This window comes from Apus apus, chromosome 2 (assembly GCF_020740795.1).
Source record: "Apus apus isolate bApuApu2 chromosome 2, bApuApu2.pri.cur, whole genome shotgun sequence".
NCBI classification, from domain to species: Eukaryota; Metazoa; Chordata; class Aves; order Apodiformes; family Apodidae; genus Apus; species Apus apus.
In genome coordinates, this window is record NC_067283.1 from 15,427,985 (window position 1) to 15,706,528 (window position 278,544).

Genomic DNA, 278,544 nt, shown 5'->3' on the forward strand with positions numbered 1-278,544 from the left:
TTAGTGTGGGAGTAAGTAAATGCAAAAAACTGAAAGCAACCAGACAAAGCAGGTGTGATGGACAAACAAGATATCAAAGAAACAGTCACACAGAAAATCTGCAGGAATTCAAGCCAGAGACCTGGAGAAGGCCAGGCTGCCAAGAGTGTGGGGTGCTTTTTTTCTTTTTTTCTTTTTCCACTTCATACAATGCAGATGAAGGCCTGACTATGTTTTGTAAGGGTAAGCTGCTCTGTAGCATGTGGATTTGAAGTGACATTGCAAAATGGCTGGGAACACCTTTCTCCAGACTTTGAGAGCAGCTTCTGTTTGTCATACCCTCAGCGGTGAGCTGGTGTCCAGGTTCACTTGACACAAACACCTGAGTTCAAATGGGAGTTAAGAACTACATTCATTCAATGTGTAGTGAATACACAAGCAGCAACTTTGCCATAGAAATTTAAGCTTGTTCTCAGTTTGACATCATTCTTGTGGCACTGAATGCTCCATCTGAGGTCCCAAACTTGTGCCACCAGATTCTGAGGAGCATGGGTTGCCTTGTCTGTTAGAATCTCAGCACAACAGAAGAATGAAATATATGGAGCTGAAGAGTTGGAGTGTGCAGAAAATGATAAAACCCTAAGCTAAAATATCTTCACAACTAGTTTACATTTGCATGTATGGTGTAAATCTGCTCAGAATAGTTTGTTAATTCATAGTGTGAAAGAAGCATGCCCTCTAAAAAATAAAGACCATACTTAAAAGCTGTAATTTTTTACATAAGGCATTGGAAGGTAAATGTTAAGTATTAGTCAGCTTGTCCAGTTCATGTGCTGCAGCCAGATGGCTGAAATCAATCTGCTGGCAGTATGTCACCTGGCCACTGGTTGTGTCACTTGGCCACCAATGTTCCAGTGCTCTCTTCTTTAGCAAGAGGGTGATGCTGAGCTGGTGGTGGCTTGTTGGCTTTCTGCATGTGAGTGTCTTGCCTAGCTACTCATTCCAGTAAAAGGAGGTACCTAACCTGGAAACAGAACTGAAAACCACCTTTTTCCAAGAAAACCTTTCCTATAAGCTAGGGCTGGGCAGCACCTTGTTTGCAGGCCCTTCTAATCAGTGCTGCCAGCAAGCTCTCCTGCCCACACTGCAGGGATGCTGCCCCCTGGGACCCAGCAAGCACAGCTTCTGCAGGTGCTGACCTTGGCAAGGCCCCTGCCAACACGTGTGACCTGCTTAACTTCACAGCTGCCTTCCTCATGGAGACATGATTGTAAATGAAGTAGAGCCTGTCCTCTGGCATGCCCTTAAAGCATTATGTACAACCAAGGATGCCACCAGATTTCCTGCTATGAAAATGCCACCATTATTTCCTGCTAGTTTCATAGGTGAAGTGCTATTCTCTCTGATACACTAGTCCTGCACTCAGTTTTCTCTTTAAAGTTTTAAAGACAAGACTTATTTTCCTATTAATCTCTCCTTTTTCCTGCATCCACCCACCTGCTATTCCTGCTGCACTGAAAGTCAATCTGACTTGGACTGTTTGCTTCCTTATTTGTACAACAGCAGGAGCCCAAGGGCTGGAATGTGCTGTGCATCTGCAGATGCTGAGGCACAGGCTGCTGAGCCGTAGACACTTCATTAAAAAGCAGCCAACAGCATTAATGCTAAATGGTAATGTAAATGGGGGGGGGGGGGAGGGGGGGCGGGGCGGCGGGAAAGGCACAAACAAGAAATTAAAACATGGTCCTTTCCAGGTAGTAGTAAAAGCAGGCTGTTTGCTACTTCACTGTTGCCCAAAGGGCCTGCTCTTCTTGTGTACTGCAGAAATCAGAACCATAGAATGGTTTGGGTTGGAAGGGACCTTAAAAATCATCTAGTTCCAGTCCCCATGCATGGACGAGGACACCTCCCTCTAGATGTGTACATAGGCTAAGCAATTAGGTATTATATTTGGTGCAAAACTTTTGCATCACCTTGTGAAAGCAGTGTAATTCCATTCAACCAGTGAATCACCACCTGTATCTCTTGTCCAGGCTGCACTGTGAGCCAGCTGTCAAGAGGACTGCAGTCTTTGGGGTTGCATTAAAACACTGTGGCTATAGGCCAGGATTATACTTATGCCCTCCTTTTGCCTGAGCTTCCCTGCCCTGCCCCAGTCAAATGCATGAAAATAAATAACTTTCTGTCCACCTTTCCTGTTTGTGGAGTACAGCAGCTCTGTAAAGCAAGCCAAGTGCTCAGGCCGTCCGTGGGTACATGTTCTCCTGTATATACACAATATATTTAAGAGGGGAGAAGACAGTTCATTATAAACATTGATCAGTGGGTAGCACCACTAGCTCTTCAAAATCAAAACTAACTCACCAGGAGATTGTCCTAATGTGTTCTGGGCTTTCTTTGCATGCCTAAAATACAAAGAAAGCCTGAGCAGGTGATGGCAGGATGCAGGACAACAAAACATTGAGTGCTGCTGCTGTGCCATTTTGCCAGTGTCAGTCTCAGATGACAGAAGTGATGTCTGGCCTGTATGAGCTAGAGGTGGGGACTAGTGCCTTTTCTTCCTTCCTGCTGTCTAATTTCCTAGGCCATGAGCTAAGGGCTGTGGCATGTTGCAGGCTAGACAGCACAATTATAAAGGTCCTCTCTGGCTTTAAAGAACCTGTGAATGAAGTTGGCATGCAGCCTTCCATTTAGCCATGGGCTTCTTTGTTCCTACTTGGCCATTCATGCCCTACATCAAATGAAAGTGCTTCTCCTGGACGAAGCTTCATTCCTATTTATCTCCTAAAGTAATGCTGCTCAGTTTAACAAACCTGTTTTATCACCCATGGCAGTACTTGCAGCCCCACTGTGCTGGAGCATTCCTGGGGACTGGGATGGTGTTGATGGCCCCAGGTACTGCTACTTGTCCCCACAACTTCATAAAAGCCCTTTTAAGGTTACTTTTCTTTAACACAGCCTGAAATACAAGAGTTGGATGCTTGCAGCCACAAGGGCTTCCCTCTTTATAATGCTTCTCATGAGATACAAAGAAATCTTCAAAGCCACGAGCTGCTGCTAGGTGTTGTGAGTGCTCGGTTACTGACACTCAGCCACTGTGTAGCAGAGCCAGGCACGGAGGGGTCCCAGCAGCCCCCACCAGCACAGTCCTGCGTGGGACCTGGCACCCAGCACCACAGCCTCTCCCCCAGCCCAGCAAAGGAAACCTCTCTGGGAAAAGCCAAGCAAAAGGAGCTGCCAGGCATTCTGCTGAGTGCCCAGCCCTGCCTGGATGTCACCAGCACGGACCATCCCTGGGCATGGGCAGGGGCACCAGAGGCAGCTGCAGACACACAGGAGCTGGGACACACAGAGCTGTGCTTCTGCCAGGCCCAGCAGCAGCCTCGGCTGCTCTTAGAGACCTCCACTGACAGAGGGGGCAGAGCCCCCAGACTCCCGTGTGCTTATCTAGCATGTCATTCTCTTCCTACTTAGAAAGTTTTTCTTTTTGCCCTTGTAAGTAGCCCTTGCAGCAGTCTGCTTTCATCTTTTTCGTTACTCTGTCCTTATCCGTTGCTTTTATCTGTTCTGCAATGCAAATGGTAACCTTTTTGTCTCTCTCTACACACGATAACAGTCCACGGAGCTATAAAAGGTTACTGTGTCTCAGTTTTCCCTTCTCTAGACTAAGCAAACTCAATCCTCTTAATCTTCCACTGGATGTCAAACAACTGCCTGACTTGAGCTTAGGATACGGAAGGGTGAGTTCATGTCTCCCACAAGGAGGTGCCTTCAGCACTCATCTATTACATAAAAATAAGTTACAGAGTGGTCTTGACTTCCTTTTCACCTTTTTATGCCTTTACCTCCAGGCCACCCCCATCCTTTGCTTTATGGGCTTGTCCAACCCCACTGGTGTGTCCAGGAACCTCCCACTGGTGGGTGCCATTGAACGCCTGGTCTGGATGTCCTTGAATCTATCCCTGAATCCTCGATTTCCTGCCAATTCTGGACCTAGAGAGCTTACAACCCCCAGAGGTATGTGGCAGTCAAGGCACATTTTGCTTCACAAAGCACCTATGCCGTTTCAGATACATCAGAGTGGCCTAAGGGCAAGCACTGTAGTTATTATGCCAAAGTCCTCACTGCACACTGGAGGCTCATGCCTGCCCTGGTAGGGTTTTGAAGGAGAAAGGTGTGCAAATCAGTCTGTTTGACATCTATAGGGGTGTGCTGTTGGAAGAAGCAAAAGCTCTGATTAAGAACTGATATATCGGAGTGCTCCGAAATTCAGACACCTACTCAGACGTGTTGGCAGGGAAAACCAGCATTAATTAACGAGGAGGAAGGTGAAAGCCATCAAGTGCAGCCGCACCAGGACTGTGTGGCTGAAGTGTTTGCTCTTATCCTTTCCCAGTATGACAGGTTTGGGTGGTATCAAACCCCTGGTGACAGCAGCTCCCACTGTCAGGGCCAACAAAAGCTTTGCTGAAGCCCTGGGGCCCAGAGCACTGGCAGGAAGCAGCGCTCCCAGGGCTGGGCTCTGGGCGAGGGCCACGTAGCCTGAAGCAGCACGGGCAAGCTGCCCCCCTGGCCGTCACCAGGGCACTGCACAGGGACACACTGTACCCACAGATGCACACTTCGGAGAGGAAAGAGGAAGAACTGCTTTCAGAAGCTGTCACCAAATGCAGCAGTCCTGGCACAACCTGCTGCTGTCTCTAGAGCACGTAGCAAAGCCCTGCAAACATCATGAATAATGCCCATCTGACAGACTGGGGTAGACCCTGGGCTTCCCCTCTCCTGCTGCTCTCCTCACACCTTCCTCGGTGGCTCCTGCAGAGACTCCACAATACCCACATTGTCCTGCCCTCACCTGTGCCTTCTGTAACCAGGTTGTCTGGGGAAGAGCTGCGTCACTGGCAGTGCAGCAGGGAGACAAAGAAAGCTGGAATTACGTTTCTACTCATGACATGCAAGCCAACACTTGCAGGACAGTGCTGTTAGCCACGTTGTGGCAGCTGGAAGTGGTTTTTAGAGGCAGAAACGCTGAACATATTTAGCTTGATCATAATTTTCAAGACGAATCTTGTTGTGACAACAAATTATCTAACTTGGAGAGGTTTGCAGCATCTTGTAATTATGTACAAAATATTGGAACGTTAAGAAGTAAGATTAAAGAAAAAATAAGGTACTAGAGGTACAAGCAGATTTGTCCTAGACTAACAGATTTGTCTGAGGAATTAAAAATAAGTACCTCTGAGTTATTATTTCACCCTGAGTTAGTGATCACCACTACACCTGCACCACCAGAAAGACTGTAGCAAAGCCTGAATGTCCTTTCATTTCCAGGCACCTATGGAAAGACTGAACACTATCAAAAGCCCTGATTTAAACCCTGGAGAGAAAATATTGTGAAGCCATGCATGGGTCATTTGGGGGCTAGTAATTATTTCCCCTGAGTCCATTGCTGTGTGGTGTATGGAAGATGTGCCCAAGTCCCTTTCCTGACAGATAGCTCAAGATCTACAAAGCGGAGACTCCAATTCCCTTTTTATTCACACCAAGTATTCCCCAGTCAAGCCACAAAACTCTAGGTAAAGTTGGAAGAGCTGGAAATTGCAGCCCAGGGCAGAGCAGATGGCAGAGTCACAGTGACTGAGTTATTGCTCCTTTGATACCACCATCTGGGCTCCCTCCCACCTGCCCTCAAAACAAACCCTGGCAAAGTTTTCACTCTTCCCCACAGCCCGATTCCCCACCAAGTGGGCCAACAGCATCTTGCACTATTGTACAGTCACTTCTTCTATTTAAAGCACTGAAAAGAGAGGGAACATGTAATTAGGAGGACTTTAGTCCTCTTTTTGCAACCTTTACCCTGCTCCTCTTCAACCCAGCAGAACAGTGCTGTCACCTTCCCTGATGATAATGAACTTGGGTCTGTCAGGCTCTTTCCTAGAGAGGTGAAATATCTAACAAATTCTGGCCCCTGTTACCAATTAAGCAGAAATCGCTTCAGAATTGCCTTGACCTGGTTGCATCAGTCGTCTTTGGTCCTGGTCATTGTCCTCATTAGCTCTCTGCAGAGCACACTCAGGAATGCTTCCAGGCTACAGAAATCTCCCCTTCTTATCCTGCTCCTGGAGTTGTATATTGGATCTGTAGGGCAGGAGAGTCCAGGCTTCTCACCCAGCCAGTCCTGACAACCTGGGGTGAGGCTCTGGGGGTGGCTGTGGCTCACCCATCCTGGCCCCCACCCCTTGGGCACAAGCAGGAGGCAATGGCCTGGGCCAAGGATGGGCTGGATCCTCTGACTGAAAAGTGTCTTGGAGAAGGCAGGTGATGCTCACCATTGCAGGGACAGGCAGGTTTTCCAGGGAAATTTTGGCCAAGTCCTCTCCGCACCTGAGGCCTCACACTCCTTTTCTATTTGTTTGACTATCTTGCAGGGCTTGGCTACCAGCGGAACTAGGGTTGACACTTGGTCTGTTGAAAATACCCATCCAATTATCTGTTGAGCCATGTTCAGCCTTTGTTTTCCTGGCTGCAAGTAGTTCTGGAAGGCACAGAACCACTCACCTCAATGAAGCCAGCCAGTCTGGGCATATGGTCTATTTATTTTCACCTGCTTTCTCCCAAAAAATGCTGTTATGAGGGCTCTGATCTCCCTTTTACAAGAGTCTTGCAATCTTGCTTTGAGAGTGCTGCGAGGTCTCCACCACCCAGCAATCTGCTCACGGCATAATTATTCTCCACTAAAGCCTCAGAGACCACAAGGTTCCTGACATTTTTCATTGCCAGGAGAGGGGTAATTTTTCATTGCTTTCCTGAGGACTCTTACACTTTGCAACAGTAATGGAGCATCCAGCTACACTGAGCTCCAGCCCACAGTTTATTTTTATCTCTTGATGGACATAAGCTGAAGGACTTCCATAAGAGAGCAGGAAAATAAGGAGGTGTAAGCAAAGCTACTAAGCAAATTATTGCAGAAGTTCATAGCAAACCACAGTCTTTCATAGGGGATGTAAACTGATTTTCAAATTGTGCAATAACAAGATACACTTTACCAAATACTAAGCGATAAGTAAAAAAAGGAAGAGAAGGGATCTCAAGTTACACTAAAATAAATACACTCTCAAATACAATCAGCAATATCGTACATGCCTCTACATTTATCTGTCTCCAGGTACTGATCTAGAGGCCAGATCCCTGCTGCAGCTGGTATGTGGTTGTGTCAGCTGAGCTGCTGGTGGAGGTAAGACATCACTTCATCTGTGGGATACACACTAAGAAAAACAGAGCCCAGGAACTGTGATTTGGCAGGACCTGCACAACTCCAGCTAGTTATTGCATTTTTTTTTCACATAGTCTGTTTAAAAGAAAGACACTGCTCTTACAAGCAGCTGGTAAACAAAAAAGCAGAAAGGGCTGAAATTTTACTTCAGATTTTAAGTGCTGTTGCATGCAAGAAGTGTTTTCAAATACTTCTGAAATGCAACACCTAATTTACCTTACCAAAACAGATGAACAACAACCTATAAGCCTGAAAATAAAAACATCTGACTTCTGCCAAGCCTTCCCAGTGATTTGCCGAATAATAAGTTTCAAGATCTTAAAGGGAATAAGCTCTGAGAATTAACTTGTAAGGCAAAAGATAAATTCTCCTTTCATATATTTTTGTGGTAGCATTCCCAGTGGTGCTGATGAAAGGCAGGCTGGCTGGTCTGCCTCCACCCCCTTACAAAGAACACAAGGGGAGCTGGGGAGTACAGACAGGGCTAGGGGACACTGCCCTGGTCAGGGCAAATCCCTGCTCTTGAGACAACTCAATGCTTTACTGTCCTGCAATTATTTCTCCTTTATATTAGACAATCTGCACTTAGGTCACAGAGTAAAACTCAGTTCATTTTCTTCAGCACAGTCTAGGGCAAAAATTAGTATGATGCTGCTTTGCTCCAGACAAGAGGCTTTAAATTTCTTTTTTTCTTTTTTTTTTTTTAACCCAACCCTAAAATTCAAATTAGCCTCCAGCTCAAAGCCTTTACCACCAGGGCATGAATGCTAAATAGCCTACTCCCAGTCCAATCTGTTCACTGCCTGGCTAATGATTATTCTCCATAGAAACCCTACCGGAGTCAGTTATTATTCTCTCCTCATGCACTTGTATCTCTCCTGTATTTATATGAGATTAAGTAGCCCTGTTAGGTTTTTACCTCTGATTGGAGCTTATTTTAACCTCAATTAAGCCATCAGCCTGACTTTCTGAAGGCAGAGCAGTAGCATAGCCGTTATCATTCTCTCCACCTTTTGTATGAAAATGATGTTGAGGATTGGTTGCTTTGGGGATTGCTCTATGGCAGGTAACCAACACCCAGAGTCAGGAGGATAAATGGTGCCAGACTCCCAGAGGTGCCATGGCACTGTGTAATTATTGTTCCAGACAGCTGAAAGCAGCAGGGTTTCTGGTTCCCCTGCTTAGTTTCAGTCTGCCATGATTGCTGGCACAGAAAGATGCTGATTGTAAGTAAACATTAATTATGCCCTGGTACCCCACTGCTAGCATTGCTGGGCTTGCAGTCATAGTGCTGTGCTTGGCTCCCACTACTGAAAAATCATCTATACAGGTTTCAACTTCCAGATTTTCATCTCGGGGCGCTGAGCAGCCTGATCTAGTGGGACCTGTCCCTGTTCACACAGAGGGGTTGGAACTAGACGATTTTAAGGTCCCTTCCAACTCAAACCATTCTATGATTCTATGAAATAGCATCCTCACTCATAGCTAGAGTTATGGCACATTTTGTACCGTGGCTTATGTGCTGTACTTCGATGCTGCTGCTAAAATAATGACTCAAGTACTTTTTCTTTGAAAAAGGTGAGTTCAGGTGATGCAGAAAGCAATTCTGTTATCTGCTCCAGAGCAGAGGAATGATTTTAGTGTCTTTAAAGCAAAAAAACCCCAAGGCATACAAAACTTATCAGTCATCCTATATGTCAAAGTAATTTTTTTATAGATGCTGTGCTTTTTCTAAATGGCAGCCTTACCCTCCTTTTTTTATGTGGCTTTGGGATTTCTCTTTTTCTGGGCTGAAGGAGGCTTAAAAATGCAGAGCTCACAGGGCTGCAGAGGGTAAACACTGTTCCTCAAGTCGTGTGGACAGTTACAAAGCGATTTCCGTGGCACTTGAAATGCAGCCTCCAATGCTGATGGAATTTCACTGTGCCATGATTGCACAGCACTGCAGTGAAATAGGTTCAATTTGATTATCTGGCTATTCCATTTCGCCTATATTTACAACCTGCCTGACCTCCGGGTTGGGGGAGGACAGGCAGCCAATCATGCCGGAGACATTTCAAAAGGTCAAAGCAATACGGCTTTTACTGCCATAATTCACAGGCTCTACAATTCAGAGACTGTGCTCTCATGACAAAAATTGGCAGAAGAACATAGTTAATGTGAAATATTTGTCCATTCCCAGAGCAAACACAGAAAATAGAGAATGTTTCAAAAATTCACCCCTTTCTCCTTTTGGCACACGATGACGTGCAAGTACACAAAGCAGCGCAGGGACAACACCACATTTTTCAGAAGCTGCCCTTGGCTCGTGCCGATAAGTTTCTGCTGGACCAGCGACCTGGGAGATGCCTCCCTCATATGCAGCTTCAGCTTTGACTTTAACGCATGTACAGCCCTACGGGGATGCTTCTGAGTATGCTGCTTCTGCTGTCTCCTCTCCCAGATGGGTGTTACCCTCTCTATCTCATCTGCACCACCCCCAGCCAGCAGCTAGGCCATTTTAATTAAGCTTCATATTCAGTCCTCCCATTCTGCAGTACAAATTCATTAAAGTCATAAACAACTACCACCCGTTCCAAGTGGTTAGCTGATAACATAGTGTGACAGTTCCAAAGCATTATTTTAAATATCTTGTATGCTTAAAAGGCCCAAAAGTCGGAGAAGGAGAAAAGCAGCTTCAGACTCATGCAAACCAGTGCAGCTTCCCAGTTCTGATTTTTCCAACCCTCCCAAGTCTGGGTCCTGAGTCTGGGTGGCCATACAATCTGGATCCACACTTTGCACCTCTTGTCTGTTTGTATTTAAACACTGTGTAGTCTTAAAACTCCACTTAAGTTAGGCTTGCTAGAGCTCCTGGGGCCAGAGGCAGTGTGAGTTACAAGAGTTTCATTTTGAAAACTGGACTGGTTTTTGTTTGTTTTAAAGTGAACGCTTTGTATGACATCTCCTGAGAATTCCTGTCTATCATCTTACATGTTATTGGATTAATACAGGAGAGAGTGGAGTCTGAAAGGCAGCCCTAAGACCTACACCTTAGCATCTTTTATCTTTGCAGGGAGGATCTATTTGAAAGGCAGTGTAACAGAGCAGACCTGCTTGAAATAAGATACTGCACTAGCTCCACCAGTCAGCACAGATCAGAAATACGAAATGGTTTTGGTAGGAAAGCATTTTATTTAGATGCTACATAAAGTTCAAAAACGGTCACTTGAGGCTCATGCTGCCTCTCCCTGCAGCTGCCACAAGCTCCTGGTCCTCTACTTTGCCCCTAACAGAAGTCCCTGGTGACACACGGCCACTGTACAGAGCCGAAGAGATGAGGTTTCTGTCTAGGACACGGGGGAGCACTGGCTTGACTAGTGCTGCTCTGACTGAGGCAAAATATACTTTGTTCATGTAGCTTCTTCTGCCCCATTCAGCAACACACCACACCACCACTTTCTGCCCAGTATGAACAGGGGCATCTGATGAGACACAAGAATAACTTCAGCACTCAGAGAGAAGATAGGGAAGTAAGACCTGTGTGCTGTAGAGCATGATAAGCTCAAAGAGTGAGGAAGAAAAAAGGAGCATGACAGAGACACAGACCATGCTTGCAAAGCCTGATCGTCTCATACACAGAGCATCTGCCCTGCATCCCAGCTCACCTTCACAGAAGGAGGCACCCACCTTGGGCCAAGGAGCAGCTATCTGGTTAGGAGGTGGTTGAAGGCAGCTTCTGCTCACACACAAGCTGCTCACAAATGAGCTTTGCACCAGAGAAGGTAAATACTGCTGTAACATCACAGCACCTGGCACTGGCTGGGTGTGCTGCAGGACTGGGGAGAGGGACATTGTCAGGCAAGATGCTTAGAGGTGTTTCAGCCAAACCCAACCACCCACACAGGTTTGGGCGTTTTTCATACATGGAAAAGGCTATAATTTGCCTTTACCTTTTGCTCTTTTTAACATTCTTTGTTTTGTTCCTTCTCCTTCCATTTTTTCCCCTTACTTTTCATTTTGTATTTCCCATCCTTCAGCAGGAAACACTCACCTCCTCACACCCTTTTCCTGAAGTGTCTAGTTATTTATAACTGTCAGTACTTCAGGGTTCTCAAAATTATTTGCTCCAAGACTGTTTTCCAGTGGATTATAGAAAAAAAATTCAAAAGTGGAAAAGTCTGGCAAAGTTTGCTCTGTGGGATTTCTGCTATGGTTCATAATCTTTGAGAGGAGCCATCACAAAAGCCACACAGAGAAGCCTCAGAAGGAGCTCAGGGAAAGACACTCTGGTGATGGACACCTTGTTAGGGAGCATTAGCACAGCTATTGCTTGAGACAGAAGTTTTGAGAGATCACCCTCAAGTTAGTGATGGGCCTTTGCCATCTCTGTGAGACCTGACCAGATTTGGCCAGTTTTTGAGCCTATGAAACCTCTCAGACTGCACACAGGCAATACATGCTGGCTGGAGTTTGCCAGCTAAAATATCTCTGCCCTGATCCTGCTCCAGTTGAGGGGCAGTGAGAAGGTAACTGAGCTCTCCACACCTCCCCTGGTGGGGCTGAAGAAGAGGGGGCAGCAGCTGGGGTACCAGCCTGTGAAGGGGATCCAGGGGCAGGGCCAGCTGCAGTGCTCACCCGGGGTCTCTCCTAGCACTGGGAATGGAACTATCTAATCAACAACATTTTCATTCCTCAGCAGTGTTTGTTGGTTCCCAGGGTGAGTGGGTGATTGTACAAGAGAGAAGACATGATCATGCTGCTAGTAAAACTGGATTTGTCAGTAAGGGTCCAAACTGAAGTCATTTTAGCAACCTTATTTTTAGAGATCCTTTTACTTTAATGCTCAACAATCCTACTCAAAGCTGTTTGGATAGACAAGATAAAGATTCCTGCTGTAACTGGGCCATTGCAGAAGTCAATATTCACTGTATTAAAAATATGCAAAAATTAAGACTCTGTGAGCAATGTGTTCACAGCACCAAAAATGCCAAAGGTATGCCTTTATTTGTCAAACTAATTGTTTAATTATTTATAACTCCACAGTGCATTGCCAAGATTCACAAACCTTACTTAAAAGAGCAAGATGGTGTTGTTATAGAAAAAGCTTGTGTAATTGGCATAACCTCATCTTGGCTGGTCTCTCTAATAGACTGTCTATCATATTAAATTACAGGGATATGAAGTAAAAAGGAGATAAGCCCAGCAGGCTGAGGCTGGGGTTGGGGAGTGCCGAGAAGGGTGAGAGACAGCATCTGCAGACAAGCTTCTCTCCACAAGCAGTCTGGAAACAAAGCTCAGCAAAAACCTTTGTAAAAGTGAAGAAAGGGATAAAAATAGCAAGGAAAAAAACAAAACAACCAACAACAAACCAAACCAAAACAACACAAAAATACCCACACCAGGAAATGAATGTATCTCCAAGGCAGGATGAGAGAGTAACTCAGGAAATGTTTCTGCAGTTAAGGCAGCTCAGTAGAAAACCCCAACCTTTTCACCCCAGAGCTCATTGATCATGGGAGGATTGCATTTACCTGACATCAGCTGCAGCAAACCAAGGTGAAGGAAGGACACGGTGTTGCTTTCACAGCTTATGGAGACCATGGCTGCTGTAAGAATTAGCCTGCAAAAAAGGGTCAAGACACACAAAACTCTGCCACAGATGTTATCTGCAATGTGAGGCAAGTGCATGTTGAGTGGAACCAGCAAAAGTTGTCCGAGGAGTCGGTGGCTGAGGTGGAGGCACAGCCTCCAGGTGTAAGATGGTGGGAGGGAGCAGGCTGGGCCTGGTGAAGAACTGCCCACAGGTAACATGAAGAAATGTTGTACAATTAGTACAGGGTTACTTATAGAAAGCCTACAAAAGCAAGAAGCTTGTTGTGCTTTTGCTAGCAAGTCTCCTTTCCTAATTTGTTTATGTGTTAATTCCAACAGTGAGCAGAAGGAAAAGCTTTAAGGAAAAAGAAGACAAACCTCTAACCCAGCACAAAGTCCTCTAGGCCATTTACAGCCTTCCAAATAACTACAGCTACGCAGCCTTGACATTCCTGATCTTTTACAACAAACTGGGCATTGAAACAAGATTTTCCATGTTTGCTTTCTTCACATTAGAAAAATTAGAAAGGAACAAAAAATTACAGGCTGCACCAAAACACACAGACCCAAAGGGACATTCCTGAGTGTCTGCCCTGCATCTAACCCCAGGCTGGCATGTTTGACTCGAGCTGCTCTGGGAACACCAGCCATGTCAATGGCCATCATGAAGTTTTCCTGCCACAGCTGCGACTCCAGCAGCAGGTTGGTGCAGAGTCTTGGAAGTGTTACAGGAGCCCTGTGGTCCACATGGGCAGTCAGTGTCACTATCCTTGGAGGCACTGGTATCCATGGCTTCTGGGTCCCTGAAGATTTGTCCTGCTGAAAACAGAACCAGCATCACAAATTGAGGTTGGAAAGGACTTCTGGGGGTCATCTGGTCCACCTCCCTGCTCAAGCAGGGACACATAGATGAGACTGCCCAGGACCACAAGTAGACAGCTTTTGAATATCTCCAGGGATGGAGACTCCAGCACCTCCCTGGGCAACCTGGGCCAGTGCTCAGTCACCCTCACAGTGAAAAAGTGATCCCTGATGTTCAGAGGGAACCTCCTGTGTTCCGGTTTGTGTCCATTGCCTGTGGTCCTGTTGCTGGACACCACTGAAAAGAGCCTGGCTCCATCCTCTTTGTACCCTCCCTTCAAGTATTTACATACATTGATAAGATCCACCCTGAGCCTTCTCTTCTCCAGGCTGAATAGTCCCAGCTGCCCATACCTTTTCTCACAGGAGAAATGGTTCAGTCTTTTAGTCATGTATATGGCCCTTCTTTGGACTCTCCCTAGTATGCCCATGTCTGTCTGGTACTGGGGAGCCCAGAATTGGACACAACACTCCAGATGTGGCCTCACCAGTGCTGAGTAGAGGGCAAGGTCACTTCCCTTGACCTCATGGCAATACTTTGTCTGATGCAGCCCAGGATGGCACTGGCCTTCTTTGCCACTTCTTTGCCAGCAAGTTGCTGGCACATGCCCAACTTGATGACCCCCAGGTCCTTTTCTGCCAAGATGCTACTCCTTAGAAGTGCAATCTAGGAGGCTTGCTTTATACTCAGTTCAGACCCTTGAGAAAACACATCAATGTTTGAAAGTTCTCTTTCCCACCCAATAAGTTCTTCATGGCAGTGTCAGTCCTGCTGCTACCTCCCTCCCCCTCCAGCTTTGCCACCACAGCTTTCACGCAGCAGGGATGAGCCCAGTGTTCAGCTCCTTGCCTGGCTCAGAAGGTACCAGGGGCCCCCACATTGTGGATGCTCTCCACTCATTGATCATGTGATGGCCACTATCTCAGGGACAGCGGCCATTCTCTGTCACAGGCCTCACAGCCCATCATCTCTGCTTTCTCCTTATCCCTCCTCTAGATAATCACAAGGCTCTTCCTATGGGATTGGGACACCTTGGCGGGAGAGCACAGCCCCACTGATGGCCTGGGATGGACCAGAGCTCAGGGGAGCAATAGTGGCCAATCAGGATGGGGCTAATTTTAATCTGAACACCACTTCTTCAACTGGTGCTAATCCTACCAGGAGTACAGCACTGGAGACATCCTGTCTTCCTCTGGCCATGTCTGGAAAGAATAGTCATTTCTTTCAGCCCGTTCTTGGTGACTACTTCAGGAAAAAGTTTGGGCAATGAACTTCCCAAACAGCAGAACACACCACCCTGAGCAATACACCTCCTGGGTGCCAGGTCATGCAACCCCACTTGGATAATCCTTTTCTGTGGGGTCCACACCCCTATCAAAGGGAAAGCTGAGCTCAACTGATGGCTAATGAGCAGGTGCTGCAAGGAGTGGCATTGCAGCACCCAGAACGTTTTGAGTACTTAGGCTTTAGGTTCTTGCAAAGAAGCAGCAGCAGAGGGGAATGAAACCCAACCTGCCAGGGTTTCCTTGGTGGCTGACAGGTGATGAGTCTCCAGCCACCTCCTTTCCCACCACAGGTTTACTGACTACTGGAATTGTGGCTGTACCCACTACCAAAACAAAATGAACATTCATGCTCAAATTGTTAACAGATGTTGGGAACATCTCAGAAAATACATAAAGCCCTAAATTGGTCTTTCCCTGAGAGATTAGTATTATAATGTCATCCCAGCACAGGGCTGCTCACAGTAATCTGCCAAGCCAAAGAAAGTCATTAACCAAGTTAAGACTATGCTGTAAGTCCAAATAAGGGAAGAAGAAAATGGCAGTTTATCTTAAGCTATCCTTAGCTCACCTTACTGTGTCTAGACATGGCAGGTTGTCAGAGAACTGTCTAGCAGCCTTGGGAGTGGATATCCAGCAGATCAAGTCCTTCGACTCCCAGCTGAGCAAAGCAAGACTGATGCTGGCAGACTGGAGCTCACTGAGAACCTCAGCATTTTCAGCCTGCATTTTTCAGTCTCCTGGTGTATCGAGAAACAAGGTGAATTTGAAAAAAAACACCCCAGTGTAATTAGTCTTATGCAGAAAGGCACGAGATATTGCTACCCTCTCTCTGCCTCTTCCAGGCATTTCAGAAGGGTCTGAAGAACAATTTGCTAGAGAGACCTCCACAGAGCATCCTGCTGCCTGTGAGCTGATTTACAAAAGGAAGACAGGTAGGGTCAGTGTAAGGACAATGCAGAACCCATGAAATTTTGCATTGTTTATGATCTAACACCACAGACAGCCTACACACACACAAAAACCATCCTCAAGGAAGGAAGATAACAACGGGTGAGATGGGGAAGATGGGTTCTGGATTCAACAATTTTGATAGGAAATACATGTATCCAAAGAAAAGGGGTACAAACAGTGAACTATTTGCCCTACTGCTTAGCTAGGAAGCATTTAATGTTCTCCCATGTGCTGGTGCTCTTCAAAACAATGGTGGTGCAAGAACATTCTCTTGAGATGTGGGGTTTTTAAATTAAGGGTTTGACAAGATTTTCCTTAAAAATTAGGACCTAAGATGTTGTGATAGACAGAGATCAAGGTGGGCAAGAGTTGGTTACAAAGAAGGAAAAAGGCAAAAGCCAAATGGAGGTGGGAAGAGTCAAAAAGCGTGAGTGGAGAGTGAAGTAGACTATAGCAATTACATTGTAATTTTGTTCTTATGTCAGGACTGTGTTTTGAAAACACAGTGTTTTTCTGTTCCCTGCAGCATACCCCACAAAGTCACAGGCTTGCTGTGCCAAAGCCTTCAAGTTAACATGCTGTATATTTATATCATTAAAGAAATAAGAGGCCACTTCATTCATGGTATTTAAGCCTATATATTTCAAGATCTAAACATGTTTTGAGTGACAAGTCTTAATAAGGTTATTCCATAATTACCTGCTATGAAATTCCTCTAAAGCTTCTGACTGAGTGACTGCTGCTACAGACACACAGTGACACAGCCAGTCCATGCAGTACAGCAAATTCACCCTCCTGCAAGTCCCCATGTTTGTGCACATCCTTCTCCTCACTCCATCCCTATCTGAGATCAAAGATGCTGCCTTCTCCTGGCTCACAGCATATCAGGAGCCACAACTGGAAGTGACATGTTTAGAGAGTGGTCATTTAGTACTAGCTCAGGCTTCATGAGTTTCCATTCACCTTGATATTAAACAGGTGTTAAACAGTAGGCAATTTCATGTTTATTTAACTGGAAACTCTCTTAAAAGCAACAAAAACCTCACTGAAGAGGTTTTGTGAAATGTCAGAAGGAAACATCTCTTATTCAAAAACCTAGTAGGAGGGAAGCACTCCAGTTAGAAATTTCTCTTTTGCACATTTTTCTCATGCTGGGAAGTGCTCCTCTGGGTCTCTCACTCTTGCCTACCCACAGCTTTGCTGGCTGAAGGCATTGGCTTGCAAGAGCATTGGGATCTAGAGCTGTTAGAGGTTCAGTCAGGACCCAAGCCACCAGAGAGCAGCTGGGGTCAGGCGACTCAGCACCACATAACCCTTTCTGGGCATGAGAGGTCATGCAACAGCTTAGCACCCTTTTGCCTCTTTTATTTGCTGCTTCCAGCAAAACCTGACTTAAGCACTGCCACTGTTCATGGAATTGAATTGCTTAGGCAGGGAAAAGCTGATTTCAAGACCTGTCTAAACTGAAGTTTACAGTGGACATCAAGGAAGACTCCGAATTCAGGGAATAACAGGTAAGAATGAATGATGAGTGCTTACAATACAGACAGATTCACAATATTCCTCCTCTCAGCATCTACAATTGGCCACGAGCCATAGACAACTGGGCAAATCAAAAAGGCATTTTCCTAAAGGATGAATTTTCGACAGCTCCTGAAAAGCCATCATTTCAGTTGCAGGAGCAGTCCTGGCTGCTTTGCTGGGGCTCAGGGTGGGAAAATGTTATTTTTCAGAGTATTATGCAGCTGGTGTTTTAGCCTGCCCTGACATCCTCTCCTTTGCTGCCTCAACCTCAGGCACAAGAATTCTATGGATCCCCAGTTTCTCAAAACCTTAGTAGCTCTTGACAAGAGCAGTGCATTGGTGATGCAGTGGGTCCTAGGAGAGAAAGGGAATTCTTTTCTATCTAGACCATGGACTTGGGGTATGACCTGGGTCTGATGTATAGGTTGATATTATTGATAAAGAAAACCAGGAGATCAGCAAGACAAGATGTACTTAGATTCTTGTTTCTACTAATTTCTTTATTCTTCAATTCAGCCTGAGTTTAGCCTGAAGCAGCTAGGGGTTGTTGGCACGCTCACACAATAATGGCAGAGAGCAACCACAAAGCTTTTCCTGTGTCTTATGAGCAGGTGATGGCCAAAACAGAAAGCAAACCTAGTCCTGGGAGACTTTTGTTAGCTCCAGACTCTCAGAGCTATAGACACTGGTTGTTTACTGTTGCACTGTCAGCTTTAAACTGCTCAGTGTGCCTGTTTTGGGTAGAATAAATAGCTTTTGTTTCACTCCTCTGCTGTCTTTGGCTCCTGCGTGTACTGGTTTATCGGATTAAAACACGCAGATTAAGGGGATAAGCTAATCAATAAACAGGCATCACACTCAGCAAGGCTGGAGCAGATGGTGGGGCAGTGCATCCTGCCAGCTCAGCCTTGACACCTGGGAGTACTGGTCCTCCCAGCACATGCCACCATTGGTGTAGAGACAGACAATGCTTTAGCCGTTGTTGGGGCATCACACTCACGGGAGAGCACCACAGCCTGTGCCTACATGAGAAGTCATATCCATGTCCGCTTTGTTTGGATGCACCTCCTTCTAGTTTTGTGTGGTCCCATTTGTTCTGTGTCTGTACCTGCTTGGGCATAATTTTAGACCCCACTCCAGTACTTACAATATCTGTCCTGGAAAAAGCCTCAGACAAACTCAGCCCAGGACCTGTGACACAAAAACCTATAAATAGGGCATGCAGGCATTTGTTAGTCACACATTTTAAAGGGGCCTGATTTAGCCAACAACTGATGATTGGCACAAGATGGAGCTTAAGTACAGGGCAAGCCCTTACCAGGCACCCCTGACTGATTTACTCGGGCATGAAGAGCACGTGCCAGTGTGTGGGCTGCTGGCAGGATCAGGGGCACTGGCTGACACTCGTTTTTACAACTTCTCAACCACTAAAGAGTGTAATTCTTTTTCTGTGGGGGCGGAAGGGAAAGAGTGACACTTGTACACACATTAGCACGTTCTTGTCCAGATGTGGGCTCAACCAGATATGGTGTTTTTCTTTTTGCTCTGAGTAACCTCTGAAGATGCCATGCTTCATTTGTCCCAGCACTTCACATGGGCTGTTTGTTGCTGGGTTACATCCCCATGGTATTTGCTGTAAGACAGATTCCTAAAACATAGAATCATAGAATGCCAGGTTGGAAGGGACCTCAGGGATCATCTGGTCCAACCTTTTTAGTTAATACTATAGTTCGTATGAGATGGCTCAGCACCCTGTCAAGCTGAGACTTAAAACTGTCCAATCTGGGGCAATCTACCACTTCCTTTGGGAGACTATTCCAATGTTTGATTCTCCTCATGGTGAAAAATTTACCTCTTGGACCTTGTGTCCAATCGGAATCTCCCCAGGAGCAACTTGTGCCCATGACCCCTTGTCTTTTCCATGTGACTCCTTGTAAATTTGGATCAGCCTTGTGGCCCTTCTCTGGACCCTCTCCAGCCTGTCCACATCCTTTTTGTAGAGCAGGGACCAAAACTGAACACAACACTCCAGGTGTGGTCTGACAAGCACCAAGTAGAGTGGGATGATGACTTCTTTCTCTCTGATGGTGATGCCCTTGTTGATGCAGCCCAGCATCCTGTTGGCTTTCTTTGCTGCTGCAGCACACTGCTCACTCATGTTGAGCCTGTTATCCACCAAGACCCCTAGGTCCCTTTCCACGGGGCTGCTCTCCAGCCAGGTGGATCCCAGTCTGAACTGCGGTCCTGGGTTCTGTGTTCCCAGGTGCAAGATCTCACACTTCTCCTCACTGAACTTCCTAAGGTTCCTGTAGCCCACTCCTCCAGCCTGTCTAGGTCATACTGGAGGGTGGATCTCCCTTCTGGAGCGTCTCTTCACTCATCTTGGTGTCATCAGCAAACTTCATCAGGGTGCTCTTGATCCCAACATCCAGGTCACTTACGAAGATGTTAACGAGCATTTGGCTTAGCATGAAGTCGCTTTTAAGATAGTTATTTGACATTCATCTGATGCTCCATTGCAGGGAAGGTTACCTTGGGTAGGCTGCAAAGTTACGATGTAGATACATGTAGCTTTACATTACAGAGCTAACTCAGCCCTGCCTGGGGACATCACTGAGCCTGAAGGGGAAACCCAGCGAAGGCCTCTGCAACACTCCTGCAAAACGCTCTGTCGTCCCCAGCAGAAGCAAGACTGCTATTTCAGCAGTCCCTCAAACCTCATACCTCCCACTTCACAGCTGGTGCAGTGCCACTGCTACCTCCTTGCTGTAACATGCGTGATGAAGCCATCCTTACCACCTTTCATGTTGCCATCACACTCACCCTCCCCTTCACCTGCTCCCTCACAGTCCAGTTTCTGACATCCTCCCTGAACTGCTGTGGTTAGTGATGCCATTGCATGTACTTCCATAAGCTGTCTGTGTGCTGGTTGTAAATAAAGCACTTCTGATGCACAGCCATCAGTTCACAAGGCAGGCAGTGCCCTCAAGCACACTGAATTAATTTAATGAGTTTCAAAATAAGAATAACCATATATATTTTCTTTATTCTACTAAAAATTTAGAGTGGAGCAGGAAACCTGACTTCAATAATTGCCTTCCTCTCCAAGGCAGAAATAATAGGAAATAAAAAGGAGCCAGCTTCTCAGCCACAGGCCCACTTTTAACCTTCTATGAACACACAAAGGTGATGAAAAATGTCCATATTTTGTCTGCAAAGGTCATATCGGACTTAGACAAGAGAGGCTGATCCAGCTGGGCATAGGTTCTAAAAGCACATGACATGTCCTGAAACACTATTTCAGCATGTGTTCTTGTTAGAAATATAGCCAAAAGGGAAAGCCAAGGTGCACAGATGGACAGCTGCTTCAGCTTTAAGGAAGTTAAGGCTGCAGTTTTCAGCACCACAGCCACTGCTGCACAAACATAAAAGCCCCAGCCCATTCCTAGCTGTGCCATGCAAGCCTCCAGCCTCCACCCCATTTGTCTCCTTTCAATTGCCTTGATTTTGTGGACTGAAACAGATGGACACTTACTGCAGGACTCTTTTCCCTTACAAAACCTCTTGAGTCTTGAGGAAAGTCAGGAGCTTTGTGTGAATGGCTTAACCTTCACTAATTAGGAGCCCACTTTTTAAGGATATATTTTTTAGGCTATACTGACATCTGCAGGTGCACCGTTATGGATTTTGGAAATTAGACATGCTATGGTTGAAAAATGAGCCTCCAGGTTTGCAAAGGAAATTATGATTCCACTACTCTGTCTGAAGGGAGCGGAGGAGCAGTGCAAGTTCCCACAAGAGGGTGCTGTGCATTTCAGTGGCCAAGTTTTGCTACCAAACCCAGCTGATGCTGTAACAGCAGACTTAATTTCTCCTTGCTCATGCAATTTTTCTCAGGCCAGTGAATCACATCAGGCCAACACAGTAAAACACCTGCAAGCTGCAGCTCTTCAGGAATAGCAGAGAGTTGCATTTAGGTGTATTTTTTCCTGATATTCAAAACTGTGTTGAGCACTGTTGGCCTTAATTAATTGTCAAACTAAAGCCAGAGGAATCTACATTTGGAAAAATGCAGATTGAAGGTGATAATGAGGGTCAAATTAACTTAGGTCATCATAACTTGAACTTAGAAAAACCCATCAAAAGTGTATTCATCCAGAATATACTGTGCTTTTCGAACACTCCCAGTTTTCTACAGTTCTGCTCTTAGAGTGAAGAAGTATTACATTCCAGCTTGCTTGCAGAACTGCAGCCAGATGCCACATGTTCTTCAAAATCAAGAGGGAGTCTCTTGCCTGTATTGAAGCTGTACACAGAAAGCCCATGACAGATGCAACCTGAAGCAGCTGAAAGACAGAGTGAAGCCCAGGCACCAAGGCAGGTAGGGGTTTCTGCAGCCTAATGCACACCTGGAAGTTACAGAACTGAAAGAAATTGGCTGAAGCTTAACTACCCACAACAGTCATATAGTGTAACAGTTTTGCAAAGATAATTAGATAATTTCTTCATAAAGTAAGCACACACAGAGAATTTGCCTCATTTTCCTCCCAAAGATTTTTCTGGCTTTTATAATTACTCTATTACCAATACAAGACTTTCTGCTTTATCTCATCCTTCAAGTATTTCACGGCATGAGGACTTGGACAGACATTATGTTATTTTTAGGTATTCTTGAAGTATTAAAAGAAAATAAACCAATGAAAACAACACACAGTCTCCTTTTGGTTTAAATACAGAAACTTCAAGTATCCAAGCTGTGATTTGTCTCACATGAGATTAAAATTCTGGCTCTTTGCACACTGCCTAATGGACCTCAACAGACCCCCAGGGACACCTGAGCACAGGAGCCCCCAAAAGAGGGGGCTGGAGGGAGACAGTCTGCATCTTCTCCCCCACAAACCACCCTCCTGCAGTCTGGGAACTGGATCTTCATTTCTGAGCCCACTGAAGACCTTGCAACTCATGTCAGAGGTGGCAGGGATTGATAGTGAAAGCTGCTACTTTTAAAGATGAGATGGGCATGGTTTAGGACCCAGTTGTAAGAGGAATTCTGTACCATGCAAATGAACCCCATCAGCTGACACACAGAACAGCTGGAGAACGCAGGGGATGAAGACACCCCTCTCTCTCACGCCAAAGGCCAGATCCTGCTCACTTGGTCTTTCCAGATTCTTGCACTGAAGCCAAAGAAGATACTGCAGCAAGTAAAGAGAAGGGAGTTGTACTACAGGTGTGCTAACTTTAGAAGATCTTTTCCTCTCCCCAGCCAAGATTCTACATCCAGGCATTGTCTCAGTGACCGTCCTGGTGCAGAGCTGCCTTTGCACCATTTCCGAGACCTGATTGATCTGGTGGGTGCACAGAGAAGCAGGTGAGGTCCCATCTCCCCTGTGAGCAGGACAAGGAAGGACTCAGGCAGCCTGCTCTTATGCTGAGGACTAAATGCCACAATCACAGCATACAAAAGGAGGCATGTCAGCCTACACAGCTGTCCTCTGTACTGTGCCTGGATGAAGAACCCCAGAATCACCCTTCTTCCTTGGAGCAGCTGTCAAAAACTGCAGCAGAGCTTAAAAATTACCCCAGCATGTAGGAGTGCAGAGTGCTAGACAGCTATGGATCAGCAACAGGTAAACATGAGAAATGAACTCCTACCAACACCATGCACTTGGTACACAGGATTAACCAAAAGGGTTTTAAAGTCCTTGTCTGCCAACTAGAACCCATCACTTGAGTTTTGTGCACCTGCAGGTGTTTGACTCCTCTCAATCATAAGGTGTGCAGAGAGCTCAGGCACAAAACTCAAGTGATGGGTTCTAGTTGGCAGACAAGGACTTTAAAACCCTTTTGGTTAATCCTGTGTACCAAGTGCATGGTGAGGAGTTACTCTGTACAGCAGTTTGGAAACATCCAGAACAGGTCTCTCTACCTCCCTGTGTACCCAGAATAAGACGTGGAATTCCTGTAGTAAGAGCAGTGGCTTATTTCCAGCTGTGATTCACAGTCTTGGAGCAAGTATCTATATCCCTCTAGGCATAGCATTCTGCACCTTTTTATAAATCCTGAAATGGCTCATTGTCTGAGGAGGCAGAGGTACAGCTCTCCCACAGCTCCATGGCTTCAGGCATGCCCCTCACAGCCCTGGGGGCTCCTGCAGTAAGGATCTGAAGTGGGAACAACATAGCTTTTCTAGCCTCTCTATCAGGAGTCACTTCTTCTGCAGCAGAACAGCTGGAGAGCTGAAGCCAAAGGGGTTGAGAGAGACAGAAAAACTCACTCAGAAGATCTTGTCCTATGTGTGAACTGTGGAGCAGCTCAGCAACCCACAGGATGTGTCCCAGAAATCCTTGGCAATACAGCACCTCTCAGGATTTCTTCACTTGACCATAGCTTTGCCATATGGATGCTCACATCCTTGAGGTCAAATTCAACTCTACAACAAGCACACCCTGAAACCAAGCAAACTAACCACAAGCCCACCATTTCCATCAGAGCTTTATACACCTAGAGAGGAAACACATCTCCTTGTCTCTCCATTTCCCCAAGAGAAGCCCTGGGGCAGGCAAGCCCTGCAGTACACCTGCCATACATTGTGTGCAGCACAGCTGACAGCCATGAACATGAGACAAACATGAAACATGTGACGAGGAGAGGGTGGGTACAGTTCTTACACTACCATCCCAAAAGCCTTGGAAAACAATTCAAGGCCGCTGGCTTAATTCTCTGTGTCAAGAGGGTTGTACTACATATCACCTAATAGATGGAAGCAAGGTCATAAAAGCTGTGGCCATAAAAGTCAGGGTGAGCCTTCCTCTTCTATTATGAAGAGTGAACATTTAATAAAACAGGGAAAATTCACTGCATGCAAGACCTGCTGAAGCCCCTAAGCTGAGGACCTTGCTCACTTGTTGACATAATATTTGAGATACCGAGGTGTTGGCGCGAGTACAGAGGAGGGCAACGAAGCTGGTGAAGGGCCTAGAGAATAAATCTTATGAAGAACATTTGAAGGAGCTGGGAATGTTTAGTTTGAGAAAGAGGAGGCTGAGCAGAGACCTCATCAGTCTCCACAGCTACCTGAAAGGTCATTGTAGAGAGGTTGGTGCTGGTCAGTTTTCACAGGTAATGAGCGACAGAACAAGAGGGAATGGCTTCAAGCTGCAACACTGGAGGTTTAGACTGGACATCAGGAGATTTTTTTTCACAGAAACAGTGGTTAGACACTGGAATAGGCTGCCCAGGGAGGTGTTTGAGTCACCATCCCTGGATGTGTTTAAGGGTCATTTGGATGTGGTCTTGGTGGATATGGTTTAGGGGAGAACTTTGTAGAGTAGGGATGACGGTTGGACTTGGTGATCCCAAGGGTCTTTCCCAACCTGAATAATTCTATGATTCTATGACACAGCTTTAGTTCAGCAAAGAGGAGCATGAAAGCAGATAAAATCCTCACTCAAAACCTACTTGCTGAAAGTGAGGGGGAGAGGAGAAAGGAAAACAAACCTGAGCCAGAACCCAGAATGTATGTTTTGGTTTGTGTTTTGTGATGGTCTAAACTTGAAGTCAAATCTGAGAGCTTCTGAAACACATGGAATTCAAATTTGGGTCCAGACTTCATATTTAGATCCATTAAAAGTAAAACCAGAATGGACTAAGTCTTCTGCTGTCTGAAGATTAGATACCTTTGTCTGTCCAACTGTCTGTTACCAAGCATGAGTTTAGCATGATTAAAAAAAGAGAAGAAAAGAAATTTTTTAAAAAAGAGGCAGTGGAATACATTTGTCTGCTTTTGAAGCAGTGATAGGAAAATGCTGCCTATGAGGAAATAAGACACTAGCCCAGCTCTGAAACGGAGAGTTTTCCAAACCATTAAAAAAACATGTAGCACATTGTCAAAACAAGCTACAGGTAAACAAACATACAAGTGAAAAATGTGATTGCAGCGGGTGCAATGACAGTTCTGTTTGCGCAATACATTAATTTCAAGGTACTTGAGCATCTGTTATGTATTTAGTTCTTTTCTGCTAAAGACAATAAAGCAGGTGAGCATCACTTACACCTAAGAGACCATATGTTTGTGAGATGCTGGGAGGTGCACTCAGCAGAGAGAGAAATGCTTTCATTTCATGGCAGAGCAAAGCAGACTGAATCTCTCATTTGCACAAACTGCTTTGTTATCATAATGTTGTTAATGCAGGTGATTTAAAATTGTGTACACACAATACAGCACCTGGGCTAAATGCCTCCCCTTCCTGCTCCAAGATGTTAAACAGGAGTTTTGCTCTGGCTTTAGTGCACAAATGAAGTACAGTGAGGAAAGCTAAAAGCAGCTGCTTTGCTCCATCCTCTCCTAAATTGTCAGGAGGGAAAACTGGATATGAAAAGGTGGGTCCCAAGCAGGTTCCTACTACTAAAGAGAAGCTCCCAGGTGCGTGGCATAAAGTCTCAGCTGCAGACAGGAAAGGAAGAGGTTACTTTGTTTTGAAAGTTCCTGTTTATTGTGTCCCCGTTCCCAGAAACACAGCAATGGCTACTTTTGCTCCCACTATCTGAGGTTCGCTTTCATGTTTTGAGAAAGCAACCGATTGAGGAAAGGGGTGATTCCACTTCATTCAGCATGTGTGAGGCCACACTGGGGTGTCATGTCCGGTTTTGGACTCTCCAGTACAAGGCAGACATTACTACATTGAAGGATGCCCAGTGGAAGCCACCGAGACGGCTGGAGGAGGGTGCACATGATGCACCAGGAAACGCTGAGAGGGCTGGGCTTGCTCAGCCTGGTGAGGGATGGCTGTCACGGCTCCTACTGCTGTCTACAGCCACCTCGTGTGAGGCAATAAGGAGGAGGGAGCTTTTGAGTGGTGCACAGCAAGAGGCAATGGACACAAGCTGGATTATGGGAAATTTCAGTAAGCTAGTGAGTTGGAAGTTATCTGCTCTGAGTAGGTTTGGGCGAGATCTCCTCCCAAGGTGCCTTCCAACCAACATAATTCTGCAATTTCAAAGTTGGCCACTCCCCCATGGAGGAACAACCAACCTTCTTTATGCTGCAAGTTTTGATGGGAAATGCAAAGGAAGGGAGAGAAATAATATGAAATGTGGAGATGAATTTTTATTTTACTACTATGTGGTTTCCAGGACAATCCAATTATATGGACCCAAGTAAAGAAACTCCCCAATTTCTAACAAAGCTCACCTGGCTCAAAAAAAACTAACGAGGTGAATATGTCTGCTCTTCACTGACCACTGCACTACTGAGACAGCCAAGCCTCAGCCTGGAGAGAGGTTATACATTTAGAAATTAAATTTAGCTGTGTGCACTAATTGGCCAAATGATTTGGTATTGGTGTAGCTGTAACAAACTTCAGAGGAGTTTCACTGCAGCTGAGGAGGCTAGTCAAGTCATAACATGAAAATACTGCTAGCTGTGAAGATATCCAGGCTGCTTGCTGAAAGGGTTTTAAAGTGTTTAGAAAACAAGATGATGCTTTTCTTTTCCAAGTCTAAGAAATTTAGGTGCTGCACTACACATTGTGGTTGTGCTACAAGGACAGAAAAATCATCTCTGCAACACAGACAGAGGTGAGTGTATTTATATGTGGGTACTGAAGTTCAGAAATCCATTTGTTATGGCTTTACCTTCCATAACAAGTATGTGTAGTGGTAGCAGAAGGGAAGTTCTGCATGAAAAACAACCCCAATGGATGAATTGCTTGAATGGATTTTGTTTAAAACTAAAACACTACAATTCCAAAGAGTCCTTAAAGTTTTTGTTTTAGTTTTAAATGCATTAAATGCTGTTTATCAAGGAACTGTACAGTATTCCCTTGTTGATGCTAATGGGGACTATTGGCACCTTTAGTCATTAACTAAGTCTTGTGTAACATTTTCTGAAAGGACAGAATTGTAGCCTGTGCTTCAGGAAAGGGCTAAACAGAGATCCCAGTAAAGGAGAGCTGGATGGTTACAGTGGGACTGGCACTGAAATGGGGTTACAGGGATATACAAATGGGGAGGATAATTAGTATAGCTAAGTTCTCACTCCCTCCATTTCTCTGCTATCAAATCAGGACAATGTTACCTGAGCTATGGAAACACCTTGCTGGGCAGATCTCCAGCCCACCAAAGGCTCCCTCTAAGATGCAGCAGTTGGGTAGGGCAGAAATTTTTCCATGGATAGCCAGCTAGCACAGGATGGGTAGGAACAATCACCCTGTCCCATGAGAGGTGTTAGTGTGAACAGGTCTGCTCCATAAACCCTCCAGTCTCTCCACAAGTAAGGGGAGCACCCATCTGAGGTTTTCCACATCTCTCCCAGCCATTACTGGGTGGCTACCACTGACAGAAAGGCCAGAGGAGCAACCTCAGGGAGCTAAGTTAACCTGCCATCGCTCTAGGACTGGCGATTTAGGGGTGCTCCTTCAGCAACTCCAAGCCCCTGGGGACAAGAGGCAAACAAGCCTAGGTGCCATTTTGCTGAGCCAAGGGGCTGGCCCCTGCCCCAGGCTCCATGCTTTTCCCCATACCAGTGCTCCTAGCAAGGCAGGGCCAGTGCAGGGGGAGCAGCCCTGGGGGGACATATGGCAGCTGGGCTGCTTTCCTCAGTCAGGCCCCAGGGGCTGCTGGGGTATCACATTTCATTGGCCTGGGCACGGTGGAGAGCAATTGAGCTCTACAGACTCCCCAGTGGAAAGCTAGTCCTGGCCTCTGCTGTGCCCCTTACTCACCTGCTGCTTTGTCCTCAGGGCCTCAAGCAGTCCAGAGACCCCAGAACCCTGTCTGCTACTTATTTATTTATCTTGTAAAGACGAGCCCAGAGCATCTCACCTTTCTGTCCTTTGTGCAGCCTCATGGGAGGAGGTAAGGAGAGAGCTGGCAGGAGATGCACGTGCTGATTAGCCCAGCAGGCCCCCACACCACCTTTGGAGAGCCCCTTGGCGGGAGGCTCCAGCCCTTGGGGGGGCACCACACCAGCGTCTGGAAACATTTAGCAGCTCTGCTGCCATTCGGCCATATACTTTTAAAACAAAGAGCACAAACCTAAATAAAAGATATAAAAATAGAAAGGAACACTGGAGACCTGGGGTAGCATCTTTCCTGTACTGAGGGGTTTCCTTCTGCATAAACACAACAATAAATAATAAGTGTTTCAACTAACAGCTATAAATAGCATCTTGTGCTCACACTCAGATGATTTACATGTTTGCCCTGGAGTAATTGAGCTGGAATGAGTTGCAGCCTCTTCCTCTTCCTAGATGGCAGGAGTTCTCCCATTACCTAAGCTTCATTGTTTTTATACTTTTTATTCCAGGTCTTTGTGCATGGCTTGTTTGCTGCTCAGTTCCTTCCCGTGTCCAGCTTCCCTCCTTGCCAGAACTTCCAGCAACGGAGATGACACCTGATGGTGAGATGATCAATGGCTGGTTTCCTTCCTCTGAACTCACCCCATCCCACACACACCACAGCCCGTCAGCTTCCCAGATGTTCCCACTTGTTTTGTTTTCATAGGGTATTCTAAAACATTTCAAATCCAGCAATGGCTGGATTAAAATAAATCAGGCCTCAAGCAACTCTGCTGACTTTAATCATATGCATCCTGTTGAAGAGGGAGCACACACACACACATACTGTACACACTCTTTTCACACATGAGCATGTTTACATATTTTCCAAAGCAAGTAACTTTTCTTCTATTGGTTCCTCTTGGCATGACACGGTATCTTTTGAGACAGAAATATCACATAGCACCGAGACGTTTATGTTGTTTGGATTGTTAGGGCAAAGTCACCGATGGAAATTTCCCTTGGGAAAATAACACCTGAGATTTCTCCTCCCATTCATGAACATACATAAATGAGCCTTGATTTTATGAATTGCTAATTGAGAAGATACAGTATAATTCCCTTTGCTATCCTGACTTCACAACTGTAGAATTGCATTTGCCTTCTTTAAAGCTTTCCTGCCACCTCAATTAAATGGAGGCCAGAAAAAGGGAACTATTTTAATAAAACACACCATTGTCCCAGAATAGGTGTTCACAGACTTTTTAATCTGGTGTGCCAACCCTCAGCCTTTTGAACTACAGCTCTGCAGATGAATGCCATCTTCTCTGCAACCCACATGTTGCTGGAGGTGGTTCAAAGACATATGGAGAGTGAGAGCCTGTTACAAGGAGAATACAGCACCGCTTCTGCTGAAGGCAGGAAAGAAGCCAAATGAGAGCTTGTGACATACAGGTGAAGACAAGACTGTGCTTCCTGAGCCCACTGCTCTGTCAGCCTTGGATATTCCACAGACAACTGCAGAGTCACAACCGTTGACTGAGAACTGTAGGCCTAGGAGAAGTCATCTGCTGCTTTGCTATTTCTTGTAGGGAGATAGGGAGGCAGAGCTCCTAGTTTATCACAGCCCTGCAAACATCCGTGTTTCTCAAGCAGCAGTAAGGATTGCAAAGAGGATGTGCCTGTGCTGAGGCTCCACACAGCTGCAGGGTGCTGCAGGAGGGCTGGAGGCACTCCCACTCATGATGATTGTTCGTCTGCAGCTGGATTGTGCACATGGTTGCTTCCAATGTCCACAAAAGGTTGAAGAATGCAGAGAAAACAGCTCAGACAATTGTTTAGTTGTGTTAAAAAAGGAAAAGAAAGAGACTGTCTCAGTGGAGAGCATCAGTTCTTGGCCAAGCACATGTCTCTGGGAGTAGAATAAGTGGTGCCTGCACCAAAGGAGATGAAAGCTGATGTCTCCTGCCAGGCTGGGCCATGACACCACCTCGTGCTTCTGTCTCACCACAAGGGACAGAACAGCCTCTCCCGGAGTTGAGTTGAGCAGAATTAAGGTCTCAACCCCTTTGTGCATCTGTCAGTAGAGGGCAATGTAGTTACAAATAACTGATCAGGTTCAGGTCCCCACCCAGCAGAAGGCATAGACCTTACCTAGTATTTTATATTGCCATGTGTGACCTAACAGTGTATCCTGCCGTTATGTGCCATGTTTAACATACCAGTAACACTGTGTCATGCAGCTGGTACTAGAATGAAGGTCTAAGGTATTTGTTTGTGAAGGCAGGTTCCCTTGCACTCACTTCTATTTGCGGCAGGGGGAAAGGAGGGGACAGAGCACTGGAATGGGTTTCCAGTGGGCGTTTGTTTACTGTACTTTCGATGCACTGGTTTATCAGCCCAGGGAATAAGTTATAGCTTCCCAGCCTGCCTGTCTGGTTACAAATTCCAGTCTGTTCCTACAAGCTGAATATAGAGAGCAGCTGGCTGGAGCTAAATGAATAATTCTGCCTCACAAAACAATAGTGCTGGGCTCAACATGTTGCACAGACATCTATTTTGAGTTTGGATATTTAAAGACTAAAAAGGCATGACAGGCACATTTATGGGGCAGCAATTACCAGCAGCCTGCAGATTGTATCTTGGATGTGAGCAGATTAACACCTTCCTCCCTGCGTGTGTCAAATATTCTAGTAAAGGGCTCACCTCTACAAAAAAAGTGTTTCTGAAGAGTTAACAAGTCCTTCCACCTCTTGTAGGTCTAGGATTTTCATGCTGGATAACCTAAAGAATGAAGTTTCTATGCTACAGTCTATCCTGTATAGAATAAAGCAACGAAATATAATGTTATTTTACTCCATCTTGTATCTTTTATCAGTGGGAAAAGGAAGAATAAACTAACCCAATAAGGTTTATACTTTTTTAATTTCAGGGCAAACTTTTTTTCTGGAAGAATGAAATCACTGCTAAGAACATCCTTAGCACATAAGATGCCTCAATACTTGACAGCAATTATAGCTGTTCAGAAGCTAATGGACAAGGAAGGTTGTTTCCTGTTTTTCAAGACAACCAGAGCTGGGATATAACCAGATATATAGGTTGCTTCTGCAGGTACAAATATTTTTCTGTTTCACTATTTGACTACAGCTATGAATTCCTGCATATAGCTATATTTCAGAAGGAGACTGGATTCTTGTTTTGGGTAGAACCTGCTAGTCTCTATCCATATCACGTGAAGCTGGGCATGTACAGGAGAGCAATTTGTATTAGTTTGTGGCCTGAACCTGCAAGTACATATTGAAATAGATGGCTCTCATGACACTGTTGTGACAAACTGAACTACTCTCAGGCAGGGCAGTGCTAGAATGAGGCCTTAAAAATGTATGTTTTACAACCCAGTGCCATAAAACTGGATACAAGCAGTCATAGGAACTTGCCAGAGCTTTTATAAGCTCATGGTATCTTCAGGCACTTGAAAGCTCCAAACTTTGACTATTCTTTTCAGCAGGAAGGAAAAATACTCTCATTTAAATGGTGCTTAAGGGAAAAAAATGCAGTCTTTCTTAACAAGCTCCCTGGCCAGTGACCCTGGGGTTAGAGAAAGTCCTGATCATAGTAGGAAGTGACTGTATAGCCCAGATTTAGAGGCTAAGATATAAATGAACATAGCATAAGAAGGCTTCTCATCCAGACTTGCTAATTAGCAATGTGGACTAGCCTGCAGGTAGCTTCTGCACTGATTCTTTAGTAGTTTCAGGACAAGTGATTAAAAATTCCCAGTAAAATAAATTGATCTAAGTCTAAAAAAAAAAAAAAAAAGGAATAAAGAAAAAAAAAAAGAAGAATGCTAGGAAATCCAGAACAGTTATTCATGCCAGCACTTTCTGTCTTTTCCTGCAGTTTTGAAACAAGCACCATTTTCATATCACATAGTTCTGCATGCAGCAGATAACTAGGATGGTGAAAACAACCAGCAACAGAAAACCCCAGTGAAAAATATAGTACAACACACTTCGGACTTTTGTCTGAAGATGGCACATGGTACAAATGATTTGATTTCACCACTAATGTCCATATTAATGGAGCTGAGCATGTGATTAAATGTTTTGCAATACTAACAGTATTTAGCCAAGGCTTTTGAAAAGCTGAAAAAGTAGTATATAATCATATGTAAGGAAAAAAAATAAATTCATGTTGCAATTTCAAGAAAAAGCAGAACTAGCATTCCATCAGAATTAAACATGTCATGAGGCTTCTAGCAGATAATTAAAGAGCATATTCCCACAATCCAAGGTCTCAGTAAAGAACAAAAGACTTTTTTTGGTGGGCCAATCAAAGAACCTAACTTGGAATTGTGCTCTGGGGCCCAGGCTTGTGGACACCACCTGTCCAGTTTAACCAGGACAATGCCTTACAGCCATAGAATAATTTAGATCAGTAGAGACCTCTGGAGGTCATCTTGTCCAACTTGCTTCTCAGAAGGGGGGCAAATACAGCAAGTTACTTAGGGCTTTGACACACTACGTTTTGAGTACCTACAAGAATGGAGACTCTACAACCTCCCAAGGAAACCTGTTGCAGTGTCAGGGCTTTCTTTTGCCCTCTGGATAAAAAAAAAACATGTTTCCCACTACCTAACTGGAATTTGCCACGTTTCAGCTGGTGTGTGCTGCCTCTCACCCTACCACTGTGTGCCACTGAAGAATCTGCCCTTTTGAAGAACCCCCTCCTGAAGCCTTTCCTTCTCCAGGCTGAGCAAACCCAGCTCTATTAGTCTCTTCTTGTACATTATGTGCTCCATACCATATGTGCTCACCAACTCTATGGCCACGCCTGGACTCACTCCAGTTTGTTGATGTACTGTAGAATCCAAAAGTGGGCACGCTACTCCAGATGCAGTCTCTGTGTGGGGAGGAATCATATACTTCAGTCTACTGCTCATGCTTGTACAGCTCCTTGTGGAGCTGGCCACCCCTGCCAAGGGAGCACACTGCTGACTCATGTCCAACATATGGTCCACTAGGACTTCCAGCTCCTTTTCTGCCAAACAGCTCTCTATCCACTTGGCCTCCACCTGTCCTGCTCGGGGTGCTGGACTTCATGTTTTTCTTGGTGGAGTTTCAGAAGACTTTTCTCAGTTCATTTCTCCAGCTGGTCAACTTGCCCTGAAAAGTGGCAGCTCAGCCCTTTAGCACATCAATTATCCCTCTCCCCTGGTTTTGGTATTGTCTGTAAACTGGTATACATATAGGAAATATTTAGTGGGATGAAGTGTATCCAGACCCTTCAAAGAAGTAATACTCGAGGTCTTCTGTGCACAACACACTGTGCAGCAGTCATGCACAGTGCTCCTGGAACTCAGCTGCAAGGGTAGACACTCAGCACCTGGCAGTGCCATGTCCAACAGTACAATCACAGAATCACAGAATCTTAGGAGTTGGAAGGGGCCTTGAAAGATCATCTAGTGCAACCCCCCTGCCAGAGCAGGATCACTTAGGATCACACAGGAATGTGTCCAGGTGTGTTTTGAATGTCTCCAGCGAAGGAGACTCCACAACCTCTCTGGGCAGCCTGTTCCACTGCTCTGTCACTCTCCCAGTAAAGAAGCTTTTTCTGATGTTTACATGGAACCTCCTATGTTCCAGTTTGCACCCATTGCCCCTTGTCCTATGCCTGGACATCACTGAAAAAAGCCTGGCTCTGTCCTCCTGACACTCGCCCTTAACATATTTGCAAACATTACAGACTATCCTGCTGTTTGCAGACAGTCTTTCTAGAGGCTTGTCATGTTTCGGATAGTCAGAAGTTTAGGACAGCAGTGACTGAAGGTCTATGATGTGTGTCCTGCTCTAGCCAGAGGATTTATCATTGCAATAATGTAATATTAGGACAATAAGCAGGAGACAAAATGTCGTTATGTTTGTTATCAATCCTTTTGCCATGAGGCTGCACCGCTAAATTTTTAACAACCAAGGGCATGGGAAGTAACTGAGAATCTCTAATTGAGCTGATAGTTTCTCCCGATTTCAGCAATTCCCTATCCCATTTTTCATCCTGATTTTAAAGTGCTTTTTCTGGGAATAGCTCTGTCCTCCACTGACAAGGTTGCAGTTGGTGCAGACCTGACAGGCTAAATACTCTGTTCCTATCTCTGACAATGTTTTATCGCTCCGGAGACTTTGCCAGAGCCATGTCTCCAATTTGAATTTGATCTAATAAAAGTCACAGTGTCTAGACAGTGAAGCAAACTGCACAGGGTACCGAGCCCGACCTCCGCTCGCCGCCGTGACGCAGCGTGGTGCCGCACAGCTCCTCGCCAAGGCCTCCTGCCCAGGCAGTTGGAAATGGCTCTTTGTGTCCAGCGGAAGATACCAAACCCCCTTCTATATCAGGGAGAGCCCTCAAGCAAGAACAAACCACTTCTCCTTACCTCATGCAAATGTTATTCAGCACAAAAGGTTACATGGCTTCCCAGGGATGTGATTACAAAGCCAAGGAGACACACTAGTGCTGCCTATTAATAAACGGTTAGTTAGACAACTTAAATCTCCCCTCTATATGCTGAGTTGTGACAGCACTGACCATGCAGGGCTCCCAGCTTTGCCCTGCAGCATGCACAGTGCTCCTGACTCCTTGCTGAATCGGCTCCTGCCTGCTGCAAGACCTGAGGAATCTGTTGGTGCTGCTTGCTTATAAATAGCACACACCTAATCCTAGTGCTAAATTAAATTAGACTTAGAATATTCACACAGTTTACACCTGGTTCCCTGCTGATGGCAGCTAACAGATACACTGGTAAATGCTCTTTTTCTCTACCAAAACTCTCCTCTCCAGGGCAGCTCTGGCTGTGCGTTCCAAAGGAGAGGGGCTGAGACAAGGGATGTGATCCACCTCTGCCCCTTGCTAGTGCCAAGTCTGCTGCCCAAAGGGGCCAGCCCTGAAGCCAGCTGCCAGGTTTTTTCCCTTCAGAGCATTCCTGAGTTTGCTATTTTTGCACAAAGTACCAGTTCCTTTTCATTTTAAATATTAAAAAAAAAAAAAAAAAAAAAAAAAAAAAGAGAGAGAGAGAGAAGAAAAAACCCCACGTCTTGCATTTTCAGGGATGCTGGGAGAGTGTCTACTGGGCACCTCTGAAATATAAACCAGTATTTATTCAAGGCATTTACTAGGTCTTTACCTAAGTTATTTAATTTTCTCAGTGACACACTGAATACAGAGATTGATGACATGGCCTTCTGGTGTAAGGATTGCTGCATAATTGCTTCCATCTAATAATATGAGAAAAGGTGCTGTATTTTTAGCACCTAACTTTGACCTAAAAGGCAACCTGCCCTGCTAGACTTCCAAGGAACTGCTGCAGGAGTAAACAGCTATTGCTGTACACGTGGTTCAATAAGCAGAGCCTGTAGCTGAACCTTGTCCTGGCTACCATGGCTGCCTTTTCCAAGCTGGATGATCCAGAAATTTGCAGGACAACCAGATCTTGGCAGGTGTTAACAATGACCATTCTGGGCCAAAGCACAATGAAAACCATCTCCCCAAAACAGAAATAAAACTTTAAAAGTCCTGGATAATTAATTTTTGTATTTCAAACAAACAACTTTTCATTTTTATTTTAACTTTGGCTTAGGCTTATCAGAATGGTAAGAGCAGGTGACTGAAAAAAAAAAAAAAAGAAAGCCTTTCTCTCCGGCCTGAAGAAAGTACTTGGGTGTTTACTCTTTTGTAATAGTTTTTGCTGCCAGATAAAACCAGCCCCATTATTCATACTGCTTTTTCCAGGATCTCTCAGCCTACGTGTCCCATATGGCAGGCTTTAGGCTTTGAAAAGTAGCAAATATCAAATATTTGATGCAATTTTGAGGTTGGAGGAGGAGAGAAAGACTAAGCAAGCGTTTATAATGTAGGTTCTGTTTAATCCATGTTAAAAAAATATCTTTGAAATACACTGTGGAGGCAACATTTAATGTGTTTAACTCAGAACTGTCTCCTGGCAAGCTGGAACTGAATGAGAGGCATTAAAAACATCCTTCACAACCTCTATAAAGCCGTTGTACAGTTCCTTTCTGCTGGTAGTTATGAGCCTTGTTCTTAGTGGTGTGCAAGCTATGCCAAAAACTGCATCCCGGTCAAGAGGACTTCTGACTTGATCACTTTGGAAATGATAAAATAGCAGTAACACTCAAGGCACCTGAGGAAATTATAGGCAGAGTTATGAATAGCAGGTATAAAATATTAATAATTTGCAAATTGTCTATTATTTGCTGAGTATTCTGTAAAAATAGAGACACTGCCTGTTTCAACAAGGGTACAGACCCTGGTTTTCTATGCAGTAGCATGCAGCCAGCCTGCTGTGGCTGAAGGGCAAACCACTGCTTTCATGTGCACTTCTCAGCAGCAGGCCCATGCATTAGAAGCTGCTGCCTAAGCAGGAGAGTCACCCAGTAGGAAGGATGAAAGGGAAACTGTTCAGTTCTAGGCCTCTCACTATAAGAAGGACATTGAGGTGCTGGATCATGTTCAGAGAAGAGCAACGAAGCTGGTGAAGGATCTAGAGAGCAAGGCATACAAGAAACTGCTGAGGGAACTGGGGTTGTTTAGCCTGAGGAAAAGGAGGCTGAGGAGAGATCTCATTACTCTCTACAATTACCTGAAAGGAAGCTGCAGGGAGGTGGGTGTTGGCCTCTTCTCCCAAATGAATAATGACAGGACCAGGGGAAATGACCTGAAGTTGCAGCACGGGAGGTTTAGATTGGATATTAGGAAGAATTTCTATACTGAAAGAGTGGTCAGGCACTGGAACAGCCTGCCCAGGGAGGTGGTTGAGTCACCATCCTTGGAGGTATTAAAGAAACGTGCAGATTTGGCACTTCAGAGCATGCTCTAGCTGCCAAAGTGGGTTTTTTTTTCTGGGTGTTTTTTGGTGGAGTGTGTGGTGGTTTGTGTTTTTTGGGTTTTTTTATGTTGATGGTTGGACTTGGTAATCTCAGAGGCCCTTTCCAACCATGATGATTCTGTGATCCTGTGATTTTGAAAACAGTCTTTCTATTCCTGCTTTATCTCAGAGACTTTGGGCAAGGCAGAGGCTCACATTCCCTGTCTTCAAAAGACTGGTGACAGCAGTTTGCTACCCGGTAGGGATGGTGACGATACGTACATTTAAGACTAAGAGACTCTCTGACACTAAAAAGAAAGAAGTGTCCTAGACAGAAACAAAGTAGACAGACTGCTCTGGAAAGCCCCAAGTGAGGAATGTGGCTCAGTATTTGCAAATTATAACTGACATTTTTTTAGGATTTAGTATTTTCTGGCAATGATAACACTCTCAAAGGAACAGACCCAGAGTCTCTTGCAAATCACTCACTAGAGAAAATGTGAAATTTCTGATGCTTTGGTCTATTACATATATTTTAGGAACTCTTAAAACTCCTAAATCCTCCAAATCTAGATTGAACACCCTATCTGTGTTGTAACATAAATATGCATAGCTGAAACCCTGGTTACGACTGTCAATACTAGCTAGAGAACCCTAATGTGCTTAAATTTAAGCCCACTTAATTTGCAGAAAGCTATTCAAGTGCTGTCAATCAAGCTGGGAACTTGAAGAATATTTAAGTTGTTGATTAAGTATTTAACATTATAGGCTAATGCAAAATTGTCTGTCCTACTTTTCTTGTGGTTAGATGATGACCTGTATAAGTATTGGAGTTCTGCCTCCGTCCTTCCACTGCAATTGGATCCACATCACCCCAAATAAGCTAGAACAGAGGAGGTGTAAATGTGCATTCCCATGTCAGGCTACACACTAACAGCTCCCTTGTGCTCCTCGTCTCCTCTCACTGATGAGATGTAGATGTTCATTAGTTGTGCATGTGAGACCCAAATAAAGCAAGAGGAAGAAGTAGAAAGTCCATCAAGCTGTTCCTCTTTCCAGACATGTAGTTGTGTGGAAAGGAGAAGGACAGTGCCAGCAATGGCATGAGTGAACTAACACATAACAGCTTCCATCTGAGAAAATTCTGACCCTGTCGTCATTTTGCACATGAAAGTAGGAAAGCAAAACTCTCTCCCCACTAGAGGCCGGGGATTTGTGCGCAGGACAGTGGGTCAACATCACAGAGCAGAACAGAGTGTTAGCACCAGCAGTGCCAGAGCTTTCATGGTGAGGCTTTGTTGTTTTTTTTTTCTTCGAAGTCATAGACTCTGCAGCAAGGGTTTACAAGATGTTTTCAGCATAAAAGAAGCTAAAATACACACAAAAACTCCCCATCAACTTTCCAAGTCTTCCTTTTAAGGAGAAATGCCAGAAAATATGAACAAATACAATGTAAAATCCTTGTTTTGGGCTATTGTTAAATCTTGTTGGTTTTGGCAGATGGACATGCTGAATGCTGAGGCTGCCAGCACTGCTTTGTTGAACACCACAGAGGCCAGGGCAATCCTCTGCTTCTGGACTTAGAGGTGAAACTGGCCCAGGCAACAAAGCAGAACTAAAATAGACACTTTGCAGAACTAAAATGAACTCAAATGAACTCATTACTATGAATTATGCATAGCTCCTGGTACTCCAGGAGACCAAGTCTATCCCTTCAGCCACTGTGTTAGCAGTGCTGTGTGCTACAAAGCTCCTATGCAGGTGTGTTCCTTTCCTATGAACCTCATTTAGGGAAGAGGAAGATGAAGACCTTGGTTGGCTTGTGTCCTCACAGGTCTCACTTGATGTGTTTGAGGCCAGGAACAGTTCACATTTACCTCCCCCTGACACTGTTTCAAGAGCTGAAAAAATCCATTGTGGGGGTTGAAACTCATTAACTGTCTGGAGCAGAGATCACCCAGTGGCACTGTCCTACACCTCCATGTACAGTTGCAGAAGGCACCTCATCTCCTTCAGCTACTAACATGCCATCTCCATAGCTGCTGCAATTACTTACTCCTCTATGTGACACCAAGGAAAAGTATAATTGATTTCTTGCTTGTTTAATGGAGTTTTGCAGCTAGAAGGGAAGTAGAACAAATGCTGCATCATCAGCCGGTTCCCACAGATAAGCAAGTGGTTCTCAAACCATAACTGGGAAAGCTGCTGATAAAGATGACATGCACTGACATATGCATAAACTCAACGTGACAGAGGAGTTCCTGGTACTATTCAAGGACAAGGATTTCTGGGGTTAGCTACACAAACCTATATTATTTACTGTGCCAGCTTCTCCGCAGTTAAGGAAATCAAATTATCACCTGCTTATTTAACTACTGGACTGTAGGGATGTAGCAAGTCATTAAAATAATAGATTTTAAAGAACATATTATACACATTTATAAATGGCCTAAAAATCTAGGTCTTGTAACAATGACATATGGAGTATGCATCTTTGGATTAGTTTAGTTCTGAATGTACATGCAAAGTGAACTAATAAGTTGTTTAGTTCAGCGTTAAAAAAAAATACTTGTGACTTATTTCTAAGTGTTTATTGTAGTATGTGTTCACTTCTCTGGGAGTTAAATTTTTAACTATATTCCCAAGGTAGTCAGGATGTTGGTAAATATTAATTGGCAAAAACATCCCCACATGACTGGAATTCACTCCCAGCAGGCAATAAATTGGAACAGAGGAACAAAGGATATGCCAGACTTGATCAGACCACTGGTCTGTCAAGCCTGGTACCCTGCCTCTGGCAGTTGCCCTTTCTTTATGCTTCAGACAAAAGCAAAAAAAGAATATTAAAAAATTAAAGAAAATCATGCACCTGTCTGGAAATGCATCCCAGAGACTTAACTCAGACTTACTACTTCATCTTAACTAGCTGGGACAGGAGTTACAGAGAATAAAAAAACTTTATACAGTATCGCAGGGAATTACTGTATGCACTTAATTTTTTGCAGCACTTTATTGATCATCTAATTAGGAGAGACCTTACTTACCTTATGCAGTTTCTGACTTTCCCTGACACTACTGAAAATGAGCTGTGGCTTTTCAGGGACAGTTCTGGTAGGTGAGTGTCTCAGAAAATCAGATTTTACTCTGGCAGTTTGACACACAAAAACTGCCTTTCACTTACAGCTCAGCAGTCCCAGTCCAGGAAAGCCTGACAGTGCCCTGAAGTCAGCACCTCGGGTGGCCTTTGCAGAAACTGTTTGATTCCAACAACTAGGTTATGCTTTTATTATCATAGTTTATGCTGTATTAAGGCTTCCTTATACCACCCTGCTCAGTATCCACTGTGGTGACCCATGCATGAGCCTATCTCAAATGTGACACTCCCTGCCCTTATTAAAGACTTTATGGTACAGAAGACAAATTGTGGCAAGTGAATGAGATTGGTAAGCCAGTAGGGAAGGTGGACTGTGGACTACTATTCATCAGGAGAAAATTAACAAATTTCTCTTACACTGGTACAATAACAGATCTGATCTACTCATTGATTATGCTAGGTTAACAGCTGGAATTATCGATCCTAAAGGTCTTTCCCAAAATGATTCTATGATTCTATGTGGTTTTATTGGCAGTGGCAGCAGAACAGTCGAGGTTTCAGTGACGTGGAAACTGTGTGATGCTTTCAACCCAGATATATTGCCCTCTGGAGCAGGTCCAGGTCATGTTGATGAAGATGCTCAGCAACCAGGCTTGGGTGGCAAACAAAGGCTATTAGAGAAACTTAGAGACCTCCAATGCTGTGTTCCTCATAGGCAGCACATGAATAATACAAACATGCCGTATCTTTGCGTGCGCATGTGCAGGTCAAGTCTCCTCAGGTCTGTGAGTGAGCAGAGCACCTCTGTTTCCAGATGAGGAAAAAGGGTCTTTAGACACACATTCTTCAGATTTTGAATCCCACTGCCTTAGGCCAGACTCAAGCACTTCAGCTCAGAAACCTTTGATTCCCACTGCACTATATTACACAAGGGATAAATTGTAACCACGTATGCTGTGTGCCAGTGCTGTGTAAAACTAGTGTGCATGAAAAGTGATGCTCACAGGAGGCGGGTGAAGTGAACCCTACTGGCAGTAAATGACTGACTGCCGAGGAGGGTGAGCACAGTAAAAGGGACCAGTGCTTTGACCTTAAAACTGTTCTGAGCATATCCAGTCTGTATGGAAAACGCAGTCAAGAATGGACACCTGTGTTTTCGGTCTGTTAACTTGTATTTGACAGCTTGGGTTTTGGCAGCTTGAAAAAGATTAAAAAAAAATAAATTAAAATACAGCCCAGCCGGGCCTGCCCTTGCACTCACACAGGTAGCTGCCAGGGGATTAGCCATGGAAGGGGGCTGAGACACCAGGCACAGCAGTAGCAGCGGGCCCAAAGCTCTGTGAACATTTCACTTTTCCTCAGTTGGTAGCCATTTCTTTCATGATTTGAGCTGCCTGGCTGCTGGGTTAGGTTTTGCAAAGTCCTTGTGTAGAAAACATTTCCATCTATGTCTCTGCATGCAGCTGCTGGAGGAGAGGAGCATGGCTGAAGAGTCCAGCAACACTGTGCATGCCCCAACTCCCCTGGGCATGAGTGGCTTCACTGCTGGTTTCAAGCACTTCCCAGTGCTTTTAGAGCTGGTACAGCTCTTCCTGTGCCTCTAGGGAGTGTTCACTTCCTGAAGGGAATTAAAAAGAGAAGCTCACATATCTGACTGCCATGGGGTGTAATTCTTGATGAGAAGAAAAAACATTGAGCCCCCAATGGGTAACATAAATGTCTTAGTCTGTACCCATGGTTTTAGTTGCCAATAACTTTTTTCTGTTCCACAGCTTTAAGAAAGGAACCAAGATGTTTGCCTGATTGAGCCTGTTTCAGGCAGATTTAGAGAAAGGCACTTGTCAACCTTTTGCTGCTAGAAAGCTAAATACCAAGAGAGATAGATGGGTGCAATACTCATGCCAAGACATTTATTAACCCTTGCCACTGTTAGGAGTGTGTCAGACCAAAATCCCCTTCACAATGAAGCATCTAATGGTGCTGTGCCGACAATTATCTGATAACGACAAAAGATTTTACAGGTATTCTCCTTTCCCCAGCAGCAGAAACAAAGAAGTTGAGACCACTCCATTGGTCGTGGAAATGCATATGTTCTGATAAAGAGGTACTTCTGTGCTTTAGATAGGAGCTCACACTGCTGCTGAATGACATTCTGAAATATGTCAATTTGGTGGAAGGGGCAACCGTTGTAAGACCCAGCAGTGTTGCCTTCTGCTGGTGCAATGAAGGCAGGAGCCAGCTGGAAGGCAAGGGTCTGCAGATTGTGCTGCTCCAGAAACTCACCCCGTGGCTGAGCAGCAGCACTAGCTGAACCTTCCAGACCTCTGAGAGTCTGAGACCATTCCAGCTCATGGTCATTTAGCAGTAATGCCTGTCAGAGAGGGCATTTCTTACAAGCTAACATGTGACTGCAGATGTTTGGAGGCTGAAAAATAATCTGATCAGTAAAGTGGGATAGGAAATGCTAACCTGGTTGGTCACTGCAAGTGAAACAGTTGTCTACAGTTGTGACTGGTTAGATGGCAGGATTACATTCCCAATATCTGTAATGCTTATGATTAAATATGCAATAGAAAAGCATTGTGAAAACCCAGTTATAGTCTCCAGCAAGGACAGAAGCACTGAACTTTTGGAATTATTTTTGATTACTTGTCTAGAACAGCTTGCACAACCCTTACGGAGTGTCCAAGCTGCCATGTGGCTTGTTTGGGGGAGTTGCGAGTGTCTGAGCAGACATATGGTGAGGTGAAGAACCAGCCGGTGCAGGTTGATGCAGACACTGCCAACTCACTTTCTGCTGCTGCTGGGCAATTAGGCACATCAGGAACTCAGTAATTTTTTTTTTTTCCCCTCTCTCCATGTTAGAAGTAAAAAGACATGAAATGTCTGCAGGGATCATGCACACTTTCCCTGCCATTGTCTTAATCTGTCCATCCCCCCCTCCCCTCAGCAACCATCAAAAAATAAGACAAAAATAACACTGTTTGAGCTGAATGTATCTCTGTGCAGAGGGATCAAGTAATGCCCTCTGCAGTATTCAAGCCTTGCCTTGGGTCTGCATGTGGCTCATGGGTGAAGCAGCCGCACAAAGAGGCCTATTGTGTTGGACAAGTTCCTTCGGCACAATAAAAGTCTCTGCCATAAGCATAAAGCTCCTTTGTGCCGGCAGCGGAGCAGCTCCAGTGGAAGGAAACAGCCCTAGAGCCTGGGCAGCACCAGGCATTCGCCATCCTCCCTTCACATCATGAGGTGTCTGTCTCTGACGTTGCTGTCTTGCAGCCAAACACATGGCAGCATTGATCCCAGAGACGAGAAGCAAGCCACAGGCTGGGACACCAGGAGCTTGTAACCTCTTCTCCTGAGCCCTGCAGGGCCAGGGTTGCAATTTCACACAATGGCTGAAGATCTGTAAGCCCCAAACAAATGCCTACAGGCTGTGCAGAGATGCCTGTGCTCTTCTGACACTGATCCAGAGTCAGCTGGTGAGCCAAGGGAGCCCCTGCTGCTGCTCCTTCCCAAATGAATAGCACTCTGTAAAGGCAGGAACACTTGTGAAGCCTGTGCTTGAAACTATATCCAAAACCAGACCTTGTCAACAGAACATCAAACCAGACATCAGCTGCCTCTAAAAACACATGCAAAGCCTGCTTTTAAGCTGAATCTGCCAAAGAGCATGGCAAAATGGCTGGTGTGACCACATTCCCTGTTGTCCCCAGGCCCAGGCGCTGTGGTGCCATGTAGCAGAGCATTCATCTCTGGCAGTGCTGGCCAGGGAATGGAGTGGCCTCAGGTCCCTCAGGACCATCACTGCCTGTGACATGGCATAAGACACCCAGTCTCCTCTCCTTTGCTGAGGAGAAGGCTGATGGCTTCCAGGTACCTCTGATGGTGACTGCCAGGGCGTTGTCTGTGAGCAGCAGCTGCTCCACACCACTGGAATGCCTGGGGAATTTGTGCCTTAAAACCCACCCTGGCTCCAGAGCAATCAAGTGGCGGGGGCGAGAGGGACCAATTAGAGGCACCCATGGAGAGTGGGAGAGGCTGCAGCACTATTCACTCGCTGTCACTTCAAAAAGGTTTGCTTCTCTGTATGTTTAATATGCAAATATTTAATGAGGTGTATTAGACCATAACAGCCATAACTTGAGACCTTTCAGTCAAGATTAAACAGGTGCTGAGTCTTTCTTTTGCAGGCTTGGCACAGCTGCGAGCCTGCCCTCCCTGCTACGTGATTATGGGATGCTACTGGGGCCTTCTCCACTTCCCTCCCCCACGATGCCTCATCTGCTCCTGCAAAGACCCTTTTTTTTTGTCTTTCTGCAAGAGGTTGCACTCACTGTTCAGAAGGAGCAGGAAACAAGAATTGTGATTTATTAGCTCTGGCGTAGAGGGCAAGGTTTTGACCTCAGGTGTGAATCTGAGAAAAATATTATTTTCCTGACAGCCAGCCCTCTTGAAGTGAATTAAAACTGCTATTGTAAAGAAACGGATTAAAGCCATTTCAGCTTTTATGACAATATCAGGATGGTTACTTTATAGAGCGTCTAGGATGTAGACTCGCCTGAAGGTGCTTTATAATCATCAGTTTAAAGGCAGAGAATTTGCCTGCAGAGCTGAATCAATGGGTGTGTTTTATGAAACATTAATGACTGCTTTTCTAGATGTAAATTTGGGGGTATGTGCCTGCATCTCTCCGTGCTGTCCTGCAGCTGCAACTTAAGCTCTTTTGCTGTTAGAGAGGATCATAATCCAGCAGCACAGTTTTGCTGGAGGAGCTTTACATCATCTTCTAATGTAAACAATATTGTAAGAGAGTCCGACAGCCCCACAGGATTTTCATTGAGCGATGATTGATGTGGAAAGGGATGGAACTGCAGTGATTCTGCATCAGTCACAGCTCTCACTTGGCTCTAAAACTGACCCTGTTAGCACAGTCTGACTTGGATCATTTGTCTCAGAAGTACCAAGGGATTTTAAAACAGCTGTGGATTCAACCATTTCAAATGGGAACATATTTTTGGTTTGTGGTAAGAACAACATAAACCGTATGTGTTTCAGAACTCGAGCCTCAGCATTCCTGGCTTGTTTTGTCAGTGTGTCTTTGCTCTCCTGTGTTCACACATGTGGCTCCACGACCACTCTTTTTTTCTTTTGTTTTTGTTTTTCCATTTCAGGTCTTCCTCCCTTCTTTTTTCCTTCTGTCCCCAAAGCAAGACAGAGAGAAAGAAAATGCATCACCTTTGCTTTTTACAGCTAGGCTAGCTTTAAGCTGTGGGAATGCTTAAGTGAAGGAGGTATTTGGTTTTTAGCCTTTGATGTGTCCCCCATCTGATGTGTTTTCTCCTAAATGCTGTTGAGTACAAGTGCCCACTGGTAAAAGCAAGTTCCAGATGTCATGGTGGAGCCCTGTGCAGTAGCTCTGCACTGCCAGCCCTCTCTCTGCATCCAGATGGGTATCCCATTTCACTAATGCAAAATTACTCTGATCTTCTGCTCCTTTCCCTAGACTTTTCCATCACTCCTTCCACTGGCATCTGTTCCAAGAAATGATGAACTGAGCTTTGGAGCATTTACCACAGTTTGCATTTCCTGAACCATCTTGCAAGGTGTGTATTAAAAACACCAGCACTAAAAGTCAACAGGATGTAAAAGGTAATAGAGTCTCTCACCTCAAAGCTAATGATGTTTTGCCGTGTGAACAAGAGCTGTGGATCTTAATTTGCTGGTTCCTTTCTCATTTGTACAATTTTCAGCCGTTGCTTAATGAAGCCCGCCTGGTTCCCACAATGTGATATTATATCATCACAGTGCTCACGTTAAAGGCCTTATATTTCACCCCAAGCACCTGTGGCTGCTCAGCAAGGAGGAAAGCTCCAATGTGCCAACTTGGATTCAGATTTTGCAGGGGGAAAGGGCTGATTTTGGAAATGCTCCTCTGCCTTCCTTGCGGCTGAGCACAGCAGGGGCTGGGGAGCCGGCAGGCGGCCTGGGGTGCGGGCTGCCCGAGGCTCTGCGGTCCCGCCGGCGGCTGGGGATTAATATCACAGGGAGAGTGAGAGCCGAGTTATTTCCGCAGTCCGTTCACATAATGGATGTGAATGTCAAGATGCTGGCATCTGAAGTATGAGCACCTTGGAACAAAATAAAAAATTACTGGCAGTGTCAGCTTTCAGGAATGCTTTTCAGAGGTGGTGGAAAGCTGCACATACAGCACCGACTTTCTGTAGAGTCTTCCTTTCTGAATAAAGGGTGACCTCAGGCCCTCTCCTCTTCCTCCACAGGCAGTCACGCACAGATGTCTTATAAAATAAAGCCTGTGCACAGTTACTACAATGTGAGCAGCTTTTTGGCAGGCGGTTTCTTGCGCAAGCACCCTGCTCAGGATGGATTTGTGACTCCAGTGTGTGGGGACTCTGCCAAAGGGCTGCAAACGGACCAGAGCATCTACAAACCCTGTCTGAAGGTTTTATCCCCCTCTTCACTGCAGACTGTCCAGAGCTCATGTTGGACATGAGGCATGGGCTGATTTGGCAGCATGCCCTGCGAGAACACAGTCTCTGGATCTGGAGCTCCAGGACCAAACTGAAGCTGAAGAAGAGTTTAGTGCTAACCAGGAGGTGGCTGTAATCACTCTGGTATGGGGCTGTGCTCATGAGCTTCCTGGCTGGAGGTTTAAGTACTGTCCACATCATCACCATCACTGCAGTTGGTCAGAACAACATACTCTGACTGTGAGCTCTGATTATACTGCAGAGCTGTCTACTCTAGCTGTTAAAATGCTTCTCTCTTGATCTGGGGACACAGGTAAAGAAAGCTGCATTGCTCACATCTCGGCCTTGGATGCCCAGCAAGCCTCAGCCCCCAGGGCTGTAGCACTGCTATATGATATTTGTAGGATATTTTGACTTGAATTTTCCCTAGAAAAATGCTACTGACTTTGCAGAGGGTCAGTGTGTGAGAGAGTGCTGCTCTCCATTTGGAAGGATCCCAGCCCAAACCCTGTCAGAGCTTTGTAATAGAGCTGTGGAGGGCAGAAAGGAAGTTTTCCTGAGTTCCTAAGTTTGATTCCTAAACTGCAAAGTAACTGATGTTTCAGAAATGAAATAGCCTGGCTGTTACATCAAAAGGGCTGTGCAAATAATCTTTTTCTCCCAGATACTCCTGCCCAAAAGTGCTGCCCAAAACTTTTGTTGGTAGACTCAAAGACTCACTCCTTCCCTGCCCCAAGTCAGCTGCAATGACATCACTGATATTTAAAATATTAGATGCAAAATAAGTATAAAATCCTTGGATCAGACCCCACCCATGGCCTGTCAGGTTATTCAAGGGCTAAAGAGTATTTCCAGTCTCCTGCCCCATGTCACCAATTTTCCCATCATGTAATGAAGTTTCATTTCTAGCAGAATGGGACTGCACTGGCATTCAGATCTGATTGCCTGATTTGAATTTAGATTATTCTATCAAGGTAATAAAAAGATCTGGGATCACATTTTTCTGGAATAATTTAGTAAGCCATGTGAGGTCACTATTGCTTCTTACAAATATGGCTTAGCCATAATTTACCTGGCAGTAACTTGACCTGGAAGAGAGAAGTTTATCTTCTTGGCATGCTGTGTCTGGGTAGCTCGACAATCTCTACATAAATTTCAGATCTTTTATTCTCCAGCTGGTTGTTATTACTTATAATCTCTTAATGCAAGAAGTATTCCTTCCAGAGGCCCCTTTCCTTGCCTTTCTTACCTTTTTTCCTTTTTTTTTTTTAAGAAGGATTTATTTATGTTGTTTTGTCTTAGGATCTCAGGTTCATGCCTTTGCAGCAATTATAATTTAGCCATTGCACTGAAAACCTTAGTTTGTTTTAGGTGCTTCTTCACTTCTGAATGTTATGCTATATTACAATATACCATTTTCAGGAAACATTGATTAAAGGACCTATGTTGAAAACCTTTCCCTGCAGATGTATCCCATAGCACTGCTTACAATCCCCTTTTGGGGGAAGATTATAGGCAGAGCAGGGGAATTACAGGATTACAGTAGAAATGAGGAAGAATTGCTGCAGGGCTTCCTTAGGGAGGCCTGATCCTGGCCTCTCTTCAGGTAGACGCTGTGCAGCTCTTACACACCCCGCTCCACCCCTCTCTGGGTGCCTGAGAACAGCATTGGCACATGTCTGCTGCGCCATGTGAGTGCACTGCCCTTCTTTGTGTCTTGGGGCACCCTCCCTACCCTTGTCCCCTTCCTTGGTGCCAGCAGGGTAAAAGCAGCTCCTCATCACTGCCTCAGCCGCCTGCCAGCTGCTTCCTTCTGATGTCTGCACTGCTGCCCTGTCTCCCACACCTACTGCAGCTGTTAGCTGAAGCACTGGGGGATTTCTGCTGCCCTTTGAACTTCTCTGGCTGCTGAAGCATGAACACCCCCTCAGCATTTCCATGTTCTAGAAAGGGAGGTTTCACTTCTCCTTTGGGTTTTCTGGTGTTTGAACCTCAGGAGGGCAGCCCCATGCAGGCTCTGCTTCCTGCTCCTTTACCAGAAAGCACCACAAAGCTGCCCCATTCTCATGACTAAGTGCTGTAGGAAGCTCTGTGCTGCCTTCACCACTATAAGGGGAGTGAGGGAGAGGGAAAGCCCAACTGGAAGTGAATTTTGTCTCTGGTGTCTGCCTATCCCTGGCAAGACCCACTTTGTGAACTGTCTAACGTGTCCCATCTTGGTAACCTATGGTCCCACAGGCACATGACAGCTGCCCCCATCTGTGCAGTGGGGATTCCCTGGGGAAATCTCGGAGGCATGGCCCACAGCCAGGGCATGTGCAGGGTGAGTCCCATGGGACCAGGATGCTGGGGAGCACTGCAGGGTCAGCCTGTCCTGCTTCACAGATGGAGCCCCTGAGAGGTGAGGCAGCAGACTGGTGTCTGGGCTCAGCTTCACTGTCATAATAGTCAGTGACTTGACATGTCTAGCACCAACACTGGGTTTAGAGCATGGCCACCAAACACAGTCACCTTAGAAGGCAAGAAGAAGCTCTATGGAAATGGTACTGTCTGTTTGGCAGAACATATCTGCCTTCAATAAAATATATTGTAATGCAAATATCCAGCTTGATACAGCCATCATCATTGTCTTGGTCTGTGCAGTTTCTCTCAACAATCTATTGTTTCTGCTATGATTCTCTGGACCCCAATCACAACCACTGTCTCCTTCCCACTATCCTACTTCATTTTAGCAATGTGATGAACAGCAACAGCCTCAGAAATGACAATTTTAAAGAATGCCTAAACTTTCACCCATGTGTTTAAATTGGGACAGCTGAGAAAGAGCTTTTATATAAGATTATGCAGAGAATTGCAGCCATCCCCATCAGGTTTGGTGGGGTTTTTTTGGTTGTTTTTTGTTTGTTTGTTTGTTTGTTTGTTTGTGTTATTGTTGTTTGGGTTTGGGGTTTTTTTATGCCTTTTCGTTTATTTTTTTGGTTGGTTGGTTGGTTTTGGTTTTGTTTTTTTTCTCCTATCTCACCTCAAGACATTGCAATTTTAGCTTGTATTTGCTCTTTTTCCAGCTCATGACTCTGCTTCTGACTGGAAGGCACAGCCTCCAAGCAGGGCTCTGCTGGTGTCTGTAACATTAGTGCAAGGCTGTCAGGGAGCAGATGGCATGTGATCAGGAGAAGCTAAAATGGGATGCTGTGTTTCAGATAACTGGCTTCCCTATTTCTGGCTCCACTTCAAGGTCCAGGTTCTGCCACTCCTTGTCTTGGAGGTGGGGGTGCAGGGCCACAGTTGCCTGCCATGGCCAGCAGCCAGTGCCCATTACCATGTACAAGCAGCATGTGCACAAAGCCGGGCATCAGCTATGGAAAAGAAGCCAGCAAAGGGACTGGGCTGGAAATACCCCAAGAAACAGACATTTTTACTAGTCCTGTTGCAGAAGCTGAAGTATATCCTGCTTCTCAAGTGGGTAGGAGCACTCAGCCCCATGTGAAGGAGCTGTTCTATCCCTTCTGGCTCCTCTCGCACTGCTTTTGCTGTGGATTTCTTAGCATCTCTCCCAACAGACTGTCATCCCTAGCTCTTCTTCCTGCTGCTTAGTCAAGTACCTGTGATGGATGGAAGGGGGAGGGGGTGCTCTCGGGGAATTTATCCAGCAACCTTTGAACCACTCAATTCTGTACAATTTTAGCAAAATTTTAATCTGCCCCTGGAAATTGTGGGTTATTTTTTTCTTGAAAGAGAGATTTAATTGAAAATTCAGGCCTGTGTCTCCTGTTGGGTTATTACTTCTGATGAGTGTAATCACTTAAAGTGAATTTTACTTTTAAATTATGGGGCAGTGTCATAGGAAGGGAGCATGATTTCATTCCCATCAGAGAGTTGCCCACAAACACCTGAGAGTGATGCTCTTCCTGCACAGCCTGCCAGAGGCTGGTGTCTGAAGTGAATAAACCTGTAAGAGTCAGAAAGCAGAAATGAAACTGTTACTCACTAATCTCTGCTGCATGAGGTACTGAGAAAAAAAGGTTGTTCTACCAGTAACACCTAATTAAGTCTAATCTCTCATGGCAAATATTACCAAAACACCTATTTAAGGCTGTTCTGCCATTGCAGATACTATGGCTGATGACAAAAAAGAGTGCGATTAAAGCTCCTCTTGTTTGATACTCGGTAGGTGGCTCTGGAAGAAGCAGCTAATGCTCAATTCCCACAGGACCATTGCAAAGCTTTAATCAGGTAACAAAGAGTGTAAACCCTGAGCCACGATGTTTGTTGCAGGTGGCCTCTCTCTGTCCCAGTCAGCAAGCCCACAGTGTCAGCAGACCATCAGGGAACAACATCTGCCTGAACTTCACAGCTTCTTTGGCCTAAACCTCCAGCTTAATGCACTTGCTCAAAGGCCTCCCCAGCCTCATCTCCCTTCATAGTCCCATCTCTGCTGGCCTCAGCCTGCTTTTGGCACAGGCCTAGCTTCACTTTATTTCACCTTTCCTTCACAACTTCCGTAATTTCCTTTCTGTCTCCCATGCACCTGTCGTGCTGTCTGTGCCTTACCAGCAGCTCTCCCTTCTTCCTCCATGGCCTTCCACATTTCTCTGCTCCCGGGAAATGCAGCTGGGCTGCTTCACACCCTCCCCATCAGCTCTGCCCAGTGTCTGCTGGGTCTTCCCTTTCTGACCTGTGACTTCCCTCACCAAATCCAGCCCCACCACTGCCTCCCTGTATCTGCATTTCTTTCAGGAAGTCCTGCTTCCTGAAGGCAATAAAGAGGACTCAAGAGAAAGTGGAGTTTGGGATATCCTTCCTGTATCAGCAGATGGGAAGAAGCTTCTTAGCTTGACCTACAAGGACCTCACTATTGCCTTCACTCACGTACAATTGCCCTGGCTGATCACCTAGCAGAAATGGCTTTCTCTCCTGACTACCTCTACCTTCCACTCTCTTCAGCTGTGTCCTTTGCCTGTGGTTTCTCATATTCTTCCCCAGCATACCCTCAACCACCAGCCCTTTCCCCACTGACAGCCTCCATGGACACCAACCATATGGCTTGACAGTGACAGCATCAACTGCATCTCCGCCTTTCAGCCATGGCCATGCTGTGCCCCGACTGTCTGCACCTGCATGGCATGGCCCCATACCTGACATGCACACATTGCCTTCTGCTGTTGCTCTTTGACTCAAACCAGCCACCCATCAAGGTGGCAGAATATTGCCAGGAAAAAAACCTTACCCTTAGTCCTCCCTTGGCCTTCTCTTTGCCAGGCTTTTTCCCCACCTCCCCTTACTCTATCACAGTGCATTTTGTACAATAATGTGCCCTGTTTTGTTTTTTCATTCCCCTCTGAGAGGCAGACGTTCAGTTTTTTTCTTGATCCAGACTTAATTTATTTTCTCAGAAATATTTTTTACCTTTTTAGAAACCTCTTCAGATCTCTCCAGCTTGTGCTTTTCTCTCTGCCCCTGCCCCTGCTTCTCAAAGGACCCTTCCCATGTATTATTTTTCCTCCCTCTTGCATCTTATTCTCAAAGGCATATTTAGATTAGAAGGATCAGGGAAGCCTGTGCTTTTTAAGTTTCAGCAGTGCTTTGGTCTTGGCAGATATCAGTGATGTTGTAACAGATTAATCTATTGCCTGGGAAACCAAAGCACCCCACCTGCATCCTGCCCTGCCCTCGGCGGTGACACACACTTGCTCTCGGCCAGGTTTGATGTAATTATTCCTTCAGTGTCTCTCTGGGCTTATTATTTATCCCATATAAAATCCCACTCTTACCTTTTTATTTCTGACACTGACCACATCTCTCCTGTCATGTCCTCTCCCTTAAACCCACATCAGCAGATCATTCCAGTCCATTTCTTAGCAAAAATTATGAGTCTTCGTGAGTCTCTACTATCATGCTTCTCTTTTCAGTCAAAAGAAAACAGAGGTAAAATGAAACTGAATTATTTTGGGTGTTTTCCCTGCATATTTGTAATCTCATCCTGAAGAGCACTTGAAAAACAGTTACACAAGGTCTTGTGATGACTAATACAATGCTGTCATGTATTTAGCACTGTGCTCATTTAATGATCTAGTTTCAGAAAGAAATTGCCATTATGTTAAGAAAATCTATCAAAACCCCAAAACACTGACTGTCCTGACATCAAGATACCAGTTCTTCTTTTCTGTCACCTGCTGCTGTGTTACTTGGGTTATACACAGCAAGTGCCTGTGAGCCCTTTTTCAGAAATAAGGATTTCCCACACCATTCATGAAGAACAAACCAGTCCAGGAACTTTTCTCCAGCAATATTTGGTGTTGGAAGTTTGAGAGAACATTTAAGCTTCATTTGCAGGAAATTATTTTTCCTGCCTCTACCTAGAAATGAGGTATAGGCTTAAGGAGAAATACTGCCTCTTGTGCAATATTACAGTCCCTAGTGTAACTACAGGTCTTACTGTTACAGAACATGGACTCTGCTTTTGGCTTGAGTGTTGACGAAAGCCACTGAAGCCTTATCTGAATGGAAAACTTTGCCCTGTCCCTGTGGTTTTGAGTGTCTGTCTTCCATCTTACTCCCTTTCCCTGCACAGTGCAAGCTGGGGGTGAGCCGGGTGTGCTCTGCTGTTCCTGCAGCTTGGAAAAACCATTTTACATTCATCTTTCACCAGTGCAGTGGTGAGGAGTCAGCTGAAGGAGTATCAGGAATTGCACTGATTTTATACACCATAACTCTGGAAGAGAAATGTGCTGCAGCAAGTACAGGGTGTAAAATAATAGACACTAGGGGGAAATAAAAGCATGTCAGTGGGTGGACTGTTAAGCCCACACAGTCAAATCCTGTGAGTTCCTGAGTCCTCACAAGCAGCTCCTGTGGGCTTCAAAAGGACCTGAGGTTCTCATCTCCTCTTAGGATCTGGCCACAGGGCTTTTACTTAATGAAAAGGTCTCTACTGACTGGGTGGAGACTGGAAGGTTTTTGAATACAACCAAGTTATTTTCCTGGATTTGAGGAGCAGTCAGCATGGATTGGGGTTTGTAACAGTGGTACATGTTCCCCTGGAAATGGTGGTCATGACTTCTGGTGCTAGGAATACCTTGCTGCTTCTGGACTCAGTAGAGCAAAACAGTGCGTAAAATGGGGAACAAAAAGAGCTGTTACCAGAAGGGCCTGTAGGTAGCAGATGCCTGTGTGGCTCTCTGGAGGGAGGAAAATCTCTTAATTCAGACAGCTTTGGACTTCTGACTCTTCAATAACCTGCATAATGTACAAAACAAAACTTGTATTTAAAGAAAAGAGACTTCCTTGTTTCCCTGTGGTGTGGAGGGGGTCCCATAGAACTCTTTCCAGGGATGCAAAGCCAATTCTAATAAAACAGCATTTCAGTGCTTGTACATACCACAAAGGGCAAATCTTTACCATGAGACTGTTCTAATATTATTATTTAAAGACACTAAACAGAAGTGCATTAACGCAGAGTATTATTTTCAGTAGTTCCAACAATGTCTGCAACACACCTGCTCACTGTGGTCATTTCAAGACAGTTCCTGCTCTGTTGTTATTGGCTCCCTACCAAAAGCCAGCAAAGCAAAAAAAAAAAAATTCACTTAAGCCCAAACTTACTGTTCTTCTGTCAGCTTCCTCATAATGTATTACTTCACCATGTCCTTTGACCTCTTGCATTTCTTTGTAGAGAAATATAATTAATTATGAGCCACAGCTTAGATCTGGGGGTTCAAAACAGTTTCATGTGTTTACTCAAAACATTAACTTTTTTCCTTCTTTTTTAATTTCCAGACAGCAAAGGTGATGAGGGTTAAACAAAGCATCGCTCCTTTTAAGAGCTCCAAACCCCAGCAGGGCTAGAAGGAGTTGATGAGAAGGAGGAGGGTGGGAAGGATGGACAAAGGGGTTTCTCAGCCAGATCCAGCAGCCAGAGCTGTGCTTGGGAGCTCAGGTGCAGGAAGGAAAGAGGACACTGCTACTGTACAAATTGCCTCAGCCTCAGAGCAAAGAGAAGAACATGATCTAGAAAAAACACAAACCAAACTATGGTCATCTAGTACATAGAATCATAGAATCATTAAGGTTGGAAGGGATTTTAAACATCATCAACTTCCATCCGCCCCTGCCATGAGCAGGGAACCCTACCACTAGACCAGGTTGCACAAAACCTCGTCCAACCCTAGATACCAACATAGATAACTAGGCTGTTAAAGGGGTACAACACTGCAGACCTGCAAGAAGCTCTCACCATGTAAGATAGACAGTGTGATCCAAGATACCAACAAGAGAGCCATGGGGACCAGCTGTGGTGTGCAGTGCCAGACATGATTTGGATGCACAGCAGCAGTTCAGTGCACAGCTTTTGCCTCTGGCTCCAGAGGGCTGCGAGCAGGAGACCCAAGAACAAGCTTGAAATACAATAAGCTTAAATTTATACTGTGCAGTTAGGCTGTAAACATCATCATGGGTTTCTGTGCTGGCCTGGGGAGCTGCCAGCTAAGGGCTGGGCAGCCAAGAGCTAGGATAAGGCTGCTGCATCTGAGCTGCTGATTTGCCTTTTCTTAGCATCACGGGCATGTAGGTGATGGTGGATCTCTGCACATTTTTCTGTGTTTTGAGGGAGTATAATAAGCTACTGCTGCCAACAGCAACACCATCACTTGCACTTCTTGCATAGTCTCCCTTGTTGGGAGAGTTCAGCTAATACAGCAAAATGTCCCAGGGAGCGACCCAACACCAGTATCTTTGCTTTTCACTGAGAAATCAAGACACAGAGGAGGCGTGAATGTGACCTGCCATTTTCCTTACACATTAATTCATGAAGACTTGTCATACAAATGATGAAAACCTCATCACTGAAGGAAGGTCTCATTTCCTCATTAGAATGACAGCACCTCTGTAGTCACACTGCAATACTGTTGAAATCCTACTTCATTTGTGGATTATTGACAGAAGACCCAAGGTCTTCCTGGAAACCCAGAGGGGCTCAGTTCAGCCGCTTTTTCCACCCTCTTTCTGCTGCATGCTCATATGCATCCACATGCTCACAGCCCATCTGAGGCCAACTGCAGCAAATCCAACATGTGGCTGCTGTTAATCCCACAGAAGGCTTAGGAAAAGGAGTGGGAAGGGAAGTCACTTATAGATACAAGAATAAACAAAAAGAACCCTCATAAAGCTTCAGCACATTTCTATTTTTCAGGCACCCAGAGCCATCCAGCATCATAAGCAACCAATAACTGGAGAAAGATTCAGTAATTATGAGAGTTGTTCTTGGGGTTATATTTTCAAAGGATGTGAAGTTTCCAGTCCTTATGAATCTAACAGTAGTCTCCTAGCTGATAGTCCACAGAAAGCCCTGATAACCCTTTGCAAGCCTCATCAGCACCTTTGAAGTCAATGACGTTGTCACAGTAAGAGCTCTAAAGAGCTATGTTGGCTCTTCTGCTGCTGAAATACCATCCATTTTGGACCACTCAGGTTCTTTGAACTATCACACTCCCCCAGTTTACAGCACCTGATACATCTGACATCAAGCTTCTTTGCTGCTTTCTTACTGCTTTTCCCAAGTAAGCTCCTCTATAACTTCATTTTCTATTGCTTTTTATAGAAAAAAAATTAAAAAAAATCTGGTTCCATAATAAACTCAATGTTTAACTTTATTAACTTAACTACTTCACAAACAGCCCTGCTGTGACTGAAGCAGCAACCAGTCACTGGAGACCCATATTTCTACCTCCTCTTATTTTTATTCCTTTTCCTCAACAAAGTCCTGAGAACACTCTCACATGGACACTAGCAAAAAAAGGTCTAGATTTAATATCAAGAAAGGTACAAAAATAGTTGGAAAAGAGAATGTGGGTTGTTTTTAACAAAAATCAACATTTTGTTTTCATATTGGAAGGATTAAATAGTGTCCCAACAAAGCTGGTCAAAAATCCAGCGCAGAATAGGCAAAGACAGTGGCCAAACACTGTCATAAAAGCCAAAGCTGGCATGTAGCATTGTGCATCAGCTAAGCAAGCAAGAAATCTCACAGCACAACCCTGATCTAATTGTGACACATGTGACAGCTGGATGCCATAAAGTTCTTTGCAGCTTGCTTCATGGTATGATGGAATATCAAACCTGCCTAGGCCTGACATTGTGCACTCAGCCTTGAGTCTGTGGCATGAACAAACTCTTCAATGTTAATCCATGATGCTTCCCACAAGGAGGATGTAGTGACCTTTATGAGATTGCATGCCCGAGGGTGATCCTGCCCTTGACTGTTTTTCACGTGCATAGTGAGAAGCAGAGTGCTCAGTCCTGGGCACTAGGCTGGATCACACTGCACTTTGGCTGCTGCTCACCACCTACCATACTGTCCAGTAGCCTGAATGCCAACCCAGTACAGAGCTGATTGTTGAGACTACTTCACATCTAGTCATTACCAGGAATGGAATAAAAATGAGTTTCGGAGGAACTGGTTATAGCCAAGGATCAGCAGGAAGAGAGAAGGAAGTAGCAAACAAGCTGTACAGTTCTTTATATCTGAGAATTTCCTGCTAAATGTCCAAATCTTTATGATATCCAGTAAGGAAGGGAAACCACTCGTAATTTACCTGAAGCATTATGGTCTTCTGGGTAAACTAATTCTCCCTGTCTCTCAAGTAGATGTCCATACAGCCAATGCAGATTGACTACTCTTTCAGTACTCAAACTAAGATAAATGATTGTCTTGTACATGAGTAATTTATACCATTTCCCATAGGAAGACAAGGTTTGAATTCAAATTGATTCTGAAAAGACTAAGGAATGAACAGAAATCACATAGATGACAGTAAAAAACACTTAAGTGGGAAACGTCAAATGCAAAAATCCCCCCCAGAAAAGCTGGGGGCACCTGCAAGCAACAGTGTGCAGAGAGGGACCCACAGCCTTCAGAGATCCAGAAACTGTGGGAGTCCTTGGTCTCATCTGCCTGCAACACAAGAAAAAGAAAAGGAAAATGTCATCCTGGGACACACCTGCAAGAGTGTTTTATGTAAGATGCAGAAGAAATTATTGTGCTCTACTTGGCACCAGTGCAGTCTCAGCTGGAGTTTGGTGGGGAAAATGGAAGTTGGATGGGTCCAAAGGAGCTCATATGAAAGACAAAAGGTTTAGAAAATGCAGCCCGAGACAAAAGGCTGATGGAGTGGGTGTCTTCTGTGTGGAAATGGGAAGATGGGAGAAACCTAACAACACTTAGCTGTCAGGCAGAAGCCTGAATTCTTTCTGCACATTATAAACCAGGGAAGTGTTCCACTCTCTGCTTTCCTTTGGTGGGCTTGGTACAGCAGCACTGCTTTTGCAGTGCAAATTTACACCACCTGTTAGAGCATTTTCAGGCCTTTAATATGTCCTTAAAAGAACCAGAACTTCCTCAGATCAAAACCCCTCATGATTTCCCTCAGGATTTGGTTTTGCAGCCGGCATTCATCACGACCAACTGGTTTTGAACACATCCAGTTGTCTGGGTTATTTTTATGGCTTAGTCCTGCCTTGGTCCCACAACTAAGCTGAGACAAGCTCTGGGACAGCATGGTTCTTACTGCACAGCATCAGTGAAACACAACCTGGACACACAAGGCTTGATTCCAGCATGGGCATCTCCAGTGGTGCACCTGCCAGGGCTGGCAGGTATGACACTGGACTTACCGAAGACCTTCATGTTTCTGGACCAGCAGTTGGACTCAGGTGGCACTTCTTAGGGGAAAATGGCAACTAGCCTGTGCTCAAGCAGCTGAATTGTGTCTGCTGGCCAAGCAGAGGAATAAGCATCAGAACAGCAGTGCATTTATTAGATCACACTTAACAGAGGCACCCAGCACATGGATAAAGAATAACACCATGCTGCAGTGACACTGCTGGGCAGGAGATAGGGTTTCTGTTCATCCTACAGCAGAGGTTCCCAAACTGAAGCCTGGGGCATCCACAAGCACAACTTGTCCAAGGACCAAGTGCAATGCAGTGCCCAGCAGGGCTGGCAGTGGAGTACACATGTGAAAGCCAAGGAAGGCAGCAGGACAAGGAGATTGGCCAGGATAGGGGTTATTTCTGCAGCACATTATTGCAGTTACAAATCCTTGCAGGCACTGCCCCGGTTCCCTTGCTGGAGCCATTACTCCTAATCCCTCTGCCTACCCAGGGTGTGGAGCTGGCACAGACCTGCATCAACCCCAGGCCCTGTTTCTGGGCCACGCTGACCCAGAGTGCAATCATGCACACTTCCTTCCACATTTATGCAAAAAGCATCCACCCCACATGTATTTCCACTGTATTTGAAGCCTTGTGTAGTCTTGGCAGAAGTGGATGGATTTTGCCCAGAATACACAATTTAGTGCTAATTGTCTCTTCCTGCTGGGCTTTAGAGCTCAGAGCTTTCAGTTCAAGAACAACAGCTACAAGAGCTAATGGATTGCTCTGTTACCAGGAAGCAAACCCTTTGCAGAGAGCAGAGGATCCTGCCCTGCAGGTCCCAGGGAAAATCCACAACAATAGGAGGATGGAATTCATTAACTATTTAGGGAAAGTGAGAGCATTGCCAGGCATCCTAATAACCTTCCACAAATGCTGCTGGGGGAAACACCCCAACACAAAAGAGCATCTCTCCCCTCAAAAGACAGAGCAAATTATGTTGTAAAATTAAGTGAAGCAAAATCCCCTCATCAGGTCAATTACAGGCGGTAGGAGAGAAAAGGAAGGAAGAACTGTGGTTTAGTTTCATTCCCTTCTGTGTCACATACAGTAAAAGCCAATAGTTTCTGCTCTCATTTGGGTCAATGTACAGGACATGGATTAAACTGTTGTTTTCTGAACCCCACTTTACATGTGCTTACACCCACATCTAGGGTGGCCTGTGGGCCTCTCTGCTAGGGCTCCCCTGACAAGGTACTTCTATTTTGGTGATACCCCCTGAGATGAGGAAGAGCTTTGTACCACCCTGCTGGCAATCCAGCCACAGGTAGCGAATTAACAGTTTAATGGAGTCACATGTGGATCCAACAATAATTTAATTCACCTGCACTGACACTGCAATAACTGTTGCAGGGCTGCTCTCTGCACAGCTGATTTAGGAGCTTTATAGACCTGCATGTGATAATAATTTGATTCTAATCCTAACATGTCACCTGGAGGAGAGTCCAAAGTACCTTCTAGTACAGAGTACTTTGGCTGGTGGTGGCCACATCTTAGATTCTCCTTCAAATGCAGTCTTTTAGGTGTAGATGCTCACCTATTTGAGTACCTTTACAAATGTAAGAAATAAAATACTGAAATACAGAGCAGATGCTTCAGTACCTTGGAACAGATCCATTATTGACACAGGACCAACACTACACTCATCTCAAAGACACTTTCTCACTTGCTCATTTGGTGCACAGATGTAGGCTGCTGGCAGAGATCTCTAAGGCAATGTGGGCAACTTCCAGATTTTCAGCTTCCCTTTGTCTCCATTTCTTGTGCACAATTCTGGACAGTTTATTCTCATTTGTGTGTCTATGCTTATCACACTAAAATGCCCTCATTATTTCTGTATTTTGACTCACTCTTGAAAACAGTATGGCAAACACTGCTGATGAACAGAGCAACACCCAGCACTGCAGGTGAGGGATGGTGTCCATCCCCAGCAGCACTACTGCAGGCCACCGAGCTAACCCTGTGACCTGACTGCCAGCATAGAGAGGTTGTTACTACCAGTGGCAAAAGTCTTCATGGTTTGGAATCACAACTGCTGGCACCAAAAGGTAAAAAGCTGTAAGGAGTGAGAATCCTTCCTGAGCCAGCCGAGGAAACAGCTGTACAAAGCCTGATGCCTCTTTGCTGAGATGATCGTGAGCATCCTCCATCATGTTCAGACAGTTTCCTGTCTCTAGAACAAGTTGTCCAGCACTGGCTCGCTGGGAAACACCAGAAGAAAAAAAAAAAAGAGAAATGTCAGATTGACTCCAGGGAAGATTTTCTTCTGTGAAACCAAGGTAAATATTTCTGCTGCTTTGTAACTGGTGGCTTTACTGTTAGGTATTGCACAACAGGCTTAAATAATGCTGAAGTATGACTGCCTTGAGTTTTACCTGGCTCTGATGTCCTTAGCAGACTGCATCTCAGAGAAGGTTGGAAGAACAAAAGCCTTTCAGGGCTGCAGTCTGCTTGCATATGGACCCTTCTCACCCGACCTCAGGGGAGCATGTGAAGTATGTATTGAAGTAATTATTCATAATGTTTTGGCTCATAACATTTGAAATTAAAATAGGCTTTTAACTTTAAAAAATAACTATTGAGCTAATTGCATTAATAAACATAAATCAAAACTATACATTTTGGTAAATAAAAGGCAAAATGCAGCCTTCCTATCCCACATATGGACAGCCTTGGTTTCCAGCATGAGCAGGTCTACGGGGGACCAGTGTGAGCAGGCACCATAGGGGAAATCAAAGCAACTGGACACCCTGTCCCCCCAGCCCCTGGGAGCCCCAGCCTCAAGCCTGCAGAGGCCCATCTCTCCCATCTCCCTGCCTGGTTGTCCTGTCCCTATTTCTTGCACAATTTTAGCAGAGTTTGCCATGCTCCATTTCTGTCTGGATGGTCTCTACCTTAGCACTATCCCAAGAGATGGGAGAAACTTGACCTCAGCAAACCTGCTGCCCACTTCACCCAGTAGAAAAAGAAGCTGTGGCCACCTTCACCTTTGAAAGAAAAGCATTGATTTGCCTCTTCTCATTTAATACTGAGTATGTTCCACCAATGCCTTTCCCACTCATCTCCTCAAAGGGTAAGACGCTTGTCTTTTCTCCCTTATTTCTTTTTTTCTTATTTGGTAAAAAACTCAATTGCAAAACTGAGAGGCAAGTCCCCACATGGAAAGTAGAGCTTTTGCAAAAAAATAAGTAGCTTGAAGCAGATCTAGCTGGAGGACAGTCAAGCAGTAGTAGTGACAGTAGTGATAGTAGTGGTCAAACTATAAACATTAAGCAGGTCCAGAGATGTACATATCCTTTTGTGCCATCTCTTCAAGCCCAATGCCCTGGGCAATCGTGGGACAGTTGCATCAGGCATATAGGATTTAATGTGTTGCAACAAAAGTGCAGGAAAACCCTGGGCAGTCTTCCCTTCAGATGAGGCTTGAGATTTGAGCAGTAAGCACAGGACAGCCCATACTGCACAGGGCATCTGGTGACTGAATGCCAGGACACCTTCGTACCACAGGCAATGCTCCAACTCCATCCGCACGGCGACAGCGTTGCTCCCCTAGAGCTCCTATGCTTCACTGGCTGGGCATTACTGAAATTATGCCCCACAGCAGGCCTGTGGATAATGATTTATAGTTATCTTTCCTCTAAAGCTAGGGAATCTGGAAAAGAGACAGGGATATTTTCCTGCTGTGGAGATGTTTCAATTATTTGCATCCTTGAATATGATGTTTGTGACTTGGAATTTCTGCCTCCCACCTCCACTGGGGTAGGATGTGGCACCTGGCTGTCCCCTGTGGGCAGCTCTGCCACCTGGCTTTGACAGAAAAGGACAATCTAAGGCAGGAAGACCCACTTGGACCTCCCAAAAATATGTTGGTGTTTTGTTTTTTTTTCAGTAGGGGACATGGCTTGCCCAGGGGCAGGAAGAACAAGGCTGATCTTTGGGAATTTTTTTTAAGCTTTGCTGACTGTCAGGGGGATAGCTATAAAAATATTTCTGTGAGATGAGGTGTGAAAGCACTGCAGGGACATCCTCTTTGCTGGAGAGATTTCGTATGGAGACTGGTTGAAAACCAGCAAGGCAATGGACACTGATGCATTTCTTTCTTTGTCATGGCTGGTAGAAAGACCTGGTTTATGTATTCACTGACATGTTACAGACAGCAAATGCTATATCTGATGCCTGTAATAGCCCTTGACCCCTCTAGAAGGTGTTTGGAGGTGCCTTCTGTCCCAGCACCCAGGGCCACCTCAGTGCCAGTGGGTCAGTGCATTTTTCCTGCCCAAGGAAATGTGAAGGACATCTAGTTTCATGGATCTCAAAAATCTCCATTTGCAGGGTGTGCTCAGAGCCCATCTCATGCATACTGATGATCTCTAATCCTTGTGAAACACAGGCACAACTGGTGTTTTCTTCTAAAAATTGGGTGGAGGAGGTAACTGTCCCTTATGCAGAAGGCTTGTAGCAAGACCACTTGCCAAGGACACTGCTGGTGTTTGTCATCTCATACTCCACCATGGTAGCTGAACATGCTGTGGAGAAGAAAAGAACAGTTTCCCACACATGCACAGACTGGTTCTTGGAACACAGTGATCAGCACAAGGGTACTGTCTCCACCAAAGGACTGCTCTTCCCATGGTGTATGGTTCTTGTCTCCTTTTCCCTTTCCCTCCTTTCACTCGAGACCTGAAAGACTGTCCAAAGAGGAAAAGTTCCTCAGTAAAAGGAACAGGAATGCCCCGGCCCTGCTCTGAAATTGCCTGTGTCTGCTGTGTTATGATTTTCAGTCACTGATGAAAAGATGATCACAGAATCACAGAATCCTAGGGGCTGGAAGGGACCTCAAAAGATCATCTAGTCCAACACCCCTGCCAGAGCAGGATCACCCAGAGCACATCACACAGGAACGTGTCCAGGCGGGTTTTGAATGTCTCCAGTGAAGGAGACTCCACAACCTCTCTGGGCAGCCTGTCGCAGGGCTCTGTCACTCTCACAGTAAAGAAGCTTTTTCTGATGTTTACATGGAATCTCCTATGTTCCAGTTTGTATCCACTGCCCCTTGTCTATCACTAGACATCACTGAAAAACAGCCTGGCTCCATCCTCCTGACACTCGCCTTTAACATATTTGTAAACATTGATGAGGTCACCCCTCAGTCTCCTCCAAGCTAAAGAGACCCAGCTCCCTCAGCCTTTCCACGTACGGGAAATGTGCCCCCAACCTGTACTGGTACAGGGGTTGTTCTTCCCCAGATGCAAGACTCTACACTTGCCCTTGTTGAATTTCAACAAGTTTCTCCCTGCCCAACTCTCCAGCCTGTCCAGGTCTCGCTGGATGGCAGCACAGCCTCTGGTGTGTCAGCCACTCCTCCCAGTTTAGTGTCACCAGCAAACTTGCTGAGGGCACACTCTGTTCCCTCATCCAGGTCGTTGATGAAAATATTGAACAGCACTGGTCCCAGTACCGACCTGAGGGACTCCACTAGTCACACACCTCTGGGACAGATTCTGTCCCACTGACCACAACTCTCTGACTTCTTCCTTTCAACCAGCTCATGATCCACCTCACCACCTCATCATCAAGACCACACTTCCTCAGCTTATCTACGAGGATGCTGTGGGAAAAATGATGAGTGGGTTAAATGGGATGTTCTCCCCCTCCTGACTGGAATAATTTTATCTTTTGGACATGGGCAGGAGTTGGGTTTGAAGGAGTGCAGTGAGCACTGCCCAGCACAGGTCCTGGAAAAACGTATGATTTTCAGGGAGAAATTCTTGTTTTGGAGCAGGACCTGAGCCCATCCTTGAGCCAAGGCAGTGCCAGCTGATTTATATCACACTTTGGTGCACCTACTTTTTCCTTTGCTCCTTGTAGCTTCACAACACCAATCCATGGACTTTATTCCAGGGTCAGGCCCCTTAATTCCTTCCTTACGTCTAGCCTGTAGTCTCAGCATGATGACATCCTGCTGCCAGTGGCTCATTTGTACGCAAGGGAAAAACCAACCCATTCTAATTCTGAATATGCTAAATGACTAATAGAGCTAATTGTGGCCTCTGCTCTTGTAACAGCTTGAAAGTGAACAAGAGTTGCTGATGCAATAGGGCAAAGGACATTTTCCAGCTCTGGCAGTAACTCAGCAACCTGGACTAAAGCAGCTCTGTGCAGAGAGGGTGTGATGCTGCCAGCAGCCCAAACTCGCTGGGGTCTTGCTCATCTTTGTAATTTACTTCAGATTTTGGCCATCAGTACAATCTTAAACATCATCATTCTTGGCTTCATTCTGGAACCTACCAGAACATACAGAAACCCTGTGGTGGATAAAAGAAACCCAGAAGAGTAGAATACCTGAATTTTGTATTTGTTTGGCTTGAGAGTGAAAAAATAAATGTGATTCTTAGCCTGTGATGGAGATGAGGATGCCAGTCCTGCTGTCAGTGTCCCATGTGAATAATGGCCAGACATTGTACCATAATTCATGTCTCCTTTTTAAAAGGGAGTGCAGCAGTCAACTATTAATTAGAAATTAATACTTGCTCCTGTCTGTTTTTTCTTCCGTCCTTTCAAACAACAACAGCATTAACAAGAGAGCAACCAAACCAATGAAACCCTCTATCACTTTCCTTCCCCCTCTAGGCTAAACAAGCAGTGGCACATGCTGGGGGTGGTTCAGAACCACCTTTAAGGTAGGAAGGAGTTGAGTAATACCTGCCTTTGCTGATCAAGGACATTAGTTTTTTTCCTCTGCCCTAGGTAGCCAGGTTTCACAGGTCATGCAAGAATCTCACATCTTTGACACATCATGTTTTCTGTCAAAGTCGGCCAGGAATTATCATCAGGTCAAAATGTACTGTGAGATGAAAGAAGGGAACATGAAGCACAGGCTCACAAATCCCATTGCTGAGGAGACCAAGGCCAAACCAGGGTAGGTGGTTACAAGGTGTTTATAGTAAGGGAATGGTATTTTGCAAGGATACTTAATTTATTGTTGCCATTTTTTTTTAACTGAGAAATACATCATTATGTCAAATTCAGAGCACTCCAGAGCTTATACAGCAGCATTCTTCCACCCCTTACCATTGCTGGTCAATCAGCCAAGAATCTCCATGAGCTGCAGGACACTGATGGTTACATCCACTTTTTTGAGGAGCAAAGGCTCTGCTTTCCACAAGGGGAGCTGGGCCCTGCGTGCCCTCAGCATGCTAACTCCACATCAGGTAACACCACACACCTAAACACCTACATAGACCAGCAGACAAAATGCACTTTAGAAGCTACAGAAGACTGCTCACTTAATAGAATTACAGGAAAAGTTAATTTGGGAAATATGAAGATATTGACTATGAGAAATCCCACAGACATTTAAAATTTGTGTTTAGAAAGAAATATATGACTAGATTACAGCAAATTAGGTGTGATGGCCTGGTGGACTGCATGTGGCAGGCCTGCTGTGATGAGGAAGCTAGGCTGCCTCCTGTTTTGGTGCTTTCAAGTACTTGCTTTTCTGGCAGCAAAGACAGTCAGCAGAGCATGGCTACTACATGAGGAGAATCTTACCTGTAGCAGCAGTCACAAGAAGCATGCACGTGTTTGGGTGGACTGAGCCTACAGAGCAAAACTGAGAGCAGCTGGGTAGAAAGTAGGTAGCAGGAGGAGCAGAGGATGAACTTGGACAGTGCTTTTAAACACACAATTTAAAAAATGAGGAACGTAAATGGTCTTTGACCTACACATGGTTCTGGTCATGAAATACTTGCATTTTTTGGCATCAGATTCTCCAGATATTTTCAATTGGTTTTAGATACAGTGAGCTGAGCAGGTTCAGATTTCACTGAATCAAAACCATTTCCATTATCAGAGAGTAAGCAACACAGTTCTGCCTTTCTTAAACAGAGATGGTGGAGCCACAGTTAAGAACTAGATTAAATACTCTAATAAGCTACAATAAAGCAGGAATTAAGTTTTTGTTTTCCTTAACATTAAAAAAATATAACATTTTAACTGCAAAGGAGAAGAAGCACATCCTACAATGGTTTTACTTACTTAAGTAATAATGAGTTGAGCAATTTCTGTAAAGAAGGATCATTCATACATAGAACAATCTGCTGCACTGAGGTGGTTTTTTGTCCCCAGGGGTTACAGGTGGAGTCCCTACCGAGAAGGCATCAGCACCCAGGCAACATGTCCCTGACATGTGGCATTCACAAAAAAAAACCCTACCAGGAGCAAGACAATGTCTTGTGCCAGCAGGAGCTACAGAGAATCAGCAAAGCTTTTGTTCTTTCCAATCCAGAAGAGTCACCAGCATTACTTGAACTCCCCCAGGCTGACAACACTCCCATGTTGGTTGTAGCAGTGATCCCTGCATCAGCCTGTGCAGGGAACAACTGGGCACAAACATTACGGGTTTCTGGAAACAGTTCTCGAAGTAAATTGCTAGTGGCAACTAGCAACCTAGCCAAATGTCCCACCAGCTGCTTTTTGGCATCTGCTGGCCCTGAATAAGATGCTCTCATTCTATACAAATTCTGAGTCTTTGCTGCTTGAGCTGAAGAACCAGCCTCCTGACTGCAGTGTAACAGGATAAGGTTGCTGAGCAGTACAGCTGCTCAAGGGTGAGCTCTGCTGTCCTGCTGAAAATCACAGAAATGCTTCATTTGCCATATTCCTTCAGAACACACTGCATGCTAAAGTAAAAGGCTTGGTCATGGTAGAGACCCCCTCAGTTCTGTTCCCAGCTCTGCCTGAATAGCCCTGGGCAAGATACATCATCATGAATTTTTTATCTGTTTGGGGTTTTTTTGTTGCTGTGTTTTGTGGTTGCTGTTTTTTTCCCCTAAGCCAGGAAAATGGGTTGGGAAAGACACAGAAATTGTGAAAACACTTGTCACAAGTGCAAATGTTAGAATTTCTTGTTCCTTGGTTTACAAATGGCCTCACTGACCTTAAGGACCAAAAGAGCACCTGACAAAGCAGACTAAAATGTCAATATGAAGAACCCTGGTTCTAAATAAAATACCATGTTTTGGGGAACATGAGTTGCTACTCTCAAGAATTTATAATTTACAGACTGAGGGGTTTTCTCCTGCCTTGGGTGGAGCAGGCTGGAAGCTCCTCCAAGCATGGTTGCTAGCTCCTGCCAGAAGAATCTTTTGGAGCTGTCTAAATGGAGAAAAAAACTGACTCGAGGTCAACTTAGTCAGCTTGCCTTGATTGAAGTTCTTGTTATCTCCACAACCACAGCTGAGATAATTTGACCTGGTTAGGCTTTAACCATGACCATTTCAGACACTCCCTAGCCAGTGGCAGCAGCAGCTCGTGGCAAGGTGCTGCTAGCAGCACAACCAGCTCCAACCATCAGAAAGGTTAAACCTTCCTTGTCCTCACTTACACACTTCTTGCTCACAGGACTCAGAATGAGAGATGTACAAGTGAGGCAGCTGTTCAGGTCCTGGTTTGGAGAAGACCAATTTTTAACAGTACTGGGTTAATTTGATTGAGGGAGAGAAAAAAGTACCTTTTTTGTGTATAGTGACATGACCTTACAGACATGTTGGAAGCCCCTGTTATTTTCAGAATTCTGTATAATTATTCAACAATCTATTTCTTGAATAATATGATTCAGCTTTGAATAATTTGGGACAACAGATTTTATTCTTGCACACTGAAAAAGCAAAATGCTACCTCTATACCTTTCCAATAGCTCACCTATCATTAAAAATTTATGAAGTTTAATAGAATTCAAGAGTTCCAGTAATAAATCCTCAACAGTCATGTAGGATTTGGCCCAAAGAAAGAGCTCCTGAACAGTCAGGGATAGAAACAGGTTCCAGGCATACAAAATGCTGTTAGACTTGTGGTCTATCTTTGGGCCCAGGCTATGTTCAAATCAATCAGATTTTCCAGGTAAAAGAGGAACAGAAACTCACAAGGAATGACATAAAGTTAGTGTAGGTGTATTTCAGGTTTTTTAGGGTTTAACACATTTATCCCCTTAACTCCTGAAATAACATGCAATGCAAATCGCATGATCGTTACACAAACCTTAGTCTACACAAAAATGAGCAAAACCCAAGGACAGTCCCCAATACAGAAAGGTTAAAAGCTAAAAGGAGAATCTGAGAACTTGAGACTTGCCAGAACACTAAAGGAAAGATCAAAATGGAATTCTCAATATATTTATTTTAAAAATTACTTCAAATTGTCCTCATAATTTTTAATATCTTTTTTGGGATGTGCTAGTATACAGGTGTGGCCTTGGAGAACTTTACCTGTTTGTAGATTAATGCTACATGACTTGCACATTCAGCAAGCTACTAGGGCTAACTTTGCCGTTAAAGTTCTCCTGACATCAGCACATTTAATGTGTCATCCCAAATATCAGTTTATTTTCTAATTACAGTTTAAAAGAAGAGCACTTGTGGTTTTTTGAAGCAATGAAATATATTGTTTCCCCTAGAGACAACTTCGATACAATGTGTATGATAGGCAGAACACACAGAATCAAGAAGTCTGTGTGACAGATTAGTGACCAGGGTTCACAAAAGAACAGAGCAGCTAAACAAAAGCTGTAAGATCTGTTAACTTTTAAGAGTTAATTTGATCACCAAAAGCCTTTTGTATTATTTTTTTTTGTGAAAATCAGACTCTGCAAATATTGCCAAAACAACTGCCCAAGAAATATGAAAAATAAATTATAAAATGCAGACTCAAATATACTTGTGTAATTAGTTTCCATTATGAAATTTATATTATTCTAGTGACATTTAGACAAGCTATTCTGCCAAGGAAAGTGAAAAAATCCCAGAATTTTTTGTGCACTAGAATGTGAATTGGAAAACATAACCTCTATGTAAGCAAACAATTGTGCACAGACTTGTACACTGCTGGTAAATAAATTAAAAAGAACACCCCTCCACGAGGTGCCCAGGATAGCAAATACTAAGCTGTTTCCTTTCACCTCCTTCTCTGCTCAAAACCCACCCTCTAACTTTACTACAGCCTCCATGAGCAAAATGGACTTTTCTCATCCTCACCTCTAATGATCTACTGTACACCAGAGTGTATTTTCACCTCTCCACCATAGACTTCTATGTTGGTTTGGAGCATGTACACCTGATCCTTCATCATTTTGATGGTAAAAGCCCCAGTGTGGCATTTTGCTGTGGCAAAAACTGTGCTTTTAAACATGCTGTATTTTTTCTCTTTTAAATGGCTTTGCTTTCAAATTGCTACTCAGGTGTGTGGCCACCACCATCCCAGGCACAAACATCAATGAAGGGCTGCTTGTATAGGCACTGACTGTGAGTTTACTGGCAATAATTGCATTAGAATAATTTTACTCCAGAGTGTGAAGACAACACTTGTTGCCAGCTTAAACACTTTTTACTCAATCTGTCTGAAGAACAGTGGCTTTTAGGGTAAGTATATTGCATTCTAGGTTGACATGCCATGGTGCTTTCTTCTACTAAAATTTAAGGTAGCTATTATAAGGTAGCTAGAAATACACTAGTGCTCTGAGATTAGCCACACTAACAAAATTTCCTGATTTCTTTTTTTAGTATCCATTAATTTATCCGATTATTTGTAATTCAATACAATTTAAAAAAAAGCAAACAACAAAACCACAAATACAACTTCCAAGCTCACCCATACAGCATTGCTGAGCATTGCTGTGTTACCAATTACACATCTGGATAGGCTGCTCCAAAAAACCAGGAAGCAGACAGCAACGTGGCTAAGGGGAATTTAAGAATGTCACCAGGATCACCACTGGGATGCCACATGAATACTAATAGAAGAGCAGAAAGCAGTTACTTCACTTCAAGGTATCTTACAGTTTTCTTTGTGGCCTTAAGTCCCTCTTTCTGCTCCTGTTTGCCTGGGATCTCAGAAGGGCATTATGCATCCCAGGGCTTGAAACAATATTTACTTCTGTAACACTCCTCCTATAGCTATTTTGTAATGTTTTTCCTATTCTCAACTCACTTGATAAAAGAAGACACACCACTGTCACCATTTTGCAACTGGAACTGATTTTGAAACATATCAATTAAGTATATTCTGGAGTCACGAAATGGGTCAGTAGCAGAGCCAAAACCAGCATGTCAGGCTCAGGTCAGTGCTCTGTCCCATGCTGCATTCAAAGGACACTTTTCTTTTTGAGAGTCTAGTATAGTGACTTTCTCCTGGTTGCTTCTCACCAAAGAAGAGGTCCCAAGACAGTAAAGTTTTAATAAAACTACATTCAATTTTTACTGCTCTTTTCCAAATTCTATTTATCTTTAAGGGCCAGAATGCAAAGACTTTACACTTTTGCTTTCACTTTTTTTCTTTTTTTTTTTTTTTTTCATGTGTGAAACTTGCTCTTCTTTAAAGTGCTTTGCCATTAACTTAGAGAAAAGGTCCATGAGGCTGCAGGACCTTCTGATACCTGGCCTGCTTCTGGTGCCTTGGTGGATGGACATCTTTACAGCTGTCTGGGCTTCTCTACACCGGAGGCATCTCACTGATGGGGCTGGGAATAAAGCCTGCATCTCCCAGGCACCTCTGTCTTCCAGCTGAGTTAAATGAAGTTGCAACACAGTTTTTGTACTTTTCAAATGGATATAAATGATGTTATAAGGTCACAAACATTAGAGGCATCTCTGAGCTTAACAGATGCAAAGTTCAATACAGCAATCGATTTTTAAGATAAAAATGTTAATAATGGTTTCCTAGTCTAAATAATTAATAAAATTTTTCTCCTCAAAACCGATATTTCCTGGATCGAAAATACTCGGTCTTTGCTCTCTATCCAAGTACAGTTTTCTCTTGCTTCACTTAAGGTTCTGAAAATTGAATCATAGAATCATTAAGGTTGGAAGAGTGCAACTTTAATCCAACTACCACAACCAGTAAACTACATCCTGAAGCACCAGATCTAAATGCTTCTTGAACACCTGCAGGGGTGGCAGCTCCACTACCTCCCTGGGCAGCCTGCTCCAATGCCGCACCACTCTTTCCGTAAAGAAATTTTTCCTAATATCCAACATAAACCTCCCCCGGCACAAATTAAACCCATTTCCTCTCATCCTATCACTAGTTACTTGGGAGAAGTTATTGGCGTTTCACATGCAGCTATCACTTGTGTGAGTAATGTTTGATTTTTAAAGTTCTTTGTTCTGTTACTAAACACAGCAACATTTTACAATTTCAACTAACGTCTCACTGGGCTTATTACTATAGACAAGTAAGCTGTTCCTGGAATATGAAAAATGTGAAAAATCTTAAAATAGTTTCAGAAAGGTGTGTTTCATTACCTAGTACGGAGCAGAGCCAGTTTTACCTGTGAGAAATCTTGAACTCCCTGATTGATTATGTTATGGTAGTAATTACAAGGCAACATTATTGATGCAATATAAACAGTTATTGTTTTCAAAACAGCTCCCGCATGCTTACCTCAATGATATTACTGAGTAAGGAGCTCACTCTTCTTAGAAGTGCAATATTTGGTATACTGTACTGCAAAATACAAACAATTTTTATATGGGATAAATCCTTTGTATGTATTAATGTTAAGATAATAAGAGTAAAAATTATTAAAAATTTAGATATGTGAATATAAAATAATTTACATGATGACTGTGAACAAACAAAAAGTTAACAACTTAAATTCCCTTTTAGGGATCTCTAAAGAGCAGAACTTTGCTTAAAGAACAGTCTCTAAACTTTGCTTAAGTTGAAAAATATTGTAAAAATGGATAAGTAACACAACTTTCAAGCCTTCATACTTACAGTACTGAAATGATGTATCTGTAATGTCGGTGCCACATCTTGGGAAAGTCCAACAGCCATATATACATTAACCTGTTCACTAGCTTACTGCTAAATCAAAACAGACTTCCTTTAAAAGCAGTCTTATTGAAAGAGAGCATTAAACGGGATAGTAGATAGATACCAGAGCAAAAAATACATCACAAATGCTCATGGTTCATTGAAAAAAATCATTCCACTAACGTTGTTAAATCAATGAACTGACGTAGCAACCCGTTTGCCTGCACACGGCCGAGCCTTTCTGTCACTTATGGGTCCCTGACCTACAACTGAAACTGAGTCTTGACTCTGAAGTAGGAACTGAAGTAACATCTCATCAAAATAATTTAACACCATTTTCTAAATTACCAGAATAATGACAGTAAGTCAGACTTGTTGACGCATTTTATTGTGAGATGGGGAGTCTGGTAAAAAACTAGAAAATGACCATGATGTAACAAGGAACTTAAAAATGAAGTTTCAGGTTTGTAACATACATACATGAATACAGGAACAAATTGGCACAAAAATGTTAAACATTGTTCCCAACACTGTTTATAAGATTATTCTAATTTGGCTTACTAAGGAAATGAGAGTTTTATGGTTAGACTAATCTCTTAATAAAACTGCAGAGCATCATGCTATTAGTCACACAGTGAATTTCAAAATTTAAGAGCTTTATATTAAAAACTGGGTAAAGGTAAAATGAATTGATTGCAATTGTAAAATTAATACATTCCCATTTTAATTCTTCTGTTCTACAGTCCAAGGCAAGTATAAATGTTAACATAACACTGTTAAATCAAATCTCAATGCAAGAGAACCGATTGCATCTCTACTTTAAATCTTATCAACTTTCCAAATTTTCATACTAAAATATATTATTGTATTAATACAAACTACAGTATTATACACTACACTGTGTAATAAATAAAGAAATATAAAAATAAGACACATAAATATAAAAGTTTTCTAAAACTAAAAAGGTACATATGTCAGTAAGAAGGGTATTAATACTGCCAGGTTTGAAGACATACAGTACAAAATGTTGCACAGATCTATAAACTAAAAGAAATAAAATAATACTGATAGGTAAAAATCAGCTAACATTGTTAATAAATGGGGTCCATAATAACTAACATTTGAAAATACTTATGAGCCAGATAACATGTCACGTATGTGTCTGAAATTAAAGTAAACCAATAAAGCAGATTAGAAAATTTTCCTTGTAATCTTTGTAGAGAAATTCTGCAAGTTAGATATTAACCCAAAATACCACCAAATAACTAAATAATGAAATATACCAGTGTTCTTACTTCTCTGATGGCTGAGTGTTTTCTTCCCCACAACTAGTTTAGAAGTTTGATACAAATCAACAAATGCTAGTTATTGTAGGCCACACATTGGATAAAGGCTGTGTAGAGCCTTTATAATACTGATAAATGGCACTTACAGCACACAGGTCTTGCATAAGGCCAGAGGAGATACAAAGCTTCATATCATATCCTTCATATTGTTACTACATACTCAAAACACAATTACAAACACTGATTTTGACGACTTTGCTGTCCTTACCAGTATTAACACTGTTAGTCCCTGCAATCAGAACTCAACGACAATCTTTTCAACTACATTTTTAATCACATGAGTAAGAAACTTCATTTCTTCTATCATCTGCTTTCTTAAGGCTAACAATACACTTTAAATGATAATATGCTCTACTACAACATCTAATGTCATAAACTGCTACCTTCTAGGTTGAATTTACAAAGGTAGCCACGCACTGTTTGCAACTGCTTTACAGGTTTCTGCAAAAGGGAATTTTGTAGTGCAGAAGTTCTCACATTTTAAAACATAAGAAAATACTGAAGTGGATTTAGGAAATGTTTTACCATTAAAAAAAAAAAAAAATCATATAAATCTCTCCCAATTGTACAGCTTAAAAATTAATCAACTTAAGAATGACAATTAATACTGATAAAACAAACAATGCCAGATGCTTGTCTAATAAATCAGGTTTCCTATAACCTGTTAAATCTTTCCTTCCAGAGTCACTGTATTTTTCTAATCTGCTTCATGTTATAAACTTGTTCCTAACTTTGAAAACTGTGTGAAAAATTACTAAGTTTGAGGTTCAGGCACACCTGGATTTCTTTTTTTTTTTTTTTTCTTTTTTTTTTATATATATATTTTTTTACACAGTAGTGAACAGGAATCACAGTATGCAGGCTACTGCATTTCCATGAAAAGCATGTATAATATAGAACGAACTTCATTACCAATTTCTTTTTTTTCCTTATAGAAAAAACTATCATTTAAGCTTTATTCGTTTTTTTCTTCCGATACCTGCCCGTCATTCTGTATAACTTCTGGTTCTGCATTGCTTGCTTGATTTACAGCTTCATCATTCTTGTTACCTTCAGTTTTCACTTCTTCTTCTTCATCTTCTTCTTCTTCTTCATCCTCTACTTCATGTAGTTTTCTACATTCTTTTTCTTCCTGCAGTCCTTCTACTTCTTTTTCTTCCTCCTCCTCTTCCTCTTTTTCACTGTCTTCCTCTTCTTCCCTGGTTAGACTCTCTCTCTCATCTGAGTCGATCTGGGATGGAGATGCCCTGGCACCAGTGTGCTCATTACTGAGGACCTCCTGGCCTGTCTCCTCCTGCTCCGTGCTGTCACGCTCTTCTGCCTCTCTTTTGCAATAGGAGTAACGATGGTTCATGTGTTGAGAGTAAGACCCCGAGTGCGAGAACCGCTTCCCACATTTGTCACATTGGTAGGGTTTTTCCCCAGAATGCAGTCGCATGTGTTCGATCAAATGGTGTTTGTGTTTGAATGCCTTCTTGCAGATTCCACACTCGTGAGGTCTTTTACCTGCAAAATAAAACACAAACAATTGGTCATCTCATAGCTGAAGTTTTAAAAATGTATTCTGCTGTTTCCACCATGAAATGCTACTGCTGAATGTATTACCAACAGTTAATAACCTTATTTATCCAGACGTTCTACTCCACGCATTCTCAGCCTGGGTTTCTCACCTGAGGGTACAACGGTACAGGGGTACCATTGCAATTACAGGGGTAATTTGTAAGCTTCATAGGAAAACTGAACACAGAAGGACAAATAGATTCTCAGATGTGACTTTCAGCACAAAAAGTGCAAATACCAGTACATTGGAAAAGGAGACATTTTTCTTGTACTAATCATTATTTCTATTAAAAACCATTTTAACTTTTCTATATTGGTGGAAACCTTAAATTAACTAAGCTTTTATGTTGGTCTTTGTGTACCAAGTCCTTCTTCCATGCTGCAGGTAAAAGAAAAATAATTCTAAAATCTAGGTTGGCACAGGTCAGTGTTATATGTACATAACTTGCTGACTACACATACATTTACAAGAAAAACCTGCTTTGTTTCCATTAGTTCTCTTTCTGCTCTGTTTTCCAGCTTTCTAGTTTGTTGTCTTGTTTTTAGAGTCTCATAAACACAGCATGAGCCTAGTCATGTTATCTTGACTTCAACACTCAAAGTTGTTACACAAAACCACTTTGCACAGTCTTAACCCAGCCAAAAAAGATACAGACAGCAAGACAGCAGTTTTCTGGTCACAGTGATGACCACCAGCTCCATCCCAACTTATGCCAAATTACTAGGAAGTGGGTGTCGGTCTCTTCTCCCAAGTAACGAATGATGGGATGAGAGGAAACAGCCTCAGGTTCCACCAGAGGAAGTTTAGATTGGATATTAAGGAAAAAATTATTCACTGAAAGGTCTGTCAAGCACTGGAACAGGCTGCCTAGTGAAGTGCTTGAGTCACCATCCCTGGAGATATTTAAAACACATGTAGATGTGGTGCTTAGGGACACAGTTTGGCGGTGGAGTTGGCAGTGTCAGGTTTGTGGTTGGGCTCAATGATCTTACAGGTCTTTCCAACCTAAATGGTTCTATGATTCTGAACACTGCACTCCATTAAAAATATAATGGAATGAACAATTGTATTATAAAAAGGAGTTAAAAGAATCTCTGGACAGAAAAAGTATGAAAATAGATAGTCTTGATGAACACAACTTGAGAAGCTTGATCAAGTGGTAAAGACAAAAGGGAATTTTTAATATTTTTAATTGTATATTTGCAATGAAATTAAAAGATACGCAGAAATATAATAAAGGCACCTAATAAACAAAAAAATGAATAAAGAAAGAAATTAACACATCATAGAAGAAATAAGAGAGCAACAGTTCTTTAAAAAAAAAAAAAAAAAAAGACTAAAGGTACCAGAGCTGGAGCCAAAAGGAACAACTATGCGAAATTTAAAATAATAAACAAAGCCCAAAGGTTGTTTCTTTTGGGGTTAGATTCTATGCCTAACCAAAGGCTGTTAACTTCAGATGATTACAAATGTGGCATAATTTGAAAATCCTTCATGCTAGATAGATAAAACTGCCTTTCATGCATCATACCCATACAGGATCCTTTTTTCTTAATTTAGCATTTTAATTATTATTATTTTTTTAATTTATAACCAGGACAGGTAAATTAAGAGCTAATACATCCTTGATTACAGGCTGTGGCTTGCAGATGGAAGAAACTCCCCTTTTTCTATTCAGGGTTTAGGTCTGATGAATTTAAAGAAACAAAGAATTGCAGTTCTATCAAACAAATAAACAAATCATAGGTTTCCAAAGCAAACTGATCACAGATGATAAGAAGGACTATTACACTTCCCTGCACTTTCTGAGAACCTGATTCTGGTTGAGACTATCACTTACACACTGCCAATGAAATAATGGTCTGAAACTGCTTTTCCTAGTACATACCTGTGTGTTCATACTTATGCCTCAATAATGAGCTGCTCTTCTGGAATATTTTGTCACATAAATCACATGCATACATCCCATTTTCTGTCTTTCTCATCTTTTTCTTTGGGGGTGTTGAATCAGAATCATTTTGATCTTCTACATTCGATACTCCTTCTGAGCTAGTGTCTTGCCTTTCATCCTTAAGAAAAAGTATGAAAAAGGTTGAGTTCAGTAAAAAAAAAATGCACAGATGCAGCACACAGGTTATAACACGTAAGCTGAAGGTAAAATGTTATTCTCATTCAATGACATAAACAGCCAGACAAAACTGTTCAGACTTAGAGAGTAAAAAAAAATCTTTGGCTGCATCGCTCTGCTCTGCAGTCCCTGCCTCGGTGCGGATGCAGGATTCTCGCTGGGATTGACATGAATCACATCCAGATCTGACTGCTGGCCAGGTCTGAGCTACACTGACACATCGTGTTTTAGGGCCTGTAAAATACATGCAATGTTAGGAAGGAAAAGGAGGTTACAGGTCTATAAAGTACCTCAGTAAGTTGGAAGAGGAAATTTGGTATCTAACTGCATTTTTCAGCTAATGTTCGTCACTCACATTCTGCTGTCTCATGGCAGTTACGACTATATTTTTTGGTTAAGTTTTCGCAAAATCTATTTAAGTTACCATTCAAACTTGCATATTTGATTCCCCTCTTCCTCATAAAGTTACCACAAATGCTACTTAAACCAAAACTTGGGGGACTTCAAATGTTTCATGAAAATAAAAAGTTAAAAAAATATCATCATTGTTGTCTATTTCTAAGCATTTCAAGCTCTGAAGCTCACCTGTAAGAAGCACAGTATTTTCTTCTGATATCAGCAGTATCACTACACATGGAAGTAATTTCATCATGTATTATAAAACTCCAGTATAAAAATGTACATGTTAGCTACCTGAAATGTTGTCTGCCTCGTAAATGTTAACATGTAAGCAACCTTGTAACTCTTCAAGGCTCCTCATTCTCTGGCAATACAGAACCCTGCATAAAATGCTCAACAGCCGATTTCTAAGACTTAATTAGAAACACTCAGGCCTTATGTGAGCCAATTTTGCTTTTCTGCTCTGCCCCTACTTCAACCCACACAGGTGTTTCTCAGGAGGACTGATTCCAATTAAGATCACATCTGGATGTTCCAAGGTAGGAACAGGGCAGGATATGGGAATGGCAGATGAAGAAGATAAATATCTGCCTGACTTTCAATTGAGAACACATCTGAATTTTAAATTTTGTTTAAAGTGACATCATGGTGTAGGATGAATTCAGCTCTGCAAGCCAAGAAAGCAGACCAGCATGAAGAGAGTAGCCAGCAGTTCCAATGGGTTTATTTTCTGGATGTATAGAGTCAGCAAGAAACACAGGCCATGGCCAAAGTAATGGCTTTTTGATGAGGAGCATTAGACTGTCTTTAAAATACTGAGCACTAATATCCTAGAGGACACTTCTGAACTACTGAATATGGTGAAGAACTCACTTGTCCATGCACAGAACTCTACAGGTTCTGTCAGTCTGGACTCAAGCTGCCTAAGCTAACCAGCTTTGCAGGAGGCTTAGCAGTAACATCTATTACCCATTAAAAAAATCTCCATGGGGCTCAAAACACATGGGACTCTGAGCAACCTGGTCTAGTGGAAGGTGCCCCTGTTCACGGCAAGGGGCTAGAACTAGATGATTTTAAGGTCCCTTCCAACACAAAGCGTCCCATTATCAAAGATCAACAATCAAGCTGAATAAAACTGATAGCTTAAATTTACACTTTTTATTTAATTTATCTTGACAGTTTTCTGTTAGTTCAGCATGGATACCAAATGCGTACATCATACACAACATACAGGCATATAGGGACTGAAGTACCTGATTTCCATTGGCTTGGGCCTGTTTTGGTGGTGGTTCTTGAACTGCAGGACTAACTGTAGTAGAGTATGCATAAGCCACCTGTGGAATCAAAATGGTTTGCTTATTGGCAGCGAGAGCTCTCAAGCATGGAACACTGTTCTGATCAGCAATGGCAACAATTGTAGGTAACTGGGCAGTGACTGTAGGTATAGCAATATTTATGGGATTGGCACTTGGTGGGATTACATTTACAATAGGATCAGAGTCTGTAATACTGTTGTCCTTTTGTGGTTCTTTTTTTGCACAAGTTAAGTTCAAAGGTTCTTCTTGGACAGAATAAACACTATTCTGGTAAACACTAGTTATGGTAGATCTTTCCAATGGTTCTCCATGTTGCTTTGGTAGTGAAAGGTCAAGAGGTTCAATTTGTGGCTCTTCTTGTACACCCTCTCCTGTGTACGTATAACCCTGTGAATTTCTTGATGAAGAAAGGTTTAGTGGCGATGGGGATGGCGTGTTGCTGCGTGAACCGTTCAGAGCTGATCCCCCTGGTAAAGTCTGAGGATTTGTTGTATTGACAGGATTTGGTGAGTTATTTGTGCTGCTCTGGGGTTCACTTACATTTGTAGTTGCTGCTTTATCATCATTACCTGTGGGACTGCTTACTTTAACTTGTTCAGGAGAAGATGGTCCAGAAGACTGCAAAGAAATTTGTCCAGCTTGCATTTTTTCAAACCATTTTTTGACCACATCCAGTGGTAGGTTTACTGAATCTGCTATTTTTGAAAGCTCTTCAGCGCTTGGTTGTGCATTTAATGCATAATAAGCTTTTAGGAGCGATAAAAGGTTCTTTAAGGGTGGCTGACCAGGAGATAAGTTGTTCTCCCCAGTTTCTGATGGGACAGGGGAATTGGGCTTCTCAGCTTCTGTTCCACTGGGCTGAGGAGGCTGAGGGGGATTTTTCGTTTCATAGTGCTTTAATTCTTGAAGTGCATTAAGATCTCCTGGACAGTCATCACAAAGAAGACAAGTGCTATCATTGGTCTCTCCTTCAAAGTTCTTATCTTTCTCAGACTTCACTGTAAGATCTTCTGGCAATTTTTCATTTTTGCAACTATTTGTAGGAACGGAGTTTTCTTTTTTTAGATTTTGTGGAACAACCTGAAGTTGACTTGGTTGCTCCAAGCTGTAGTTGATGATAATTTTGGTTGTCCCATCTTGGTCAACCAAAGGAAGACTGATAGCTGAAATGAGGGAATGGCCAGCTTGTTGTATAGATGCATTGCTGATTGTTTCTTGTTCTTTGGATGCAAGATTAGCATGATTGTTTTCCAATACTTGCCTTATTACATTACCATCCACTGCCACTTTAAGAACATTTTGAATGTCACTTAAGTTGATGCTTATGGGAGACACCAGACCTACTGTTGGTAGAACAACAGCTTGCACCACACCCTGAGGAGAACTGGTTGCCTGCAACGGGCTACCACCACTAAAAACCCCATTCTGCAAAGGGGTTGAACAATTAATTCCTGAAGCAACCACTATGGGCTTGAATTCATAATCCACAGGTTCAGTTTTAATTTGGTTAACAGGAAGTTGCTCTTGCAAGGGTTTATTTTCTATCTTTTGTCGTATCTGTGGTCTTGCTGGGCTACCTGGTGATGCAGAAAGAGAAGGGGAGGAGCACTGAGATGTCTTGAGCCCTGACCGGGCCCGACCATTCACGGGCATCAAACCAATACACTTCTTGCTGCTTATGTGTGAACTGTATGAACCAGAATGGGAAAAACGTTTCTTGCAGTTCGGGCATTCATATGGCTTCTCTCCTAAAGAGGAAAAAAAAGAAAAAAGACATATGCAATAGCTTACTAGGTCACAGTGTGACTTCATCAAGCAACAGTAACTAGAGAAGAATACACCAGAATGACCTCTTAGAGAGTCCTAAGGAAAGAAACATATCTTATTCAGTGAATTGAACAGCAGGAGTAATTTTGTCTCTATAGCTCTGATCCTACTTTGTGATTCACTGGTAGGTACAGGACGGGGCCCACGTGATCATGATATATTCCAGTATTTCTCAGTAACTGTCTACATATCATGTGAATGAGACTATATAATACTTGCAGATGTCATTAAACTCCATTCAAATGGTATCACAACTAACTTCAGAAGCTGCATAAAATACTTCAGAATAAAAAAAAATAGAATATTATTAACTAAAGAAAAAATGCCATAAACGCAAACTGTAAGTATAAGGAGCTATGCACATTTTATTGCTGCAAACTCAAAATACATCATATTGGTGTCTTCCTACAATACTGATCAGCTGAAAACCAGGCAGAGCTTAATTAAGGGGAAATGAGACTCAGAAGACAGATGTACATGTGCCTTCAGAGAAGAACTCCAGGTTAAATTGCCAGGAAGTATCACACAACTGTGCAATCATTACACCCCTTGTTGAGTTGGCTTTTCAAGGGCTCAGTGGTAGAGAGGAAAGGGAGAGAACCAAAAGAGTGGCTTGCTTCAGATTGCGTAGTATGTTGACTAAGGCTTTGCCACTCACAGTGCCACCACTTGCTGGAAAAGAAATGATGTTGCTTGTCTTCCAAGTGAGGTGCACTTCACTGCTATTATCATGGCTGAGAGACTGATAAGAAAGGAAAAGAAGGCCTAAAAACTTTTTTTTCAGCCTGTCAATGAGTAAATCTGGGTTAAAGACAGAAATTGAGACTCCTTCAAGTGACAACATTTAACTTACTGTTATATATTAAAATATATTATTATATATTATATGCCTTATAAACTGGAACTTTTTTTATAAATTAAAACTGTTGTGACAGTATCTCACAATCCTAGACCTGTGTCCTGAGGCTATTTTAATATGACTAGTCTCGAGTGACCACAATCACAGCCACAGTAGGAAGCATAGTTCTTCTGTCCTGCCTATTATCAATTAAAATTTTCTACCAAGGCTCGTAACATGCTGAACGATCTGCAAACATTGAGGAGAAACAAACAAGTGAAAAAGGTCCAGAAGAGTATCCCCATTTCTTCAGCCAGAAATTAAGTTGTCCTTAACTGTGAGCGCTCAGCTGCAACTGTAAATCCTTTTGTGTTATTTTACATATTCCCTGCACACAGCTGAAGGCTGCAGTCAGTGCTTACAGCGTCCCAGGGGAAAAAACAGAAGGAAAACACTAGTACTTTCAACTCAGACTTAAGAGACTGATCACATCACAGTTATAAAGAGTAGAAATGGCAACATTAGTACACAATTCAATGCTTGGTTCATTTACCACTGTGGATTCGTAGGTGCTCCTTTAGGTGATGTTTATATTTAAAAGCTTTTCCACATTCAGTGCACTTGAATTTTCGATTACCACTGGACTGCGTCACATGTCTCTGTAACAAAAAATTCATAATTATTCCATAGGACAGCATTTTGGAACAAGATTTTGTATTTTCACAGACAAAATGCAATACAAAACTGAGCAGAATCAATCGTAATTTTAAGAGACTGAAGGTGCGTTATGCATGAAAAAGAACCAATCAGAAGTCAGGTTAAAACTGGGCTATGTGCATCTTCCGAATAAATCTGGTACTGAAAAAAACAACCCACACCAAACAAAGGAAACCCAAGCCCACCACCCACAGAATATGTCACACAGGATAGAGAAACATTAAAGTATATAAAAGCCTATTTAAAGTTTAATCAGTTGACTTGATTTTTCCATTTACATGCCTCCAGTGCTTACTGTTGGCCTTGGATTCCTCTATGTAATGATGCCACAGGACTGCTCAACAGAAGATGGCTCAGTGACAACAAAGGCACTCAGTCTAATTAATTCTCAAAATAAATGCAAAACACTAAATTAAAATAAATAACAATATAGAGGGATTCCCCAAGTGCACAACATCAAACTTCTTCAGTATTTCCATTGAATCTCTATGGTTATTTTGTTATATTTTGCCTTGTGACAGAATTTATTGTTAAGCTTGAAATTATTATTATCTTTATTGTTATACTAGTTTAAAAAAAGCAAAAGCTAAGACATACATGTAAACATATGCAGTATATATGTGATGTATATGCAAGATAGATAATTTTATGACGAACTGTATAAATCTATAAATGTGTATTTTTAAAGACAATACATTTTAGAAGTTGAAGCAGCTTAATTATCAAAATTAAATTGAGGAATTAGACACTTATCTGTTCAAGCAAACTGCTTATTTAAAAAAAAAATGGGGCTCCTTTTTCAGTAAAGCTCAATTTGCAAAAAAAGATACTCTGTCACCATTTGGATGCAGCTGCAGATTTTTGGTAACCGGGGCAAGTATGTTCAGAAACTCATTAATGGGGCTGTCCATGTACTCTGGGGAAACAGCCTCCCAGGGGCAGCTGCCAGGGAGCAGCTGGTGCGGTAGTGACTGCTGCTGGTGAGACACCATGTTGGGAGCTCCAGCACCTCACTCACCCTGCTCCACCATGGTGGGAAGTGCTGGGAGCAGCCCCTCACTGAGTGCTGGGGCTGTGCTCCCTGCTGCAGACAGGGCAACTGGGGGCTGAGTTCTGCACTAGGAGAAGCGAGGATGAGTAGAGAGGCAGAATTATGTTCCCGTTTGGACTGAGGCCCATAGATCTGAAGAAGTGGCAGCCACACGGTTTGCTGGGTGGAAGTCTGAGCACTCTGCTGTGAGATCTGCTGTACAAATTATCAGCCCTCCCCGTTCTTCACCCTGTCCTCCTTTATACGACACGGATGCTAACAGAAGACAAATTGAAACAAGATAATCTAAATTGCTTCCAAGTACTCTACTTCGACAGTTCCCTTGGGACAGGCATTTGGTTAAGCTGCAGTTTGCACCTCTCAGCAGATCCTGCTCCCACTCTCCCCGGGGTGGACTCCTTCACTCCCCTGCCCCACCTCTGCTCTCTGCTGACTTATCCTGATCAGCACTTGACCCTTATTCCTGGGTTTGGCAGCTGTCTTTTGCTAGTCCACACAGCTCTTCAGCTTTGTTTAACTAAGTGCCTTGAAGATGATGTTCTAGATGATTGTGCCTGACTCACTGCATTTCACTTGAACAATCCAACTTCGTTGAGTCTAGAGGACCGTGGCAGGATATACTTAAGCCTGCAGAGAATCAGTTACTACTGCTTGACTTGAGATCATCCAAGTCAAAGGATCTCAGCATACATACAGCTACTGCAGATGCTGGACTACATAAATAATAATATCAAATATTAGTGCAGGCATTGAATCTGTCAGAAGCGTTTCTGCTGCAGTCTTTAAAATCCAATGTTCTGCTTCCAAGGCATGGAAGCCCACGTTTCTCTGATCAAATTTTTAATCAGTTTTCCTGTTTTCCTGGTCATAGCTATAAGCTGCCTTGAACTTTCTGCTAGGCAATGTTTCTATCTGTTTTGTCTTATCTACTGTTATTCTTTAGTCAGCTGTCTCTCATATACTTAATTTTACTTTTATTTTTGGGTAAATCTGGGACATCCTCAGAGTTACTCTCCAAGATCCTCTTTGAAACTAACTGAGAAATCATCACTCTTCTCTAAAGTTCCATCTTTTATACTCTTTCACCTTTATTTGCTCAGATTCAAATGGTTTTCCCCCTTTCAGTGCTGTTAAATACACATTATTTTTGTGTCTCTGGTGTGTTATATATTTATAATACACTGTACGTAACTGTTGTTTTCTGCTCATTAAAGAATTAGCAACAGCATTCCAAGACTACTCCTCTGCATTCCCTTTAGGACTGAAAGAAGATACACCAGCATTAAGGTCTTTAGCTACCCACTAATACATCCTTGCATCAAATATTTACCATGCTTAGGACTAACGTCCATGCTTTTCGTATCAAAGAACCAAAATTAATTAAAAGGAACCCTCAAAAATCATTTGGAGAACAGGAATTACAGGTACATCAGTGTTTTTTTTTCCAGCCAGTTTGACCATGGTCTTCAAGAACTGCCATTTCTCAGTGGTGTCCACAGCAATACGAAATTTTAAGATTAGCTACGAGTGCTTTGAAAATTGTTGAGAAGAAAAATAAAACAAACATAAGAAGTACTTATTCACACTTCAGCATCTTTTTTGGTGCTTCACATGTGAAAGCAGATGATATATACACAGCATTGCCTCCTACCAACTATTAAGTGGCATCTGAGCAGGTAGAGGAGCTGTGAGGGATGCTGGGGATGGGGAGGACAGGGGGAAAAAGGAGAAGCTGCAGGGATGGCTCTCAGCTCTCTGCTGGAGCAGAGGTACCTGCAGCTTGGCATATTTCCGCCTTTCTCAGAAGGAGGCACAGCCTTCACTACACTAGAAATTAACTTTGCTTATTTGCTTATGGCCAAGAGCAACTACAAAATCGTCACATGCTGGACATTAACCAGCTAAGGAAGTTCTCCAAATAATGTGCTTTCAGGTGAAGTCCTTTAAGAAAAAGACATTGAGTTTTGAATATGCAGCTATTTAAGATCCACAACCATAAGGTCTATACTTCACTATGGAAATAAATTGATTTCTATTGCACATATTATGTAACCATGTGTAGGTACATGAAGCTAATTTTGAAGACATGACAACTTTGTGACAATAACACAAACAAATACACACCCCAACCATTCTATGATTCTATATTTCAAATTTACTAAGTATCTAAAGGAAGGCTCTACAGAGGGACCTGGACAGGCTGGGTCAACAGGCTGAGGCCAATTGTATGAGGTTCAACAAGGCCAAGTGCCAGGTCCTGCACTTGGGTCACAACAAACCCAGGCACCAATATAAGCTTGGGGAAGAGTGGCTGGAAAGCTGCCCAGAGGAAAAGGACGTAGGGGTGTTGGCTGACAGTGGCTGAATATGAGCCAGCAGTGTGCCCAGGTGGCCAAGAAGGTCAGTGGCATCCTGACTTGTATCAGAAATAGTGTGGCCAGCTAGGGAGGTGGTGGACCCCCTGTACTCGGCACTGGGGAGGCCTCTCCTCGTGTCCTGTGTTCTGTTTTCGGCCCCTCACTACAAGAAGGACACCGAGGTGCTGGAGAGAAACCAGAGAAGGACAATGAAGATGATGAAGGGTCTACAGCATGAGCCCTATGAGGAGCTTGTGACTTCTGAAGGAACTGGGGTTGTTTAGCCTGGAGAAAAGGAGGCTGGGGGGAGACCTTATATCTCTCTCTACAACTACCTGAAAGGAGGTTGTAGTGAGGTGGTGGACGGTCTCTTCTCCCAAGTAACAAGTGATAGAACAAGAGGAAATGAGCTTAAGTTGCCCCTGGGGAGGTTTATATTAGACGTTAGAAAAAATAGCTTCACTGAAAGGGTAATTAAACACTGGTACAGGCTGCCCCGGGAGGTATAGGTGTTTGAGAGACGTATAGATGTGGAGTTCAGAATCATGGTTTAAGCACTGAACTTGGTAGAGTTAGATTATGGTTGGACTTGATGATCTTAAAGGTGTTTTCCAACCAGAACAATTCTGTGATTCTGTAAACTATTGTAGTTTTGATTCTGGCTACAGCTAGAGAAAAGCCACACTTAAACAGGTATAATACTGAGTTCCAGATACTTCATAGAATCATTATTTATCAAATATAATTGTACCTTCAAAAGTGTAACCCCATTAAAATGTATCTGCAGGGACACAATTTAAGTTTCTCTTTACAGCCATTCTTCTGAGATTGTTTACTCACTTGTTATTTTTTCTCTTTTCTCCTACATGCAAATAGGGGAAAGACTTCTAGCCCTTCAAATTACTTTATTCTTCTGCTTTTAGGCTTCTAGTTGGAAAATTTGAAAATAAATGTGGCAGCTCACAAAAGCATTCTTAGATTTGTTAGAAGTATAAGATCTGTATAAGGTGGTAGTAACTTTAAAGAAAAACCCAAGTCAATAACTGAGCAAGGTAGAAATGAATTGTTCATGGGAAATATATCTGAATTAACAAGAAATGCCAGATCAGAACATACTGGCCAGGTGATTCCAAGCCCTGCGAGATGATAAAACCCGTGCAGCAAGATGGTCAACTCTTGTAACAATTTTTCCAGTGTAAAAATGTATAGTAAATTTTTAAGCCTGTTAAATTGTGGACTTAGTGATACTTTGTAGAACAGAGGGTAATAGGCAATGTGTATAAAAGCATCTCCTTTACTTTGTAAGCTTTTCAGCTTAAAATGAAAATTCTGTTGGTTTGGAACCAAGAAATATTCAAGTACTTTTTCCTTTACATTCTTTTCACTATTCACTGTTTTTGCAGTGATATTTCTGATTTCTCTCTGGTGAGTATACATTTTTTTAATATCTTCTAAGAAGGGAACATCTCCAAGCCCTTCTCTCTCCAACCTGGTAGTGGAAAATCTGTATCTTTTTTTCTTTGATGATTCCTGACCATTTCACTGAGTTTCAGTTGGTTCCAGAGCCTCAAAGTGCCTATGATTAGCAATGGAAGCATGTAATTGGGAATGGATGATAGGAAATTGTGGAGATAAAAGAAGAAAAAGAGAGAGAGTTGAACAAAATCTAAGGATCTTCCATAGTGATGAGACAGATAACTATGGAAGGTGTTTCAAGGATTCATGCCCTCAGGTCAGCTCATGAACCACAGAAAACATGCTCAGAATATCTTTAGCCCTTTTTGTTAATATTAAAACATTGTATTTTATGCACAAATTATTTGTATATTGTCTGATAGCATGGATTGCATTAAGAAACTGTATTTCATGGTTCAAACAAATCAATCAACACAATAGTTGGTTTCTTAAAGGGCAAAAAGGCGTGCACTAAATTTTTAATTACCCAAACATGATTTATAAAAGAGAAGTTTAAATGTTCTACTAAAAAATTAAGATTAAATTTGAGTCAAAGTTTTTTGTAATATTAGTTAATGAACTGAAAAAAACTTAATTACCCTTTACATGCGATAAAGCCCTTCTGAAAACTAAAGCTTAAATCCAACCATACTGCCTAGATAAATAAAGGCACAGGAATTCAGGTTTCATCTTTTGACTGCTATGGAAAAAGTCTAACTTCAGCAGGAAGCTGAAGTGCATGCTGAAGGACTAGGACTTCAGCATGTGGATAACCTGATACGAACAGCTTACTTGCTCTACATTTTTGCTCACGTAACAAACCCCAGCGTTGTAACAGAGGATGCTGAAGCCTCAAGGCAAAGGCCACTTACTTGATCTCTTCCTGATTTGTGTGATGTCATGTGGCGGTCGAGCTGTGTTCTGTATGCAAATGTGTAACTGCACAAGGAGCAACTGAAGTTATCTTCGTTTTTTTCATGGCGGTATTTGATGTGTTCCTTCAGGGAGGTGAAACGCTTGTACCCTCGATCGCAGTACGGGCAAGTCAGCAGTTGGGAAAATGCATCGGGTGTTCCTGAACAGCAGAGACAACACACCGTGTTTAAATAAATGTAAGCTCCAAACCTACTAATGTCAACAAACAAGTTTCACATTTACATTTATTACTGTAAGGAAACAAGCAGTTGCTAGTTTTAGAAAAGGAATAATGATTTTTAGTGTTGTTTTTTTTTTCCAGAGGCACTATGTTACTAAGCACAGAATGGTAGAGTTGCCCCAGTGTACACTGGAGAGAGTCAGCACAACACAGTTGCCCGAACCCACACCTCTCACAGCAAGTCTGTTGGACTTCCCAATATAGCACCAGAACTTCTACGTATGTGTATCTGTTAAAAAGTGGTTTGAACAACCTAGTAATCTTTGTAGATCTGGTTAGCTCAATCACAGACAATCCTCAAATCCTGTTTACAAATTTAAGTCTATCACTGACACATTGAGCCGTCATCCTGTTTTCAGCTCCGAAGGAACACATATTTGCAAGCTGCAGTGAATAGTTTTCTCTTTCTCCTTACCTAATACAGAATTGTAAGTGAAAGGAGAACAAAAAAAAGTATTAGAAACTTTGTTTATAATTCTTGTACCTGGATCTATTGGAGCAGGTCCACAGGAGGGCTACAAAAATGATCAGAGGGATGGAACACCTCCCCTCTGAGGAAAGGCTGAGAGAGTCGTGGTTGTTCAGCCAGGAGAAGGCTCTGGGGAGATCTTATTGTGGCCTTTCAATACTTACAGGGGGCTTGTAAGAAAGATGGGGATGGACTTCTTAGCAGGGCTTGTAGCAATAGGACAAGGGGTAATGGTTTTAAACTAAAAGAGGGTAGATTCAGACTAGATGTAAGAAACAAATTTTTCATGATGAGGGTGGTGAGACACTGGAACCGGTTGCTCATAAGGATGGATGCCCCATCCCTGAAGTGTTCAACGGCAGGTTGTTTGAGGCTCTGAGAAAACTGATCTAGCTGAAGATGTCCCTATCCATGGCAGCAGGCTTGGACTAGATGACCTTTAAAGGTCCCTTCTAGTTCAAACCATTCTATGATTCTGATACACAGACCTGTACCTGTTAGTAGGACATACTGACTGCAGGACAGAACGGAGAGAGATCAAATATGAACTCATAAATATATTTCTAATATGATCTATGGAATCTATTCTGCTGGCTTTCATTAAGCTACTTCTGTATTAGTAGAGGACAAAGAGAAGTCAGATTGAAGCTAAATATTAGGTTCACAAGTCTATTTCTGAGAAATCACCACTTATGAAGTTTTAACTCCATCTCTTCTTATTAGCATATATTTATCCCCCATAGATAGTAACTTAGTCTAAAAAAATCTAATTTTTCAGGCATAAAGGACTGAAAAAACATACATATTTTAATATATTGATATAAGTGTGCTTAAATAAATGTAGGGTTTTCCGTACGTGAACAAACTATGATTTTATAAGGTGTGACTTCCTTCAATGACCGTACTACCTTTCCAACTTCAAGGGAAGGGAGAAGCAATTTTGCCCGGATGCACCTATCTGCTGTGCTCAGTGAGAGCAGGAGAGGAAGGTGGAAGGTCTTAACTGATTATCATTTTATGCTCTGAGGCATGAGGGGCAAATTTGCATGCAGTGTAATTTAAGTTGCAGAACTATAAGCATTATTAATACACATAAAATTAACCAGTACTTCAGAAGGTACTTCTGAATTATTTATCTTCATGACCTCTTTCAGCAGTTATCACCATGGATTGATTATATGCTCTATAAAGTAGCAATTTCTTAGTTTGTGTTGAATTTACTGACTTTATTTTTACTGAACGTCTTTGTTCCTGCCACAGTGGAAGAGTAAGCTCAGTTTTCATTATTACTAAAAACACCACCTTCTCTGTCATATAGATTCTTTTACACTTATTATGGTAGCAGGTCAGGTAATGCTCATGTCACACCAGTTTTCCTGTCCTAACCTGTTCTACTTTTCCTGGATTACCACATTGTCCAGAAATGAACCTGTCCCCTCTAGTGTAGACACAACATGCTTTCTTTCAATTATTTTTTTCCCACGTACAGTTCACCTGACATAAAGAATATTCCATTTCAGCACAAATACAACTCAGTGGAAATGTCACAAGCATGTTAACTTAAATTCTGTTTCTTTTGCAGCAAATGGCAAAAAGGCAGTGGGTTCCCAAAGCCACTAAAGATTCTAATTCTCTGCCACTTCTGTCCAGTCCCCCAGTCTGGAAGCTTGTATCTTTAGCAAATATCACTATATTTTTTTGCATTTTCTGTTCCAAATTATTAAAATTCTGAACTTAATTGTTCAGCATAGTGATTTTCAGAATCCTTCCCTGTGAACTTAATGGGCTACGTCCAATTTAAATTATTAATACAAATGTTTATTTTTAATGATGACATGGAAATTACATTGCAAGTCTGTAAAACTAACTTAACAATCTATGCCATTGCAAACAAGAATTAAAAACTTAATTAATTAAATTTTAAGTTTTAAGATGCATCTCTTGAGCATATATTATATTGAACTTTGCAAAACTTCTAAAATAAGCCACAAAATATTAGTAACTCAGGTCATATTACTGTGTACAAATAGGCACATACACAGTTTACATTTCTCAATTATTTTAATGTATTTTTTATTGCTAAAATCTCTAATAACATAAAATTTCTGAAACAACAGAACAAAATTGGTAGCATTACCCCTCTCACTGGTCTTCCTTAGATTCCAGTACCAGGATGTTTTTTTGTTCAATTCTGTACATTAAAAAAAAAGACTGGAACACAACTCCTAACCCTTTATGTAGGCTGTTACTTCCTTCTGTAAATCTTAAATACTCCAACAAAGGAACACAATCTGGTTGAAGTTGCAGTTTCACAGGTTATGAAAGCTGAACACTTCAGAAAGCAGCACAGAATGCAAAAAAAAATCTGAACATTTTTTTTCTTCAAATATTTAATGAAGATGCCTTCAATGTTTCATAATGAAGAAATGAACAAAGTATGACTTCTCATCTCAGTCCAAAGACCTTTTCTCATTTCATTATGAAATAATATTTTCAAAGTGTGTTGGAAAGTCTGTATTTTCTTAATGGGCTTCCATTAAGAAAAACAACAATAGGTCATTATTTTATTTCACATAAACGTTTTTCTATAAACAATATTTCTTTTTTCTCCCTAAGCCTGTCATAAGCTGGGTGCCTAATAAAAGAACTTCTATCTGATAGATAATTTTTGGGGTTTTATTTGGAAATACCTTTATTTATTTTTTCAATTCCTCCTATATTGTTTTTACATATAACTACATACTTTGGCTTCAGTCCCATTATAATAAATAAATGTTTGTTCTATTCTTCCATATAATGCTAGTGAATGGATTTATGAGAGCTTGAATTTTCAGGTTGTCACTTGGGTACCCATGCAACTGAATCCAAGTGTTTCACAAAATCAAATACTGATGTTCTTTGCATGATGATCCCATTCTCTGATAATTATTTAACCAAGATAATTTTTGTTTCCAAAGCTATGTGTGTTGCGTTGTTGTCTTCTAAAATACAACAGACTTTTTGGGTTAAGCTGCTAGTACAATTTATTTCGTAAGAACTGAACTGTTGGCATATTTACCATTTTCATCCTGACCACTAGCTTCTGGCGTGCCTTGTCTCTGGTCCTCCTCAGGTGCTTCAGGATAGATAACAGCTGTATCTTCTTGTTGAAGGAATTCTTCAACATTAGGGTCATGGTTTTGTTCATTTTCTGCATCAGAATCACATTCATCTTCTTTTACTAAGAGTGAAAAACAAGATACAAAATATGAAATGATGAGTTTAAAACAAACATAAATGAGATTCAGTAATGCTATTTTCAAAACATTGTGTATCCAAGGATTTAAAAACTCTTTACAATTATAGTATATGTCAAGCCCTTTAATATGCAGGAATATGCCAAGTTTTAAAACTGAGAATCAGTGGCATAACAACATTTAAAACATTTGCCTAAAACCATAGTTTGCCTCTTCAACTCAGTGCATTTTTATCATTTTCGATTTAGCTGTTCCCCTCAGCTTCCCCAGAAATTTTAAATGCAACATTAATTATGATACAGCCCTTGTTGTTTGAAGGCCAACTTACAGTCTTGGCTCCTATGTTTGCAAAAGAAAATTTGTTGTCTTCAAGACATAATTTTAAAATTAATTTAAGACCTGTGTCTTATCCATAAGATATTTAAACTCTGAATAACATGTTGGCTGGCTGAAATGCAGCAAATTTTGAGTGTTTTGTTCTCCAATGCTGGAAATGTCTATCAGAAACATTTCAGATCTAGTTAACATCTTTCAGCATTTTCCAGTTTAAAATTTAGGAAAGCAATCAATTAACACCTGTATTTCAAAGTTAACAAATAATAAATTAAATGTTTCACTTCATGTTTGTACAAAAGATATCTGCTACAAAGTATTTATCTAAATACATAATTGGTAAGAGTCTACTTTTACCATGGTGGAACATTCTGTGAGAGCTCTGCCTGAAGCACACTAAACCATGACAGATCTCCTCCCCTATTAATAATGTGAGCTGTATCTTTCACAGGAAGGAGAAGTTTTACAATTCATCTCCCAGTGTGAAGTCACATACTTAGTTTACAATTTGACACAATCTTTTTATGACATGGGACATGTCTTAGCTATAGACTGTGATGTAATTTATAATGTAGTTGTTCGTACTTGTTTGGGGAGACCTGACCTTACAGCAACTAATGCATGAATCCACAGTTTTAAATTGTCTATGTTTAGGTTGTTGTTTTTTTAAATAAGGCTTACATCAATAATATCTAACTATTTAGTGTTAAGGGCATTAAAAAAAATATTTTTAAAAGCCGGATGGGCTGTATGTTCATTTTTTTGTCAATCAGAGAAATAACAACATAACAAACATTTTTATTTGATTCTGAAGCCCAAGTCACACATTTTATTTTGCCTTCTGTATAATCAGCACAGAGGAGATGATAAAAAGATAGCCATCTCATATAAACTACAGTAGTAGTAGAAAGTAGTACCTAGAAAGGTTGGACCACATGATCCTTGAGGTTCCTTCCAACCTGGCATTCTATGATTCTATGAAGACACAGTACTACTTTAGGTTTATTTGGTATTCTCATTATCAGCTTAAAACACTACCTATTGAACTGTACTTGTATTCTATACAACTATGCATAAGATCAATGCTTTCCTCGTTCTGCTCCTCGTTCCCAGAGTCATTAGGAGCTGCAGTGCTGCAGTGGCACCAGGGTCAGCCCCTGCGCGAGGGCACTGCCCCGGGTCACTGCTCAAATACACTCTGAGCCCAGCACATCTAAAAGGAGCCCAGACTATTCTTTCTCAGCTGTTTACAATTTAAGACTTCACTACAAGAAGAGATGGGAGAACTTCAAAGATTTCAGAAGGTTACTCACCTAGCCAAAACTCAGTAACGTTTTACGAACAAAGGACTCAGATTAATAAACAAATACCTGTACATCCAACTTCATCTGTCTGAGCTTCAGGCCCCAGGATTTCCTTTGTTTCTTTTCCAGCTGAAATAGCACATTTCACAAAAAGAAGAATAAGTATTAAAAAAACCACAACAAAACAAAACAAAACAAAAAAGCCACACACACAACTTAATATATTTGAGTTATTTCTTTGGCAGTTTTCCCCATTTCTGTATTGCTGAAAAGAACTGCATTTAAACACAATGTTCTTTCAAAAATATGGATTTCACATTATTTCAGCAGTGTGTAATCAGCTGAATCACAAAGATATTCTATCTTAAAAGGAAGCAATACTAAGCACTAACCATTATTTGAAGAGAGGTAAAGACAGGGACAGTGTATTTCTCCAGCAAATATGCAGTCAGCTACTTAAGTAATCCTACCTACAACTGCAGCTGTTACACAGGAATACTATTTCTGGAAACCAGAGTATCAAAAAACAATATGTTTACATTATTTTCTCCACTTAGCAATTTTTGGAAATGATTGATGGTTTGCTGGTAATGTCTGCAAAAAGCTACCTAACGTGCTCTCTAGAAACCACTTACTGCCTGTGATTGTTTAAACAAACAAGGAGTTTAAACACATCCTCTCCACTTCAGATCAACTGTGCACTACAGAAATGCTTCATGTATCAATTGCGATATCCAGTACAAGTCTGCAGGTGCCAGCATCTGTAGAAGTCAGGCTGTGGAGCCTACCTGTCTCCAAAGCTCCACCAGCTCCTGCTGAGCTGCAGCGTTCAAGGATGGAAGTTGAAACTCACTACAGGTTGTTGGTTCCTGTGGCCCAAGTTGTTCCTAATTTATGTTCATCAGGTAGCCTGGACGAAGTTCCTACTGGAAAGGCAACTGCTGCCATTGCTGTCAGTAAACTGGCTTACAACAGGAGTGCACAGAAAAACTAGGTTGTTCTTTCACTCCTTTATCAGTAGTGTGCTATGCTAATACATGTGAAATTCAAGTGTTATTTCATAGTTTCATTATGGAAACCTTTGATGCTTCAGAGCTACACTGAGGCTGGACTAAAAACTTCACTCTATCTCTGTGTAAATTTTTTTGCTTGGCTAGTCAAAACCTCAGAACATTCTAGCTTTTTCATTACAGGAGAAGCCAATTTCTCCTTTTTATGGAAGATGATAAATTCTAGGAGAACTTTAAGTTCTCAGATAAAACCAGCTTCCTCAAAATAAGAGACTGTTACCTCTGTCTACTTTGGTAAAATTCCTCAAAATACAAGGAAGCTATATCTGCAGATAGAAAGTGTAACTTTAACTGCCATCTGAAAAACAACCACAACCCAAACAGTTTGTATTTTATTAGTAAATACTGGATCGTGAACTAATTATATTTTTGGCTTATGATACTGCAGACCTCATTCAGAATTTGTGAGATGGATGACTGTATACACTGCTAATCTAAGTCCAAAATTTAATATCTTAAAAACAATCATGATGGAAACCCACTATTTTTCTTTTAAAAGGGTTTATGATTTTTCTCCATTATGAAATAGGCTTTATGGAAGAAGGGGAATATCAACAAGTTATTACTCATAGAAATTTGAATTACAGTGTCTCTAGCAAACTCCACTGGCTTCAGTAGAAGATATGCTTCCCACGGGAATGTCAAGGAGTTTATGGCATTATAGATTCATCTTGGTGAAGCTGAAAACCCTCTCAGTTCTAGTAATTGTAAGCACTGTTTGATGCTGCCTCTTCCCAATATCTGAAACTGGGTTTAAGTCAGGGAGGAGCCCTTTTCCATGGGGGGTGATCTTCCTTAATGCTGCAGGAATAATTAATTATTTGAAAAATGTTAAGTCATAAAGTTAGCTATGACTGGTCAGCATAGGAAGGCAACTTTGCAATTCTGCCCTCAGAAAGCAAATTACCATGCTGCAAATACAGCTGCTTGGAAGGAACAGGAAGGGATGTGATGATGGGAGGACAGATATTACGACACTGTTACACCAAGGAGAAATCACAGCTCTGAATTCCAGGAGAAATTTGAGCTACCTGCTGAATGACTGCTTAAATACATGTCTCCACAAATAGCATCTAAGGCATGAAGATCTATCGTGGCATTATGTCTGGACAGACCAGATAATTGTAAAACATGTTCCTGGACTTCTGTATCTCATCATTGCTTAGGAGCAGCTGCTTAGAGATAGGGTGGGACTTCCCAGGGTTAAACGCTAATGATTTTCAGATCGCAGGCAACAGTGTTTACTGGCAGTGAAAGTGCCTGACACTGTCACTGTGACTGTAAAGATCTCTGCATGGGTAAGATAACTGATCATATTTAAACCACTAGCAAAATGGAAATGTTGGTTGTAGGCAGAAAGACAAACTTCACTAAAATTTCCACCGTGGTCTTATCTGCAGAGAAGGGAATACATTCCAAAGCTCATAAAAGGAGTTTATAATTTAAATTCTTTACAGAACATTTTCTGATATGCATGTAGCAAGCACTACTTACTGCTTATAGTATTGCCTGGTTGTTTCCTTCTATAAAGTAAAAGCTTGATCAAAAAGATGCCACACTTTTTCAGCCTTCCTCCCAAATGAAATTAATACAAAATAGCACAGCAACCTCCCTCAGCAACCCATCTCAGGGGAAGAACAGAAACCATCTTACAGCACATAAGCTCAACCTAAAATTTTATGAGTTAAAGAAATTTTTGAGTTCCAAGAAGAGTTTAAACAGAAACCATAACTTCACCAATTTTTACAGGTTATTTCAAGGTCTGGACAATTTTTTTTTATTTACAGTTTCTCAAGGCTATCTTAGTTCCAGGTCTGAGAACTTTAGATGTCCTAAATACTTATAATGCTCTTGAAAAAAAGTATTATTATGTATTAAAATAATGAGGCAATAGTTCTAACCTTTGCTTTTTTAATTGTAGCATAGGTTTTACTTTGAACTAAAGCAGAAAAAATATAATCATATTACAGAATCATTGCACACATGAATGCTGGCACACTCCCAATAACTTGTGCAGGATACACGTGGTTCACTTTTTCAAACCCTTATGACTGTTTCAGTTAAACCTCTTGAGATACACACCTTATATTTAAAACACCTGTTCTGAAGGTCTTTTAGAAATTCAGTTAGAATGACTGGAAACGGAAGGAAACTAATCTGATAAAGAAATGTTACGAGTTTTTTCTATTCTTGGGCATTCGTGAACAGAATAAATATGTAAAAAACTCATTCTGTCAAGTTCAACTAAAACCAGGACTTTCCAAGTTCTACTTTACTAATGAAACACAACTTACTAAAACTGCTGTAGTGTAGGATTTCTAAAAATAATCACCAGTCCTGAAGATAGTATTAGTGTTGCATGGATGCCTACCCCAGTAACTTCCCCTGTATGAGAGAGAAGATATATTCAATACCTCTCTCTCCAGATTTCTAATGCACAACCAAGACTGATGATATGATTACCAGCTCACACCTCTCCTTCTTGAAAAGCTATAAAAAACTAAATAGTAGTTTACCATAGCAAATCAAAGCTCCATAAAACCTAATGTAGCCTTCATTTTTCTCATGTAGTCATTGACAGAAATTTAAACAATTTATTTTAAAAAAAATCTTACTATGAAATTAAAAACTTTCCAGATTGCTATAAAGGAGGCTTCAAAATACTTAGATTTTACAGAAGAAATTTACAGTAGTTGGAGCAAACCTGTATAGTAACTGTTTAAACTTTTGTCTGTCTAAACACTGATGGCAGCCTGTCTTTGTCAGCAATGACCAAGGGAGAGAAAACGTTGCCCACACGGTGATTCTACAATTACAGTAGAATTCGGTTCAAAACCTACTTTTAGAAAGCAAATGTTACAAGGCTAAAAATGGTACATTTTAAATAAGGAGTCAAAAAGGTGCCATCTATGTCTAGAGCTCTGAAGAACTCCAGAAGGTTGCCTGAGGCAAGGTGCTATGTGATGACTACCCATAGGTACAGCTCCACAAAGCGTTCAGTCCGAAGGGTCTTGACCCAGCATCTCAGTGAGCCAGTGCCCTTCTTCAGGCCATATTTCAGGTTTCCTACACCTGTGCTTGAAGAGTTCAAGCAGCAGTCTACATACAGCCTCTCCTTATGTAACTGCAACTCCTGATTGCCTGCAGCAGAGCAAAGATAGTCCAGGAGAACTAAGAAAATTACCTACCTAATAATTTAGCTCCAAAATACTCATTTCCCTGCACAGCATACCTTGGCAATAGCTACTCAGCTACATAAAACAGGCTGAGTTGATGCTATTCTCTGAAATCTCAGCTGCTCTCTCTCAGCTGGACTGCAGTTAGGGACCATATGACTGCTTTCCGTTTATTTAGATGTGAGGTCATGCAATTTGTCTTAAACCACCAGATTTAACAAGGTGGATGCTAAAGAATTGCGGCTGGAGTTCAGACAGAAACAGGGATATGCTGGAAAATATTCCCCCTCCAGGGCTTAAGGCCAAATTCCATAATAAATTCCACTAATTTATGCATTTATCCCAATTTGGCTCAAATGTAAGCATGCTGTGTGATATTATGAAACTCAGTATTTGATTTCACAGTAAAAAAAGGTCCATTTCCTGATTGCTTCAAATTTTCAGCTTCTTAAGCTGCTGCATAATATGTACACTTACTGCCTTCCAGTGTTTTCAAAATACATATTCATTATGAGCAAGATAGCCAATTCCAAAGCTAATAATTAAAAATTATTTTTTCTGGCTATATTTTACTACGGAAAAGGTAGAAGAGACTCACAGGCAAGAATTTACATCTGAATATTATTTTGTTCCATGTTTTTGGCTTAGTGCTTACCAGTCAAGCTGAGCAAACTCTGATCTTACTGGGAGCTACAGCAGAAACCTGCCATGCAAAAAGACTTGGAAAAACTAAAAGCAAGTTTACGAGTCTCTGATCACCCTTGAGAAAGCTGTGTTCACAGTTTTGAAGTTCCTTTTTAACAATGCCAAAGGAATGAATGCACCTCCAAATCTGCCTCAAATATTAAATAAAGACCATAAAATATATTACAATAAATATGTCAGAAAACCTCTTCTTTGATTGTGAATATTACAAGTTAATTCAGCAACAAAATCACCAAAAACATTCTAGTGAGCTTTCATTTAAAAACCTTTATCTACCAGTGAAAATGAACATACCTTCATCTTCCCAGCAACTGTTTGTACTCCCTTCTCTTTCACTGTTTTCTGGTAATACTGCATGGTCTGTTGGCAAATCATCTTCTGGCACACTAGCATCACAGTCTGCTGCATCAGTTTCTTCTTCCACTATATGCAATTTATCTTCATCATCTGAATCTGAGTTTGCTTCTACCACGTTATTATAATTGGTGACTGTGAACAGACAAAAAGTAAAATACTGATCAATATACTCCTAATTTACAGCATGAAGGTCCAAAGCTTTCAGTACTGTGGCCAGATACTGTATCTGCATCATCTCTATGGAGACACACTATTATTTTTTTCCTTCCACATGGAGATGGCAATGGCTTGTGAGTAACTTGGACATAATGGCAGCAAGCAAGGAGACATCTGAGAGCTGCTGGGCTTTCACCACTTCCAGGAACCACGTATTGCTCACTTTTGCACATCCAGCATTAAGCTGCCCAAGAAAAGGCAGCAGATAACTCCAGAGCTGTCTTTTGTGCCACATTGAAGCATCAGGCTTCCAGCTGGATTGCTCCAATTTGGATACCAACATCACTGTATGCTTTCTATAAGAATATTATGGCCAGGTCCAATAGTCTGTGAGACACATAATGCTCATAAACAACATCTTGTTACAGACAGGTGTGTTGTATGATGACAGGCTGTATGTATACAGCTATCAGTGGGGCACAGCAGGGATAAAACTGCAGGGAAACAAGTGGCACAGAAGACCAAGCAGCCCAGGCTGAGTGCACAGCAGTGAGGGTCCCTCTCTCGCTCTAGCCCAGCCGCACGGAGCAAGCCCAAGTCTGCAGGGAGACACACCAGCTGGGCTCACCCTGTCCCATTTTCTCACTGGCTCTCCCTGTAACCAATGCCACCTCCGAGCTCCAAGCTCCTGCTAGGTGAATCAAGGAGCAATAAAATGGAACAACAAGATTTGATACAGAATGGTTAAAGTGCTCCTGATCTAAGCTACAATGCTCTTGAAGTCAGATCCAAAGATCACTCTAAAGACTCAGCAGGATGCATGTGAAAGGAAAAATCTCAGAGGTGAATCAGAAAGGAAATATTGAATAAGTGGTCTTATTCCCTAGCTACCATGAAAAGGTAATGCCTCTACTTTTTCAGCCTGGAGATCATATTGTGAGAGTACTGTGGACTATGGATTACACAATAAATATGTTTCTGTTTTATGGGAGCAGATTATTATTAAAAGAGTCTTAATTTGTAAGCAGAAAAGATCAGTGATGGTAATTTCCACTTAAACTGTAAGGATTACATATTAAGAAAAAAATTATTTCCACAAGTTTCTGAAAAGTTTTGTTACTCATACTTAAGTTAAAACTATTAAACATTTATGGAAGACCTATATGTGTACTACTTCTTTACTGCCAAGTTTGAACTTCTTACTGAAATGCTTCAAAATCCAGCTTAAGAAAGTGAATAAATTTATCAATGAACAAACTACCAAGACTTGTCTTGGCTGCAGTACTCCTTCAGTGCTTATCACAATTATACCTGGGAGGCACATAATCACACTACTTTATGTTACCTGCGTCCTGCCACTGTTAGCACATCAGAAGCCAAAATGATTCTTTCATGTGAAAACCTGCCTATTAAGGTAGATAAATAGCAAAGTAGACTCCTTCTTTTCTCAGGTTAGCTTTTTTTTTTTTTTTTAAGTAGATATTCTAGTAATTTCAAAATGCATTTAAGCAGAGAAAGTGAGTAACATTATGAATTGACAAGCTGCTATTTAATTTCCTTCAAATGCAGGAGAAAAAGGTTTCATCTAAAACATGAAATGCATGACAAAAGCTCCTGCTGATTTTAAAAAAATCACTCCATGTTTCCATACCTTATACACATCATATTGTTTGAAAAATGTAGTACACCCCACTACTCACAGTATTGACATCTTCTAAGACAACAAATTAAGGCAAATTGCTGAAATACTAGTATATGGTCCATTTCAATCAATAAATGGATGATAACTTTTTATTCTACAACTGATTTTGCAAAGTAGAATGGGTACTGTAAGGGATGCTGTAATGTATGAAAGAGAAGACACACGTACTCCCTCATCAAAGCAGAAGAGATTTGTGAATTTATTTGCCTGAGCAAGGGTAAATGGAACTTTTAAAAAAGTTTAAGAACAGACACGAAACAGAAGGAAGTAGAAAAATTATTTTAGCCTGTTATCTTAGCTGGGTTTTACTGTGCTGCTGTAGAGGATTATTAATATAAAACACTAATATATTTATTGTAGAGGATTATTAATATAAAACACCAATATATTTACCTTTGCCACATGCAAAGGAGATCAATAAGAGCAGGGATCAAAATGTAACCACAATATATATAGGCATAAGTTCAGATTTCAGTAATCTAGATAACTAATACTTGATTTTTTAAAAAGAGATTTCCTGTTTAGTAGGGGAAATTAAGTGAGATCCCTTAGAATAGATTTAGAATGGGTTTTTTTAATGGAAAATGAAAAAATCAGAAAGCTTGTCCTGAAGAATTACGCTCACAGAGAAAGTGTGTTTCTTTTTTCCCTATACATACATTTTTTAATGTTAAATATATTCTATGCATCATGGCTCTCTATTTTTTCTTTTGGTACATTCTCACTATACTGACTAATGTGCTAAGTCAGCAAAATTTAAAAACTTGTTGTCCTCCATAAAAAGAGAGGAACAAACTGTCTTCAGGGTTTTGCTTCCTACTACTGAAGATCAGTTCTCAACAAAGCCACACAATGAAATCAGCAAGTAGTCTGGCTCTAAAATTCCTGTTTTCCTCTTATAGAAAGTTTTGAGTAATCTGGGGGAAATAAACTGCCAAACCTGCATCTAAAAGGGTTTGGCAGGCAACCCACACACCAAACACAGCACCAAGTTGAGCTCTTAAAATGGCAGAAACATCCATATATCTATATGCAAGTCTAACTCAATGATTACATGCTGTTTTTCATCTACAGGACCATTTCCTCATCTAGAGACCAGTCATGGCAAATATGCAGGGAATGCTCAGTTTTATGGAGTGAACTGAGTATTTGTAGGATCCTGCCTCATTGTTTTCAGATTGCAAAGTGATTACTAATTCTTTTTATCCCCATCAGTGTTCCCAAAGCCTCATTTATAGGATGTTAGCCAAAATGGGATTCTTCATTCTGTATCATGTATTTATATACAATATATTACAACTATATATTATATAGTTATATGATTGTATATGTCATATATAATTTTTCTACATGGCTCTTAGCAGGAATGCTTCAAAACATATAATTAACTGAACTGTACTAGGGAGACAGTATCCCAATTTTAAAGAGAATAAACTGGCCACTTCTAAACCAGAGGATTCTTTTGGCAATCCTGGTATCACCACATCAGTTTGAGGCATTTCAGGCCTTGCTCTTTGGAGGATTTTGCATTTTTGCAGCATTTTATATGTACAAAGCACTCCTGCATTCATTCCACACACAGCTGTACTCAGAGCCCAGGCACCTCAGCCTGTGTGCCACGGTAACTTGAAACAGAGAGATCACCAGATCACCTCCAAAATAAGTAACCTTCCAGAATCACATAAACACTCCTTGAAAGAAAGAGAGGAAAATCCAGTCTTTCAGTGGAACTTTCAAATGCCTTTGTGGGCTTTTGATTTCTGCAGTTCTCTACTTAAATTACTGTGCTTGCCAGCAACTAAGACAAGGATTCTGGAGACAACAGCTTCCTTTAATAAACACATCTAATTCATTCTCTGGGCACTATCCCTCCCGTGAAAAAATTATGTGATCACATAATTAAAGATCTTATCATTATGCATACATGCAAGGGACAAATTAAAACAGTTTGAACAACCTTCCTACTTATATTTTCCAACTTTTTTTGAATGCTCGACTTTGAAAGTCAAGTGTTTGATTTCAAAGAATATGTTAACATTCTTTAATAGAAATGGTGGTTAAAAAACAATTGCAACCTAGAATTTACTGTATTTTTAGCTAATTAAAATCCCATTACATGGTACCAAACTGACACCTGCAAGCCTTCAAAGCTTAGCTTTAGCTCTGTAGATCTGCTGGTGCCCTGCAAGATTAATTGTTTCAGATATGTTTTGCTGACATGTTTCACAGCTCTATGAAGACATTAAAAAAACCCTTGGAACTACAGCCTGCAGCATCCAATTCCAGAGCTAACTGTCCTCCCACTCTCTCTTCTCCAGTTCAGTTCTAGAGTCAAATTTAGACCTTCCCTATCTGTACATCATTTGAGTGTTTTCTCCTCTCATCCTCCATATTTCCTCAGCTACCACTTGAAGAAGAGGACAACATCTCACTAGCCTCACTTGACATCTGGCACCACAGCAACTGCTGAAGTTGGGAGGAATACCTTCAATTAAGCCTTTTTTTGAGAGAGCTTTAAATATACTCAATACCAAAGCAATATGGGGAGACTACAGCTTAAATCCTCTGAAAGAAATTCAATTGAATATACATAAATGAAGACTTGAAGTGATTTCTAATTTGGCCAAACCACCCAAGCAGAAAATAAAATACTCACATACAACTGAAGAACAGTTACAGCTTTTCAACAAAGTAACTACAAATATTTCCAACTCCAATAGCAGTTACTTTTAATGTAATTTAAAAGTAGTGGCTACCTAAACAAAGTAGTTCAGGCTGGATAACAGAAAACTGGCACAAACAGCAATCAATGTCTGCACGCTGAGACGCTGCCCTATGAACAGCCAGGACGGACAGAGAGGTTACGTCACCCTCAGCCACCACCGCTCCAGGGATGGCCAGCAGCAGCAGGGGAGAAGAAGCAGACCACAGAAGGTAATCTTATCTTCAACTGCTAAAGCTAAGACTAACTCAGATCATGAACTGTGGCTGCAAGCCTCTGAAAACAGGTCACCAGACAAGTGCATATGATGTATAACAGATGTACGAGCTTATTTTGTCCACCTTATAGTATGTAACCTTAGCATAAAAATGTACATTATTAAACAGTTTCATTATTAATCTCAGCTGTACTTTCACAGATGAAAAGTAAGTCCCATTGTCAATATATGTATTACAAATTACACTGAAGATTAAATATTTATTCATTAAAATAATTTTTTATAACATTACTATATATCTTCTGAAAAGAGATTAAATACTCATTAAAACCCAATACATTAAATACATCTTATGAACCATAATTATTTTCCTGTTGCTAACTTTCTTGCTAGAATATCCTGATTCTTAAAGAAAAAATGAGTATCTGTATTTGAAGCTTTCATTGCTCTAAGAGTAAATGACTGCAAAATGAATTGCAGAAAATGACCTTGCTTTCTGGATTTTTACAGTCATTCAGAGAAGATGTATGATGCTGCGTAACTCTAATTAAAAAAGAAATATGTTCAAACAGAATAGTAATTAAAGTGCTAAAACAGAGAAATATTTTATTTTGCTGGTTGAATACAGCTAGGAAACCACAATACATATCTTTAGTCAAATTCAAATAAAGTATTTAAAAGGAAAAGAATCTTAAGCTCTCCCATTTACAACCAGTGAACCCAGGAAATTTAAAATTAAGACATTGTGGTGATAAAAAGACTGTTTGACTCACAACCCTTACTGAAAATATTTGCTTCTTCCCAATCATGTCATCAGGCAGCAGGGTGACTTTTCGTGGTGTAACGGTGAGCAGCTCTGCAGAGGGGAGTGGAGGCAGCAGAACACATTACATTAGGCAGCTTGTTGAACTCAGTAAAAATACACTACAGTGAGATCTTGTTAAGTGGAAAGTGTGAGGAAACTGTATTATACCCTTAATTAAATCAATCAAGAGAAAAAAACAACAAACAAAAAAACCCTGCCAGAGATTAGTTTCTGAAATAATAAATTTTAAATTCAGTTTAAAAAAATACTTCAGAAAATTAATTCTGCTTTTAAGAACAGTGTATGTGATATAACTGAAGGTTATAAAAGGTTGGCTCACTGTCTATTTAGACACATACACACATGAGAGTGCTCACACAGGAAAAGGGGAACTGGATTCAGTTCTTCCTCTGCCTGAAGGGATCAAACTTACACCTCCCATGTGTGTTTACATAAATATACAAATGGTTGTAAAGACCTAAGTCTAAATATTTACATGCAACAAGCACATTCCTGATAATTTTGTTTAACTAATAAAAATCTCTTTCAAAACATTTTTACACCTCTTAAATGAATACTAATGTCCAGTCACATGCAGCTTTGCACACATTTTGATTGAATATTCTGACACAATTAAAAAACAAAACATTCAGGAATCATAAAATGCACTAAGGTATATAAATCATCTCAATACACACATACTGGATTATCTGGTCTTCTGGTAAACTCAAAGAAACTTTGATTTTAAAATAAATGCTTTGCAAGCAGACCGCATACTTAAATATGCTCTAAATGCTGTACCAAAAGTGAGACTGAATGTTTGGCTTACACAACACATATTAAAATCAATGCTGGAAGTACAAATTTTCTACTTGTCGATTTTGAATCATGGTTTTAAAATCAATCAGTGTATGACACTAAAAACAAACTGACACTCAGTGTCGAATTTTTCTATTGATATGGCAAAGTCTGAAGCAAAGCCTGATGATCTAAGTCAGGACCAGTTCCCCAGCCGCTGCTACCACCTCCTCCCACAGCTCTGGTGAGAGCAGATGGGGAATCTGCTGCTTCGGCAGGCAGTTGCTTTAGCCAACTACCTGCTTTCCCTGTGACTAACAGGGGTTCTGGGCAGAAGAATATACATATTCCCTTCATCCCTCCCTGTTCTATTTAAAGCACATGCATAAGACATTAGATTTTACTTCTGCATAATTTCTGGGATGCTGAGCCCAACACTGAGTCAGGAGAGATATCCAAAGCCAAGTTGCACTGACTGTTAAGGATCTGTAAGAACCACTGGTTCTGACAGCAAAGACAGCGAGTTTGTACCCACACTAGCAGGCCAGGTGACGGGAGAGAAACAGAAATATGTATGGTGAAGGTGCTGACACTGAGGAAACACAATGTGTTTCAGAGCCATTTCTTAATAAAACTATCTTGAGTCTGGTCTTCTGGAGTACATTTTTGTTAGTGGCTGCAGCACACTTAAGAGTGCCCCCAGAGCATTTAGTTCAAAGAGAAGGCACGCCCCCAAATCAAAGCACAGTAAGTGAGGACAATCAGGAGAGATTCACTTTAAAAATACAGTTCTGATCTGAATTGAGACAGTGAAGGATGTGCACCTGCAGCCAAACAACTCTGGAAAGGATATACACTTCTTACCTGATGAGTCTGAAGGATTAAAATTTCAATTACTCATTCCATTATTAAAAGGATCAAATGTGTGCGTGAAAAATCTCAGTCTGTAGACAACAGGGACCTCTTGGGTCATGTACCCTGTTCCTCCCTCTTACAAACAACCAGTTCACATACTCCCTTTCACAGTTTACTTTTTGAAGGGATGAATCAAATACTGGACAGACTTCTGAGTGCAGGCATACTAGCAATTGAAAGGAAAGCTGTATGTGGTCCTATCAGATAGCCAAGAGCTTGAGGTGACAGATGCCAGCCAGAATCAGTAACCAACATCTGTTAAAGATGACAGTGGATGAGACTGTGTGACAATTTCTATGGACTCGATCTCATATACCTCAAAAGAGTCTGAACCTATACTGCTAACGAACATCCTGACAGAGAAGCTCTAGGAGAACACAGGAAAGCTCAAAAAGTACCACCGGGAGACAGAAGAGGGATGGCACAGAAAACATGGATGCCAGTGAGAACTCAAACAATTCACCACTGCAGTGTGGGGTTAAGATGAGTGAATGGCAGTGAAGCTCTAGAACTAGCAACAATTGTCATATGCAGTACATTTAGTCCAATAAAAGAGAGATCCTACCCCCTCCTCCCTTTGGGTTGGTTCTTCAGGGAAAACCTTTTCTTCCACTTTCTTGAAATATCTGAAGATATTATATATCTGCAGTACTGATTGGCATCACCTCTGAAAATTGCCAAGTGTCACCTAGTAGGATGAATGGAAGACAGCAGCCATACGTGTTTAGGAAACTCTTGAGATTGCAGAAGACCAGCTCAACTGGGGACACTGGTTTCACACTCATTACACAGCATCACCAAAGCTATGCAGGCAGAGGTCTTAGTACAGAGGAGCTTTGGGTCTCAAAGTGGGAGCTCCTAAGGTAGCCCACATACTTTATTGTTTTAACTGAGCATCACCCAAGCAAGACAATCACAGCAGTTGTACACTGGGATACTACTATATTAGCCTTTCCTTGAAATCCTAGCCTCCAAATGCATGACACTTTGAGTGGCTTTTCAGATGCTGTAATGCTGCTACATGTTAAAAAATTAAAAGGGTGAGGAAACAACTTTAAAATCAACTACAGCACTCATATGAGAATTTATTTGCATGGAGAACTGACATGAGTCCAGAGATGAGTAGAGAGTACCCATAAAAGTATTTCAAGTATTTAGTCTTGGTCCAATAATAGTTTTAAAATACAGGACAATATATGTTTATGTATATATGCATAAATATACAAACTTAAATACATATATTCAGGTTTGGTACCCCAAAATCAGATTTGGAAATGTATATGTATACCATCATATAAAAATAGAATACTTATGAAATATTTTTCTTATTAGGGCTACTTCAAAAAAGCAACTTAAATGTGCTTTTCAGCACACTGTTTTGAGACTCCTCATTACTCTGCAGCTTTTCTATGCTAAAAATGGAAGCTTTAAAGATTTGCAAAAGGAAGGCTTTCAGTCTTTCAGTGAGACAGAGGGACTTGCCATAGTAATTCCTCTATTGGATTTGCAAACGATGGACCTTTTTCTAATGAAAAGCTAACTATTGTCTGAATATTCTCTCCTAGTCTCTGGATTGATGTAAATTCTACATGCAAAGACGAAAATTCTCAGTGGCAGCAAGATTTGAAAAATGGTATTGTTACACAGTGCTTATAGATTTGGAAGTATTAAAAATGGTTCCAAGAGAAAAAAAATTAACATTCAGAAACAAGACAGCTGAAGGTATATGAGTATATTAACGGTACCCTTGGCCTGTTATCACCATTGTACAAGCGAAGGTTACAGAGCTTTCTACAAATGAGAACACACAGGCAGGAACTTCTGACTAAATCTGCTCTCTGCCCATTTTTCTCTTTCTAGAGTACACACATAATTTGCCCATAAAATTATACTAACATAAATATCAAACAGATAAAATCCTGATAGTTATGTGAATTTTCAGATAATACACTTTGGGGACCAATTCTGGGCAGGTGGCAATGATCTAGTCATTCTGTGCTCCAAATTAAAGGGGCAAAAAGTAGAAATCTTTCCCTCATGTCCTATTTCATCCCAGGTGAGTTTGCATTTCTGCACCAGTATTAGTTTTATAGTCTATCATTTTACTCAGAAGACTGGAAAAACCAATCTACACATCTGCCTAGTGTCCCTCACAGTCAAGTACAGTCTGACAACCACAATGGTTTACTGCCTCAGAGACACCTGAGTGTGGTGATCATTAAAATTAAACATGAGATGTATAAATATCTGAAAAGCCTTCATCTTTTACTACCCCCAATTACTGAACAATTGGAAACATTAACTAAATTGAGGGAAGGCTGAGAGGAAAAAAATACTTCCATGGGTTACACTGTCTCTTTTCTTCTTCAAAACTTATCTAACCGCTGGGGACTGTACCACTCTGCTGTATGTAAAAAATGCTCTATTTATAGAACCACATTATTTCCACTATAAAACTTTTCACATGTAAAAAAAAGTTAGCTAAGTACTGTAAAAGCAAGATCATTAATTATTTTCTTAGACAGATTTTAAAAAGCAGATTAATTACTATGACAGTAAAAATTAACTCTTGCACACAGATAAATGTCACCAGGTATAAGGTGAGCTGCAGAAAATTGTGTCCCCATTAATTGGTACTATTTACCAATGGGTACCAATCCTCTGGGAGAATGTGGTCAGTATGAGGAATTTATTTGATGTCAGAAAGAGAGGTATTCACTGTATGTTATATACAGGCATAAACCACACATACACCACAGTAGCATGCTTCAAAATTACATACACATTTCCTCGTATTGACCAGCTTGCTAAAGAACTGCAAGATCTTATTCTGTTCAGAAGTGTAGCATAAATTAAATACAACTCTAAGACAGTTGCTTTAGATTTATTCTCTTTAAAGACTTAATCTTATTTACAGTTTGATAAGTACCTTAATCCATACTCAAAAGCAGCTGCGTTTCAGCATTGTACATAAAAACTCAGGTTAGTACAAACAATCAACTGTAACCAAAATCAGTCCATGATGCTAACTCAACCACTGCATGAGACAAATCCATTTCTGTGGCACTCTTGCATGAGTATCAGTTACAGAGCATTCACTCATGCCTGAATTGGCCTGATTCTTGGAGCCACAAATTCAGGTATCATTTGGTCTGGTTAATTCTTCAGGAAGCTACAGCTGACATCTTTATAAAAATGCATATTGTATATTTCTTAATAGTGGTGATTTTATATAAAATTATTATCAAGGTTTATATACAGTAAACATTTATTTCATGGATAATAAAAAGACTGCAATTTGGGAGTACCAGTTGGGCTTATGAAGTTTTGAGATCCTCTTAGATACAAGGCTGAATAATGGTGCTCCAAGTGCCACATTTTATATACAGGAATAGACTACTATGGCAATTCTTTCTTACTCCCAAAGTTTTATGACAACTATAAGGTGCCATCAGAAATGTCTTCAGCATTAAGAAAATTATATGCATGGTAGAGACATCTCTGTAATGAAGCACATTCCTCATGAAGCTCTGACATTTTCCTTTACTAATTTGTAAATGAACAGAACGATAAATTATGCAATTTCAAACAGATTTTGCATAAATCTAACTAAATACATATATTAAAAAAATTGAAAGTATTATTTTATTTTCATAACATATTTCACAACATTTTTCTCAACCTCTAAATAATTTCTTAAATGTACCTCTTGAAAGAGAGCTAGTTTGTCAAATGCAAAATGCTATTTATTCTGACTGCAGGTTTAAACACCAGTATTCAAGTAACTCCCTGAACTGTCCCCTGCTTATGACACAGTATATGTCTTTTATATCATCTCATATATCACATCATAACATCATATCATAGAATGGTTTCGGTTAGAAGGAACCTTAAAGATCATTTAGTCCCAACCCCACTACCTAGGCAGGGATACCTTCCACTAGACCAGGCTGCTCAAAGCCCCATCCAACCTGCCCTTGAACACTTCCAGGGATGGGGCATCCACAGCCTCCCTGGGCAACCTGTTCCAGTGTCTCACCAGCCTCATAGTGAAGAATTTCTTCCTAATGTCTAACTTAAATCTACAGGCTACATTTTGGCTTCACTCTGATTTCACATAATAACAGAAGAACAGCTTTAATGGTGTTCTAGGTTTCAGTTTTCAAGATATTGGGTCCTGACTTCTGGATTCAAGTTAATTAATTTGTGGAGGTAACATGTTATTATAATGAGAGATTGTTACATCAAACATTCCTAATTCACTCTTCCCGAAAATAAAGATCACAAGGAGATGTTACAATAACTAAATTTAGACAAACACAGTTCTAGTATGTAATTTGGATGATCTGGTTTGCTTCATGTAGCTTTGCATCTTGAATAACATGAGTTTACTATATGAATTCATATATGACATGCACATAATTTTTTGCATTTATATTCAGCTAATCAATTACAAAACTGGCAGTAGAAAATTACTGTCTGGAAGTCATATGACAAATCCCAAGTCTCTCCAGTTTTTAATTATCTACTACATTTTTACAATACTCATTTTTACATTACAGATCTTTCAAATTACTTACTTTAAATTCTTTTAAAATATTAAATCACTGACCAATTATATCATGTATCTGTGTGAAGTGGGATAAAGCACCATCTAAATCCTAAGTGTGGCTTCTTCATTTTCCAAGAAAATGAACAGCTACCGTTCCCAGAAACCTGTAGTGTTTCTGCAGTGTAGGAGCATGAATAAAGAGTCAGTCAAAAAGTATGCAATGGATTTACTATGCAACTGTTTTACTGGATTTCAAGGGTAGATATTCCCTGGTGTTCTGTTTAAATGGGTGGATACAATGAGACTATGAAAGGTCTCATTTATCCTGTTTAAATGGAAGTACAAAGCTTATGGAACAGTTTAATTTTCAAAAGATGCATTTCAAGAGGATAATATACGTTATTAAAACAACACTGGGAAATGATACACTTGTGAATTTTTACACATTTAAATAAAACTTTGTGTATTTATATAAATCAGAGCAAAATCTAATGGATATGTTTAACATCATATAAAGGAAATAAACATGTTTTGCCATACTAAACTCTTTGCTTCAAAAGGCTGCTAATGTACTCCACTGCACAATGTAGCAAGACCTTTTATTTCTCTTTATAGAAGTCTAATTTATGATAGATGCATCCAAAGGCATGGTTGTTACATTCTTTAAAACTATAATCTGGATTTGCAGTCTCATTCCTGTACACAAATTCTTCACATAAAGCAACTGAATGTTCCTGTGAAGGCAATGATAGCCAGATTTTTGGACCAAGAACTGGATAAACCAGCTCTTCAGCCCCTATGTTGAAATCTGATCTAGCCATCACAGTATTTCACAGACACAGTTTGCACATGCTTCAAACAGAGTCAGGTTGATGAAGAAGGTATGAGAAGAGAAGGCATGAGCTTCCAGGCTTGCACAGCCGTGCTGGCTCTGTGACCCTACAGCTGCTCCCCATCACAGAGAGATAAAGATTCCAACCAGCATTGAGAATACGCTGCCAGAATGAAGAAGAAAATGTTCAAGAAACTCTTGTTGAAATATAGATACACAAATGCACTTTATCACAAAGAAATATTAAATTTAGGCACTAGCTTAAATTAAAAAAAAAAAAAAAATCTCATTCACTTCTCAATATAAGCTATTCCGATGAACTAGCAAGCTATTAGATGTACTAGCAAACTATTGCAGACTGCTCTCTTTAAAAAGTGAAATAACATCCTGAGACATCAGCACTGCTAGCCCTGAAGAATGATAGCCTATCAAAACAGTCTTAATGAATAAGAAAATATCTTGCAAAGCCAGGAACTTCAGAGCAGACATAACTTGATGACATATTATCTCTGCCTGAACTTATGTAGCATAAAATGCCATTATTAAGGGAAAAAAGCTCTTAAAATCTTACAGCTAATTGACTACTGAAAATATTGAGTGTATACATGAACCCTAGTAAAAGCACTTTTTTGAACCACTTGTCTAATTCAATACCTAGATACTGAAAAGCAGGAGTTCTGCTGACATGCTGCTAATACTTAAGCACTTGCCTGGACCCCTCATCACTGCTTCTTGTGGACAAACCAAGCACACTCCTTCCCCTCTCCTAACAACTGTATCCCTCTATAGATAGCATAAAACACATTTTCCCACAGACTTTGATGATCTATCAATTAATACAAGCTTGAAATCGCACAAGTTCAATTCTTTGAGCCTAAGCATTATATGAGTTAACTGAAGATGATGGGAGCTGGCCCAGGAGGCTGCTGAACCTGCAGTCCTGAGAGCTGGCTGCATGCACCAGGCAGGGCTCCCACTCTTCCCTGCTTCCCTTCCTGAGCATTAATTCACTTTCTGAATGGCAACCCTTGTCTTCAAGCCTGATTCCAGTTCACGTGGTATTTCTAAATCCTACCAGCAACTGAAACTCCTATCAGTGACTGAAAGTGTATACAAATATCTCAAGGAAGGCTGTCAGGAGGATGGGGCCAAACTCTTTGCACTGGTGCCCAGTGACAGAAGAAAAGGCAATGGTCACAAGCTGCTAAGCAGAAGGTTTAACCTAAATATAAGAAAATACTTACTTACACGGAGGGTAACAGAGCACTGGAAGTTGCTCAAGGAGGTTGTGGAGTCTCCATCCCTGGAGATACTCAAAGGGGATCCTGCTCTAGCAGGGGGGTTGGACTACATGATCTCCAAAGGTCCCTTCCAACCTCTGCCATTCTGTGATTCTGATACAGAAGAAAAATCTCAGTCTCCCTCAGGAGAGGTGTGGTCTTCACAAACCAGCCCAGTACAGAAAGAAGAGTTTATAATTGGCACAACAGCAAGGATTTCAAACATTTTTATTTAATTTTACCTAACTTAAAGAATTTATCTAGTTTAAAAATGGTCAATAAAGCTTTTTTCCAATCAGAAAAGAAATTGCTTTCCTGACTGAACAAAACTACAGCAATTGGTTTTGTAATATGACTGAGTTTCAGAAAAAGCTGCTCTGTCCATTGTCCTCTGTGGCGCCTTGGGAGAAGCTCCCTCAGCTGCTTTCCTTCCTTCAGCCTCACATTGGTTTCTTGTAAACTCCAAAGTTAATTATTTCTCAAACTATTTCAGATTTTCCTGTCACAAAAAAACCGAACCCACAGGTAAAAAAAATTCTGATCTTTTATTAGTTTGTTGCTGCCTTAAAAAAACAAAAAGAAAAACAAAAAACAACCCAAAAACAGAGACTAGAGATCATCTAGAATTATTATTTGGAGGAGTAAATGAAGTGTTGGCACAACACAGTAGAAGTGAGAAACAAGAGCTTTTTGACATTCTTTGGCTAGTTTAACATTACTGTAATATAAGCTGCCTGAATAGTAGCTAATGAGCTAATGCTAATACTTTTCTTAAGTATTCATAATTACTTTTTATAGTATGCAGCTACATGAGACACTGCATTTCCAAGAAAGTGTGCACCCATGCTTGTACAGGATCAACACATAGCACGGTAAAGCTTGTAAAAGGTTCCCAACAAATAAATGCTTTAAAAAAGTCACCACAGAATCATAGAATGGTTGAGCTGGAAGGACCTTAAAGATCATCTAGTTCCAACACGCCAGCACAGGCAGGGACCTTCCCCTAGACCAGGTTGCTCAGAGACCCATCCAACCTGGCTTTGAACACTTCCAGGGATGGGGCATCCACAACTTCCCTGGGCAACCTGTTCCAGTGTCTCCCCACCCTCACACTATAGAATCTCCTCCTAATGTCTAAATTAAGTCTCTCCAGTCTCTTCCAGTTTTGATCCATTACGTCTTGTCCTCTCACTACAAGCCCTTGTAAAAAGTCCCTCCCCAGATTTCCTGTAGCCCCTTCAGGTACTGGAAGGCCAATATAAGGTCTCCCCAGAGCCTTCTCTTCTCCAGGCTGAACAGCCCCAACTCTCTTAGCCTGTCCAAGTCCAGCAAATTAATATTATTTAAATTATCAGTCCATTAAAGACAACTGTGGGGTTTTAAGTATGATATTGGAATTTACCATACAGCTGGTGCGTTCCAAGGCTTGTTAATTGTGATTAACAACTATTCAGTTAAGCCTAACACCTCCAAACTCTCACTGTCTGCACAAAGATGAAATTAAACATTTTTAGACTATAATTTAAGAGTTGTCTGTTCTATTTAACATTGAAATTCATACATAAGTTGAATGAGGAGCGACAAAGAAGAATCTAACAAAGGATAAACCATTAAAAAAAAAAAAAAGAGAAAAAAAAGGAGAAAACCCCATATTTATTAATGACCTGACATGCATTACAAGCATTCTTAAATTTAATTTTGCCTTTTGCCAGCCTTTTGTAAACAAACGGAAAAGACAGTAAGAAATGCCTGATATCAGATGACTACTAAGAAGGGCAGTAAGAAATATCTATCAGCCACTTCAAGGCAGAGACTTTCTCTTTGTGAACGCTACTACCAAACCAGCTGAGCATGACCAAACCACAACGGGAGTGTTTGGCTTAAAAACAAAAATGTTTTGTCTAGCAGGCTAATGATTTTCAAGCTTACTGTATTTGGTCTCTTATGAAGAGAGAACTTCTAAAAAAGGAGAAAACCTTTCAAATGCCTTGTGAATTGTTTCTTTATTGCTTCACAGCCAGTCTCTTAAAATTTCCCACGATCTATCTGGTTAAAACAAGCCGGAGAGATGTCAAAGACAGCAAAAGCACAGTGTTACCTGTTGCTATTTTAGGACATCTTAACCTCTAATTTTATATACAGCATTTCTATAGCAGATTTTCATTTTTAAGAATCTTATTTGCTCTGTCAGATCAGTCCAACTGCAATTCACTGACATACTTCTGGAGAGGAACTGAGCTTTTTGAAAGCTATGATTCCATTAGAGAAGGAGAGGAGTAGGGAAGTGCATTGAGGATTACAGCACAAACAGCCAGTGCACAGAAGTCTATTGAGAAGAAGTCACTGAATAGGAAAACAATATACCCATGAGAGACAAATGGCCAAAAAGAACATGGAAGGGTGAGATAAGCAATGCTTAATGAGAAAAATCCCACAACTCATTAAGGTAAACTGACAGAAATAGCACTTCTGGGAAAGGGAGGAGCACAGGGAAACATTGTTGTGTCCATGCTGAGGATTGTATGGAAAGACTCTGTGACAGTCATCCTTTCCTTACCAGCAGAGAGTACAACACCCATAGGTGTTACAGCCAGTCTGAAGTGCTGCCTGTAAAAATTCCAATGAAATAGTTGACAATATTACGGAACACACCAGTAATAATCAAATACATCCATACTACTCAGACTTCCAAAGTCAGATCAACAATTTTTCTCAACTCCTGAACTGATAATAAAGAGAAATACTAGGAAGAACTTTTGTGGTTAAACACACTGTGTAAGAAGCTTGAGACACCCATCATGGACTGATAAAAACTGAGAGAGATACTTAGGAAATCTCTTCCCACTATTTTTGTTTTTAAAGCCTAGCCTGAGACTTGTGAGGTGAAATAAAAATTCCACCCTGAAAATACGAGTCAGTAAATTTACCCTTGCCTTCAGAACACCCTTTTTTTTTTTTTTTTGCAAGCTGATATAAATGACATATTGGATCTTTTCAGAGGACAAGAAAACCAGAGGGACAAAGAGAAAAAAATTAAGAACAGATTCCACATTACAGTTTAAAATACTTTGTGACTCCTACTTTCCAGTGTAAAAGTGCAAATCAGCTTTGTTTTACCAGCTATATTTAGATCAATTAGTAGTCACTGTACTCCAATAGGAAGCAAATAGTTTTGGCCACTGTAGGTAATCACTGTGCTCCGGAAACCAGCAGCTGTACAAGGTACTGTAACAATACATCATCTGGGCTCACTTATGAGGTCTGTTGATTAACAAACTCAAGGCCACACAAGTGTTCAGTAACAAAAGTAAAAAAAAGAGGGAGTGGATACTTAAACTTTTCCAACCTCATCATTTCTATACAGAGCAGAGAAACATGTGAACATTCCACATATTGGCTTCAGTCCAGGTTCCCTCTCTGACTTACTATGTTCTATTACCACTCGTATCAACTTAAAGCCATTAAAAACTGTAAAAACTTCCTGAACATAAAAATGATTTAAATGCTCTGTGACTAGGGAGTTTTGAACGATGACAGGTGACTTTTGAGATGCAAAACTTTCAGGCTGGCCAGGATGATGAAGAATTTAAGAGAACTCCACTCAATAGTTAGTCAAATCACAGTATGTCTGTGCTGACCATCAATAAACAGTGCACTGAAAGGACAGCAGTACTGCATTCCCAAGGAGCACAGAAGTGAGATTAAACACACAAGTGGATGTCAGAAAAGTTAGGAACCTTGACAAAATAAGAAAATGAAACATGAGAGTACATATTAAAGCCTATCCTATCATGTCCAGCTCAACACCAAATTCTGGTAATATTTTTTAGACAAAAGAAAAAGACCAATCTTAGGGCACTTTTATGAGAATAAGCCATAAATAGACAATTTAAATGCAATGTAAAGCATTTCAAGAACCTAGAAAAACTTATGCAGTTCAATAATTTTATTATTCCAAATATTTATATTTTAAAAATTAAATTCTGTTTCTTTTGCAAAGCTACATACTCTCTTCTTCAAGCCATACTATATTCAGATTTCTTTATACAGGAGAATTCCCAGGCATTGTGAGTGACTGCCTACAATGGAAACACTCAATGCTACAAACCGGCTAACTCCTGAGTGGAAACTCACGCTCATTTGGGGCCAGCTAAAGCACAGCAGTGTTTTGAGGAAGCTGAGTGAAGAGTGTTATCAGCTAGAATGGCTAGAAACAGCAACCCTGCTCTGTAAAAAGCTCAGTCTAGTTCTTAAGAACAGAAGAAATGTAGATCAATTTTACAATATATTTATTTAAACAATATCTAGATCTTATAGTAGTCCTTTAACTTAGTGCACTCAGAATTCTAATTCTACACTCTCTTGTTTTAATGTCCTATAAGGAAAAACCTGTGAAATTACGAGCTAACACTCATGGAGAGATGTCTGATATGACAACGTTTTGTTAGTAGCCGCTTATTCTATTAAGAATTTTAAAAGGATTGAGCAAAATTTTAAGTTCTTCTAATAATTCTACTATGATCTGTATCATTAAGCATGACAGTTCTATAATACCAGTAACATCAGCCAATATGAAAATATGAAACGATGACATATTAAACACTTGAATAAACAGTTCTGGTGTGCACAGGAAGATATAAAGTATGTTCAGATCACTGCTAAAAGAGAACACTGTAAGGAAGAAAAGTTACTACTAATTTTCAGATGCAAGAAACTCAAGATGCACATGAAAGTCCTGACACACTCTCAAAAATAATTTAAAATGTCTTGTGTTTTACACTGTCACCATGGGGTGTACAGACCTACTAGGAACTACTTAGTCCCATAAGCCAATACACAACATTGAACAGGGGTTTTAATTACTGTTCACCTGTAAAACGGGTCCACTAGGTCAAATGAGAGACTAATAACAGCAGAGTATAAACTGCAAAGTTATTTGTGCTTACCAGCTGTATGGATAAACACTGAGTATTATCTGGTTATCACTCTTATCTATAAGCTCATTGATATCTGTGTATGTTGTTACAAAAAAACTGAATTACTTCAACGTGATTTGCAACTGAATAGGTTACAGCCCTTTTTTCCATGATTCTTATTTTTGAATAGCAATGAAAAAAGTACCTGATCACCTTCCTGGAGCTGGAGATATTTAGAATCCTTTCAAGATAAAAACCATCAGAGACCAGCCTATAAAGCATTACTCTCAGCAGAAAGTCAGATGTCTGACTGCTTAATCAAATTTGTTTGGAGCTACAATTTCTACTCAGGAAGAACAACATTTGATTTTTACAAGTAAAAATGGATTTTTTCACTCTTTCTTGATGCTATAAACAGATCATTAGACACAGAGTAAGCAATTAATCAACCTTATACAGTTAAAAGAAATAAAAATAAAATGTTTGGGTTTTTTTTAATAACAAAAATATCAGTCACATATACCTGTTCTGTACACTTGTCAAATTGCAGCTTCCCCTCAGAAAAATGAGGTACAACAGAGCAGCATAAACGTTCTAACAGCAGTTTAGCAAACAAGGAGCTGTCAACTTCCAATAAGCTATTATTCACACCTCTTTAATCACTGCCACAGAGTCGATTATAAATAGCCTCATACATTTTTAAATAAGGTCATTCTAAAATGAAACAACAAAGAGGGTAGTAAATATTCCAGTACATAAGCAATTTAAATTCTACAGCACAACAGAACCCTGCATTCTCAAATATTCAGTTTAAAGAAAGCCAACAAAACCATTTATTAACTGGTGCAAAGTGTCAGATGCATAATCTCTGCAAGATCAATAAACCAGCCCAATTACGTGATAGTTTGCAAACAGATCTGAAAGAAAGGAAACTATTAAGCCTTACTCATAGAATTCAGCTTCAACAGCATTATTTCCAAATATACAGTAATACAAATAAAGTTAATACCATACATGCACTGCATGAGTAAATCTACTATGCAAAGTCTTTACATGAACACGAGACAGCTCCTCTGTGCTTTTGCAGAAGTAGAACACAACTAAAAATCTCATGTAAATTCAAATTAATCTGAGATTCTGTTTTCTACTTTTCTTCACATTTTAAATAATTAGAAATGTATACATAAGGAAAAACCAAAAAAGAACTGCACAAGTAGGAATGAGTTGTAATTTTTTCTTTCTTCTCCGTTTTTTCTCAGCTTCAAGAATACTTGATAAAAAGATAAAATAATGCTAATATCAAATCTTTACAAATTAGCTTAGGGAAAAGATAAAAAATTGGAAATATTTACAACTATGCATGATATTTGTCAGAAACATCATAATAATTGCAGATACCAAGCTGACAGCAACTTAAGATAATATAGCATTATTAGAAAAAGAAGAAAAAAAAAAACAAACCAGAGTTCCCATCTTACTGACTCCCTACTGAACGTTTTTTTTACTTGATGCTTGTCTTTGCAAACAGACTCTTACCTGCAGTTTTTCAAAATCACAAAAGAAATGCCTGCTGATACATGGTGCTGTATCCCAAACATCAATAGTCCTTATTGCTTCATCGTGGACACTTCATTCCAGATAAAAAGTTCCATTATTAAGGAGACTCCCTTGCTCCAGCTCTCTTTCTGAGGTATTTAACTCTGTTATAATTTAAGCCTCACTTATTTCTTAGATTTAGCTCAAAGGCATTTTGAGCATGAGGTGAATTTTATTTTGATCAGAGGCTACTATGCATCTGATTCTCAAAAAAAACTAACATCTCACATGCAACAAACACACCTAAATCTTCATGGCTAGAAACATACCTTAATATTACACATAACAATGTCATGTGCAAGCATTCCAGGGCTTGGACAAACACAGGAGGCATGAGTTCATTGTGCCTATGCTCCAAGCTGTCCATGCCTAGAGGCTGTACCCTCACGGCACCGTGCCTAACCCAGCAGCCCTGCTGCATCTTCTTGCCTTTTCATGTTCTCGCCATAAAGCAAGAGTGATCTCCCACGTAAAAGGCATTCAGATCCATGAAGAACTTCATTAATTATCAAAACCTTTACCTACACCCATGAACACCCGAGAAATCAGTGTAAAGGATCCACTGACGTTTTGTTCCCAGTCTTTTCCCACAGTAAGGCAGTACTGCTATTCTACACAGCTACACCTTCTAACTGGATGCCCATGTTCTAAATAAAGCACATTACAGCAGCTTACGCAGTGAAGGGATAAAATTGCAGCTGACCACAGCAAGATCTACATAAATGCAAGGCATGACTTCAAGGAGAAAACTTTGCTATTTCATTTCCCAGATATTACAGAAGTAGGAAAGGTTCAGATGTCAACAGGCAACTCAGAACATGTTCATTTCTGCATTAGATACGTTATTTTTTTTGTGTGTAATCACCCTCAAAACAGCCCTTACTGAACACTTAGAAAAGGAAAGACACCAACAAGAAGTTGGCAAATAGCTTACACAAGGCAACACCCTTCTCAACCATAATACCACTGAAGTCTGGTTCATGCTCCAAAGCTTGAAAACTCTCTTCCTAAATGTATGCTCTCCATCTACCTCAAGTTCCAGAATTTGTTTCTAATAGCTAGGACAGTATTCCAGATAGTTATAAGTTTTATTAATTCCCTTTAATTTTTTTTAATATCTATATCAAGCAAATTGATAAAAGTCTGAGTAGAAACTAATGTTTTTTCTCCAAAAATATGCAATATCTTACATGGCTTAAGCATACCAGCTTCTGTTATTTTGCATGCACTGATAAATGTCTCTTCATTTTTTCTTTCATTGTGCAGAAGGCAGTTTTTCTATAATCACATCCTAACAAGTTTGGGTAATGACGAAGTCTCTTACATGCTCTATACAATATGTTCACAACCAGAGTTTTCTGGAAGAAACAGTGTCAACCACACATGATTTCTTACTCAAAAGGAGGAATTTAATTTTTTTTTTTTTTGGGGGGGGCACTTTCAAGATCTTCTTAATATTGAGAGGACATCTTTATTGAACTATCAAAACAAACCTTTCTTCTCATTCAATACAGACACAGGTGTATAACTCGTAGTTGTGGGAAGTTTAGTGTACAGCAGCTTCATTGGTTGCTGCAAGTCTCAGGATAGTTCGCTTTCAGCTGCCTGGAGAATCCACAAAGCAATATTAAGTTCAGATAAACAAAGGAAAGTATCATGACATGTTTCTCATCACAGAGAGAAAAGCATCGTTCGGATTCACAAAGCATAAAAAAATGGAAAGGCAACAAGTCCAAACTGTGAAGATCTTTCAGGACAAAGCTACTCAGCACCACTGTCAGAGATCAAGAAAGCTGCAGAACCACAGTGGCGCTTCATAAGAAAGTATGAAAGCATCATGCAAATGAGAAACCTCTCAAATCTTATGACTTTTGGGTACCAACAACGATGCCACATAGTCCCAAGACTAGAAAAAGCAAGTGCACCCCAAAGTACAAGAGAGCCTAGAGCAAGACGAGCCCCAAAACCAATGAAAAGCAATAAAGACATAAACCATAATGAAACTATACCTGTTATTTGTATTCATTTGTATAAGAGGTGACCTATATGAAGAGTAAAAAAAAATATGGATTGAGTTTTATAAAATATATATAAAGAATACATATACATACTTACACACACATATCTACAGTTATTTACGAAGTGCCTAACATCCTTGGAAAATGTGATCTATTTGATAGTGAGGTAACCTATAGGGGACAAATTATTGTCAATCCTGCAAGGGGGACCCCTCCCCCTCCTTTCTGTATTTGTAGGCTAACCATCTGAGATAAGAACAGAAGCAGGAGTGAAAAAGGGAACAAGAACACAAAAAGGATACAACTCAACTAAGAACCAGAAGAATTAGAAGAAACTCAACTCTCATGTGACAGAAGAGTTATTACTCAATGTTACGAACACGACACGATAAATGGAGAAAAATGTGATGCACACGCACAGATGAAAGCAGCGCAATGGCTACACCTACATGAACTGTAAATGAGAACAAAAACCAACACTGTTCCGGTTTGGTGGGTTTTTTGGTAGCGGGGGAAGGGCACCAGGAGTGGCTCTGGTAAGAAGCTGAGAAGCTCCCCCTGCTCCAAGCCCAGCCATAGAGCCATTAGAGGGACAATAGATGCACCTCAGTGATTAACATACAAAAGAACTGATACAGCACCTGAGCAGAGCTAGGGGAGGGGGAGAAGAGCTGTGCTGGAGGAGAAGAGCGGGGCTGGGGAAGAAGAGTAGTGCTGGTGGCCAGTGAGGAAGAAGGGGAACAAGGTGTCCAAGCACAAGTTTCCCTGCTAGATGACACGCTGTCGTCCTGCACTTGTGGAGCAATGTAGTGGAACATTCCCTGAAGGTACCAGGAGGGGTGAACTCGACCAGTGGACTTGGATGTTGTGGCCAGAGAATTTGCTGCTTGTGGACTCTGATTGTGCAGCTTTGGAAGACCCCGGCGCGACGGGAGTTTGTTCCCGAAAAACCCGTGACTCTGTGGGAAGCCCAGGCTGGAGCAGCTCCGGACCTTGTGGGAAGGACTCATGAAGGAGAGGTTGGTGGAGGACTCTCTCCCATGGGAGGGACCCCGTGGAGAAGCAGGGAAGGACTGTGAGGAATCCTTCTTCCTGAGGAGGAAGGAGCAGCAGGAACCACCAGCCTGTGAACTGACTCTAAACCCCATCCCCTGTCCCCCTGTGCCGCTGGGGAGAAGGAGGGAGAGAAACCAGGAACAAAGTGATTTGGGCCCAGGGAGAAGGGAGGGGTGGGGTAAGATATGCAAGCCCTGCTCTGTGTGTTGTCTGTGTCCTGTGTGTGTTTGATTAGTGTGAAATTAAAGTGTTTTTTTTTCCTGAAGTTGAGTCTGTTTTGCCCGGGACCTTACTTAGTGAAGAACCCTCCTTGTCCTCTGTCTCAGCCCGTGAGCTTTGTCCTCCTCATCCCAGAGTGTGTGTGTGGGGAGGGAGTTGAGTGATCGGCCACGGGGCTGTTCCTTTGTTGTCCTGTTGGGCCCAAACCACGACAAATACTTACACAGTAAAAACTTCAAAAACTAGCAGGTGGGCAACCCAGATGGGACGACATCTCATCTAATTCAATTCAAGTTTAGAGGTAAAACTGCAAAGAAGATTTTGGGGCATGTGCAAAGAGGAATCTGCATGTGAACATGAGTTCACTACAATAGGAACACTGCCCAAGGGCCCATAGTAGAAAAAAATTAATTTTAACTATATAAAACAATGCTACTAGATTACCCTAACTTATTCAAGATAAACTGAAAAGACACACCAGCTGGTCTGCTGACCTGCTTATGAAAAGCCCTGCCTAATTTCTCACTTCTGACTCACCTTGCCTCAAACACTTCCCAGTCATCTTACCTGCTGACAGCACAGTTCAAGCCAAGCTGTTATGATCAATAAAATATACCTATGCTTTGCTAAATGCCTATCTACATCATTATAACTAATTTGGTACAGTTTCATAGATACACTAACAGAAATTACATAGATTTAAATAGTTTAAGGACAGGCATGTGTCTCCCAGCAATACCTTGACTGAAATGCAGTACACTATCAATTACACTTTAACAGACTCATGCTCCACTGGGTACAGCATCAGAAGAATCAGTAGCAAACAACATCTAAAATTATGTTTTGTTGTTTTATTTTCCTCTTCAGTGGCTATGTAAACAAGGAATTTCACACTTTCTTTTATAGAATAAAATGGGTACTTCTAATGGATAACTAGTGTACTCTTGACAGCCATCCACGTCAGGAGAGGTGGGCTGCCCTGTAGAAATATTAATTTTTCTCCAAGACAAGAAGAATGAACATAGCAGGACTAGCTCATATTTCAGCATCTGAAATACCAACAACTAATTAGCACAGCTGACTCTTGTCAGTACAACAAGGTACCTAAGGAAGAACATATTTAGGAGAAAATACCTAGTATTCACCTGAAAGGAAAGAAGACGCTTCTACAGTTAAGGTGTGCTTGAACCTCCACCAGGAGTTTGCAGGTAAACAATGTGTTTCAGAAAACTGAAATATCTTCCCTTGCACAAAATCCATTTGGCTTTTGGTTTTAGCCCTGGTTTTCTCTAACATTCTAATTTAAATGTATTTGGGAAGAGATGCTTGAACTTCCCTAATTGAAATTCCCTCCTGCAAAAAGTACAAGGGCATCACAGAAGAGTAATCCTGGCCAAATTTAACTCATTAGGATCTAGTATAAAAAAGGCTGACAGTGCATCACTGAACCAGCCTTGCAGAACACTGAGGTGTGCTGTACACTGCACAGAGGGGCCTACATTTGTATACCAGCTCCTTTGCAACCAGAAGAGAGCTCCAGCTGATCATGTTCCAGAAGACAACATCAAACCAAAAACCCTCATAAGTGTCTCAGCAAATCCATCCTGCTGTTTAGCCTGGTTTGGTAGTGCAGATGTGCTGTCATAGAGATATAGATCACCTATTTCAAACTAATTCAGATCAGCAGGTGTCATACCCCAGGCAGAGAGGTCTCTTGGTAAGCCAAAATTTGCCACTCCAAACCCTCTTCAGACAAATTTACAGCCTGAAGGAAATTAAACCATTGTCATGGGATTGTTCAGATTTCTTTCTTTCAAAAAAATGATTGTCATTATAGAAGGAAGCTTAATTTTGTCCAGGGTTTCTACCTCTGGCATTTTTACCTTCATCATCTTTTGTGAGTGTATTAATGCTTGTGTCCCTAACTTAGTAATGAACTGCTACAATAAAAACAGTGGAAGAGTCATCAAAAGTTCTAAAACATATTTAAAATTGAAAGAAGGCTTGAGCATCCTAACATGACTGTTAGGACACCATCTTTCTCGTGTTTGTTTGCTGCTGTTGTTGAACAAGGAATGTAGATTTTAAGTGAAAAATTTTATTTAGAAATCATGAGACTGATCAGAAATAACATTTTATAAAGCCATTTTCCTCAATTTGATGATCACATATATATGAGTTTTACAATACTATTACATCTACTCAAACTGTAAAAGTGCTCTTTAAAACACAGGCCTTGTTTTTAGTTTCTAGCTAGCGTAAAGGTCACCCTTTGATGAAGGTATGATCTATGAGATCTCTGTTAAACAGACTTGCATGGACCTGTGACCATAAATTAACTTTTTCCACACACATGAAAGGTTTTTTTCGCCATTGGTGGTTGCCGTGCAACATTTCTCTCCAGGAAGCCTGTAGTGCTTTCTTAACTGTATTTGCCTCAATGACTCCAGGAGCACTTGCGCACAGTGACAGCTGCTGATGCGCCCAAACAGAAACATAGGGTGTGAGATAGCTGAAGAGCTAACTAGCACAGCACCTAAGGAAAGGGATCCTTCTCAAGCTCAAAATACCACTTTAGTCACAATTTCTTGCTCTCTGAAGTTTAATTTGCTTAATTCCAGTGTTCTCTATTGCAAGGAACTAAGAAGTGCTCAAATTCCTTCTGGATTTAGAGTATGCTGCTTCCTTTGCTTTCGTGTCCATAACTACACTGCTGCTGACACCTGATACACCAGGTACAATGGATGCTTTATCAAATCCCTGGAGAAACTAATAAGGATAACAAAACAATACCTTTATTTTATTATATCTTTACCTTGCCACTAGATACAGCAAAACAAAAAGGTGGCACCTAATCTTCAGTTCTGAACTCTGCTCTTGTACCCTGAGCAGAGGCTAATCTGGGCTGCTCAGAAGCCATCCTGCACAACCGGCCGCGTTGTGCATGTCAGCCCACATTCAGCTGTCCCGTCACACCAAGTACCTCTTCTCTCAGCTTACCAGCGGGGAATTTTCAAGAGAATCAGTAGTTTACCCTGCTGAGCAAAGGAATTAGAACGATGAAAACAGGATCAGTGACAGAATGGCTTAACGTGGTTCTTCCCAATAATCTGAAAAGATGAGCCAGTTGTCAGAAAGTATCTATGGGAAGGTCCATTTTGCTTTCTGAAGTCATTCTGAATTAGCTACACACTGGTGCAGCTGGTAGGTCTGTTGAGAGGGAATATGACAGGACATTTTTTTTTCCTACTAGGTATCTTAAAAATTATGTATACCCAGGCCCATCTTTTAGTCATTCTCAATGCCTAAGATAAAAATACATCAAAGTGTGACTTCTTTTAATTCATTATTAGCTCATATACTGAAGACAAACTACAAAAAGCTTAATATCAGTAGGAAAATGTCAGTGAATTAATATAATACGCTTGAATGTAATGCACAGCTTCCTGCAGAAAACTGAACACCTTCAGGAAGGGCTTCAGGATCCACACAAATTCACTGCATGAGCAAGATAAAACATTCAACTGCTACAAACAAAAAAAACCCACTACAATATTGATAGCAGTTCCTTTAGACAAAGGTTCAACTCAACACCTATTCCAGTGATTCAACTAATGAAAATAAGATTCTGTTCATTAAATCTAATAAAATATTTCAAATAGTAAACCTGATAATAACTTTTAAAGTTATTTAAAGTTGCATGTATTTTCAGAACATAGAAAAGCCTGTTCCAGAGGAAGACTTTTCCCACCTTTATTTTTTTGCAATTATTCTAACATATATAAGTAGTGTTCTTTGACTGATGGCAAAGAAAAGCATGCATTGACAAGGTAACTGGTAAGGAGTCTTTAACTTCTCTTCCCAGTGGGTAAGGGAGAACGTCACATTGCACAAGGAAGGTCAGGGGTGCTGAGACAGTACATGAAGTTATCCAAACCTTTGCCAGCTCTATAAAAGGTCAGAGCCTGGGGTTCCAGCTCCTCAGAGCTCCTGGCCTTCTGCTGACCACAGAAGAATGAGAAGTGAGAGTGGGAGGAGGAAGTTTTCTCAAATAAGTGAAGAGCTCGAGAAATCCCAAGACAGGTGGAGAAGGCAGTGTTGGACAGGCTTGAGTAGGAAAAAGTCTGGAAGCCATGTCCACAGATGTTTCATTTATTAATTAGAAGCTTAGAGTTGTTTCGTACACATTTGGTAGCCTTGTATACTTTTACTAAAAATTGTTCTTAAGACTAGCCTTTTACTTCCTCTGGTAGAATACTTTCAGGAAGTAGTTAAATGGCAACTTGTCCTCCCCCAGGTTAGTTAACCAAAATACGTGTACAGAAAAACCTCCTTTAAAATGTTACCTAAAAGCAAATTTGAAAGAGTCACATTTAAGCAAATGACAAAAAGACAGGTTTGAAGGTAAGAAAAAAATTCACCTAACACAAAGTCAACTTTAAACTTGAAACTAAGAATAGACCTCAGAGATTTGAAAAGAGGAAGTGGAAAGGCAAAGGAAAGCTATTTATGCATGGTAGCATGAGAAATTAAAGCTTTCATTTAAGAAATGTTTATACATTAACTTCAGCTCTTAAAAAACAATTATTTTGTAACTTCAGTTCAGAAAGCTTCTAAGGTAGATGAATGATAAGAAATGCGACCAAATAAATTCTTCCTCCAGAATGAGTGACAAGAAGTTAACAGATCAGCAGCCAGAAATGTGCCATCTGCAAGCTGTGCCAATTAGATTATTTCCAGTAATGTAATATACTCTATACCCCAATCATTAGATCTTTCTTATTTCATCTAACTTTGAATAGTACCTCAGTAACACATTATAATCACAAATAAGCATCAACTTTGGTTTATTATAGCAAAGCATTCATGTTCTAGATAGTTATTAAAAGCAAGATCCTGTAACCACTTGCTGTGCCGTAGCCATTAGGTGAGCAAGCTGTACCTCAGAAGGACATGAAGCAATCTGAAATTTCAGAAGCTAAAAATAGTTGGCAGCTTAATGCAAAACCAAAATTAATGGTATTAAACAATTTTTAGCATACAAAAAAAAACCCCTGTCATACCTGGAAACACATATTCTAATTTTGGTACTGTACTAAATTCCCAAATTTAAAAGACTTGACCAGGCAAAACTGCTAGGTTTGAGATAAAAAGCAGAAAATCAGGCATGTGAAAGGAAAAGAAAGTTAAAGTAGATCTGAGTTTTGTTTGTTTGGGTTTTTTTGTTTGGTTGGTTGGTTTGGGTTTTGTCTGGCTCTTTTTTTTTAAGACTTGAAATCTACAGTACATAATTGTTTCAGTGAGACTTTAGTTAAGATGTCTTAAGAAGTTGATTTTCTAAGGTTTTCTGCAGGAGAGATTAAGATATTATTTTCAATAAAACTGTATTGTGACAAGTGTACAATTTGTGGGGTGTACAGGATGGAAACAGGACAATGAGGAGTAAAGCCCTTAGTTTTTATTTTATGGATCAGTAACATTTTTAAGAATTCTTTCAACAGTATCTACAAAAATGCATTGATGAAATTATATTCCCAAAACTGTCATATGCACCATCCTCAGAAAAGTTTTAGGATCTACAAATTGATCATGGAAAGTCACTGGCAGATACCCTCTGCATGGCATGTGGCACATCAATGTTCTGACTAAAACACAGTTGTGGGGGTTAATGTGAAAAGCATCGAGATTTGTAGAAGAGGTAAGAGCTGACTCAGCATACAAAAAACCTCAGCATAGATTACATAAAAAACATAATCAGAAGTTAAAAGAAAGAAGACTGCACAGCTGACAGGAAAATAATGACTCCTACTGCAACTCCAGGCCAAGTGCCTAAGACATTCACTGCCGAGTTTTCACTTACATGACCACCTGCTGGTTTTGCACATGACTTCTGTCTCATTCAGTGTGCAAAACAGGCAATGCCCTCTCACTAGGCAGGTAGTCAGATACAATTTGCACAGGTATCACTGAATGATCCCTTAATAAACTTTTTTTTTGCATTCTTTCTTAGTATCCACTTCCTTAAACATCCCTCTGACAATAGGAAGAATTGGCTCCACTTGACAGACAAAGTAAGAACAAAGCTAAAAAAAAATAAAATAAAAAACCCACTAGAAAAGTGGTCAATAATTTGGGGCTCCATATGAAGTCCTTAATCTTTGTCATTTTGAGAGCCTCTTATATGTGCAGATGAGAATTTCAACAGACTGCAGATGTTCTTGTGAACACCAAGTGCTTCTACTGAAGCGATCTGAGCAGCAGCTACACAACTAGGGCAATCTCTGGTTTGCAGACCACCAAAGGAAGAACAGATCTGATGGAAAGTTCACAGCTATAACTAAAGAGCATCGGCAGCCATGACTGTCCGAGGTATGGAGTGGCCACACTTCACTTTCTATGTGTGATCTTTTCCTTCACCTGGTGAAAAGGCTGATTGCTTGAATCTTGCCTTCTCCGACAATGATTGCAGTAACTCTGCACTCAGACTGGATCTCTGAGCTGTGCCTTCCCTGTCTTCTCAACACTGGGTAATGTTGGTTAACTTTATTTTGGCTCTCAAGAGTTTCCAGTCAGTGACCTGAAATAATCTTGCACTGAGATCTTTGAAAGATACTATTAATTTCTCAAGAGAGATGTAAATGAAAGCCAAAATTTGAAAGATAAAGCTTTACCTGTACATGATTCTCTGGTACCTTAAAAGTGCCTGAAAATATTTACACTCCTCTTGTCCACCCAAGCCTGGCTGATACCAGCCCTGGCAGGGAGCCACAGCCTGCTCCATGGTTGTTTCCTTAGAGCCTTCTCTTCCCCATCTGTTAATTTGTAGGTTTCCTCTTTACAGTTAATTTTCATTTTTTCCCACAGAATTAAAACAGGTTAATGTCATATCAAAATAATAAAAGTAATGTAAGATGCAGATAATATAATATTCAATTTTAAAATACTATGCCAAGCCTTTTCTCAGAGATGTGAGAAAAGGGCCAAATTAAGGTTTTGCAGGCAGATTTTCCACAATTAAAAACCCCTTTATTGTTGTATTATTTTTCTTTTTAGATTATATCCTTAAGATCATAAGCAATTAAGGAAATAATGTTAAATGGAACTACACAAATCCCTGAGGGTCAACAGCAAAATCTTGCTGAGTAGCATGGTTGTTCAGCTGCGGATTCAATTTGAGATATACTAAGGGCAGCAAAAAATAATCATTTTGGGGACTTCTGTAACTATAAGAACTATTATGAACAGCAGCAAAAAAAATTTGTATTATTTAACTATTTAAGATGGAACATATTTAACAATTCTGTGATGATAACTAAATCTTAACAGGACACATTTATAAACTGCACTTGAGGACACTGAATTTCAAATATCACCCTTAAAGGTACATTACTAGCTGTATGTCTTTCCTTACTTTGAATCTGTCATCCTTTTGTAACATATAGATACCTTTTTTCAGTTAAAATGCAAATCAAAACCCAACCTTTCAGAACTATGCAAAAGCATGAGCTTAATACAAATCATTTGCTCAAATGTCATTTCATCAAATGTTGTGAAGTTGTTCCACTGCAAAAAGGAATTCTTAAGAGAAGTGCCCACTAAGATGAAAATGTGGCACAGACTACAGCGTGAATGCTGAAGTTTTTGCAAAACAGTAAGAAAAAAAAGATCTTGTTTTTACAAGGTAAATTGTTAACCATGTGCTGCATATATTTAATACATCTTTTAAACTATTAGTCAGATGTTGGTTCTAAGATTACATCTCAGAGTCTGTTATGAGGAAAATGTGGTGAAGCAGATGTTTAAGAATTGAAAGGAAAAGAACAGATGAGGGCAGTATAGATTTTTGTCAATTAAGACTTTAGAAGATATGGAAATATTTACAGCTATTTTTAGCCACTGCTTCCTGCTATTTTCCAGGCTTATAATGTTTAAATCAAAGTGCCACTTTCAGGGTAAAGCTGCAACTATGCAACTATAACTGCAACTATGGAACAGCTGAAAGTGTTCCAAGGAAAAGGAAAAAAAAAGGCCCAAACAGGATCCTTCTAAATCCCCTTGCTTAAGTGATATATGTGCCATATCAGTTTATGTTAGCCAGGAAGGACCTCAAAGGGTCATGTTTTTAGTGCTGTAATGTAAAACTCAACACTGAAAAACAGAAGAAAGAGACTATCAACCTCTACAGCTTAAAGAGGAGCAAACAAAAAGGGAGAAATAAGCAGTAAGAAAAAATATAATAGCAAAATTTCAAAGCAGAACAGATTAAGTTGACTAGTTGCCACACTACTTAGTTGAAAATACTCTATATTTTGTTTAAGGAAGTGTACTAAAATGTATCCCATTTCAGTTTTACAGGAGTACCTAATTTAAAACAACATGAAACTGTTAAATAGGCAAAATAAAACAATAAATTTCCTCCAGACTCTTTGTTACTCCAATTGTCACATCCAGTTCCAGTTTGTGTGTCATGCTAGAAAATCCTCAGTTATTACCATCAAGACAGTTTTTTTCTCTCAGATTCATTGAAACCAGAAATACAGAATATATATTTTGTACAGTCTTAAGAAAGGGGCAGATAAAGCCAGAAAAGGAACAATTCTTATATATCAAAGGCATAAGATAGAAAATACTTCGACAAAACTTTGTACATAATGGCACATGTTACTATTTTTTTATCTATGTCACAAATTAGGTATTTAAGGAGCCATAGTTATAAAAAAATTACATACAACATCAAAATACCTATGCATCTGTGCATTTAAGGGGATAAAAAAAGCAGTGCACTGAGATGCTAAACTAGTTTTACACATAGTGAAACCTGGTAGAAGCAAGTGTAATTCCAGTGAGGGTATATAGAAACAACCACATCAAATGCCTTTTGAGTATACTATGGGCTCATGGTAAAAAGCAAAACTACGTTAATGAAGTTTCTAAAACAAAAGGTCAAATATGGAAATCAACTTTCTTCCACCCACACAAATGCAGAAAATGAAAATCTTTGCTCTGCAAGCATCCATGTATTCAGTACTTAATTAAGTGAGAATATTTTCAGTGTGTTCCATAATAGCCGATTCAAGTTTACAGACCTCTAACTCAAAACAGATGTAAAAATCACTGCTTACTTCAACACACTAGAGAAAACAATTACGAAGTTTGCAACAATTCAAGTAAAAATATTGGTTGCTACCCATTAAAAACAAAATAAGTGGCATTTCAGGTAACTTACTACTACTCAAAAGAGCTGTTATTATTGGTTTGCCACTACAAAATCTCTCCCTATGAGCAAAACCCAACAATTTAGAAAAAGTAGGGTAAAATTCAGAGAGAAAACCAGATCTAAATAGAAAGGCAATACCTTTACACAGGAATGAAGAGAAAACTTTGGAGAGTGACATAATATAGCATACTACCTCATACAAAAGATGTTCTGTAGAGCTGAGATATAGAAAAACTTCTAGCTTGACTTTTCATGTATGCAGAGATCTGGATTCAGGAAGTCACTGGAGCTGAACTGCTGAATCCGGATGCTTTGCTGTTGTTCTTTTCTCATGCTGTTCCCTTACCATCTGCTAAATCACTATCTTTCATGTTTTTCTTCATGTATGGTTGAGTATTAGCCTCACTCCACCAAAATCAAACAGTCCAACTCTCACATAGAAAAGATAAATTAAATCATTAACAAGGTCTGAAGGCTGAAAGATGAACTGGAAGGAGATACTAAGCAGAGCAGCCCTACCTCAACTCAGTGATCCTTGAAGGTGTCCATGGAGATGGTGAATGATGTGCAGAATTGTGAGTCTGGGAGGACTTGCTTAAGATAGAAGATTGCAAGATGTAAGGCATCCCTTAACTTCTGCAGCAGAGGGAGGTGCAGCAGGTGGGCTAGACAAGCAGCATGAGTTCTACCAGGGCTTGCTAAATATAGTCCATGAGCTCTCTAGCCCAGGTGCTGCCTGCCAGAGCCAGCACATGGCATGATAAAGGTGCCTTCAGGCCTGCATGCAGGGATGGGGACTGTGCAGCAGGTTCTCAGCAAGGTTTCTCCACACTCTCTTGATGACCAAGGGGAATCTAGCTGTTCTGAGAAGCTTTCAGGTTCTACACTGGTTTTGGTGGAAGACTGGTAGCTCAGAATAGTCTTTAAAAAGATCTCTTGATATGAGGGTAAAGAGCTGTCATATTGCAGCCCTCAGATGTGACAGAGGAAAGCCCATACCAGAATTTCCCATGCAGGAAAGCATCCACCACAGGAATCTCTGTGGACCCTGGAAGCAGAAGGCTTGAACCTGAATGTAGACACAGACCAGGTCCTGTGGGAACCCTCCATTCAGGGAGGATCTCAAAAACCATACAGAGAACAGTGCAGGATACTCACTAGCTAGAGCCTTAGTCTGACTCAGTGCAGACAGCCCTTATAATCAGATTTGATGACTCAGTTGCAGAAAAAGAGATAATTGTTTTGATGAGTAATATCCATCTTAGAAGAACTAAAAATCTGAGTCCTAGACCAGGCTACTAGTTTGGCTGTGGTTGAATTGCACTCTCACCACTAAGGGTGCAAGAACAAAGGGACAGCTGAGGTCAAGAAGCAGAAGAGAGCCTTCAATTATCTTGTCATTGTGGTGAGGGATAGCTCCCTCTTCTAACAGACCAGCAGGGAACCAAGGCATTTATTGTTATTCCAAGAGAACTGTTTAAAATTATGCAGGATAGAATGAAATGTAAACATTTCTCAATACTCAAGTTGCTATTAGAATACCATATTTTCACTTGTTTATAAAAGCAACATCAGCCAACTTTGTTTGAGTTTTGACATGGAAGCTAATTTTAAGCAAATACTCAACGTGGAGCTTATCTGTCATAAACCAGCTCAAATCGTTTCAAGAAACTTGGACACAGGAAAAAATTTAAAATGTGGGCAAAATGCATGTAGACACACACAGAAACCTCGTAATCCAACATGATGACATTTCTACATTTAGTAGAAGGAACTTTGCATGTTCCACAATGTGCAATTTATAGGGTAAGAATCTGCCTTCTACTATTTTTGTCCCCCAGAGTTGGCCTCATATACATCTTCAAGGCACCACGGCAATAGGAAATCTGTACATACTAATGACATTAAAAATAGCTGAGATCCACACCACCACATAGCAAGTCTCAGGAGGTTTCTTCAACTTTATCAGCTAAGATTTCTAAGAATGGTGGGCACTCTCCAATACTGTCAGGGGTCTCCATGCTCCATTTTCCCTGGAGTAAATGCTTCCAAGCACTCAAATGGTTTTGTTGTAGTACACAGACACAGCCCCAACATCTGAGCATCTTTTCTGCACAGACATTATCTGGGAGAGTACTGCCACAGTGGCACTATAAAAAGTTTTGGAACTTTAATAAAAAAAAAAAAAAGTTATAGTCTTTCTTTAACAAATATGACTCCAAGGATAAAGTTGTTTTTGTTTGTTTGTTTGTTTGTTTTAAATGGATTTTCCCCACAGATTTAGCCCTTTGCTTAGGTAAGCACTGAGAATACAATCCAGAAGCCAGAAAGTTTGTCTTATGCTTTCAACTACTCTGTACTGAGACCTAGGTAACACAGAAAGGAAAATGTGATTAGAATGCAAAGGGCACGAATGAAGTGAGGAAAAGGAAAAAAAGTAGATTGCAACAGATCTGGTGAGTGGGAAACTGCAGGAAGCTGGCAAGAGAGGATTTGAGCCCACTTGGTGACGCCAGTGGGAATTGGAGGGAGGGTCAGTGGAAAGCCAAAGCACTTGGGCAAAAAGGATGGAAGAGAGAAAAGGTGACTGACTAAAAGTCAGTAAGAAAAATGGTAGATAGAGGACCAGTAAGCAGTTGGATTAAGAGTCAGAAGGGGGATGCTCAGAAGGTGGGAAAATTCTGGGAACTGGAAAGGCACAAGTAGGCACAATCATCAGAGCTGGGAAACCCTGGGAATGCAAGGACAAGGACATAGATAACTAGCACTGGTGCTGAGAGGCAGCAGGAAGAAGACAGATCCATGTAGCTCTTTCTGCAGCTCTCCTAATAAGACACAGGTGAGGTGGGAGCACAACGAGAAGGATCAAATCAAAAAGGGAGAAAAAATTTTAAAAAGAAAAAAAGCCCAAGGAAAGAAATTAATAATGGTAGTCAGAAAAAGGGAAAAGGGAGATGGGAACCAGGTAAGCTTCCATGAAGATACTGGTATATACTGAACAAAGAGAATGAGACTGATACAGGAACTCTGAATAATGCAGTTGGGTGTCATGCACAAGACTAAGACAAGCACCCAAAGATGGAGACGGGATAGTGGGGATGAAAACAAGATAGAAGGGAGACATTTTCATGCTCAGAGCTGCAGGAAAAGAAGCAGAAGCAACTATGCTTTCTGGAAAAGCTTCTCCAAAGCTGTTACTGTAATGTGTAACTCTTCAAGCACTATCTTTCTTCTCTCTTAGCAAACTCAACACAGCTTTCTAGCAAAACATGGCTTTTCCTATCCTAAGGTGGTCAATGTGGCTAGTAGCAATAGCCCAAGCAGTATAATTTCTTGTGGAATTTAAGGGTTCACAAACTGCATAGAGGCTGACAGAATGAACCTGAAAGTGAAAAGGTATCAGTTGAGGCTGTTAAACTCCACTTCTCCCAACCCACATGAAAATGAAGTAATACGAAACCATTATTTATGTTGCCCTTCCCACCAAAACTATATTGCTAGTCAGTGTAGAGGACCCACTTCCACTGGGAAAGAATGAGGATCTGCAGGTGACTTTAGCATTTTTGGCTCATTTATTGCAGAATTTGCAAAGCTGTGAATGACACAAGGATTGCAGTAAGACAGTCTCAGCTGATACAACTGCATGCTATTCCTGTCCATGCTGCAGAGTCTCTGTTAACACCAACCAGGTCATTCAGGTAAAATGTCGTAGACATTACTATGCCTTCTCTGTTTTTCAGATATCCAACTGAATTTGCTTCTAGAGCAAACGGCTACTAAATAATCAACTATAGCTACAGACAGTGGGAGCTGTTCCTGGTCTTACACAGTATTTCTGTGCTTAAATCACAAGTCAACCAGGTTTAAGCATTGAAGTATTTAAGAATGCAAAAAGTCACACAAAACTGATAGCAAACCTTCCCGTTTAAATCCCACCTCAAAGAAGTATTGTGAAGAGACAACGATTGTGAAGTCTGAACACAAAGCAACACATGGAATAGTAAGGTGGGAAACCATCGTGACTAGCTTTCTATTAAATACATACCACATCTGCACTGAAACTGGAGTTCTGTGGAGAAAATGCAAGTGATCAGGAAATTAAATGCAATTATACATGCACACATATTTACTGATGGATACATGCATCTGTGTTCAGAAGAGAAAGACAAAACAGAGGGGAAAAGTAGAGAGATACAAATTAACTGTGTAATTTGTAATTTTTAAATCTCTGAATGCACATTTAAAAACCCTACTCATTTAAGACATGAGGGTGTGTAGATCATGGACAGGAACTTAGAGGAGTCTTGTTTCAAGGGTTTTTTTCTTTTTAACACAACATGGCTCTCAAGTCTTAGAATACTCCAGGTACTTCATTTGCTGCAGTGCTTCTTTCAAAGCAAATTACATTTGACAAGATTTGGATATCAACAATTAATTAAACTCAAAGTGATAAATTATGTTCACAGCCCACTTAAAACATTAAAAGCTTCTTTTGCTGTTGAAGTTTAATATGCAAAATTACCAGGGAAAAGCCACACATTTTTAATGCAGTCCTTTTTCTGGTAGGATGCAAGAGTTTGTTTCTTGATGAGAAAATCCCCAGATCTGCCAAGGGCTGAGAAGAAACTAATGCTAGACAGGTCATCTCCTCTGTCTCTACACTGTGAATAAATAATGGCTGACGGTGACTCACTTTATATGCATATCAAAGGCATGACTAAGGATGAATCGCCTTGCAAAATATAGTAACCCTTTATCCAAAATAAACTTCAACACCTGTCAATCATTTATAGAGAATAAATATAAATTAACAGAATTGCTGACACATTTTCTTCTTTGCTACATGTGGTTTTTTGAGGTGTATTGGAAAAGCTTTGGTCTTAAAGGTTTGAACTAGGATGAAAAAGAAATCTAGAGAAAGACTGGAATCCAACGTGTAGTGCATATTTAGAGGGGCTGTGCTTCATCCGAAACAAGAATTTTCACTCCTGCAGTTGAAGACCAGAGAATAAGTTTTAAAAGAAGTCTTCTCATCTAAGAGGTAACAAAAAAGGAATGTTCAAGAACCGAATGCTGCATTCTGGTCTTGCAAAAGAAAGAATTTACAGCAACTAGATGGACTCTCTAGAGCCTGCAGCACTCTCTGGCTCAGATGAAGAGTCTGAAAATCCACTGTTCCCATTTTTAATGTTATGGGTAGTCTCAAGGGGAAAATTTGATTTGACAGTGAATTAATCTGTTCTTTCGGTTCTTCTTACAAGAGAAGTAATTCTGTGGTAGCAGCAACTGTACTGCAAGGTTTTTATTCCTTCTTGCATTACACTTGCCTCTCACATTGTAATTTTTCTTTTTATTGTTCTTTTCCCTTCTGCACTGTTTTTTGTATCATGCTAATTTTAAATTAGATTATGCTAGCTACAGACCTGATGAAATGTTGATTTTTTTTTCCCCTTACGGAATTGGGTAAATATGATAATCTGATATATCTTTAACCCTAAAAACCTTTTCAGTGTGCCAATATCAAAATTTTGGTTTAGTTTCAGGGTGTGTTACAGTATTCATATCCTTGGAGATGGAAACTCATCACAACTGTAGTAATCAGAACCATTTGCCCTAAATAAATTCTTAAAACACAAATCAAGACTCTAAGAGAAGTCAGCAGTTTTCCTGCCAGAATTTCTACCATGTTTCACCCTGGTTCCATCTCTCCAGTTCCCACTTTGTGTGTTTATAGAAGTTTTTCTTAACACTGGCAACAGCTCTACAGTTTACATCACTTGATTTTGTACTTCTGAAAAATGGATTTTACATACATGATCTTACAATCAGCCATAAGAATGCAGTAACATTTAGTTCCAAAATTTAGAACAAAAAGCAACTTTATTGAAATGGCAATTTCACTTGGGTCTAAGCCCAACTGTTTTCCAATTCTGCTTTCTACATTTGTCTGTATCCTTAGAACACTGTCTAATTTGTAAGAAGAAAAAATCCCCAGACTTTTAGTAGCAGTACATTTAGCATTTATTTTCTTGATGTAGCTGCTACAGGACTTGACTTTTATTGCACAAACATCTGTTGAGAAATACGTTATTTATCATGTTAGAGTTTACTCTCTGAAAGATGAGACAACTGTTCTTTTGATATATGTATTTGGAATCAAAGATCACTTACTTGTGCTTTATTGAAGGAGAAATACTGTGCTTCAGTATGAGTTTTTAAATACACTGATTTTCACTTGTCCTTTCTGCCTTTCTAGCATGAAACTTCCCTGCAACTCCACGTCACCCTTGTTTCTATGGCTCTGAATAACTTCACAGCATATAGCAGAAGTTGCCCTTTTACTATCCACTCCTATTTCCAGATCATTTATAACATTAGCAGTGTACCAAACAACAGTTTCCATAAGAGACACTCACAAATGCAGAAAACTATTTTATCACTGCTCTCTTTTTTCTGGTATCCTCAATTTTAAATTAATTTATCTATTAAAGAACCTTTAATCAGGGTTTTTGTTAACCATGTCAACTGCATTCCCATTGTCCACCTGCTCTGTGACTCCTCTGGAGAAAGCAGAAGTATGCCATCAAGCCTGCGTGTCTGGAGCTCTCTGGACTCACCCTGGAGCTGCATCCTCTTTCCCAACTGTCCCATACTGAAGCTTCCTGTACTGAAGCAGCCCTGGGTAATATACTACATACTGCTGACAGCTCAGACATTTCATTCTCATGTCATTCATAAGGAAGACTCCATTTGATCTGGGGAGTTGATAATTTTGCTTACTTCCCTCACCTCCAAACTCTTCGCAACCTGTTTTAAGGCAGTTTCCTTTCGGAAGGGAGCAGAGCTGGACCAGAGAACTTGCCCAATCTCCTACACTGTGAACAGTTACCCAAAACCAGGGCTTTTTGGTTCAGCTGCCTTATTTTCTTGAAATGCCACTTCCATACATTAATCATTTTACAGTATTACAGCAAGCTTCTCAGTTCTGACACTTGAAAAACAGGCTTTAATAGTTTTCATGCACCTTGTAAATCGTTTCCTAAACTCTTGCTTTGACCTTCTCTTTGGTGTTTTGCGTTAAACCTACCAGAACCTAGCACACTTCTATTCCCTATGCTAGATGTAATTTTAACTTTCTGACAGCAAGTTGTCTTCCTCTTTCTGTAGTTCCATCTTTTGTACCATTTAATCATACAAACTCTCTTGACCTTCCACAAAAGTCAAACACTTACAAGTGGCAATTTCAAGGCTTTAAGAAAAATAATACCGCTTGCAGCTGCCCCTTTTAATTTGTCTTTAGGATTAGGAAATATTCATACAGACTTCCCAATTGGGCAGCTTCAACACAACTACAAAGAACTTGTTTGGACAGTTGCAACATTCCTGCAGGAATGAAGTACAGTTCAATCGCTGTTAGAAAAATTCCTCAATGGCAGCATTTTCAGTATCTTCACCAAGGTTCAGAACACAGTTTAGGACAAGTCAAAACCAGTTAACCCTGCAAGCTCCCCAACAATCTTGTGCATAATATTTTTGCTGTCTGATGAAAGTGTCAAATTGTGTACTGGGACACTGACAACTTCTTGCACAAATGTATCACCCTCTCTAAAAGGAGGACCAATACCTATGGTCATTCTGGAATCTGACAGTCCTGTAAGCGAAAAGGCAGCTCTAGATTCTTCAAATGATATTATCTATGAACAAAATCATTGTGTGTAATGATTTTGTGACCTTGAGGGGACAAAAAATTTGAACTGGGGACAATGTTATCGTGTGTATGTGCATATATTTACATATTAATACCAGAGCATGACAGCAGCTTGAACTGGAAGCTCTATCACCCCGCTTCAGCAATCACAGCTTTTATTTTGGCACTGCTGCAGCTCACTTGTGTGCTGCATTCTCCACTGTAAGTACCTAATTAAATACATAATAATTTTTCCCCACTGTAACACTGTGCTAAAAGATTTTTCTGCTTGTGAGAATGCAGCAATGTTTACAACCAAATTAAACATTCCTTCTGACACAAATTCTTTTGGGTTAAGTTTAAGCATTAAGAAAAGTAATTTATTCTTTTATTTAATAAAAACACAGAAAATGCATTAATAAAATGACTCAGCTGTCTTAATACTGCATTTTATTAATTTATTTTCTTTAAATCATGTTTCTTGTTGAGATATGCCATTAGAATTAACTTTCGTATTAGAAAAGGTTGGGAAGGTTCATTTGCATTCAATGTTATCAAGGTCAGTACTGACCAATGGGAAGTCACAGTGGTAGAAACAGAATTTTTGGAAGTAATAAGCTCCTAAGTGATTTCTAGATCAATACATTGCAGATATGTTTAACCTGAATCCTGCAAGTGTCAGGCTGCACTGTCAAAAGAAGTATAAGGTCATGTCACCTAGCATAGATGTTTGCATGTACACGTGACAAAAAATTCATTAGGGACACTATACAGAACAAAAATTCATACCAATAGCCATAAAACAATAACTACTTTTAGTAGTTTTTTTAATCTCAGTAGTGCTCACTGAGATTAAACAGTAACTAAAATAACCTGCCATCTTTCTTAAAAAAAGTTTGAAGATTACTTGAAAAAAAAAATATTGTTACTGGTTCTGGAAAACACCTTATGCTCTGGAACCAGAAGGAAGTAAAGGGGCATTCTGGGATGATTCCATCTGTCCATCTGCCTTTTATCCCAATCTGTGTGTTCCTGAATCCATGCATTCCTGCATCCAGCTCCCATCCGCCACTGACTCCAAGAGTCAAGTCTGGGACTTTTCAAGGATCTGCCCTGCAGCCTCGGTGGTGATGTGAGCGCATTATGAGGTGTGATCATGGTTTTGTGTATATTTGTATATACTTGTCTATATTTAATTATTTTCCTTTTCAATCACTACTGTTCCACTAAAGCTGTATAGTTTAGTTTCCAATCCATAAGTCTCTCTCCCTTTTTCTCTCTCCTTTCCCTAGAGGGGAAGGGAGATGGGTTAAGAGAGAGCATTTGTTGGTTGTTTAATTACTGGCCCAGCATTAAACCATGACAATTATCTACTGGAATTTTTACAGAACTTCACTTTAAAACTTAAATATTCATACGCATTTAATAATTTTATTTTTTTTCTTCAAACCATGTGATGAACTTTGAAGGGATTATTTGCACCCAAAAAAAACCCAAACAAAAAACAAAACCCAAAAAACCCCCCACCCAAATCAAAGCAATTTTAAGGCAAACTGACACTGAAATTAAAGCTATTCATAGCCTAATCTTGAAGCTTGTTATACACCAAAGGTAATAAATAAATACTTCATATCCATTTTGACAGGCTATCTTGAAGCTGACAAAACTCTGAAAATTAGAGAGCAGTTTCAAAGACAGGAAAAAAAGGTCAAAAAAGGTTTGAAAATTGATCAAAGTTCATCTATTCTGTTGTATGTTTTATTCACTCTTGAAGGATTTTGTCAATAATGTATCTTTGTCTTTTTCTATGAGGATAAAGGTGTGGGTTTTTTTTCATTTTAGACTGATGTTTTAATCTGAGAGTTTACTATGCATGCTTCAAACATGATGTGCAAGAGCTCACTAACTACAGCAGTAAGGAAGCAGAAAGGCTGCCAAAGGCTGGTTCACTGGAAATTATTAAGCATCAGGCCAGGGGGCAGGAATGGGAAGGACAGAAGATCCATCTGTGATGGGGGAGAAGTCTCAGTGGTTAGTTAGTAGGGGTAAAGTTGTTGCAGAGCACAGACCAATGAGTGCATTGTTCTGACACAGCAAAGCAGTGTCAGAACAAGACAGTGGAGAACATTTGGCCAGGTCCAAGATCTTAATGCAAGTCCTATACAAAACCATCCTGTGGTCTTTCTGCACAAGTAGGATCCCAGCTCTGAGGTTTAGAATGTAGGCCATGGGATATTTGATATGGTACTAAGAATAGGTGAAACTATTTATTACACACACACCCTCAAAAAACAAACCACAGAAAATCCAAACCCCCAAAACTGATTCATGCACACAAGAGGGGTAGTTAGAGATTGGAGCTGGGGACAGAAAACTGAAAGCCTGTTGTTAATTACTGATGGGTTTAAGTATATAATTTAGCACTATTAAAAAATAGAAATAGACAAGAATATAAACTGAAATTTAGCATACAGAAGTAGACATTACAGAAGGTTTATGTTAACTTCACTGTGTTTCAGAGGTCAAATAACAGAGATGGTGATGTAGGACAAAAGTTAACATTTTCTGATGACAAAAAAAATCAGACAAACTCTTATTTACAAATAGACAATATTTATTTAACCTTATCATTATTGCATCTCATTAAGATAGTATGATCATACTCTATTACATTCCTTTTTCTAATATAAAATATCCTAAATATTTTGGCACTGAACCTTTGGTCATGCAGAAGTTCTTATTCACAGATGTTTCAAACCCTCCTTGGAACTTTTGTCTCCAAGTTCAGAGTAACATGTCAGTTCTTAATGTTTTTTAAAGCTTAATTTTAATTTTGTTGTCTATTATTTCTCCCCATTTACATTTCCTTCTTATCTATTAGCCATGTAACTGTATATACTGCTATATATAAAAATGTATATAACATCAGAAAATTCATGCTGTATATGCCTCAGCTGTACTGTACTGTTCTTTACTATTGATTATAGTGCATGTTTTGATACCTGCATCTATTTATATAAAGAGACATATTTACCTACTGCCATAAACACCTAGTCTCTTTGGTAATGATTCCCTGAATATTGTTGATTCCCATCTAAACACCTGGGAGCCATCAATGTGCCACAGCTGTGCAAAAATAGTTTTCATCTTTAATCTGAAAACAAGAAGGAAATAAAAACACTGAGGTTAAAATCAAAATTGATAGTTCTCAGGATTTGCTCTGGATTAATTCCAAGGTGGGGGAGAAGAAAAAATTATTCATTCCCAAGCATCAGGGTTTTTCCCTTTCAACTTGTATGGAAAGAATACAGAGATCTTTTGCAGCATCAAAAGCAGTAGCTGAACATTTTATAAAACTGTTTTATGAAAATTAAAAAATAAGTTAATAATAGAAAAGTATTTTTCAACCAGAGGTTAGGAACAGTTTTAGAAAGGGCACAGGAGGAAGGGGAATAGGGTAGAAAATAAACTAAGAAATGCTTTAAAAAAAATGCACTTTACTAATGGGACCAAAAAAAACATCTAAATACTAAATGGGCATCTGCAAGTTCATAAGTGCGTGACAAGATTTTTTGATGGCCTAGCATCCTTTACCATAAAGTATGGTACGTCCCTCCTTCTACCTGACTTTTCTGATTTCCTTTGAATTGCCTTAATTTATCTTTCTGTAGCCTCTGTACACACTTGCATGTGGAAGAACTCTGCAGGGCACAGAAAGATCCCGATACGTAACTTCAGGACTCAAGTACTTCAGTAGTTTGAAGCACTAAGTTCTTTTTACTTGTCTTTAATAATAAAAATGTAGGAAAATAGTTAATTACAACAAAATCTGTTCCTGTTCATATTACAGAAAGGTATTGATAACTAAAATGAGTATGCTTATACAAGCTGTTCTCCTAAAGGACTGCTCATGGCAGTAGAACATCTGCATACCACCTCCATAAGGTGCATTTACATTAGGTATTGGCCTCAATAGCTTAGGTCTTGAAACTGTAGTACTCAAACAATGTCACATGCATTTCCAGAGGGCTGAACTCTTAGAAGAAAAAAAGGATTTCTTTTTAGTTTTAATATTTAAAATGAAAAGCTCAGCCAGGGCCTGATCAGCTTGAGTGCTTTTCCAGTGTGACTATTACAGGTTGCTTAATTACCTAGGATAAACATCTGCTTAAAGAATTGCCTTACTTATACTTAATAAATACCACCGCTGCTTAAGTTTATAGTTCCCAGTTCTTAAGCATTTCACACTTCTCACATACTCAAAACTATAAAATGGTCCCATCACTGAAGTTCTCAAAGTAATAACTGCCACAAAAGATCCAGACTATTAGTTTAATCTAACAGATGAGACAAACATTTACTTTTAAACCTAAAACCACTTTTGGGAAGAAAACCAACAAAACTTAATTAAAAAGAAAATAACTTGCTCAGCATGAAATTGTAAGGACCAACATGAGAAAGGGACCTTCTCAAAGGTGACATAGGAGTGCCAGAAAGCAGTGCCCCAATTCAGATACAATCACATACAATGGTAAACTTTGTTATACCTCTGCATAGGCTGAGGTAAGACTTGCATAAATATTTCCATAGAATTCTCTAAGTAGGTCAAGACCGCACAGTTACGTACAACTAATCTGAAACAGCTCAAATCTTCCTGAAGAATGAGAATAAACTTTTTTAAGCACCTTAAAAAAAGAACACAACTTGCACCCAAACAAAAATAAATAAATCGGAAAGCTGCAAAACACTTAAGGTAGTTACATACAAGTAAGCTGTATTCCCAAAAGCCACACAAGCACCAGCATTTCTCCTTCTATGCAAGATCAGCACATGAACACCACCACAGCTCTGAATCTGATCAAAAGAGGTAAATTATTTCTCCTCCCACCCAGTAACCTGTACTTTACTAATGACTTAGTATAAAGATAAATGGAAAGACAATAGCATTTGAAGCTTAGAAGTACTGTTTACCAAATAAAAACTCCTCCATCTGAAAACATGTAGGAGATATTCCTGTAATGCTTTCAAGGATGAAGCTTTCATCCTTGCAGAGATGTCTAATGTGTCCGATTGCACAAATTTTTAATCTGTCTTTAAAAACCAGTTTTCTAACATTCCCCCAACCTCCCAAAAAGCACAATCCATGCAGATAAGTCAAATTAAGAGCTACAAGGTTTGTCTGGGAGTGTGTGTGTGTGTGGCTGGGGGGTGGGTTATGGGATTGGGGAGTAGTGGAGCACTAGAGATGTAATTTTCAAGTCAATCTGGAGAACACTAAGTCAAATGTGAATCAGACAAAAAGTTCTTCAGATCAGTAAAAAGAACAACACTCTTCTCTTAAAATGGATCAAGTAGAGAACCAGTGTCATACTTCAGAAGTTCTTAGGTTGCAAGGGGCATTGCTTAGTGTTTATTCCAATTTCAATTACTCCTCCAAAGACCTGTGTAAGGGGTTATTGTCTGGATCAGGTTTGCTGCTTTCAATTAAAACTTTTAAGAAAATGGATTATGAAGCTGCAAAGTAAAATGAAAACAAACTAAGATTTTCTCACAGATAAAGAGACTTAAACACTAGAAGTAATGAGGAGGAGGGGCAGATGGATGACACACACAAACAATAATGAACTTGTTCTGAGTAAAGGATAGATTCTTACCACAGAATCTTTGTGTTATTTGAAAACAAAGATGTTCCCCATACAAGACAGGCAAAGCATGACACCTCAATTTATATTACATTGCAAAATGCTATTCCTTCATGCAAGTTTACTCCTCAGTAATTCTCCTATCTCAGGGAGTACAGGGAGCATCAAGAACAATACTCTCTGTGCAACTCCAGGAGAAATTCCAGTTCACAATCACCAACATCTTAGCTTTGTGCTGAATGCCAATGCTATCAGCTTATTGCAACACCTACATACTGCTGAAACTTAGTCAGTAGATACATAGGACATCCCATGATGACAAGTCTTCAGAGTTTTGTTTTATTTACTCAATCTTTGACATGTTTTTTGTTAGAAAAGAAATAAAAATAGCAGCAAAAGGGCTTTTTTTTTTTTTAAATGGGGAAATGCATGTATGTAGGGGATTAAATAAATTAATCAAACAATAAATCCATGTAGTGCAACCTGCAGCACTACAAATTGCAGATCATAGGTTCTGCATCTCCTAACACACCCCACATGAACCATGCTTTCAGGAGTGTCCTCCTGAAGGACTGATGGCAAGGAGGAGACTTCCAAAAAAAGGGATTGTGCTTGTACCTGTTCATTTAAAAACCACTGAAAGCTTCCCTCCATACTACTTCTATAAAATGCCAGGTAAGAACATATTTATGATATTTGTGTAGAAATCATAAGAGCATTAGCACTTCAGCTAAATAGCATACAATTGGTAATTTTGGGAACATTGCTAAGATCTTTCATTATAACATTGCTTTCAGTTTGTAATATCAAAATACTGAGCACAAAAGTTCAAGAACTTACTTTTTTTTAGTATAAACTTTTCAGTTTACTTGGCTCCTTACAGGCACAGCTGTGGGAAAAAGCCTGCAAAGAGTGTATCTTGTTTTCAACTTATGCCAACAAGATGCTCGCAGACTCAGAGAGCTGATAACATGTATATTAAACTCACATGCAGAGTACATACAAAATTGCTTCACTGGAAAGTTTTATCCAGAAAGAGAGGTCAGAAAGCTAATGCTTTATTGCTTCTTTTCAGATAGCTGTGTATTATGAAATAGTATTTAGGGAAAACTTATATTCCCTTAGAAGACATTACAGATCAAGTGACCAAAAGGGAGAAACAAGTAGTAATTTTTTTAAAAAATTACATTGACAGCTTGGAGCAGAAAGACCTCCCCTGACTCTCAGACAAGTTTATGATTTTTGAGAAGACAGTTCAGGCAAAGCCAGAGCCTTCTTAATTAGAAAATTAGGAAAGAAACTGATGTGCATTGGTTGCTCACAGTCCTGTTCCATCCTGTGCCTTGTCCCATCATTCCTTCTCTTTCTTCTAGCTTAATTGATACATGCAGCCTTCTGGCAATTCTGTGTATTAGATTTTTACATAAGCTTTATACATTTTAAATCTCCTCATGTTCAGCAATATCACTCTATGCATGTAACAAATACAGTAGCCTTTATAAGGGCATGTCTATACATACACATATGCATGTAAATGTACATACATGTCTTTTCAATCCTGCAAGTCTTTGGGCCTCTGGTTTAAGGCTGCAAGTTATTCTGTAAGGAAGGGCTGAATGACATATTGCATACACTTTACACTATGATCCAAAACTGCACACTTAATGGGGTTCATCTGGGTTTTTTTACCTCTTCCACATAGCAGTAGAACACTAGGAGACATGAGAGGAGGTATGAGCTTATAAATCATAAGTTACACACATTCTCCAAAACACAATCTGTTCTAAAGCAGGTATATCAATCACTCCTCCTCACATGCTTATGGAGTAACTATTTCCAGCTACACAGTCTGAACCCACTGAATGCTTAATGTTCTTAAGGAAAGCTGCATGGATTAATGGCAGTAATGTAAGAGAGGGTCCATCTCATTGACTAGGGCACTGCTGCCTCTGATACACTGTCCTTACCTAGCCAGGAAATATCTATTTGCAGTTGGAAGATGTAGTTAAAACACCACAGAAAAAAAAGGAGGAAGGACATACAGGTTCAGGACCTGTACATTCTAACAATGATCCTGGTCTTCCTTCTGATAAGTCTGCCTAGCCAAATCATCCAGAATTGTAATCTTAAATAATCCTGGTTCCAAGCCTTTTATAAACTCATAAAATTACCAATTAAGGATGCTGGAGTTGGGGGGAAAAGGTAACCCTCAACAACAATGCTACTATAAAAAAATACTTGTGGAATTATGTTTTAAAATATAGCCTACTTGGCTTATTGTTTGGCTCAAAGTGTTCAGTATGCAATATGCAGAGCCCTTAGGACCACAAAACATGGAAGTTATCTTTCTGACCCTCTCTGTGTAACTTGGATATAAGGAGTCAAACTCTCTCTTTGACAAGGACTCTGGCTCACTTAGTATTTGAAAGCAGGCTCAATACATATCTGAAACAGGACTGGAAAGCTATTCTGACATTCTTCCCCAAACTTTTGCCCCTCCCAGACAGAGGAGATTGGCAGGCTTTACTGTTGCTCTGCACAGTGGAGCGATAGGAATTAATGCCATCATTGCACTGGACTTGGAACAACTTTATTTCAACACACTTAACATCAGTATGACAACAGCATTGCAGAGTATCTTTATTTAGTGTAAAAACTTTAGCCAAATATTCTCATTTATTACCATTAATTACTTTTAACTTTGAACATTAAAGCCACATAGATATAAGCTTTTGCCTATTGACAGTGAATTTAGAACACACTTTGCTTTCTACAGTATTACGCATTTGAAACATTTCTATATGCCAATCATGGATGCAATAGCTACATCCAAGCCTGTTGCACAGAAAAAATGGTTTACTACATGTGTTCACAAGTTCAATTCAAAATATATAGAATTAAAAAACTCACTATACTGATGGCAGTCTGAATTTGAGATCATCTGGAGTAACGTGTGTTCAAGCTGTATATTTGATCCATTCCCAGATAATGACAACCAATTATAAACAAATAGAATTCCAGAAGCAGAAATGCATCAGCCTTCTCCTGTGGAAGTCCTGCAGCAACTGGCAGATTACAAAGCAAAACCTATGAGCTGCTGTGCCAGTTTGTGCAGGGTAGAAACCACAATTCAGCAGTTTCCGTTAGCACCAATGCTTGCACTCATCTTGCAAGAGCAGAGCCTCTAAATAGTTTACAGGGACATTCCATAACTTGTTCAGCAACTGAGATAAATCCAGCTTGCTTTCCTCTTTCTTCCTCCTACCGCTCTACATGCTGACGGAGATGTGAGAAAAAAAAAATATGGAAGCCAGTACAGGGGACAGTAGTTTACACTGAGAAATACAGTTCATATTCAGAAAGGATTTTTTAAAATCCTTCACAATACCAAACTGACAGTGAATATACATAGTGCAGACTTCACTAATGCAGAGCAGTGTTCAGCTGTAGTCTTTACCTGTGTTCCATAGGAAAGGATGATGTTTATGGAAGCCAAAGAGAAAAAGGTTTTAATTTGGCACAGTAGCTTTCCATTTTATACACCATGTGTTTGTACTAGTAATAGACTGAAGAGAAAAAACACCCAAGATTTAAACCTACATTAGACTGCTACATTAGATTAACTGTTTGGGCCCCTTAAAACGAAGCATAGGAAGTTGCATACAAGCAGAACAAGCATCATTCCTCTAGTTTTATTTCAATCTCTTCTTCATTCTTAACTGAATATTATTTTTAAGCAATCTAGTTGTAAACACATTTCATTTTTTAAACTTACCTCCTGTGTGCTTTAAGAATCAGTTTTGTTTAGTGCAGCTGCTAATTAGTAACTAGACTGTATCTGGAAGTGTTACAAGTGAGCAGTAACTTGGTTGAAAGAAGTACAAACATATGAATAAGGAGGGATTACAATAGAGACAGCTGAGAGCAAGGGAGAACGACTTAAAATTTGTAAGAGCAAAAAAACCCCACTAAAGCCAAATCCCACAGAAATAACTTCACAAAGTCTGAAAAGCATTACACTAATATGAAATGCTTGTAAAGCTTAAATATCTACTTCATGCTGTGCTTTATCAACCATCATCTGTTCCATTGAAAATGAAACACACAACATTTAAGATTCAGTCAACCTGCAACTGCTTGTTTTTCTGTTACAGTGAGAGCTGGTCACACCTTTTTACAAATAGTTTTGAATAATTTCAACTCATACTCTATTCAAGTAAGAGAAGTGCAACAGCACTTGCTTATGTACAGTGAGTGCAAGTGCTCAGAAAGGATATCAAAATGTCTGTTCTGCACAACTTTTTAAGTTTTTCCCTGAAATCTAAACACTTTTTGTAGCTAGTCATACATTCTTCAGGAACTTGATTTGCACCTGTTCTCTGAGATTAATACATAGCTCTACACTTTTCTCTGCAAGGACAACTGCCTTTTTAAGAGATAAAATTCTTAACAGCAGCTACAGGAGGCACACTGTTCTCATCATGATACTGTTAACTCCAATGACTGCAAAGACACTTAAAAGTAGCACTTTTCAAGAGGATAAATGGAAAAAGCTAAATAGAGATTTAAGTGCAGGTTACCTAAACCATGAAGATGCCCAGGTAGACGATGAAAGGCAACAGTCATTACATACACAGGCCCATAATAAATCACTTCCCCCTACCTCACCCAGTCCCACACCCCCAAATATGAACAGCCTCCCAAATAGACTGTGTATTTAGTTTTTCCCAACAAATCCAGAAATCTGGACACCAACTACCAACAAATTCCATTACTTAAATATCAAAATCCCATTCTGAATTGACTAGATGTCAATTGTCTTTTATCTTGTTAATTTCTAACTTCCTCATGAATAATGCAACTTAGTTAAAATACACCGGTGGGCATACCAGGTTAAACACTAATGGCCATGCATAGCAATAGGACTACCACAGATAGTGTTTGACAAACATTAAGTGATATGAAATTTTTACAGAGAATCCAGTCTTATGGGAATGGTCTCCCTCTCCAGCCTAAAAAAACCCAAATCCCTAAAAGCCCGAAAACATTACCTCAAAACTAATGTTCAAATGGAGATCAATATATTTCTGCTTTGAAGAGAGACAAATAGAAGGCTGCAGTTTAAAAAGAAAAAATAATAAATAAAAAAAAGACAACGTAAAATATCAGCTGAATTTCAGTGTCTAAATTTAAAGTATTCACCTTCATTCTACTCTCTCATCCCTGCATCTCATCTAGGAGACACAGACCATCACTATTTAAAATGGAGCCACCAAGTCCTAAACCTGTTAATTATTGCATACTGCAAAACACATCCCGTTTAGTGATAACTAAATACCATAAGGACTCTTATTTATTCACAAGTCTATCAGTTACCAGACCTCTCAGTTAAGGACCCAGGAAAATGCAGTTACAGATCAGGGTGTCTCCATATGTAACCACAACAGTGGTCCAACACGATTACTTCTACATCTCACATTTGAAACTTCTCTCACTTTCACTGTGGTGTAAATACACATCATGCTGCCAGAAAGGGTCTAGGGTCATTAAAAACAAAACATTTTCAGCAAAAAGAGCTGTTATTAATGCCCTTGGACAGCAGGAAGGATGAGCCAGGCTAATGGGAAGCAGCATTAGTCTTGCTGAGAGCCTTCTTCCTCAACAGAATCCCTGCAATGCAATGAGTGCCTTGTCAATATTGCTTAAATTCAGGCCCTTCCTCTCTTCAAACTTCCCTTAAGTAACACCATACAGGGGAAAACAAGATACAGGGGAATATTTTAACTTTATTAGGGAACCATCTTCCCAGAACACAAGTATCTTCTAATATACTAGGACACGGACTACTGCAATTAGTTCAGCAACCTCTTCGCCCTCTCAGAATAGGGGACATGGCTTATTTGTCTTGCTTCCCAGCTCCACTCCCATCCTAGATGAATAATCATTTACATACGCTTTTTGTCTCTTCAGCTATTAAGAAGACTTCTTACACTGTAGAAACTACTACTTTGGCTGCTTGTCACCCATAAGTTCAAAAGCAGGCTCCTGAGCTCAACTGCAGCTTCAGCAAACCGAAGACCAACTGGCAGGAAAACCATGAATTACAGTTTCAAACCTTCCTGCATTGAAGTGCCTTAGAATGGTACTTGAAAGCTTGGCAAACTATTACAGCTTGAAGAACTTGGATAAGCTGAGTATTCCTTTTAACTTTCTGAACCCCACCACTGCCTAGCTTTCAATGACCTTTGCATGTACTAACAGCTTCATAGCTGACAAAGTTAGGCAGCATTATTATTTCAACATTTTGTCTGTTAGGGTATGCTGTCATTATTTGTCATCCCGCACAGTAGGAGAAGAGGTTATTTACACAAACACACACACAAAAGGTTAGCACATTTCTGCATGTGCCTATTTTCATACTACTCAAGCCAGAGCATTTCTGGATGTGGTCTTGCTATGAAGGTCTAGATTAAAAATATTGACAGGTATGAATTAGACATTAAGACCATAAAAGCCTTAATTATATTGACAAAAGCTGCCTTTCAAATTTACTTTGCTCAGGAAATACTGTAATATGTACTACTATAAATTATTATTTTGAAAATATAAACTGAAATAAATTTAGAAGCATCTGCCATTACTAATAACACCACTTTGAGTTATGCCCCCAGTGTACAGTTGTTCTCCACCCACAGAATTACTCTGAGTTAAACAATACTTCACAAAATATCTGCAAAACATCCAGAGGACCTCAGCCCAGCTCAGTATTTATTCAAATAATGAACTTAAGTTGTTTTGACTTCTCTTCTGAAACAGCATTCATGAAGCTGGTTGATATATGTTCTGGTAACTTATGTCCTTGTTATATCAGGCATCTCTAGATTGTCACAGTTGGATTTAATACTAGTAAAAGTTATCAAATTCTTATTTTGTGCTTCATTTGGTAAATACCTTGGTTCAAGACTTTAAGGTTAATTTTTTAGGTAAACAAAATAAACTAAGAATAGTTTTGGCAAAAAGCTTAAAATAACTATGATCAATTTTCAAAATGGCTCTGCTTGAGAGACTGCTCTCAGCAGCTCCAGTACCTCAACACCCTTACACAGTAAAGTTTAATTTTCCCATCACTTTATGACAGCTTGAGTTGAAGTTAACAGTACATTTACTGTATGCATTTAGCACATTCTCTAGAGCCTGGAAAGATTTTACCATTTCTTGCATATGCTTCCTTGAGTAAAGTTATAACATTAACTAAAACTTTTCTCTTTAAACAAGGACATCCATAGACTGAGAATCAATCACGGTAGCCCAGAAAACACAGTTCACCAAAACCAAGTTTTAACTTCTGACCCTGTATTTACTTAAAAGGAATCTGAACTGAAGTCAGAAATGAAGAGGCATCTGATAAAAATACTGATAAGAAGTTTCTAACAATTGCAGAGACTCTTGATAGAAAGTAATTTGATCCATATTACTTATGACAATACTAATTGAAATGCAAGCCAATGTGAGGAGGGTCTAACAATAAGCGAAACACCTTCGGATCAAGACTTAAAAGAGTTCTCCATATAATTCTGGGCAAGTCTTTAAATCTGGCCTTAAATGGACACATGGAACTTCTTCAGTCATCTACTCTGCTGCAAGAAGATGCCGACTATTTTTGCTCACCAATAAAACAAACAAGTGATTCCACATTAACCTATGTAGTATTTTTTAAAGACTATATAATAATGGCAGTCAAAAGCAGCAAGTAATAGCCTAAACATTAGACAGGTATGTTCTTGTTAAGTACAGAAAGCAGATTTTCATTATTGTACAGAATTTCCCATAGTAACCTAATGCCTAAGAGGCATCTGCTGTAAAGCATTGGATGTCACCGACAATACTCAGAGGCTGCAAACTACCTAAATGACTTTTAAATTATAGAGCTATATCCAAAGGCACAGTAAGTACAAGGTGCTCTACATAAAGTGTCTAAATTAAAAACAAAAGACCACCCAATAAAACCCCAAATAACCAAACCAAGTCACAAAACCAAACACACACTCACTGTTCTTCACTCGAGCAACCTTAAAGCCAGTGTCTACTGCTATACTGAAAAATTATTCATTCAGAAAAGAGATTGATTACCAGAGCTAGACAGCAGCAAAAACTGAATACAACTATTCCATTTGAATCTAGTAATAGCACAGAAGTCAAAGACACTAGGAAAAAATTGAAGATGAGATGCATTTTTCCTCCACAGGGTGGATAGATTCTTCCTCACTACAGTTCTTTCAGGGTAGTAAGGAAAAGCAAGTGTAATTTGCAAGAAACAGTGAGTATTTCTTACAAGGAGGACACACCAAATGTCAAAATCCTTCAAACTAGACAGTTCCAGCAAGATTAAAGGCAGTCACCTGTTTCACTTTGTCAGTAAGTTCTTTACCCACACTCACACACTAGCAGAGGAAGAATTTTTAAAAAGGTAGAGAAATCACTAACAGAAACAGTAGTGAGATTTATTGTGGAAATATTGAAGTGGTTATGTAGAAAAAGCGAGGTTTCCTTACAGCTAGCTAAGCTGAGCTCAACTTCTGCACCTTGTGAAGTTTCTTGAAGAGTGTAATACGAGACAAGAATTAATTTCTTTGACCAGGTAGGTAAAGGTTATTAAAGACAGGTTGGTTATGACTACTTTAAAAGAATGCTTATCCTTCAATACCCTGAGGTGGAATTATACCAGAAAAGAAAACCCCCTTCTTTAGGTCCTCCTCATGACTTGACCATGCTTTACACATTTGAGGCTTTCAAACAATGCTGGCCATGGTATGCTTCATCCTTTAACTTACCAGCTCAGTTTTCCTTGTTCAGTGTAAGTCAAGCCACAAATTACTCTTTTTCAACATCAAAAAAAACCCAACCATCTTATTTCTTTAAACTTGAGAACAACAGTAACTTAACTGAGGATTTTCTAAGACATGGCCATTTTTTTCATATATCCTTACTCAAGACACAAAGGCTGCTCTGCTTAATGCCTTTGAAAGAGCTACTGTAAACTTAAACTCAGGTTTAAGTTAGCCACTGTAAATGTAAACTCAGGTGTAACTGAGATATGCTTCTAACCAAAGCCAACTGAAGTGACTACAACTAGCTCAGAGAAGAAGACAGATTAAAGCACTATCATTTTTTCCTAAACATACAGACGTATACACACAAATATTCACATACAACCCCACCACTTGCAGGCCCATACATAAAGATAAATAACATAAAAACCTCTTATGCTACAATTATTCAGTCTCTGAAGCACCTATGGATACAGTTGTATGTAAGGAACACCACCAAGAATTACAGGAAAAAAATACTAAGTCTCATTTTAGTCTGCCATAAAAGACAGAGTACTTCAGTGCACCTGGAACAGGCTGAAAGCAGCTGCAATAAGTATTCACATGCTGTACATTCTATAGGTCTTACATCTTGTTCAATGACAATGCTAAACAGAATATGTGTTTCAATTATTCACTGAAAACATCTGTCTAATCCAAAGACTCAGTTAAACTACACTGCACGAGCAGTTTGCTGATCGCTTAAAATGTTTCACACCTTCCACAGTCTCGCAGAAGTGCTGGACAGAGGGGACTTTAATTCTGTAGCAAAGTCCACTGCACAGAGAGAATTCCTGTTTTCAATGCATATTAGTGTATCCACACAATTTGCATGCACATGCTACCTCATGTGGTACAGAAAACATGAAAGGCAAAACTCTGCTCTAGCTTTCTAAATTCAATCCTAAAACTTTCAGATCGAGAAACCCAAGATAAATATTTTAATGAAGAGAAAAATTACTACCAGGTTAAATACTATAGCTGGTACACAAAAAGGTGTCTAGATAAAATGCCATGTATCTCATATTGAAATACAGACCTTATGGCTAAATATAGATGTTTTCAGATTCAGAAAACTCTATCACCTTTCTTATGCTGAGGAATAGAAAAGTAAGTAGAAACAAATATAAACCAAAACAAAATAAACAAAAAGAACCAAACCACAACCCCCCCCCCCCCCCCCCAAAGAACCCAAGGAAACTTAGCTCCAATTGTCTGAAGATGCTGGTCTCTCTCCACCAGAAATAAGTTCCTAAGCTAAATTTCTTCCTCCCATGAGTTCACTTGGATGGCTGGGCCCAGACAGTTGTGGTAAATGGGGTCAAATCTAGTTGGCAGCCAGTCACCAGTGGTGTCCCTCAGGGCTCAGTTTTGGGGCCAGTCTTGTTCAATGTCTTTATCAATGATCTGGATGAGGGGATTGAGTGCACTCTCAGTAAGTCTTCAGATGACACCAAATTGGGTGGAAGTGTTGATCTGCTTGAGGGTAGGAAGGCTCTACAGAGGGACCTGGACAGGCTGGATTGATGGTCCAAGGACAACTGTATGAGGTTCAATAAGGCCAAGTGCTGGGTCCTGCCTTTTGGTCACAACAACCCCATACAACGCTAAAGGCTTAGGGGAGAGTGGCTGGGAAGCTGTCCAGCAGAAAAGGACTTGGGGGTTCTGGTTGACAGCTAGACGAACATGGGCCAGCAGTGTGCCCAGGTAGCCAAGAAGGCCAATGGTGTCCTGGCCTGTATCAGGAATAGTGTGGCCAGCAGGATTATGGAAGTGACCATGCCCCTGTACTTGGCACTGTTGAGGCTGCACCTCGAGTACTGTGTTCAGTTCTGGGTCCCTCACTATACAGACACTGAGGTGCTGGAGTGTGTCCAGATGAGAACTACCAAGCTGGTGAAGGGTCTAGAGAACATGTCATACAACAAACTGCTGAGGGAACTGGGGACGTTTAGCCTGAGGAAAAGGAGGCTGAGGGGAGACCTCATCACTCTCTACAATTACCCAAAAGGAAGCTGCAGGGAGGTGGGTGTTGGCCCCTTCTCTCAAGTAAATAAAAACAGGACCAGAGGAAGTGGCCTGAAGTTGCAGCATGGGAAGTTTAGATTGGATGTTAGAAAGAACTTCTATACTGAAAGAGTGGTCAGGCACTGGAACAGCCTGCCCAGGGAGGTGGTTGAGTCACCATCCTTGGAGGTATTAAAGAAATGTGCAGATTTGGCACTTCAGAGCATGCTCTAGTGGCTGAGGTTGTGGAGTTTTTTGGTGGGTGTTTTTTGGCGGAGTGTGTGGTGGTTTGTGTTTGTTTTTTGGGGTTTTTTTGTGCTGATGGTTGGACTCTGATCTTGAAAGTCCTTTCCAACCATGATGATTCTGTGATTAATTCAGATAAATTTCATTACATGAAGATGTAGTTAACATGAAAAAGACAAAAGTTTAATTGTTTTCAGATTCCCTATCCATGATCTCCCGTGAAACTTTAAACAAGGTCAGTTCTTCAGGAAATGGTGAAAAAACTCCGTACGTGCAAAAGCGGTTCTGGACACACCCCACCTCCTTCAGAGGCATTGCTGTTCTAAAGTAAAAAGCTTTCAGCAAGTTATGAGTAGTCAAAGATCCCACTAAAGGTTTCTAACAGAAAATGGATACAGCAGTGGCAGCCAAAAAAGCCTAACAAATAGCCTCACAAAAACTATTTTTTAGATAAAGTCAAATCTTCTGGGACTTTATTACCCAAACTTTTTTTCTCTACCATAGTCAGAGAACACTCTCCAATTCTAAGACTCTGTCATAGTTTCTAGATCTTAAGTGATAAAAGCATATACTGTATTCTTAAATTTCTCTTTTTAGCCCACAAATATTAATGTTCAGTGTTTAAAACACAGTGAGGAAAGGGAAAAATCTCACTGTTAAAAAGTTTCCTGTTATTCTCTTGGGGTAACCTAAACAACAAGCTGATGTCTCACAGAAATTATCTCCCTGTAATGAAATTCAGTCTCATAAATACCCTCCTCCAGCACCCCTTCCTACCACATTCTTAGATACTTTGCATGGTTTTGTTCATAGAGATAATAAAAAGGATGTCACTCCCCAGCATACATGAAGAAGCATGCTATTCTGGAGCCTGAACTTCTAGGCTGCTGTAAAGCAAACAAGCGCTTTACTCTAAGATGCGTTTTCCCTGGCAGAAAATAAAGGCTTCAATGTGAAGTCTATCACAAGCTGAACAGAAGGATTACAATAGCAAAGACTCACAAGGAGTACAAATATCCTATATACTTAATTTTCCCATCATGATTTGTTTTGCTATACAAGGATCCTCAGTGCAATGGAAAATACAAGAGTCCTTTGTGCAGAGGGCAAGTGTAGCTGAAACAGTGCCAAGACGACTGACGTGCTTTCTGCTCCATCTGCCTGCTAAAGATCACACAAGCAATCAGCCAGCTGTCTCTACTGTCGATCTCTAACATACAGGAGTTCCTGAAAGACATAGAGAAGTCCCAAATCCCTTCCCACATGCAAAATCACACAAAGAAAATGTAACGCTGTTCTCCAGAAAAGACTGGGAGACAGAGGAATCAACAAGAAAGTTGCAAGGAACTCCAAGCAACTGGTTTTTGTTGTTTTTTAGTGAGGATGAGAGGGAGCCTCACATCATGTTACAGCAGCAAGAAACAGCCACAGCAATAACTCAGTGTTTGACCAGCAGTGGCAGTACCCTTACAATCAGGGAGATTCAGCATAATTCAAGCATGACATTAAGAAAACAATACATGCCAGCCAGTGTTTTAAAAAGCAATTATGTCATGGGCTTTTGGTAAATCCAGTCACTTTATCAGCAACTCCAAAACAAAACAAAAAAAATGGGGCAGAGGGGAGATGGCCACACCAAAACCGCTACTGCCACCTTTTCCTTTTGCAATACAACAGGGCATTAAATAAAACAGTCTAAACATACATCAATGTAAAGGAAATCTGACAAATGTATTTAGTTCCACCTCTATAAGACCCTATTAGTCCACATCATTTTCATCTGCTTAAGTGAAAGATATACTTTGCCACTGGAGGGCTCTTAAATCTGAAGATGTACATATTGGTGCACTACTCAAAGTATTTTTTACTTACCTTTTCAGATTTGAGAAGCACCAGCTGTGACCCTTCAGCATTTACTTAACGCTACTACTACATTTTGATCCAGAACTTTCAAACATGCTTTGCTTGAAAACGAGTTTTATCCCTTACCCTTCAAAAATTTCACAAAGTTATGTCATAGTATCATGATTTGTTGGGGTTTTTTTAAGATAGAAAAGTGATTCACGGTGCTGAATGCTAATTAAGAATGAATTATGTCTAAAGGCTTGGGAAAATCAAATAGCTTTACTTTTCCTGAACTTTCAAGTCTTGGAAGAAGAACATTTAAAAAGGAACACCAAGATATAACCCAGTCTGTATTCTTAATCCCTTCCGGTTCCTTATTTCTTCACTGCAGTGGCTTCAGACTCTGTCACCCAGTTCCTGGAAGTCAGATTTCTTCTCCACAGCATGTGCCACAATTGAATGTTCCAACACAAAGCAGTGCAAGCTCACCCACTATCCTAGTGATGAGAACCAACTCTTCAATATTTAATATTAGAGAGAGCGCTTAGGAAAGCCTCACAAGAATCTCTATTTTAAACTATATGTTCTAAACAGATATTGAGACAGGGGAAAGAAGACTTAAGACACCCTTGATGCTGATTCTAAAGTACTTTTCAGGCATTCATTAGGCAAAGGATTGACCAAAAACAAAGAATTACATTTTTAGATAAGGAAACAGGGTACTTATTTTGATACTGCTCCCAAAATGTTATGCATTACTTGTAAAACTGATGAGTGTAGGAAATAAGAAGCCAACATCCAAGTTTAAAAAGCCAAACCACGAAAACAAATAAAAAACCACAACCCCATCAACTCTGATTTCAAGTTTGGTAGTACTACTTCATTTACTTTTTCCTACAAATTAGATTTCCTTATAGCAGTAAATGTGATTAAAATATTCTCTCAACTGAAGAAAAGCATAGCCCAGCTAGCAGCACGATTTAAAGTACTTTATACTTTTTTCCTCCTTCTTTTTCTAAGTTCTCTGCTTAGTGGCATGGGTTTAAGAGGGGGGACATACTCAGGATCCACTTACCAAATGATTTAAAAGCCCATAAAAATCTTCAGAAGACTTAACTTCCAAAAAAGTTATCCAACAGTGAAAGGGGCAACATCTAATCTTATGTTTAAATCCATCAAGTGCAGCTTTTTCAGATTCATGACTTTGGAACAAGTATAGGTAACTAAACCCTTTTCACTGAAACCACATTAGTAACACAGGAGCATGTAAAGTCTATATAATATGGACTTGTTTACAGTCTAAGCCTTCTGAGTTTAAAGTATGAATGAGAATTTTACTTAGACACCAATTACCAAGCAGAACTGTACCTGCTTCTCCCCCAACACTCAGAATCAGAGAGTAGTTTGGCTTGGACAGGACCTTTAAAGGTCAAACTTCCACACGTGCTGCTATTGTCAGCCCTCCCATGGTAGAACATAAAGTATTTTTTTGTAACTGAGCAAAAAGGATGAATAAAGTAAGAGAGATAAGTACAGGATGCTGGTTTCATACTTCTCAGACAAAAGATTCATATATTTTTTAAAGTGGACTAAAGTCTAACTGAAGACGTTTAGTTCTTGCTGAAGTTGCTGGTTTTTTTTGTTCAAAGTCAAAACTCACAAGTTGCTTCCAGTGAGCGTGGCGTGCTAATTAGTTTTAAACAGGCCATAAAAGAGTCATAGTTCACATACAAAGTAATTTAACCATTCACTAAAATCCTATTCAGTAAGCAATGAAGCTTAACAAAATGCTTCTTCCAGAGGTCTAGCAAAGACAAGTTCAAAACACTCTTGAAGTGAAATGTACACATTGACCTTTGTTAGCAAAATACATCCAACAAGGAACTCATAGCCAAATTTATTTGCCCTCTTTGGCTGCCCCCCCCCAGCAAACAGAACATTCAAAACCACTGTCAGAAAACTTAAGTGAATTTTCCCACAAATTGCCCAACCATGAAATGTATTTTCAGAAGAAAGCCATCATTAACAGTTAACATTTACAAAAAGTTACTGCAAATTTATGTGTATTAATCCAGTCACAGATCCATAAAAGTCATATAGCACCACCCACCCCCAAAAGAGAGGAAGCAAATGGATGGAAGATGAAAAGATAAGCGTATAGAAGACATACAGGGAGAGACTCCCTTGAACATGATAGCCAGTTCTTAGACTTTTGATTCATACAAATGCAGTTGCTTCATATAGCCGACTATGATAAGTGTTAGTTGTGTTAAATCTTAAATTTGTCTGCTTGCTGAAAATCTCGTATCAATATTTTATTCCGTTATATAACGCTTCCTTCACACAAAGCTAAGTTCCAGAATCTTACACCTTTATGTAATACAGAGCTTACAATCCCTCTCCACAGCCTTCCCCCACATTTCACATTAAATTATGATGAAACCAGCACAGCTCATCCCTCATCCCACAGTACAGAGCTTGCCATATCTCCTTCTATGCCTGCTTCTCCGTCTACCCTCTCACTGCAGCCTACGTCTCTAGAATGGGTGCAGCAGCTCTGAAACACAACCCAAGGACACTCCTCACTGAAACTACACCAAACACTGGGGAAAACTCCTACTTTTTTCCTTCCCCCCACATTATGATACAGGGGACAAACAGTTGAGGAGAAGGCCCACTGTGGATAGTAGGGGATGAACTTAAACCAATAGTTACATAGAAACACCTTCAACCCAGGTAAATGCAAGAGAAATGGTTGCAAAACGCACACAATACATGTTTCTGAGAACACGGCACCTTCTTCCAGTGCTTTCCTGGTCACGTCCTAATAAAATTATCACCTTTGCAGCTCTTTGACTAGCATCATGTCAAACAAGGCTGTGAGTGGAACACTGAGACTTCAATAAAACCTATAGTCTCTTGAGACAGCATTTATTGATACATACAGTTTCCTTTAGGGTTTTTATGTTGCCATAATGCCTGGGATCATTTCTTCAAAGCATCATGAAGGCAGGAGGTCTTTACAAAAGACTCAAGAACATTAATCTGTCTGGCTTGAGGTCATCTTACTATTAGCTGAAAAAAACTGACAACAAATTATTAAACTGCAAGGTTTACTAGGGAAAAATACAAAACCAAGTTGGGCCCAGAAGCAGAAGACATCTTATTCCAAAGCTTTGCATTCTTGCTCTTTCACATTCAGGCTTTATAATGTGTGTTCAAACAAACTGTGAGCCCCTCTGTTTGCATGGGAGTGTTTATCACTATTCAGACAAGGCACTACACCAACCACCGGGACTTCTGTGGGAAAAGCACGATTTCTGATAATTCTTCCTTGAATTAAAACACAACCTTAAGTCATGTTAGCTCTCCTGTGACTAAGCTGGTTCCCAGAAGCCTGAAGCTTGAGGCCTGGGACATCTCAACTCCACAAACACCCTTGTGTTAGCTACATCTACCAGCTGTTCTTCTCTTTTCATATATAATCTTTAAGTGGCATATGGCCTTGACTATGCATGTATGTTCTGGCAGGTTCAGGCTAAAAGGGTTACAGGCCATTTGTCAAGCCATATCACATTTCCTCCACGCCCTTCCTCTCGTGAGTAACCCAACGCTGCTCACAGCTAGAGCTAGATGCAGAAGTGTGGCCATGACCGAGTGAAGGCTATTATTTGAACCTAGCAAAATATGCTGGTGCACACAGAGTGAATCATGGCTATTAAAATAAAGGGCATGATGCAGCAGAAGTTAAATTGATGAGAAATTAGTGGTTAATCAGGCTTAAGGAGAAAAGCCTGGTTCTCCAAAATTGCAGTTTTATTGGGGTACAGCCCTCTGTTCTTGCATTTGGCCATCAGGTTAGACAGCTCCACTGGAGTCACCATATGCCAGCACAAAAGGGAGGCTGTGCTGCACCATCCTTCAGACTCGTGGGCAAGGCTGCCAGTGCTCTACGTGCTCAAGAATCCTGTTCCATTCTGCAGTGTGAGATTTGTAATCAAAAGGCTTTGAAGTGTAACAGCCAGCCAAGTGATGACCCATGCAGTCCACATAAGGACAGTTCTAATAACATTTACTGGCTTAGCTCAGTATCTCCAAACTCATTACAGGAAAAGCAGTTTCATTAATATAAACTCCTATGTGATTTAGGGAACTTTCACTGTCACAGATGTATCAGTCACAAGTCACACTGCCATACTTTTACCATCACAGCTGACACCATTGTAACCAGGCTGAGTTTTCAATACACTCCTGTTTTGGCTTTGGTGTCTTACTTTCTTTGAGGTACAGTAGTTCTTTGGGAGGAGATAACAGATGGCTGGAACTTCATTTCCCCCATCCACAGCCTCACACACAAGTTTTCTGTACTTCACAATTCAATCCATCTACTAAGACAAACTTTTCCCCTTCTAAATAGTGCATTTAAATTGGGTTCATTGCATATAACAGCAAAAATATATTTTCTTATTCAAAACAAACACAGTAAGTCTTTATATTAACAGAACAGAGACCACAGCAAAAGGTTTACCAAGAGAATAATTCTGTTTCACATAGGTCAGAGAACAGGTGCTTTACAATAAAAAATTCAGCATCAGGAAAAGGACTTTTTCCACCTCTAGAACAGACATCTTTAGAGAAAAACAATAAATTACTTCTTAGTATATTTAATTACTGAGGAAAGGCTGTGGATGCTTCCATGCTGGGGAAACGGCCAAAGACTTTCAGAACTTGAAATGAGCAGGTATTGCAACACTATGGGAACGAGGAAATCCATCTTGTGTACTTAATGCCTCTGAATTTGATAATTCCTAGATGACCTACAGGAACTATAACTGAATCCAAGTCCATCATAATGATTAGGTACTACGCAGTGCAAGAATATGCTGCATAAATCTTCTGAGATATCTACATGAGTGAATACGAAATAACTAGTTTCATAAAGCAATTAGTGACCAGATGGCTGCACTTCGAAGCTTTTTGTCCAAATACAGTGGGGGCCTAATGCTTGAGAAACAGCAAAAAACCTTCTGTTTTTAAAGCTTTCAGAACACATGCCTATTTGAGACCATACAACATTTCTGGATTTATAACCTATTCTACCAACTCTGCCCTTATTTCTTATTCCAAGTGACTACACAACACTGCTTGGACAAGAATGTATCAGTATGTGCTTTTCCTGATCTTGCTGAAAGTTAGTTCCGAGATGCCCTAAAAGAGGAGGTTCCTCTTCTTACACAAGACCAAGCAGTTACCTGTAGAAAATAATCTCACCTTGGGACATGATACTTTATTAATTGCTTACCTTATTTCTTATGGAAAGGCTTGAGCTTTAATAACAAAAGCAAATTACAAAACTTGGCTTCTGAAGATTTTCTTTGCAGAAAGTTGGTAGTGAATTGTTAAGTATGCCATTAAAAGCATTTAGAGCACAATAACACCACCACAGGAATGCCCACTCAAGATAAGGCTAAGTATCACTCCTATACCTCAAGAAGTTAAGAGTTCAACAGCTAAAGGAGACAACTTCACTTCCCTGCAGTCCTTTCTCTTCTCCCTCCACTAACATTCATAAAAGTGGAGTGAACTGGGTCAAGAACAGAAAACATCTAAGAGTATTGTCTGGAAATTACAATCCTTCGGTGCTTTTTGTGTATGGGGAAGAGGCAACTATACAAATACTACAGAAGTGCCAAAACATAACCAGATCAATTTCTCACTGTTGCAATTAGCACTGCTGTTGTCCTCTCTATGGAGACTACTGATGGCATAGTATTTTGCCTGTCTCACTCCATGGGTAGACTGCAAGGAAGGGACAGAGGAAGCACAATGTATACATATTGCAAGAAGCATTACAACATTTCAAGAAGTTTGGTCATTTTAATAATGATTTATTAGCAAGATTAACTACAAACCCCCAAAAGCTGTTAACAAGGTAACAGCTTTCAGGTTTGGATCACTGTAAGTACAGCAGCAAAGTTGTGTTCTCTGCTTCAAAACACAACCTGCGTTCTTCATTTACAGCTCACCTACATGGGTAACAGTGGAAGACTTTAATAGTGCCTTTTGCCACACCAAATATATTTTGTTGGCTGTGCTATTTATTAATACGACAATAGCATGTGGCAACCTGGAACTTGAAATAGCAAAACTAATACCAGTGACATTTACTTCTAAATGTGAATACTTAGATTCTGAAACCCTGAAATACTGAACAAGTCCAAACAGCTTCTTCCCACTGGCTAAATGCCACACATTTTGCCTGGAAATGAGCTGCAAAACAGACTGTCAGACATCTTTGCATTAGTTTGCTTTGCCATTTGTTCCTTTTACCCAGTCACATCTAAGACTGCCCTTTTATTTTTGAGCTCAAAGCTATAGAAATACTCTATGGGAGTTTTCCTAAACTCCTATGCCTGGTAAGCTTGGTGCAAAAACTGCATTTGTTTCATGCTTCTCATACTGGTTACACGGGGGATTGGATCTATGGTAGTGCTAACAGTTTTAGGATAAGAATTTCTCATTTGAGTGGAACTTTTTCCTCTACCTTAAATACTCTTAACTTTCCAAACCATGCCTGATGGTTGCCTTGCCTGCTATCCACCCTGAACAACTGTTACAGCTCAGGGTACCAAAAACATCACTAAGCATTTACAAGAAGCTCTTTATGGGTCCTTTTCAGAATTTACTCCTCAGGAAATGCTTCAAACCTACAAAAAAACCGTTCTATACACTTGAAGCTGCTTCACTTGACTAAAGAGCTCTACTAAAGTAAGTGCAGACCATGCAGGTTTTAAATGGTGTCTTATCATGTAACTGCAGCTTTGGTTGTTCAAAACAGCCACTGGAAAATAGTGACCAGCTGTCCAGACTCCAGTAGACATCATGGCAGGGGGCTTAATATACCAAAATTATTTTATATACCTCAAAGGAAATCACTGATAGATATGATCATGTCGTTAGCAATTAATCCAGTCACAGGACAAGAGATACCTATCAGTTACCAAGACTGTTTTATTTTTTTATCTTGATTCCACGGCAGCAGGAACTTGCTGTTACTTGGCAGCAAGGAAACTACAAAAATACTGAAGCTGTGAAAAACAGGTTTACTTTTTACTTGAAAAACAGCACATATTTTCCTGACCCATTCAAAGTACCATACTTAACCAGCTTAAAGTAACTCCTGGTTGCCAGTCCTTCACACATAAGCACAATAATATTCTACGTGATCATCACAGGACTGTTAGAGGTCATTAGTGATCTTACAAAAAATGTAAGAAGTTTAACTCCTGGCCACCATCCTAAAGCAAAACCAAGACTAACTTAGTATTTCTCTCTTCAGTATATTCACCACATTTAATAATTTATGTAGATCTTCTACTCTTGCATAGCTGGCAGAAGCTTCTTTATTATCTAAACAGAAAACCATGAAAGAGAACAGCAAGAATACAGACAGAAAAGGAGGAAAAAACCAAAAGAAGAAGACACAATGAACAACTTAGTTAACTCAAGAGAGTGTTTGGGACAAAATGGATGCAGACTGGTGTAAACTTGAGTCAAGTACCTCTAGCTTTGATCATAGATATTTTTTTTTCCCCTGCACCTGATCAACACCTCAGTGTCAGTTATACCAACAGAGTCTGCTAGCATTGATTCACTACAAATACTGTTAAACACTACTGCAAGAACACAGCAGAACAATCACATTCTCTAATGAAGGAATAAGTCTAACTATTTTACCAAATCAAAACATCTAAGCAATTTACCAAAGCCACACATCCTGTCATGTATGTCCCTACACTTGGGACAGAACAAATAAATCCCTACAACAATCAGATCTTGAAGACATATTTGGTTTATACTGCTGAAAGCACACATTTTCAGCTGAGAAGGTCAAAGAACACTCTCCTAAAACAAACAAACAAAAAAATTTCAAGTAGGATACACTTCTTAGAGATTCCAATTTAAACAAGATGCAGACACAGACAGCCTATGGTGCAATTGTGTGCATTAGACCAGACCTTAAGTAAATATTGTCTTTTCAAGAGTTTATCAAATTCTGAAAAAAAAAAACAAACCAGATTTCTTGAATCAAAGTAACTATAAAACTCTGTTGCTTGTGGCAAAGTAATTTATAGAGGTGCAACTAATCATTGAGATTGTAACTCTTCACTGACTTCTGCAAAGAGCTGCACTGTACATCAAACAGAATTGCACCGCTTGTGAATATTCCTCACCAGGTACCTCTTCCTCCCAAACAACTCTGTTCTGTTTCATTTACAGGACAATGTTATTAAGTAATGTTATGAAATATTACATGTTAATATCCAGTAAAGCAGACGTTGGTTGATACATAAAGAGTAATCTCATACAGCCTTACTGTCGCCAGAGTCCCGCAGACAACTCCTGCCCAATACAGAAAGCAGACAGGCTCCTGGGGCTGGCAGCATTTCAGAGCTGATCCTGGCCCACACCAGTGCCACTTGCCAGCTGTGTAGTTAAGGGTCTGGCTGGGTTGTGCTTCCTGAAGGCCAGGCACCTTAGGTATGCTGAAGCACAGGGTACATAACCAAAGAGAACACACATTCAGCAGAAAAACAACTCAGAGAAAAAAACATGCTGGATCTGCTGCACTGCAGGTTGTGTCCATTATATACTGGCAACCAATTGCACTGTCAAGAGCCTATAGAAATGTGCATTGAAATAGATGATTATTTCACATCATCTTCATCACTTTGCAAAAGAGCTGGCTACGATAAAGTTACAAGGATACTAGGTATCACCCTAGTTCCCTTCTCCTTACTGATCCAGTTGAAGCCCCTCAATTGCTTTTCTTCCCTTCTGGGAGATGCAGTATCTAACTGATACGGGGTGGAGAGAGGAGGGCAAGGCAGCGGTGTTCGCTTTAAAACCAAAAGTACTGGACCTGCATGGTGCTATAAAGAGTGAAACCGCAGCCTTCTTTGGTGATCATAAAGGTCTAAGGTGCACTGGCACATGAGCAAGGATCAATCACCTTCCTCAGTTATCCCACTCAATAAACAGCAGGAAATGTGCAGCATTAGCAATGCATGTTTTTCCCCTTCTGCTCCAGTAAACAGCGTGTCATGTTGAAAGCTGGGCTTAAAGAATCCTCAGACATCTTGAGGGAAAAAAAAAATAATCTTGTAACAGAGAGATGTTAACAGTACATTCATTCCTTGCCGAGTTCTTAGCAGCCAATAGCAACTAATACATTGTACAGTGGAAGTCACCCTTTCTTCACAATACAGCAATCTCAGAAAACTGGGATACCAACTGTAGACCAAGAGCATCTCCAGTTTACTGTTGGCAGTCTGCTGCACATGTGACTGAGAAAGTTAATCTAGCCCAGTCTCCAGAGAAAGTATGGCCAGGTGCATTATTTAAAAACTAGAAATTTGCTATTTAAAACAGATAAGTAATACAAATATTCTACAGCTTTACCTCAGCAGAAGGTTTACTTGTTCTCCTGATATAACTCCAAGAATCCAGACATCCTCCTACAACCCTTCAGACATCAAACACAACTCAATAGCGGAAGTGGTGAAAGAATCAGCTGTTAATTCACTTCCCAGATTGTCTGTTGGGGCAAATAACCCTCTAACATTTCCCAGATTCCCCCAGTACTAGCTGTGAAAAGGCATCACAGTTATTAATGCTACTCACCAACTCTTTCACAGCCAAGTACTTTTGCCAAGGGAGAGGTATGCAGGGATACTCATTTTAAGCAAAGACATAGTGTAGAAGATAAACAGTCAAGTTAACATCTATAAGAACATTTAACAAAAAGGCTGCATATATTCTCCAAACTTAGAGATGCATTGTATGCATGTTACCATAACTAAATTGCATCTTACTAAGTTTTTCTTAACTATTGTAAAGCAACAAGTATTTGGAAAATTTTACCAGAATACATATACTGAAAATCCTGTATATAGACTGTAGTTCATTCACAAATGTCTAAAGAATTATGTTCCTACATCCCTGGTTTAAACCCAGATGCCAGCATGACAATATCTTGAATAGCACAGATCACAGAAGTTTAACCCACCAACTGGAGGAGTCCTCAGTTTCAGGTTACTTTCTGCTATTTAGAAAGGCTTTTTAAGCACATTTAAGGAATTCCCTCATGGACACCACAAGCCAACTTTTGGTAAATTCCCCAATTTTAACTGTCTTTTAAGATCTGGCACATTGAAGCAGAAGATATGCTAAAAGTAAGTACTAAGAAGCAATACTTTGCCTGCTAGAACTACCCAATTTCAGCTTTCACATCTTCGTTCCTTTGAGCTATGAGACGTGCTATGATACTTCCTACCCTGTTTTTGGGTGAACTCAAACTACACTTTATTCTTGGCATTAATAGTATTACTGCAATTTATGTAAGATTTTTGGTTTGGCTTTTTTTGGTTGGTTGGTTTTGTTTTTATTATGACCACTGACACGACCTTTCCTGTATGTGATATGCTGGAAGCCATTCTGAAGGGCTGGCACCAGAAGCAGGGCTGATATTCTAGCTCTGGTCTTCACTAGTGACATAACTGCAGCACCACTTCCTCAGCATTTTCCTGCAAACAAGGAGCCATTCCTGAGAGTCCGGGAAGCTCACAGTCAGTTAGCCACCACAAACCTCAGCATCCTTCAGGACTACCCTTTCTAAGGTATGCACACACTCACAGTGGTGAGCAACTACAGTCTAAACAACTTTTCAGCTTTTTCTGTAATTCTGCTCTAGCTGCAGCTAGCTATTAAATTCCCAAAGGGTCAATATGAAAAGTTTGTAAGTGAAGATACGGAAAAGTCAGTGAGTACATAATCTCACTTACAGCTACATATCAGACAAATTGTTTTCAGGCCACCAGTTTATTTATACTACACTTCTTAAGTTTAGCTATCAAACAAGTGGATTTGAGTTCTTCAAAAAGATACCTGGAACAGCTAAAAAAATACATTTTTGGAAGAAAAAATAAATAAACATTTTAAAAAAGAAGCATTTCCTAGAAATTTCTTAAGCCCTACACTAACATAAAAGGATCAGAAGAGAACATTGCATAGGCCATTTTCACTCAAACATCATGTTCTCAGACTACTAAAGGAAGGTGGCATTTTTAATAGATCTTGTTGTATAACTGAGATTTTGATTTCTACAGAAATAGATTAAACTAATGTTTAGTCCATAAAATTAAACTAGTTCTTTTCAGTGGTAATTTAGAGAAATTAATGTAAAATTTCTAATGTAGCTGTGCAAATAGACTTAGCTCCTCTGTAATTTTAAATTAACTGACAATTCTCTTGTAAATGCCAAGACACAAGAAGCAGATACAAACTGCTGTTTCAAAGTAGACAGATACTAATCCGATACAGTTATGGGAAGGAAGTAAAGGAAGCATCAAATACTTGTCAGGCTGTATGAACTTGTCTCTGCTGAACAAGACACTGAGCAAAACAAGCATGAAGTTTGAGAGAGAAGAGACTTACAGCATCCTCTAAATCTCCTCATGAAAAATCTATACCTGAAGGGACAGTTCAAACAATTCCATTACTTGAAGTCAGAATCTGAGATCTTACAAGAGACTGTTACAAGCTGAATTCCTACAGGATACCTTCTGTGTGTTTCACCAGTCCACTAATGTAATGCAATAGTGCAAACCTGCTTCTGTTCTAACAGAAGTCTCTTAATAAATTAAGTAAAAAAAGACTAAAAAAACCCACTGTACATTATGGACATTAAAAGACAGAGGAATTTCAGCCAGAGCTTTGCATAATGCATAAGACTTAACTAAAGTCATCTCTTTGTTAAAGCATCATTCTTCAGGTTCTTGTCTGTGTGCCCCCCTCCAGTCACCTCACCAATCAAGTACAGAATGTATTCTGTGATTAGTGAGCACTCTCAATATTGAGCACATAGCAAAATCCAAGCTGTCTGCAGATGCAGAGAGATGCTGTCTGGCTATGAAACATTTAAAAATGAAGTATTAATATAAGAATAAAGAACAACAGAGTAAGAAAGGACACTTTTTTGTCTAAGTTTCTCAGTTACACAACTGACTCTTCCTAGATCTGAAACTAGCAAGTGCTCTAACCACATTCAGCTCAAGGCCATTGCACTGAAAAATCGACTGTTATAGGGAAAAAAAAAAAAAAAAAAAAAAAACACCACAAAAAAACCCCCTTAGTTCTTCATAGTGACATCTCACAAAGCAGCTCTTCCCATTGCCAAAACTTCCCACTCCAAGGCCGTACACATCGGTCTCACTCATGATCATCAATCTATTCAGTACAAATTTAAGTAATCAACAGAAATTAACATTTTTAAGTTAAAAGCTACTTGTGACAAACTCTGATAGAACATGCAACTGAATATCAGAAAACAGAACAACTTCACTATTTTTTCCTAACAAGACTTCAAGATAGTGTACTGATTGCAAGAAGCTCATTCGTTTCCCATTATGGGATAACAGAAAACTCACTAGAGTCAGATGGGACCAGTTACAGCTCAACACCAAGATGTTCTGAAGGTAGGGCAATGAGGAATGGAGGATGCCTGCTTCCCACCTGAACTGAGATACCAGTCTATGAGTCCCAGAGAACAGAAAGATCAGACTTTTAGAGAAAGCACTGAGAAGTATCATCTTCAAGATATAGCTTTCAGCACCCAGGAATTTCTGCCATGATTCTCATTTTCAAAATAAAGTAACACAGGAGATAACTCACAGGGGAGCTTTAACAGTAAAACTAACAACAAGCACTTTTTCAACTGTTAGAGATAAAAACAGCATTAGGGTGTGAAACAGCTCACAGATAAGAAAACCTAGTTTTAGGAATCTATACATGAACTACCCAAGTTCCTACTATAACCAATGGTATCTAAAGAATCATTCTGCTCATCTGCCTATGTCCTGTCAGTGAACAGCTCTTCAGGTCCACGGAGTAGGTCTCTACAGACTATAATGGGAGTGCAGGCAATGAGCTCACAGCCTGGCATCTAAATTTAGGTGCTCTAGTCTGTGAGCCAACACTACAGTTTATACAGCCAAAGTACATGGCCATGCTGATATGCCAAACATACACATGCCATAAGCAACTGCTGAGAGAAGAGTCCTTTAAAAAAATCCTTTTCTGAACAAGGACTCTCCTGAGAAAATGCAGGTCAGTAAAATAAGAAAGCCTACTAATAGGACACAAGTTGAATTCCTGAGCTACATTCTGTACAAGTTTCTGTCTGCGTGAAAAGCAAATGGTTTCTAGATATACATAACGGGGGAGAGATTCTGCCCTAGAAAAGTTGTCTTCAAAAACAGCAACACATCTGAATGATGTCCAACACAAAACTGGTGTTAATATCCCTCTCTCATTAACTGTGTGAACAGGGAAGACCTGACAAGGTTTATCTTTTTAATATCCAGGTATGATATTTGTGCTGCATTTTTCATCAGCTGCTATGTGTATATATATATATACACACACACACGTGGTGCTGGACTTACAAACCAGGAAACTAGGTTGAGTGGAAAAAAAAAAAATCTTAAAAAAAATAGTGTAAGCCCCCTACCCCACAGAAGCCAGGAAAATCAGGTAAGGCATACTCAGACACAACAACATGACAAGAAAGTACTGCTTTCTCAAATTGCTGTAAATTGACCACTTGTTCTTAATCTGTTCAAACTGTGAGATAAAATAAATACAGAGGATAATTTCTGCATATTACGCTTTCCATAAATCCGCTTGTTGACAGAGCCAAGGACCATACTCATTGCTTGGCCACAGAACAACACTGGGACTACATGTTTGGGAGTTACGCAGGGTAACATCCTTCTATCAGTCCCTCGATATCACAGTTGCAGTTCTTGACCCTTGAGATACCAACAGTTGGCCTATTGAGGTGTCTTTCTGCACCCAGCTTTCTTGGTGACCATGATTCTCCAGGGCAGAGGATGACTGTCACCTCTCTTTACAATTCATTAGCTCTTTCTTCTTCAGGTTGCCTGCCAGCTTGACCAGGAATTATTTTCATGTAAGAACCAGGATGTAAAAGCATAGATTCAAGCAGCAGGCACAGGGAGATTTGAATGAAATATTGCTGTAAACATTGTGACATTGATTCTGCATTATTCTGTCTTCTTGAAGTCTCAAAAAAGCTGTCATTTCCACACTTTTACTCAGATTACATCGTGACCACCAGTCCTAATAGTTTTACTAAACTCTAAGTTAGTGGGATAGGATGGCTCCAAGCAAAAAACCCCAAAACAGCCAACAAATAAAAACCCCAGAAAATTATTTCACAATACTAGCAGTGCAGAGCTGTTAGTTTATTTGAAATCTTTGATCCTACTTAAGTAGCAAGTACTAAAAGTCAGTTTTAAACTAACAGGTGAGGCAATTTTGGAATGAAGTATTCTACAGCATAACCAAATGAGAATATTTAGCTTAAGCTCAAAGTAAGAACAAAAACCATGGGGCTGTCAGTAGCCAGACATGCTAGAGGGCTCAACTCCACTGTCCCCTGACAGGAGGAAACCTGGGGCCAAATAACTTCTTTCACATTTTAAGATGAGGCCATTAACATGTCTTCTTTTGAGCTGTTTAAGAGTTCAAAACTATAGCAGGGCATAGTGGCTTAAAAGAAATTCAGATTTCAATACAGTTTGAAGAAAACCTTTATACTAGCAGGCTCCAAGCCCTGGTAGGCAGGCTTTTCGTATTAGCAAGAAAATTCTTCAGTGGGGCAAGTTGCAGGGTCAGATGAGCTGAAGGACCCCCACATGGCAGGCTTCTGCTCAGCTATTCTGCCAGGAACTGTGGCTTTGAATGCACTTCTGCCTGTGCCTTCACAGTGTAAACTATTCCAAATCAGACAGCCTTTAAGGCACATTAGAGTTGATTTATTCTCCCAGGTATTTGTGTTCAGGACAGAAAAAAAAAAAATTAAAAAATCAGACACAAAGTTCAGCATTCCTTGAACTGTCAACTCCTGGTATTACTGAAGTATATAGCTGCCTCTTTAAAATAAACAGCATTTGCTATCAACTGTGAAATTAGACCAGCAGTGCACAGATAGATTGTTTTGCTGTTTCAGTGACGGATTTTTAGCATTGTATAAGTTGCAATAACAAGACCACTGTTACCTCCTTAAAATTCATATTGCTTAAATGAAATGCTGCAGGTTTGACTGGCTGTTCCATGCTCTGCCACTGATTTACTCCCTTGCTTCACCTCTTGCAGGTCTTCCCATCTGAAGCTGACAGTAGGAGAACAGTTATTTTGATCTTGGAAGACTGTAAGAGTAACTAGAGATCTACTACTTTGCTACAAGGTTTGAAACAGCAGGTTTGTTTCTTTCAGCAGTGCCCCTCTAGTTCAGCCTTTTCAATCCACAGCTAGTAGAGCTGCTTCTCCAAATCCCACCTTCACACCACAAGAAATTAAAACAAAAACAAAAACAAGAGAACACAGCAGATTGGGCAGCCAATGGACTAGACATGGGAGCACTAGTTACTAGAAACATCTCAAGACTGAAACAAACAGTCTTGAAAAGCAGAACATAAAGAACTCTTAACCAGTATGTAGTTTCATAGCCTAACAGAAGCAGAAGGAGGCAGAAGTAAGAGAAGAAAAGCTGCCATTATATGACAGTGCAAGTGGCATTTTAAGAAAGGGAGATTTAGTCTATCAATTCAAAAAAATTGATATTGCAAAAGTGATAATTTAACTGCTGCCTTTTAGTTCTGACTAATAAAAGCAAAGGATTTTCTGGTATTATTTACCCAAGATTAGCAGATCAAAGCTCATAAAACAGCTCTGAAAAACATGTATCCGTTTCACTCAACTATGGTGGAATTAGTCAGACTTCTGCTATACATTGTGGCATACATTTGTGGGTGGATATTCTAGATACAACCAGACAGACAGTGAAAGTAATGGAGTTTTAAGATGCAAGTTCTTGCTGTCACTAATGTTATACAATTAAACCAAGTGTGCAACAAAGACACTACGGGTGGATACACACGTTTCTGCATGCAGGTTTGTGACACTCAGGGATTTAAGTGCAACATCCGAAGAAGTAGAATATAGTGGGTTGCAATGGAAAGGGGATGGGTGAATACTTGGGGGGAAGGGCGATGGGACAGGACAGGGGACAACCCCGCACAAAAAAGCACACCATGCTGTTCAGCCCGAGATTGAGTAAAATTATCTTGGCATTGTTGAACAAAGGCACTAAACTTATTATTTAAAACAGCAATAGATGCTGATTACAGTAGGTTCCCCAGAGGCACTCTTCTACAGCAGTTATTGATAGAAGTAAGCAGACTGGGGGATAAAAATGTCTCCAACACACACAAAACTTGATAGGATGCAGCTAACAAGGAATGAAAGACATTGCTGACACCCCATCAGACTGCTTCCTAACCCCAACTGCCTCTTCTGCCCTCCTGCCAGTGGCTACAGCCTCCATAGCACAGACAGCTATCATAAGCATAGGGCCAGACGGCTGCTACTTCATTTTAAAATTACTCTGTTGGGCTGGAGCCCGTTAGTTCCGTTTCATGTGGCAGGCTGTGACCTGTGAGGCTGAGGGCTCCTTCAGTTGCTCCTGCGATGGAAGCAGGAGCCCACTCTGGGTGTTCCTGTCCAGCATAGGAGCAGAGGAGATGCTCCTCTTCAGCCACCCCAGCTTGCCTAGGCCAGGAAAGAGCAGCAGAGCCTTGCTCTCCCCCAGACCACTCATTCTCCTCTCTTCCATGGTGGACAGAAATAACTCTACTGTCCTTTAAAAAAACCCAAACAAAAAAGCAAACCCAAAACCCAACCAGGTCATCAGCAAGTCTTTGTGTGAAAGTGTTTTAGATCTGAAAATTGGGTGCTGAGTGAAGTATATTTGTTTTCAAGTAGAATGAACAGGCTTTTAAGCACTTATCCACTAAACTATGAAAAGAGAAAGTAAACAGTGAAATGCACGGAAGCTGAAGGGAACTAGAGATTTAACAAAGAGAACATCAAGTTTCAAAATTTAGTTTAAAAAATAGAAAAGCACACTCATGCTTTCAGAATTACTCTTACTAGGTATAGTTAAAAAATATATTAAATCTCCTTGCTGCTTAATGTTGCTTTTAATCTCTGAAGGTAAGGAGGCTGAGTTATTTTCTAGTTTGGAAGCCCTTAAAAACCAACATAATCCTCTTCCCCTTTATTTAAAAATAAACTTAGCAAAGTTGGATTTTAAAGTAAACAGAAAAACCCCAAACAAGTGCACATGTAAGGTGGAAAATGGCTGAAGTGTCACTCACCCTGCAAGGTGCAGGGAACTCAGAGAGAAGCATTAAACTGTTTTGAGCAAAGCCTTAGAAGACACAGGGTAAATCTACACAAGCTGAAAACCCACAAGTCGGAGAGAAATTTCCCACAAGCCTGTGTGAAAGACTGCCTCCTTATAGCAAAGTCTTTGAATAGCGCTTTTCTTCGGAAACAAAGTGTATGAGGTACAGCGAACAAACTGTAAAGGTAACTAGGCCTTTTGTCATGTAGTTCCTCCACCCACTTGTACTTTACCACACAATAGCTCGTTTACAGATTCAGACCACTCCAGCTCCACACAGAAACAATTCTGTATTGTGACGTGAATCTACCACAGGAGTAAAATCTAAAAATACTGCAAAAGGTCTATAACAATAATTTAGTAGAACACTACGGTTCTTCCCTTAGAGACAAAGGCTTTCCCAGTCTAAAGGGGTAATAAAACTTAGTCACTCCTTGAGTATTACTAATAGCCTGCAAAAGTAAAAAATGCATATGTACCATAGAGGGTATGAAGCTGTTAATCTCTTAAAATAAAAATATTACTTGCACTGAAGCAAAAGTAGATGTACACATTATTTCCTCTCCCATCTCCACTGCAGAGAACAAAGCACTACGTAACACAGACTCCTTTCTGTGTGTCCTACCCAAGACAAGCTATATGTGTGTGTTCACACCAACAGACAGGTGCAGTAACTACAAATTAGTGATGGGTAGAACAAACAGGAGATGGCATGGATCAACCAGCAAACTGCCTAGTCAGACATACATTAATGCAAGTACATCATGGGAGACCAGTTAGGTTGTTGGGAAAGCCCGGAAGAAAAGACAGATAGCCTACCTACACTCTACTTGCACTTTCACCTCATAGAGAATAGTTACTCCATCCCCCACAAGCCACTATAATAGAATAAAGATAAATGCAGGGATTATGCCAAGTTGACCCCAGGCTTTGTTCTTTCCCTCCAAGCACATTCAGTGAAAAGGTCTAAACACACATCTGATTTGACAAGCATTCAGATTCACAAAGAACGTGGTGAAAGTGAAATCATACTTGGGGCATTCATGGGTCCCTATGTCAAAGGTCATTCAGCAGTGCTTCAGCTGCTGCTTGCTAGGATTTAAAATGAACTAGTTTAAATTCCCATTGCCACAGACACTAGCATATAGTTTGTGCCAGCCAAGAATATTTCATGGCAGTTTTAGCAAAATTTAGCTCAGAGATAACAATTTCCGGACAAATATTTAATCCTCACAACTGGCACAGTCTCATGTAGAAAAGATGAATAATTTTACTCTTCAGCCAGATTCCTGATGTCAACTCACATTACTCATGTGCAGAATATTGAATTATTATTAGAAAGAAGGTCTGAACAAAGCATTTCTATGCCTTCCTCCTTTAAAAAAACCTAACTACAGGTTGATCAGTTGATTCAAGGAGAAAAAGTCACATTTAAATCACTTAGCTTAACCAGAGCTCAAAAACCTTTATTAAATAACTTTTCATTGATTTTCTCAAGTTTCTCAAATATTATTAGAGCCTTCCAAGCTTCATTAAGAATGTTTAAAGAAGGTGCATTAGAAAATAACTTGAAACAGTAGCAGGCTGGGCAGCTTCAGGGCTACAAGAAGTGGGGGAGCAACAACTGAAAACCTGCTGAGAAAAAACAACAGCACAGGAAAACAAATGTGTTCTTCCAAAGCCTTTGTGAAGCTCCCTCACAGCTACAGGCAGCACAGTGGTAAACCCTGCTGTCGATTCAGCAAGCTGCAAGACTGTCACTCCAAAACAGGTCACAGTTCAGCAAACAAGTTATTTGTTTTTACTGCAGATGAAGAGGTCTACTCCCTAAAAAGTGGCATTTCAGATGCAATGTTTTCCAAGGAACCACTATATGCCTCCATGTATCATATACAATACAGCACATTGCCACCAGTAGATATCACTACACTTCTTCATTGAAGAAAATCTCAAACTCTTTTTTTTTACAGGAGGTGGCTTCACATGAGGATGCTGGTTTGCCATAGCTGAAAAGAAGGCATGTTTCTTTCACTTTGTTAGCAACCCAGACTTCCCCAGAGTTAAATGGTGAGGCATTTACAGCTCTTATGACAAGCCACTTTCAGTGCATCTGCCAAAAAGTACCCTCTGTTCCTTGAGGTTTCTACCAAAGGCATACAATGTGGTAACAACAGACACAGGACCCACAACTGACTTGCTGCTCAGAAAGATGGCCGGAGTTGAGTGGGACACGCTCCGTTAGGCAACCAGAACTAGTTGCATTACATGCTCTCAACTCTTACACTTTGGTATCAATTAAAATAACCTTTGGGCAGAAGACAGCCTTTATCCTTTTGACAAGTGGGGAAAAAAAGCCTCTAAGGAAACATAAAATGTGCTTGTTCTTTTTGGCTAAGAAAATATGCCCTCTCAAACCTTCAGATGATGACTTCTTCATCTGCACCCTTTGCCCATTAATAACTAAGAATTCCATTTCAATAGGAGATTCACATTATCTCAAAGACTGGCTGTTTTCTTCCAGAGCCCTCATACCTAAATGGAAACCCATGTGTAATGGGCTTTCCATAAGTTCCCCACTCGCAGAAATAGAGAAAAACATAAAAAATAAGGGCACAGTTCTAACAGGTTTAGAACAGGAGAAATGTCTAAAAAAAAACACAACAAAAAAACCCTTGTTTTTCCTCACATGATACAACAAGGATGACAACACAGACATCACAGGGCCAGACAGGCCTCGCATCTCTCCAGACCCCTTCTGTCCCCCAGTGGGAACAAAGCACATTGCTCTCCTAATGACTGGCAGGTCATGTTTAGGATAGTATGGAAATCCCTCCTATTGTATCATGCTGTGTAAGCAAACAGATTTGATATGTTCATGCAGTTGCATACTAGTTCTAGAACATTCTGAGTTTTGTATATGGCTGTGACAGCTACCAGATAGTTTAGAAATCTGTCAGGTACAGAGCAGTAAGATTCAATTGAAGAACAAAGCAACAACAACAAAAAAACCCCACAACACAACAAACCATCACAGGTATTGATTAGATACCATGAATAGCATGCAAGACAGTAATCAGCACACTTTTGGCTGTGTGGTTCTCCATAACACCCTTACAAAAGAAAAGGAAATCTAAGGGCAAGCATATGAGAATGAATCTCAAAGACTTTGATCAAACACATGCCTCCTTCAAAACAGAGCTTGACACTCCTTGTTCTCATACAGTACAGGCTGACCTGCTGAGGATTACATGGCAGTCTTTGCAAGTTACCCAAATTAAAGAGTTCCTGACTATCAGTGTCCACTGAAGTACTCAGCAATAATCACATAGGTTTTGCAGAATTGCATTAACTGCCCCAAGAAACCTAAACCACTTATTACAGCAGAGATAATAATAAGCCTTATATAAGCTCAAAAAAAACATTCATTTGGCTTTCTTGGTAATGCTCTTTTCCCCCCTCTCTAAAATAGTCTTGCTTAGAAGAGGAGGAGGGGGAAGAAGGGACATGAAGATACACTGTAGATCTGCATATCTTAAAATCTTGAAGTTCTTGGACCATTGGATGAGATAGCATGACAGAGTTCACTACCTCATCCAGGACAAACAAACACTGTACCAATGCCTTTAACTCCTCAAAAAAACTACTCGATTTTAGGATAAATAAAAAACATGAGGCTTGCCACTGATTAAGAGCAATCATGTAACTTTAGGAAGCAAGAACAGTAAGTTCCTCCCCTTCCTCCCCTGTCATGGTATACTTCATCTTTTTATGAGTAATTTAGCACAGAACCTTCCATACCTGCAGACTTTCCTCATACACAGTATTAGAACCAGCTACTCCACTGTTGTAGCCTCAGTATCACAGAAAACACCAACTAAAACTATGCCAAAAAAGTAATTTTTCTCTATTACCTTTACGATAAAAAAAACCAACCAGCTGTATTTCCCACATTTCCTTCAGGTTCAGTGAGGCTGAGCTTTCAACTGTTTTACCACTCTCTGGTATTCTGCTGCTTCCCAAATCTGTCCTGAAAACCAGCCATGGCACAACACTGTAGCTGTGTCAGATCAGGTCAGTCCAAGGCAGCAATAACTTTCTCAGCATGATGTGCAATTGTAAAAATTACGTAAAAGATAAGAATAATTCTAGATTTTAAAATGTATATTCATACATGCAACTTCCCTAAGCTGCATTAATGTGCAGCATACTGCTTTCAGTCATGCCGATTGAATCACAGATGTTGAAAGATTTGTAAAATATGTAGCTACCTTCTTCCCCCATAAAAAAGAGTTTACTTTCTTATTTTTACTCAGAAGTCTTTGCATTACCTACCAGTGACTATCTCCCTTTTCCACCTGTGACTACAGAAACTAGTGGCTTCCTACTGTAAACCACAGCAATCACTTGGGGCAAAGAATAAGGAGAAAAAACCTCACAGACCCTCTCTTAATAAACTAGCCTGAAATATGTTTTAGTTGTAACCATCTACAGACTACCCACTGTTTGAGACAGTAAACTAAGCTTTTGTTTTATCACCAGATTCCTTCATAAGCAGTTACAGTCTTCAGCATGATTAAAATCTTGTATGATCACAGAAACAATTCTGAACTGCAAAATAAAAATGCATATAAAGTGAATTAATACTGCTGTCAAGGGAGAAGCATTTGTGGAGCTCTGTGGTATAACCTGTCTAAAAACAAGTCTCAGTTGCTTACTTTTGATTTGAGGGAGGGGACTTCATTGGGGATGAAGCAGGGAGAGAAAGAAGTATACATGCTGAGGAAGGGTTATCCCTTAGGGAAAATAAATTTCAGAGTTTGTGTGTAAAGTACAGATCAAGGGACATGGTCCATATAACAGATAGAATATACATCCAGAACAGCCACAGTGAGACCTGGCAGCAGCTGACAGAAGGAGATAAATAACAAAAGGTTACTCAAACAGTATTACCATTTTATTTATTACAAGTTATAATTTGTACATTTTGCTGCTAAATCATAGATTTTCAGAGTCCCCTTAGGCTGTATCCACAGTGAAATACTGAACAGACTCCAGCAAGAGTGACAGACTAAAACAAATTAGTCCAGATGTTTTTTTAAAATTAAGCACTTTAGGATAAGTTTTGCATGCTTTAACAATTTGTTCATATTCTATATACCAAGTTGCTTTTATGCTGACTTGCTTGTTGGTTTGGAAGTCCATGTTTACCAGAACCTGTGTTCATTTGCTGAGCAGATGCAACCCAGGAAGATCCTCCATTTAGCATAAATGAAGGTGTGTACCATTTTTTTGAGAGGGGAAGAACAACTTTTAGAACTTGCATGCCATTAAAAAAACCTCAACAAAACACACCACAAAAAACAACAACGAAAAAACCAAACAACAAACAATCAAACCAACCAAAAAAAAACCAAAAACAACAACAACAACCAAACCTCTTGAAAGCTGTAATTGGAAGTTAGGAGACAAGAGCAGCCACTACTTCTTATAGACACAGTAAACCATAGAGAGTTGAGAGGGTTGTTCTGTTTTTTTTTTAAACACCAGACTCTTATAGTGGGTAAGTATAGCTGTCAAAAACCTTGATAGGAATCCTAGTTATTTTTTATGCTACTGTGCTTCTGCACAGACTTGTGCCTCTGCTTGATTCAGCTCACTACATCTTTATATTTTATATCTTCCTCCAACATCTGGATTCCCTCTCAGTCAGCCATGTTTCTGGCTGAATTTCCTTCAAATCTGTATTAGCATATCTTCCAAAAGACTTAATAAATCAAATACACTTCTGTAAGGCAGATTATGTAATCCTGTAACTAATCAAAGCACTGGGGAAAAAAAGAAAAAAAAGAAAAAAAAGCACCTGCACAGTGAAAATGAAACTGAAGCATCATGCTATTACTCCTTTCCTTCCCTCACACATAGATAGCAATCAGGAATAGCAAGTAGTCCATCATCCATTTAGCTCATTGGTATTTTCCTGCTGGAAGGATCTTCAGCACTACTCTGTAAAGCACCGAAGAATACTTTTGACAGTGTTGGTTTTTTTTTAAGTTTATTTTATATGCATTAACAGGATCATAAACCAAAAGCTACTCTCTCCATCTACCCAACACAGATACCCTCCCTGGCAGGCTTGTCATTTTTTGCTTTCTAATGGAGTCATTTTATTGTAGGCAAGAAGCCTCAGGCATTTGTGCAGCCCATTACTCCTTGCTGCCCACATTCAGATGGCTAATCTGCGATCAACCAGAAGCTTGACAGACAAAAAGAAGAGGCATGAAAACAGCACACATGGTTGCGTGTGCACACACACACTTTAGCTACACAGTGTTTTGACAGCAGACCCAAGAACCAATCAGACACACATTTGATTGCAGCCCTACTTAATGCTTCTGTGGTTGAAGATGTGTTATTTAAAGGTAGATAGGCTGGGTAGACATACTAAAAAAAAAAAAAAAAAAGCTTAAGTAGGATGCCTATTAAGATACAAACCCGGAAGGCTTTACTCATTAAGTGAGCATCTTGGAACCTGAAAAGTCACAAGTGTCTTTCTATTCTGAGGATTTGCCATACTAGATCTTCAAAATGCTTAAAAAATATTTGCAAAAGTTAGACGGATGAAATAAGGGCTAAATATAAGTAACTGTAAACTATTAGAACAAGCATTTGGTAAGCTTTCAATTTCAGCACTTCTGTTTTCTTACCTGCTCAGAAAACAACTCAATTTAGAAAAAAACTTGGACATTCTTTCCAGTATCCCAAACCATTGACACCATACATATGCAAAAAGAAATGCAGCAAAATTATTTGCATATCATACTGCTTAACAAAGAACTTTTAAATTTACTTCTTTTTAAAAGAGGTTGGTGTAATTAAATGGAGAGGCTTGCCACTTCATGTCAAAATAAAGAAAGTGCCTCTATTACTTGGAGTTCTTAACTACCTTACTTATGCTGTTTTTGAAGGAAAACAGAGTCAAAGGCAGTACTTGCAAAAATATTTAAGTGTCAGATCTAAAGGCAACAGTTTGCATCAAATACCTTGTAAGAATTTTCTATTACAATTATAAAACCCTACTGCTGCATTGTCACAGTTGTTATTCAGCAAACTCTATATTTGTATCCTTTGCAGCTGGAACGCTAAAATTGTCCCTCTTCTGTGAGCTGGCTTAGCTCACAGAAACAGAAAGTCTGCCACTGGTTTTAGTCAGTAACATGCTGAGGTACAAACCTGGCTCATCCTTTCAAGAAGTCCCTCTCTATCGTGTAACTACCACATTAACTAGGCAGGCTGATCCCTGAAGGCATGATTAATCACGTGGTGAAACACAGAGAACTATGACATGTTATACTGTGTTATGTGTCACTGGAACTATTTCCCTTTTCCTATGCTACAACTGCCAATTCAATTTTACTTCTCATTTTTGCTTAAGTTATTATTCCACATTTGTGCAGAAAGACTCTCCCAGCATTTTGACTGCAATATAGAACCAATTCTGTCTTACTTCCACTATTTGTTGTAAGACATATTTAGGGTTTCAGGAATACAGGAATATGCCAATTTAAAATCTGGGAAAAGTACAAGGTAAGCCTTACCACAAAGAGGAGAAGCTGTCAGAATAGTCTTCCGGAGAACTAGTCTCTGTGATTTTAGTATCATTACAACACTGTTGTGAATGACAGAAGTTTACCTTGTGTTACTATAGGTAGCATTCAAGCCAGGTTATTAAATTACCAGATATAATAACTATACACGTGTGTCTACAAAACAAATTCCCATTGTGAATGCAAATTCACTCCCAGCACTCAGTAGCTAGAATGTGTCAAAACAGGTTATTGTAACAAGTCATCCAACCATCTACTCCTATCTAAAGTTTAAAGTTGGGAAGAAGAGAGTGTCTTCTTACTGCCTTTGAGTCACAGAAATTCTGAAACACACACCCCCCACCCACCCCCAATCAGTCTTGTCCTGCAGAAAGAGTACTTCTCCTGTGGCTATTTGCAGCACTTCAACAGCAGCACCATCCCTGGCAGTACTCTACAACCTTATCTTTCCCTCCCACATGCACAAGGTAAGAGAGGGCAAAAAATACTACATTTGCATATGTAATTATGGTGTAGTTCAGCAGTGAGCAAAAAATTACTGGAAGTTGAGAACCGATATGCCCAATGACCACACCTTAGTTTTTCAAATGAAAATACTTTGCAAGGAAGGGGAAGGGACAGTAGCAGGGAAGGAAGCCAGTCATTACAGCTCCAAAATTGCTTCAAAGTCTTATTCCTCACCTCATGCTCTTTGCAGAGCTAACTGTACCTATGCCCTTCCTGTGAGCAATAATCTAAGAATTAATCCATTAGTATGTGACTAGTTCTGTTTCACTTGAATTTAAGAAATAGCTGTATCAGGAATACTAGAACAAAAATGAAAGGCTACAGAAAAACAAACCAGGATGGAAGCCTAAACAGGTTACATATTCTGAATCCTCCTTTTCCAGTCTAGAACTCCACATGACTTATGAGTTGATAGGATACAAAACTTAAGAGAATGAAAAAAATAAATGGTCTAGAAGATGGGAAGAAGGAAAATTTGATACATACCTGAAAGGACACAAGGCAGAAATTCTTCAAGACATTGAGAAAGACTGTTTAAAAACAAGTGTATAGAACAATTAATCTTCTTTATGTTTTGGGGCATTAAGAAAAATGTTATGTTAGATTGGGGAAGGGGGAAAGTGTTAGTTAGGAAAACAGAAAAACTCAGCTTGCTTCTTTAGGTCAAATCTACCAGTCTGGCAAAAAGCAACATAATGCCTGTAATTAAGGTCTGATTTTTCTGTTCTTTAATTTGCACTTTTTCAAATTATTTCCTCAGGCCTTTTTTCTATCATGCCACATTTGTGATGTTTTGTAATTTCATTTTGCTTTCTCCTATATACACTCTGTGGACAGATGTCTCTACAAAACAGAACAGAAAACTGCCCTCAGTGTCTGTCAAACAGAATTTGAAAGGCGATGTTTGCTGAAATAATGAAAACATTTCATATCATAATAACTGAAGGTGCTCCTTAGCATCACTGGCCCAAATAGCATTTGATACTAACAAGGACAGGCATACCAGTTCATAGGTAAAAATACTCTCCTCCACATCAGATTCCTTTAACCCCTTTATTTCAGGGTCATCCATGAATGTCAACTCTCAGGATCATGGTGAAAGGCCAGGTTTGTAATCCTTTTATCTCTGGCACTCTCGACAGCTCCTCCAATGTTCTTTGCCTTCTGATACACTCCAATATCATAGGGTTCTTAGCATTTAAAAAAGTAATTTTACATGTCCTTTCACTCAAAAAACTGCTACTTGTACTTATAGATCCTAATTGGATAGGATGGAATGTAATCTCAGCACAGGATAAAATTTATCTCTTTTACTCTCTCTCCTCAGTCATAATTGAGCCCCCTAACACATCCAGAAGAATATATTCATCATTAGACATGTTCATTTGCTTTTCGTAGTTCTCCAAAAATAAGATAGATGGAATACACTGAAGGCAGAAGAGAGGGAAATGCTACCAAATAGGAAAGCAAGTATTTGTAAAGGAAGCGACAAAGGATGCCAGTTTTCAGGTTTTAACCTTTGGGTGACAGCAGTTTTTAATCAAACTGCTTTGTAATAAGAGGGGTAAAGTCCTCACATCAAGGAGATGGTGACAGCTGGGAATGACAGCTGAGGAGAGAACTGAAACAGGCTGCTTTCAAATAGTACTGATTTCTCAGAGATTAAATAGCATATTTTTAGTTAACTTCTGTTGCTCTGAAAAAGCATGTTAAAAGATACAATTATATTACAGTAATGGCACCAGAAACAAGCACAGAGCGAGGCAAACTAAAATGCCTCCTTTCTTCCCTATTTGGCAGTCCTTCGGGAAGAAATGTACAAGTCTAAAGAACCCTGGTTAATATTTCAGCACTAACCAACTGAAACATTTGAATCATCGCCTGACTGCTCCACATGTAAAGACACAAACTTAACAAGTTTCTTCTTTCTGCTCTACCCCCAACTATCCTTCTAACACGTGAACATGAGCTGTCAGGTGCTCACACAAGGAATCAGATGTATAGGCCCAGATACAGGAGGAGAAGACCCAGTACATATATTTTTACTGCCTGGAAGGTGCTTATATACTGTGGTGATGAAGGTGGTATTTTTCTCAGGAGTACTGAAACATTTAAAAAGCTATGCAGCACCTAACTGTAGCCACTATTTTATCCATCAAGTCTCCCTCTTCTTGACTGGGCTTCCTATTTTCCTGGACGTTCACACAGGAATTTACTTACCTATGCCAGAAAGGTACAATCAGATTATTAATAAACAAACTGATGCTCAACAAAAAAGAAAAACTGAAAATAACCCTAATCGTTCTTTATAAGAGGAGGACAAGCAAAGGTTAAAAAGCTGCAACTGTGATCAGTTTTTTAAAATATCAAACTTCTGTTACTCTTTCCAATAACTTAAAAATAAGACACTAGGAATTAGACAGACAGAAAAGCAAAGCAAGACTGTGAGAAATGCCTATGCACTTGCTAATTAGCTCAAGAACTATTCTGATCAAGTCAATCAGAGGCAATGGCTCAATGAGAGGCTTCAAAAATTTCCTAACGTAAGATGGAAGCAGGAAAAAAAAAAATCACAGAAAACTACACAAACAATACTCTCAGAGTCCCCCAACAACTCCAGTCTTTCAAAACATCATCTAGTCAACTGAAGTCAAAGCTATTTTCCATTGCAATCTTCTCGTGCAGCCAACCAGCGCCCAGATTCATTCAAAGCCACCAAGGTGCATCAGAAATAAGGTATCAAACCTTCAGTGAGCTGCAGACTACTCCCTCTTCCTTATTCCATCCTCCCTCCCAAGACGACTCTTTAGTCATTACTGCCCCAACAAAACCAATATCCAATTAATAACCTCTGTCCAGATCTTAACCTCTATGAAAACAGTCTTCTAAACACCCCAACACAGAGTAAGAATGTTCATGTTAACAGTGTAGGTCTTAAGCCAATTCCCTCCTGTTGCTTTTTGCTTTCATCTGCCTACACATCAATGAACATAAGGTTTGGGAATACAAAAAATACCAGAAAGCGAAATTCTGCTTCTCCAGCACATCATTACATCAACATTGACTATGCAGACAGGAAATATCACCAGTGAAGATACTATCTTAAGACCATCTAAAAATTACACAAGACAAAATTGAGTTTTGCATATTGACACTTGCTGAAAGTACAAGTATTCCAACACAATAAATATGAAAGGGCTTAAATACTTAAACTAAAGGGAATAGTAACTGCTCAATGATAAATCTGTTCTTTCTCTTTAAGGTTCTCGATAAAGCCAAATGCAAGGGTAGTCCCAAGGATTAAAAATGGATTGAGACTCATTCTTGCTATGGACTTCCCGTGTGACCTTGGGTAAGTCACTTGAGAATTTAGTCCTCAAAAATAACAGGCCTATTATAGCTACCAGAATGAAGCATCAAAATTTCTGAGACCACAGATGCAAGCCATGTCCTTCTTACTTGCTCATACCAGAGAAGATCTTAACCTGTTAAGCCCTTTTGAAAGATGTAGGTAAGTATGAGCAGAACTTCAAGAACATGAAATACTTGAAAGATAATCTGGAACTGTGCTTTGAAAATTGGAATGAAAGCTTACTAAAACCAGAATTAGTTCAGTGTTTCAAGCTCTTGTTTTGTACATTTGTGTAGAGCTTATCATGAGTAGAATCTTTATGATCTCTAGAGATGCAGTACGTACTGTTAAATATTGGATTTACAGTCAACAAAGCACACCGTATCCTAATCAGCTTGCAATATCAATTAGTCAGCTCTTGAAATTACTACCACCAGCTAGTGAGTTGAAAGCAGCGAGCCTATATTTTTGGTAAATAATACAGGCTGAATTTAGAAGTAGGGATTCTTAAGAACCATTTTGCTAGACATTGTCGTTCCAACAGTTTCTCTGCAGCAGAGAGCAGCTGCTCAAAAATCAGTTAAAAAAACAAACCAGCAAAAACCCCACAACCCAAGCTTCACAGAATCTGGTTTTATTTCTTTAACATTGTAATAGAGTCCCAAGCACATTAAAAATGCCTGCCATCCCTCAATGGCATTTTAAACCATATTAAAACATATGTTTCCACATGAAGAAAGGCATTGCTCTGATATTTTTACTAGTTTACTCCAGTCTCTCCTCCCCACCGTAAAACTTCTATTGGAAGAAATGACAGCTTAATACTACCGCCTGACTCCCAGTGGGGAAGGAGGCAGAGGAGGCTGTAGCACCCTTCCCCTGAGCAGCAGAGGAGTCTGCCCACAGAGAGCAAGGGCCCAGCTGAAGTCAGTAATGCTGCTATTAACAGGACCCCGAATAAAGCCCAAAGTTGATAGAAAGACTCAACAGGGAGGGACAGCTGATATAACAGAAAACATTCCACAAAAAATTCAGGCTGAGTTCACAGAAGTCAAATCGCCAGACTTTCAACTAAAAAATTTAATTTGAATGACTTCTGTGATAGGGAAGCCTATGTCAAAGGGAAAGTTTCATCTCCTTGCTACTTTTCATACAACTGTTTCAACAGCATGTTTTACTAGAGTCCTACAAGCAAGGAAAACTCTTTTCAGGCAAGTAATCACCTTAAAAACCCCCTGCCTCAGGTAGCTAAGTACCTTAAAACATCCTGCTTCACAACTGATGAAATAACAAGCATTGATTATTAGAAGAAAAATAAACAGATAAGTACATTTTAAAGTGTATATTTTCAGTATTATATTTCAGTAGCTAACATTAAAACAGAAGGATTACTTGGAGAGATTTCCCTGGACTCAAACAGTTAATTCAGTTGTCCATGTAGACCTGTTCACCGTGCCTGGAATTTTAAATCAAGCTACATTCCTCAATTCCCAAATTGCAAATTTAAATTAATGCTGGAGTGAAAATATGACATCTAACGAAAAAGAAAGGGAGGGGGCAAGAGAATAAAGGCATGACAAGTTGTATCCCAAGCATCACTAACACCTGACATCCTGCCAGTAGTTAACACCTTGGAGCTGAGAGAAACAGATCATGCTTTTGCCTTATTCAAAGGCATTTATGATCTTCTTACAGTCCTTAGACTTGTAACAAAACTTTATATGAAATTATTATCTAATAAAAATAAAAAGAGAGGGGGAAAAAAAGAGTTGCTGTAAAGTAACTGAAATAGCACTCTAACAAGTCAATATACATAAACTTTTAGCAGTGAAACCACTGTTTTTAAGGGGTAAGAAAAAAAAAGCTTCATACCTTCTCCTCACATATACCCTAACAGCATGCAGAATTTACTTATTTTCATACATTCTTTTTATCATTAAAAATGCATCTGAAGACATGAGGGCACACTAACATTATTTTCAGAACATCAATATAAAAGGTTGGTATCTTTTTAAACCTCTAGTAAGGGAAGTTGTAAATGTTTTGCTTGTTTTACTTGTCTCACAGCATTGCTGAAGAACAAGACATTACTTTTAGTTTTGCTGTTTAGTAAGAATTAGGACAATCCTATAATATATATAAGAAATGCTAAGAAAGCAACTAATCCTGATCCTGCAAGCTAACTCAGAATAAGAAAACCTTTGCTGACACTGAATCTATTTAAAGTTCACACAGGATTTGCATAGTGTGACAGTGCAGATGACTGGCAAAAATCACATTCCTCTTTTCTCCTCCCCATTTCTCTGTGAAAAGAGGGGGAGAAAGGGAAAAGGTAGACAGGAAGAGTGACTCCCAACCAGCACTATGTTCCTGATTCATCAGAATGGTGCTACTGTCCCAACACTTTGCTAACTCTTTTACTGCAGTGGACTTTTCCATGTTCTGGCCAGAAGTAAGGAGAATGACACCGGATAGCCTTCTTCAGGTATGAAGCACCAGATTTCCTTGTAAGCGGATGCTTTAATGGCAGAACCAATCTGCTCTTTTGCTGATCTCCAATAGAGGCAAATAAACAAGGTAGAAAAGGAACGAGCTCTAGAGTTAAGAACATAAGACTGCCTTTCCAGCTACAGCTAATGAATCAGGATGGCAGCCTTAAGTTCTAGTTCCTGAACACACAGAGGGGGCAAAAGAGAAGCAAAAGTTTACGGTACAAGAATAGCTGTGTTAAGTTTATCAACAGATAAACAGTAGGAAAGTTTACAGTATAACAACTCAATTGCCATAGCCCATTATTACTAACCAGTATAGTGGATGTCAAGTGCAATCCCTCTCTATTAATCTCACATCCTGTGGGAAAGTGAGGGAAAAAGGTAACTGGAACAGCATAAAATTGGTTTAGTGTATACTATGAACAAGACAGTTGCTGAAGCACCTCCTGTACACTGATGTCTCTTTAACAGAAGATATTCACCTATAAGAGCAAAGTGCATTTAGAGATTCAGAGGAAAAACAAGTCTCATACCTTTCTATTTTAAAGGTTAAAGGGTTAACATTTTTCCAGCCATTTTCTTTAGTAAAAACTTGCAAGTAAACATAAGGCCAACTCATGAGAAATCTCTATTATCCAGATTCTATTATCTACTGATCCTAATGCATCAAAGCACTGTGACTTCAGTTGGTTTTAATTCCTCAAAAAAAAGGAACCAAAACCAGGCTAAACCAAAACATACTATGATTCTATCTTGCAGAACTACTTGATAAAAACTCGGAGATTTTTATAATAAAAGGGGTGCAGCAACGAGGTCCGAAAGTGATGAAGATGAAAGACACCTGGAATGATACCATGTCTTATACACCTTTTGTTTTCTGCAAGTGATACGTGCTGCAGACAAAACCTTTTGTGCTAAACAGCCTCAAATCTGGTCTTCTAATATTAAGCACAAAGGAAAAACACTGACAGCAAGCATGGTAAATAAATCCCTCCCTTGAGAACGAAAGCAGCAGACAGGAGGGGGCTGACATGCATGCAGGAGAAAACTAAACACCATCTTTTTTCTACCTGCACAAGTTGCCATTTGCTGCAGCGATCAAGAATCTCCTTCCCCCGTTGATTTCAAAAGCTAGGTTTTCAGACAATTTCTCTCTCAAGTCATCTGTTGATATGCTCTAGGAGTATGATATTCCTATCACTGGATCTTTAAGAGAAAAATCCATTTTCTTTCCTGTTCAGGTAAACATGTTTACAGCTCCTGCACAGACGCTGGGTGGTTCAGACTCACATGTCACACACATGCCGTCAGCAACAAGAAAAGCCCCTTTCTCTGATCATCAACATTTTTAATAAGGTAAAGAGAGAAGCACTTTCCAAACTTACCTTCAGCACAGCCAAATCATGAGTTAAATATAAATATTTACACTAGGACAAGGAATTAATAACATGAGCATGCAAACAAAAATACTTGCTAGAAAACGCCAAAAGCAAAAATAAGAAAACCCTCCGAAGTTCAAAGCAAGCAAATCAACTCGTTAGCCCCTGGAAAGGCCATTATTTAACACCACGTTATGGCCGAAACAGTGAGGATTAGAGAGAATGATCGTGACTCTGATCTATTTCAAAGACGGTTCGCTGCGTATGAAAACATCTCGGATCGCAGGCAAAAAGCCTTCCTATCTGTGACCCTGCACAGGAAATGCCACATAAAACCTAAAATTGCCAAGGAAGGTTACAAAATCTCTTGCTTTACATCCTATTGCGAAGAGTCGCTACAAGAAGCAAACTACTTCTCCATTTTCCAGAAAATAAGTACAGAGTGAGTGTTACTAGCGTTTATTGCCCCCGCCGTGTACCTTCCAAATGCATCCTAAAGTAACACACGTACCAAAAGGGAAAAAAAAAACCAAAACAAACCCAAACAAAAACCACCAACCCAACCCCACCAGCAGCCCTTAAGTCTGAAATGTAAATGTAATTCCTTATATAGACTGCAGCAGTTGGTCACACACGCACGGAGAACGGAGCGGGGGCCCCCGGCCAAACCGTTACCACCCATTATTATACAAACAGGTACCTCCGAAGCCAGAGGGAAGGGAAGAAACTTCGCCGCCCGCCCCCGCCGCCCGGGAGCAGCCCTCCCTTCTCCACCGGGACCCGGGGCGGGGAGGCAGCTCGGCGGCCGCCGCCGGGGACCAACTCCCGGCGGGGAGGCGGAGGCGAAAAAGCGGCAAGCGGGGGCCCCGGCCCCCTCCCGCCGGCCCGGGGCGGCCGCGCCGAGCTGCCCCCGCGCCAACCGCCGCGGCCCTGCTGCCTCCCCGGGGGCTGCCCCCGGCCCCCCCGCCCAACGCCCACCCGCCCCGCAGCGCCGGCCGGCAGCGAGAAGCGGGGAACTCCGGCGGGCGGCGGAGAGAGCGGCGCTCCCCGCGGGGCGATCCCGCCCGCGGGGCCGGGGGGGGTGCGGGGAAGCGGGGAGGGAGGCCCCGCTCCGCCGGGGCGCGCAGGTAACAAGTTTCGGAGTTGGGGCTACCGAGGCCGGGCGGGCGGCACGGGCTTCCCCGCCGCTCCCCACTGGCGCTCGGCGTCTCCAGCCGGGCCGGAGGGCGGCGGCACGGCCGGGGGGGCCCCGAGCCCGCTCCCCGCAGCGGCGGCGGGGCGGTCGCGGGGCGTGTGGGGAAAGGCAGCGTGTAACGGTCCCGGACAGGCGGCGGAGTGCGGAGGCACCGCTAGGCGGAGGAGGGAGGCGGGCGGCGAGGCGAGGGAGGCACCAGGTAGCGGATATAACGGTGCGGAGGGAGCCGGGCTCCCGGCGAGGAGCGGCGGGGGAATTACTTGAGCGCCCGCCCGACCTCCCCCCTCCGCTCTCGGGACGGCTCTGCCCGGCCCCCGCCCCGGCCCCGCGGCCGCCCCGGCACGGCCAGGCCGCTGCCCCGCGGGCTGACTGACCGTTGTTGCGCCTCGGGTTCGCCTGCTTCCTGCGCTTACACCTGGGGCCATCCGCCATGATCCGCTCGCTTGTGTCTAAATGCTCCAGTCACCTCCTCCCCCGCCCTCCCCCCTCCCCTCCCCTCCCCCCCGGACCTGGTTTACGACACTGGGTGGTTTTACTTTTACATCACCTTCCTACACCTAGTGCTCGGCCGGAACCTTGTTGCCAGGGGAGACGGGCGCTTTACGGCAGGACGTTTGAACGGCGGCGGGGGAAAAGTTGCGGCCGCAGGTACCGGGAGCGGCCCGGGGGGACCCGCGGGGCGGCTGCGGCGCCGGCCGGGACCCCTGCTCCGGCCGGGGAGGAGTGGGGTGGTGCGTCCCCCCGGCCCTCCGCCGGCAGGGGGGATCCCTCCGGGGCGGGGCGGTCTGAGGGGCGGGAGCAGAGGGCGGTGGGCTCGGGGGCGGCGGGGGGACCCCGGGGGAGATCCACCCTCCCCGCTGGCATCCCCTGGCAGGCGGACCGGCCCGCCTCCTCCCTCCGGCCCCGCTGCCAGGTGCCTCCCGCCCCGCGGCCGCCCCCGGTGCCGCGGGGATGAACCCGCCTCGGCCCCGCGCCCCTCGGCCCGCGCCGCCACCTGCCCCGGGGCTGTCACCGCCGCGGGGTCCCCCCGGGCCCCCTCACCGGGGAGGGGGAGGCAGCCCTGCCGGTGTCAGCACGGGCTGCTGCCGTCGTGGCGACGATCCTGCCTTACAGGTCTGACCCGGGAACAAACCGCGGCGAGAGAGTGATGCTGTTCCGCCGTCTGCGAAATCTGCCCTCCTTGGGCTTTATCCTACGTCCCGCTTAAACCGAGAGAAGAGGTATAAATTTGTGTGCCCTGAAAAACAACTTAAAAAGGGGAAGGAACCCATTCTTTACACATTATTCATAAACAACCTTGTTTGAGCTTAATAAACATTTAATGTATTAACAATGCAAACACTACCATCAAACACTCGTACTATTTATTTATTTACTCTTGCCTTTCACTGTTCACTTCAGGCAATAAAGTAATGTATTAAGTTTTCCATTTGTTTCTAGGCTTTCTTTATTATTTTTTTTTTTCCTTGCCCTGGGATGATTCTGTAGAATTTCTAGTTCTGTGCTTCTGGGGAATGCTTTTACCCAACCAAGTTAGGTTTCAATGAAAGCATTTCTGTTAATGGAATATTTTACTAAGTAGTTGATACGCTACTGAATTTGAGGCCTTCAGCTATCATGCTATATCCACAGGTTGGAGCACATCTCCTCGTCTCATGGAAGCAGCAGAACATGTCTCGAGGAAGTGAACTAGTGAACACTGGCACTTGGTGGAAGTACTTTGCATCTGAAGCTCCCCTGGAAGTCAGTACAGTCAGAAATGCTCAAGAAAGAGGTGTAGGGCTGAAGTGGATGCAGAGTTAGGTAAAAAGATCTAGAGGGATTTTTTCAAATTGGATTGCACTCTTCAGAAATGTACATGGGCTGTGGATTTGGGTACTCACATTAAAACAGTTGTTGCCCTTCTTTACAAGTACAAATGATTTGTCTAATATTTCTCAAAACTGGTAAATTTAAGTGGTGTTTTTACAGATGTCTCTTTACGCTGTGTGGTTTGGCTGCTGACTTCAATAATTTAATGAGGATCTACCTGAGAGTTGTTAAGGTGCTTTGGAATTCATGGATGTTTTTATCATTCTGTGGATAAATTTAACCAAAATATCGTGTACAAGTTTTCATGCTAGGCTTTCAGTTCCTGAAAATTTGTCATGTTTTAGGAAGTAGTTGCAAAAATAAAAATTATAATGCATCTGTAAATGTATTTGTAGATTTGTAACAAAAGTCCCCTGCATGCTGCTGCAGATTACCAAGTAGCTTTGTTTTCTTTGAGTTTTGTCAGTTTTCACCTCTGGATAAGAATTCTTGTCTGCTCATTTTGAGAAAAATACGTTTCCTTACAGAATGAGGGGAGAAACAGTCTCCTGGTGTTATTGCTCTTTTTTTGCACTTGAATCTCTTGAGGTTTCCAAGCAGTTAGGAGAAACTGGTGACAACTCTTGCTGTCCATTAGTTTCTGAAGAGCAGAACTGGAACTGCCAGGAACATTGCTGGCTCTACCCAGCTATAGCTTTGATAAATGAGAAGAGAAAATCCAAGCAGTCTTTGTATATGATAATTTCAATACGAAGGAAGTTTATAAACCAAAAAAGCAGAGGATAGTGTTTCGCAACAATTACTGATCACTATTCATTGTGGAAAGCATCTCATTGTCAACTTCCAAATAGATATGTGGATGGGTTGGGGTATTTTTTGTTGATTGTAGTGGGTTTTTTTTAAATTTCATATATTTAATCCAAGCAACTGGTCACTTCATATCTTTGTGTGCAAAGTTCCCATTAGTTACTCTGCTAAAAGGCATCATAATTGAGGATGCAGCCACTGTCAAAGTGTTTGGGCCTAATGCATTCTTCTAATCCTGGATGCAAACCCACCAGTTAAAATTCTTGCTCTTCAATATACGAGCACATTATATATGTAATTTAAACTGCTTTGTGCCACTACTAAGCATAGTAAAATCCTGACTTTTCAGTCAAGGATGCAGGAATTAATCAATGTACTATTTTGCAGAGTCTCAGCAAAGCAGTGTATTTTCTGCATCCTCTTAAATGTGACAAGCTTAACAATATGTTTCTTGAAAGGAGGAACTTTTAAGACAGTGGTCACCCGTAACAACTGGTTTGTATTTAATGACAGAACTTGTATGGGAATTTAGGCAACCTAAATAGGCACAATGTCATTTAAATGTCAGATTGCATAGATGCAATCACCTTATTTGAAATTTATTTCCATTTGCCTGAAGGCGGGAATTAAAATACTTCAATAGTCACACTGGAGCCTGTATGCTCAAAACCAGATAATGATTATTACAAATAGTTTTTGCCATTTTAAAAACAGTATTGTATGCTGATTTATGGTTGATGGTCTCAAGCAATCTGTTTTCTGTTTGTGTGCCTACTCCTTATTCATGTTTTTGAAGCAAAGTTTCACATCCTATCTTGAGTAATCTAGATTTAATGGTGTTCATTTAGTTGAATGAATTTAGAACTACAGTGCAAAATGACTCAGTGAATTGTTTCTTGTTTCATTTCTAGTTTGTGGAGATTCTTTTTTATTTTTTCCATTAGTGAAACTTTATTGTCACTTCTATGTGTTTTCTTGGAATGTCAGTTCCTGAAATTTACTTTTCAATCGATGATTTTTTATTTATTTTAAAATACACTTTTGCATCTCTACAGAAATAGTAGTGGAAGGAGAACAATGACCCAGAAATATGTAGCTTGACTGCATTTAGCTGAGGAACCGATCTTGAGTGACGTGGATATTAGAGACACCATCATGCAGTTTTAGTGTCCTTCTAGATTGTCTTTCAGTTTTTGCTTTTGCTTCCAAGTGAATCCAGTAAGTTTTGAAGGTCTACCCTGGGATGTTGTATAGTCCCAAAAAATGGCAAAGCCATTTGAAACTTTTGCACATTTACTTAAAGTGGAGTTTGTAAATATTTATCAAAAGAACCCTTTTTCACTTTGCTTCTGATTTTCTTCTGTTTCTTTGTTCATTTAAAGCTTGAAGCTATGATTCCTCATAAATTGTCATGTCTTGCAAGACTTGAAAAGGCTGCACCTCCTTGAAGGGTGAAAGTATAAGGATGTAAACTGCCATAAAGCATCGACGTCTACATATCTCTGTATAGCTATGATGACTTGCATATATGTGCAACTGATGTTTCAAAAATCCTCTTATTAAGAAAAAGTGTGAAGATCACAAGGGCCTTCAAAGCCACTTTGGTTCTCTTGCCTTCCTTTTGCCCTACTTGTTGCATATTAGTTTTCTATTGAAAGCAATTAACCTGTGCTGGTACCTGTGTCAGGTTGGTGTGCTGTATAAAATAAGTGTATGGAAACATAACCAGGGTCTGTAATTCTATTCTTATGCTAATTTTAACTTTAGATGTGATCTCTGTTTCAGAGCCTTCACACAAGCAAAAAGAGATTTTAGAGAAAGAAAAAAATGGAAAAGGTCATGCCACATTCTTAGTGGAAAAGACAAATCTTGCGTGTTCAAAATGGAATTGGAATGCAAATTTCAGTGTGAGTGTTGGATTGTGAAGAGCTGAAATTTTTTTTGTTGTTTTCAAAGTATTTGGAACTTCAGCTGAAAATGTCTACTTCGATACTTTCTTTTCTACTACTAGATGCAGTAGCAAAATACTGTATCAAAATATTATTTTTTGTTTTAAATTGCATGTGAACTTGTGAGTGATCAAATTACAGTTGTAGTGCAGTTAGATTAGCCAGTTTTATTAGTAGCACATTTCCCATTCATCTTTGTTTATGATGACTCTGCGTAAGTGTCCTTATCCATTATGTTATCTAATTAAACACTAACGTATTGTGAATATTATCCCATATGGTTCATGTCTATTTCCTTCTGTAACTTACACTCTGTTTCTGATTTAATTCTACTCCCCAGCCCTCTTGCTGTTTGCTGTCTCACAGTTTTCTGTGATTGCTCATTTGGCTCTCGTTTGGAGTTACGCTCTGTTATGGTATCTGTACAGCTGGCTCACTCAGCTCTTAAAAGCTCAGCTTAAACCTGATTTCTTAATTATTCTATATTCTTCTTATTTATATTTGGGATTTTTTAAACTGCTGGAACATGTTCTAATGTTAGATGTTATTGTTTCTTTCTCTTTTGTGTTTTGGCTTTTTCTCACTGCAAAGTGGCCTAATACTTCTGCAGGAAATGTCTGTTAATAGATAAGGGAAAGGGGTTGGTTTGGAACTTGCAGTGTGTATTCTGAATATCCAGAATTAACATAAAGAAAACTAGAAAAAAAATTAAATGAAGGTCTACCAAAACAAACAAACAAATACAATTAAAAGTCTAATTTTGCTTAAGAGACCTCAACAAATTGTCAGTCAGTGCTGTAAGGAGAAACACAGATGCTGTGATGATTAATTTCTGAGATGTGAACTAAAGCTTTGGCATCCTCTACATAGTTGGTCTGATTCTCCTATTTGGCAAGGTAAGCTGTCTGATAGATACAAACATATGATATTAAAATGGACAATAATATGTTTGAAACTCAGATGCACAGACTGAATTTGTTTGCACTATAGAGCTGTATAAAATCTAGTGTCATTATACCTGGGTTTTGTTTATGGGGACAGGGAACACCAGTTCAGTGCAAGACTGATCATGTGTTGATAAAGAATTGGAAAGGGATTGTGGTTCTTATGTAAGGCTATGCATATCAGGAATTTTTGGTTGCAAGATCAAACAAGGAGAGCCTAGGTTAGATCCAGCCAAACAATTTTTTTTTTTTTTTTTTTTCCCCTTGTGGAAATAAAAGCCTAAAAAGATTTCATGTGTGATTAAATAGAAAATGTCTTTTTTACCCAAATGTTAAAAGCTTGGATTAGAGCAATTGTCACAAGCAGAACAGCTGGTCCAAGGGTTTCCATGAACCCAGTTATTAAAAAATTCCCTTTATTGGGTTGTCTCTTATTGGTAAGTTTGAACAGAGATGTCTGTGGTGGGCAGTACTCTAAATCACTGGGCTATAGATATTCTGAAGAAATCGCATTTTCTCATGTTGATTCTGACTAACTATCTAAGTACTGGAAGAAGGACCAGAGCCCCTGTGTCATCTTAAGTATTTTGAAATAGTCTCTGTTCTTCTCATCATTTAAATCAATGTTCTGGCTGTTAACTTATAAACTTTCTCTAGCTTAATGATTATTTTAGGTATTTTATAGAAACAAATACCATTCATCAGTAGAGACAACCACCTGAACTGTTGTCGTTTGGAAGGTGAATTGGCACCATAGGTGAATGATGATGGTTCACTTTTTCTTGAGGAGAGAATAGAATCAAACCTTGGTTTTTAATATCCTAGAGGAACTCAGTTACTACTGGGCTTTCATATTAAAGATGGATTACACCCAACATTTCGTGCATGCATGTTCTGAATGGCCCGAATCAGATTCTGCAGAGCAGACAGGTAGAGAAAGGCTGAGCTTGAAGATCTGCAGGTGGTTGGGTAGTGTGAAGAGCTGGGCAGCTGTAGGGATGAGCAGAAGCAGATCTTCATGTGCACAGAGAGTTTAACTGAAAAATTCTGTGTAACTAGGATTAGCCAGAAGCTGAAAGTGGTAACGGAGAGCTTTGTTTGGATGTAGATGCCTGCAGGATCTTGTCTCACCACTCTTTTGCAAATACTAAAGCTATCTGAAGTAATTAAGATGTTTAGGTAATTTTATTTCTATTTAAAAGGTCCATTAACCCCTTTCAGTAGCTGTTGGTAGGCATTTATTGGAGCAGTTGATTTCTTGCAGGCAATGACTAATTAATGTTTAGTAACTAGTAGGTGATCACGTGTGGGACTTAGCTCCCTTATGTAGAGTTTTACTTCTGGGCTAGTCTTTGTACCAGGTGGGGACCTAGTCAGTAGAATGCAGTGTACCTCACAGGCATCTAAAGTTAAGTGAGAAGAATCCCACCTCATCTCTTACTCTTTACATCAGTTCAGTCAGTTAGATAAGTTTGGGGTTTATGAGGATGACTTCATTTCTCTGCTCTAACTTTTACACAACGTTCTCTAAGTTGTTGACTCTCTTGCACTTGGTGTCTCTTTTTCCTGAGTCTCTTCAGACACAGTTCCCATTCCAGCTCTGAGGATTTTCACCCAATGTGCCATATATCATCAAAGGCAACAAAAGCATTTGTTATGCCATGAAAAAAATTAGCTTTTTAAATGAAAATATTTGTAATCCAGTCAAATGTTTATAAAACATTTGAGGAGTCTTAACATAGAGAGGATAACTGCGAAAACCTTATTCTGCAAATACGTTTAATTCAAAAGCTTGAAGTTTGTTTCTGCAGCCAGGTGTGCTTGTATTTGGATTCATCATTACAGCATTTTGAAGCAGAGAACAGAAGAAATCTGCTTAATTGTGATTAATAATAGTACTTTATTGTCATGCGGTTTATTTTAAATAACCTTAAAAACTTTATGGGATTAATTGTTAATTTTAGATGTAAGATTCATCTACAAAATGGAAAAGCTGCTCAGTACAATAGCATTCTTCACCATTAATCCAGGACTATACTTATTTGCATGCTTCACCTTACACTCTGTCTTTAGTTGGTGATTGCTTCATAAAGACTGCTCTGCTCCTAAATAGTATTTATAGGTTCAGTGACATTTTTATCTTAACATTGTTGCTTGCTTAAATGTTTATTCCAGAAGTTCTGAAAAATTATGTTTACAATTACTGTTAATTTCCCCTATGAAAGGTAGCTTATACACAACTGTTTTTCAGCGTCTATTTTGAGACATATTAACTACAGTCTAGTCCTAATCTGAGTCAGACTGAATCAGTCACATTTTCTCTTTAATAACAAGGTAGTGCATTAGTTTTACTGCCTGTGAAACTGCATTTTAAGGACCTATGCATTGCCTCGGTCTCTCTTCTCCTCAAACTGATACATACTGACATGAATCCTAAGCGAATGGTTTTGGTGCTGTTTTCCCAGCCACTTTCCTGTGGTATAGTAATGGATAAACCTTTCTGTTGACTGGGCAAGACTGAAGAAATAAAAAAGCAGACAGACCTGTCCATTGCTCTGACTACCTGGACTTAAATGCCAAATTCAGCAGACCATTGCTCACGCATAGAAGAAAACACTGGACAGAGTATCCAGCCAGGCAGAGATCACCAAATGTGCCAGAGCAAAACCCATGGTTAAATTGAAAGGGAAATATTTTATGTAAATTAATGTGTGTTCTTTTTCTTGCTTGCTACTCCATGCTGTCTCTCCTGTACTACTGCACGAGAGTGCAGGGTGCCTTTCTTCACTGGCTTTTCTTACCTTTCAGACTACTGAAAACATGCAAAGCAATTTTAGATGACATTTATGGCGTATATCTGTTATTACATTACATCATTTTGTGTACACACACACATATAAAGCTATTTTTAAAGATTAGGAAGGTCACAAAGTCATGGGCTTGGCCTAGATTTGTGATCCCTTGGTTATACCCACATCTGCCTGCCCCATCCCTCCCCAGGAGATTACCACCACCACAGCCAAGGCTGCCGTTCAAATCCCTGTGTATTAGCAAACTGAAAACAAGAGTAGTTCAAATTAAAAGTGCTATGCTGGACCAGCAGCTGCAGGCTCAGTCTTTCTCTCATTTATTTGAAGTGACTGAAGAGGTTACCTTTTCCAGTTGTATGATCGATGCTGTTTTCAGCCGTTCCAGCTATATCCAACATGGATAGCAACGTTACAGAATGGAAATATTAATGCTTCCCTTTTCAGTCACAGAGTTTTATTTCTTACCCCATATTATGCTAGCTACATTACCCCATCTCTTCCTGCAACTTGTGAAGATGTGTCACTTGGCAATATCTTAATATATCTTTCTTCCTTGCTCAAAATACTTCCCAAATCCTAATCATGCAGGTTCTAGGAAGACATTTGATTTTGACTTACATGATATGCAATATATGGAAGGTCATATATCATGTCAGGTATGTTTCATTCATCAGAGTTGGCTTCCCAAAGGTGAGAAACTAGCCAAAACCACAACATGGGAAATTCCGTAAGCAATAAGTGTGTTTGGGGATTCATTTGGACTTGTTTGTTCCAACAGCATCTACTGTAATGATGACTACCAGCTAGAGGTAGACTGCTCTGCAGAGAAGTAGTATGGGGGTATGGTAACAGAAAGACTCCAAGTAATTTTTCTTCAACTTCCCTACTGGAAAAAAAAAATTGATTTCTCCCAACATTCTGCTTTTCCCCTCCAGAATCTCAACAAACTCATCAGGAAGCTGTTTATTTCTCAATTAAAAGAACATCCAAGACCCTTCATTTCCCTTTTGTGGTTCTACTTGCATCTAAACTGGCGTTTGACATTTCATGCTACACACAGTTCCAGCAGATGTAGGCTCAGTGGCCTTACAACTAGGTACTATGTTAAGTGGTATCTAATTTTAGGAGATGCCATATGGCTTTCCCTGTATTTTCCTAGATAGTTTGTGAAAGGTAAGCATGCTGTTTCATTACAGAGATCTATTATTTCCTGAAGCCATGGGAAGGTGTATGCTTCCTCAAGAGGATCCAGTGCTCCTTGGACTGCAATCTATCACAAGACTATGTAGAGCCCTTCCTACCTCCTTGTTACAGGTATGATCTAAAAAAGAAACTACAGGGATAATTAATATCAGGGCACTGATCTGGAGCCTGAGAATACAAGTTTCAGGATGATGATGTAGCAGTCATTTTTTTATCTTTCCCATTAGGAGATGCCATCTGATTTTAGGACCTAGTAATCTCCAATTTTTTAAGTTACTCTTCACTGCAATGCAAGAGTTCTCTCTTCTGTTATCTGACAATCTGGGATCCTTTAATAAGGAAAACATCATTCCAGTATTAGAAAGAATATTTCAGCTTGCCGTATTTAATCAGAACATACTGAAGCAAGATGCAGAGCAGGAATAGATGAAAGCCCGGCTCCTCCATTAGATGCTAAGTAAGTATAACCTTCCCATCTAAAGAGAGTAAAAAATATTAAGAAATTACTGGCTTGGTTTTATGAAGAGAATAATAAGGATCAATCATTTAAGAATAACGACCTAGTTAAATAGAATTACAATAATAAAACACACAAAGGTTAAGATATGTTGCTTATGGTATATGTTAAGACATCTTAGGGGTTAAGATATACGTTGAAGACAGTGCCAGATTTGTCTCCATGCCTCTCCCATTAGGGATTAGATCACATTCCACAAGGCTAAAGGTAATCTACTTGTTATCATTTTCCATTATGAAATTATCAGTGCTGCTCTGTCAAGCTCTAAGCACGTGTTTCCTAAACAGAGTCCATCTGACCAGTTGTCAGCCACTCTGCTTGCTGGTGGTGCATCTGTCAGTCAGAGCATGTTCCCTCCTTACCTGACAGCACTGCTTATCCAACTGTTCCCAGAGTGGGAATCTGCAGAAGGCACTTAAAGAAGAGACAGAAGAGCTTGTTTGTCACAAAGCAGCACTCTTGGAGATGAACAGGAGGTTTTTGGCTGGTGCCTCCCCACATTCTGCTGAGTCAATTCAGCATTAAGTGAATACAAATTGTCCCTTGGGAGTCCTAATTACAGCTGAGGATCTGAGGAAGTTCTGGAAGGAAACAGGAGGGCTGGAGTGCTTTCATAGCCTCTTCTTTTGAATATCCAGGAAAAACACAAAGAGAGAACCATGACCCATGGCACCTGAGAACTGCAATTGCAGGCCATACCCAGCTTCACTCCTATTGATTTCATCTGCAGGACTCCTATTGAAGAAGAACTTTTGGGGTGGCCAATTAATCAGTAACAAGTCCCTACAGAGCTGTCTGTAGTGGGCACTACTGTAAAATTTGCCACCACTAGTGCTGTATGTTTTATACACGGATGCTGGTCCTTAGTGTCCCTTTCTCCTTGCTTAAATTGATGTACATTAAATCTTTTTTTTTTTTCAGTGTATTTAGTCTTTTGTAACAATTTATATCATTATGAGAGTGCTTCAAAGCAACTTGTTGACAGTCATCAGCCTGTAGTTGCCCTTCATTCATCTAAGGACAGTAAAAAGTAAAAATCTGTTATGGTCCATTCTTGGAGTGACACAACCAAAAAACATTCATCACCCACAACTTAATGGTAGGAAATAGAATCTGGAGTTGGCTGTGCAGGTGGAAGGAGGGACGAGTGGAAGTGGGTGTCACTGGCATGGAGCCTGCAAAGCTGCTCATGAAAAGGCTGAGAGACGAGAAGTAAAAATGTGCTTTGGGGAGAAAGTCCAGCAAAAGAGCTTTTTTGGCAAAGTGCTGGCTAGAGACAAGCTTGAAATGGCAAGCAAAGAACCTTCTAGTGTTTAATTTCTGCTTGGCTAGAGGAACCATAAACCAGAGGTTTCTGAAAACTTCTGATTTGCATTTGGCAGCAGAGCTCCCGATGTACCTGCCCGGCTCCGCTCCCGCCCCCTCCCTGCAGCCTGGGAAAGCACCCATTAGCGCCCTGTTCAGCAGGACAAAGAAGCAAGATCAGGCTGGAAGACCTCTTAGAGAAGCAGCCGGTAATTAGGATGCTAAGTTAGGAAGAGCCTTGAAGCGGGATAGTGACCGATGTCTGGGAGGAAAAGCTGGGCTTTAAGTCAGTGTCAGTAGCTTGAGAACTCTTGGGTTTTGTTTGCTTTGGTTTTTTGTTGTTGGTTTGGTTTGGTTTTGTTGGTTTGTTTGTTGTGGGTTTTGTGTGTTTAATTTTGTTTTCTCTATTGTAAATATTCTTGCTATATATTCCTAAGTGGGTTAGAGTGAAGTGCTCCAAAATAGTAAAGCACAGATAAAGAACTAGATAATTTCCAAATATTTGAACTAGTAATCATCCCCAGAATTTTGAGTATGAATTTTTTATACACAATGTTACAAAATAATAACAAATTTACCTGTAGTGAGACATCAGAGAGACTGAGAAGTGTCTCGAATCTATCAAAGTGAAGGTCCGAGTATGATGATCTTAATTTTCTGGCACAAACTGCCTTGCTTTCATCTATTTTTTGCACTTCATTTTTGTCCGTGCACTTTCAGATGTAACTAATCTCTCCTGGGTGGTGATTCCAGCATTGCCACAATAAAAAATATGCCACAACAGGTTACATTTAACAAGGAAGAGGAATAGAAAGTGGTGGTACATCTGCACAATGAATATAATATAGCACTGACTTGGAATTTCCTGACTTCAGCAAGTCCCTCCAAAATAATAATGCATTAACAGAATTACACTTAGCTTTCTGCTTTTCAAAGGAAAATATTTGAAAGCAAAAGTCTTCTCATCTTCCAAGTTCTTCTGGCTCTGTGTGTGAGATAGTGGAAATAACACAGGACTGTGTAACCACAGCAAACAAGTGGAATGGGAATTCTGTAGCTGCCCTGCTGGCCTGAAGCAGAGTGGTAGTGAAGCAACAGCCTGGATTTTGGATTTAATAGCTGGATTCCGTCCCCCCTCCCCCCCCCCCCATTCATTTCTATGGATGAAAATAGAGTTACTTGGTTGTAGGCAGAACTGGTGGTGACCTATAATTAAGGATGTCTGACATTTCCATTATAAGAGGCATGTTTTACTTGGCTATAATTTCAGCTGTTGTTTAGTTTGAATTTTAACTGATTAGGCAGGAGTTACCTTTTCAGGATATGTTCCACAATCTGACTTTTTTGAGAGGGATGTGGTAGAGAAATAGTGAGAAGTTCAGCAAATTGTTCCTCAGTATCTATAGAACAATTAAACAAAAATAGACTATTTTGACCATACAGAGAAGTTCTAAACTCCTTACATAAAATTTGGTAAAGAAGTCACCTTCTTGTTGGGGTATCTTTTCTGCTTTCTGTGGAAAATCTCAGCTGATACATAAATCGGTTCAAATTTAGCACATAGATGTGCAAAAATAAAATAAATTAAAAAAAATAGTTCACCTACTCTGAGCATGCTCCAAACCAGGGACAGAATTAGCTCACTGAGGACTCTTGATTGATCCACCAGTAAAAACGCTAAAAGGGAGCAGAAATATGTACATATTTAACCCCTCAGCAATTTTAACTTCAGTGGGGCTTAGCTGGTTGAATGTTTAAAGTTCTTTTTCTTCTCTGTTTTACCAGTAAAATTCCCTAATATAGACAACATTCCAGAAGTGTAGACTTTATTTTCCCTCTTATAAATGAATTTTGTCTTTAACAGCACTGTAAAAACAAAAAAAATATATGACCTTCTGACTCACTGACTTCTTCCTAGGTGTTTGGTTTTTTTTAGATGGCATTTCCAAACGCTCTTTGGGAACTGACATTTTTAACTGTATTAATAAAAATATCTATGGTATGTAAAGATGACATAATTTGGGTGTCTTGGTCAGTGGAGATCAATGAACATTATCTGTATATAGCTCTATGTCTTAGTTCCATTCTCCATTAAGTCCAGTTTTAATATCCAGCCTGTTGCTACCAAACAGGGGTATTATCGATGTAGTAAGAGGTTCTAGTTCTGAAGCTTCCTAAGTGCTCTACCAAAGTAAAAATCCCTTCTGCTCTTCATTGTCCATGTATCCTCTCTTTTTTTTTTTCTGTCAACAAAAAAATCTTCTAAGAAATATAAAGATATAGAACCTGCACTACTACTGCTTAGAAAATGGCCTTACTGTCATTTACAGAAGCAGTGCCAATCTTTTGTTTTCATTATAAGAGAGCACGTGTTTGTTTTCCTTTGCAGTTTAGTCTGTGTGCCACTAATTTAAGATTTTGGGGTTTGACACTTCACTGGTTTCCTGTGGGGGTATTTGGAGGTAAGTTCACAAACAAACAGATTTAAATGACACATGCTGCTTCTGGTTTGGAAACAGCTCTTCAAGCTGGGTATGCAGTACAGTGAATGCCAAGGGACCTGACTGAGGGGCTAATGCCACCATTGCTGAGACTCCCTGAGATGCTGGTGGATACTGGCTCAGCCCCTAGAGGTTACCTGTCTTCTTCCATTTAACTGTAGGCTTAGAGCAAGCCTGAGCAGATTTTCCTGTGGTGAGCTTAAGCGTGGGATCAGTGCAAACACATATGTTCTTGTGGCTTCGTTGGACCTAGAAAATCCAGTGGGAGGTATGTAGGCAACTTAGTCGTGATTGCTGCAAGCTGTGAGCATGACCAGGGACACTGCAGAGCTTCAAAACCTTGAAGGCTATGTTACAGTTAATTACATTGGATATGCAAGAGCTCTGCAGCATGCTGAAAGCATCCCTTCTATGTAAGATATAGAAGAACAAACAGTATGAACTGGGACTTTTTAGATGTGCAAATTTAACACATTTATGCATCCTAAAATAATCTAGGAAGTTTTGTTTGGGTTTGTTTTGTTGGGTTTTTTTTGTCAGACTAAAGATATAATACTGATTTTCTGTAATTAAATATCTCAATGTGTATGGTGTTTACAAGTTCCAGAAGGTAAAGCAAGGTTTTGTCTACCACTTACATGGTATATACCTACTGCATGTTCTATTATTTAGCTTAAGGGGAAAAAATGTGCTGGCATTATTTTTTTTTTCATCTGTTCCATAACCTCTGATATTGAGCTTCTAAAAAGCTCAAAGCAGACTAAACAGGTCACAGACGAAACAGTAAGGTTGCTTTTCATACACTCTTTAAATCAGATGTTATAATTTTTTTTTTTTTTTAGTTTGTTTTCTAATTAGAGAACAGGTCCACAATGTGGTATCTATCTTCTTCCATTTGAATACATAAACAGAGAAGTCATGAGAAAGGGACCTCTTCCCTTCAGGGAGTCTTTTCTTGTTAATGTTGACTCAAGTTGTTAGTGCTTATTCTTGTCTGTTTTCCCCTTCTGCCTACTTCCAAGTCTTTGCTCTTTCAGTTCCCCCTCTTGTTTCCCAGTGTCAGAGCTGCTGCCTTGCCCATAGTGTGTCTGCATTTGCCCTTCCTATTTACATGCTCTGTCATGAGCACTGTATTTTTCACTCTGCATTGCGGAAGTTAAGCTCTTTCACCCAGCTGAATTATGCTTTTTAAGCCTATAAAAATTTCAAATATGAGTTTCACTGAAAGTGAAACAAGAGAAATACTTCAGCTATAAATAATGGCTATGCACTTTTAAATAACTTGTGACACCTGTTTAGAATTATCCTGAAGGTTTGCCTCCCACCTGAAAAATCACAGTGCTGGCGGAGAAATGAAGACTTCATGTGCTTGCAAATTGATTAAATTGAAATAAGTTACTAAATGGTCTCTCTTGTTTGGTTTGCTCTGTGATTTGGGTGGCATAGTCAGATTTTTAAACTTCTCTTTCATAGCTAGCTGAGTCCTGCAGAGACTTAGCATGTGTATTTAACCTTATTTTGGTTAACTGTCTGTGTAATGACTTTTTAGATTTGAAACCTGGATTGGTTTCTTCCTTGTTAAAAAGATCACTGTAAATTTCAACAGGGAAACAGAAAAGTCCCTTAACAATTTTTAAGGAATCTTTTAAAACAATAATTTGAGGATGTACATTTGAAGTGAATTGCATCAGATGCCAGGTTATTTTGAAATAAAAAATGTCCTAATAGCAGTGACCTGCTTTTTGTGTGTACAGGCTTGCTACTGCACACCAGGAAATTCTGAAACTATTTGTAAAGGATTGAACAATCAGATACTTAAAAAAAGAAACACAAATGCTGTGGGGTCCAAGGGCTGCAATGCCCATTCGTTTAACCAGGAATGCAGGATATATTGAGTCCCTGCAGACTCTAGACACACTGTGCTTGTGCTCTGTACTGCTCTTGTGTGTCAGCTCTGAAGTGCTTCTCCTGTGATCTGGAAACAAAGAAAGGTGAGTTAAAACAAACACCATAAAAGGACAAGGTAGTATTTTTCAAATTTTTGAGACATTATCTATCTTTAAATCCCTTCACTAGACCTACTTTAAAATAATGATCACAACCCAAACATAGAATATTTGAACTGTCCTTTTCCAGGCCAGATGTGCTATGTTATGTAATGCCATTTTAGGGTGATTGCTGGAGCTTGGAGTGAAAGGAAAATGACCATATTGTAGATATTGTTCCAAAGAGCAAACATCATAAAAAATGTTATAAAACTCAAGGCCTTGAGCAAAAAATTCTAGTGCACACAAGTTCTGCACAGAGCTTTGCCTACATGCAGGCTGAAAACTCCAGCATGGTGCAATCCAGCCACAGGCCCCAGAGGTTACAATAAAATGACAGTCCAAATACACATCCCTACACCAGCACACTTCACCCAGATACAAAAGCATCGTAACTCCTAAAAGCTTATTCCTCCAGGCACAGCACATTTTAAGTTAAATGCACCACAGCAGAAATTTTCTCCCTATTAAATAAAACCCATCCAAGCAAGTAGTTGATATGTATGTGCAACAGGCTTCCCAGAAATTCTTTGTAAATAGAGCATCAATGTTTTCCACTGTTCTCAGGGAGGAAATCTGCTGAGTTTAGACTGCTGTAATCAAATCCACATTGCGAAGTCACAAATAGAGACACAAAGGACAATCACTGTCCATTTTTTGCAGTGCGGATGCATTAATCAGACTTCTTTTTCTTCCCTGCTCTGGATTGTGTTCTCAGGGTGACGTGCCAGCCTCCTGTCCCCATCGTCACTTCAGCCAGAGCTGGGACAGCACACTCACCACTTGAAGCATTTCATGGTTGTGATCCCATGCAGATGACCAACATCTACACAGCACTATAGAGAGACAGATGTACCAGGAGCTTCTACAGTAAGTGTCTAAGCAAGTATAGGGATTATACCATGAGAGTCACTGGGCTCCCTCAGCTCAGGAAGCATTTCTTCTCTTTCCAATCTCTTTTCACTGTGAAGAAAAAATTCTTCCTTCTCAGACATTCTGTAGCAAGAGCAAAAATAGGAACCCAATTATGTCTGGCCTCTCTGCAGGGAGGTGAGAGCAGGTGAGGACAGAGGGTGCTGTGCTGTGGTTAGGCCTGAGGCACAACCTGCACAGGAACTCGCCGTCCCTAAAGAGAAATGTGACCTTTCGTGACTCATTTGTTCTCGGAGGGGATGGCAGAGCAGCTACACTCTGCAAGAGCAGCAGGGGAGGCTGCATCTGAGCTCTGTTCCCTGAAGGGCTAAGCCCTGGGGTGTTTATATTTTAGGCACCCTTCACCTCCACCTCGTAGACTCACCATGCAAGAGAGGATAAACAGTCTTTCCCAGGGCTCTTTAAGGAAAACCTGCTCCCCTCCCCCGCCCAGGAGAGGGACTCTGCAGTAAACTGACAGCATTTGTAGACTGTTAAAGTACCTCCATGGCTCAAGTTCTTTTTAAGACTGACTAAGGAGCAGAAACAGGCAGAAATGGGTGGGTAGGTAGGTTGAGCACAGCAGATAACAGTAATCTGCCAGCTGGGCCCAGCTACCTGGGCCTGTCTGCAAGTAGTTAGAGATCTCTGACTTGGCTCTGGGAAGGCTGATGTGCCTGCTCAGCCCTGAAGCATTGTTCAAAAAGTCAGCACGGGGTTTCAAACCCATTTAGTTCTGCAAATATGTTTCATTGCTACAGTATTTCTAGATCTGTGCCCTTTTATTCCTTTAGCATCAATAACATCAATAGGAGAGATGTAAAGAGAGCAATCATATCTCCTCCAGTTTTATTTTGCAAGTTTGTTTAGTCTTATAAGGAAGTTTACTCATAAAATGAACTGCTAAACTTTGTAATCTTCCTTTGCACCTACCCCAGTTTGGCTTTGTCTCTTCTGACCAACTCCGTTATTCCAAAGATTTCAGGAGAGGTGTCCTCAATGCCTTGCACAAGAGACTGAATTCTCCCCAAGCTCTACTGCTTGTTTTTGTTTGTTGTTTTGTATGTTTGTTTGTTGGGGTTTTTTTGTATCCTATGATTGAGTTTTGCATGCTATGGTCATGTTTTTAATTTCTCAGGACTACATTGACCGTTAGGCTGTGCTAATCCTGTGATTGACCAGCAGGTTCCTATTTATCTGCCTCCTCTGTTTCTGTTCAGTTCTTGTTGTTAGTTGAAGCTCTTGATCTCAAGTTCCAGCTCACTTCTATTACCTCACTCCCTCTTTCTGACACTTTCTGAAAAGAAATATATTATCTTGATGATTCCCCATTATCCTCATTATTATCTATTAATTTTCTTCAAGGCACCAGTATTTTATGTAAAATAATAATGTAAAACTCAAAGTAGGAGAGTCAGGAGGCCTTGGGTGTTTTTTGACTTGCATCAGTTCAGATAATGTTAGTCACTGTGTTCCTGCCTGCTTCACCAGGGCTGGTAGCTTGTGGAAAACAAGTGTTGCAGTAGCTGGCAATACACACAGAGCCTGCAGCTCACAGGGAACCACTGTAGGGTTTTTATGCAGTTGATTAAATGATATTGTGCACAGTCATAAAAAATGATGCTTCACAATATATGTGATGATGTGCGTTGTTCTAATCTTTGCTTGCATAATATCAGAGGAACATCTATCTCTAGATAAAATAAATGTAAATGGATGTAACTTAGCCTGACAAAGCGATCAGACTTTCCAGTTGCTGGAGGTAAGATGAGAGAATATAGTTTCCCTGTCTGTTCCCAATAAAATACTTTAAAAACTCACCGGTGGTCGAGGTGCTGCTTTAAGGGGCTGGTACAGCAGGTGTCTGTGTGGTCGTGCAGCAGAACCACCAGCAACCCACGTGTCCTGCAAAGGTGGGTTTGAAGAAGCACTAGAGATTTTATAGTCGCTGAAATAAAAATAAAGGAGGAAGGCAAATGTCTGAGTATGAGTCAGCCAAGAGGTGAATGCATTTTCTCATAAGTGGGCTGTTTTTTAGATCACACTGAGACTTAGAAACCAAGATAAGGCTGCAGAATCTGTGTTTGAACTTTTATAAATCTTTGATTAATTGCTTGGGGATGACATCTAAAATGTCCCTGCTCCTTTCCTTCTTTCTTTTTTTCAGCTCCTATTTCTTTAGCTTTCTGTTATCTTGCATCTTCCTTTTTGTCTTTAATTTTTTTTCTCTAATTAAATATAAATAAAAGGGACTGCATGTTCTGTGCTGTCACATACAATATATAGGGTTTTTTACCACCAATCCCAGATTCAGTAGTGATTTTAACGGACAGATCATAATTAAATAAAGATAGGAGATTTACAGGTTTCAACTGCGTAACAGCATTTCTTGTCTTCTGGGTGGTTTTTTTTTGCAAACTAAGAGTGTGTAAATCAGGATTTATTTTTTTTTTTCATGTGTACATGTATAAATATTTCTGCTTTTATATCTGATCAGATTAGTATTATTTAGGTCACCTCTAGTCAAGAAAGCTGTGCTGGTACAGCCTATCAGCTAGAGCAGTGACTGGGGCTGGGTTTTGTTTTGGTTTGGTTTGGTTTTTTCTTTTTGACTGGGTAAAATCTGAGTTTAATGTGCAGCCAAACTAGATGAATCCCCACAAGAACAAAGCAAAAAAAAAAAAATCATGTTTTTTTCTGGGAGAGCTTAATTTCCTTTGGGTAAATCTCTACAGGTAAAGCTTTTGTTTGTTTGTTTGTTTGTCTTTCCCCCCCTCTCCCCCCGTTCCCAACCCTCTCCGCACCGGTTCCAAGCGAGGCCAGGCTCCCGCATGGCTGCGGCAGCGCCTGTGTCTGTCAGCAAACTTCCTGCCGGAGCCACACTTCCCTGGGGCAGCGCTGCCACGGCTTGGACTTTCGGTCTGAGCTGGATCCTGCCCCCGCCGCTGGGGCTGGGAGCGGGGCTGGCAGCGGGGCTGCAGCCCCGGGCGGGCTCGGCAGCTCCGGCAGCGCTCCCGGCTCCCTGGCTGCAGCCCATCCTTGGCGGCCACCGAGCCGATGTGTTTCCCTGAGTCCTGCCAGCTCCAGGCAGACAGACCGGCTGCGGGAACAGCTGCAGAGCAGGAAGCGGATCCAGAAAGAGCTGAAAACGGGTTTCGAGCAGCAGCAGCGGTCGGGACGGAGGATGCCTGATGCAGCTCTGCTCCCTCGGCCGTGGCACAGATTCCCAGAGGAACGGTGCACGCAGCACTCGGGCAGCGCACGGCTCTCCTGCAGGAAAGCTTCTGTGCTGAGCCTCGGGAGGCAATCCTGCATGCATTCACCTACACTCCAACAGGAGAAAAGCCTCTGGGCACTTTATGCCATGTATAAACATGTAATTTTCACGATACAAAATCCAATGATCTGAAGGTGAAATAATGTTCTTCTTCAGCCCTGTAGTGAGCTGGCTTTCAGAGGGGAGGCCTCTTCTTTCATTATCATACTTCAGGGACATAGCTGGGATTTCTTGACAGAGGTGATCTCCATTGCCTCCCCTGGAGACCTGAAACAGTGGCCCCAGTTCTCCTTGGAAAGCCATACTGCAAGGCCATCTCAGCTCCAGGTTCACTTTCCACGGAAAAGGGTGCCATGAAACCAGAAAACCTATTCCACCCTGGGTCCTATTCACATCTAACTTGGCAATCCCACTTCATGTTAGCAGAAGTGCTAAAGACTGGGGAAAATTAACCTATGCCATCCTACTACAGAGCTCACTGCAGCCTTCCTATTTTGTCTGTATTTACTCCTTTTTAGTATCAGTACTGGTCTCCGGGAATTTGTCATGAACTAAAAGCCTTAAATGCAAACCACTTCCCAGGCCGGTAAGAAATATTTAAACACTTCAAGCATTCAGTCTGTGATTCAGAGATTTATTTATAAAACTGTTGATTTTGGGACACTGAACCATTGCATTTAAACTGCAGAAGTGAGTCATATTTGTGGGAGGTAACTGCTACGAGAAAGTACAACTAACTTTTGTAGGTTTCTTGGTAAAATGTCCACTTGTGATCTGCAACTACTAAAAATAACATGCCTTGTTGAATTTCCGCATGTTTTCTTTACAGAATTATGTGACTTTATACATATATTCTGTTTTCCTGACATATGATGAAATAAATGACTCACATGATGGAGAAATTTTTTGGGTGTTTTATGCAGACTGTCCTGACAAGGTAACTTGTTCAGTTTATATACTTTTCATGAAAAACAAAGACTTTGTGGTAATTAGTAAAGAAAAGTCATTTAACATGGAAACAATGATCATCACTAGCACTTACATGCAGTGTGCTCATCAGAAAGGTCTCTGGATTTCTTGTACCATCCAAAATCACAATAACCTATGCAATCTGTTCTCTGTGGTTAGTAGATTTTGGGAGCTGAGAGAGTTCCAGATGTCCAACACCTGCAGAAGCTACTTGCAGAGCAGAAGGGAACTTTCCTCATTATCCCTCAGTCATGACTGAGGAATTCAAGTTTATTTAACTTGTGGTCACTTAGCAGCACTACCTACCAGTAGATGAGTCACTATGCCATCTATCCCAAGGGAATACCCTGCAATTGGGTTCAGAAAAATAATGTCATCCATCCTGGCATACTAGGCTTTGAACAGTTTTTCTCATGTCAATCAGGGAGAACTTAAGGTGCACCATAAAACCAAGCAGCCTTTCAATACTAACAGACCAGGAATCATTGCTAGCAGACTAAAACCAGAGCCGCTATCCAGATTTTAAACCACGGTCCTGTGAATATCTTCTTCCCTTTCAAAATGTGCAGTTATAGAAGAGGCCTTTACCCATGAAGCTGCCATTACCCATTTCTGCAATTTGCTGGGAACCAGGTAGTTTCTGCTACGATTACCAGGCATCTCATGACCTGACCTCATGGTCAGGAAGTCTTTCCCATGTTGCCCCTGCTCCTCCAAAATGAATCCAGCTCCTGCCGACTGCATAGCCTCCATGAGGTGGTGGGGAGCAGAGATTGGGAGGATGGGACTTGCACTTGCCTTTCCGTTGCTTTCTAAGGAAGAGAACTAAATATTCTCTTCCGTAACTATGCCTCTTAGAGCACTTACACCCTGTTCTATCCATGGTTCTTGTACAAACATGTAGTTTATTTTTCCCAGCTTTTTTCCCTCTCTTTCCTAAGATGAGGTTTTCATTACCAGCTGGCTCTTGGCAAGTGTGCTGCACTTGGCCATGCCCTTCTGATGTCCTCTCTTTCAGTGGGGCTTGCTGGCAGAGGATTTGTCTACATTAAGGGAGCTCCCCAAGTTGCCGGGATGCCACTCTGAGGTGCCCATTCAGGAGGAAGGCTGGGTGAAGGCCAGCCTACATTTCAAGACATGATGTGTAGCAGGATGTGAGCTGGTGGTCAGGGAAGGTCAGGACTGTTTCTCATCAGCATTCAAGTACACTTGGGGACACTTCACACTAAGTTACAAACTGCATCTCTGAAGTGTTGTGTCAGTATCACTTGCTACAGCGGAGTAGGGTTAGAAGGCAAATTGCTTTTCCCCTTCAATTCACTCTGTGGGAAAGCAGGAATTATGATTTCAGTCTGATTAATGGCCTGCTCACTCTAATGTCTTCAGCCAAGGAGCAAGAGTCACCAAAGCTTCAAAGAAGGAGATAAAACCTGGTAATAAATATTCATATATTAAGATGCTTTTTAGGCAAAATTCTTCCTGATATAAAAGTTATTCTTGCATTAGAGGTTCATGAAAGATGAGCACAAATATTTTTCTGATGGCTTCTTTGGTGGCTTTAAAGAGGAAACAGTTGCATTCCCCAAAATATGTAGCTATGGCATTGAAAGCAGAAAAATATTTCACAAGATAGTCATATGTTACGGCTATTATTTCACAGGATTGTCACTGTCAAAGGGTGCTGAAGACAGAACTGAGGATGGTCTTTCTGTTTCCACAGATATTTAGCGTTTGCAGTGTTTGTATTGGATGGAGAACCAGATGTTCCTTACCATACATTTGGCAAAGTGGTTTAAAGGCTCTGAGCCTTTAGCAACCAGTGTATTAAGGATTCAGTGGTTGTGGGTAATAAAGTAAAATATTAATATAAAAAATAAAATAATACCCAAAGTAAGTATTTTTAATATGTATCTTAATTTAATAATTTTAAATCAGATAAATTTTAAATTTGAGAATTTCAGTATGATTGTACATCTCACACATGTTGGTAAGGGGGGCATCTTAATTCCTTGGAACTTCATCGAGCCTCTCAGAACCCCTCCAAATGGCTTTGTGTTTCAAGGAAAGCTGGTGATCACCGCTGAGCCTTGGGCTGTAGTGGGAGCTGAATGCTTTGAGGCAGACTGTGATTGTTACAGTGTGTCTACTTTTGCAACTCCTATTTCTTCTTGCAGCAGTGGAAGAGCAGCATATCCTGCTTCACTTATGCATTAGATTTGCTCAGCAATTGCCTGGAGTAGAGTTCCCAAATTTGCAAAATACTGCTCTCCCTGCACTGGATCCTGATGTTTGTTTCCCTGGAAGAACAGTGCCCAGTCACATCTGTAATACTTCCATACCATATTGTCAGTTTTTTGCTGTTCCTGCAAAGGAGGGAGAAATATGAGGGAAGAGAATCATATTAAAATTGCCTGTACTTCTTTAAACCCTTAAAATACATTTCTGTATTATGGTTACTCAGTTGTGTTAATGATGTCACTATTGCTTCAAAACAAATCAGCCAGCAACAGAAGCACTGCTGAAACTGTGCTGCTAGCCATCCATCAGTACCCGTGAGGTGAAATACAGTTTCCGGGGATGTTTGCTAAAATACTGGATTCAGGTCCTACCTTGGACAGGGGGATGCTAAGCCAGCCTAGTAGAACTCCTGCTGCCTCTGTTTGTCTGGACAGAAGAGGCAAATACAAAGCACAGTCCTTCTGGGAGAATTTGTTTAGCAGTGGCAAGGGCTTGGCTTGAGGGTTTAATGGGGTAAAATGGTGCCCAGCCCTGAGACTTGCAGCAGGCAGGGCCAGGGTGGCAGGGGGCTGATGCTGCCCAGCCCAGCCAATCCTTGCACTAACAGTCCCTGTACTCCACACAAACTGTGGTAAAGAGCTTTTCCTACTCCCCAGCTCATCCAGTCCTACAACATGGCACCTTTCTTTTGTTCCTTTCTCCAGCTGCAGGCCATTGCTCTGGGTTAGGATGAGCACCCTTCTGTGGTGCTTCCTCTAGGCTTTCCCCCATCAAAGTCCCACTATTTTTAGGCATAGTTAGTTGGTGCAGCATCCTGTAAACTACTGCAAGTAGAAACTCCTTTATGATACGTCTCCTCTTCTAACAAGGCATACCCTGCCAGAGCACTGAGGTGACCAAGTCCAGACCTTGCATCAGAAGAGATTTCCTCTATGCACTCTTGATTCTCTGCCCTTCCGACTTTGGTAAGGACTCTACCTTGTAGCTTCTGCCGGGAAACTTTTGCCTGATATGGAGAAGCATAAGAAAGGCTGACAGATAGAGAGACAGAATGATAACTGCATTTTGGTGCAGAGCTTGGGCTCTCCAGTCTCTGGTTTAGGTGTCTGTCTGTAAGGGGATTCAGCAGCATTTTCAAGCCAGTTGCTTCCAGTGACTCACCTTCAGGCAACCTAGAAGAGGAGTGGGGATTGCAGGGATAAAGACTGGTCACAGATGACTCATAAGAAGCCAGAAATTTTAGTAGAACAATTCAAATGCATCTGACAATGTATTTGCCAAATTTTAGTTCAGTAGAGTTGAAATGGCTAAGATTTTAATGCCAACAATTGAGGTTTGTAAAGGAAATACCAAACCAACCTTGGCGGAAAAAGAGGCGGACATTAAATTACAGAGCAGAGACTGCATTTGCTTTGTAGGCGGAGAAGTAAACAAGTCACAAAAAAGAAAATAAGTTTGAGTTTTTCAGTTAGAGTCCTGTGCCTAAGCAAAAAGGGACTGAAGCAGAGAAGTGTAAGATTTACCAGTAGTGGCTGAGCTCAAATAAACGCTCAGTGAGTTGTACAGAGCTGTTGGCAAGGGGAGCAGGGAAGGGGACCAGTACAGGGAAGTGCTGCAAAAATGCTCAGAAATTGTTGCTCAGTGTCACCATGTAAAGATTTAAAAAGGGCCCAGACCACAAATCCTCGACTGTTCTTATTTCAATAAGTGCCAAAAAGACACATTCTTTAATGTATACAAAGTTTTTTCTTGGATATAGTGTCAAAAATATACATTTGTCATTGGACATTTGTGTAATTTTTCCTGTATAATATGTAACAGCGTGCCCCTGAATTCCTGCAGCAACAGCAGGCCAGCTAAATTCACTGTGAGTCCTATCTTCCATCCAAGAGGCATTCCACTCAAGTTGGAGAAGCTATTCACAGCGTGAGGACTGCCAAGGCACACTGGAGCAAGGACAGCAAAATCTTCTCCTGAAATATTATTTCAGTCGTTTCAATTTTATGAAGGACAAAAGAAAACATTACACATTGCACGGGCAGGCTTATTTGTCCACTCTAGCAGGTTGAATGTATTTCATCCAGAAGTGACAGCAGTGCCTGAAAAACCACTTCTCAGAATTAGTAGGTTTATTTTGTAATGCAGCTTGCCAAGCCCAAGTTTCCAGACCCAGAGGGGTCACAGTACAGAAGCACTGAAGCACAGGCACTGGTTCTTGTACAGGACCAACATAGAGAGAACTTGATCAAGCAAATTCTGCACCATGTAGATGCCTGAAACGTGCTCTGTGTGTGTTAGTGGCAGAGACTGGCAGCCAGAAGCCATAATTTCCAGACCTCTTTCTTCAGATTGCCTATGGATGACCATCCTCCTGTTTTTAACTTGCTAGCTCAATGCAAGGTGTTCCTCTTCAACAAAGCAGATGTCATGCTACAGCAGAGTATTTCTGGGGATTCAGCTGTAAATTCTTATGGAAAAAAGCAGCACCAGCTAATATTTGGGTCCTCAATCACACAGTCACCTATATGTCCCTTTTGCAGCGGTTGTAGTAATTGGTAATAAACTGCTGCAGTTTTGCTCACTCTGTTCTATGCTTTTCTGTTACTTCTTATTTGTCCTTTTCTATAAAATGATTAATAAAGTTTAAATATATGGGGGAGTACTTTATCATGTGCAAATTTGTAAATATTCTGATGCATAGGAATATACAGACCATTGCTACTCCTCCTTAATCAATGCATGAACTTTGTAGTTTTAACTTAGCAAATATAGTCATAGTTAAGCTTTACTGATGAAATAATCTGTAGCAGCACAAATACATTATTTAGTTTTCCTTATATGCTTCTTGCTAGAGGTAAATAAGATATCACTGCAATACCCTTCACTCTGTTACAGCTCAGCGTTTATGTTACAAACCTCTTCTTCCAGGGGTTTATACTCAGCCATAGATTGCACTCCAGTCTGAAACTTGGCACATAAGGTCTCAGTCTGGCAAAGAATTTATTTTACAAAAAGTGAGAACAATGCAATATCTGTTTGGCTGTATCCAAGTTAGAGTTGTTTAGGTTCCTAGCGACAGAGTGGGCCTACACAGGGAAGCCCGCAAATTATCCGTCTGCCCGACACATCACTCCAACCTTGCCCTTTTAAGGTCACCATAAAATCTAAGTGTGTCAAAGCCTGAAATGTTTCATGAAGTTTTGCATGCTGCATTGAGTCCAATGCAAGAGGTGAAGTTTCAGAAGCGTTGTGCATTGCACTTCTCCAGGCAGGGCTCCTGCTGCTCCCTATGTGGGAAGAGCTTCCCTGAGCTTCCAGGCAGCTTTTCACAGTTCACAACCAAACCCCAGACCTACTCTGATGGAGAGGAGTGATGCCTGTTTCACTTGCACTTTCATTTCCTAGAGCATGAACATTGTCTCTCACAGCCCCTGCCAGGGCCAGACTCTTCCCTCCCTGTCACTCTCTCATGCCACAGCAGGAGCCTGGGCAGCCCTTTGGATACTGCTCCCTGCATCCTGGGGCCGTGCATCGAGCCAGGCTACCTTCCTCACAAGGGGGCCCATGGCCAGACTTTGATTTTCCTGTCAGTCACATATGAAAAGGTCCCATAAACAGCAGAGCTGTTAAAGTATTTGGATTTCATGTTCAGAGACTGAATTTACCATTCCATCCCCTTGGGCTTGTTGAGTCTGCAGTGTTAGAGTCCCCAGGGCCAGGCGTCCTTCCTCAGGCACAGCCCTGGGCAGACGGTGGGAAGCAGTGCCTCTGCTGCACAGCCACAAACCTCCTCCTCCACAGAGCTTACCTACCCAAAGTCCCCATCCAAAGCTTCCTGAGACCTCCTGGAGTTATCACAAGGCTTTCTTCTCCTACTAGTACTGAAAGAAAATTTGGGAAAGGTTACACCCTTGGATTTGCCACAAAAGTCCATTTCCAAAGACATTACTGTGTTAAAAGGTGAACACTGTTAGAGGAGCAGCTAAAGCATGTTTTACGAAACACATCTACTCCCTGCTCTCACTCCATGCCACACCTCAGGCTTTTTCCTCCAGTTTCAAGAACGTGTTTTGGCTCCCTTTTCACTCGCAGCCAAACTGAGGAACAGACTTAGCACTGGCTGAGTTTTCCAGGTTTTATTTACACTCATCAGCCAGCAATTATAAAAAACATTGAGAGCATATAACATATAATAATATATACACTCTGAGTGATGCTGTTATTAACCATTAAAGAACATGTTTTATTTAAATAAAAATAGAAAGGCTGATGAGATTTTATCTCAAATCCATCTTTAAGACAAACATATGAGATGTAACTTCCAAAGATTAATTCACTCTCTTCTTAAGATATTTCCTTTTTGAAAGCCTCAACCCCTCAGGTTCTCTCAGTTTCTGCACTGCAGAATTAATTAATGTGGGTTTAAAGCATATACATGCAAAAGCATAATATTAATAATGCCATCATCTTTGAGTGTAACTCAAATAGACACCTAGTAATCTATAAAAATCAGTTTAAAGAAAAACAGACACTGTGTTCTGACTTGTATAAGCCAAAGTTTGCATTGGATGTACATTCAGGGCATATTTTTCCTGTATTGTTCAACTATTTATGTCATTTGGAAGGAGATTATTTCCAGTTTCCAGCAATGTAACTGATCTTCCAAACTCACTGACAATCTGTATCACAGAAATAGAATCCCAGCAATTAGGTGATTAAGTCACTGACACAACCAATTGAATTAAATATTTGGTCTCCATTTTAAAACCTGTTAACTGATAGTCAAGCTGTTTTGCTGTCTCTAGGGAACATTAAGAAATGGGAAGGAAATAAATCTTAATATTAAAATAGGCAAGCTGTCATAAAAAAGATTTGAGGAGAAAAATAGGCAAATTAAAAAAAGTGATTCAGATTTGTAAAACCAGACAAAACTGTACACTGCACACTTAGGGAACTCAGTAGACTTACAGTGATGTACAGCGCCCCTCCTGAAGGCTGGATAAAACAGTTTCATTAGTTTTTTTCTGGCCAGGGAAGTCATATACTTTTTGTGAGCATAGTAAGGGCATACACTAAGCAAGTATGTTCACCCTTATGTTGGAAAAGCAGGACATTTTTTTCTGTAGTGACACCTTCTTAAAAAAAGCACACGTAGCTAAAGGGCCTATTGTCACCAACTTCCATTCCTGAAGGAAAAAAGATATCAGAAGCATCATCCTAGCTGATAATGTCTGAAATGTAACATTAGCAGAAATGTTGAACCTGTGAATCAAAATAAGAAAATACTTTTACGGCAGCAGAAACAATAACTCAGAAATCTTATAAAAGATTTGCTCTGATAAATTGTTAGACTGAGTCTGAAACTGGAAGAGATATCTTCTCTGTTGTGATGTTATTTATTTGTGGTTATGGAGACAAGATGTGCTGAAACCCTTGAAATTACTGGCAAAATTCAAATAATGAAAATAAAGGTCTTGAGTAAGAAATTGTATAAAAAACCCTCACAGATTTTCTTGGAATTTTTTCTTTGCACATACAAGTTCAGGAACTAGTCTGACATTTTGAAGAAACACACTGGGCAATATTTCTTTTTCTACCTAAGGCTTTACCTGAACTGAACTTAGTGGCCACGTAAAACTGCTGGAATGAGTGTGCTGAGAGACATGTTTCTCCCTGTCCACCAAGCAGCTGCAGTGGGGTCCAGCTTTTTTCTTCTTCTCCCAGAAGCAGTGTATCAGCTCCATGAAGAACCAGTGTCATCAGAATAAAGCCTGTGGCTTTTGTGGCCCAATAAATCCTTGGTTTTACCCAGTTACCCAAAGGAAAGCCATCTGGGCTATGCTGGTTGCAGTTCACACACTTTTACTTGTGCATGCCATCAAATGATCACAGCCATCAGCTGGGAACAGCTTTTGATTGCCACTAGCCTCTCACCTCATGAAAGTTTCTCTCTTTCCTTAACAATTCCCTGAGTCATTCAGCGGAGCTGTTGGAGTGAGTTCAGAGGAAGACCATGAAGGTGATCAGAGGGCTACAGCTCCCCTTCCAGGACAACAGGTCAAGAGAGTTGGGGCATGTTCTTCAAAAAAGTTTGGGTCATCCGCTAGGTCAAGGCATTAAGTATCTATCAAAAAGATACCATCATCACAGCTCATTCATCTTCAGATAAGAATGAATTAAGCTGAGTTTGAAAGAAAAAGCTCTGGGAAGGGTAGTGTTCATATCCCTAGCAATCAGGTCTGGTGGTGTGGTCTTCCTCTAGACTCCTTCCTTGTAATTCCAAGCTCACAATGATTGTAGCCTGTATATTCACATTTCCACCATGAAGATGTTAACGTTTGCATACTGAGTGGCCACCTGCCCATAAATCTCTTAAGAATACAGAAACTAGCACATTGGGTCAGAGCCAGCCCCTTCAGCCCCTAGTCCTGTCCCTAGTGTGTATAAGAGCCATGTTAGAGCCCCATGGAGAAAGGGACAATTACAGAATGAGCCTCCTCGGTACCATCTCAGTTAATAATCATCAATATTTTAAGGAATTTTACAATAGGAATTTCAGTCTGAAGCACTGGGCTCATCATCCATAGATGGACACATCCTCTATGACAGTGTTTAATTGCAAATGACAAATCACTTTTTTGCAATCAGCTGTACTTTTGGCAATATCACATGACAACAAATTTCAGAGATTAATTATGAACTGCAAGAAAAAGGATTTATTTTTGGTTTAAACTTACTATTGGATAAGGCCATTGGCAGTCCCCAATTCTGTTTTGATAGTGTCTAATTGTCCCATTTTATTTTTTTCCACAAACCATTCATAATTTCATAGATTTACATTACAACCTTATAAAAGAGGAGTCACCTAATTTCTGAAATTTAAAGTCCAAGCCACTGTAGGTTCCCTGTACAAATGCTCTTCCATACTTGTGATTTCATCATACACTCTTTATCCCTTGGAGTTCTGTCTAAAATGAGACAATGGGACCTGCATGCAGCAATTAAGAAGCAGCAGCACTGAGGACTGATACAGTGGCACATTGTTCACTGGTCAGCTTGCTGTTTCTCTCCTAGTAACTCTTACAGGCTTCTTGTCTTTTCAGCTGTTGCAGAGTATTACACTAGTGTGTTCAGAACCTGCTGTCTCAGAAACATCCCTGGTTTTGAGAGACATAGGCCTACTTTTTCCAAATGGTGGAGAGCTTTCTTCTTGTAGATCTGCCCTTAAACTTACCGTGATTGATAATTGCAGCCAAAAAGCATGAGGCCAATATATGGCTGCAGAGACAGTTCTCTGTTGTTATACTGAGACTACAGAAGGCTTCTTGCTAATAGGTGAAATACCTGACTGACACAATCCCTGTGCACTAGTGAGTAGCTCTGACCTCCTGGCTGGGATGAGAAGGTGCACAGGAGAGAAGCAAGCCAAATGAAAAATCAACTTAAAACTTTTATTTCAGCTTGCATTGTAAAGCAAGTGTGTTCTAGGTTTTTTTTGCTTTAACAAATAAACATGTATTTTCTGGGAAAAGTGGCTTCAGATTACAATGAGAATCCGATCCTAGGAAAACATTTTATTAATTTTATATGTTCAGAGAGATTCAGAAAGGTGATGGAGCCTGTGTTCTTGACCAAGTCAGCCTATCATTAACCAAATGTAACCCTTCACCCCAGTAAAAAAAAAAGAAAGAGTAATGTAAATATTGCTTAGTCTCATTTTCCATATTCCCAGTGTTACTATTTCAGTGTCACATAGTCCCTCCATATATATTTAAAGCACATATGCTGAGAGGAGCCCTTTGACTCTGCCCTTTTTTGTTATTTCAATGTCCAGGAATGAAATACACTGTTTATGTGACTCCAGGCTTTGCACTTGTTCATATGCTGTGTATACTGTTCATAAGCTGGGTTTATACAACGGAATGACCTCAGCCACAGGTCCAGATGTTGACACAAATCCTTCAGTCTGAAGCTCATTTGTTTCTTTATGTGATTGTTAGTGGTTTTTTTAATTCTGTAATTTTTTTTTTTTTGCTACTTAGAAAAATACATAATTAAAATTAATTAATCTCAGTACCCAGACTTGTTCACTGAAACTTTAAAACTTCCTTAGAGACCACAGTTTCTTCCTTCCTTATTTATTTACTTTTACAAAATATGTTTCTGAGAAGTTGTGGTTTCTCCTCATTGCAAAAGACAGACAGAACTCACTTAGTTCAAGATACCAACCAGGTTCTGCCTGAATACAAGAAATGAAATATGTTTGGAGTGGGACTTGCAAGTACCTGTATTACCTAGATGGAGAAAACAGAAGAATTCAGTGGATGTAACTTTATAAAATGCTTTATATTTTCAAAATCCAGATTTCATTATGTTCCAGAATTCCCACTCCCTCCCAAATAAGGAAACATTATTAACCTTGTTTTATATTAAAACAATTATACTATGACACTTCCTCTTAGCTTGGGATGAATTATAAATCAGAAATGTCTGACTTTGCATGAGACCATGTAAAAACTTTATCTTTTCTGCTTTTATATCATTATATGGGAATACAATAATTTCTTTCTTATAATTTGTTTTTATTCAAATAAACCTTCTCCCTATATATATATATGTTTATTATTTTTTTCTTCTGAGAAAAGAATTGCACTTCCAGAATTTTTGGTTCCCCTTTTGTGAAATAGACAGAGGTTGCTTTGGAGGAATGTTTTAATAAAATGAATGATTTCAAGGTAGGAGGTCATGCTGGTAGGAGGTCTGGGGCTAGACTGGATATATGAATCTGAACAGAAGCTGGGGGTGGAAAACAGCCTTCAAGGCAGGGTATTTTGGAGAAGGCAGTAAAAGGTCAATCCATGAGCACATGGCTCAGCATTTGCCACAGGTGCAACGTCTTTGTGTATCATTGCCCTTATTTTCCCAGCTTTGGCCCAAACACTTGATACGTGCTGTTAGCAGGTTGCTGGATTAGCAAACAGACTCCAGGAGTAGATAAAGCAGCATAAATTGGCAGAACGAGAGCCAGGACATACCAGCGCTGGATTTCCAAGCAAAAGATACTTTGAGTAAGGGGCAAGTGGGAGCAAAACCTGAGTGCTTGAACAGAGTCATGACCATAGTCATGAAAAGAAGAAATCAAAGGTAAAGCTTTTTAATATATTTCCTTTCTCTTTCTCTTGCTCTCAACTCACATATGAGCTTCCAAGTAGTGAGTGAGAATTCAGCAAAGTATAATGCCTGAAGCACAGAAAGAGTGGGTAACAGTGTTAGATTAATAGCCTATTCCAAGTCTGCCCAAGAGGAAAATAGAGATTTATACTACCCAGATGAGAAGTCTGGCATCCTCTATGAATTTTGAGACATAAAGATTCCTCAGTTAATGACAGGGATATTTGTGAGACGTGCTTCCAACTTGCAGGAGTGATTGGTGAAAGAAGCAGCTCTAAACCATTGATAAATGCCTCAAAATGGTGAGGCCCACTAAACTGTCCTGGGAAAAAGTAAAGACATGAGGGCAGAACATATATGGGAGAACAGAGAAAGCTGTCTGTCCTTTCCTGCACTGCTAGAAAAAGCATTGATTCTACTTGTGGGTACTGCTGGGTAAATGGGGCACTGCTGAGCAGCAGATGGAGAAAAGCCACCAAGAGCTTGGTCGTGCCACAGACCTATTCTGTCACCAGTAAGGAGATGCTGGAGGCTGTTGAGACAGCTAAAGCCAGAGCTGTTGCCACCAGGAGCACCTCCCTGTCCTGCCAGAGCAGAGAGGCTGGGCAGATTGATGGGCAGTATCAAAACGATCCCCCTGGGAGAGAGTCCTTGTGGAGCTACAGCCTTTGAGAGCCTGAGGTGTGACTGGAGCTAGCAGCAGTCTGCCCTGCCCCGCTCCACAGGGTGCACCAGTGACTGCTGAGCTGCAGACCATTTGTTTTGGCAAGACAGTGATAAAGGACAGGCAGGCCTGCAAAAACAGCCATCATTCATCCTCTAATCCCAGAGCAGAGCAGGTCTGCCTGTGGCTGGGGGCAAACCCTCAGGTAACCAAAGCATCTGCACGGGCCACAGGCAAGTGACACTGAATATTGTGAAAAGCGTTATTAGTGGCTGAGGAAAGGCTGCCAAGCAGTGCAGAGGGCAGTGCGGAGAGCAGTGCAGAGAGCAGTGCGGAGGGCAGTGCAGGGCAGTGCGGAGGGCAGTGCGGAGGGCAGTGCGGAGGGCAGTGCAGAGGGCAGTGCAGGGCAGTGCAGGGCAGTGCAGGGCAGTGCAGGGCAGTGCAGGGCAGCGTGCCCCCCAGGCGGCACAGGAACGGATCCTGCCTTCCGAGACAGATGAGCCATTCAGCCACTCCACCTGCCACCACTGGACACAGCTCCTGACAAGTAAGGCTTGGCAGAAATGCCCCTGGGCATCAGGCCAGATGGAGAGGGGTGCAGCACGAACTGACCCAGGCTGGAGACTCCCAGGCATCGCCGGGCTGCTGCAGACGGAGCCGCGTGCCAGAGGAAGCAGGCAGGAATGTGTCGCTGCACTCTGAAACCTCAGCACAAAGGTCAAGAGGAGAATATTAGGGCAAAATTAGCGCAATGCTAATCCTCTACAACTGATGTGTGTTGACTTCTGAAGAACATTGATTGACAAGCCCCAACCAAAAGATCTCTGGCCATCTGTGCAGCCTGGCAGCTGTCTTTCCTTGGTCTGGAAAGCCTAGGAACAGGCACAGGGAGACCTTGGAGGCCTAGTGAGTGAACCACCAGCCTCAGTCCCTATGGGACAACGGGAGTTCCAGCCTGCCACCTCAGGACAGTAAGAGAGCAAGACTGAGAAAAGAGTTTCTCTCTACTTTCTTCGCATCCACTAGTCAGCTTTGCATCTTGGAGCATCACTAGTATCCCAGGGAGGTCCTAATGACACAAGCAATTATACCAAGCAACTACCTAATTTATTTTTTTTTAGTTGTACATTGGAAAATAAAGGTACTGCACTTACAACAACATGCAAACTGCATTTCTCTGAGGAAAGTAAACAGAATTAACAGATGATGGCACTGTGTTGGGAATGTCCAAGCATCTAGAAAAGTAATAAAAAACTCCAGGTGTTATAGAGAGTAAGAAGCTCATAGCCACTTGTAAGGGGCTAGTGCCAAAGAAACTACACCTGCTGCAGATAAGCCAGTGAATAGCTCTGCCAGCCAGCCTGGGATGCTCAGCTGATGTACATTAAACAGTGTGAGCTGTGTGAACATTCAATGATCAGTCCAGTCCTAAAACAGTCAGAACTGACTTCTTCCATTTTAAAGACAGAAACTACATGGTCATATTAAATTGTTACTTCTCTTTCCTAAGAATGGGCTATATGGAAGGCATTCAAGCAGGAACTGAAGTCATGAAATGCAAGGTACATTTTCTCAGGCAGTAGGTTATAATGCACTGCAGCAACATTCAAATGATTCAGTGCTACAGGACTTTGAGCACAAGACCTCTTCCCCGGGTACCTACAAAACAAATGAAAGGCCAGAATGGCAGTAAAAAGCCAGGAGCAAAAACTTCACAGACAAGAAGAGATGTCTACTTGGAAATGCTCTGCTCTTGCAGCAGCCCTCCCAGGGACTAAACACCAGCTCAGCAAGAGACGGAGGAGTATGAAAATCAGGACCCCAGTGTAAGCTGACAGGCTGTTGGTGGCCACAGGCATGAGAACGCTGGGATAGACCAGCAACTGGCACCGATAAAGAGAGCTGAGGGTAAAGCCACTACAGGACAGTGACCAAGTGGAAGATCAACCATTAGGCAAAAGTGTGATCTGCAGCAAGACATGGGGTATAGCTGGTACTCAGGGCAGCACTGGTGGTAAAACTGAAGCCAGAGCAGCAGAAGGCAAATGGCAAGCACACAGCAGAAGAGGGAAGACATATCATGATCTCAGGCATTAACCGATTTGACACAGGAGTGCTGGGGAAATGAGTGTCCCAGGAAGCCAGAGGAGCAGCAGGACACCAGCCAGCAGGACCCAAGCAGCCAAAGAGGCTTAAAAAGCCCCATCAGTAGCAATAACACAGAGATGTGGAAGGCTGGACTGAAGAGGAGCACACTTGAAAGACAGCAAGGCTCGAGGTACTGCTGGGCAGTAGCAGTAAAAGTCACGGCCTGGTTTAGGCTTTGCAGAGGTAACTACATGCTTAGCAATAGCTGCCAACATAGTGACAATGAACAGCTAAGAGGAGAGATTAACGACCTTCACAAGGTCTTGGAAGGAGCATGTGTGGATGTGGCAAAGGGCTTGGAGGGGGCACCAGGAACCGCATCTGTGTTTGCTTGGCTCTAATGGCTGTGGCGGTTCAGGTTTTACAAGTGTGTAGTCCTTTCATGTTGTTGTTCAGTGCCCAGAACATGAAACACTTGAGGTGAAATCCTGCCCCCACTGATGTTAATGGGAATTTTGCTTTGAGTCTGGTTTCTCTCTGCTCACACTATCTGGTATAAGGAGAGACAGATCCCACCTCTAAAGAGAGGGAGGGGGGGGAAAAGGAAGCAAAGAAAAACATTAGTGCTACTTTGCTGGTGAGGTTGTGGGTTGGGGGGGGGGAGACATAGCTGGTGTCCCTTAGTGCTGGGGACCGAGGCAAGCCCAGAGCTTGCTGAGCTGAGCAGAGACAGGGAACAGGGCTGAGAGGGCAAGAAAATCCTCAACACAGCAGGAAGCAGATGAAGGGGGGAGCTGGCAGGAGAACAAAAGAGCAAACTCAATTAACATCTTCAGCAAGGAGTTCCCAAATGACAAGGGGAGACCATCCTCGTAGGAGAGGAGAGCAGGCCACCAAAAAGGCACCTTGGCAGCACCAGCAAAGACACAACGGAGTTGTGAAAAGCATGGGAACAGCTTTCCTGCAATGCCTCTCTGCTGTCTTAGTTTTGCTCTTGCATCAGCAAGGCAAAACATGCCCCTGCTTTACTGCCATGGAGGGTAACTTCAGGGCTTTGAAAAATGAGAAATGAGTAAGTTTATTTCTTCATGGTTGTTAAGGGAGGAGGGCAACAACAATACTATCAAATCTCTGTGTATTTCGCAGAAGTGTTTTAGTAAAAAACAAGTGGCAGAAGCAAGGAGATAGGTAGTTCAGTACCTGAAAGTTGTGTAAGAAGCCACTAGAGGAAAAGTAGAAGCTGCATGGATCTGAACTATGCCAATTCCTTTGACTCAAGCAAATAGTTTTCATTATATCTTCTAAAGAGAGACACAATAAAAGACCTTGCAGAAGAGGACCTTTCCTTTAGCCGAAAGCTACAATTGTGCTACATAAAATTCCTGATTGTTGTGGTGCTGAAAACACTACCAAAAAATCAGAGAGAAAGGAAATTCCCACAGTAGAGCTGCCAGTGACAGATGACAACAGTCTGAGAAAGGTAGAAAAAGAGCCAGAGTAAGAAAAGTCTGCAGACAGACCTGCTTAGGGCTTTTTATTTTCTCTTTGGCTGGAACATTTTCTGATAGGAAATGTCCACTTGACTATATCAACATTTCCCTTTTCATTTCCTTCAAGAACGTATTTCTGAAGCCAGTTTCTTGCCTAGAAGCCTCTTGTCCCTCTCTGGTCAAAATGGACATGAATTTCCCAGGAAGCCATGATGACCAAGTCCAGTGTCTCTGCCCTGCAGGATCTGGCAGCAGTACCAGGGACCCCCATCCCACCACCTGCAGCACCAATGCTGGGGTGAGGGGCTGGGCTGATCCTCCACAAGCATTTGACAGAGACAGTGGGCAGGCACTGAGGAACCAGAAACCTTGCAGTTTTCATACTCCTCATTCATGTGTAATTTCTGGGGGAAAAAAGACAGTGCTGGACATAAGGGGGACAAGCCCTAGTGCAGTCACAGCTGCCAGTGCCTCAGGGCCACTGGACTGTTATGTGACTATCCAGCAGCCTGAACCCTGCCTGTCTCCAAGCAGCCTCAGCTCATCCCCCTGCACCACTGCAAAGAGCTGTTCCCTGCTCGTTGGGCTGCTGCAAGGCCTAATTACCAAGTGTTTATGAAGAACCTCATTCATTAGAGGAGCTTGAGCTATATAAGTGCATATTATCACTTAGGATACTTCAAGATGAAAGGCTCTTAAGAGCCTGACAAACTGAGAAAGCAAGTGTATACAGGAATCACACCGTTTGCCTCTGAAACGAAGCATCTGGACTGAGACATAACAACTGTTTCAGGAGGCAGCCTGAGGCAAGAACAGCAGACCCCTGAGGGTCAGCTACATGTCGCAGAGCAGCAGAAATGCCACTGCTCCAGGGCTGGCTGGGGCAGGGGCCTGCCAGAGGGACCCTGGCACTGGGGGAGTGCCCCTGCCTGGAGAGTCTGAGCCAAGGAGCCAGATGCCTCTGACTGGGGGCTTCTGGGCTAATGGGATCCCACCAGAGGCTCACACATCTTGAAGGATACAGCCAGTGGCTTTGCAGCTGAAAGCTTCCCCTCATAGTTCATTCCCTGGGAGAAGAGGGGAAGGGAGGAGGACAGGGATGGGAGAGGTTTTGTGTCACACATCTGCACCAGAGCAGGTCACCTAGCAGGGGCAGTGCAAATTCGGGGCAGGAAAGGTTCATCGAGGCACTCCTTTTTATGGCTGCTTTGCATGCATAACTTTGAGCTGAAATAAATACCAGTGGATGATTTAAGTCCCTTCCAGCAGGCGCTGTAGCCTTTCAGAGGTATTAGCAGTGTGCCTCCAATAAGCAGTGCTCTGTTTTTCCATGATAAATCCATGCTACACCATCCCTCCCACGTACACAAGTACTCAATTTCTGTAGCAAGTGGAGATAGCAACGAGGAGGCCTGGAAGGCAACCAGAAAGTAGATTACTGAGTAATATAGACCATTTAAAACACATGCTGTATGAGAATTAAGCTTTTTAGAATGTCTTCATCAGCTACACTCTTGGTTTTGCTTTGCTCAAGCTAGAAGTCTTGAAAAGCCCATATTCAATCATATTTTTGCCAAGCTCCTAAGCAGCATAGGATTAATATGTATTACTAAATTTATTTTTCTTGTTTGGTTTCTTAAACTGTGTACAACACCCTGATATCAAAGCACTGAGTGAGAAATGTAATGAACTATGTTTTGAAGACTCATTAGGTGAAAAAAAAAAAGCTGAAGGAAGACTTCTTAGGGCCTTTCAAATTTGCTAACCCCTAAAGTATGTGTGGCAGCACATATAGGCTGAACCAAAGGACTCCACTCATCTGACTTGGATATTGTTTCTTAAGGTATGGGACAAACTGTTCCATATTTACCAGCTAATAATCCAGGGGGTCTTTATTTCTCAAATGTCAATGTTCCAATATATGTTTTAATTCTGATGTAATCCATTTTCTCTCACTGATTGCACTCTTGAAGAAGGAGAGTTTTATCATTTACACTATATGCCTGTGTATGATTGCTCCGTTTTTCATTCTCTGCTCTCCTCTGCCTTCCTATCAACTTCTTGGCCTGAGTCACATTGTTACCATAACTTCTAAGAATATGTATGCTCAAATCCAAAAATCTTCACTGGCTATTTTTTGCAAGGCTATAATGTATTGTGGGTTGTGTCACTGCTTTACTTTTGTCAGTAAATCTTTTATCTTACAATAAGAGCAGATGTGACTAAGAACATTTGTAGAGTCTAGCCCAATTATTTTTGGTTTGGGAAATATAAATAAACAAATCTTACTGACAACACTTTGTAAGTTAGTAGAGCTTGATGACTTGGAAAGGAACAGGAGGGTTTTCCTCTTTTAGCAAACCCCAGGCTGTGCAAGTGCCACAACGGCCAAACTCACGCTGGGGTGAGGAGGGGGAGAGCACAAGGGTCACATCCCCCAGAGCAGAACAGCCTGGGTCTCTTCCCAGATCCTGCCATGCACCAAAGGGCTTCACCTTTGGTGCTCCTGACCCCCCCACCTTTATCATCCCTGTGGCATCCTCTGCTGCCTGTGACGTGCTCTCACCAGCCATTGCTGTTATCTTCCTCTGTAGATGTAGCACGCACAGAGGGGCTCTGTTTCTGCCTTGTGCAAGCAGGGGCTGGGCCGTTACTTATCTACAGGACCATACGTGAGCAAGACGGCAGCGAGAGGCAGGTCGCCTTGCAGATCACCAGCCAAACAGACCTGAAGCCTAAAACACTATTTAACATTTGCTGGCATCTATAGTCTGCTCACATATATCTGCCTTGAAAAAGACCCTCAACTGGGAGTCTGGAGAGTCTTAAAACTTCCTGAGTCCTTGTACTGCTGGACTTCCCCACTCCAGGTGACTCCCAGGAGAGGCATTTTGCTTTCCGGACCTCTGAAAATAAAACTGTTCTTACTCATATTGCTGCATTTAGGAAGAAATTGTTGGTCCATGCCTATAAAGACAGACAGAGCTGTTCTGATATTGACATGACAGTACATAGAACAGTAAGAAATCTGTATTGCTGAATGCCACTTTCATGTGAATTTAGGGTTGCAGAAAAACTAAATCAATCTTATGTTGTGCTGTATAAAACCAGACTGTTACTTTACAATGAAAGAGTGTAGCACAACACAAGGAGGCAGAGTGTTGTGTAACTTGTGCAAGCATATGGATGTATCTTATATATTTTTTCATATTTTCTTTTGACAAGTCAGTGATTTACAGGATTTAAAATAGAAAGGATCTTGTGATGCAACCAGTACCTTCAGTTCTCTGGGCAGAAATGCACTTCTCCCAGCAACACCTTACACAGCATCATTGAAATCAAGGTTAATTCAGCAGGCTACTCAGGTAAAGTTAAATGTCAGCAACGTAGGATTTCTTGCAGCCCAAGGTTGAGGCTTTTGAGTGTTTCAGCATCATCCTGAATACATAAAAGATGTACATAGTGGAAATATGATGATCCCCTTAAATACGTAGACATTAGCAAGCAGGTGTCTATGAACAGGGAAGAAAGTGGAGGAAGAAGGGATGGGAGGAAAAATCAGAAAAAAAGTAAAACCCAGACAAGAGAATAGGGCCAAGGCAAATTCACAATTAGTGTATGATGCAGTAATGAACCCTGGAAGCTCTATAAAGTTCTGGAAGTCTGAAAGTATACAGCTCAAAGCACAGGCTGAGCGGACTCTCGTTAGCACTGCTGAAGCTGGAAGATATCTAACTCAGCCTTTAAATGTTGACTGTTTTGAATAGAGATATGAGAATCACACTTTATCTAACAGAGCTTGATCTGGTGTGCCAGCTTCAAAAGAACAGCTGCTGCAAGTGCATTTCCCAAGGGTTGATTAAACATTGGAAGGAAATTTCCAGAGTCAGAATTTACATTGTGGAGAAGTAACTTTAAAAATAAAACACATGCTAAGTTTAACAGAGTGTTTCTGTACCAGCTGCTTCTGGAAACAGTCACTCCAATGCAGAAAATATCTCTTAATAATATGCTGTGCTGTTGCATAAGAACAGGAGAGGGATATTAACTAGGCAGAAAGTAAAAATTAAATAGTCTCTCTTTCTTTACTTAACTTCACAGAGACATAGGAGGAAAACAAGTGCCAAAAATTGCTAATGAGTGAATGAAATGTTAAAAGTTAGGGATAAGAATAAGGAAGGATGAAGAATGGAGGTGATGAATATAAAATCCATTCCATATCCCTTGGGGATTCCAGAGAAACCCAGAGGGGGCTATGGGGCTAGGTCTGCTACAGAGGACAAGGAGGTGTCATGCCATGGTTAGGGGAGGTATGGAGAAGGGCCGTCATTCTGCTGTGCCCTCCAAAGCTTCCCTCTTTTGTCAGGACTGAGACTAGTAGGACAAATCTCCTTCAATCCACCTTCATTTACTTTCTTTTACATGGATTTAAATGTGTGTATGTCTTACATGATAAGAAGCTGAAAGATGGTACAAGCCAAAGCAGCATGTAAATCACAGCAATTAATTCTCTTTTTGTCAGGTAAGCCCAAGAAGTGAAGAGGAGTCTAATTTAATTTAATGGGGAGTCTAATTTAATTTAATGGGGTCTAAGATATGATGCTATCATACAGAAATGGTCTAATCCTGCCCAATGTTTCTCCAACAAGTGCTGCTACAAGCACTCCTTGGGCATCTCTCAGCACAACCAAGGATGATAGGTCTTAAATGTAACAGAAAGAGACACTTTTCCTTAAGGAAAGGATTTTTAACCTTTACTGCAAAACCTAGTTCAGTGGACTACCTATAAGAAATCTGTGAAAACATTCCCTTTAACCTGCATGAAACACTTTTCTAAGAGATTAACAGAGGAATTTGCCTTTCTGTCACAGGGATAGAGCTTGTCAACTCATTTATAGAGGGACTCCAGGAAAGCAGACCTTCCTGCCTTAGACACACCCAGATTTCGGAAAAAAAAAAGAAAGAAAAGAAAAAGAATGATGACTTTTCTGAGGCTGTCCTTCAGGGTAAGCCTTTTTCCGTGCTGCAGCTTCTTTCTTCACTGTGAGCATGTGGAGGATTTGGTCATGGCAGAGTAGAGTCAGAGGCAGGAGAAGGACTGGTAGGGCTTGCTCTTCCCTTACCAAGGAGAGACATTTTTTCCAGGACACTCTTTGGGCAGGGTGAGCTGTGCCTGCTTGCTGGAAAGTGGCTCAAGCTGTATTTCCATTCTTGGTGGCTCCACCTTCCACCTGCTGTGTACCCACAGAGCCCCAGGGCCCTGCTCCTGCCATCATTGAGCCCTCTGGCTGGAGCCCACTGCCATGGGCAGCTGGTGTGGGCCACACGTGGGAGGTGGAGGTGCTTTGGCAGCTGCTCCTGAGGCAGACAGCAAACATGAATTGTCTGGAGTCCATCAGCCCTATGGGGGAAACAGCCAAAAAGGAAGGGGTTTGCAAAGCCCAGTTTGCAGATCTGTGGGTTCATCCTCACTTTGTACTGCTGAGAAAATGCATAGGATTAGAGTTATAGTATAAATTACTGCTTCAGGACAACACTGGGAATTTTTCTATGTATTTGCAGGAAGTTTAGGGCCTGTGTTGAGGCCCTCCTATATGAAGTCCATCCCTTTGGTTTTATGACAAAATGAAAAATCTCACAGAGTCTGTATCTACAGTCAAAGGACACTAGGAATATTTACCACACAGACAATACTCTTGGCATCACAGCCATTTAGGTTCAAGTACTGCAAATCTTTCAAAGATTAACAAAAAGCTTTGCACTATATTATTTTCATACTTATTTTGGGTGTGAATAAAAAGTTACTTATTAAAGTCAGTGAATTACAATAATTACCAGTATGGGAGGGGGATGGACTCTCTAAATAGACTCCAGGAGTTTACCATATTGGTTTGCAGTCTATGATCCCTTTTTTTTTGTTATTTTGTCAAGTCAGGCTGAAAGAGATTAAATCCCATCTCCAATAAATGTTCAATAGTTTAAGGTCTATAAAATATTTACACAGTCAGCAGTTTGCCTCAGCATAATGACTTTCAAAGATTGACAAAGTTCCATCTCTGAGGTTTTCTTCTGATGGTGTCAAATTTTAACATGCACTTACACGCTGCCTCTAATGCTTTCCCTCTCTTTGGCTGCCTCCAGCCCAGCAGAGCCGGTGCCATCGGCGCACAGTGAGGAGGGATGGAAAGTGTGATGAGGAAAGGACGCAGCAGGGACATGCAGAGGAAAGGAGCCTTGCTGGGTGCTGTCATTTGGGTCACTAAGAAGTGGGAATCCTGGGACCAGTCTGACCTGACACACTGTGGATGTGGGGTCTGCTCCCCAAGGGCAGCAATCCACCTGCTGCCAGAGACGGCTGCCAGCTCTGGCGAGGCTGGGAAAGCAAGCCTGAGATTTTCCTTTTGCTTGACAAGGCTCTGGCCCCTGCAGTTTCAGAGCCCTTCCTCAAGTCTCCTTTTACATTTGGGAACAAATTAGCATCGCATACGGGTAGAAAACATCATCAGGAAAATAAGAGAATCCCTATTTTGAGAGAAATGAACCAACAATGGGCTCAACAAGTCGTTTGTGGTCTGCTTGGCAGACCCAGATCGCTTTTCTTCCCTGGCTCCACGCAGTGATAGAAGCAGGGCTGCAGCACTTAAGACCTTGGCACCGTCAACTCGGTTGGGATTTGGAGTTAGTCCAGGAGGCCCAAGAAACCCACACCTCAGGCCAAAAACAGGCAGCTGGGAGGGCGCAGGGCTGTTCTGGAGGCTGGATGATTTAAGGTAGATAGCAGCAATTTGAAAACACCTATTGCCTGGCTACTCCTTCAGCCTGCAAAAATGTTTGTGGTTGACTCTAGGGTTTAAGCTGCTGCAACAATGAGGTTATTTCTCTTAAGGAGCCTTGTTTTTCCCAGGAAACATTTCCACCTACAGAAAGCTCAAAGGAAAAAACTGGTAAATTCCAAATAAAATCTGCAGAGTCATTTGACCCTCTCAGTAAAGGAGGAGCACGAAAGCTCCTCACTCAGGTAATTTATTCTAAGAAATTAATTCTATTGGTTATTTCCCAATTTCATGTTAGGATAATGACAAGATCAATGAAGGGCAGGAGTGTCTTTGACCCATTTCCAGGAACCAAGTATATAAAGCTCAGCTATGTCCTTGGACTCATACAATATAATTTCTCGTTTCTTACGGAGGTTTCATGATCATGACAGGGTCATCTGAGTGAGGCTCAAGCAAAGTATTTAACCTCAGGTGGCTACTAGCAAAACTGCTGTGCTTAAGGTATTTGCCTGTTCTGATTACTCAGTCTTGGGTTTCTTATTCCCAGAAAATTATGAATCATTATGGGTCACTTTGCATTCTGCACATTCACTTTTAGAATAGACTATCCGTTTATTTTAAGAGTGGGGGTAGAGCAGCATCATCCTGGTAGGTTCTATGGGAAAACAACCACACTAACAGATATATTCTTCAAGCAGCAAGTAAATTAACCTGCCTGAACAACATTTTCCCATAGAAAATTCCCACTGCTGCTGTAATTTCCAAATAATCATCAGCACTTGGAAGACTACTGGAAAATCTTCAGGATTAAGGGACTGATTTCTTTCCATGTGAAACTGAAACTCTGAAAACTGCAGTGTCCTGCTTGCAAACCATGGGGTCACAGTGTCTTGGATCTCCATCTTTCTGGTATACACGAGAAAAGCAATGCAGGTATCCCAAGGTATTCCCTGCCTGATTCTGACAAGTTCTGCTCATCTGATTCTGAAAAGCTCAAATCTGATGTCTGCCATTTTGATAGGCTGGTCTTAAATGAAGTTCCTAAGATACATTATGGAGAAATGTATGAGCATTCCCCTGATGGACGATGGAGGAATTAGAAGGACAATTTACCTCATGCCCATGCAATGTCGATGTTTGAAGATGGAAACAGAGAGGTTATGAAAGCAAGACATGGGCTAAGGGGAAGATGTGGGACATGGTGAGAGCTCTGGCATCGAGGCTCCTGTGTTCAAGGGCTCACAGTGAAGACCTTGATGTCTGGATCTGCATGCTTAGTCCATCAGCTCTTCTGTTTGCAGTCACACATTCCAGGTAAATCCTGCATCGCCAGTCCTATGAAAACTACACTGGGGGCTTTACCTGTGCAATAAGTGTGGTAACCTTCAGATACAAAGTGTGGCATTATACTGATGGAGTTGTCCAGAGGGGAAAGAGTTAGGCGTGGTGGCTGGTAGCACTAACATTGACACTGCCAATATGCAGAAATCCAGACCCAGTACCAGGATAAGGAGACCTATCTCTCAGCCCAAATAGCTTTGGGGATATTTGATATCTGGGATATTTTCAGTTGCAGTGAGAGAGAGTTCACTAAAGAGGCTGCCAATCTGCAAGCTCCAAGTCCATTTTCTTCCACCGTGGCACTCATGGTCAATGCCCAGCAAATCAGAAGCTCTTTCTGTCTGTTTTCAGTCTGTTTTTGTAGCTCTGGGCAATTTTTAAACTCTCAGTTATGATGCTGTATCTCATGTGCGTGCATGAGAGACAAATGGAAAGAGAACAAAGAATATTTCTCTTCTGGCAACACTGCCAGGCCACTCCCCATCAAAAAACGGAACATACATGCTGTTTGTAAGTCATAGCTGTTGTAAATCTCCTATTTCATGTACCATTAAAAAATAAAATAAAATAATTTGTATTATTTCAATAATACCATTCCTACTGAATGCAAAGGTGCAGAATCATGCCCTAAAGAGGAAAATCACTTGCAGCATTTGTGGATAAATGAAATACTGTATTCAGCATAACACTCTAACAGATATTGGAAAAAAATAGTCTTTAGAGAATTTCTTTATTAATTTCAGGATTAGCATTTGGACAAGCTGCTGATGTTCAGAAAATGCCTCTTTACAACAACGAGACCGAGCGTCAGTGGGGAATGAGCTTCATTCACTCCTATGGGGCATGGCAAACATATGTTCATCCAGAGCAATGACTATCCACTTCAGAGAGGTTTGCTTCAAGTGACTCCCAGAGAACTGTGCTTTTCAAATCCTATCAGACTCTTCTAGCAGCTTTATTTTCAGTCACAGCTTCTCTAAGGATTTCATAAAAATATTTGAAGGTACAGCAATCACATCAGAAAGCTGTTTCCAGGAGAACTGAACAGTAACAACACTGCTGGACTCCAGAAAGTACCCTGGAAGGATGGCTACAGTGAAGAGTATCACCATCTCCGTATGTGACCCTCATAGTCAAGAGAGCATTACTTGAAGGAATAGATAAATGCTTGTCCACAAAAGCTGATTACCTGGACATCATCTCCTGCTTTGAAGTGTACCCAGATGACTAACTTAGGGTGACAGGTGACAGGGAATATCAGGGAGGCTGTAGAGTAGAAGCGGGGTGCAAAGTATTCCAGTGGCCATGCTCCACTGTGGATTTACTCCTAAACCACAAAGGGTCAGAGCCTCGGTTTTGGGAAGGTTGTTGAAAATGTTTTTCTCTCTAAACCTATCAGAAGTCGGCAGAATTATTCCTCTAATTGTCTGGGTTTGAACAAATGGGAATCTGGCCTTGTGGCAGTGAGAGATTGTTCCCTGCAGGATATGTTCTGGAACTAATGCCATTTTCCCGCATGTTTGAATGAGACGCTATTAATATGTATCGACTGCTCACTTAGCAATAATTGTATCTACTTCATTACTAATGACAGTAATGTTGCCATTTAGAAATTCTATTAAAAATTTGCAGCTTAAGAGGGGATCCCAGTTTAAATCCTGGAATCCTATCAGCAGATCTTAGATCAGAGACGGCCTCTTCAATAGTCCTTGAATGCAATGGAGCAAGTTGGATGCTTGCAAATCATTAACATTCCAAAATCCTATCCGAGCTGCTTTAATGATTGATCTGTTCAACAACAAAAAGAGCTAGAGTAAAGCTGAACCTCTTTGTAATTCTATGCATTGCCTTGGCAGCTCCACAGAGCTCCATCTAAATTGCAGGATCAAGTCCACTTCCTACTTCTCACGTCTATGTACAAAGCTTGTTAAAATCCTAAAACCATAGCGGGTTGAGACCTAGATGCACTCTTTGTCTGCTGCAGTTTCCAAACAAAGGCAAAGGTAAAAGAAAACTGGCTCCTAGTGCACTGGATAATAGATCATGAGTGCACCAAGCAGCATGCCTGCCTGGTCTAGATGTAGTTTGTCAAGCCTGCAACTGCTGAGGTTTTCAGGTGTGGGTCCAGCCTTATAAGCAACATCAAACTGTTAGTCTTCTACACCTCATACTTCTCCGGAGCTGCACGGTCATGTGTGTCTCCTGTGTGATCACAAGAAGCAAAACACATCAAAACCTGGTAGAATGTTCTTGGAAATAAAGGTATCTTCTTACCTGGCTCTTCTTTGGATGAGTTTTGTTACAGTGTTCAGTGGCCAAACCAGCAGGAAGGTGCCACTGACTGTGTGCACAGCCCTCCTACAAATGGTGACCAGTTCCACATGAATTTTGTGGCCTTCCACCCTTCAAATAGCATCTACTGTCCTGCTAATAATAGCCTTTATCTAGCTAACAGAGCCTCACAATGTGCTCTGAAATTTTAACTAACATCTCATATGCCTATTAATCTCTTGACAAATCAAATAAATTAATGGTGAAATGAAATCTTGTGCCATAAGTGGATGGGCCTTGTAAGGCTTAACTCAGCAAAAATGCATTGAGATGTCACTCAGGCAGGCATTGCCAGGATAGCAGGGGACTTTCTAATAGGATTTCTCTCACTCTTCAGAGTTTCTTCCAACACTGGAGTAAGCATTTTATTGGTCTTGCTGACTCACACCTTTAATTAGGAAAGAGCAATATTTTCTGTTCTCTGAATAATATGCTTAAATAAAATGTTACAAGTACTCAAACGTATTAAAATATTTAACGAAATATTCCATAATTTAATGTCATATATATTTCTTGGCAGCAGTGAACTCCAAGAGCCTGAAGCTGTAATTGAACAATAAATTTAAACTGTGATTTCAGCCCATGTATTATAGATGTGTTTGGAGTCTACCAAGCTCCTTGCTGATACCATGTCATCAGAATTCCCGTTCTTCTGACAAACTCTGTGCATTTTTTTAGACATGTCTTAATATTGCAGCAGTATTGCCTGCAAATTTATATTTTACTGCAATTTTGAGGTCTTAACATGGGGAAATTGGATAAAGCTATGACAACCTTTCCTTCAAAGCTGAAATACCCACTAAATTTATTTCTCTGACCTGAGAGATTTTTGGGTAGGTTATTTTCTAATTTTTTACAAATACCTTAATACTTTATCTACATACAGAACTGGCTCTATGCACATCTTTCTAGAACTTGATATTTGCAATATTTACCTTCTCAATCCTTCAGAGATCTTTATCCTCTGCCTATGGAATAATCTTAGATTTAATCATTACAGATGCTCTGTAAAAATTATGGAAATACTAGTCAGTAGCTATTCAGCAAGCTAAAAGAAGGCTCCTTTTCCTCTAGCCTGCTGTGTGTAAAGACCCAAATTCTGGCTCTGTGCTGGATTTGTAGTCAAGTTAATCCAAACTGCCTCCATTCAGTTTATGCAAAGTAGCCTGAGCTCTGGGAAATGCATTTGTTCTTTTGCAAACATGTAGCTTAGATCTGTATTCAACCACTTGGCTCCGTGGTGGCAGAGCAATACGGCAAAGAAACAAATTCAGAGTCTGATTCTGCTTGCATTTTGGCTAGTGCTTCTCCTTGAGGCTTTGTAGGGCCTCGAGAGAAACTGCTCTGCAAAATGTCATCTGTGCCCATGCCCTCCATGGCACGTGAAAACTGACCAAAAAAAGTGCCAAGCAATGAAGTTTGCCATGTCCACATTAGGGGAAAAAAATAGCTACTGCCATTTTGTATTGAGAGATTTGGGAGAGCTCTGCTCCAAAACTTGTCCCTTGAGGTTGACCATCTGTTGTTATTGAACTTGATCCAAACCCCCTGCTCCTGAGTGTGACTGTCAAGAAACTTGTGGCAAGTCCTTGCAGCCTGGACACCCTCAAGTCTCCCCTGGTGCTCAGCTGGAGGGTGGTGACAGGCTGTCTGATCAGGGAAGCCAGGAGCCCATGGCAGGGCACCTGCCAGCACAGACAGCTCCTGTGGCCATATTGGTCCTGCGTTTGAGGCTGTGATTCATAGGAGGTTTTTATGAAGATGCTGCAGATTGGGTGCCTGTTCACTCGGAAGCAGAGCATGATATGTAACCTCTTCTTGCTTTGCCTGTGTAATGTGAATTTTGACCTGGAAAAGGTCTGATATTTGACATCTATCTGCTTCATGTTCTGTAACTTAAGGGTGTTTTGGAGACTCTTCCCACTCCCATCAACCAGAATTAGATAACTCTTGTGTTAGGTTGGTGTGACAGAGCAAATTCTTTAGTTTGAAGCTAGCACTGGGTCTGTACCTAGACCTTTTTTCCTAAGTGTATGAGCTCATTTTTGGTACTGTAGGATTTAATCCCTTTCCTTTACTTGAGCCCTGAGGGTCTTCTTTTTGTATGATATTCTGCTGTTCCTCTGTACTCATGATGTTCCTTAACATTAGGTCACCAGCTAATTTATCAGCAGAGTTCTAATGGTTTTGACAAGGTCATTATCAAAATATTAAGACTTTGGAGTCTTGCCTAGTATCCTCCCTCCAGCCACATACTTCTTGCAGGATTAATCATTGCCTCCTTTTCCTTCCACACTCCTATCTCTAAGCCAGCTTCTTACTCACCTTTCACTTTCCCAACTGACCCCAGCTTTTCCAGTTTAAAGAAAGGATTTCCATATAACTGATAGCAAAATATCCTACTAAAGTCCAGAGAGCTTTACCGGAACATTTTTTTATTAGATAAATTCAATGTCTTATCAAAAGCAATCTGGCAGAAGCTACCTTAAAATTACTCCTGTTTTGTTTTAGCACATCTTTCCTTCACATTCATGTCTTTAATTACTATTTTCTTCAGAATCTGTTTTAAAACCTGAATACCGCTGAGACAGACTAATGAGTCTAGACTTGATCTGAGCACTTTGTTTTCCTTCTGAAGCACCCATCTTGCCACTTTTTTGTGCCAGTTTTTTTTTAGAACTCTGGGATGAGATCATCTAGTCTATCTGAACCAAGCGCATTGAACTCTAAGTTTTCTTTCCACCATGATCTCCAGATCTTGTTCCCATTGTTTGTCTTTTGCTCTCATGATTGAGCTCATCACCCTTGTGGGAAACTGAGGCAATGTCTGTATCCATAGTGCCTCACTTCTTTTTTCCCTGTGTTTAATGCTGCTGAAGAACTTTTGCTTTTTTTGTCTCAAGCTTTGTGAGATCAATCTCAGTTTTTCTTTAGCAGTACTAAGATTAGCTCTGTTCCTCTCTTTTTGCATATCCATCCTCTTTGTGCAGATTTATTCTCTTTCTAAAGGCTCTCCCTGCAGTCTAGCCTCATATTTTAAACTGTTTTTGAGTTCTAATCCAATCTTTTGACATGATTGTCCTGAAAGTATTCTCATCTCCTGCATACTCAGGACTCAGCCTTAAAGCCCAGCCCACTGGGCTGCTGGAGGATGTGGGATGCAGCTACAGCAGCCAGTGGTGTGTGTTTCAGCTCTGCTGAATATCCACGTTTTTCTGTCAGGGTTGCAGACTGCAGGATAGACAACTGTGGGCAAGCTGTGCTGCAGGTGCCTGCTGAAGGAACCAGCACTTGCTGTCACCCTCTGTCACTGGTGCACGTGCACTATCCCAGTCAGTCTTTGCTTTGAAACAAAGACAGAAGCCCTGGCAGAGTATTTTCCCAGCCCTTGGTGCTCTGTGTTTGGACATGACAAGAAGTGAGAACAGGACAGAGAACTCAAGGTTCACCTAGCTGTGGGGTGGGCATGAGACACAAAATAGTCATGAACCAGGCTTTTAACCCACACCATCTGCAGGGATTATTGCAGATGGTCATCTGAAGGTTCCTAACAGGAAAAGCAGCAGGAGATCATGCTAAACCACCACTCCAAGGTTCCATAGGCTGCAGGCCAAAGCTCAGCAGTAGCCAAGGTGCCTTCAGTATAGCTCAGGATGAGGAGGAAAATAATGGACTGGTGCCATTTTTGATGCATGTAAAAGAAATCCTGAGACTCTTACTGCTGCATCAGATGTCCAAAGACCTGTGATAGGAGCAGGACACTGAAGGGATTGTAAATACATTCTCAAGACCTCTTTTCAGTAGTAGGCATCCCTGGTTTGGGACTGGAAGTAGAGATGGTTAAGAAGCAGCTTTGCTGCTAACTCCCCTTGTGAAGGGAGTCCTGGGGAGATTAAAGGTAAGTATTCCCCAGCAAAGCAGCATGAAGTATCCTAGCAGTGTGATGGATCTGAGCCTTTCCTGGATTTTTGTTCCAGCATTTGAGTCATTTATGCCACATCTGAGGGCTGGGATTACTTAGTTCTGGAGTTTTGGTCTGTCTGGGTGTCTACCAGTGTATGGAAAGTGAAGGGAGGCAGGAGGCAGGCTCTGCTGCAGTGCAGCTGGCACTTGTGCCGCTCTGGGCTCAGATGCTCTGCAGGCAGCACCTGCCCTTCCCTGAAAGGAAAAAGGGTTTCCCATTGAAGGAGCAGCACTCGAGCACTCAGGAGCTTTTGCAGAATTTGTGCAGAATTGCTGGTTGTGTCACTTGGCACCAGCACAGCTCTTCCAGGTACTGTGCATTTTGGCGGGTCATCCTCGTGCTACAGAGAGGGTTGCTGTAGGTGCTGGTCAGTGTGCCTGGTCCTGACCTGTCAGTCCCAGCTGGTGTGTCCTGGTCCTGCACACCCACAGAAGAGCTACACCTGAACCAACAGGAGGAAAATGCATATGCAGGGAGCAAGGCAGACAATGCCCAAGCATGAGGCTTAGGTGCTCTCAGATAAGTGACTCTTAAGAAAGCAAAGCTACCATATCTGTGCAGCCCTGGAGTGGTCTTTCTGCCAAGGGTCACCATGGTGGCCAAGCAGGAGGAAACACCTGTAGACAACACACTTATGTTTCAACATCAAGCTCTTTGGAAACATTCATGTACTCAATAAAACTAAAATTATTTCTAATCTGTAGCCCACTGTACAGTACAGAGACTTCAATAAGTCATGAAAGCTGAAGTCCCAGCTGTAAGAACTGGCACTGCAGTCAGTGAGGTTCTGTTCTATCCCAGGTGAGGGTGTGAGGGTCTGACTCTAAAGCCTTTAAAACATGTGACCGTGTCTGTACCTGGGAGCCATGCAGCACTGAGTACTTCTTTCTTTGTGTCTAGTTTTTTGGAAAAAGGCATCTTTCTACAAAGCCAGTACTGCCACAAGGAATAAAAAAGTACAGCATGCTGTTATTTACCAGGAAAATCTTACACTGAGCCCTTAAAATGTTTCTGTATTCTGTGATCTTTGGATGCATATTTATTGATAGGGTAATTCCCAGACCATTACTGCTGTGATGGAAAGTGGATTTTTTTTTTTTTTATTAAAGCATCTGTGTTTTTATTTCGGCAAATTAAACTTTATGGGTGGCATTGGTATGTTTTGATCACAGGATCATTTTTTTAACACGGTGGAAAGTCTGAGAATTTTAACGTGGGAAAAACCCCCTCAAATAAGAATGAATTATGAAATTATTTTTAAAACATACTTTATATAAGATAGAAAACATAAATCGCACAGCAGTGTCTTATACAAAGTAGCAGCAGGAAATTCCACAAGTTTCCCTGGGAGGGAGAAGTGAAAAAAACCCCAGTTGCATAAAACTGTTTTGCTGCTTATTAGGTTATTATTTCTTTGTCTAGTGTAACATCGGGCTCTGTTTGATAACTAACACAGACTGATAGCTGTGAAGATGACAGTTGAAATTCTCTGAAATAAAAGCCAAATAAAAATTCTTTAGTTATTCAGAGCCATTGGACTAGAACATGATAGTACAGAATATTACATTCTATCACAATGTATCTAGCTTTTAAGCAAATTTATTGTTCTGTTTATAAAAAAACACCCAAGCCCTCTACTTGTCTTACGTGATCATACACTGTATTCTTTAATGCCAAGCACATTGCTGTGAGTGCCTGTAATTTGCCATCATCCCTGAAGATGTTCTTGAAAATGAGATGTTTCATCTCAGTGGTCATACCCTGCTGACATTTTAAAAATAAATAAATCACCATTTCTGCAGTACTGTTGTCAAGATTTAAGAGGAATTTACATAGAATGCTGTGCTTCTGTGGGAATTGTCAAATCTTAATCTTCCAGTAAGCTACAAAACTATTATTAACATACCTCTAGATAATGTTGTTTAGTGTTAATACTTAGTGGAATATACTTTTCCTTAAAATATGAAAGCAGCCCAAATACGTTTTGTCCTCAGGCATAATGCTAGCTATGCTGTTTCTTGGAACGACTGCAGTATAGAAATTAATCTAGTCTTACTTCCAGTAACTTTTGTGTCACTGTACAAACTTTGGATTCTTTTCTGCGTGGCAAGATGAGTTGAGACGGGAGGAAAAAGACCTGGCAAGTGAAGCCAATAAAAATGAGTGTTAAAGCCAGAAGTTTCAAAGCCCTAAGGTCTTCCCTGTGATGTGCAGTGCAGCTGCTCTGCTCCCCATAGCACATTTCACCTGATCTAGAGTTGCTCTGTAACACACTCTCTTTGGTGAATGTTTAGCTTAGCCTCCTCACATGAGTGAGCTATGAGAGTATAAACTTGAAACTGAAGTTGGCCCTGGGAGATGGCAGGATGGTTCCCATTGTGAGAAGAGCTGGCACCGTGTTTGGCAGAGTGTAAACACAGTCCAGGGCATGGTCCCTGCAGCTCCTTCTATCAGGTGGATAAGCAGAAAGACTGAGGAGGTTGTTGGAGCCATCCAGGTATCCTTTAGAAAATGGAAATCCCTCCTTTGTGCAGCAACAAGAAGAAACATAAACAGTCTCAGATTTAAAAAATACAGTAAATGTGAAGTGTTTGTAGGCTGTCTTTGCAGCAAAAGTAGCCCTAGAAATAATGATAGCAAAATAATATAGAAAAATTAGGAGAGAAGTTTTTTCCAGCGTGTTGGCAACCAGCTGCCTTCAAGAGATTAATTGAATTCATGTGGGAAGTGAACAGGATAGCTTGTTATTACAGTGTGAAACTGGTGTGTGTGAATTCAGCCTAAACCAAAATAACAAATGAGAGTACATGGTTAATTTTCATCCTGGTAAAAATGTAACTGTTGGGTTAAATCAGAATACTGTTCTAGCAAAATGGACTATTAAAATGTACTATAATGATGTGATATGGGAGACTGCGAAGAGTAAAAGGCAGGGTGCAGAAGAGCTTGCAAGGAGCTCAAAATATCTCAAGATAGCTCATGGGCAGCCCTACAGAGGACAAAAGTTGATCCCAGGAAACCCAAGGCTGAGCAGTGTTAAGAACAGACTCTAAAATGCACCTGGACCAGTCAGAAAATAAAACCTGGGGTGAGGGAGAAGCTGATGAAATCTTTGTACGAAGAGAAAATTTGCATGGAAAAGTGGTTTTGAACGTCTTGAAACTATTTGTGAGTTCAGCTTGAGGGAGGGAGGGAGGGAGGAAGGAAGGAAGGAAGGAAGGAAGGAAGGAAGGAAGGAAGGAAGGAAGGAAGGAAGGAAGGAAGGAAGGAAGGAAGGAAGGAAGGAAGGAAGGAAGGAAGGAAGGAAGGAAGGAAGGAAGGAAGGAAGGAAGGAAGGAAGGAAGGAAGGAAGGAAGGAAGGAAGGAAGGAAGGAAGGACTGAGAGTATTGTGTCTGAAAACTAACTTATAGCCCAACCTCTCAAAGGTGCACTTTCTTATGTAGACTGGTTTTCATCATAGTCTTTGGGAAGAAGACCATTGTCTTCAGATGTTGATCGATACCTTTCTGAAACTAACCCGAAAGACAATATTTGACAAAAGAAAATGCCAGACTTCCTTTTCCTTATTATTCCTCCACTGGTCTGAGTGAACATCTCTTTAAATCTCACAGCCTACAGCATGCAGTAATAGCTCATTCATTAATCAAGTAACTCTTTCTGTAACTGGGTTAATAACAGTCCTCATAGCTAAGTTCAGTAGTGTAGCTGGTAAAGTTCCCACAGAGCTTTTGTTTTCCTCAGTTTGCAGTAATATTCCCAGTAAAGTCATTCATGAAAATGACTGTGTCACAGCAGCTTGTGCATAACACCCAATGAATTATTATAACAAGATTTGTTAAAGATCTGTGAAGAGCATTTGTATTACGATAGTTATCTGTAAATTGTCTTTTGAAAAAAACTGTTGAAAGCTCTCATTTCAAGCTATGCTGCTTTCTCTGTGGCAGTCAAGTCCAAGAGCTGACTTGCTTACTGTAATATCTGAAGGTAGATTGTGATTAAAATACAGAGAGAATTTTCCCTCACATGAAGCAGAAGCTGAGCCACTGATACAAGCAGAAGCACTCAGTATGGAGCCCACATGTAAAAGAGAAGTTAAGGATCATTTTTAATAAAATGCTTCCAGTGTGTAGAAAATTGAGAAAATCGTTAGGGTAATAAAGCACAATAATATTTATAATTTGATAAGGACATATCAGTGTGATATAAATAGAAGTAAATTACACTTCTCCTAAACTCCTAGAATTCTCTGAGTTGAAAAACAGTACATTAAGGCAAGATGATGGATATAATTTATTTAGAGTGTTGAAAAGCTTTCAATAGAACTCTGCCCATGAGACTATGAAAGAAGTCTGGTAAGAAGAAGGTGAGGTAAAATCTTGTCCTGTATTAACAGCTGCTGAAGAGACAAGCTGGCAGTGGGAAAAAATGTCTGAAGCCTCAGGTTGAAAGCCATTAAGAGTGACATGCCCTAAGGATGTCTGCAAAGGCTACTTTTTATCTGTGTGTGGGTGACTATGTTGTAGGGATATTACATTGATTTTCTTCAGTTCCTACAAGGATCTGTTTACAATAGATAGGAGAAAAACAGGGACTTGCAGGTAAGGAATGTACCCATTAGGTATTTTAGGGATTTTTTAACAAATATTTCCTAAGTCATAAGACTGTAATAATAGTTGCAGTGGATTTGTGAAGTACTGTATTTTCTAATAACACTAAGAATTAGAGGAACAAAGAAATGTCAAAATACGCTGCTGATCAAAGCTTGATCAGAAAGGAAAAGCTGAAAAGGATTGTTTGAAACACCAGACAACTCTAATACCACCAGTGGTTGTCCTAACATGATGGCAGATGAACTTGAACTAAAAGGTAATGCATTTGAAAGAAATAATTTAAACTACTCTGACACACTGATAGCTCCTGAATTAACTGTAATCTCTGGGGAAAAGAACTGAGCATTATTGTGAACAGCTCAGTGAAGACACTAAGCAGCAGCAGCAGTAAAAAAAATGTGCCTGAGATGCTGAAGGGGGGGATTAATTAAAAGGAGAATAAGAACATACCCACCCTGGTGTGCAGATGTGGCTGCACGTGTGGCCACATGTGCACACAGAGGAGTGGCTCATCAGCCTCATTAGTGCGTGCGACTTCAGGCACCACGGGTAAAATGTGAGTTTGGCAAGATAGTATCTGAATAATTCACGTTTCCCAAGTGAGTAGACGGGCTGAGGTTGATGAAGTTGGTCACTTGCATCTAGGAGCCGGCCAGTCTCTCTGGCAATGCACCAGAAACTGGGAGCCTGGAAAGATTTGGGTTGGCATAAAGGGTGTCTGAGCTCTCAGACTCCTCATTAGCATTGGCCCTGTTGCTCCTTTTCAGGATATTTCCAATTGCTTCTGCCAAAGTTTCTCCCTCTATCATTTTCTAATCAGGATCATGGCCTATCTTGCCTCTTATATTTCATAATTATTGACATACCTATGGTCTGGGTTTGTAAACTCATATGGGAAAGTTGAACTATGTCTACCAGGACTTGTAAAGGAACTGTGCAAGGAAGGGCTGAGGGAACCAGCTGGAGGAGAGCAATGCCATTGAGAAATAAGGAGCAGAGAGGAGGCAGGAGATGGTAGAACTGCACAAGAACCTCCAGCTGGACCAACATCTCAGCCTCACTTGAGCAAATTTTTTGCTCTTTCCCCAAATGTGTGGTGCACCAACATCCCTGACACATCATTTTACAGTTAGCTCCCTTTTAAGATAATAAATAAGCTCATAACTCTGTGGCTTAGTTGCAGTTTCTCTGGCTTTGACACAAGAAGATAATTTCTGCAAAATGCACACTGAAGCACAGTTATCTTCACAACCAGAAGGGCTAGCCACTTCATTAGCTTTTTAAATGAAAGCTTAGGTTCTGGAGAACACAGTCAAATCTGCAGGAAGGACCTAATTCCTCCCACATTTTTATGAGCACAGAGGATCAACATCTTTACCAGTCAGACACTCAAGTTCTGTCTGTTTCAGAAAACAAGGAAAAGGGGATTCTTTCATTTACAAGGCAACACGTTTAAAGCAGATAAAGAGAATCATGAATAAGGAAGGTAGAGCAAACCTGTAGAATTCACTGATGGAAAGTTTCTACTGGATTCTGCAGGATGAGAAAGGCCCAGCCATTTATACAGGTGGTGTTTGCAGCTGCACTAGTTACAGTGGCCACAAATGATGTTAGAGCAAAGATGTTTTCCCTTGGAGACAGAACAGGCATGGCATGGCCTGGTATGGCCTGGCATGGTGGGTTGGGCTCAATTCAAGCTGGGGGGACACCAGGAGGTATACTCTGCTATGTGACCCTCCTCATTTATTACAAAGATCATCCCAGTGTTGTTTGCTGTGGCCTTTCCCAGTGGCTGTGATACTGTGTGAAAATCAAAGATTTAAGTAAAAGAAAGAAGTTAGTTTTTCACATAAGTGTAGAAACAAACTTAACTTAAAAATCTGACTCACAAAGCCTCAGAGAAGCAAAAAGAAAAATACTAATGAAACCCACACTTGTTTGGTTTTGATAGGTCATATGTGAGTGGTTGGTGTCGGCAACACTCAGAATAGCTCCTGGCACTGACGAGAGATGTGAGGAGTGTTTTAACAGGCATCAGAAGGTACAAATTGCTCCAAGGAGAGACTGAGAAAAAGGAGAAAAGAGCTAGTAAAGAGAAAATATCTCCGTATGTCCCTATTCTAAAATTCTCTGAAGAAGGCAGTAAAAAGGCTCTGGAAGAAGCTCAAATAACCCAGCAGACAAGGGAGGCAGGATTTCAAAGGACTGCTGAGAGTGAAGATCAAGGAGGGCCCAGTCCTGCAGAAGAGCAGGCCAAGGCTTCAGCATGATAGATTATTTCATGTTTTGAATGTGTGTTCACTTGGAGAGCATGGAGTTTCTGATTCAGAGGGACAGCTGAAACATCCAAATAGCAGGAAAAAAGTAGTCTTTGGCCAAGTTATCATGATAGGAACATTCTTGTGTAAAGGTTACGAGCTATTCTCCTCCAGAAGTGCCACACAGGAATCAGCAATATGTGTTTTTTCACTACTGGTGTAAGTGACAGAAGACTGCTGGAGACAGTGTGGTAGATTACAGGGCCCCATGTCCCCATGGATCATCAAGAATATTTGATACCTTTGAAATCTGAAACATCATAACCCAGGAGCTGGATGTGTCCTTTCCCAGTAAAGTAAGTGAGGACCAAAGGGAAAATGCTTGCTTTCTCCTTAAAGCTCTTCAGTAAAAAACTAATGAGGAATTGACATAGGAACCCATTTTCAAGCATAACTCAAATAAAACCCTGTAATTGAAGCTGAGTCAATGGGAAATACCATGCTGGCTTTCATAATGCAAGCCATGCACCTGTCTCTGTAATGCTGTACCCCATCAGAAGATACAGTGGTGGAGTCTGATAATGAGCCAACATCACACAGCCACATTGCTGCTGGATGTACTGCACAAGGTGTCAGCATCCTGCCAGACTTATTCCCTGAATAGGCATGGCTGATGTTTCCAGGAGCTGTAAGATTTCTAGGAGAATCGCCAACAGGGAGCAAAACCAATGCTGCCAGTAGCAGGACAGGGTAGAGCCAAATTAGTACAGAAGTTCCTGTATGTGCCAAATAGCTTTCTAATTACATTCCAATCAGCAAGACAAAACTGTCTCTCTTTAAAAACATATGTCTGTATTCCCAGGGGGCCTTCAATGCAGAAGGGGAATTTAGAGGCAAAATGGCAGATGAGAAAGGCTTGTTTGTTTTCAGGTGTGTCTGGCCTTCCAGGATCCCAGTCTATAGGACTGAGCCCCTCCACTCCAGGGACAGGACACGAGAGGACAAAGAGAAGGGGGGGTTCAGCAGATTAAAAAATGGTAGGACTAATTGAGTGTGTGGGCACAAGTTGAGACATATGTGACTCTGGCAGGTACCTTCCTTCCTGCTTCACACAGAACAAAAAGATGTAGGGTTCTGTTTGGCTGCTTTTAGATTGAACAGCATCTTATTGCAAACACAGCACTGGAGCACTGCGTCCTGTTCTTTCTGTGCTTTTGTTTTTAGTGTCATTTGTTTCCCAAATTAATTTAGAACATATTTGTAAGAGTTGGGTTGTAGCAGACCAAACTTGAATGAGCTGGTCCACATTACAAGGATGCATCTGATACTCATTAAAGAGAGGATACACAGCTTTTGGAACAGATTGTGGACTCCTAGGAGTACATCATGGAGGAATTTGCAAAGAATGAAAAGTGAATCATCTTACTGTAGAATTAATTATTCAAATATGTGGTAAGTAAAATTTCATCTGAATCCTTTGCACTCTCTCAGACCTTCCTTGAGCTCCTCTAACTGGTAATGTAGCCACCATGCAACTGAAGGATGATGGGGGGTGACATGCATTTGGGTTTAAGCATCTGCTCTCTTCTTCAGTCCACTACCCTTGGGGCCAAGTGCATTTCGTATCTAGCACAAAAAAATAAAAAGGGAAAAACTGTGAAAACATTGACTGATCTGTTAATTTGATAAGTGGTTCTACTGCTTTCAGCTGGAGGAGATAAAGGCACAGTGAGCTATGGTGCAGATCAGTGCTACAGGAGCTGCACTAATTCCCTTTCCACACTTCTGGAAGTTGCACTAAGGCAGAACAGTTTTCTCTAATTCAGTGCTCCATAATTTTTTATAGGACAGGTCTAACTAGACCTGTGTGGAATGGTCAGGGATGCACAGCTGGGTAGCTGCTCGTGCACCATGTACCTCCATAGTTTTTCAGGTGGTACTGGCCAGCCAGGTTACAGCCCATGGACATCCCCTTGAGATGATCATGAAGGTTCCCTTTGTGAATATGAATTCTTTGAGAATCAGCAATACCTAACTGAGCTGGAGTTTCAGCCCGTTAATACCTTTGGGTATTAACACCCTTGAGTATTAATATCTTTGGGTATTAAACACCCAAGCATGGAATGCACAATAGTGGGTTTTGTTAAGGTAAAACTATAACTGTGCAGTTAGGAATAACACTTATAAATGTATTCAATATAGTCATTGTTATCTCTGGCCACACTGGGTTTGTACAGGACTGCTCAGGTGTAGGTATCATTTACTATACCCAAAGCAACACTTCCTTGGTTCCCAGTGTGCTCTTTATTTTGAAAGACATCAGTGTAGATCCAGGATCTTGCAGCACATCCATGCATACAAAATATTAGACCATTTATTTTATTTTTTGTGGGTTTTGCCAAATTTATCTTTAACAGTTAGTATGAACAGTAAAAAGTTCTGGATCCTCCATAACTAGAGTGGGTTAATTCAGCAGGCCACTACTCCCCATACCCAATGTGTAGTACTCTGACAACCTGTTTTCTTTGAGAATTCAGGCTTTCCAATATTTTGGACCATTTATTGTAGAAGTCTTCTGGCTTCTGTTTGAGAAAAAAAAACAATTTACCTCAAGAGGAGGTAGTCCCTTATGAGATACATCCAGCTGGCCACAGCAGGGGCTGGCCTGGTCGTCTTCACAAGCAGGATATCTTCACATGCCAAAGTCAGCAGAAACAAAACAGATGACACATCCACAGTCTGGAGGCTTGTATTCCTAACAAACCCAAGCAGAAATAAGACAGGATGGGAAGCCAGGTCCAAATCAAGCATTTAGTTCAAACATTTACATGCCTGAGATCAAACTCTTGGATTATGGATAGAATCCATAAAATGTGTAGGAAGGCAGGAGCTGCCTGTAAGTTGTCTCTTAGACATGCTTGGGGACACTTTGTGACATCTGTTGTACAAGCTGGGGTTTGTAAATCCCACATGCAAAACAGTGGGTTTAGACCAAACTGCTGATGTCTGAAATTTTCACTCTGTTTGATACGAGGCACTGCCAAATTTCCAGCAGTATCTGTGTCTGAGGCTCTTTTTCTGCTCATCCCACACACCTTGAGCTGATCGCTACTTGTGCAACCTCTTGCTCTCGATACTTTGGGAGCCCTATATCAACGAAAGACCTGTTTGAGAGAACTGTAATTCTGTCTGCCCTCTGATCCTGAAAGCAGTTTTTAGCTTGAAATTATTTAAGTCTTTCTGTTAAAAAAATCTGACATCAGTCATGCACTCTCAGCCACACGAGGTTAGTCAAAGTTTACACAGCTTGTGTGATCATTCAGTTTGAAGTAGTTTTGTTAGGGTGATGCTTACTGCTGTGGTTTGGGAACACATATGGATCACCTTCATTCTTAGGATCTGGTGTCCTCCCATCTTCGTGCAGAAAGCAGAAGAGCAATGTAGCTCAATAGCACTGTGCAGAATGTGTTCCAGGACCTGCTGGTGGAAGTGCTACAGAGCACCTAGCCACCTTCTCTGTCTTCTGGGTATTTTTGATCAGGAACATGCTCCTCACAGGTAATTTCTGAATTTCTATTAAAGTTCATTGCAACTTTGTGGAGTGAAGCCTGGAGCAGTGACCAGGGAAAGCCCTCATGAGGCTCACCCCTACCAATGGTTGTCTAAATATAGGGCATGTCCCAACCCTTCCTCTGGCCCCCACACAGCTCAAGAGCCACAGCTCAAGAGCCACAGCCCTGAGGGTGCAAAACTACAGAGTGCTGGAAGGAGAGAGCTGCTTTCAGTGGCACCTGGAAAAGCCAAAGGTATCTGCAGATCACTGCTAAAGGCATTTTTGTTCTTTCTGTTCCGAACTAACGGGGGAGGACTTTCTCTTTAACCACACAGTTTGGTTTGAGATGGAGCCAGCATCAGCAACTCTCCATCACTGCAAGACAGAAAGTGCCAGATCAAGCCCTAAAATGGATCTCTGTATGTATTTCAGTATGTATGTATGGTATTTCAGCTTGGAATTCAGAGGGGAACAACTCTGGCCCTCTGTAAGCTCAGCAAAATACAGCACAAGAGAAGGTGTCCCACTTTGTCTGTTCACCTTATTTGAAAACTGGCCACCAGTGGGTTGATATCTTTTAGAGCAGCTATGCACCTTTGGCAAATCTTCTGTGATATAGTCCAGAGGGAAGACAATAGTACAGTGTTATTGTTGGGGGACTGGGGTGAGGCTGCTCATGACAGTCATGAAAGATATGTGCACACTATGCTGCTGCAGACAGCTCCCTCGCCACATAAACACACCGAAAACAAGGGGACTTGAGGCTAGGAGGTGCAGAGCTTCATGGACACCAGCTTCATTGTTTCTCCATTTAGTGGTTGGGGTGAAACAAAGCATGGAGAACAGAATTGCTTTCTATTGCTCCCCCAACTCCTCAGGGAAGATAAAAGGGGAGTAAGGAAGGGAGACTTCAAGGTTGGAAGTTCAAACAAGAATAGGTTCAACAGAATGGAGAAGGGATAGTATTACAAGGGATAGTAATGAAAAATATACAAATATATGCAAAACCTGATTTTCATGGTCTCTTGATATGAATGCCCAAAAGCTGCTCATGTGTCCTGGTTTGAGACAGGATGGAACCATTTTTCTTTTTAGTGATTTTACTTTTCAGTTAAGACTCTTCTAAGTAACTGCACCTGCTGAAATTAACAGCATGTTTTTCAGTCAGTGTCTGCTTCTAGGACTGATAACACGCAATGTTTACAGTTACTGCTGGAGAATGGTATGCAGAACCAAGGCCACTGCTTGGTTCTGCTAAACTTCTTATGCACCAGAAACAAAAGGGGGGGAAAGTGGTCACACCTGCGACCCTCCCGTGGGGAGGAGCAGACCAGACACATGAACCAACACTGACCACATGAGTCCTACTCAGTATAAATCTGAAGGAAGTGATGGACTTTCCCACTCTCTGGCTTTTATAAGGTATAGCAGGAAATGGGAGGGAATACTGACCCCTCTCTGTTCTGCCCCCTGAATCCCTCAGGGTCCTAATCAGCTCCCTCTCTCTCAGTCCTCATATTGATACCATAAAATTAGTCCATTCCCCCTCAAACCAGAACCAGTTGCTTGGAAATTAAAAGACTTTTGATTAAAGGGGCCTATTTTATATGTTTCTGATGGGCTCCTCTTTTTTCCATGGTTACTATCTTTTTAACTTTCACTACATATATTTCATGTATTTGTTAACACTCTTGTCTTTGGACAAAGCACCTTCCCTGAATTGTCCCCAAAATCTACATAATTGCACTCCTTGACTTGAAGGAGCTCCAAGACACCTCAGAAAACTTGCCATGCAACACATCTGTGTGTATATATATGTATATACACAGAGTATGTGGCATCCTCTACAAAGGCAGGAATGTATATGTTAGCAGTGTTTAGCATCAGCATGAACTTGGGCAACAGATGTTTTTCACATTTCATTTTCCCACTCTCCTCTTCATCAGAAAGAGACTAACTAGAAATTGCTCTTTTGAGCAAGGTTCATCCCTGTTGGATTAGTTCTTTACTCTGGGGGTGCCTGAGCTGCAAGTGACATCTCAAACCTGAGGTTGCTGCACTTGTGTAAAATAGGCAACATATACAAAACAGCCAAAATCCCAGGTCAGCAGATCTGGGGGGGGGGGAGCTTTGGTAGAAGCAGAGGAAGTTGGCCAAGCCTGTACACAGAGCTGTGCTGGAACTGTCAGTGGCTGAACACTGCCTGGAACAGTGGACTGCAGGCAAGAACCACAGAGGGGGGAGTCTGTGGCTGTGCCCCAGCAACACCCAGTGGCAGGTGGAGGAGTGTTGCAAAGTCTGTCTATGGGCATGACAGCAGGAAGCATCCTCACCCAGGCAGGATGAGGCTGTCTGGTGCCCACAGGGAGGTCCAGCTCTGCAATACATCCTCTTAGGGCTCACAAGCACCAAGAAGAATTCGCACCTAAGAGATCACTTCCTTCCAGTTAAAAAATGCAGCCAATCATGAATTGAGTGAAGGGTGAATTCTTGACATACGTTATCTCAAATCTGTTTTTTGATGTCTTATAGCTATTTGTTTCCAGCCCTCTTAGTGCTTTCTGTCACCCTCCCTTCCCCATTCCCAATCCTCCGTAAGTTTCCCCCAACTTCACAACAGATGGAAGCAGGGAGCTCCTGCGTCTGCTCCTTGCCCACCCAGAGGGGTGAGGGGCTGGTGCTGAGCTCAGAGCCTCAGCTCAGCTAAGCTGCATGGAGCTGGCTCAGGCCTGGATGCATCTTATCTGCCAACGAAGAAGCCACCCATAGATAGTGGAAAGTGACTGTAGCAATGGAACGTGTTACAGAACTCCTATTGACTTCATGGGAGCCAGCTGGCCAAAATCACTGTGTACTTACACCAGGGAAGTAATCTGGGACAGTAAATTAATCTCAGCAGTCTTAGCTCCAGGGGTTCTTCAAGCTGTTTTGTGCAATTTCGGTTTGCATGGATTTGTTCCCTATTAAATTCATAAGGATGGAGCCAAACTTCTCTCAAACTGCTGAGCTGTGCTTTGTTTTGGGCTTTTCAGAACAACGGACAAAACCAGAGTTTTGTCTGACTCCCATCTGGAAGCAGAAATGGGTCCATGTCTGCTGAAAGGCTTATGACACTGCAAACTTGAGTCAAACTTGGCCTGGGATCCACATCTTTGTCCACCTGGCTTCATGTCTCATTACAAAAGATTCACCCAGATGTAGCTCCGGGGCAGAACAAGTCAAGCTTTTTGTATGAGCTGGACCACCTGTGATACTGATTGGGTCAAAATGCAAAAATAATAGCCATAATCATAGAAAATAGTGGAAATTCTGTTTTGCTCTTTGAGAAGAGACGTGTGAAACTCAGAGGGGGAAAGAGTAGTATGTCTACATGATGGGAGGGAACACATATTTACTCATTTTACTTTTTACAGTTAAAAAAGGGCCCAGCTCAAGCATCTCCAGGGAAGGTCAGATTTGTGTCCAGACCCATGCTGGTATTCAGTAGAACAAAACCCAATATTTTTCTTTTAAAGTTGAATTTCCAGCTGTGGTGCCATGAGGAGCAATTCTGTGGTGAGCAAGAGAAGAGAGAGGAAATCTCTTGAGTTGCTGTAGATTATTGTGCAGCACAGGGAGGAAGTGAATGAATGCTCTTTTTAAAGGTGCCTGGGCACAGGGGAAACAGCTTCCCCTCCATAGGTGCAGGGGCTGTCTTGACTACAGCATTAGCTACTTTTTAAGAGTTGCCCCTCACTTGCCTCCTGCCTGTCCACACAAACCACTAGTCTAAGGGAATATGGGCTCACCTTCTACCCTGAATGCTGCAAGGAGCAGTGTAGCCCTTTGCAGGTGAGTGACTGGCAGGAGATGCTCCTAGAAACGCCAGTGGGACAGGTGGGGAGCACAGCCACAGTAGGGACACCAGCATCTAGGTGAGATGCTGCTGAGACAGCCTCAAGCCACTTGAGATAACTGCTCTGGAGCTGCAGCTTGGTGGACACAGCCCTACCTCCTAGAGCCACCGAAGGTGGTGGCACCACTGCCACAGGGACCAGGATTGTTGCCACTTGTGTGAGTGCTCGGGAAGTGAGCCCATGCAGTCAGGGGTCTCTCTTCCTCTGCCCCCACTCACATCTCTGCACTGCCAGCCTGAAGACCACCCAGCTCCCTCAGGGTGGCCAAGAGCCCTCAGACTTTCAGCAGTGCAGCTGATGAGTGACCTGACAAAGACCTGTTTTATATTTTTAATGGCACCAGAACTTCAGTGACAGGAGAAAGGGAAGGTCATACCTTTGGAGAGACTGGGAAGTGAGGGAGGTACTCATATATCTTCACTGATAATGGTGGAAGATGATCACAAGGAGGGTCTGCACTTGCTGTGTAGCAGCCCTGTAACTTGTAGAGGAAACAACAGACACTCTGCTGAAACTCCTGTTTGCTTTCCCGTGAGAACTAGCAGCAAGGCAAAGATCACATTCAGCCGGGTGTGCTCTTGACTCAGTACAGGCAAAAACGTTTTTGCTTGTAGAATTAAGCATAGGTTTTGGATTCCTTTTCTTAAAGTAGTCTTTTCCGCTCCAACTTTCTCAGCTGCTCATGGAGTGGTGCTACCCTTTGGATGTGCATATTGCAACAAGCATAAAGATCTGCAACCTTCTGTGAGCTGAGACACTTTCCTTTCACTTCAAAGGTTACCACAGCTGATGCTCAGTGGCTTCCTCTGTATTCCTGTGCCAGTGAGTCATTTCCCTGTCTACCTTCTGCCTACACAGAGTCCAGGTGCTGACTGCGATGTTGAGCATGAAACCAAAGTGATTTGCTGAATCAAGACTACATTAAAGTACTTCCTTTTTGTTGACTTTTTCAAAGATTTCCCATGTCTTTCCCCCCCCGCCCCCCCTCTTTCTCTTACTCTAATGCTTCATCACATCCACAAATTAGCTTGGTCTGCAGACCATGTTTGTTTTCCATTGATGGTCAGGTCAAGGAGAGGTGCTTTCAAACAGATTTTTCCCCCCTCTCTCCAGTGGGAGAGAGTGATTCAAGCTGGGGACCAGGAGGACTGTATGCAAACTGTTGCAGGGAAGACAGGGAAGGCACTTATTTAATCATGGCTACAAAGAGAGAATTGAAAACTGAGCTTTGAAAACATGCTGTTGTGAAGTCTGTGCACTTAAATGGAGGATGCAAAGGAATCAAGGTCCAAGCTTGAACACTTTGATGCACCTACATCACCATCTTCATTTGGACCAGGAGCTAACTTTCAAAGCCCCAGTTGTCCCCACTTATGGTGCTGCCTTTTGACTTGTGAAGCAGATCTGGAAGAGATGAACCTGATGCCCTTCAGATTAAATACAGGCTTGAAAACATGCTCCAAGAGCCCACCCTCTGCACTCCATCTACACATATTCATGTTGAGTAGATTACATGCTTCGGGTAGCATGTCATCCCCCTGTGACAGATGTTGAAGGGCCCAAATTTTAGGCTCAGAGTAATAAAAAAATCAAAACTTCAACAGGAATAAAGGAACAGTGGGCCCGGCTCTGCTGTGCACCATACACAGATAAACTAATAATATTTGGGAATAAGATCATCTGTGGCCAATAACTGTTTAGAAAAGCATTTTATAAGTGACACATCACTCATGAGAGTTATCAGTCCAAACAGAGCCATCTAAAAGATGCTACATATACTGCATATTGCATATGAAGCCTTTTATGACATTTTTAAACCCTTTTAGTTTCTGTAATATATAGATAATAAGTATATTTATGTATCTATATATAAACAGACAAACATAAAATAGTCTCCCTATGTACGTTGTGATTTTCAACACCGTGGATTTGTGGATTTATTCTTCACTTTTGCTAACTTCCATAAGGGCTACATAGGTTCTTTAACACATTGTTTTGTCCCAGTTCTTCCTTTCTATACACAAATTCTGTAAAATTACTGATGTATGACCTGAAAGTAAGTAAATCTTGATAGCTGAAACATAAACTTTGCTGCTGGTGCTGTATCTTTCTCTACAGTATACAAGGATTATGAAAAGCAGTTATAGTAGTGAAAGCTTAATTATTCTTTACTAATCACTGGCTGAAATAAAAGTCAAGAGCATCTATAGTAAAAAATGACATAATGTATGATATAATTAAATACACAAAACTATGTTTAAATAGCTGTAAGTGTCTGGCGAAACCAAATCAACCAACAAGTTCAAAGAAAATATTGACAAAGGCCCTTACATCACACTGCTGTGAATAAAAGTTTGTCAGAGAAATCATGTTAGTTTTAATAATGAATTTTCTGGTAGGTTAAGATTTATTTTCTATTTCATGTATATTTATGTGGTAATATAAGCCAATGAGAATGTTACATTGAATAGTTGGCATATTTGAGAGAGAAAATTGAAATCAGTTGATGAATGTATAATATCACCTTGTTATATAGATACATAGATATGCTTCCTAAGGGCTCTAGAAATGGTTATCTAAATCTGCAGTGTGACTGCTGCAAAGTTTTGTGTCTTCAGCAATTTTGACCACATGTGATGAAAACAGAATGTCTTAAATTGGATGTTTCTGATGTCAGCATGACTTGAAAATGTTCATGCAGTCTGACCAGGGCACATATGGAAGCCTGCAGCTAAGCAAGAATTTGCAGTGGCTCCAGGGGTAAATTTGATGATCTGCTGGAGCTTCTCCCTTCCTGCAGCTCCATAGAGTCTCTGTGTTGCTCTTGCTAACAACTTTAATCCTAAATTTCAGGATGAAGCAGACATTACCAACATTAAAAGAGGAACTTACATAGAGTAAATACTGACAGAGAGCAAACAGGAGCAGCATGAGTAGTTACTGTAATGAAAATTCATGAGACGTGTCATAACTCTACATTATTTAATACCACTTAGCTTATACTATCCATTGACATATTTAAATGTGATATATCAGGTGCTTGCAGCTGATTTGAGATGAGGAAGCTCAGCTACCCCAGCTCTTCAGCTGAGGTTGCTGTGACAGAAAGGCGGCAGTGCTGGCGTGTCCAGCAGCACTTGGGAGCAGACTGGCTGCCGATGATCTTTGTTCCTTTGTTCCCCTGGCCCCACTTCCCTGTCCAGACCAACCTCCACCCAGGCTGGTCGTGGCTTCGCTTCCCCCCCGCCCTGCTCACCTGCAGTCTCTGTTCATATTGTTTTATGGTACTTTAGACAACGGGTTTTAACAGCTAAACATAAAAGCCACGGAGAGCATAAACAGGAAACTTGTGTTTAGGTGGGAGTGCCTAGGAATTTTATACTGCTGACCACAGAGGCCATGGGAGAAAGGAAATAGGAAAAACACTGTAAATACCTGGGTGACTAATGACTTGTGCCGCTCATCTGGCTTTTCAGAACATGAAAAGTTCAGCCTCCTCCAGGCAAAACAGCGCAGGGCATGCACGGTTTCCCAGGATGATGCTCTCCGTGCCCCTCTGCTGCCCGTTCCCCCGCTCTGCTCCCACCACGGGCAGGGCCTGGCTCCTAGAAAGCCAAACACCCCCGCAGGGCGCTGCCCCCGGCCCCGCGGCTGCGCCCGCCGATGGCGCGGGGCCCCGGCGGGGCGGGCGGGGTGCGCGCCCGCTCGCCACGTTCGCGTGGCCTGGGAGGATTTAGATGAAAGAAACCAAATTTGCACACCCCCGTTTTGTGCTGAGGCAGCAGCTGGAGTCTGGGGGCAGCGTATGCCTTTGTCCGGCCGTCGCCGGCTCCCGAAAGGATTGCCATTGTTCCCGAGGGGCCTCTGCGGGGCCTCTCCCGCGCCCTGCCTTTCATCGCCAGCTGCAGGGCTTGCGAGGGGTTTTGTCTTCTGCTGACAGCAGCAGATTTGACCGATCTGCGTCTCCAACGCGACAGCTCTGGGGCGGGATTTCCAAGTTGGCCATCTGCACAGCGGGCACTGGCAGAGCGGGGTGTTTCGGGGGGTGATGGTTCCCCTTCCAGGGCCGGTGCTGCGGGGGAAGCCACAACATCTGGCCACCTTCGCCAGGAGCGTGGGGTCCGGTTTCACTTGAAAGCCAGGGCGGTTTCTCACATTGTGACTGTGACCCGGCAGAGGAGGGGTGAGAGCAGGCGAGGAGGCTTCCCGAATGCCACGTTTCTGGGAAGGGGGGAGCAGCATTCCCTCGGGAAGGCAGGCTGGGGTGGGGGGCAGCGCAGCGGCCCTGCGAGGGGCAGGGCTGGCAGGGCTTCCCGGGCAGCTTTCATTCAGTCCTTCTGTCTCCCACAGCACAGAATCGGACAGAGAATAACTAGTAGGCTTTTCATCAAGCGTCCATAAAAAAAAAAGCAACAAACAACCAATAACCTGCAAGTAATACTGATGTGCCCAGGCTGCTGCAGAGAAGGTTGAGGGATCCAGGGATGGGAGTCCTGGTTCAGCAACTGGGTCTTGCCAAAGTCAAATGTGTTACTAAATAGGGGTGGAATTTCACTTGTGAAAAGTTAAGCACATCTGTAAGCATTTCTCTGAATCCAGGCTGGGGTTTCATCCATAACGAACTTATGTGATTGCTGAAGTGATACGATAAGCTATGGCAGTGTTGGGCGTGGAGCTGTGTTAATATCCAGGCATGATCACTTCCAGACTGTGCAAACACCAAAGTTTTATTGACACAGATGTATGTATACACTTGTATGTATATGTTACTTGTATGTGTGCTTGTATCTAGAGGTTATATAGATGCAGGTGTAGATGAACATTGACCCAGTCTATAATAACATAGTTACCTTTTCTTATGCAGTCATAAACATATATAGGGAAGGTTGCTGTGATCACAAAACAGGAGGCCAAACATCTACAATTAGACTTCTTCATTTTTCCACTAATACTGTAGCAATGAAAGATGCTGGGCTCACCAAAGTCTCCTATTTTCCTAAGGAGAAGCTGAGACCAAGAATGCAGCAGTACAAGCTGACCAACACGATGTTTCCATCCCTATCTGAGAGGACCCACTCTGACTGTCTTATCAGCAGGCAGTGCCTCACCAGAAGCAAGTACACAACCTCACCAGTGTTGAAGGAAATCACTAAACGCTTGTCAGGCAGGTGAAAAGTGACCTTGCTAAGTGACAGCCCCAGTGCAAAAATCACAGAGTTATCATATTGGAATGGTGAAGTTTTAGGTCCCAAGCCCAGCCTGTGCAAAGTGGGTGCCTTGCTTGCCTTGCATGTGCCTGGGAGAGGATGGCAGAGCTGGGGGGCCAGTGAAACACACAGGGCACAGCTCTGTGGGACAGGGCTGCATAGCTAACTCAAGGTGGGAAGGACATGGCTCCTTCTGCTCCACCGGGTACCTAATCCAGCTCCTACACACCGACCCTCAATTGGTGTTCAGAAGACTGTAGAGGCCAAAGCATTTCTTGGGGTTTTACTTCTAAATCCCTTCCCATGCATAATACTGAAAAGGGGCTTGGACCCAAGGCTCTCCTCAGTTGAACACCCGAGCTGCCAAGCTACGGATTTCAGGGATTCCTTTTGAAACTCTTCCACTTTGTACAGAGTGATTAAATATTCATTGGCGCAGGGACTAGGAGCTGGCCTCCTGGATGAGCACCCCCACCCCAAGCCGCAGAGCCCTTTTCACTCCCACCCTCTGAATATTTAATCAGCTCATACAAAGCAGAGCAGCTTCAGCATGGGAGCCTGGGAGAGACCCTGGCAGTGAGACCCACTGATCACAGTATGCAGCAGAAGGACCTGATACCAGACCCCTGCTGCAAAGCAGGCAGATGAGGGATTTAAGCATTTGGCTCAGCATGGCTGAGAGCATGTTAGCTATTCAGAACGGAGGACGTGACACTTCCTTTCTCTTCTCTGTCCCACCCCATCTTTCATGTATGTTAGATGTGGTTTAGCCACCTTAGATTCCAGCAGGAAGACAGGATGAGGAATGCTTCATTTGTGTCCTGAAAACTGTACAAAATGAATAGATGAAAATTTGATGAGAAGTTTTTCAGACATCCAAGCACCTTTCTTAATAATTCAAGTGTTTGATTTCTTCTTCAGTATGCAGTACGGATTAATGCACTTTGAAGATGATATAGAACCTTTAGTTTTCAGAAAAGGAAAAAAGCCTCCGATTTTAAAACAAAAAATCCCATCTAGGAGGACAGCAGTATTATGTGAGCTTCTATCTTCCTGATTCTCTTAACTGGTGACTGGCTCAGGCTTTGCACTGAAATTTCAGCATGGAGAGATCTTTTGCAGCCAACCTCTAATAAACAAAGTTCACAGCGGAAATGCTGACAGGCTGTGATCAAAGCAGCACCCTCAGGTGTTCCTGTGATATACTGCTTGCTTACTAAAACAGAGCAGTTCAAACAGCCTGGCTGTATTTAATTGGGATATACAGTATTTCCAACTCAGGGAGCTGCATATGGTTGTCTCTAGTCTCAACATTATGCCCCTGGATGGCGCACATGAAGCGGGGTTCATATAGGTAGGGCACAAGCCGAATGCAGGATCATGAATCAGCATGGTTCTCTACTCTTTTTCACAATTGAGATGGGGCAGAGGACAAGCTTTGACACCTGAAAGGAATGGCTTGAGGAAGATGGCAGTGATGTTGCATGAGGGAAATGTCAGAGACAACAAAGGACTTCTCAAGAGAGAGTGGTTTTTCCTTGCCCAGTTCTCTCACAACATCCACTATAGTCCCGAATCCTGGCCCTCATCCTTAGTTTCCTTCACTGAGTAGTCCAGACACCACCACTGTCACCTCCTTCCATCCCTGGTCACTGAATTCCCATTCCTAATAATTAGCTACTTCTTGGTCCTACCATCTATTTGTATTTTTCCTTTAGGCAAGTTTTTGCCTCCTTTCTAGTTGCTCTGAAGAATTCCATGTTTACAGTGCTCAATGCCAGCAAGGAAGTTCCTGGGAGTTCCCATCCTTGACTTTTACCTGGAGCAACCAGTACTGGAGAATTCCACTTTCTTTGACTATGGATGGAGTATTTTCAGCATGGGGTGGAGATGGTGCAGACATTAGCTTGGTCCCAGGCAGGAGTTGTGAGGGGACAGAGCACGTGCAGTCACGCTGTTTGGATGAACAGCATCTTCTCTGCTCCGCTCCAGCAGTGCTGAGAAACCTGCACATGTGCCTTAAAGGTGAGATGTATGGAGATACTAGTTGCTGAAATAAAAACGTCTCTACTGAGCATAGGCAAAGTGGGTGTTATTCCAAAATTTTCCAATTGGATCTAAAAAAGAGAGTTTTATTAAAAAAAAGGCAATAGGCATTTCAAAACTGAAAAGTCCGCTTTGCCTCCACTCCTATGTTTTTGAGTCAGTGATACAAAACTCTGAGAAGTTAGACCTTTGTGAAAAGCAGTTCAGCATTTTTTGTCATATGAACAAACCAAAAGGTTTTCTCAATTCCTGTTCCCAGAATCTGCTAAAATCTTTTGATGAAATTTTTTCCAAAAAATCAGCCTTAGGCATACACCTGGAATGTAAAATATCAGCCCAAATGGTTAAAATTTTACTAAGTCTCACACTGTGTTTTTATATTAGGAACTATTGGGCAATATTATGCACTATTAGCCCTGCCTATTAAAAATATTTCCTTATGTGTAGCAAAGAGCTTCATACGAACTAGCATTTACAGATGTAGTCACAATTTCCTAGTGAGCAATAACTCAGTAATTTTGATTTTTTCAAAATTACCAAGTGCAACAAGGCAACATGAATGGAATAATCCCTTGATTTATTTATTATTTTTTTAAATAAAAGCTTGCTTTGAATTATGCTGCAGAAAGATGCATCTTTAAATCAGCTAATTTCCATTTAATCACATGGATGTTAGTCAAAAACAGCTGAACGGACTTTTTATTTTTTAATTGTGAAAATTCTCTCCCAGGCTGAACTCTTCTATGCCAAGTTTCTGTGCTGAGCACATTTTTACGGTCTAGTTATAAACCCTAGAAAAACAACGTTTATAGGAAATGTTGACACAACCTTAACTAAAGTGCTGCTAGCTGACACCTCTATATTTTCAATTTGGAGATTTCTACTGGGAAAATATAAACGCTAATGCAGTAAAGGAAGCCAACTATAATAAAACCCTCATAGTCTTCCTGTTCACCTCATGAAGACCTACTTCAAAAAGCACCAACTCAGACTGGAGATGAGTTGAAGTTAACTGCATTCCTCTGAGGGTACTAAAAATTACCTGCAGGTAGTTCAGCCTTAAAATTACTTTCAAGACTTCAGTTTGGTCAATGCCACATGAATATCCATGAAAAAATCCTGAAAAGAAAATGAGAATGTGCGTAAGTTTAAAAAAGGGTGCTAGTCCATTTATTTCCTTCCTGGCACAACATAAAAAGAGGAAAACAGACTTGGTATTTTCTAGTGAAACAAATATAAGTATGCACAGGGGAAAAATACACAGATGGAAAGTGTAAAGTGGAGTTAGCCTTCCTACTTGCATCTTTTAAGTCTGGATAGCCTAAAATAATTTAATAAAGGAAGGGCTGGGGCCTCTGATTAGTCTTCTTTTTAAAGGTGTCCATGAGTCAAGTAAGGTTAGGGTGATTGTCAGGACAGCTTCTGAGCCTTGGTGAAAGAGATCTAAAAGTCTTGGGTAGCTGATCCTGCCTCAAGAACGAGAACCTATCATGTTAGTGATATGCTGGAAGTGATATATAGTGAGTTGGTGTTGGAGAGAGGGTGTTTGAAAAGGCAGTAAACTCAGAACTTAAATATGAAATTTAGAATGAAAAAAATTACATTGTTTAAGGGCAAATTGTGCTGAACCAGACTAATCGCCTTCTGTGATGAGATGACTGGCTCTGTACTTTGATTTTAGCAAGATTTTGGAGATTATTTCCCATAGCATCCTTGTAACCAAACTGGAGAGATATGGACTGAATGGCTGGACTTGAAGATGTACGGTAGACTGGCTAACTCATAAGGCCCAAAGGAGAACAGCCAATGGTTCACAGTCTAACTGGTAACCAGTTGAGTGGTTTCCTGGATTTAGCAGTGGGGCTGATACTGTTTAGTGTCTTCCTTAGTTACTTGGACAGTAGTCTATAATGCACTCTCAGCAAATTTGCAGATGATATCTAACTGGGGAGAGTGAACAATACGCTGGAGAGCAGAGCTGCCCTTCAGGAGTACCTTAACAAGCTGGAGACATGAGCCAGGAGGAAACTCTTGAAGTTCAGCAAAGGAAAATACAAGTCTGCACCTGTGCTGAATTAACCCAATGCAGAAGAAAAGGCTGGAATAAGCTGGCTTGGCTCTGGCTTGCCAGGAAAGGAGCTGGCAGTCCTGGTGAACATGAAAATGTCAGTAGTGTGCTTTCTTGCCACAACAAAGGTCCATCTGCATACTGGACTGTATTAAGAGGAGTAAAGCCAGCAGGAAAAAGAAAATGACTATTCTCCCCTTTACACTCATGAAACCTTCTATGAAATAATATATCCAGTTTGGGGTTTCCTGGTACAAGAGAGACATTGGTAAATGGTAGAGAGCTCAGAAGAGGCCAGATGCTCAAGAGGCTGGAGCACAAGGCACATAAGATGAAGCTGAGAGAGTTGGTTTTGCTGAGCTCGGGGAAGAGAAGCACAAGGAGAAATCTCCCTGTTGTCTTCAATTATCTAAGAAGTGGTTGCAGAGAAGATGGAGCCGACTTTTCTTGAAGCTGTACAGCAGAAGAATAAAAGGTAAGACAAACATCAGAATGGCAAATTCCAATTGGATATTCCAGTTTCACTAGGGAGACAAAATCCCAGTGAGATTAGTTCAACAGTGACCCTGTTGCCCAGAGACGTTTTGATAACTGCCTTTAGAGATACTTAAAACTCAGCTGGAACAGTTAGCCCTGGTTTGAAGAGCCGGTTGGACAAGGTGACCTCCAGAAGACCTTTTCAACCCAAATGGTTTTGTTCCTATTTGCAATTCAGAAACCATCTTAACTTGCCAGTTCAAGAGCTGAGTGGGGAAAGCAAGACTTTCCAATGTCACTTCTGGCATGTACTTGCTCAGCGGAAAAGGAGCAAGTGGGACTGTGGCACTCTGAACAGCAGCCTGCTGGGTTTCAGATGCCATTCAGATTCCTCCTTTAGACAAAAAGGTTGCTGATAGACCTGGATGCTTGCCTACTTCTGAGAGTCCAGTCTTCTCTGGTTTTAAAGAAAGGCATGCTGAACTCTTTAGCAACATTAGGAAGTTTTCTTTAGTTAATGTCATACATAACCTTCGCCTCTTACTAAAAAGTTATGTAAAAAGCCAGACTGAATCATCCCAGTAAACAAATGTAAACCATATTGATCTTGTCTTGGACCAGTAATGACCTACTCTTATATAGCTGTAACCCACTCATTTTACACAGTTAACAAACTGTAGTCCTTTGCTTCAGTGTGACACTTGCTGTTTTTACCATTACTTTTGTGTTAAGTCTAATTGTCTATTAAGAATACAATTTCAGTTACACCCCAATTAAAGAGAGACATACCTAACCTTCTGCAGCTCCCAAGAGACATTTCACTAAGGTATCTCTATGAGCAGAAGAGTTCAGGATTTATTTTTTTTAACCTTGCTAAGAGTTCATCTATGCTGGCAGCAATTCATATAGTTCCTGCCCACTGCCTCCTTCCTCTGTTTTCCTCAAAAGGTTTCACAAGACAGCACAGTAACCTTGGCAAAAAATGTGAAGCCTACTTTAAGGTTAATGCTAAACTTCTGTAGTACATTGTTTTTAAGGTTTAAAAGAAAGATAGTAAGTTCCAGTATGTACCTGTCAGTACTAAATGATTGTTCATTTCCTGTGAATTGAGACTAAAGTAATAACATACATCTGGCCAGCTAGGACACATTGCTTATTTCTTTTTCTTCTCTGCGCCATATCCTTTACCAGCTGTGAGACATCACCATGCACAATCTCCAAATACCTTTGAGGAAAATTAAAACAAAGGAACAGAGGGCTGGAAGGGACCCCCTGTGTCTTGGAGCCCAGTCCCCCACGAGCCCCAGGCCACATCACACAATGCCTTTCATCAGCTGTTCACACTCCATCTTACAACCCCTTTTATATCTTCATAATTGCATTGGATGTCTTCTCTCTCCAGCAATTGCTCAACTGGCTAGATAATGTCTTTCAGTTTCCAGTTAAAATGCATTCATGGGCAGTTTATGCCCACTTGTTCTGGTGCCAACACTGTACTTTATCTTCAAAAGATCTTTTCCTTCCTTGATGTTTAATCTCTTGGTGTATTTATAGTGAGCAATGATATTCCATATCAGCTTTTGTTTTGCTATACTAAATAAGTCAGGCTCTCCTGGCCTCCATATGCAAAGTAGGCTGTCCATTTCCCGTCATCACATTACCTCTTTGCTGCCCTTGTTCCCAGGTAATCTTTGACCCAAGGGGTTATTCCTGGACACAGTGTTCCACATAAGGTCTCACCAACTTATTTTATTAGTTGCTAACCATTTTCTCATGTGAATCATGCCAGCAGATGACATGCTAAAAGGATATACATCACCAAATGTACTAAATACACTGAGAAAAAAATGCAATTATAAACCTCCTTCCCTTCTATAATGTAATATTTCTAAATGTTAGGTGCTTGTGGGCTTTGCAAGACAGTGGAGTTTTAATGACAGATCCTGACGCACGTGTTGGAGCCTAGAAAAGGAGGCTGAGGTATGAAAGCAACAACCATGGAAACACAGTGACCAGAATGAAAAGAGTCCAAGGGAGAGGTGAAGTAAGATTTATTACTGTACTGCAATGGATGATAAAGGAGGTGATTAAAAATTATCTGTCAAATTCAATTCTTTATACTCTCCTGGCATGAAAAACACTTGAAACATAAGGATACATATTTACATGAATAAACTCTCAGCCTGTGGCATTTTCACAACATCTTCCATTTGAAAGCATTAAGGATGGCAAGTGAAATTTACTTTATGCTATAAATACTGTTTACTTCCTGCATACCTCCAAGTCAAAACAATAGAAAAATATAACCAGCATGATGAAGTGGAGAAAATAAGATCCTTTGCATTTTTTCACCATGTGCATTCAGTCTACTCAGCTCTTGAGTAACTTAATGTAAAAGTTTAAATTTAATGTTCTCATTGTTCATTTCTGAGGCCTGATCTGAATAAAATATTTGGGCAAAAAAACCTGAAAAAGGTCTTACTAATTGAATGTTACTTTATGGGGGTTTATGGAATAAAATTTAAAGGCATACATTGTTTATGATGACACTAAAATAAAAAATATCTTCAGTCTTTCACAGCAGTTCCAGAAATTAAGTTCCAGAAAATGCCAACACTGAGCTATGTGCCAGTGAAGTAATTTTGTTTAGTATCATATACTACTTATATATCATTGTTTTATCTGATGGTAATGAATCTTCGACGCAAATAGTCCTTTTCCATCCCTATCATATTATATTCATAAAGGTGTGAGGGCAGCTCAAACCATTAGCCATTAAACTGAAGGCAGCATTCAGAAGGGACCAAAATGAGGACCTCCCTGCTGGATGAAATGTAGTGTTCTCCTTTCAGAAAACAGCTAACTCGGCAGCTTGCAGGAGGTTAGCTCAATTGCTCTGTCAGTTCCCAGAGAGAAGAAGTTGTGGTTTGTGCAATTCTGCTTCAAATAAGAAGCAGATTCCCAGTTATTGTTTGATGCAGTTGCATTAGGCAAAGTCTTTGTACCTTTTCTGCCCTTTGTGGTTCTCTAGACACATAAGCATTGTCTTTCTGCATGTAAATCTCTGTGTGTTTTGAAGATATTTTTCCTCTGTGACCTGCCTACTGGACTGGCTACGGCTCAGATTACAGTGGTTTTCAATGGACATTAAGCACATGCTGGTACTTTTTCAGGCAGAAATGACCTCTTGAATTTGGAGCTGTAAAATGCAGCTACTGTGTTTGCTCAGTTGAGGGACAAATCATGCTCCACAGGTCTCATATTCTCAGGTTGGTTGTAAACCTTTTTGTTTTGCTTATACTATGTTCTGGGACTCAAATTTCTCACCCTCCTGGGGTTGCTGCCTGTACAAGACTCTCCTGCAAGACACGAATGATCCAGTCCTAGTTCAGTGTCAGTCACACACCCAAATCCCTGTCAGCTTAAGCATTACACCCAGTAATGGAGAAAACTCAGCTGCACTGAAATAATGGTGCTACACGGGATTACCTCTTTTATTCTAATATCTTCCAATGAGGTTATTTCAGGAATTGAGAAGAATTCTCTCTGAGCAACAAAGTTTATATAGCCAACATAAACAAACCTATGCCTGCTTCATGCCAGGGAAGGAAAGGAGGGGATGATATTTCTTTTCTACCAACATAGGCTCTTTTGCTTGAATAGTATTTTTGGCAGATGCTACCATATTTAACTTCCCACAATGGCACTGTTTATTTAAGGCCAATATAAAATGTCCCTGGCCGTTCTCTCAGATTTTGCAGCCTGTTCGTTGACTTTCATGTATCCTTTTAAGCACATTTTTTGTGGTGCCTTTGGAATCACTACTCAGGGCCTTTAAATGAAATGCTTGCAAGCAATGAGAACTCCATCTTAGCAGGGCAGTTAGTAAGTTCTACCAGCAACACCCCTGCTCATGGATTTCCCTGCTTTCTGTACACCCTGTAGTTCAGAGGAACAAAATAACTGCCAGACCAGAGGTCTCCCTAGCCTAGTACCTTGTCATCACAAAAGATCACTTGTGATTATTTAAAGAAGAGTGTAAAAAAAAGTACAGAGGTGCTCTGCCTAACAGGTACTTGAACTTCTGGTGTTCATTTTGCCCAAGGCTGGACTGTTTTGTTTTATCAGACAAAACTATGAGAAATGTAGTTCTAGTTTGGCTCTTGGCATTTTTGTGGTATAGAAAATATATTTGCATCTATAAATCTTTCCTAGCTTTGCATTTGATTTTAAATCAGATATCTGTAGCAGTAAAAGTAAGTTTCAAATCCTGACAGGAAGTCTACTAGGTCCTTACAGATACTGCCTTATGGTCAGCCAACATAGCCACAGCTTTCTAGAGAACATAGTTATTTTTCACCCATGATTTCAGGCTGAAGCCTCCTTCTCTATGTGAGTGCAGTGACACTGTTTCTATTCATACCCATTCTGTGCAAGTTGCTGGTCTCTGGCTTTGCACATCCTAGAGTAAAACTGCTCTCCAACCAAAGCCACTGCCTAATAACATCTAGCTGCTCTGCAAGTTGCCATTGCACCTGATAAGCCACCATGGGCTGCTCCTCCTGACCAGGAGCACTCTGTGGGTTTGGGTGGAGAGCTCAGGCAGCCAATGCTTTACCTTTTCTGTCTACTGAAACAAACATGTTGGGGATGGACTTACAGTGGCCTAACGTTTCTCCCAGATGTGGTATTTCTGCTAAACGGTATTTGCTGTTGATATTGAGGTAAAGCTCTGGCTCTGGATGCTCAGAGCTTCTAGTTATGCTCTTCTACTGTTTTCCCCAGGTAAAAAAATCACCTGTTACTTCAATATCCTCACCATCATCACTGTTTTTTTCCTCTGTTTTTCTGTGAAATGCTGTGGGTGCCAAACACAACCCAAGTAACCGTCTGCAGAAACAGTGTCTCCCAGAGGAGGTGCAGAATGTGCACAAACATGTGCTCTGTCTTGCTAAGGACACCTGCCAGAATCCTGCTGATGCATCAAGCATAGGAAAATACTTGGCACAAGCCACGTCTCCAAAGATTTCTCTCCTTGTAGGCAGTGGAAAATATTCCTTTTTTAACATACTTATTTCATTTTTTTGGTTCTCTCTATAGAAGTGAATGCTTCTATCTTTCCCTGCTGCAGTGTCCAATGAGCAAAGCCACTCGTGGTTTCTCAGATCTCTCAGAGCACTTATGTAGTCCCATTTTAGCTCCTGCCTCAAGGTGAGTGCTGTGAACTGCTGTGATGCTGCACTCTCTCTGTTCTGTCCTGTGCTTCTGAGAGTTTCCTTTGTCTCCAGAAGACTTCCCCTAATTCTTTTTTTCATTTTTTGAGTCCTTTGACTTTCCAACAAATGCATCTTCTTAATGGCTTGAGATTTTTTAACCCATTGATGGTTATTGCTTTCACCTGTGTGTTCACAAATGGTGCTGAGGTGGTGACATGTCTAGGATATTAATAAACAAAGCATTAGCTTGCTCAGGAAGGACAGGCAAGATCAGATGGAATAAGATACAGTGCACTGCATTCAAGGGTACATATGTGTGCCAAGAGATCCAGAATGTGGAGGAAGTTACAATCCCTGAGAAGGGGGAAAGAATATGAGGGTTTTGATTGCAGGGGTTGCAAAATATCAAACAAGGAAGACCTGTGGCTTTTTGTGTTAAAAAAAAAAAAAAAAGGGCAAAAAAAAAAAGGCAGAATCAGCCAAAGGACAGGGTTTTATATTAATGAGGGATTTTAATAATGAGGTATTCACTGGTGAAAGAATGCAAAAGTACACTGATGTCCAGCGAGTTCCTGGAATTACTGGCAAGGTTGTTTAAAAAAGTGGAGGATGGAGTCAGAAAGCAGGCTTTTCTAGATTTGATGCTAAGCAATAAAGATTTAGGTGAGAGTGTGAAGGTGAAAGATAACATGTCTAAGAGTAATCCTGGAGTCCCAGAGTATATGGTTCTTGGAAAGGAAATGAGCAAAAAAAGGTGATGGACTAGAAGTGCAGAGGTTTTAATAAACCACTAGATAGCTGGTAGCTAAGGGAACATAAGCATTAAAGACAGCTGTAAATTCTTCAAAGTTATGTTTCTAAGGACTGTAGTATATATTATTCCACAGCAGAGAAACTATGGACAGTGTAAAAAGAGACCAAACTGGTTAAGCTATGATAATTCATAATATATGCCCAAAGGAGGGAAAATGAAACCAAGACAGATTACTCAGGCCTCATCATGTAGGATCAAAATCTGTGTGTTGCCTTTTCTGATTCTGTTTTTTCTGATCCAAAATTAGATGCAAAGAGCATTAGACATGAGGCCAACAAGTTCAGCAGTAATGAGGGTGGATCCAAGCAAAGTGATTGTTTCTACTTAAAAATTAAAGAAAGCTATGAAGACAAGAAGGCTGAAGTAGATACTTTTGCATCAGTTTTCACCCAAATTATCAGATTTCACCAGCTGTGTAACACAATTATGAATAACAATCACAGGGCTTAGAACAGAGTATATCTAAAGGAATTCTGAGACAAAGTTAGGCCCTTTCAGATCAGCTGCACCTGCTTGATAAACTCCATCTGTGGATGGCACAAAAATTTGGTTAGAAAACTACTCAGAAAAAAATACCTATCAGCAGTTCTCTGTTACAATACAGGTATATTTCTGGAGGGCTCCCACAGGAATCTGTTCTGGATCATTTTCTGCTTGATGTCTTTCCTGAGGACGTGAATAATGCAATATATTTAATAAGTCTGCAGATGACATGGAGCTGGAGGGACTGCAGATGGACTGCACAATGGGATCAGAATTCAAAATTACCTTAAAGAAATTTATTGAGTAAATTACCTGCAAAAAAGCTCCAAGAAAAACCAAAACAGAAAGAAAAAAATACAGGAACAAGTGTAAAGCACTATGCCTGGGCAAAAATGATCACCTGAGCAAATATGGATTGCAGGGGCACCTGGCCACCTCTCAGCTCTTCAAACAGGCATCTGGAGGTGAGTCACAAGCTGAGTAGGACTCATCACAGTCATGCTGTTCCAAAAGGCAGACTCAATACTGGATTGTGCAAACAGGAGCATAAGTTAGAAGGCACAGGAAGGTTTTCAGCTGTTCTATGCTAGGGCATCAGGTGGAGCATCATATGCAGTTTTAACCAATGTCTTTCAAAAAGCATGGAAATCAGCTCAGAACAATCCAACAGAAATGGACATGAACAACTAGTGGTAGGAAACAACAGCTGGGAGGAAGGCCTGAGAGAAACACTCTTGCACAGCCTAAACAACACAGGGAGAAGATAAAGAGAAAGGAACTGTACACAACAGCCATTCTCAAATATATAAAAGGTCCCATTAAAATAAGTAATTTTGGAGGGCTTTAATTATAGTATTTTTTTCAATTTCAGCATTAGGTAAAACTTCCTAGTGGTAAAGCAGTAGAGCTAGATTAGCTTGTTTGTGAGTAGAGAAATATCAGCATTTCCATCACTGGAGGTTTTTAGAACAGTTGAGACAGACAGCCGTCAAAATTCACCTAGAAATTGTTCTTCCTACTACTGAGTAAAGAGGTGAGCTACATCGTCTCTTGACTATCTTCTTAGCCATATATTAAATTTTTATGGAACTGTGCTCCATTTATCATTCAATTTGGCAATTTGTTTACCTGCTGCCTTTGGGAGGAGTTCACTACTTAGAAGCTTAAATCTTACTTATCACTTCCTTTCTGTGGATTTTTTAGTATTAAAATTCACAATGGTTCTGCTTTGGCTAGTCTATCTCTACCTTCCTTACATTTTGGAAATGTCCCACCTGCTGTCAGGTTTACTGTGCATGTATTTTTGTTTACAACATTTTTCACTGATCTTACAAAAAATAATAAAAATCCTCTGAACTGGAAGTGCTGTCATTGCCCTTTTAATTCCTGCTGGGCACACTTTTCTGCCACTGGGAAAGTCTTACACAGTGATGTTGTCCTTTAGGTCTTGCATCTTATTCCATGGATCAGCATTATTTTCCCCATGCTGTCTGCACAGAATGAAGTCCCATAGACTATTTTGAGGGACACTAATTCTTAGCATCAGTCTAGAGTATGTAACTCCATTAACACGATCAAACCTATTCTAACTGTGTTAGATAAAATTAGGAAGGATTAACTGGATAACTGGATCACTGCTTCTATCCCAATCTATGCTGTCTTTCCTAGATAGATTATATTAAATAGGTTCTTGAGAAAAAAAAAAAAAGAGGGTTTTGAGACTAGATTAATTGTAAGCACATTCAGAATTTTAAAATGTTGGGTGTTTCAAAATATAAAGAGGGGAATTATTAGAAGAATGAAGGGTGACAGCAGGGGCACATGGCTTGAATGTAAATTTATGGTACAGGGGCAGATTTTGTTCATCTTTAAGATTTTCACTGGAGTAAGTTGCAAGGTAAGAAAGAATTGGGAGGACCTGATGACTGAAGACAGAGCTCCCCTCTTTTCCTTAACCCCACTCTTCTTAGCAATTCATTCTTAAGGATTTTGACTTGTGTTCAATTTCCCTAGCAGCAGAGTTCATATGTACTTGATTACTTACACAGGAGACAATTTAACCATGCAAACCTCTTATGTGAGAGATTAGCTGAGGGCAAAGCAGGGCTCTTAAACTCTTAATGTAAGTATGGTCATGACAGTCCAGTCTGATTAAAGTGAAGCATTTCACTTAGTGAAGTATAGATTTAATTCTAATAATTTTAAAGGTGTCAAAAAGGAAAGAGTACTCATTTCACTCAGCTCATACTGTCTGCACAACTGTGTCCTTGAGGGGGACAATGAACAAACCCTGCATGGAAAAAAAACCAAACAATTACTTTTCCTGTATATCATTCATCTTCTGGTACTTGCAATTGCTACAGACACATCTACATGATTTCTACAAATCTTATTACACCTCATACAGAGAAATGATGTTATTGATACAAAGTTTTATTTGAGCAGCAAGACATGCAGTTTGTCTGTATTAAGATTAAAATATATTTATAAGTGTTAAAAGTTCTTTTATTTCCTGCAGATACAAAAAATAACTTATTTGTAATGTCATGCAAATGCTTTTCAAGATACTACTGCCATCTTTTTCACATTGTAACAGTTTCTCCAATGACCGTGCTTAATTTTTATGTTTACCATCAGTCATGCAGTTCCAATTGACATATGATTTGATTTTTCTGCTACATAAACCAATTTTACATCAGTGTAGTTCCAGTAACTGGGGCTACTCACACCATAAGAAAAGCACCAAGCCCATTTTTATTTTCTTTATTTTTTCTTTCCTAAAGTTCTTGGGTCAGGTTCTTAGCGGATTTAATTATTCTTTGATGTCTTCAGTCCAGCTTTGTTAACTAACTGTATTGGCAACATTTGCTCTTAATCATTAGAAGTTATCTTTGAAAAGAGTCCGTTAAAATTTTTGTTGTTGTTTTACTGAAATCTTTCCTCTGGGTTAAACACTCTGAGCTCTCTTCCTGCCCTCTTGGGCACCCATTTGTTTTGCTCAAATAATTTGTGTTAAATCACAGGCCCAAGTTGCAAGATAGCTCCCTAAAAATAATTGACTTGAGATCAATGGCTGGTCTTAAGAAATCTGGTTTATACATTTTATGTGCTGTGATAAATTACTGCTGTGCTGTATTAAGGGTTTATACTGAGGGTGACTCAGGTGGATGGTATGAACTCGCTACACCAGCTACAAATCTGTTCTCTTCTGCCTTGTAGAGAGAGGAAAAAAGCAAAGTAGGTTCCTGACTGGTTCTGACTTCAGAAACACAGTGAGCAGCCCCACAGGTGTGTGTGGAGGCTGAGAAAGCGTGCAACCACCACCCTTTTACAATTGCTCACAATTTTAAAGCCAGGCAGCAGCAGGAACAGGAAGAGGAAAGGTCACAAGAGGACAGTGTCCATGGGCAGCATCAGGTTTCAGAGTAGGGACTATAAGGAAGAAAATGAAAAACATTTGGACTTAATTAAGGCACTAATCTGAAAAAAAATGAGGAACAGTTGAAAGCTGCAGAGTTGGGGCATTGTACAAACTTCTTTTCTTGATTGCAAGGTAACCTTTCAGTAGCTTCTGCTGGCAGAAACTGGCTCTGAGGTCTCCCCTAGAGCACTGTTTTTTTATGGGGCAGTAGCATCAATAAAGCAGAGGAGAGAGTACAATAGCAAAGGGGTCTGGGAGAAAATGACATACATTGCTTAGAGCTTTGCTTCTCAGTGGATAGTGCTTTTACATCTTTGAAAATATGTATTTCTCCTAGAAGTAGCTTTTCAGATGTCATCTTAAATTTTCTGCTAGAAAATTCTCCTTGTCCTCATATATAGCATATAAATAGCAGGTAAATCTTGAGTTATATAAAAGAACATTTTAGATAATATGCACATATATTTTCTTGTATTTATCTTAAAAAAAAAAAGTGTGAGACAGCTGCACAAAATGAGCAACAACCAGGAGGAGCTGAAGGCCATTGTACAGCAAGAAAACTATAACATAGTTGCCATCAGAGAACCGTGATGGGAAGACTCACGCAACTGGAGCGCTGCAATTGATGGCTACCAACTTTGTGGAAGGGAGAGGCAAGGAAGGAGAGGTGGTGGGGTGGCCCTCTATGCTAGGGATAGATATGAATGCCTAGAACTTAATAATGTGATTGAAAATGATGAGTGTCCTGGAGTGTGTGGCATCTTGACACAGCCAATGAGGGAGCCATCTAGGGAAAGTGTCCTGCTGGACCTGCTGCTTGTTAACAGAGAAGGTCTTGTGGGGGATGTAAAGGCTGGAGGTCATCTTGGGCAGTGTGATCACAAAATCACAGATAGAGTTTTCAGTTCTTGGAGAAGCAAGGCAGGGAGTCAGCAGAAGTGCCACCCTGGGTTTCCAGAGGGCAGACTTTAACTTGTTCAGTAACCTGATTGCCAGTATCCCTTGGGAATCGGTTCTAAAGGGTACAGGAGCCAAGGAAGGCTGGATGCTCTTCAAGAAGGAAGTCTTGAAGGCACAGGAGCAGGCCATCACCATGTGCTGTAAGGCAAGCCAGCAGCGTAGAAGACCAGCCTGGCTGAACAGGGAGCTTTGGCTGGTACTCAGGGAGAAAAAGAGCATCTGTGGCCTTTGGAGGAAGGGGCAGGCAACTCATGAAGACTA

The 278,544-nt window shown here is 41.1% G+C and overlaps 1 protein-coding gene and 1 long non-coding RNA gene across 4 annotated transcripts; one reads left to right on the forward strand and one right to left on the reverse strand.

Annotated features, from left to right (window-relative positions):
* Positions 1-72,568: 72,568 nt before the first annotated feature.
* ZEB1 (zinc finger E-box binding homeobox 1) lies at positions 72,569-192,621 on the reverse strand. Of its 3 annotated transcripts, none has more exons than XM_051610752.1 (9): positions 192,534-192,621; positions 98,941-99,135; positions 93,762-93,824; positions 91,881-92,042; positions 88,070-88,272; positions 82,171-82,276; positions 78,890-80,700; positions 76,998-77,178; positions 72,569-75,054 (listed from the first exon to the last, which is right to left on the reverse strand). In XM_051610752.1, exons 1-9 carry the CDS (start codon positions 192,589-192,591, stop codon positions 74,504-74,506), a joined length of 3,330 nt encoding a protein of 1,109 aa, XP_051466712.1. In that variant the 5' UTR covers positions 192,592-192,621; the 3' UTR covers positions 72,569-74,503. The 3 variants fall into 3 exon arrangements, with proteins under 3 accessions (XP_051466712.1, XP_051466714.1, XP_051466713.1); XM_051610754.1 differs by lacking the exon at positions 192,534-192,621 and adding an exon at positions 191,665-191,737; XM_051610753.1 differs by lacking the exon at positions 192,534-192,621 and adding an exon at positions 190,656-190,723.
* On the forward strand, positions 191,554-196,998 carry LOC127381006 (uncharacterized). The gene is made up of 4 exons (XR_007888625.1): positions 191,554-191,660; positions 192,721-192,807; positions 193,273-193,379; positions 193,792-196,998. It is a non-coding gene; the product is annotated as an uncharacterized LOC127381006 (long non-coding RNA).
* Positions 196,999-278,544: the final 81,546 nt, after the last annotated feature.

Coding starts and splice junctions, on each gene's coding strand:
- ZEB1 (XM_051610752.1), bottom strand. CDS start 192,591: ATGGCGGATGGCCCCAGGTGTAAGCGCAGGAAGCAGGCGAACCCGAGG. Junction 82,277..88,069: donor ACAAATCAGGAAGAGATCAA/GTAAGTGGCCTT, acceptor TTTTTGTTACAG/AGACATGTGACGCAGTCCAG. Junction 75,055..76,997: donor GCATAAGTATGAACACACAG/GTATGTACTAGG, acceptor TTTATTTTGCAG/GTAAAAGACCTCACGAGTGT.